The following is a 288,358-nucleotide window of genomic DNA, read 5'->3' on the forward strand; positions in this document are numbered from 1 at the left end:
CTTTCCACAGGATTTTATGTAAAAGTTGCTGGTGGTTGAGGGAATAAAATGGCCTTTTTTTTTTTTTTAAATAATAACCAAACCTGTATATGTGTCCTCCTGTCTTGCAGTTCTTATTTACATAACAGGCTTAACAAAATTCTACAGAAGGAAAAATGTGTCACTGGGGAATGCACTGCAGGATGTTTATCCTGATTGTATCACTACATCTGAGTTGATCTCAGGAGTGCTTCTGAGAACAGCCTGAAACATTTTGGTCTATCAGAATGGTAGTATAATTTTAGCTTTTTGCATGCTGTCCATGAAAATGCAAGGGGAGGGAAAAGGAACAGGTGAAATTTTGCATTTTGTTGTTCCTTCAGACAAAATCTAGGCATGCTTTACAGGTTTACAGCATGGTATTATCTGAGGAAGATGATATAGAACCACAATGACTTGGACAACCTGCCTTTGAACTACAGTGAAGTACAAAATATTCTCATTGACATAGTGTCTAATCTACAAAGTGTATGTGTTACATTGATAAAGGGAATTGTAGCTTGCTGTACTACAGTACAAGATACAAGTTCATGTCACCTCTTTTACTAATTTCAAAAACAAATTAAGGAAAGTTACCAGGCTTATCCATCCATCCATCCATCCATCCATCCATCCATTATCTGTAGCTGCTTATCCTGTCCTACAGGGTCACAGGCAAGCTTGAGCCTATCCCAGCTGACTATGAGTGAGAAGCGGGGTACATCCTGGACAAGTCGCCAAATCATCACAGTACCAGGCTTATTATTATTATTATTAGTAGTAGTAGTAGTAGTAATAGTATTTACAATGGTGCTTGAAAGTTTGTGAACCCTTTAGAATTTTCTATATTTCTGCATAAATATGACCTAAAACATCATCAGATTTTCACACAAGTCCTAAAAGTAGATAAAGAGAACCCAGTTAAACAAATGAGACAAAAATATTATACTTGGTCATTTATTTATTGAGGAAAATGATCCAATATTACATATCTGTGAGTGGCAAAAGTATGTGAACCTTTGCTTTCAGTATCTGGTGTGACCCCCTTGTGCAGCAATAACTGCAACTAAACGTTTCCAGTAACTGTTGATCAGTCCTGCACACTGGCTTGGAGAAATTTTAGCCCATTCCTCTGTACAGAACAGCTTCAACTCTGGGATGTTGGTGGGTTTCCTCACATGAACTGCTCGCTTTAGGTCCTTCTACAACATTTCGATTGGATTAAGGTCAGGACTTTTCCTTTAGAATTCGCTGGTATAATTCAGAATTCATTGTTCCATCAATGATGGCAACCCGTCCTGGCCCAGATGCAGCAAAACAGGCCCAAACCATGATACTACCACCACCATGTTTCACAGATGGGATAAGGTTCTTAGGCTGGAATGCAGTGTTTTTCTTTCTCCAAACATAACACTTCTCAATTAAACCAAAAAGTTCTATTTTGGTCTCATCCATCCACAAAACATTTTTCCAATAGCCTTCTGGCTTGTCCACGTGATCTTTAGCAAACTGCAGACGAGCAGCAGTGTTCTTTTTGTAGAGCAGTGGCTTTCTCCTTGCAACCCTGCCATGCACACCATTGTTGTTCAGTGTTCTCCTCATGGTGGACTCATGAACATTAACATTAGCCAATGTGAGAGAGACCTTCAGTTGCTTAGAAGTTACCCTGGGGTCCTTTGTGACCTCACTGACTATTACACGCCTTGCTCTTGGAGTGATCTTTGTTGGTCGACCACTCCTGGGGAGGGTAACAATGGTGTTGAGTTTCCTCCATTTGTACACAATCTGTCTGACTGTGGATTGGTGGAGTCCAAACTCTTTAGAGATGATTTTATAACCTTTTCCAGCCTTATGAGCATCAGCAATGCTTTTTCTGAGGTCCTCAGAAATCTCCTTCGTTTGTGCCATGATACACTTCCACAAACATGTGTTGTGAAGATCAGACTTTGATAGATCCCTGTTCTTTAAATAAAACAGGGTGCCCACTCACACCTAATTGTCATCCCATTGATTGAAAACACCTGACTCTAATTTCACCTTCAAATTAACTGCTAATCCTAGAGGTTCACATAATTTTGCCACTCACAGATATACGGTATAATACTGGATCATTTTCCTCAGTAAATACATGACCAAGTATAATATTTTTGTCTCATTTGTTTAACTGGGTTCTCTTTATCTACTTTTAGGACTTGTGTGAAAATCTGATGTTGTTTTAGATCATATTTATGCAGAAATACAAAAAATTCTAAAGGGTTCACAAACTTTCAAGCACCACTGTAACTACTAAACACACAATTAACAAACAGCTGGCCAACTATCCCAAAACTCTGACTCCATAAAACAGAACCAGAAATATTGAGTGCTAAAAACATCTGTATGAAAATAAAATGCTAACTAATGAATAACATAGTTTGACTCTGACCTTACAAACCATTTAATTCAAAAGGGAAATTACTTCATCACCTCAATACTATGACATGGCTTAAGCTTTAACTATGGGATGTGATCAGACAACATAGTGGACCTTACATTAGTTTAATTTGTATAATTAGCATCTAAGGATTAGCTCACAGCTTCGTGATGCTTTTAGACTAGCCTAGCTAACTAATGCATGAATGCTCACAAATTCTCCTACAGAATATGAAGTCATAAACAATGATAAAATTCCATAAGATGCTTCATGAACTGTGATCCTAAACTCATATTTTTAGTAACATATTCACTATAACTTTGTGCTATATAGTTAAAATGTGCACTTGTGTAACTAGGAACTTCATAATAATTTTGTCTATTTTGTTGAAGTTATCAACTGTTCACTGATTGAGACTTGAGTGCAAAAGTGTTTGTAGTAATTGCAGTCCTAAAGCTATCATGGCAATTGTAGTCCTAAGCCATTGTAGCAGAACTGTTCATATCAATTGCAGTCCAAAGCCATCTTAATGGTTTCTAAGTGTATCTTTAGGTTGTCCATACAGGGCCATTCTCATTAGCAGAGAGTGGGTTCCAATTGATGAGAATTCCAACCAGAAGTAGAGCATCAGGATGGATCAGGCAGATCCAGAGAACAGAAGGGGTCACTGGTATCTCAGGAGTAACATCTGTAGCTAGACAGAGAGAGGAAGTATGCTCATTGTCATGCAATGGTTAAGGACAATGTACATTGTGTGTACAGTGTGTAAGCAGCGACTGTGGCAAAATGAGAGGTACAGCATAACTACAAGGGAGAGCCAGAAGGTAACACAGCCATGAGGGTGCCCCTGGGACAGCCACTCCACTGTCAGTAAATCTGAGTGAATATGTGAGAGGGTGGGTGGGACAGCCTCCAAACATCCCAGTTTACCGAAACACTTTATAGATGACTTGCAACCAGGTGATCAAAATGTGCTATATCATAAGCGTCCGACATGATGGTGGATATAGAAAGCAACTAGGATGGCAGCCACTGAAAACATGCCTGTAAACAGTGCTGAATTTTCTCAGTATTACCATGATTTGAATGATCAAGTGAAGATTTGATACAAAGAGAAGATAGATATGTGTGGTTTTGATGCATATTATTTACAAAAGTCAGACTTTTCTGAAGATAAGATGCTTCTACCAACCATCGAGTACGAATACAGGTCATTTCGTCCAATGGCCATTTCGTCCAATGGTTAAAGATATGCAGAACCATGGGCTCACTTTTTGTTTATAAATGCCTTGAGACCTCAAGAATGACATAGGAATCGTTTTAAGCATGAACAATAAATCTAATATAGTAATTTTATGATTAAAATTATTCATATAGGTAGCAGCCTGAGTGAATGACCTTGACACCTGTGATGTTACAGCAGGAAGGCTATCGGTCTCATCGCCATTTTCGCGATATTAAAACACAGAGCTAACTGCAACTTCGATCCTCCATTTTGAGCTAATTTATCACCATGCCACGTAGATGTGTTGCTGGCGGGTGCAGCAACACGACAGAAGGTGGATTTATGTTGCATTCATGGCCCAAGAATGTTCAAACTACAAAGATTTGGATGCGTTTTGCAAGAAATTCATGGGCACATTTTACTGATGGCTCGTACGAAACCTCTGATCTGTTGAGGAGCGTTGGCTATAAGCCTGTATTGAAAGAGGGTGCAGTACCAACAATTAAAGAAAAAGAAAACTACAAGAAAAGGAAAGTAAGTTCAGTTGCACCAGTTCTCCTGGAGTGTGAACCAAGTAGTAATGGCGGAGTACTCAGTTTGGAGAAAATGGAGAATGAGTGGACCAGTCGTCAGATTTCTCTGCTGGATATGCTTCCCTACCCCCGCTGGATATGCTTGCCTCAACAGCAATATCTCACCCTTACATGGAAGAAGCGAATGAACGAAGAACTGAACGAAGAACTGAAAGTCGGATTGTTTCAAAACAATCGGCCTTCAAGAAGCGAGAACACAGACAGGTAAGATGCGACTCTCATTTGGTTACATAACAACAACAGCAACAACACTCATTGTTTACCTGCATTTAGATGAATACATGTAAATTGTATTGTGTATTTAAATTACCAGTATAAGATTATTTAATTTGCTTCAGAACGTGATTGTCTCAGTTCATCTGATTATTTAATTAGCCTTTTACGTTTTATCAGTGAAAATGCATGCATGTACATGTATATTGCATAAGTTATAATGCCTATCCTGTTTTAATGAGAGTCACGTGAGACTGTCAGTTCAATTCCATCCAATTCTCTAGACGGCTTTGTTCTCTGGCTTTATTTCGTAAGGTGGGGGCCTCCGTGGCCGACGTGTTACTATCGGATTCACTTTCCGATAGTTCAAACTGATATGGTTCTACGTATATAGCAGTAGCATGTATACACACTCCAATTTCAGGACTATCACAGTCAGATGTATTACTATCTGAGGAATCCGAAGAATCTCCAGTAAATCCAAACGAAGAGGCCATTGCAACCACTCTCGCCTGCCGAGTCTGGCTTTGGTCTATAGCTGTCAAAGGCAGGGGTGAAAGTAACTTTTATTTCTTGCCGGTACTATTATTTTGAGTCATAGTGCGCATGCGCAGCGCGTGCCGAAAAATACACCTAATTATTTATTATTGTCTACTTATCAAGCATTCACTAGGACTTCTTATCACTCAGTAGTACTAGTATAGTACTTTTTATCACACTATCACTCTTTTATCCACCTGTATCAGTTTTTGATTCTAAATAAATTGCAAACACATCATTTCAACAACACAATCGTTTTAATAATTTTTTTTTAGCTGAACAGTTGAAAACTAACTTTTCATTTTGGACATTGGACACAGAACAGTGTAACAGAACAGAAAACTGAAAGTTTTTAGGTAAAACACTTAAAATAAATTCCAAAGAGGCTTGACCGTTTGAGAAAGTGCGTGTGTTCTACAGTAAGTGCGTGTGTTCTCAGTGAGCGTGCCATGCATTGGTAGCCTAGTTACTCTGCTCGCTCCAACCAGACAGTAATCTAGAATCTTTGCCCCAACTTCCACTCGATTTACGAATTCTGATCAAAGTAATTTTTAAATAGCCTATCATGAAACATTACTGTAACATGTTTCTTTATATGCCTTTTTATTTGGGAGACTTTGCAACTAACGTCTGTCTGCTAAAACACTTTGATTACCAGCTGCACACATTATAGCACAAGATCTGGTTAAGCCGTACGCGCGCTCTAGCTCGCTTGTTGTTTGTCCAGTGAAACACTGCACACATAAGAGAATATTGAAACATCAACATATGTTTCTGTATATGTTGTTTTTATTTGGGAGACTTTGCAACAAACGTCTGTCTATTAAAACACTTTGGATACCAGCTGCGCACATTGGCGCAAGATGGTTAAGCAGTGGGCTCCGCGCACTATCTCGCACGTTGTCTGTCGAGTGAAACACGGAAGGAATTCACTTCAGACATAATTCAGAGACAGGTCAGAACGAGTTATATGCAATGTATATTGAGGAAAACGTGTTGCTTTTGGTAAATTGACGTTAGCAGGTGTGTTGTTATGCTGAAAGTGCAATTCTTTTTCAGAGACAGTATATTTTTCTTTCCGGTGCGGCCAAATCTTTTAGTGGTACGCCGGACTGGCCAGGACTGGCTTACTTTCACCCCTGGTCAAAGGCCTTGGCCTTAAAACTGGTTACTGCTGTGACGTCATGCACTCAGAGCTGGCTGGCTCAGCGGGGCAGCTCGAATGGCAATTTTGCGGTTGATTTTAACTCTTAAAAATATATATTTTTTATTCCCATTTATGGAGCATACAAGAGTCAAGGCTGGAGATACTATCCACTCGGAAATGTATTTAAAAATAATGGTTCTGCGTATCTCCTTTAAGACATTTCATCCAAAGCCTTTTTCATACGCACTATCAATTATTTTATATTTCAGGTATTTGTTTTTCGAAAAAAGGAGGAATTCTCAATGGAATTTGACTGGAGCAAAACACATTTTTGTAAAGCAAATGAGTGCCATAGTACGTGCACTTCGACATTAAAGACTGTATGAAGGAGGGGTAACAGCATTGGCCCATGCCACTTGCTGACCCTGTGATGAGTTAACTCCCTTGTCATTGCAGGCTGCTCACTTGATGTCTATGTTTCTGGCTGATCATATTAAATCTTTAGGCACAAAGCAGTGCTCTTGCAGGGGCTTCGTTCACGAATCCCGTGCCGAGGCATGGTCCTACAGCCTGAGACTGTGCTCTTTCAAAGCGGGAGACTTAGAGGGAGGTGCCTGTAAAATTTGGCTTCACTGCGAGCTCCCCTGGCTGAGTTACTAATTTTTAAATCCGGCGGGATCATATTAAATCTTTAGGCGCCGAGCAGTGCTCTTGCAGGGGATTTGTTTGCGAATCCTGGGCTGAGGAACAGTCCTACCAACCCGAGACCATGCTCTTTTGAAGGGGAAGGCTTAGAGGGAGGTGCCTGTAAAATTTGGCTTCGCTGTGAGCTCTGTTGGCTAAGTTATTAATTTTTAAAGCTGTCTGGATCATGTTAAATCTTTAGGAGCCGAGCAGCACTCTCACAGAGCTTTCGATTGTGAACACGGGAAAATGTGAAATATAAAATAATTGATAGTGCATATGAAAAAGGCTTTGGACGAAGTAGTCATTGGACGAAGTGTTCTGATCCCCTCGTCTCCTCTCTGTACTAAGCCTCAGCGTTTCCTCGCCCTCTTTCCAAATCACAGATGGAATTCTAAAAAATTGGAACATGCCACGGTCATGAGTACTGTTCTGACCACAACCATATACAGCATAAAGATATCCATCCATCCATTACCTATAGCCACTTATCCTGTCCTACAGGGTCGCAGGCAAGCTGGAGCCTATCCCAGCTGACCATGGGCGAGAGGCGGGGTACACCCTGGACAAGTCGCCAGATCACCACAGGGCTGACACATAGAGACAAACAACCATTCACATCTACGGTCAATTTAGAGCCACCAATTAGCCTAACCTGCATGTCTTTGGACTGTGGGGGAAACCGGAGCACCCGGAGGAAACCCACGCGGACATGGGGAGAACATGCAAACTCCACACAGAAAGGCGGGGCTGCTGGGCTCGAACCCAGGACCTTCTTGCTGTGAGGCGACAGTGCTAACCACTACACCACCGTGCTGCCCAGCACAAAGATATGGCATACAGTGGTGCTTGAAAGTTTGTGAACCCTTTAGAATTTTCTATATTTCTGCATAAATATGACCTAAAACATCATCAGATTTTCACACAAGTCCTAAAAGTAGATAAAGAGAACCCAGTGAAACAAATGAGACAAAAATATTATACTTGGTCATTTATTTATTGAGGAAAATGATCCAATATTACATATCTGTGAGCAGCAAAAGTATGTGAACCTTTGCTTTCAGTATCTGGTGTGACCCCAATGTGCAGCAATAACTGCAACTAAACGTTTCCAGTAACTGCTGATCAGTCCTGCATACTGGCTTGGGGGAATTTTAGCCCATTCCTCCGTACAGAACAGCTTCAACTCTGGGATGTTGGTGGGTTTCCTCACATGAACTGCTCGCTTCAGGTCCTTCCACAACATTTCGATTGGATTAAGGTCAGGACTTTGACTTGGCCATTCCAAAACATTAACTTTATTCTTCTTTCACCATTCTTTGGTAGAATGACTTGTGTGCTTAGGGTTGTTGTCTTGCTGCATGACCCACATTCTCTTGAGATTCAGTTCATGGACAGATGTCCTGACATTTTCCTTTAGAATTCACTGGTATAATTCAGAATTCATTGTTCTATAAATGATGGCAACCCGCCTTGGCCCAGATGCAGCAAAACAGGCCCAAACCATCACACTACCACCACCATGTTTCACAGATGGGATAAGGTTCTTATGCTGGAATGCAGTGTTTTCCTTTCTCCAAACATAACGCTTCTCATTTAAACCAAAAAGTTCTATTTTGGTCTCATCCGTCCACAAAACATTTTTCCAACGGCCTTCTGGCTTGTCCATGTGATCTTTAGCAAACTGCAGACGAGCAGTAGTGTTCTTTTTGTAGAGCAGTGGCTTTCTCCTTGCAACCCTGCCATGCACACCATTGTTGTTCAGTGTTCTCCTCATGGTGGACTCATGAACATTAACATTAGCCAATGTGAGAGAGACCTTCAGTTGCTTAGAAGTTACCCTGGGGTCCTTTGTGACCTCACCGACTATTACACGCCTTGCTCTTGGAGTGATCTTTGTTGGTGGACCACTCCTGGGGAGGGAAACAATGGTGTTGAATTTTCTCCATTTGTACACAATCTGTCTGACTGTGGATTGTTGGAGTCCAAACTCTTTAGAGATGGTTTTGTAACCTTTTCCAGCCTGATGAGCATCAACAACGCTTTTTCTGAGGTCCTCAGAAATCTCCTTTGTTTGTGCCATGATACACTTCCACAAACATGTGTTGTGAAGATCAGACTTTGATAGATCCCTGTTCTTTAAATATAACAGGGTGCCCACTCACACCTGATTGTCATCCCATTGAAAACACCTGACTCTAATTTCACCTTCAAATTAACTGCTAATCCTAGAGGTTCACATAATTTTGCCACTAACAGATATGTAATATTGGATCATTTTCCTCAGTAAATAAATGACCAAGTATAATATTTTTGTCTCATTTGTTTAACTGGGTTCTCTTTATCTACTTTTAGGACTTGTGTGAACATCTGATGTTGTTTTAGGTCATATTTATGTAGAAATATAGAAAATTCTAAAGGGTTCACAAACTTTCAAGCACCACCGTAGCTAAAAGAACACTTAAAGCAGTGGAAAAACAAAGAGAGCTGCGCACACGTGACTATGTTTTGTATGGAATGTAGCTTGACCCCGCATTTGTATATCCACCAACATGGCTGACATCCAGGTTTCTATTTTGCTTTGACTTCACTTGCAAGTCAAGGATACCCATAAACCTTCCAGAGCTGCTCCTTTACGCAAGTAAAAATGATTTACAAAAGGCTTGACTAAAGATTTTCAGCCTAAACAATGAGACTGTGTCTGAGTCCCCAACAATAACTGAAAAGGTGTTCCATAACTGTGGGGCTGTGTAAGGCCAAGTTTACATTAGACTGTATCTGTCTCGTTTTCTTCGCGGATGCACTGTCCGTTTACATTAAAACGCCTGGAAACCCCTGGAAACGGGAATCCGCCAGGGTCCACGTATTCAATCCAGATCGTGTCTGGTACAGTGCTGTGTAAACATTGAGAATACGCGGATACGCTGTGCTGAGCTCTAGCTGGCGTCGTCATTGGACAACGTCACTGTGACATCCACCTTCCTGATTCGCTGGCGTTGGTCATGTGACGCGACTGCTGAAAAACGGCGCGGACTTCCGCCTTGTATCACCTTTCATTAAAGAGTATAAAAGTATGAAAATACTGCAAATACTGATGCAAATACTGCCCATTGTGTAGTTATGATTGTCTTTAGGCTTGCCATCCTTCCACTTGCAAGTGGTAAGTGACGCGCATGCCCGACATGCACTGAGATCACACACACAGCGGCTCAGTCCCAAATCACTGCTCGCGCGCTCTGTGAGCTGCGCAGGGCCGGAGTGCGCACCCTCCAGAGGGCACTCGCTGTTCAGGGCGGAGTGATTTGGAGTGCAGGATGCCTGCGGAGCCGAGCGTATCCATGTATTGGCGTTGCTGTGTGCACGCGAATCGTGTATTGGCGTTGCTGTGTTCACACTAATCGTTTTAAAAACGTTAATCTGATGATCCGCTGATACGGTCTAATGTAAACCCCACCTAAGAGAAGGCTCTGCCCCCTGCTGTAGCCTTAACTATTCAAGGTACCAACAAATAGCCTTTTAATCTAAGTAGGCATGACGGCTCATAAAAGACTAGAAGTTAGTTCAAGTACTGTGGTGCAAGCTCATTCAGTGCTTTATAGGTCAAGCTTAGTATTTGAAAATCAACGCAAAATTTGATAGGGAGGCAACACAGTGGATAAGATGGGGTGATGGGTTCTAGTAAGGACTTGTTGCTGTATTCTGGACTGACTGGAGCTTGTTTATGCACCTACTGGAATATCCAGACACTAAAGTTTAACAATAATCCAACCTAGAGGTAATAAAAGTATGAACTATTTTTTCTGCCTCATATTGTGACATTATATTTCTTATCATAGCAATATTAGAGATGAAAGAAGGCTATCCTAATAATAATAATATCTACATTAACATAAGAAAAGACTGGAGTTAATAATCACACCAAAGTATTGTCGTGCTGCACATGAAGAAACAGAAAGGCCATCCAAAGTTGCAATGTAACCAGGAAGCTTACTTCTAGCTGAATGTGGTCTTAGTACAAGTAAGTATGCCTGTCTTGTCAGAATTAAGTATAAGGAACTTAATAAGCATCCAGTGTCTAATGTAGCACTGTGGCCTCACAGCAAGAAGGTTCAGGGCTTGAGCCCAGTGGCCAACGGGGGCCTTTCTGTGTAGCGTTTGCATGTTCTTCCAATGTCTGTGTGGGTTTCCTCCAGGTGCTCCGGTTTCCCCCACAGTCCAAACACATGCAGGTTAGGTTAATTGGTGGCTCTAAATTGACCATAGGTCTGAATGTGAGTGTGAATAGTTGTTTGTCTCTATGTGTCAGTCCTGCGATGATCTGGTGACTTGTCCAGGGTGTACCCCGCCTCTCACCCATAGTCAGCTGGGATAGGCTCCAGCTTTCTCGTGACCCTGCACAGGATAAGTCGTTACAGATAATGGATGGATGGTGACAGTGTCTAATGTCCTTTACACATTCCTCAGTTTTATTAAGCTGGTCTCTCTCATCTGGCTTTGCTGAAACATACAACTGTGAGTCATCACCATAACAATGGAAGCTAATACAATGTTTACAGATAATTTTACCCAGAGGTAGCATATATAAAGAAAAAAGCAGTGGGCCTAAAAAAAAAAAACCTAAAAAAAAAAACTTGCAGAACACCAAACCTCAGCTTAGTATGCATAGAGAAGTAAGCATTTACATCTACAAACTGATCAATCAAATAAGATCTGAGCCAGGAGAGGGGTCTTTTAACTCCAACAACATTTTCTAGTCTTTCAAGGCGAGTAGTCTGATCAGTGGTGTCCAAAGCTGCACTAAGGTCAGGCAACACAAGTAAGGAAACACAACCCTGATTAGAAGCCAATAGTAAGTCATTTACCACTTTAACCAGTGCTGTCTCTGTGCTTTGATGAAGCTTCTATCCTGAATGATACATTTCATTAATGTAATTCCTATCAAAATATGAGCATAACAGCTGTGGTACAACCTTTTCTAGTATTTTGGAGATAAAGGGGAGGTTTGATATTGGCCTATAGATGGACAGCTGATGGGTCGAGGTCAGGTTTTTTATAATTGTTCATTTAAAAGATTTAGGTGCATAGCCAGTGCTATGGGGAGAATTGATTAGTTTCAGAAGAGGTTTGATTGCTTCTGGAAGTATCTGTTTGAAGAAACATGTAGGTAAGGTATATAGTGCACAAGTTGATGATTTTGACGATATTAGTGACATTAGTTTGGTTTCTTGAAGGGAGATAAACCAGTCTAATCACTGATCTAATATAGTTATATTGTTCTTTACAGGATTCATTATCAAATTGTATGGCTTTAAATTCATAGGCTTTTTTGTCTAATCTTTTCAATTTTTCCATTAAAATTTCATCACTAATACATATTGATAATGTGCATGCTTCAGTGGTGGTCTTATTCGTGTTAGGGCGCAGGCACTTATGGATGTATTCACAGGGGAGAGCGGGAAGCAAACAAGAACAAAGCCAAATTGTGAAGCAAGGTCGTGGTCAGAAGGCAGGCTAGGGTCGGTCGATCGGTGAACAGGGCAACGTAGGAGAGACTAGAAGTGTAGACAAAAGGAGATAGCAAGAGTCAAAACAACAAGAGGTAGGCAGAGATATAAAGGCTCAGTGTGGACTGGAAAACACAGAACAATACTTCGTACTGAAGGAGTGTGAGGGAGAGGTTTAAGTGTGGTGTTGATTGTGAATGAGTAACAGCTGAGTTCAATATTCCGGTGACAGGGGGCGCTGTGCCTCTTGGACATTGTAGTCTTGAGTGGCCATGTTTGTAGTTTGGTTAGCGCTGCTGATCTCAATGCCTTTACTGACAATTTCTCATTAATTTTGCTGCAGTATTAAATAAGAATCTAGGATTGTTTTTGTTATCTTCTATTAGGGTGGAGAGATACTTTGATCTAGCAGCACTAAGAACTTTTCTGAAGATCAGGAGGCTCTCTTTCCATACAGTTTGAAATACTACCCATGTAATTTGACGCCATTTACGTTCTAATTTTCGAGTGGTCTGTTTTAAGGTGCAGGTGTGATTGTTTTACCAGAGTGTTAATTTTTCCTCCCTAATTATTTTTCTTTTAAGTGATGCTACATTATCATCACTTAAAAGATGATAGCAGAACTTTGATTCTAAGCACTTAGTTGCCTGATCAAGTTCTGTGGGGTCTGACAGTGGTCCAACCATAGTTGATAACTCTGGGACATTATTGATAAAACTCTGGTGTGAATGTATGTTTGAAGTGGTAGTGTGGCAAGGTGCACATATTATGACTAGGATACATTTTAAATGGAATGAGATAATGATCTGAGAGAGCTTCAGACTGTGGAATGTTTTGTCAAAAGAAATAACCAGGTTTGAGATGAAATCCACAAATTCACAAAGGAATTTAAAATAGGGCCCTGGGGGTGTGTAAATAATAATTAGCAGAATTGACTGGATAGACTTATTTTCTTTTCACTACATATGTTATGTTAGCAAAAAGAACTTCTAACTCATTCAGTTGATGTCTAGGCTTTTGTGTGATGCCTAGATTATCATGATAAATAACTGTTACACCTCCTTCTCTGACAGTTAGATGAAGCTGATGTACAGTATACAAGTGTATCCAGGAGGATTTGCTTCATTTAATGCAACATACTCATTTGATTTAATCCACACTTTTGTTATACACAGTACATTAAATTCCTGATCAATAATAGTTTCATTAATAAGAAGCACTTTCGATGTAAGAGATCTTATATTAAATATTCCTAGCTTCAGATCAAAGGTGTAGCTGTGCATTAAGTATGATCTCATTTTATGTTAATTATGTTACCAAAACAAACTTTCTGTGGATTTCTACATTTTTATTTACCTCAGCAGCGACACGGTGGTGTAGTGGTTAGCGCTGTCGCCTCACAGCAAGAAGGTCCGGGTTCGAGCCCCGTGGCCGACGAGGGCCTTTCTGTGCGGAGTTTGCATGTTCTCCCCGTGTCCGCATGGGTTTCCTCCGGGTGCTCCGGTTTCCCCCACAGTCCAAAGACATGCAGGTTAGGTTAACTGGTGACTCTAAATTGACCGTAGGTGTGAATGTGAGTGTGAATGGTTGTCTGTGTCTATGTGTCAGCCCTGTGATGACCTGGTGACTTGTCCAGGGTGTACCCCGCCTTTCGCCCGTAGTCAGCTGGGATAGGCTCCAGCTTGCCTGTGACCCTGTAGAAGGATAAAGTGGCTAGAGATAATGAGATGAGATGAGATTATTTACCTCAGGGAACAGACACAGTCTGAATATAGTGGAACCTGACTGACAACTTTAGGTTAACTACAGTAGGCCTGATCTGAGACAAATATGCTGTGCTGCTGCAAGAAATGAGAGCAGCACCTTTCCAAATGGGATGGATACCATTGCACCCTAACAGGTCAGCCATGCCCTCAAAAGTACTTCAATTACCTATTACCCCCACTTTGTTTTTATGTTAAAAACTACCTTTGAAAATGTATGCTTGCCTAAGACCCTAAGATTACCTGCTATGTCTGGCTCCCTGGCTCCTGAAATAGCTAACCAAAGCTGCTGGTGCCCCTAGCTAATTTCAGGTGCCTTAAGATAGAGTCTCCTATAACCAGAGCTCTTTCAGGTTTCTCAGTGGTTTCTTCACTGAGGACAGTAAAACCATTAGACATAGGACATATAACTTGACACATTCCTACACACGGACTCATAAACCTATGGGTACAGTCAGACAAACACACACTCCAAAACCCACCCACCCACACACACATTGCTGTGTACAGTGTACCAGCTGTATTTACCTTTAAAACAAAGGAAATTTCCTTTTTAGTTGATATTATTCTAATTATCATTACAAAAAATAATGAATGATTTATAACATTTTTATAGGAATACTTATTTTAAACTGTGTGTGGCTGTGTTTGTGTGTGTGTACGTGTGTGGAGGGGTGGTGGTTGACTCATTATTGATCACATGACTGTTGGAGGAAATCTGACCTGTTTGAGGAAAAACTTAAGTGTGTGTAGTGCCTCCACACACACACACACACACACACACCCTCTTCCTGTTCTTGCTTCCTCATTTACCCATTTTCTCTCTCCACCAAGATTTGATCAGCAACTCTTTTTAGGAAACGACACACACACACACACACACACACACACTGCTCTGCCACCTACATGCTGGTAAGTCTCTCCTTCACTTTTTTCTTATTGACTATGTTAAAGAGAAATAAACAACTGTTGAAATAGTTGTATACTAATCAGAAGTGACACTGTGACTTCTTCATTTTATGTTCTTTATATGTTTGAAAAAGTAATTCAAATACAACTAATGCTACTTTGTTAAAACACTGACACTGAAAACTGTGAAGTGTCAGAATGAGTCAGTTCCTCAGATGGCCACAAGGGAGAGACACTGTTCCACTCTGGCTCATCAGGACTAACGGGATTTAAACGCACGGTTCACATTGCAGCCTCAAATCACACACTATAGATGTTCTTACACTATACACCTTCTTCTTCTTCTTCCTTCCTCTGATCGAGGGTGGTATGTGATGAAACACCATTATTTCCGGTTTTGTGCTTTTCGTACAGCCTCTGTGTAAGTCATGCCAGTCCATTCCCTGATGTTTGTAACCCATGATATTCTGGGCCAGCCTCGACCTCGCCCACTGTACACCACTATACACAATATAACACTATACACCATTTAGTGTTATATTTATGAATCTTCGAACTGCCTCTGCTGAAACAACCTTTTGAAAGTTTTTCACTCCTCGTTTGTATCTGCAACCAAGAGGCATTCTTGCTCATAATGTCTCCAATTGAAGGGTTGGGTTCCTCTTACAGCAACGCTAGTGGTCATCATGTGACATACAGCCTCTGTGACAGTCAGTGCGTTTACATGCACATCCAAATCGAGCTACTGTCGGTAATCGAGCTAAGGGTCCCAGCAGGGGTGCCAGAGAAATCCAATCCTACATGCACACAAGGAAATCGAGCTATTGTGTGAGGTACATTGTGCACCCGAGCCACAGGTGGCGCTACACGCCCCATCGTATTGGTACACTTCCGGTTGTCGTCATGAAGAAGAGTGATTTCCACTTTACATTCACACCACATGTCATTGCCACCTGTTGGCTACAAACTGTCCTGCGCAGACCACTGTTTTGTAAGACAACTTATTTTGCACAATTGTATATTTTTCTAAAGTTCATTTTTTGCTTACAATTTAACTTATGTCTTAATAAACACACAAAAAGTTCAATTGTTTTTGTTTTTTGTCTCCTTGTTCCTCCTGACCTCTTCTGCTGCTCGCTACTACTACTGTTGTCATGCCGACCGAGGCTGTTGTGTTTCCCGCTTGTGGTCTCGTCACTCGTCACTTCCGGAAGGGAAGTAAGTAGCTCGACTACGTAGCTCGACAGGGTTACATGCACTAAGTAGCTCGACTACAATCGCATAATCTAGGTCGCGTAGCTCGATTACGAGAAATCCAGTTCGTTTCGATTTCAGCCGAGCTAAGGTGTATCCATGGCATTTAGAACTTCGATTTCAGTCGAGCTACGGCAGAAATTCGATTTTCTCTATGTGCATGTAAATGCACTGATTGAGGCTAAAGAACTGAGCACATTTTTTTACTTCTAGTGTATGTTCCTGGTATGAGTAGCGCATGACATCTTAATCAGCAAAAATGCAATTGCATCATTCACACCTGGGGCAAGTTTAGTGTATCCATTGCTGGCACATTTTTTGGGAGGTGCAAAGAAGCCAGTGAACACAAAGGAAACCCACACAGACATAGGCAGAAATCAGAGTAACTAAGGTGGTGTTTACATTAGACCGTATCCGTCTCGTTTTCGTCGCGGATGCACTGTCCGTTCACATTAAAACGCCGGGAAACGACTCCACAGGCGGAACAACTTGAATCCGCCAGGGCCCATGTATTCAATCCATTACGTATCTGATCCGGTGCTGTGTAAACATTGAGGAACGAGGATACGCTGTGCTGAGCTCTAGCTGACGTCGTCATTGGACAACGTCACTGTGACGTCCACCTTCCTGATTCGCTGGCGTTGGTCATGCCACGTTGGTCATGTGACGTGACTGCTGAAAAACGGTGCGGACTTTCACTTCCTGCTATTTGTCCCGAATCACTGCTCGTGCACTTCACTCGCGCGCTCTGTGAGCTGCGCAGGGCCGGAGTGCGCACCCTCCAGAGGGCACTCGCTGTTCAGGGCGGAGTGATTTGGAGCGCAGGATGCCTGCGGAGCCGAGCGTATCTGTGTATTGGTGTTGCTGTGTGCACGCGAATCGTGTATTGGCATTGCTGTGTGCACGCGAATCATTTTAAAAACGTTAATCTGATGATCCGCTGATACGGTCTAATGTAAACACCACCTAAGAGAAGCTACACTGAAAAGCTGAAAAACGGGTTTTCAGCCAACAACCCTGCATCAGTGTAGAGAGGCCTGCAAGATATCAACTACAGGAGACCCCCCACTGAGGAAAACAAAGATCTGGCTGATGACCTGAATGCGTTCTACTGCAGGTTTGAGGAGAACACATTAACACCCCTCACCCATCCCAGCCCATCAACAACAGCTCTTACCACACCCTTGGCAACCCCCCTACCCCTCTCCCCTGATGCAAAGGCTGCACTTGAGGTGTGTGAAGATGTGAGACAGCTCTTCCAGAAACAGAAAATCAGGAAAGCACCAGGCCCAGATGATGTCTCCCCCTCCTGTCTTAAAATCTGTGCTGACCAACTGGCTCCAATCTTTACACAGATCTTAAACAGATCCTGCAAGCTGTGTCAAGCCCCCTCCTGCTTCAAGCGCTCCACCATCATTCCAGTCCCCAAGAAACCCTCCATCATAGGACTAAATGACTACAGGCCTGTTGCTCTGACATCTGTGGTCATGAAAACCTTTGAATGACTAGTGTTGGCCCACCTGAAGAGCATTACAGGTCACCTATTAGACCCCCTGCATTCTGCTTACAGGGCAAACAGGTTAGTGGATGATGCAGTCAACATGGGACTGCAGTACATTCTGCAACATTTTGACTGCTCAGGGACCTACGCAAGAATCCTGTTTGTAGACTTCAGCTCAGCATTCAACACCATGATTCCAGAAATCCTCTCCTCCAAACTCTCCCAGCTCAGTGTCTCATCTGCCATATGTCAGTGGATCACCAGCTTCCTGACAGGTAAGGAACAGCAAGTAAGGGTGAGGACAGTCACTAATGGCATGCAGTCAATCAGCACTGGTGCTCCTCAGGGATGTGTCCTCTCCCCACTGCTCTTCTCCCTTTATACCAATGACTGCACCTCCATGGACACAACTGTAAAACTCCTGAAATTTGCAGAGGACACTACGGTCATAGGCCTCATCCAAGATGACGAGTATGCATACAGGAGGGAGGTCGAACGGTTGGTGCTCTGGTGCAGTCAGAATAACTTGGAGACAAACATGTTCAAGACAGTGGAGATGATAGTGGACTTCAGGAGATACCCCTCTGCAATGCTCCCCTCACAATATCCAGCAGCCCTGTGTCAACTGTGGAAACTTTCAAGTTCCTGGGAACTACCATCTCACAAGACTTGAAATGGGACTCCAACATCAACTCCATCCTTAAAAAAGCCCAACAGAGGATGTACATTCTGCGGCAACTCAGGAAGTATGATCTGTCACAGGAGCTGCTGACACAGTTCTACACCGCTGTCATTGAATCCGTCCTGTGCACATCCATCAAAGTCTGGTTCAGTGCAGCCACAAAACAGGACAGGAACAGACTACAATGAACAGTAAGATCAGCAGAAAGGATCATCGGTGCTCCCCTGCCCAGCCTCCAGGATTTGTACATTTCACGAATGAGGAAACAGGCAGAGAAAATCATTAAGGACTCCTCACACCCTGGTCACAACCTTTTCCAACTCCTCCCCTCCAACAGGTGCTATAGAGCACTGCAAACCAGAACCACCAGACATAAGAGCAGCTTCTTTTCTCGTGTCATCAGTGTCATATCTGACCGGAACTATCCATGCCATTATATTATTTTAACACTTGTACCTCCTGTATACTCCTGTTTGCATTACCTCACTGCACTCTGTGTACTCTATCATATATATTTTTAGTATATTGTGTCTTGTCTGTAAATATCCTGCATATTGTCTGTATATGGTGTACTGTTTATATTGTTGATAGCATACATTTTTATAATGTATACTCTATATGGGCGGCACGGTGGTGTAGTGGTTAGCGCTGTCGCCTCACAGCAAGAAGGTCCGGGTTCGAGCCCCGTGGCCGGCGAGGGCCTTTCTGTGCAGAGTTTGCATGTTCTCCCCGTGTCCGCGTGGGTTTCCTCCGGGTGCTCCGGTTTCCCCCACAGCCCAAAGACATGCAGGTTAGGTTAACTGGTGACTAAATTGACCGTAGGTGTGAGTGTGAATGGTTGTCTTTGTCTATGTGTCAGCCCTGTGATGACCTGGCGACTTGTCCAGGGTGTACCCCGCCTTTCGCCCGTAGTCAGCTGGGATAGGCTCCAGCTTGCCTGCGACCCTGTAGAACAGGATAAAGCGGCTAGAGATAATGAGATGAGATGAGTTATAATAGTTATTGTAGCTTGCATATTTATTATATTGTGTAATGTTTATATTGTCCATATTGTACATTACATATACATATATACATTTTTCTTATATTACATATACATAACTTACACATACATATAGTCACACTTTTTTTTCCATTCTGTATCGCTAGAGAGTCACCGATTGCTGGAACCAAATTCCTTGTGTGTGTCAACATGTTTGGCCAATAAACATGATTATGATTATGATATGCAAAACTCCATGCAGACAGAAAACACAAATGTGAGCTGATGACGCCGCCTCTCTAGGTAACACAGCATCTTAAAGGCACATTTCACAATTTCGACTGTTACAACGTCTGACCACAACGAGGGATTTGGTGCAAAATGCCTGCGTCCACTTATTACCCAACCGATCGCAGGTCACAGCTTGTGTCTTTCTGCAATCTGACCTGGGCATAACAGACACCCATTTCCAGCAAGGTGCATGGCTCTCTGCAGTGTTAATTTAACACTTCCTAAAGTTAAATCAACTTTTTACAGTGTCATTTCAACTCTATATTTTAACACTTTTGCTTAACACTGGGAAATTAACTCTGAGAATTTTGCTGTAGTAAGTTAATAAACTATGAGTATTGTGGACGTCCCAGAGCTCGTGTGAACATGAGTTTTTGCCTTCCTTTCTTCTTCTCCACATACTCCAAACTGCTTTGACCCGTGATTGGTCACTCAAGCATTGCACGACTGCCTGCCTCTACATGCGTCAATCTGCTATTTGCACCAATTAGAAACAAATCGCAACTGAAATGCGAACAGATCGTGATCCATTGGCGTCAACCTGCCTCTACTAAAGACCCTCTGCAACACTCTGCTATTATGTGCGTTGTCATGCGTCGATGCAAATCCAGTCTTGCATCTACCTGCGATTTTGTTATCACAGGTAGATGCAAGTAGTTGAAAACTAGTTGGAGCCTGCCGTATGACCTGGGACTAACCCAAGGTCATGATTGAACCAGAGACCATGTAGCTGTGAGGCAGCAATGCCTAGTTTAACCCATAAATTTGTTTTTCCCCATCCATGAAGGTCAGATATGTTTTTATCACAGTCACAGCATTAAAGGACAGATATGGGCAATCAAAAAATAAACATACATCAGTATCAGTGTGGCGCCATCACCACTGTAGGTGTGGATGTGTCACCTTGGCATTTGAATGTGGTTCAAGCTGATTTACATCTATATTCACTGTAGTGTGCCGAGTTTACAAGTGCTATTTTAGCTATATATATAAGAATCATGTTTATCAGTCAAGTATGTTGACACGTTGACACAAGGAATTTGGTTCTGGCAGTTGGTGTCTCTCTAGCGATAAAGAAGAGAAAAAAGTGTGAATATATGTATATGTAAGTTATGTATATGTCATATAAGTAAAATGTATATATGTATATGTAATGTACAATATGGACAATATAGACATTACACAATATAATAAATATGCAATCTACAATAACTAGTATAAATATTATATACAATATACATAATATACAATACCTATATTATACACAGTATGTCTAAAATATCTGTATTATACAATATCTATCTATAATTTCATCTGTGCTGTATGTCGAGCATGTATAGCATATTTGACAATAAAGTTGACTTGACTTGATAATCTAAATATCTATAATATATTGATCTATAATAAACACTGTAATACACATATGCATAAAAATGTCTATAATATCAATAAATTTATTTTTAAGAAAAATAATCTGTATGTGGGGCGGCACGGTGGTGTAGTGGTTAGCGCTGTCGCCTCACAGCAAGAAGGTTCTGGGTTCGAGCCCCGTGGCCGACGAGGGCCTTTCTGTGCGGAGTTTGCATGTTCTCCCCGTGTCCGCGTGGGTTTCCTCCGGGTGCTCCGGTTTCCCCCACAGTCCAAAGGCTACGTTTACATTACGTCGAATCAGCGGATCATCAGATTAACGTTCTTAAAACGATTCGCGTTTACACTAAAACCGTTAGCCGTGCACACAGCAACACCAATACACGGATACGCTCGGCTCCGCAGGCATCCTGCGCTCCAAATCACTCCGCCCTGAACAGCGAGTGCCCTCTGGAGGGTGCGCACTCCGGCCCTGCACAGCTCACACAGCGCGCGAGTGAAATGCACAAGCCACGATTCGGGACTGAGCCGCTGTGTGTGTGATCCCAGCGCATATCACTTACTACTTGCAAGTGGAAGGATGGCAAGCCTAAAGACAATCATAACTACACAATGGGCAGTATTTGCATCAGTATTTGCAGTATTTTCATACTTTTATACTCTTTAATGAAAGGTTATACAAGGCGGAAGTCCGCGCCGTTTTTCAGCAGTCGCGTCACATGACCAACGCCAGCGAATCAGGAAGGTGGATGTCACAGTGACGTTGTCCAATGAGGACGCCAGCTAGAGCTCAGCACAGCGTATTCGCGTATCTCAATGTTTACACAGCACCGGACCAGATACGATCTAGATTGAATACGTGGACTCTGGCAGATTCCCGTTTCCCGGCTTTTCCAGGTGGTTTAATGTAAACGGACAGTGCATCCGCGAAGAAAACGAAACAGATACGGTCTAATGTAAACGTAGCCAAAGACATGCAGGTTAGGTTAACTGGTGACTCTAAATTGACCGTAGGTGTGAATGCGAGTGTGAATGGTTGTCTGTGTCTATGTGTCAGCCCTGTGATGACCTGGCGACTTGTCCAGGGTGTACCCCGCCTTTCGCCCGTAGTCAGCTGGGATAGGCTCCAGCTTGCCTGCGACCCTGTAGAACAGGATAAAGTGGCTAGAGATAATGAGATGAGATGAGATGAGATAATCTGTATGTGCTATTAACAAAACATAGTTTTTATTTAAAATTGATTTTACATAGACTTGTATTTAGTACAAAATATCTTTTCTATAAATATATCAATGTCAGTGCTTACATAAATGAGGAAGTAATTCTAATGTTTGTAAACAAATGAAGTGATAATGTTTAACCTGTGTCAGAAAATCTTTTTGTTCCACTTTCTACCCACTTTCTAAGTATTTTCGTAGCTCACATTTTGTTAATCATTCGTTGTTGTTTGTATTAATTTCTAGTTTTGTAGTTTACCAATACATTTCAACAGGCAATTGACATTGTAACCACGTTACCTACCTGTTGCTGTCACTTTGAAAGACAATGGGACTGTCCTGATAACATCCCCCATGACTCCACACTCCACCACCAACTCACCACCACCACCACCTCCTCCACCTCCAACGGTGCCAGAGCCTCTCTACAACTTCACACCTCGGAGGCCCATCCACCCTCCACCACAGCCTCAACACTCTCCATTCTGGAGCTCTTTAAGAAGCTGAACCGATGCAAAGCAGCAGATCCTGACTCAGTCTCACCATTTAACCTGAAGCACTGTGCTGATCAGCTGTCTCCAGTGTTCACAGATATTTTCAATACCTCACTGGAGACATGCCATGTGCTAGCCTGCTTCAAGGCCTCCACCATTATCCCTGTCCCCAAAAAGCCAAGGATCACAGGATTGAATGACTACAGACCAATCGCCCTGACTTCTGTGATCATGAAATCCTTTGAGCATTGTGCTTTACCACCTCAAAGCCATCACTGACCCACTACCTCATGCAGTTCACCTATAGACCCAACAGATCTGCAGACGATGCTGTCAACATGGTTCTTCACTTCATCCTCCAGTATCTGGACTTTGCAGGAACCTATGCTAGGATCCTGTCTGTGGATTTCAGTTCTGCCTTCAACATCATCATCCTAGCTCTTCTGCAGGACAAGCTTTCCCAGCTGAGCATGCCTGACTCCACCTGCAGGTGGATCACTGACTTCCTGTCTGACAGGAAGCAGCATGTGAAACTGAGGAAACACATCTCGGACTCCTGGATCATCAGCACTGAATCCCCCCAAGGCTGCATCTTTTCTCCTCTACTCTTCTCCCTGTACACCAACAGCTGCACCTCCAGTCATCAGTCTATCAAGCTCCTAATGTTTGCAGATGACACCACCCTCATTGGACTCATCTCTGATGAGCATGAGTCTGCCTACAGGTGGGAGATTGACCATCTGGTGTCCTGTTGCAGGCAGAACAACTTTGAGTTCAGTGCTCTAAAGACAGTGGAGATGATTGTAGACTTCAGGAGGAGCTCTACCACACCCTCTCCATCAGCATGTTTGACTTGCCAGTAACCACTGTGGAGTAGTTCCACTTCATGGGCATTATAATTACCTAGGACCTTAAGTGGGTGACGTATGCCTGTTCTCTCACCAAGAAAGCACAACAGAGGATGTACTTCCTGCAGCAGTTGAAGAAGTTTGATCTGCCAAAGACACCACCATTGAGTCCATCCTCACCTCCTCCATCACTGTCTTGTACACTGCTGACACTGCCAGGGACAAGGGCAGACTGCAGTGCATAATTCACTCTACTGAGAGGACAATTGGCTGCAACCTTCCATCTCTTCAGGACCTGTATGAGTCCAGGACCCTGAGGAGAGCAGAAAGGATTGTGGCTGTCCCCTCTCACTCCAGACACAAACTTTTTGGGTCATTCTCCTCTGGTAGAAGGCTGTGGTCCATTAGAACCAAAACCTCCTGCCATAAGGCCAGCTTTTTCCCCCACTGCAGCTGGGCTCATCAATTAGGTCAGAGACTCCACTAACTCTAACCTCACACTTCCATTCTGTAACATTAATGCACTTTGTCTCTGAATTGCAATTTTGCACATTTTAAGGCCATGTCATACATCTCCATTCTGTGAACCTTTATTGCACATTCCAGCAAACACTGTACAGCTTGGCTATTGACTTAGCCCATTACACATATTCTCTTCCTCTCATGCATTCATATCATGTCTCTTCTCCATCTTCATTGTGTGACCTATTTTTTGCACATTCCGGACATATTGTACAGCATGGACTTCAACGAATCATGCAATCACCAAAGCAAATTCCTTGTATGTGAGAATGTATTTGGCACTAAACTTGATTCTGATTCTGATGAACACCACTTTATATCTTATATACAGTGGTGCTTGAAAGTTTGTGAACCCTTAAGAATTTTCTATATTTCTGCATAAATATGACCTAAAATATTATCAGATTTTCACACAAGTCCTAAAAGTAGATAAAGAGAACCCAGTTAAACAAATGAGACAAAAATATTATACTTGGTCATTTATTTATTTATGATCCAATATTACATATCTGTGAGTGGCAAAAGTATGTGAACCATTGCTTTCAGTATCTGGCGTGACCCCCTTGTGCAGCAATAACTGCAACTAAACGTTTCTGGTAACTGTTGATCAGTCCTGCACACCGGCTTGGAAGAATTTTAGCCCATTCCTCCATACAGAACAGCTTCAACTCTGGGATGTTGGTGGGTTTCCTCACATGAACTGCTCGCTTCAGGTCCTTCCACAACATTTCAATTGGATTAAGATCAGGACTTTGAATTGGCCATTCCAAAACATTAACTTTATTCTTCTTTAACCATTCTTTGGTAGAACGACTTGTGTACTTAGGGTCGTCTTGCTGCATGACCCACCTTCTCTTGAGATTCAGTTCATGAACAGATGTCCTGACATTTTCCTTTAGAATTCGCTGGTATAATTCAGAATTAATTGTTCCATCAATGATGGCAACCCGTCCTGGCCCAGATGCAGCAAAACAGGCCCAAACCACGATACTACCACCACCATGTTTCACAGATGGGATAAGTTTCTTATGCTGGAATGCAGTGTTTTCCTTTCTCCAAACATAACGCTTCTCATTTAAACCAAAAAGTTCTATTTTGGTCTCATCCATCCACAAAACATTTTTCCAATAGCCTTGTCCACATGATCTTTAGCAAACTGCAGATGAGCAGCAATGTTCTTTTTGGAGAGTAGTGGCTTTCACCTTGCAACCTTGCCATGCACACCATTGTTGTTCAGTGTTCTCCTGATGGTGGACTTATGAACATTAACATTAGCCAATGTGAGAGAGACCTTCAGTTGCTTAGAAGTTACCCTGAGGTCCTTGTGACCTCACTGACTATTACACGCTTTGCTCTTGGAGTGATCTTTGTTGGTTGACCACTCCTGGGGAAGGTAACAATGGCCTTGAATTTCGTCCATTTGTACACAATCTGTCTGACTGTGGATTGGTGGAATCCAAACACTTTAGAGATGGTTTTGTAACCTTTTCCAGCCTGATGAGCATCAACAACGCTTTTTCTGAGGTCCTCAGAAATCTCCTTTGTTCGTGCCATGATACACTTCCACAAACATGTGTTGTGAAGATCAGACTTTGATAGATTCCTGTTCTTTAAATAAAACCGGGTGCCCACTCACACCTGATTGTCATCCCATTGATTGAAAACACCTGACTCCTAATTTCACCTTCAAATGAACTGCTAATCCTAGAGGTTCACATACCTTTGCCACTCACAGATATGTAATATTGGATCATTTTCCTCAATGAATAAATGATCAGGTATAATATTTTTGTCTCATTTGTTTAACTGGGTTCTCTTTATCTACTTTTAGGACTTGTGTGAAAATCTGATGATATTTTAGGTCATATTTATCCAGAAATATAGAAAATTCTAAAGGGTTCACAAACTTTCAAGCACTGCTGTAAGAATAGTCTAACCAATATTGACCTGAATGCCAATGTGTGAGAGTGTGGGTGAGTGAGTGAGTACTGAATATGTTCAGTGCTCTATTGTAATTGATAATTGTGTTCTTCATTGCAGGTGATGTGTGTCTGTCTCCCATTTGTACTGCATTGACACAGAGTAACAATACAACTAATGTTTCTGGTCCAGCCACAAAATGAATAAATCACACTCATACCCTGGTTCATACTCTGTAAGTACACACACTCAGCCTGTTATTGTATTTACATGTGAATAGTTTATGGTCTATGGTTTTGTGATGACTCTCTCTCTACTACTATTACTACTACTACTACTACAACTCTCTCTCTCGGGCATAATATTTGGCTAAATTATATCTCAAATCCTGTTGGCTGTCTTGATCATATGTGAGAGAAAAGTCATGGCTCATAAAAGAATTCGAAAATGAATCTGCTTATCACATTCTTAGAGTGTTGAGATTTAATAAATCACCTCTAGATCAGTTGTTGGGTTAGCTGGAAGGAACATGTAATCAAAAAAGCATGTGGCAACATCTTCCTGATTCACAAATAAATTGTGTGTTATTACGTTGAGACATGCATTGTGAAAATCATACCAGTTTGTGGCTCAGGTTGTGTTTAGTTACTATATTGGATACATTTGACCCCTAAATTTCAGAATGAACTAAACCTGTTTTAGATTCAATGTTAATACACAGCCATGTATGCTGTGGAATAGTAAATGCACCCAGGAGCAATAAAACAGAACATTATTAGTGGTGACTTACTGTATTTCATTGATCCGTAAATTATATAACATGATCTCAGAGTGCTTGATTCCTGGGGAAAGGGAGTCAGACTGTCACAATCTTTTGTAGAAATGTATTGTATGTAATATCTCAATCCCATCCAGACTTGGTACATTGCCTGGAAACTATATATCCATCATCTATACCACTTTAGCTGTCAGACTCACAGGGGAATCTGGAGCCAATCCCAGTTGATTTCAGGCAAGAGGTTTGGATACACTCTGGGCAGGTCACCAATGGGCTGACACAGGGATGAACAACCATTCACACTTATGGGCTATTTTGAGTAGCCTGTTGAGTCAGTAGTGCAATCTTTGGATTGTGGGAGGAAACTGGAGTGCCTGGAGGAAACCCATAGAGGCACAGAGACCCTGCACAGAATGACTCAGTCAACCATGAGGTTTGAACCCAGAACCTTCATGCTATGCAGCAGCAGTGCTAACCACTGCACCATTGTGCCACCCTGCCTGGAGACTAAATTCTCGAAATTATTCTTGGCATTCATTATTCTCTGTAGAGTTTGTAGGCTATACAGTTAGAGTCAGATCAGCTGGGTCCTCAAAAAGTAAGGTCTCTTGGCAATATCCATCAGCATTATCTGTGCAAACCCAGTTGACTCTTGGATGAGCATGGAATCAGTGGTAGATTATAGTCAGATTGAGGTTAATTTAGAGTGGAGTGGATTGGTGTATGTTTTCCAGAAAGTTGGTCAGTGGCTGACCTTCACCATGGCCTGGGATTCCAGGTTCTACCTCTGGTCATGGTGTAGCTCTAACAGTGCATGAAATTGTTAGAACATTTCCTTGCCTCTCTGGTCTTGCACTCTGGTATGGTGGATAGCAGGTAAGAGATATAAAATGTGCAAACACAGGACTGCAGATACTGCATAAGCTGTTTATATGTTTCCTAAACTGGTCTCAATTTACATGCCCATTATAAAGCAATCCAAAATTATTTACATGCAGGTAGTGGGGTTTACTGACAAACTTACCATTGAATTCTGGTCAGTAATAGGAATCTGTGTCAGTGATAGGAAAGGTATCCAGCAAGGAAAACCACTCTCCTTGGAGGTTCCTGAGCAAAGAAATTAAAGTGGGCCATGGGAATATTTTTGATCCCTTCAGTGTCCAGAAGTGAACATGGAGATGGAAATGGAAAAGCTTTGGACTAAAGATCAGGGGTGGGTTTCCCAAAAGCATTGCAGCACAAAGATCATCGTTAAATGGTAGAGTGAGCAGCACAATGAACATTCTCTCTCTCCTAGTTAAGATACTCTTAACTTAGGCCCTGTCCACACGGCAATGGATTCAGGTGACTCCGGTACAATTGCTTATCGTTTAGGCCTGGCGTCCACACGGCACCGGCGTTTTGGGTGCCCAAAACGTAATCTTTTTGAGAATGGGTTCCAGAGTGGAAAGATCTGGCAACGTTGCCATTGTGAAGTCGTCTGGATGAGTAGAACGGATTTGTTTACGATGACGTCACAACCACATGACTGTGAGTGCTTCACGCCGGGTAGAAGTGTAACGAATATCACCAGGATATCACCAGGAAAAAGCCTTACAGAGCACTAGTGAGAGTGAAACACGAGCTTGGATATTATTATTATTATTATTATTATTATTATTATTATTATTATTATGTTCAGTGTTAGTTCACAGTAGTAATGCAAGAAGCAGAATAGTGACAGTAATAGTGAAGCAAAAACATGCAATTGTACAAACACTGCAGCTCTACAGCAAAATATTCATTTATGAAATGGTCTGATTCTTAACACCAGTAGTGCCAATGATCTTCTCATTGCGATACGATGCGAGTTGTTAACAAATCCTATAACTTGGTTCATGAAACGCGCTTACAAAATATTTTCACTGTGAATATTTATTGTGTAATGGTGCAAAGTGAGAGAGAGAGAGAGAGAGAGAGACTCTGCCCTTAGGGCAGAGTCAATCCCGCCAGCAAAAATAGGGAAAAAAAGGAGCGATCTCACCTCTTCAGATGTTGGTTTAAGTCCGACAATACATTCCTCAAAAAGGGCGTAGAGGAGCAAATTAATCCATCAACGTGTAGCATTCAATTTATTCCGGACCATTAAAGACGCCGCCTTCCGCGTAGAATCATACGTCATCCTCGCCGCCATATTGGATAGGTCAAAGCGGAGAATAAAGATTCATGTGCTGCCTTTAACTGTACCAACAGGTTTACCGTCCAAACGAGATCACATGGGATTACCTTTCACAGGTGAGAAACAACAAATTAATCCATCAACGTGTAGTATTCAATTTATTCTGGACCATTAAAGACGCCGCCTTCCGCGTAGAATCATACGTCATCCTCGCCGCCATATTGGATAGGTCAAAGCGGAGAATAAAGATTAGCTGCGTTTAACTGTACCAACAGGTTTGCCGTCCAAACGAGATCACATGGAATTACCTTTCACAGGTGAGACTGGAAAAATACTTTTCATTGTATTTGGTCATTATAATGTAATTTTACGAACAGATTTTCCTGACTTTGTGGCTAATATGAAGTCTCGCGCATAATAGTTTATGCGCATGCGTCCTTACTTCTTCTGTTGTTCTGGTGTCTCCGAAGGGACCGTCTTACAGCGCCCCTAGAGGTGTGGCATGTGTATTGCATCGTTTTCAGCAAGCGTTGCGTTGCCATATGGACCTGATATTTTACTGATCGTTGCCCATTTGGACGCGATATATTTTTAAATAACATCTCGTTGCCGTTGTCGTGTGGATGTAGCCTTATGGCCCTTTTCCACTACCCTTTTTCAGCTCACTTCAGCTCGCTTCAGCTCACTTCAGCCTGACACGGCTCGCGTTTCGACTACCAAAAAACAGCACGACTCAGCTCGCTTCAGTCCTGCTTAGCCCCTAAAACTCGCACCGTTTTGGAGTGGGGCTGAAGCGAGCCAAACCGTGCCGAGTGAGGCTGGGGGCGTGAGCAGACACTCCCCTGTGCACTGATTGGTGAGGAGGAGTGTCCTCACATGCCCACACACGCCCCGCGAGCACGCTGGGATCTGTAAACACCATAAACCCGGAAGAAGGAGAATTACAAATTACGAGAATTTCTGAAGCCTTATGCGCCTCGCCTCATCTATACGCTCTTGCCAGTATCTGTTGGTGCTGTTGGCGACAACAAGCCACAGCACCAAGACCAGCAACACTAACGACTCCATGTCCTCCATGTTTATTGTTTACTACCGGGTCGTGAGACTACCGCTTAAAAGATCACTGATGTCACTGTTTGCGCTGCTTAACGACATCACGTAACGTCCACCCACTTTCGCTAACTCCACCCAATGTATCCACCCACTTCCAGCCAGCACGGTTCAGCGCAGTTGTAGTCGAAATGCAACTCCAACAGCCCCGCTCAGCCCGACTCAGCACGGCACGGCTCAGCCCGACTCAGCCGCGTTTGTAGTGGAAAAGCGGCATTAGTGTTAAGAGGCTTTTGGGAAACCCACTGCAGATGGTTGTGAGTTCAGAGTTCCATTGAGTCCTTGAGCCAGACCCATAACCCTCAACTGCTCACTTGTATTCTGCCTCAAATGGAAGGTGCTTTGGATAAAAGCATAAGCCAAATGAGCAAATGTAAAAGAAAAGGTAGAGTTTCACTTTCTGACAGCACAATGAAAATGATGGTGCACAAACTAGAAGGTGACAAGGAGTCTACACAATCCAAAAGGCATGATCATGAACTGCCAGATTCCTTTTCTTACTTCTCCTCAGAAGTCACATCTCTTATCCAGGTACAGTAGACAATGGCATTCTTAATGTAGTTGATGCATAAATATAGTATGTGGGTAGGGTAGGATTCTGCCTGGGTGATGTTGGTAGTCCACACAGAAACAAGTGCTGTCCTTTTTCTTCACAAAAACACACTGTACTCCTGAACAACTGCCATCTTTTTTCATTTTTCCTTCTCCTGCTTACAGTCTTGGTAGGGGAGTCTGCAAGGCATCACCCAGGTGTTGCAACTGGTAGCTACATGAGATTGGTTGATGCACAGTTCTCATCTTGGGTATGCACCTCCAGCCCTCTTGCTTGAAGGAGAGGTTTTGGATTAACTCTGTGCAGTATATTCAGTATTGACCATTATCTCAGAGACTGGAGCACAAATTAAGGAGGGTTTTGAATGCTTTTCCTTCTAGGTCTAACTCTAATGGTTTTGCACACTCTGCATGTTGCATCATTGAGGCTAATTCCACAGTTGTGGTAGGGCTGTGCGATATATCGAATAAACTCGATATATCGCCGAAAATTCTGTGTGCGATACATAAAATTATTATATCGTAACTATCGAGTATTTTATGGTCATCTTCTGACTTGCGTTCGTTTCGTTTGTTGTGTTTGTTTAAAACCTTTTCCGGTGGTTTTCTCCCTGTCCCTCAAGCAGTAATGTGAGAGGCTGCCTAAGGGTAAAGAAAACAATAACGTCACGCACTCGCCAACCAATCCCGGGCGACATCTCGGTGCTGAAAGGAACTTCCGGGAAGATTTTCTAGTTTCGGTTGTGTTGCCAGATTGTGCGGTTTTAAGTGCGTTTTGGCGGGTTCTGAACATATTTTGGGCTGGAAAATGTCAGCAGTATCTGGCAACACTGCCGGCGGGAAGATTTCCTAGTTTCGGTTTACAGCGCTGACTCAGTTCGTGCAATCGCTGGTGTTGCATAGGCTACCGTGTAAGCTCTGGCAATTTCAGCGACAAATTAAAAATGGAAGTGGACGAATTGGTTCCTAAAAGAACTAGTAAGGGGTCAGTCATCTGGCATTTTTTTGGATATCGCGAGGAGGACGTGGAACAGCAAATGCCAGTTTGTAAAGTGTGCAAAAAAACCTGTCATCACGAAAGGCAGCAGCCGGAATTATACACATCTGAGAGGCAGAGCCAGAAAACATTCAGTTCAAAAGTGTGCAAAGAGAAAAATTATGTTTTGCAGATCTCTCTCTTCTCTCCCTCAATCTCTCTCTCTATTGTGAATGTTCCAGTAGTTCTCAGTAGTCAGGTTAATAGCTTGGAGATCTATTTTTTTTTAATAATTTAATGAATGAGCACATTTCTTATTTAGGCTAAATGTCTCTCAGTGTTGAGCTTGCACTTTATTGGTTTGAGCTCTGAGCAGCCCTGTATTATTTTGCCCCTTTGTTGCAATTTTCAAGATTGTTTTTGCAGTTTGTGCTACATCTTTGTTGAATAAAAAGTCTTATTTCAATTCAATTGTGATTAATCACTAACATGAAAATTTAAAATGTGTTGTTGAAAACCACCTGTAAAGTTAACCAAGAATGTTATTTAATCTGCAGGGATTGTAGTGAAAACAGTAAAAAGTAAAAGTTAGATTTCATGGGGCCCTTTAGAGGAGATTTAAATATATCGAGATGTATATCGTATATGGTGAAATGGAGAAAATGTATCGGGATATTCATTTTTTCCCATATCGCACAGCCCTAAGTTGTGGACATACTATTGAGTTGCCTCTTCCAGGATCTTACAACCCCGATTCCAAAAAAGTTGGGACAAAGTACAAATTGTAAATAAAAACGGAATGCAATAATTTACAAATCTCAAAAAGTGATATTGTATTCACAATAGAACATAGACACCATATCAAATGTCGAAAGTGAGACATTTTGAAATTTCATGCCAAATATTGGCTCATTTGAAATTTCATGACAGCAACACATCTCAAAAAAGTTGGGACAGGGGCAATAAGAGGCTGGAAAAGTTAAAGGTACAAAAAAGGAATAGCTGGAGGACCAAATTGCAACTCATTAGGTCAGTTGGCAATAGGTCATTAACATGACTGGGTATAAAAAGAGCATCTTGGAGTGGCAGCGGCTCTCAGAAGTAAAGATGGGAAGAGGATCACCAATCCCCCTAATTCTGCGCCGACAAATAGTGAGCCAATATCAGAAAGGAGTTCGACAGTATAAAATTGCAAAGAGTCTGAACATATCATCATCTACAGTACATAATATCATCAAAAGATTCAGAGAATCTGGAAGATCTCTGTGCGTAAGGGTCAAGGCCGGAAAACCATACTGGGTACCCGTGATCTTCGGGCCCTTAGATGGCACTGCATCACATACAGGCATGCTTCTGTATTGGAAATCACAAAATGGGCTCAGGAATATTTCCAGAGAACATTATCTGTGAACACAATTCACTGTGCCATTCGCCGTTGCCAGCTAAAACTCTATAGTTCAAAGAAGAAGCCATACCTAAACATGATCCAGAAGCACAGACGTCTTCTCTGGGCCAAGGCTCATTTAAAATGGACTGTGGCAAAGTGGAAAACTGTTCTGTGGTCAGACGAATCAAAATTTGAAGTTCTTTATGGAAATCAGGGACGCCGTGTCATTCGGACCAAAGAGGAGAAGGACAACCCAAGTTGTTATCAGCGCTCAGTTCAGAAGCCTGCATCTCTGATGGTATGGGGTTGCATTAGTGCGTGTGGCATGGGCAGCTTACACATCTGGAAAGACATCATCAATGCTGAAAGGTATATCCAGGTTCTAGAGCAGCATATGCTCCCATCCAGACAACGTCTCTTTCAGGGAAGACCTTGCATTTTCCAGCATGACAATGCCAAACCACATACTGCATCAATTACAGCATCATGGCTGCGTAGAAGAAGGGTCCGGGTACTGAACTGGCCAGCCTGCAGTCCAGATCTTTCACCCATAGAAAACATTTGGCGCATCATAAAACGGAAGATACAACAAAAAAGACCTAAGACAATTGAGCAACTGGAATCCTACATTAGACAAGAATGGGTTAACATTCCTATCCCTAAACTTGAGCAACTTGTCTCCTCAGTCCCCAGACATTTACAGACTATTGTTAAGACATTTGATATGTCATCTATGTTCTATTCTGAATAAAATATGGAATTTTGAAACTTCCACATCATTGCATTCCATTTTTATTTACAATTTGTACTTTGCCCCAACTTTTTTGGAATCGGGGTTGTATTTTCTATGTAAAAATTTGAAAAGTATTTTTTTCAAAAATCCAAACTAGCAAAAGGCACCAGTTCACATGTTGCTTGATATGTATACAAATTTTCATGAAGATATCTTCAGTAGTTTTAAAGATATGGCCCATAAATAAAAATGTGACTGGACGGACAGACGGAACCTGTTTCTATGTATTTAAATTTTTAGCTCACCTGGACCAAAGGTCTGGTGGCCTTATGCCATGGGCTGCTGAGGTCAGTGTAAAGAGGTAGGGTTGGTTTCCTGCAGCAGAACTTGAAAAATGTGACAAATAATATCTTGAAACTTGGTATATAGTTGGTATTTAGGGCAGGGGATATAGATGACTCTGTCTTCTTGTTAATTCTCAGCAGTTGCTCAGCATTTCATATTTCCTGGGATTCAGGAGCAAAAAAGTTCAATTTTATGTTGAAAATAACATAAAATCCAAACATAATCCATTTTACTTATATTTTCATGTTACCACTGTTAAATGCCATTGTAACAGAATACCTGCGCAACAAATAATTTTCAAAGAAGTGTTTTCTTCTTTTTTTTCACTGTGGAAATTCTGTATCCTTGCTTTTAATATCAAATGCTGAGCTGACTTTACTGAGCTCAGTTCATGTCTCACAACTTAAAATGTATGCTTGCTGTCAATCCAACTTCATTCATATGTGATTCACATCTGTAAAATGAACTGCATTTTCTTATTGGACCCCTTTAATGGAGTGCACATCAGATTGCATGATAATGTTGCTAGCTTTTTAGCTTGGTGATTAAGGATTAACTAGGTAGCTAACCTAGTGTAATCTGATTTCACAAACACAGATTTGATGCTACATATGTGAAAACCACGAGCTAAGTGAATGAATTGAAATTCGCCAAGCGATCACAAAATGTATTCTTTGACAATGTGTAAATATTTCAAGAATATAACTTTCATGATATCCTAGTCAATAAATCTCAGTTGATTTGAAGCCATGCCCTTTACCCCACTCCCTTGAGGTGCAGACATTGACATGAGATTTTTAATTCTTCAGCAATTCTTCTATATATAATACAACCCCAATTCCAAAAAAGTTGGGACAAAGTACAAATTGTAAATAAAAATGGAATGCGGTGATGTGGAAGTTTCAAAATTACATATTTTATTCAGGATAGAACATAGATGACATATCAAATGTTTAAACTGAGAAAATGTATCATTTAAAGATAAAAATTAGGTGATTTTAAATTTCATGACAACAACACATCTCAAAAAAGCTGGGACAAGGCCATGTTTACCACTGTGAGACATCCCCTTTTCTCTTTACAACAGTCTGTAAACGTCTGGGGACTGAGGAGACAAATTTCTCAAGTTTAGGGATAGGAATGTTAACCCATTCTTGTCTAATGTAGGATTCTAGTTGCTCAACTGTCTTAGGTCTTTTTTTGTCGTATCTTCCATTTTATGATGCGCCAAATATTTTCTATGGGTCAAAGATCTGGACTGCAGGCTGGCCAGTTCAGTACCCCGACCCTTCTTCTACACAGCCATGATGCTGTAATTGATCTAGTATGTGGTTTGGCATTGTCATGTTGGAAAATGCAAGGTCTTCCCTGAAAGAGACGTCGTTTGGATGGGAGCATATGTTGCTCTAGAACCTGGATATACCTTTCAGCATTGATGGTGTCTTTCCAGATGTGTATGCTGCCCATGCCACACGCACTAATGTAACCCCATACCATCAGAGATGCAGGCTTCTCAACTGAGTGCTGATAACAACTCAGGTCGTCCTTCTCCTCTTTAATCCAAATGACACAGCGTCCCTGATTTCCATAAAGAACTTCAAATTTTGATTCGTCTGACCACAGAACAGTTTTCCACTTTGCCACAGTCCATTTTAAATGAGCCTTGGCCCAGAGAAGACGTCTGTGCTTCTGGATCATGTTTAGATACGGCTTCTTCTTTGAACTACAGAGTTTTAGCTGGCAACGGCGGATGGCACGGTGAATTGTGTTCACAGATAATGTTCTCTGGAAATATTCCTGAGCCCATTTTATGATTTCCAATACAGAAGCATGCCTGTATGTGATGCAGTGCCGTCTAAGGGCCCGAAGATCACGGGTACCCAGTATGGTTTTCCGGCCTTGACCCTTACGCACAGAGATTCTTCCAGATTCTCTGAATCTTTTGATGATATTATGCACTGTAGATGATGATATGTTCAAACTCTTTGCAATTTTACACTGTCGAACTCCTTTCTGATATTGCTCCACTATTTGTCAGCGCAGGATTAGGGGGATTGGTGATCCTCTTCCCATCTTTACTTCTGAGAGCCGCTGCCACTCCAAGATGCTCTTTTTATACCCAGTCATGTTAATGACCTATTGCCAGTTGACCTAATGAGTTGCAATTCGGTCCTCCAGCTGTTCCTTTTTTGTACCTTTAACTTTTCCAGCCTCTTATTGCCCCTGTCCCAACTTTTTTGAGATGTGCTGCTGTCATGAAATTTCAAATGAGCCAATATTTGGCATGAAATTTCAAAATGTCTCACTTTTGACATTTGATATGGTGTCTATGTTCTATTGTGAATACAATATCAGTTTTTGAGATTTGTAAATTATTGCAAAAAAATTGTTTTTATTTACAATTTGTACTTTGTCCCAACTTTTTTGGAATCGGGGTTGTATGTTTTTTTTCTTACTTGGCATGACATCTAATTGTATCTGCAGCCTCTTCACTAATTACTGTCAGAGTTCCACAGTGGGGCGGCACGGTGGTGTAGTGGTTAGCGCTGTCGCCTCACAGCAAGAAAGTCCGGGTTCGAGCCCCGTTGCCGGCGAGGGCCTTTCTGTGCAGAGTTTGCATGGTGTCCGCGTGGGTTTCCTCCGGGTGCTCCGGTTTCCCCCACAGTCCAAAGACATGCAGGTTAGGTTAACTGGTGACTCTAAATTGACCGTAGGTGTGAATGTGAGTGTGAATGGTTGTCTGTGTCTATGTGTCAGCCCTGTGATGACCTGGCGATTTGTCCAGGGTGTACCCCGCCTTTCGCCCGTAGTCAGCTGGGATAGGCTCCAGCTTGCCTGCGACCCTGTAGAAGGATAAAGCGACTAGAGATAATGAGATGAGATGAGTTCCACAGTGATCATCTTCCAAACTCAACTTTTAGCCCCTCGGGATAATGTATTAAATACAGAGATCGTGCAATGGACAACATGTTGCAATTTGTGTGTAACTAAAAACCGAATTCATTAATGCACTTGCCAGAAGCATAAAATGGTAGTAATTCATGTGTCAATACATAAGAAGTTTAATTACTCCATGAATATAGCTTGTCCAAGGTTAAGTCTTTATTAAAGGTAAATGATTGATTATAGTATATTTCTGTTCTCTTAACAAGCCTATAATGTTATATTGCCCTCAAGCATACATTAGCATTAGCACTCTACAACCTAATATAATATGAAACATAATGGTGAATGTAAGTAACATAAGGTGGGTTGCTGTGTTGTTATTTTATGTCTTAAATGCCTTATCCCTGCTGTAAAATTCGATGTAAACTTTCTGTAAATTTATTTCCTTCAAAAGATTTTGGATATTGACATTCATGAACTTTATTGACATTGGAAATTTTAAACATGCATGTAAGTACTGGAACTACCTGCTGTAATTATTGTTATTGTTATAAGTATTATAAGTAATATAGCCAAATAATAAGTAATATAACCAGCATTTTTTGGGAGGGAAGGGCTACAGTGAATAATATATATTACTAATATAGAATTTAATAGTTTATATACAGGGTGGCATGGTAGTGTAGTGGTTAGCACTGTCACCTCACAGCAAGAAGGTTTTGGGTTCAAGCCCAGTGGCCAACAGGGGCCTTTCTGTGTGGAGTTTGCATGTTCTCCCTATATCTGTGTGGGTTTCCTCTGGGTGCTCCAGTTTCCCCCACAGTCCAAAGACATACAGGTTAGGTTAACTAATGGCTCTAAATTGACCGTAGGTGTGAATGTGAGTGTGAATGGTTGTCTGTGTCTATGTGTCAGCCCTGTGATGACCTGGCGACTTGTCCAGGGTGTACCCCGCCTCTTGCCCATAGTCAGCTGGGAAAGGCTCCAGCTTGCCTGTGACCCTGCACAAGATAAGCAGTTACAGATAATGGATGGATAGATGAAAGTTTATGTCTAACTTTTGGCATTTGAATCCAAACTGTGTTTTGTCTGAGCAAATAACAAACATGATACACAGAAAAGTTGGAACCCTTTTGTTCAAACCAAAAAACCCCACAAAACTTATGGTTTTGTTATCTGTCCTTTTGTGTAATTTGTACTTTGATTAGACAATTGTGCTCAGTCTATCAACTTTCAGTTCCTCCTTCAAACAAATTTTTGCAGAAAATTAATGATAGAGTAAATATTCCACTTCATTCACATCCATTACACCTGTGATTGAGTCCATAACATACCTACTGGTGACATTTCCCTAATAACAGGCTTGAATACATTAGGCCATTGGAGCTCATAACGTTAGCCCTCAGTTAGCCCTCAGCCTCGCTTCATATCATTCTGTGTGGGTTTTTTTTTTTTTTTTTGTATGATCACTAGTGGTGCTGTTACACTTGGTTTAAAATAAAATCACAAATGAACCTCTTTAAAACATTTGTTAACTGCAGATAAGATTATGTGGATGCCCAAAATATGAAACTTTATATTGATTTTTTAATTTTACCTTTGAAAGATGGGGAAAAAGAAAGGGGGGAAAAACACACAGTTTGCAATATTATAATGAATCCAAAAAGTGCAAAGTCCTCTGTGGTGAAAACTTACTGATTACTGGATGTTAAATAAATGCCTCCTTCAAGAAATTTTCATTTATACATACAGTATATGCAGTACATATGTTATTTGTTAAATAATAGCTTTTTTTAAAACCAACTTATTATTTGCTTTAGATTACATGAAGCATAATGGCATAATGGAAACATCCATTTATACAACTAGAAGAAATATTCCAAAGAACTGAAAAAGCAAACAGTCCCACACCCCTGTCTATATCTCACAAAACAAGTCCTATGAACAATAAACAGAACAAATAGGCTACAGGCAAATGACTCTCTAACATAAACCATTTTAAAAAGTAATAAAAATACAGACTGCAAATTATTCTTGATGTTAAAATCGAAGACGTGAAGTGTGGTGTGTTGTGTTTATAGACTGTATCAAGTGTAGCTTGTTCTATTGCTCTTGGTTTCCATCTACGGCCAGAGTGATGGTTAATGTTTAACGGCACCAACGGCTAGTGTGTGCTTTGTGTGTGTGTGTTTTTGGAAATGTTCAGATCAGTATCTGTTTTAGAATTTTATTAAAACTGTGTTTAAATTATCCTCCAGCTCAAATCATGTAGTAAAAGTGAACAAATGTTTAGTACTTGTGTGTTGAAGGGAAACGTGTGTGTGTGTGGTTGGTCACGTTGCTGTGTTTGAAGACAAGACATGGATTTTCTTTACACACAGGTCAGTAATCTATAAAAGGCTGATGTCGGATGTTGGAAACGTGTTAATTTAAGTTGCTAAGTAAATAGTTAAGTGGCAGTGTTTGAAAGCAGAATTACTATTTTGTTTAAATTCTAGACTCAACATGAATAGCAAGTGTTTATAGCGTAAAACACAGTAATACTTGATAATTAGTTACAAGTGGACTGAAAATGTTTTTAAAATATTTAATACAATGAAATGTCCAAATCCTAAACTGAAATGTAAAAACACATACATGTGAATTTTACGTATTGCTTAATAACAACCAAAACTTTATCCACTGTACAAATAGATAATCAGTGTGTGTGTGTGTGTGTGTGTGTGTGTGTGTGTGTGTGTGTGTGTTTGCTCTCAGTATTCATAAAGCATGAATTGAGCTATGATTGGTCAGGGCAGACCAGCGCCGAAATCTGCAATGAGTGTTCAGCTAAATACACTGCAACCCTGTTATAACGAACTCTTTTACTATGAACTTAGCATATAGTAAACTAAGTTTGTGTCCCCCGCCTTTAATGACAATGAGTCAGAGTCTTCAAAAAAACATCACTGAGGGGTTAAGGGGAGATAAAGAAGAGAGGGGTGAAGGGATGATGAAGAAGAGATGGGTTAATGGAAGGTGAAGAAGAGAGGGGTTAAGGGATGAAGAAGAGAGGGGTTAAGGGATGGTGAAGAAGAGGGGTTAAGGGATGGTAAAGAAGGGGGTTAAGGGATGGTGAAGAAGAGAGGGGTTAAGGGATGGTGAAGAAGAGAGGGGTGAAGGGATGATGAAGAAGAGATGGGTTAATGGAAGGTGAAGAAGAGAGGGGTTAAGGGATGAAGAAGAGAGGGGTTAAGGGATGGTGAAGAAGAGGGGTTAAGGGATGGTAAAGAAGGGGGTTAAGGGATGGTGAAGAAGAGAGGGGTTAAGGGATGGTGAAGAAGAGAGGGGTTAAGGGATGGTGAAGAAGAGAGACGTTAAGGGATGGTGAAGAAGAGAGACGTTAAGGGATGGTGAAGAAGAGAGGGGTTAAGGGATGATGAAGAAGAGAGGGGTTAAGGGATGAAGAAGAGAGGGGTTAAGGGATGAAGAAGAGAGGGGTTAAGGGATGATGAAGAAGAGGGGTTAAGGGATGGTGAAGAAGAGGGGTTAAGGGATGGGGAAGAAGAGAGGAGTTAAGGGATGGTGAAGAAGAGAGGGGTTAAGGGATGGTGAAGAAGAGAGGGGTTAAGGGATGATGAAGAAGAGAGGGGTTAAGGGATGGTGAAGAAGAGAGGGGTTAAGGGATGGTGTAGAAGAGAGACGTTAATGGATGGTGAAGAAGACGGGTTAAGGGATGGTGAAGAAGAGAGGGGTTAAGGGATGGTGAAGTAGAGAGGGGTTAAGGGATGGTGAAGAAGAGAGGGGTTAAGGGATGATGAAGAAGAGGGGTTAAGGGATGGTGAAGAAGAGGGGTTAAGGGATGGTGAAAAAGAGAGGGGTTAAGGGATGGTGAAGAAGAGAGGGGTTAAGGGATGGTGAAGAAGAGAGACGTTAAGGGATGGTGAAGAAGAAAGGGGTTAAGGGATGGTGAAGAAGACAGGGGTTAAAGGATGGTGAAGGAGAGAGACGTTAAGGGATGGTGAAGAAGAGAGGGGTTAAGGCATGGTGAAAAAGAGAGGGGTTAAGGGATGGTGAAGTAGAGAGGGGTTAAGGGATGGTGAAGAAGAGAGGGGTTAAGGGATGGTGAAGAAGAGAGGGGTTAAGGGATGGTGAAGAAGAGAGACGTTAAGGGATGGTGAAGAAGAAAGGGGTTAAGGGATGGTGAAGAAGAGAGGGGTTAAGGGATGATAAAGAAGAGAGGGGTTAAGGGATGAAGAAGAGAGGGGTTAAGGGATGAAGAAGAGAGGGGTTAAGGGATGATGAAGAAGAGGGGTTAAGGGATGGTGAAGAAGAGGGGTTAAGGGATGGGGAAGAAGAGAGGAGTTAAGGGATGGTGAAGAAGAGAGGGGTTAAGGGATGGTGAAGAAGAGAGGGGTTAAGGGATGGTGAAGAAGAGAGGGGTTAAGGGATGGTGTAGAAGAGAGACGTTAATGGATGGTGAAGAAGACAGGGGTTAAGGGATGGTGAAGAAGAGAGGGGTTAAGGGATGATGAAGAAGAGAGGGGTTAAGGGATGGTGAAGAAGAGAGGGGTTAAGGGATGGTGTAGAAGAGAGACGTTAATGGATGGTGAAGAAGAAAGGGGTTAAGGGATGGTGAAGAAGAGAGGGGTTAAGGGATGATGAAGAAGAGAGGGGTTAAGGGATGAAGAAGAGAGGGGTTAAGGGATGAAGAAGAAGAGGGGTTAAGGGATGGTGAAGAAGAGGGGTTAAGGGATGGGGAAGAAGAGAGGAGTTAAGGGATGGTGAAGAAGAGAGGGGTTAAGGGATGGTGAAGAAGAGAGGGGTTAAGGGATGGTGAAGAAGAGAGGGGTTAAGGGATGGTGTAGAAGAGAGACGTTAATGGATGGTGAAGAAGACAGGGGTTAAGGGATGGTGAAGTAGAGAGGGGTTAAGGGATGGTGAAGAAGAGAGGGGTTAAGGGATGGTGAAGAAGAGAGACATTAAGGGAGGGTGAAGAAGAGGGGGGTTAAGGGATGGTGAAGAAGAGAGACATTAAGGGAGGGTGAAGAAGAGAGGGGTTAAGGGATGGTGAAGAAGGGAGGGGTTAGGGGATGGTTAAGAAGAGAGGGGTTAAGGGATGGTGAAGAAGAGAGGGGTTAAGGGATGCTGAAGAAGGGAGGGGTTAAGGGATGGTGAAGAAGAGAGGGGTTAAGGGATGGTGAAGAAGGGAGGGGTTAAGGGATGGGGAAGAAGAGAGGAGTTAAGGGATGGTGAAGAAGAGAGGGGTTAAGGGATGGTGAAGAAGAGAGGGGTTAAGGGATGGTGAAGAAGGGAGGGGTTAAGGGATGGTGAAGAAGAGAGGGGTTAAGGGATGGTGAAGAAGGGAGGGGTTAAGGGATGGGGAAGAAGAGAGGAGTTAAGGGATGGTGAAGAAGAGAGGGGTTAAGGGATGGTGAAGAAGAGAGGGGTTAAGGGATGGTGAAGAAGAGAGGTGTTAAGGGATGGTGTAGAAGAGAGACGTTAATGGATGGTGAAAAAGAGAGGGGTTAAGGGATGGTGAAGTAGAGAGGGGTTAAGGGATGGTGAAGAAGAGAGGGGTTAAGGGATGGTGAAGAAGAGAGACATTAAGGGAGGGTGAAGAAGAGAGGGGTTAAGGGATGGTGAAGAAGGGAGGGGTTAGGGGATGGTTAAGAAGAGAGGGGTTAAGGGATGGTGAAGAAGAGAGACGTTAAGGGATGGTGAAGAAGAGAGGGGTTAAGGGATGGTGAAGAAGAGAGGGGTTAAGGGATGGTGAAGAAGAGAGGGGTTAATGGATGATGAAGAAGAGAGGGGTTAAGGGATGGTGAAGAAGAGAGGGGTTAATGGATGATGAAGAAGAGAGGGGTTAAAGGATGGTGAAGAAGAGAGGGGTTAAGGGATGGTGAAGAAGAGAGATGTTAAGGGATGGTGAAGAAGGGAGGGGCTAAGGGATGGTGAAGAAGAGAGCCGTTAAGGGATGGTGAAGAAGAGAGGGGTTAAGGGATGATGAAGAAGAGAGGGGTTAAGGGATGGTGAAGAAGAGAGGGGTTAAGGGATGGTGAAGAAGAGAGATGTTAAGGGATGGTGAAGAAGAGGGGGGTTAAGGGATGGTGAAGAATAGAGGGGTTAAGGGATGATGAAGAAGAGGGGTTAATGGATGGTGAAGAAGAGGGGTTAAGGGATGATGAAGAAGAGGGGTTACGGGATGGTGAAGAAGAGGGGTTAAGGGATGATGAAGAAGAGGGGTTAAGGGATGGTGAAGAAGAGGGGTTAAGGGATGGTGAAGAAGAAAGGGGTTAAGGGACGGTGAAGAAGAGAGGTGTTAAGGGATGGTGTAGAAGAGAGACGTTAATGGATGGTGAAAAAGAGAGGGGTTAAGGGATGGTGAAGTAGAGAGGGGTTAAGGGATGGTGAAGAAGAGAGGGGTTAAGGGATGGTGAAGAAGAGAGACATTAAGGGAGGGTGAAGAAGAGAGGGGTTAAGGGATGGTGAAGAAGGGAGGGGTTAGGGGATGGTTAAGAAGAGAGGGGTTAAGGGATGGTGAAGAAGAGAGACGTTAAGGGATGGTGAAGAAGAGAGGGGTTAAGGGATGGTGAAGAAGAGATGGGTTAAGGGATGGTGAAGAAGAGAGGGGTTAATGGATGATGAAGAAGAGAGGGGTTAAGGGATGGTGAAGAAGAGAGGGGTTAATGGATGATGAAGAAGAGAGGGGTTAAAGGATGGTGAAGAAGAGAGGGGTTAAGGGATGGTGAAGAAGAGAGATGTTAAGGGATGGTGAAGAAGGGAGGGGCTAAGGGATGGTGAAGAAGAGAGCCGTTAAGGGATGGTGAAGAAGAGAGGGGTTAAGGGATGATGAAGAAGAGAGGGGTTAAGGGATGGTGAAGAAGAGAGGGGTTAAGGGATGGTGAAGAAGAGAGATGTTAAGGGATGGTGAAGAAGAGGGGGGTTAAGGGATGGTGAAGAATAGAGGGGTTAAGGGATGATGAAGAAGAGGGGTTAATGGATGGTGAAGAAGAGGGGTTAAGGGATGATGAAGAAGAGGGGTTACGGGATGGTGAAGAAGAGGGGTTAAGGGATGATGAAGAAGAGGGGTTAAGGGATGGTGAAGAAGAGGGGTTAAGGGATGGTGAAAAAGAGAGGGGTTAAGGGATGGTGAAGAAGAAAGGGGTTAAGGGATGGTGAAGAAGACAGGGGTTAAAGGATGGTGAAGGAGAGAGACGTTAAGGGATGGTGAAGAAGAAAGGGGTTAAGGGATGGTGAAGAAGAAAGGGGTTAAGGGATGGTGAAGGAGAGAGGGGTTAAGGGATGGTGAAGAAGAGAGACGTTAAGGGATGGTGAAGAAGAGGGGGGTTAAGGGATGGTGAAGAATAGAGGGGTTAAGGGATGATGAAGAAGAGGGGTTAATGGATGGTGAAGAAGAGGGGTTAAGGGATGATGAAGAAGAGGGGTTAATGGATGGTGAGGAAGAGGGGTTAAGGGATGATGAAGAAGAGGGGTTAAGGGATGGTGAAGAAGAGGGGTTAAGGGATGGTGAAAAAGAGAGGGGTTAAGGGATGGTGAAGAAGAGAGGGGTTAAGGGATGGTGAAGAAGAGAGACGTTAAGGGATGGTGAAGAAGAAAGGGGTTAAGGGATGGTGAAGAAGACAGGGGTTAAAGGATGGTGAAGGAGAGACGTTAAGGGATGGTGAAGAAGAAAGGGGTTAAGAGATGGTGAAGAAGAAAGGGGTTAAGGGATGGTGAAGGAGAGAGGGGTTAAGGGATGGTGAAGGAGAGAGGGGTTAAGGGATGGTGAAGAAGAGGGGTTAAGGGATGAAGAAGAAGAAGAAGAAGAAGAAGAGAAAGGTTAAGGGATGGTGAAGAAGAGGGGTTAAGGGATGAAGAAGAAGAAGAGAAGGATTAAGGGATGGTGAAGAAGAGAGGGGTTAAGGGATGGTGAAGGAGAGAGGGGTTAAGGGATGGTGAAGAAGAGGGGTTAAGGGATGAAGAAGAGGAAGAGAAGGGTTAAGGGATGGTGAAGAAGAAAGGGGTTAAGGGATGGTGAAGAAGAGGGGGGTTAAGGGATGGTGAAGAAGAGAGGGGTTAAGGGATGGTGAAGAAGAGAGGGGTTAAGGGATGGTGAAGAAGAGAAACATTAAGGGATGGTGAAGAAGAGAGGGGTTAAGGGATGGTGAAGAAGAGAGGGGTTAAGGGATGGTGAAGAAGAGAGGGGTTAAGGGATGGTGAAGAAGAGAGGGGTTAAGGGATGGTGAAGAAGAGGGGGGTTAAGGGATGGTGAAGAAGAGAGGGGTTAAGGGATGGTGAAGAAGAGAGGGGTTAAGGGATGGTGAAGAAGAGGGGGGTTAAGGGATGGTGAAGAAGAGAGGGGTTAAGGGATGGTGAAGAAGAGGGGGGTTAAGGGATGGTGAAGAAGAGGGGGGTTAAGGGATGGTGAAGAAGAGGGGTTAAGGGATGATGAAGAAGAGAGGGGTTAAGGGATGGTGAAGAAGAGAGGGGTTAAGGGATGGTGAAGAAGAGAGGGGTTAAGGGATGGTGAAGAAGAGAGGGGTTAAGGGATGGTGAAGAAGAGAGGGGTTAAGGGATGGTGAAGAAGAGAGGGGTTAAGGGATGGTGAAGAAGAGGGGGGTTAAGGGATGGTGAAGAAGAGAGGGGTTAAGGGATGGTGAAGAAGAGAGGGGTTAAGGGATGGTGAAGAAGAGGGGGGTTAAGGGATGGTGAAGAAGAGAGGGGTTAAGGGATGGTGAAGAAGAGGGGGGTTAAGGGATGGTGAAGAAGAGGGGTTAAGGGATGATGAAGAAGAGGGGTTAAGGGATGATGAATAAGAAGAGAGAGGTTAAGGGAAGAGGAAGAGAGAGGAGTGAGTGCTGATGGAGTAGAGAAAGGTCAAGAGCAAGTGGAGCAGTTACTGTATGTGTTGAGGGCTGATGGAGCAGTTCAGGTTTTATGGGAAAAGGAGTGCATGGGGGTTCATGGAACTGTTAGGGGTTAAGTGCTGAAGGAGAAGTTAGGTTTTAAGTGCAAAAGACATGGTTAGGGGTATAAACCATTGAGGACTACAGGCTGAAAGGGCACTTGTTGTATAGATGACTTGCAACCACGTGATCAATATGTGCTACGTCATGAGCATCTGACATGATGGTGGATATACAAAACAACTAGGATGGCAGCTGCTGAAAGTATGTCTGTAAACAATACTGAATTTTCTCAGTATTACCACAATTTGAATGGTCGAGCGAAGATTCGATACAAAGAGAAGATAGATATGTGTGGTTTTGACCCATATTATTTTAAAAAGTCAGCCTTTTCTGAAGATAAGATGCTTCTACTGACCATTGAGTACCCAGATATCGCGCTCTATCTGGTTTGGCTGCCGAAGAATCAAATCCAACCTTGGACAAAACATAGCCGTTTTTTGAGTGGGTGCCCAGTCTGGATTGTTTCTATCATATAATTTTGCTGGTGCTCCTAGAAGCGAAATGGTAATACACATGTTAAAATTATAACGACTAAGTGAACCACAACAAGAGAATGCTCATTTTATAGCAAAGTTCTAGCAACACAAAATAAAATTCTTCCATGATATTATCAAGAAAGCTTTTGAATCTCACCTGAGATAAAATGATTACTGCAAATACGAGCTGTTTTGGTTTTAGACTCTGTTAGATCGGCCCTGCCGATGTTGTTCAGCCGTGCTCGTCTCCTCTTCATATTAAGCCTCAGAGTTTCCTCGCCCTCTTTCCGAATCATAGACAGAATTCTAAAAAATTGGAACGTGCCACGGTCACGAGTACTGTTGTGACCACAACCATATACGGTACAGCACAAAGATATGGCATCGCTAAAAGAACGCTTAAAGCAGTGGAAAAACAAAGAGAGTTGCACATGCGTGACTATGTTTTGTATGGAATGTCGCTCGACCCTGCATTTGTATATCCACCAACATGGCTGACATCCGGGTTTCTATTTTGCTTTGATGTCAATTGTAAGTCAAGGATAAAGGAGCAGTTTGGGGGTAAGGGCTGATGGAGAAGAAAGGGGTAAGGGGCTGGGATTAAAGTAGTTATGGGTTAAGGAGAGCAGTTGGGCATTAAGAGCTGATGAAGATATTATGAGTTACAGGTTTAAAGGCTGAAGGGGCAATTGGGGTTAGGAGCTAATGAAAATGAAGACGAAGATTTTCTGTACTTTGTTTCTACTACAGTAGCAAGAAATTATACCTGTGCACCTGTGGTTTCTCAGGTCACGTTGAGACTAAATAACATCCTCCTTGGACCTTATGGTGCAACACAGACAAACAGCAGCACATTCAGACACATCAACAGTATGGATAAATAAGGGGTAATAAATACTTTTTTAATAAAAAGACGCTGTGCTAACAATAAACCCAATAGACAAAGACTATATAAGGTAGGGGTCAGGCACATCAGAGAGACCTTGACACACACTGGGGAGACTTTAATGCTGTCATTCATTCATTCATTCATTCATTGTTTTGTTTCAATACATTTGGTTCACTTTTCTGAATGGAGCATGCAAAATCCTTCCAGAAATGGAAATTTAGTAATTATTTATGACTTGTACATCAACTCACACTCATCATTCACTGCATCTGCAGCTTCATAGAGGTTATCATTTCTGCCAAATAACCGAGGAGTGAAAATTTTTGTGTAGTGTTTTATCAGAATGACTTTCAGCTGTTACATAAGATCAACGCACACACACACACACACACACACACACACACACACACACACACACACACACACACAGTTATGGGGTGAACAAGAGGGTCAATATTTACCTGTAAATAAATGTTAGCGTGTATGTGTGTGCGTGTGTGTGTGCTCATGTGTGTGAAAAGATTACATTGTTCTTGACGATGTAAGCAGCATGTGAGCATATTTGAGTTTGTCATCATGAACACACACACACACATTCATATTTGCTGTAATTGCACATTAGTGAAGGGCAGACATGTTTAGACCAGCAGAGGCACAGAAACACACTGTAGGAGTGAACAGGAAAAATTGACTGTCTTTTTTTTTCTTTTTTAATGAGGAACTGAATTCACTGAATTCACACATCACACATCCACACACACACAAACACACAGAATCGCTGAACAGCTGAGCATGACTGAGGTATGTTGAAATCATCAGTAGCAATTTGAGCACTTCATGACCTCGCTTGGATCTGTTTGAAAAATTACTGAACACTGTGTTTTAGTACATATTTAAAGTTTATTTATTTATTTCATCTGCCCTTAATAGTTGGGCTCCTGCTCGGTCCTGGAGCAGGTAGGGTTTTGAGCAGCTGAACCCTTTCAACCTAAATTATTGCCTTTAGTACCCTTTGAGAATTTAGTCAGGGTAACATTAATTGCAACATTTGTAATCTTTCTATTTTTTAAAGATTTTTTAAAGAACTGCTTAAAGAATCAGAATCATATTGTAACATCTGGTAGCCTGAGGCTTACATGCTTATTAACCACAGCATGCACTGGAGATGGAATGGGCTCTGCAAGGGTGTTTAAAACCTGATGATCCATTGGACTGTTGTTCAAACACATGTTTCAGTGGAAAGGATAAGACTCAGTAAAAATGTAAACTTTGGTTCAAAACAATTAACATAGTTAATAAAATCTCATATCTGCTCAAATTTAATGTGACTTAGAAATAGTGCACAATCCTGGATATGTCCAAGATAACATTATGAACATTTTTCTTTGTTAGAATTTTTTCAAAACATTCTATTTATATAATGTAATGTCATACTTTTGGATTTTTAAAAATGTTTCTACATTACAAAAAAAAAAAATACTATAAAGATCATTTTGTAAGGAAATGAGCTGTAGGTTGTAACGAGTATCTTACAAAACCAGACACAGTTCTTCTGGACATTTTGACTGTCACACTTGCTTCTTATTTTTGCAGCAAAACCCAGTAACCTTCATTATGTTCTTTGTCTAAAAAGTGTCTCTTATGTAATATACTGCTTTCTGTACTGACATACTAACTTTAAAAAAAAAAAAAAAAACTTTTTTAAAAAGACTTTTGCACAATATATACACTACCACTCAAAAGTTTGTATGCCCCTACTCATTCATATGTTTTTCTGTATTTTGACTATTTTATACGCTGTAGAATAATACTGAAGACATCAAAACTATGAAATAACATATGGAGCATATATGGAATTACATGGTAAACGCAAAAGTGTTTAAAATACTAAATATGTTATATATTTTAGATTCTTCAAAGTAGCCACCATTTACCTTGATGATGCTTTGCACACTATTGGCATTATCTTAACCAGCTTCATGAAGTAGTCATTTGGAATGCTTTTCAATTAACAGGTGTGCCTCATCAAAAGTTAATTAGTGGATAAGTTTCTTGCCTTCTTAATGCATTTGAGATCAAGCAGTAAATCAAATCAAATCAAGTTTATTTGTACAGCGCTTTTAACAATAAACATTGTCGCAAAGCAGCTTTACAGAATTTGAACGACTTAAAACATGAGCTAATTTTATCCCTAATCTATAAATAGAGTATATTATACTCTATTTATATATAAATAGAGTATATATTATATAAGTAAATAGTAAATAATAAAAATACAGTAAATAATCCTATTTGACAACTGTAGTAATTCATATTATGTGTGTGTGTGTGTGTGTGTGTGTGTGTGTGTGTGTGTGTGTGTGTACACATATTAGGCATTTCTGTTAGTTTTATCAACCCCCTTCAATGCCACAAACCCCCAGTAAAGGAAATCCGGGTTTAGGAGATAAAGGGGTGTATTGAATTTTCAAGCTAAATGTGGAGTTTAGGTTTAAAGGGTGCAGTAAGGAGGTTAAGAACTGATAGAGAGCATGCTTTATTATTACTACAATATCCTTCATCACATGCATATACATACATGCTATTTTAATTTAATTCATTAATTTTTCCATAAGAATATAAAATTCCTATTTTAATTGAATTAATTTTATATAAGAAGGTAATTGCCACTTTTTACAAGGTATTTGTACTTTTTACGAAGTACAGAGTCTGCATTGTAAAAAGTTAAGAGCAATAAAAACCTCTGTTCTCCAAAAGTACATTTCCCTCATCAAAATGTGCATTTTATATTCTTATATTCATGCTATCACATATATAGTTTAGTAGTTTACTTTAGCCCATAATTTACCCATAATCACTGGTCGCATCTTTCTTCTTCAACTATAGATTAGACCATGTTCTACCTGCAGTCGTTTTAATAAAACCTGACTCAGTTGTGTATGTTTATAGTATAGTAATGAAAATGCAAGCTCCTGTGAAAATAACATTCAAGCCATAGACGGCATCTTTTGTCCATAAAATAATTCACAGCACAATTTAAGTTGGAAGCTTCGTTGTATAGTTAAGTCTTGCAAAATGATACAGTATTTGTGTGTTCTGTTAAGGTTTTTATGAAAATTCCTGTTTATATTAATGAAAGCAACAGCTTGAATTTCAATGGTCATATTTATACATATAAATGCATTATTATTATTATTATTATTATTATTATTATTAAAAAAGAAAACTGTTTGCTGTATTGTAATTCCTTTTTTGTTAATAATAATAATAATAATAATAATAATAATAATAATAATCTCCTGTATATTCCACTTCAGATCTGTGTCACAAAAGCCAAATATCTGTCTCCTGTCATCAATTCTCATATGCATCTCAATTCTCTCTTTAAACAATTCTGAAGTGATCTCTGTAATCAGATTTCTTTATTTTTATACGTCAAACACAGTGTGAAATTGAAATGAAAAATGATCCTAAAGATATTACTGTAAGATATACTGTAAAAAATGTACCTGGTTAATTGCAAATGTCATTGCAAAACATTTGCCTCCCAGTGCTGCTGCTAAACTTAAGCTTTTTCTTGGTGTTGTACAAGCTGCAGCATGGAACATTTTATTTTATGCTTTCAAAGTGAAGAACTGTCACAATGTGAGAAAAAAAATCTCAAATGGATATGCATCAAGATGCATCAAGAATCCTTTAGGGTTCTCCAAAACTCTAATGTTTAGTCTGTTAACTTGTTTCCTCACATTGCTCAACACAGATGTGTAGTACATACAACACAGTATTGCGATGATGCACCTAACCAGTCATGTATATTGCTCAAAAATGAAATAAACAGCTTATGAGCATGAAACTCTATTCCCATTCTGTAAAGTGCTGAAGATAATCTGAAAGTGCCACGAGGTAGCGTTCAGACTCATGCATACTTCATTGGGAAAAATAGAACAGAAGGTGGTTGGCTGCAAATCCTACCAGCCCCAGCCCTACCGTTTTGTTTTCACTGATCAGAGTCAAATAGGGCATGAAACATAAAGAAGGTAATTAGAGACATAAACTCCATTTTCACAAGAATGCAAGCCTAGCAGCCATAAAGACAAATTCAACACTCGTTCTGTGATGAACACTGATGCCATCGCTGCTAACTTAGAAGAGGCATCCTGTATTTTTTTCTCACCTTGGAAGTATATAATTAGAGATTATGTAAGAATTTGATAATGTAAACTGGTAGTAGCCAATATTTACTAGGGTTAGGGGTGAGCAAAATCTCATTTATGACCAAAATATACATATCAAAAATATTAATTTTGGCTAATATAAAAAATGTGATATTTTCATTTAAGGTTTGCAAAGATCAATTATTGAAAGCAGAAAATGTAAGAAAAATGAAAACCATAATAAAATAGATCTTAAAATCAAATTTTAAATAACAGTTGAGTCAGCCAGTGCTATAGAAGTAGTAATGATATTCATGATGCTCTCAGAAAAGCATATTATATTACAAATAGAACTAGAAGGGCACTCGGTAGAGTGCATATCTCCACCAAGCCACATATTATCAATATCAAAATCAAATCACTTGAACCTAGACTAATACTAAAGCTGTACACCAAATTTCATCCAAATCTGTTCACTACTTTTTGAGCTATGTTGGGAAAAGACAAAAAAAAAATCTCCTGGATCCACATACATATCCGGATTTGCATCAAAATCTAATCAATTGTTTCTTAGCCCATGGATCACTTTTCCTCCAAATTTCATCCAAATCTGTTCACTACTTTTTTAATTACGCTGGGGGGGGGGGGGGGGGGAATGGAGGTGAAAACATCACCTCCTCCAACAAAGATGGTGGAGGTAACAAAAAAGTAAGCTGTTATAGGAAAAGCATCAACAACAGGGTAGTGAGATTACTGCTGAGTTACTGTTACCAGCCCAAAATTGATGAGTTTCCTGTAACAGCATGTTGAGTAGTGTTTCATTCTTCTTATATAGCAACAATTTGTTGATTATTAGCATATTTTTTATTTCCAAAGTTTGTATGTATATCTTGAGAAATGAGTACACTGCTGTTATCCTATGCTACATCAGTCTGGTTTACAGAATAGTCTGGGTCATGATGTAGTGTAGGATAACAGCAGTGTACTTATTTCTTAAGACCATTGGTTAAAGAGAAAAATTGCTGAGGCATGGATGATTGCGAATGATAGCAACGCACTAACCAACAGAAACTGTGGCAGGAAGATACTTGAAAGTTATCTGACTTTAATTAAAAATATATACTTTATATTTTTTAGCATGTATACTTTATGTAAGGTTTTTAGTTTATCTCGTAGCATTTATTTATTTATGTCTTTTTAAAAATATTTCAATTCAGTGTTTCTTGTAAATTATTCCTTTTTACAAGCATGCGACCCATTATTGCGCGTGCGCGATCGTTTCTTTGTTGTTGTTATTTTTGGCTAAATTAGTTTGTTGACATTTGTAAATACATATTCCGTTCTGTCCATGATGATGGACCATAGGTCCGAAAGCTCGGAATAAAACTTCATAAATTTATGTGACAGACAAGTTTTTTTATTGATTTAAAATTAGTTATTATTTTATTAAAGGACGACATATTGTACTTTTTTATCCATTTATAGTGGCATTTAATGTCAGCAAGTTAGTCCCTCTAATCACTTACTGTATGTTATAGCAGAAACACACACACACACACACACACACACACACACACACACACACACACACACACACACACACACACACACACACATATCTGCCTTCACATTAATTTGCTATGAGAAAAAGAAACCTTTCCTAGAAACCTCAAAGCATAAAGCCCTCTGTGATAAAGGAACAGCTTTACCTCTGACTGTTACAAACTGCTGACGTTGAAGACTCCTTTAAAAAATAAACATCTCTTCGTAGAAAATAATGAGTGCACATTTTAAATGGCACATCCACCATAGAAGCCCCTGTGAATTAGCTGCTAATATAGTAATGATAATGTGTTCCAAGGAATTAACTAATATAAATATATACATGTGGCTTGCCTTGTTTTTGTTAAAGCTTTGTTCTCATATTGCACAGTAATAGCTTGTGTAACAACTTAGAGACCAAGATATACCACTTTATTTAGGACTTTATCTAGCATCCCTGAGTTGTCAAGTACATAAAATCAGAATGTTTGCCATTTCTGGTGTGTCTTTCCCTGCAGCCCGTGTTGCCTACAATCTCAACATCTCCAATACCAGAAGAGGAGGATGAAGATCTGAACAAAGCTTTTGGTGTTCAGAGATTTCAGCAGATTCTTAGTCCAACTTCACGTGAGCCTAACGAACACCGGCAATACAATGAGGAGGACTTCCAGTGTGAGTACACCAACATTGCATAGTAACAGAAATACCCACTACAATCATGTGCCAGCCCACGTGCAACAATACAACATTATTGATTCAGTATACATTCAGTACACTACAGACTGTATCAGGAGTCAGACATCCAAAAAATACAGAATGTAACTATTCAAATGAGGGGATATTATTCACAAAAACATTTCTATGAAGCTACCAGCAACATAGCAGGTCTCCATTGTGTGTGTGTGTGTGTGTGTGTGTGTGTGTGTGTGTGTGTGTGTGTGTGTGTGTGTGTGTGTGATTCAGATCATCGTCACTCGTCACATCACACCCGTCACCCTCTATCCAAACATGCTGACAGCCGGAGAAAGAGGACTGGGAAAAAGAAAAGGAGTAAAGAGCAACACCTGAGTGATGACTTCAGTGTGCAGGTTGGAGAGGGAGAGGGAGAAGGAGAGGAAGAGGAAGAAAAACACACTGACAAACCTGAGAATGGGAGTCAGGATGGTGTGCAGGTACATACCACATGCAAAGTGCATGCATGTGTGGGCGTGTGTCATAGTCATGAGTCGAACTGACTGTTCTGGTGTTATAATATTGATTATTCTATCCACATTCACTGGATATGAGCAATTGTGCGCTCTGATTGGCTACTCTACTACGAGGCTATCAGCTCATATACCATGAGTAGAGCAAAACAAAATGGCGGCGCGGGTTGCTGAACCAACCGAGGATGAAAAAAATCCCAAAAACCTCTACTTAAAACCAAAACGACAAAAAATACAAAAAAAGCAACATAATATGGAATAAAAAGTATCTGATGGTAAGATTGTATGTTTTTTTTTTTCATTTTTCAAGAATTATTATTATAGCATTTTTCACAAATTTTACCGGTTTGTTTACATTCTAAGTGGAAATGATTTTGTCAGATGTTTCTTTGTATGAAGTTTTTATTTAGCAAAATTGCAAAAAATAAAAATGCTCTGTTTCTCAAAATCCAGTGAATCTCAATCTCGTTGTACATGGCTTATAGCCTTGTCGCAAAACCTATCAGCTTATGTACGATTCAATTTCATGAAATAACTGTGACATATGTGTCATGTGCTCAGTATTTAAATAATGCTTCAATTTAATTTTCTTTGCAGGAGATATTGTATAATTACAATGCGAATGATGTGCTATTTCACAATCTTATTTCACAAAAAGGCCCAGAGCATTATGGGTTTTGTGTACCTGCTTAGCTACATTGTTAAGACACTACCCTATACACTCTTAATAAAAACCTTAGAAACTTTAGTGAGTTATAGCCACAGTTCCAATCTTTTTTCATCATCCATTTTGTCTCCTGCTCAGTTCTTCCTGTATGATGATGAAGTCTTCCCTGGTGATGGAGAAATCGCAGCTGAGAACAAACGCCCTTCTACAGAAACACACAATGACAGCACCACTGCAGATGGGGAGCTCACACACTCTGAGGCTGAAACACATAATGAAAATACTCAGACTGAGTGAGTGAGATTCAAACACACACTTTTGTTGCACATAATCACAAACTCAAATGCAAATGAGTCCCGATAAGAAACTGTCATTCACTTCACGCATAGTGCATAGTGTCAAAGTACCCTTGTCTCAGCCCCCTTTTCCATTTCCATTTCTTCTTATTTTGTGTGATTTTGTGAATATGTGATCACATGTAGGTGCATTTCATCATGTGATGCCATGAAAAGTAAAAATTTTGTCATAGAATATGTGACCACATGAGAAAACCATGCCATACATGGGAATAATTAGCATCTGAAGAAAAAAACAAATCATGGAAATATAATGTGAAAATCTTCAATTTTTATCCCCCACCGAAAGGCCCGAAGGATGATTATGTCGTGGCAATGTACATCCGTCCACCAGTCTGTCCGTCTGCCCATCCATCCTGGGAAGGGTACTCACATTCTGAAATCAACTCCTCTCACAATTTTTGGAGGAATTTCACGAAACTTGACAGGATTCTTTGTTATATGTCAGTAATACGCATGTTGCAATTTCATTCAATTCAGTCGCATTTTACCAGAGTTATGGCCCTTGATTACCAAACTTGTACTTTGACAATTTCATGAGGGTGTATTAAGCACTTATAGCATAGACATAGTTGCCAGCAGGGGATATTGTGCTCGCTTGTTTTAGTTTTCTAGAAAGTTCCAGTTCTCTATTCATACCCACCTACTATTTTCTACTCCTCTCGGTATAGATCCTTACTTCTTCTTTGACTTTCTTATCTCCAGCTTCCTGACAGCATCGTTTCAGTTTTTTACCTCCATCAGCTGTGTTGGAGGAGGTTATGTTTTCACCTCTATTTGTTTGTTTGTCTCTTCCCAATGTAACTCAAAAAGTAGTGAACAAATTTTGATGAAATTTGGAGGAAAGGTGGGCCAGGGGCCAAGGAACAATTGATTAGATTTTGATGCAAATCCAGAAATGTATGTGGATCCAGGATTTTTTTGTCTGTTCCCAATGTAACTCAAAAAGCAGTGAATGGATTTGGATGAAATTTGGTGGACAGTTTTAGTATTATTCTACATTCAAGTGATTTGATTTTGATGTTGATAATATGTGGCTTGGCAGAGGTATGCACTCTACCAACTGCCCTTCTAGTTTCCTATATTGTTACTTCCAGAATGATTGATATATCTAGCTTCCTAATTCCTTGATCCAGTTGCATACTTATTTTTTCCCCAAACTTCCAGTTACACACACACACACACACACACACACACACACACACACACACACACACGTATATTAACTACTTCCCTACATTGTGTGTGTGTGTGTGTGTATCAGCAGGAATCTTGTTACTCATTACACTCTGTCTCTTTACTGAACCGTTGCCATAGCAACTGCTCATTGTTCCCCCCTCCTTTCCCTCCTTATGCACCTCTTTACTTTCTTGGATTGTATGATGTGTGTAGGATGCATTTGTGAACTCTACAATGTGTGTAGTTTTTTCCCTTGATGGTTGAATCTGTGTTTTTATAAAGTGATGGTAAGTGTTTCTCTGATTTTTGACTGGACTGTATTGTGTTGAAGAACAGTGTGTCTTTATTGCCTTTATTGTGTTCATTCTCTCTATTAGTTGCTGAGCTGATTATACTGTATATATGTATTCAGGTTAGAATTTATGATGTATTTGCAAAAGATACAGAAGTATTGTTAATAACCTGTTCATTTAATTGCAATTTGGGAACTCAGGGATCAGAAGTGTTTCCACTTGTAAATGCTCTGACTTGTAACTCAACTTGTAGGCATGCGCATGATTTATTTTGCAACTGTCTTGTTGCCAGGGCAGCTTTATATTAGTCTAGATGTAGGATCGAAAGACAAACCTGTCCTTTTATAGTTGGACACTGGATCATTTTAAAAAGCGTATTAAAATGCCTCAGCATAGATGAGATGTATAGTCGTGTGACAGACAGAGATGACCGGAGAAGCAGTGTAGTTGAGAGATTTGACCCACAAGCTCCCAACTAGGAAGGAAGAATTATAAAATGGATCGATTTGGTTCGAAATTCTAATCAAAGCCATTGTAAAATCCTCAATATACCCACACCTCTGACACAATTATTGAATTCTGTATTAATGTGCCTGGTTTTAAATCAATAAAATGTTACACTACAGCCACTGGTCTGTCCATATAGTACCTGTCTGTTATGTAGCTTGGCAACCAAAGCTTACTGTTAACAGACTACATTGCATGGTCGAAGAATTGTTTATTATTCAAATTAGAATTAGAATGCCTTTATTGTGGGCGGCACGGTGGTGTAGTGGTTAGCGTTGTTGCCTCACAGCAAGAAGGTCCAGGTTCGAGCCCCGTGGTCGACGAGGGCCTCTCTATGCGGAGTTTGCATGTTCTCCTTGTGTCCGCGTGGGTTTCCTCCGGGTGCTCCGGTTTCCCCCACAGTCCAAAGACATGCAGGTTAGGTTAACTGGTGACTCTAAATTGACCGTAGGTGTGAATGTGAGTGTGAATGGTTGTCTGTGTCTATGTGTCAGCCCTGTGATGACCTGGCGACTTGTCCAGGGTGTACCCCGCCTTTCGCCCGTAGTCAGCTGGGATAGGCTCCAGCTTGCCTGCAACCCTGTAGAACAGGATAAAGCGGCTCGAGATAATGAGATGAGATGAGATGCTTTTATTGTCATTGTACACAGTACAACGAAGTTGAAGTGTTTAATCTGATAACGATTAAAAAAAACAGTTATAAATGAGACATAGACATAAAATTCATGAGACATAAACATAAAACCAATAATAAGTTAAAAGTTATTGCAGTTTTGTTATTGCACTAAATGTATGAGGTTGTAAGTCAAGTGTTTGCAGCATTCGCAGTTCTGATGGCCCAGGGAAAGAAACTGTTTTTGAATCTGTTTGTTTTACTTTTCAAGCTTCTGTAGTGCCTCCCTGAGGGCAGCAGAGCAAACAGTTTGTGACCAGGGTGAGAATTGTCCTTGATGATGTTACTGGCTTTGCTAAGGCACCATGAGTTGGAGATGGTTTCCAGAGAAGGCAGGGGACAGCCAATAATTTTCTCTTCTGTTCTGATGACCTTCTGGAGGGCTCTTCTGTCTGCTGCTGAGCAGCCAGTGTACCACACTGTGATGCAGTATGCCAGCACAGTCTCTACAGTGGAGCAGTAGATTGTCACAAGCAGATTCTCATTTAGTTTGGCTGTCTGTAGCAGCCTTAGGAAGTGCAGCTGCTGCCTGAGTGTTTACTGACCAGGAAAGGCCCTTTGAGAATGTCGTTGTAGTAATCCCTGATGTGAGTGGAGCACAGAAGCACGGCAGGTGAGAGTTGGCATTCACACAGACACTTTATTTTACTTTTTATCATCAGCTTTTCAGCTTCTCTCACTCACACCATCAGACACGCAACGCACATGTGTTCTGCCCGGGGCGCTCTTCTCTACTGTCCCCCTCCTTTTATATTCCATCCCTGCACCAAACAAACACACACACACACACACACACACACACACACACACATACATTAATTGACACCAGGTGTAATGACTTAGCCACTTACCTTCCCTGACCCCGCCCTCCATTCACAGACTGCTGCTTGGCCACGCCCCCACTGCCACATAACCCCACCACCCGACTCAGGCCGGGGAGCCATCCGGCCTGAAGCTGACTCCCCCCCTGATGGGACAGGAAGTCCACCACCACCATCTGTGCCCCCGGCCTGTGGATCACCTCGAACTTAAATGGCTGGAGAGCGAGATACCAACGGGTGATCCACGCATTGGCATCCTTCATGTGGTGGAGCCACTGGAGAGGCGCGTGGTCCAAACAGAGAGTGAAAGGGCGCCCCAGCAGGTAGTATCGGAGGGCAAGGACCGCCCACTTGATGGCAAGACACTCCTTTTCAATTGTGCTGTACTTGCTTTCGCGCATCGATAGCTTTCGGCTGATGTACAGCACAGGGCGTTCCTCGCCCTCCACCTCCTGGGACAAAATGGCCCCCAGCCCCCTGTCCGATGCATCAGTCTGCAAAATAAAGGGGAGAGAGAAGTCAGGGGAGTGTAAAAGTGGCCCCCCACACAGTGCAGCTTTTACCTCAGAGAAGGCCTGTTGGCACTGCTCTGTCCACTGGACCGGATCTGGAGCCCCCTTTTTAGTGAGGTCGGTTAGCGGGCTGGTGACGTCCGAATAGTTAGGTAGAAACCTATAATAATAGCCAGCCAGCCCCAAGAACTGCCTCACCTCCTTTTTGGTCTTGGGCCTCGGGCAGGCCGCAATCGCTGCAGTCTTGTTAATTTGGGGAGGCACCTGCCCATGACCCAAGTGGAACCCCAGATACCGTACTTCCACCCGCCCAATTGCACACTTTTTCGGGTTAGCTGTGAGGCCCGCCCGCCTCAGCGACTTTAGAACGGCCCTCAGGTCTTCCAAGTGCCACGGCCAATCATGACTGTAGATTATTATGTCATCTAGATAGGCGGCTGCGTAGGCAGCATGAGGGCAGAGGACCCTGTCCATAAGCTGCTGGAATGTAGCGGGCGCCCCAAACAACCCAAAAGGGAGCGTGACAAATTGGTGTAAACCAAACGGTGTGGATAAGGCCATTTTCTCTCGGGATAGAGTCATCAAGGGGATCTGCCAATATCCCTTTGTTAGATCCAGTGTCGAATAAAAGCGAGCAGCACCTAACCGATCAAGCAACTCATCAATGCGAGGCGTTGGGTACGCGTCAAATTTAGACACCGCGTTGACCTTTCTATAGTCCACACAGAACCAGACCGACCCATCGGTCTTGGGAACCAGGACCACTGGGCTGCTCCAGTCGCTGTGGGACTCCTCGATTATGCCCATTTCGAGCATGGCCTTGAGTTTGTCCCGAACCACCTCTTTCTTGTGTTCGGGCAAGCGGTAAGGGCGGCTACACACTACCACCCCCGGGGGCATTTCGATGTGGTGTTCTCTGAGGTGGGTATGACCAGGAAGGGGCGAGAACATGTCGGAAAATTCCTTCTGCACCTTGGCTACCTCCGTGAGTTGGGTCAGCGAGAGGTGGTCTCCACAAGGGACCAGAGTGGTCTGAGATGTTATCTTTTTTACCTCCAGCCCCAGCTCCGCCTTCTCTGGGACTACCAATGCCAATGCCATGGGAACCCCCTCATTCCAGCATTTTAAAAGGTTGCGGTGGTAGACTTGCAGTGCCCCACCCCTATCCGTTCACTTCACCTCATAGTTGACGTCCCCGACTCGCCGTGTGACCTCGAAGGGCCCTTGCACTTGGTGACTATTTTAGAACTCGACATGGGCAATAATACGAGTACTTTTGTCTCCCGGCGTGAACTCTCTAAGGCGCGTGCCCCTCTCATACAGCCGGCTTTGATGTTCTTGTGCCTGCCGCAAATTATCCTGGGTTAGGTGCATGAGGGTGTGGAGTTTTGCGCGCAGGTCAAGAACATACTGGATTTCATTTTTACTTGGTGAAGGTCCATCCTCCCAATTTTCCCGCAGCACATCCAGAATGCCACGTGGCTTATGCCCATATAATAATTCAAAAGGAGAAAACCCTGTGGAGGCTTGCAGGACCTCTCATACTGTGAATAACAGGGGTTCAAGCCACTTATCCCAATTACGTGCATCTTCACTAACGAATTTCCGGATTATGTTTTTGAGTGTTTGGTTGAATCGCTCTACTAATCCATCCGTTTGTGGGTGATAGACACTGGTGCGGATAGACTTAATCCCCAGTAACCCATACAGCTTGCGCAGTGTGCGTGACATAAACGAGGTGCCTTGGTCTGTCAGGATTTCTTTTGGAATCCCGACCCGGGAGATAAAGCGGAAGAGCGCTTCCGCAATACTGTGTGCTGAAATATTGCGGAGAGGCACTGCTTCCGGATATCGCGTTGCATAGTCCACTAGAACTAAATTAAAGCGATATCCCCGTGCTGACCGATCTAATAGCCCGACGAGATCCATCCCAATTTGCTCAAACGGGGTCTCAATTAGAGAAAGAGGGCACAACGGTGCTTTTGGAGTGGCCGCAGGATTTACCAATTGGCATTCATGGCACGCCACACACCACTGACGGACATCCCCGTGAATCCCTGGCCAATAGAACCGGGCCATTATTCGGGCTAGTGTTTTGTCTTGCCCCAAGTGTCCAGCCATGGGATTAAAGTGAGCCGCATGGAATACGAGTTCTCTACGGCTCTTTGGGATTAACAACTGGGTTATTCGTTCCTTAGTTTGAGTGTCCTGCGTCACTCGGTACAATCTGTCTTTAATAATGGCAAAATAGGGGAAGGTCAGTGCCACGCTTGGCTGAAGAGTTTGACCATTGATTACTCTCACTTGGTCAAATGCATGCCGCAGAGTCTCATTTCGCGACTGCTCTCACGGGAAATCCCCAAGGGAATCCCCGAGAGAGGGAGGAGGAGCGGGCTGCTACTCACTCTGATGCGGTGTTGACGTAGATGGCTCTGTGGCAGCTTCTCCAGCCAATGCCACACCAGGATCTTCCCATGACCTACTAGGGCAGGACCCACTATGTGTTAAATACTCCATTAGTTCTTTAAATCCCGGCCAATCAGTACCCAAAATCAACGAGTGGGTAAGACGAGGACTAACCACCGCCTTTATTCTATGCGTTTGGCCCCGGAATAGAATATGGACAGACACTAGCAGGTAATGGTGAACATCCCCGTGCACACACAACACCTTCACCGCTTGTGCTCCCCCCAATGCCTCACCTTGCACCAGGCGTTGGTGAATTGAGGTCTGATTACAACCGGAATCCACCAAAGCGTGACATGCATCCCCTCGAATACTCACCTGTATGCGATACATTCCAGCCCGATCGGGGGCGGTTTCTGGTGCGTCAGGGATCCGGATGACAGCACCCTCTGTTGCGGAGCTCTGACTCTGGAGATGCTCCGATTCCCCGCCGCGCCAGCACACCGGCCCAGGCTTTCCCTCTGCACTGGTGTTATGGGTGTTACTCACCTGAAGGGGAGACAACACAGACACAGAAGAGGGAGATGGGAGGACACCACGTGTGCGATGGGCCAGCTGGGGAGGAGCCAGCCGCCGCCTTCGTGGCAGGGGAACGGGGTGGAGAGGGGGACAAGAGACAAGAGAGAGAGAGGGAAAAGAGAAGCAAGGGGAGACACCTTGTCTGCCTGCCGTCGGAGCCGCCTCCAGATGGTCCTCCGCCAGCTTGATGGCTTGTTCCAGCTACGCTGGGCGGTGACACTGGACCCATTCCACCATTCCTTCCGGAAGTTGAGAGATAAACTGCTCCAGTGCCACCAGATCGATGATCCCATCGGCGTCGTGGTCTTCCGCCCTCAGCCACTGCCGGCAGGCGTCCCGGAGTTGCTGGCCGAATACAAATGGCTGGCCGACCTCCTCCAGTGCCAGCGTCCGGAAGCGCTGACGATGTTGTTCCAGGGAGCGGCAGAGCCGTTGCAGAATGGCTTTCTTTAGGTCAGCAAAGACCAGCTGGCTATCAGCAGGGAGCTGCTGTGCTGCGAGCTGTTCCTTGCCAGTCAGGAGTGGGAGGAGACGCGCCACGCACTGCTCCTGCGGCCACCCCCATGCCTTGGCTGCTTGCTCAAAGAGAGCAAGGAATGCTTCCGGATCGTCCTGCGGTCCCATCTTCATGAGGGTGGCGGCAGCAGTGGCCAATGGCCCTGCTGACGTGAGCAGGTGCCGGAACGTCTGACGATCTTCCTGCTGGGCCAGCATCAAGGCTTCGAAACGCTGCTGCTGCTCCTTCCGGAGGGTGATCAGTGCTTGATGCTGGTTCTGCTGGGTGGTAGTGAGGGCAAGGATGAGCTCTTCGAACGGGGAGGACTCCATGGGGTGGTTCCCTTCTGCGCTCCCAGGTTTTGGCAGCACTGTAGTAACCCTGATGTGGGTGGAGCACAGAAGCGCGGCAGGTGAGAGTTGGCGTTCACACAGACACTTTATTTTACTTTTTATCATCAGCTTTTCAGCTTCTCTCACTCACACTGTCACACATGCAACACACACGTGTTCTGGCCGGGGCGCTCTTCTCTGCTCTCCCCCTCCTTTTATACTCCATCCCTGCACCAAACACACACACACACACACACACACACACACACACACACACACACACACATTAATTGACACCAGGTGTAATGACTTAGCCACTTACCTTCCCTGACCCCGCCCTCCACTCACAGACTGCTGTTTGGCCACGCCCCCGCTGCCACAGTTGTCCTCAGGAACTTGAAGGTTGAGACCCTTTCCACTTCTACCCTATTTATGAGGAGTGGAGCAGGTTCATCTCTATGTCTCCTGAAGTCGATAACCATCTCCTTGGTTTTGCTGGTGTTCAGTGCCAGGTTGTTGTTTGCACACCATATGGAGAGGTCCTGGACCTCATTCCTATATGCTGACTCATCACCTCCTGTAATGAGACTGACCACTGTGGTGTCATCCGCAAATTTGATGATGGTGTTTGAGGCATAGATGAGAGAGCAGTCATAGGTGTACAAAGCGTAGAGGAGTGGGCTCAGAATGCAGCCTTGTGGGGAGCCAGTGCTGAGTGTCATGGTGGAGGAGCTGTGGTAGCCGATTTTAACAGTCTGAGGGCAGTTGGTGAGAAAGTGTTTTATCCATGCACAGGTGGATGGGGAAAATCCAGATTGTACAACTTTTCCGCTAATCTGCCAGGGATGACTGTGTTGAAAGCTGAACTGTAATCAGTAAAGCGCAACCTTACATAGGTACTGGGGTGTTCCAGGTGGCTCAGTGCAGCGTAGACGGTTGTGTTGATGGCATCCTCTGTGGCACGGGCGCAGATAGAGGGGGGGACGGGGGGGATTCGTCCCACCCAGATTTAAATTCACCTTGTTTGGTCCCCCCCACTTATAGGGAAGAAAAAACGTCTATGCTGTCTTTCTTTGCATAAGGCAAACCTCACGGAAAAATCAAAAGACTAATTACCATTCGGTTTATTGAGGTGCACAGCAGTATATACATAGTTGCAACTGCGCAGACTGCACAGGTTGCGAGCTCGAGCTTGGTTGCTATGGTTACCCACAACAAGTTTGACAGGCATATCGGGGACAGCGCCTCCTAGTTCAGAACCCCAACACGGCATGATGAAGGGTGCCAAAAGGCAGAAAACGATTGCATCGTTTTGTCAAAAAAAAAAGACTGGAAGTAAACTGTGCCTTACTTTATCATATGACCTTGCAATTTTTTGATAGTCTGTTCAAAGTAATGTCGTAGTGAAAGTAAAATCGTACGGAGTAGAGAAGCCTTTCTGGTAGCCTCCTTCTTTCGGTGGTAGCCTGTAGATACAGTGCTCAGAAGGCAGTTTTAATGTTTAATCTGGCATTCCCTGCCATAATTTCAGCAAGCATATTGTTTCATAAGGAAACTTTGCGAAGAGTTGTTGACTGACTGCCACTCACGCAACACACAGGCATAGTTAGAAAGTCAGGATGCACTGGTTTACACCTTACACACACACATGTAGCCCAGCCTCTCGCTATGTTTAACAGTTGGAACTTAGCGGTTTTAAAACTAGTTTTGCAGTTTTGCAATTTCTGTGCGTGATGATAATGTGTAAACTTTGGATTTCCATAGGCTATGTTAAAATGTTATCATTGTCCTGGCCTGCAGGTAGTTCCTGGTGATGGCAGTGAGGGAGGTGAAATAACATGTATACACACTAACGTTCAAAAGTTTGGGGTCACCCAGACAATTTTGTGTTTTCCATGAAAAGTCACACTTTTATTTACCACCATAAGTTGTAAAATGAATAGAAAATATAGTCAAGACATTTTTCTGGCCATTTTGAGCATTTAATTGACCCCACAAATGTGATGCTCCAGAAACTCAATCTGCTCAAAGGAAGGTCAGTTTTATAGCTTCTCTAAAGAGCTCAACTGTTTTCAGCTGTGCTAACATGATTGTACAAGGGTTTTCTAATCATCCATTAGCCTTCTGAGGCAATGAGCAAACACATTGTACCATTAGAACACTGGAGTGATAGTTGCTGGAAATGGGCCTCTATACACCTATGGAGATATTGCACCAAAAACCAGACATTTGCAGCTAGAATAGTCATTTACCACATTAGCAATGTATAGAGTGTATTTCTGATTAGTTTAAAGTGATCTTCATTGAAAAGAACAGTGCTTTTCTTTCAAAAATAAGGACATTTCAAAGTGACCCCAAACTTTTGAATGGTAGTGTATGTGTGTATATATATATATATATACACACACACACACATATACATGTGTATATATATATATATATACACACAAAATGGAATCATTTGCTGACAGCTCAGTCCCCCCCAGTTCAAAAATCCTATCTGCGCCCCTGCTCAGTGGATCTGTTTGCTCTGTATGCAAACTGGTGAGGATCGGAAGTTGGAGGGAGGCAGTCTTTGATGTGCTGTGCCACCAGTTTTTCAAAGCATTTCATTACCACTGATGTGAGAGCTGTTGGTCTGTAGTCATTAAGACTGTTGATGGCTTGCTTCTTGGGGACAGAGATAACAGTAGTGGCACAGTGGTGTAGTGGTTAGCACTGTCACTTCACAGCAAGAAGGTTCTGGGTCTAAATCCAGCAGCCGATGGGGGCCTTTCTGTGTGGAGTTTTCATGTTCTCTCTCATGTGGGTTTCCTCCGGGTGCTTCAGTTTCCCCCACAGTCCAAAGACATGCAGGTTTGGCTAATTGGTGGCTCTAAATTGACTGTAGGTGTGAATGTGAGTGTGAATGGTCATTTGTCTCTATGTGTGTCAGTCCTCCGATGACCTGGTGACTTGTCCAGGGTGTACGCCGCCTCTCACTCATAGTCAGCTGGGATAGGCTCCAGTTTGCCTGTGACTCTGCACAGGATAAGCGGTTACAGATAATGGATGGATGGAAGGATGATGTAAGAGCTATTAGACTGTAGTCATTAAGACTGTTGATGGCTTGTTTCTTGGGGATAGGGATAACAGTAGTGGCACAGTGGTGTAGTGGTTAGTACTGTTGCCTCACAGCAAGAAGGTTCTGGGTTTGAACGCAGTGACAGACGGGGGCTTTTCTATGTAGAGTTTTCATGTTCTCCCCATGTCTCTCCGGGTGCTCCGGTTTCCCCCACAGTCCAAAGACATGCAGTTAGGTTAACATGGGGCAGCCTTGGGCTGAAGTGCCCTTGAGCAAGGCACCTAACCCCCAAGTGCTCCCCAGGCACTGAAGCATAGCTGCCCACTGCTCTGGGTATGTGTGCGCTCATTGCTCACTTGTGTGTGTGTGTGTGTGTGTGCATGCGTGTGTTCACTGCTTCAGATGGATTAAATGCAGAGGACGAATTTCACTGTGCTTGAGTGTGCACACGACAAATAAAGTCTTCTTCTACTTCTTCTTCTTTTAAGCAGGATGGGACTGTTGCTTGTGACAGGGAAAGATTGAAAATCCTTGTAAGGACCCCCGAGAACTGGTCAGCACAAGCTCTGAGTACTTTGCCAAGTACTCTGTCTGGTCCAGAAGCTTTCTTTTGTTTCACCGTCTTGAGTACACGTCTCACTTGGTGCTCCTGGAGATTGAGTGTGAAGGGCATGGTAGACGGTGGGGGCAGTGTGACTGAGTATGGCAATGTTGTCTCAAATTGGGAAAAGAAATGTGTTAAGGGTGGTGAGATGTGGTGAGTTAGGATCCAATAGCAGAACACAAAACAGAAAATCCAATGAATAAAAAATTATTTAATTAAAGTCCAAAAAGAGTCAACGAACAAAAATAGCAAAAATAATCCAGACAACAACGAGGTAGACAAGGACAAAGTGCTAATATGAAAAAAACATGAAAAATAGTTCTGAGAAAAACTGGAGACAAAAAAACATAGTGCAAAAAACATGAAAAACTGACAAAACGTGAGTGCAAAAAACTGTGGCTAAAACTAGGCAAAACAGAGAGCAAAAATCTAGGAAGCAAAAAATGGCACAGAGACGATGTGAGAACCAGACAAGACGTTCTGGCAAAGCAGACCAGAGCATTCACTTCAGAGCAGACCAGGAAGTGAATGCCAGCAAGATGGAAGTCCCAGCCCGGATCTGGATTGCACTGAACTGGGAGATAGTAAATCTCCGGAGTGGAAGTCTGGGGCAGATCATGACAGAAATGGTTGAGTTCTTCTGCCAGTGAGGGATCAGCGCTAACAGTCACACAGGAACTGCCCTTATAGTTGGTGATCTGCTGAAGTTCCTGCCACGCCTGACTTGGGTTGTTGTGTTTTAGGTGGGCCTCTCAAGTCAAGTCAAGTCAACTTTATTGTCAAATATGCTATACATGCTCGACATACAGCACAGATGAAATTTCAGTCCTCTCTGACCCACGGTGCAAACAGGCAATGCAATAAATAAAAATAAAAATAGAATAATTGAAAAAACAAACAATATAAAACAGTATAAACACTCTAGATAAGAACTAGACATAGACTAAACACTCAGACAAACAATATAAACAGTATAAATATAAACAGTATAAACACTAGATCAGGGCTTTGAACCAGAATTTTTTTCCTATTGGTTCGTTCCGAACAGAAACGGAATTTTAACGTTTCCGGTTTTGGGTTCCACCATTAAATAGACGTTCCCGAACCGGTTAGAACAAAAAAATTTCGTTCCCGGAACGGTTAATTATGTTCCCTGTCAGCGGTTTAACAAATGGCTATAAAGTTATGTCTCTGTCTCATCCAGCTTAAGCCAAATGTAGGCTAATTCTATTACAACCTTCATTAAATAAGACAAGAAATAATTCAAAACAATTATTATTTCAAATGTTGGCGATTTGGATTCTCAGTATGTCTTCCCATCTACACAAACAGAAGAAGTGCCAAAAATGAAAGATAATTCGTTTAGTGTGTTACCAAAGGCTAGTCAGGCCCTATAGAGGGCTACCGCATGACGTCACCGCGCCACGAGATATTGTTAGGCGCCATATTGGAAGACCAAGTACACATCTATGCAAGTACATACATACATACATACATAAAACAAACTACACCTGAAATGTAGCCAGGGCCGGTTCTGCCCTAATCTGGACCCGGGTGCAACATCGCGCAACCCCCCCCCCCCCCCCCCCCCAAAAAAAAAAAACATCAGTCTAAATCAGGACAACCATCACATAACTATAACTATAAACATTTTATATCAACTATTTTAACTAAATGGGCTATAATAAATAAGCCTGCAGGCAGCCACGGCGGGCCGCCTCAGAAAAGTAACCATTCAATGACACAACTGAAAGCCTGCAGCCACGGCGGGCTGCCTTAAAAAGTAACCATTTGTCCTACCTTAAAACTCGTTTTGCATTTTCTGCCTCCTTTTTTGTATTTTTCAACCCTCCGTTTATTTTCTTTCCTTTTCTGAAAACCCGATTTGTGTCCAGACATTTTGTTCTGCTACCAACGAACTAACTCGTCAGGTCTCGTCTCTCGAGCCTGCGATGATTCCCGTGGGAAGGGCAACAACTGATACATTTTTACAAACAGCCAATAGGGAGGTTGCATCGTTCAGGCTCTTCTTTGCTCAGACACTCAGTAATGGAGACGTGATAGTAGTCCACCTTCCCGCTCTCTCCATTCAGTCAGCGAACGTCACACAGGAAGTGAACCCCAGCGGGTCATAGAAACTTGCGCAGGAGGAGAATGGCTTTTTTATTTGTAGGCTACGGAAACTTTGAGGAACGAAATAAAAACCGGTATTAACCGGTTACCATTATTTTTAATAAGCGTTTCTGTTCCGGAACATAAAAAATAATAAAGTTTCTGGTTTCGTTTCTGTTCCATGTGAAATAGAAAAAGTTCCCGGTTTTCGTTTTCGTTCCTTGAACCGGTTCAAAGCCCTGCACTAGATAAGAACTAGACATAGACTAAACACTCAGACAATATAAACAGTGTAAACACTAGATAAGAACTAGACAAAGACTAAACACTCATAAACAGACAATATAAACAGTATAAACACTAGATAAGAACTAGACAGACTAAACACTCAAACAATATAAACAGTATAAACACTCTAGATAAGAACTAGACGTAGACTAAACACTCATATATACATACATACATTATATATATATATACACACACACGTAAATTGGTGCAAATAAACAAACAGTCAAGGGCACTTGAGGTATAGCAGGTAAACATGAAATAAGCAGTATAAACAAACTAGCAGCTGTTAAGGTGAGGTAGTGCGGAATCAAATGAGCGAGGTAAAGTGAGATGTGCGGTCCCTGAGTTCAGTGTGTTAATGAACGATGAGATGTATGTGTGTGTGTGTGTGTGTGTGTGTGTGTGTGTGTGTGTGTTTGGGGGGGGGGACTGTGAGGATGACATGTCAGATGCTGAAGGGGGGGCAGGGGGGTGTGCAAGCAGAATCTGTGGCAGGGGGCAGAGGGGGGAGGAGGGGCAGAACAGGGAGGGAGTTGAGCCTCCTGACCGCCTGTTGAAAGAAACTGTCCTTGAGCCTGCTGGTTTTGGCCCGGAGACTCCGCAGTCTCCTCCCCGACGGCAGCAGACTGAAGAGGCTGTGAGATGGGTGGGTGGGGTCACCTGCAATCCTGATGGCTTTGTGGGTGAGGCGGGAGTTATAAATATCCATTAGAGAAGGGAGAGAGACACCAATGATCCTCTCAGCTGCCCTCACGATGCGCTGCAGAGACTTGCAGCAGGACACGGTGCAGGCGCCGTACCACACGGTGATGCAGCTGGTCAGGATGTTCTCGATGGTGCCTCTGTAGAAAGTGTGTATGATAGGGGCCGGGGCTCTTGCTCTCCTCAGTTTGTGGAGGAAGTACAGACGCTGTTGAGCTTTTTTGGCCAGTGATGCGGTGTTGTTGCTCCAGGACAGGTCTTCAGAGATGTGTACACCCAGAAACTTGGTGCTGCTCACCCTCTCCACAGCAGCACCATCGATAGATAGTGGAGCATGCTGGGTGTGCTCTCTCCTGAAGTCCACAACAATCTCCTTCGTCTTCTCCACGTTCAGATGGAGATTGTTGTCCTTGCACCACATGGCCAAGCGGCTCACCTCACTCCTGTAGATTGTCTCATCACCATTGTTGATGAGACCTACCACAGTCGTGTCATCCGCAAACTTAATGAAGAGATTAGAGTTGGATGTTGGTGTGCAGTCGTGGGTCAGCAGAGTGAAGAGGAGGGGGCTTAGCACACATCCTTGGGGGGCCCCCGTGCCCCTCTATTTTCCTCTTGCATTCCTCCTTGGCTGCTTTAATGCCTCTCCTTAGGTCAGCCCTTGCCATGCTGTACTGAGCCCTGTCACCTGACCTGGAGACAGAGTTATGTGCTTTCAACAGAGACTGTACCTCCCTAGTCATTCAGGGTTTAAGGTTGAGATAGACTCGGATGCGTTTATCAACTGTTACATTCTCAGTGCAGGTTTTTATATAGGACAAAGCAGTCTCTGTGTATGCTTCCAAGTCCTGATGTTCAAGTATATTCCAATCTGTGTGTGCAAAGCAATCCTGTGAGAGCTTCCCCTGGCCAGGTTTTAATAATCCTAATGTAAGGCTTAGTCTGTCTCCTGAGTGGGGTGTAATCTGGCAGAAGTAGTAGTGAGAGGTGGTCTGACAGGCCCAGGTGGTCTGACAGGCCTTCTTAATGCATTTCAGATCAGACAGTAAATAGTAAATAATAAAAATACAGTAAATAGCCCTATTCCACAACTGTAGTAATCCATATTATGTCGAGAACAGCTCAACTAAGTAAAGAGCAACAACATTCATCACTACATTAAGACATGAAGTGATCTTTAATTAATAAAAATAAAGAGAAAACATTTAATTTGAAGTTGTGTCAAAAACACCTGTGTCACCATTATTCGAGTTTGCTGTCTCTCTTACGCCCAGGATCTTATTCAAGGACATTTGAGGGCAGCTCAGTTTCCTGAACTTAATGATGATATTTTCTGAGTCCACCATAATAATAATAATAATAATAATATTGCAACATATCACCTAAGTTCATTCAAGAACTAAAATACTATCACTTTTATCATTTACATTGTATCATGCAGAAGTGTGCAACCTAGTATTTGCAACATATCTTTTTTTCTGCAGTTTCTCTAAGCACCAGACCGTGACCGTCAACCCAAGCTCTGTGACATTTCACACAAGCACTTTGGCCTCATCCAGTCCAACAGGAAACATGACGGGAAACGAGAGCACAAAATACGAGAGGATTCCTGCGGACGAGGCAGAGACCCACGCACTTGGATCAGCCAATTTGGATGACATTAAGAGTGAGTTTATATAACACATCATATCAAAGCCCACTGTTTTCAGGTTGTCACATGAGTGTCTTGTTTTTCTTATAGACGTTTTCAGGAGCCTACTCTCTGATAAACCTCTGATCACTAAATCTCTGGTTCATCATCTTTATTTTTCACCTTTTATTATTCTAAATTTTCATTCACATTCTATACACTGACCTTTTTTAGGCAATTTAATTCATGAATACAATGTTTATCTGAATAACAATTCTGTACTTATGCTTTAAATTTCTCTTTAATTTGTAAACTGACCTTTAAATTTTGCTGTTTCACTCTGTGTGTGTGTGTGTGTGTGTGTGTGTGTGTGTGGTTGTGCGCACGCTCCTTGGCAGCTTTCTCTTCTTGCATGTTCCCTGCTGAGATTTAAAATTAAAACCATTAAAACGCACTGTGAGCCTCACATTATTCAGGGGATGTGTGTGTATGCGTGCGTGTCAGGGTACATGTGCACATGTGTCTCTCTGTGTTGACATTTTAATATTTCCAATTTACAGGAAGCTCAGAGACGGTTTGTGCATCTTCATCCAAGGTTTATCAGTGGTTGCCCAGAACATGAATTTCAGGGTGGTAATGTTGTGGTATTGTGGTTCCAAGCAAAGCTGTTTATGTGAATATTTGGAGGCCCAACGTGACATCCTACTTGGGTTCATGAGTGTTTCATCTAGCAATGTGTCAGCAGAATAAAACAGAGACAGCTATAACAAATGCCCTTGAAGATCACATTCATCACATTAAAACTGATCTCAGCTGTTCGGAGGTAGAGTACCAGTCAAAAGTTTGTACACACCAACTCATTCAGAGGGTTTTGTGTATTTTGACTGTTTTCTACATTGTAAAACAATACCGAAGACATCAAAACTTTGAAATAGCATATTGAACATATATGGAACTGTGGTTAACTAAAAAATTGTTTCAAACAAAATGTGTTTCATATTTTAGATTCTTCAAAGTAGCCACTGTTTACCTTGATGACTTGCACACTATTGCCATTCTCTTAACCAGCTTCATGAGGTAGTCACCTGGAATGCTTTTCAATTAACAGTTGTGCCTCATCAAAAGTTAATTAGTGGACAAGCTTCTTGTCTTCTTAACATGTTTGAGATCAAGCAGTAGCTAATAATAATAATACAGTAAATAGCCCTATTCCACAGCTGTAGTAATCCATATTATGTCAAGAACTGCTCAGCTAAGTAAAGAGAAATGACATCCATCATTATTTTGAGATATGAAGTGGCTTTTAATTAATAAAAATTAAAAAAAGAAAAAACATTGAATTCAAAGATGTGTCCAAACTTTTGCCTGGTACTGTATTTCATGCATCATTGTATGGTTTTGCAGAGTCAAGAGAGACAAAGGAAATTAAGCTTTTTAATAAGGTATAAATAAGGCATAAATGATAAAAGTTAATAAGCTGACTTGGTTAGCAGAGCAGGTTAGTGTGTTCTGATTAGCTATGATATGTGTATAAGCAGTATATGGCAAATACCATGGTCTGGTCTAGTATTCCAACTAATATTCAGTAAGTGTACCTGTAATAATCATATAATCTATCCAGGTTTTTAAAAAAGGGCAATTCCAGCATCATGGATGTGAGATATGCACTCACATTGGCTCAAAATTGTGAAAAAACAGAAATGTGAGACAAGCTTCGGATCAGTGGGTCAACTTGCATAAGTTGTCAAGTCAAGTCTATTTGTATAGCACTTTTAACAATAGACATTGTCGCAAAGCAGCTTTACAGAATTTGAATTACTTAAAACATGAGCTAATTTTATCCCTAATCTATCCCCAATGAGCAAAACTGTGGCGACGGTGGCAAGGAAAAACTCCCTCAGACAACATGAGGAAGAAACCTAGAGAGGAACCAGACTCAAAAGGGAACCCATCCTCATTTGGGCAACAACAGACAACATGACTATAACATTAACAGTTTTAACATGAAGTCAGTTTCATTGATGGAAACTTCATTGATGGAAACTTGAGTGCAAAACTGTTCATGACAACTGCAGTCCTAAAGTTAACAAGTCAACTGTAGTCCTAAGCCATAAAAGCATTACTATAAGTGTCCAGAGTGTCTTCCAAGTGCGACTTTCAACTGTCCATATGGGGCCATTCTCCACAGGAGTGATGTGATGAGACTCCAACCAGACATAGGGCATCAGGATGGATCAGGCAGGTCCGAGGAGCAGAAGAGGTCAGCATCTCGATCTCAGGATTGACATGTAACTCAGAGGGACAGATGGGGGGGGGGGGGGGGGGGGGGAAGAGAGAGAAAACACAGGTTGTTAGGTATGCCCAATGTCACCTGAATAAGTAGGAACAGTATACATTTTGCGCTGAGTACAAGCAGGGACTCCGGCAAAAGTAACTATGACAGCATAACTAAAAGGGGAGAGCCAGAAGGTAACACAGGCATGAGGGAGCCCCGGGACATAAAGCAGCAGCCACTACACCATCAACAAACTTGAGTGAGCAAGCAAGTGGGGGACTGACAGCATCCATACCAAAACATTCCAGTTTACCAAAACACTCTATATCTGAGGACCCTCCAGATCTACTCTTTTACCTCATAAACACCATTAACAAAAGGCTTGACTAAACAGATATGTTTTCAGCCGAGACTTAAATGCTGAGACTGTGTCTGATTCCCAAACACGACTTGGAAGGTTGTTCCATAACTGTGGGGCTTTGTAAGAAAAGGCTCTGCCCCCTGATGTAGCCTTCACTATACGAGGTACCAGCAGATAGCCTGAACCTTTTGATCTAAGTAGGCGTGGCGGGTCATAAAGGACCAGAAGTTCACTCAGGTACTGTGGTGCGAGACCATTCAGTGCTTTAAAGGTCAATAAAAAAGAAAGCACAACTTTATTCATCACACACTTGTGAAATTTCCTCTCTGCATTTAATCCATCTGAAGCAGTGAACACACACATGCACACACACATGTGAGCAATGAGCACACACACATACCCAGAGCAGTGGGCAGCCATGCTAACAGTGCCCGGGGAGCAGTTGGGAGTTAGGTGCCTCACTCAAGGGCACCTCAGCCCAAGGCCGTCCCATATTAACCTAACCGCATGTCTTTGGACTGTGGGGGAAACCGGAGCACCTGGAGAAAACCCACGCAGACACAGGGAGAACATGCAAACTCCACACAGAAAGGCCTTTGCCGGCCGCTGGGTTTGAACCCAGAACCTTCTAGCTGTGAGGAGACCGTGCTAACTACTACACCACCATGCTGCCCAATGGTAGTATTTTATAATCAATACGAAATTTGATTGGGAGCCAATGCAGTGTGGATAAGACAGGGGTGATGTGGTCATATTTTCTAGTTCTTGTAAGGACTCTTGCTGCTGCATTTTGAACTAACTGGAGCTTGTTTATGCATTTATTGGAACATCCAGACAGTAAGGCATTACAATAATCCAACCTGGAGGTAACAAAAGCCAGAGGTGGACAGTAATGAAGTACATTTACTTGAGTACTGTACTTAAGTACACTTTTTGAGTATCTGTACTTTACTTGAGTATTTTTTTTTGGAAACTTATGACTTTAACTTCATTACATTTGAAAGACAAATATCGTACTTTTTACTCCACTACATTCTATCAAGGACTCGTTACTCGTTACTATGAAGCAGCTTTGAAAGTGGATGTTTTTTTCTTTTCTTTTCTAAAACATGATTGGTTTTTTTTCGCAGGTGACACTGAGACAGACTATCAGTAATCACTAGGGTCACGTCACATCCATAGACTGGATAAAATCAAGTTCAGTGATTTCTCAGCAGCATTATTTGAACACGATCAGTTGATGGCAGAATGGAAGGAAGCAGTTCTTCTGGGGAATGCATGCACCCATGGCCATACCTCGAACCCATGTTTCAGTTTTCTGAAAGGAATAAAGATTCATTTCGTTTTAAATATTTGCTTTGTTTGCCGAAAATGAAACACATCACAGCCTACAAAAACTCACTATCCAATCTGCGGAAGCATATTAAGATATGTAAACTAGTGCTGTCAAGCGATTAAAATATTTAATCGCGATTAATGTCGCGACTGTCATAGTTAACTCGCGATTAATCGCAATTTAATCGCACATTTTTGTCACATGAAAAACCATTGTAGTTCTCTTATCAGCATAAAAAAGTGAATGGGCTTGCTCACCGTTCGAACTACGGGGGTACTCGGGGGATCCGAGATCCCCTGAAACAGACATGAGATCCCTTGAAAACATGATTTGGGAAATGTTGGGGGGTCTCTAAAATAATGGCAAAATGATGCTTATTGACATAGCAATCGTGTGTAACAGGAAGCATTTGCATATCCGAAGTGAGCGCGCGATGGAGATCCGCGCTCTGAGACAAGCGCAAGCACCCCCCCCCCAAGGGAAAAAAAAGGGACCCCCCGAAAATATCGGCATAGTTCGAACACTGGTTGTACCAATGTTTTTTTTTTTTTATTGCAGAGCATAACACGTCTTGTCACAGCCACTGCAAAGTGGGGCTGGAGCCGCCGATGGGAAAACGAAACTTAAGCCGAGCACTGTGGCTCTTCGGGGGAGGGCAGAGGACTCTGGCTGTGCGGGGCATGGCATCATGTCACAGAGCGTTAATCTCGTGATAAAAAAATTATCGCCGTTAAAATTGAGTCAAGTTAACGCGTTAATAACGCGACATTTTTGACAGCACTAATGTAAACGTTTTATTCCAAGAGAAAGCTTGCAATGAAGTTGTCTGTGCTTTTAGAGCTAGCGATAACGTTGCAATAGCTACTGTATGCAGTCTGGTTAGTCAAATGACTTTCTCTTGATTTGCCTACCAAGTTGCCATCGCCTTGTCCACAGCTAACATTAACACATAGCTAGTTAACTTGGACACTGTGTTAGCACGTAAAAATGGAGTTATGCTAACATGAATAATATTAACTTATCTGAAGTCCTTTCAGAAATACATTTTAGCATAATCTTGCCAAATAAACAGAATGTAGAAATCTTTCTTTTCTAGTAGCATTAGCTACCCAATATGATTTTGAGTTTGAAAAGAGTTTGCTAACATGTCAGGTGGAGCTTCACTGACTTGCTAGCTTAACCTTAAACCACCATGATGGCACAGCATGCATTCATTTTGTGAATTCATATTTCTATCTTTGGTAACGGCATTAGGTTTTGTAAGCATTGTGGCAATAATACAACAATGTGTTGACAGAAAATGTACTTTTAATACTTAAGTATTTTTAAAAGCAAGTATTTCAGTACTTTAACTTACAGTGGCGCTTGAAAGTTTGTGAACCCTTTAGAATTTTCTATATTTCTGCATAAGTATGACCTAAAACATCATCAGATTTTCACACAAGCCCTAAAAGTAGATAAAGAGAACCCAGTTAAACAAATGAAACAAAAATATTATACTTGGTCATTTATTTATTGAGGAAAATGATCCAATATTACATATCTGTGAGTGGCAAAAGTATGTGAACCTTTGCTTTCAGTATCTGGTGTGACCCCCTTGTGCAGCAATAACTGCAACTAAACGTTTCCAGTAACTGTTGATCAGTCCTGCACACCGGCTTGGAGGAATTTTAGCCCATTCCTCCATACAGAACAGCTTCAACTCTGGGATGTTGGTGGGTTTCCTCACATGAACTGCTCACTTCAGGTCCTTCCACAACATTTCCATTGGATTAAGGCCAGGACTTTGACTTGGCCATTCCAAAACATTAACTTTATTCTTCTTTAACCATTCTTTGGTAGAACGACTTGTGTGCTTAGGGTCATTGTCTTGCTGCATGACCCACCTTCTCTTGAGATTCAGTTCATGGACAGATGTCCTGACATTTTAATTTAGAATTCACTTGTATAATTCAGAATTCATTGTTCCATCAATGATGGCAAGTCGTCCTGGCCCAGATGCAGCAAAACAGGCCCAAACCATCATACTACCACCACCATGTTTCACAAATGGGATAAGGTTCTTATGCTGGAATGCAGTGTTTTCCTTTCTCCAAACATAATGCTTCTCATTTAAACCAAAAAGTTCTATTTTGGTCTCATCCGTCCACAAAACATTTTTCCAACAGCCTTCTGGCTTGTCCACGTGATCTTTAGCAAACTGCAGACGAGCAGCAATGTTCTTTTTGGAGAGCAGTGGCTTTCTCCTTGCAACCCTACCATGCACACCATTGTTGTTCAGTGTTTTCCTGATGGTGGACTCATGAACATTAACATTAGCCAATGTGAGAGAGGCCTTCAGTTGCTTAGAAGTTACCCTGGGGTCCTTTGTGACTTCGCCGACTATTACACGCCTTGCTCTTGGAGTGATCTTTGTTGGTCGACCACTCCTGGGGAGGGTAACAATGGTCTTGAATTTCCTCCATTTGTACACAATCTGTCTGACTGTGGATTGGTGGAGTCCAAACTCTTTAGAGATGGTTTTGTAACCTTTTTCCAGCCAGATGAGCACCAACAATGCTTTTTCTGAGATCCTCAGAAATCTTTGTTCGTGCCATGATACACTTCCACAAACATGTCTTGTGAAGATCAGACTTTGATAGATCCCTGTTCTTTAAATAAAACAGGGTGCCCACTCACACCTGATTGTCATCCCATTGATTGAAAACACCTGACTCTAATTTCACCTTCAAATTAACTGCTAATCCTAGAGGTTCACATACTTTTGCCACTCACAGATATGTAATATTATTGGATGATTTTCCTCAATAAAAAAATGACCAAGTATAATATTTTTGTCTCATTTGTTTAACTGGGTTCTCTTTATCTACTTTTAGGACTTGTGTGAAAATCTGATGATGTTTTAGGTCATATTTATGCAGAAATATAGAAAATTCTAAAGGGTTCACAAACTTTCAAGCACCACTGTAAGTAAAAAATTGACTGTACAACTTTCACTTGTATCGGAGTAACATTTGACCAGTGGGATCTGTACTTTGACTTAAATAATGAAGTTGGGTACTTTCTCCATCTCTGACAAAAGCATGAACTAGTTTTTCTGCGTCGTGTAGTGACATTAAATTTCTTATCTTAGCAATATTTCTGAGATGAAAGAAAATTATCCGGATAATGTTATCGATGTGAGTTTCGAATGAAAGACTGGGGTCAATAATCACCCTGAAGTCTTTTACTGCTGCACATGAAGAAACAGAAAGGCCATCCAGAGTTACTATGTATTCAGAAAACTTACTTCTAGCTGCATGTGGTCCTAGTACAAGTACTTCAGTCTTGTCAGAGTTAAGCAGAAGGAAGTTAATAAGCATCCAGTGTCTAATGTCCTTTACACATTCCTCAATTCTATTAAGCCGGTGTCTCTCATCTGGTTTTGCAGAAACATACAACTGTGTGTCATCAGCAAAACAGTGGAAACTAATACAATGTTTATGAATAATATCACACAGAGGTAACATTTACCAAGACAAAAGCAGTGGAACCAAGACAGAGCCTTGTGGAACACCAGACTTTACCTCAGTATGTCTAGAAAAATCACCATTTACATCAACAGACTGATAACAATCAGTTAAATAAGACCTGAGCCAGGAGATAGACATTCTCTTAACTCCCACGTTTTCTAGTCTATCCAGAAGAACGGAATGATCAATGGTATCAAATGCTGCACTAAGGTCAAGCAACACAAGCAGTGAGACACAGCCCTGATCAGAAGCCAACAGTAGGTCGTTAACTACTTTAACCAGTGCTGTCTCTGTGCTATGATGAGGTCTAAATCCTGACTGATACATTTCATGAATTTTATTCCTATGTAAATATGAGCATAACTGCTGTGGCACAGCGTTTTCAAGGATCTTGGAGATAAAGGGGAGGTTTGATATTGGCCGATAATTGGACAGCTGACAGGGATCAAGGTCAGGTTTTTTAATCAGGGGTTTGATAACTGCTAGTTTAAAGGTTTGGGGTACATGGCCGATCCTAAGAGAATAATTTATTATTTTTAGAAGCGGTTCAAGTACTTCAGGTATTATCTGTTTGAATACATGTGTAGGTAAGGGATCTAGTACACAAGTTGAGGCTTTTGGTGCGGAGATTAATGAAAGTAATTCAATTTCTCTAAGCGGAGTAAACATTCTAATTGCTGATCTGATACAGTTATATTGTTAACTACAGGGTCACTTACATTGTCTGACTTTAAATTAGTAGTTTGAATTTTTTGTCGGATATTTTCAATTTTCTCATAAAAAAAATTCATGAAGTCGTTGCTACTACATACTGCAGGTGTGCATGTGTCTATAGTGGACTTATTCCTGGTTAATTTTGCTACAGTATTAAATAGGAATCTAGGATTATTTTTGTTATCTTCTATTAGGGAGGAGAGATACAGTGGTGCTTAAGTTTGTGAACCCTTTAGAATTTTCTATATTTCTGCATAAATATGACCTAAAACATCATCAGATTTTCACACAAGTCCTAAAAGTAGATAAAGAGAACCCAGTTAAACAAATGAGACAAAAATATTACACTTGGTCATTTATTTATTGAGGAAAATGATCCAATATTACATATCTGTGAGTGGCAAAAGTATGTGAACCTCTAGGATTAGCAGTTAATTTGAAGGTGAAATTAGAGTCAGGTGTTTTCAGTCAATGGGATGACAATCAGGTGTGAGTGGGCACCCTGTTTTATTTAAAGAACAGGGATCTATCAAAGTCTGATCTTCATAACACATGTTTGTGGAAGTGTATCATGGCACGAACAACGGAGATTTCTGAGGACCTCAGAAAAAGCGTTGTTGATGCTCATCAGCCTGGAAAAGGTCACAAAACCATCTCTAAAGAGTTTGGACTCCACCAATCCACAGTCAGACAGATTGTGTACAAATGGAGGAAATTCAAGACCATTGTTACCCTCCCCAGGAGTGGTCGACCAACAAAGATCACTCCAAGAGCAAGGCATGTAATAGTCGGCGAGGTCACAAAGGACCCCAGGGTAACTTCTAAGCAACTGAAGGCCTCTCTCACATTGGCTAATGTTAATGTTCATGAGTCCACCATCAGGAGAACACTGAACAACAATGGTGTGCATGGCAGGGTTGCAAGGAGAAAGCCACTGCTCTCCAAAAAGAACATTGCTGCTCGTCTGCAGTTTGCTAAAGATCACGTGGACAAGCCAGAAGGCTATTGGAAAAATGTTTTGTGGATGGATAAGACCAAAATAGAACTTTATGGTTTAAATGAGAAGCGTTATGTTTGGAGAAAGGAAAACACTGCATTCCAGCAAAAGAACCTTATCCCATCTGTGAAACATGGTGGTGGTAGTATCATGGTTTGGGCTTGTTTTGCTGCATCTGGGCCAGGACTGCTTGCCATCATTGATGGAATAATGAATTCTGAATTATACCAGCGAATTCTAAAGGAAAATGTCAGGACATCTGTTCATGAACTGAATCTCAAGAGAAGGTGGGTCATGCAGCAAGACAACAACCCTGAGCACACAAGTTGTTCTACCAAAGAATGGTTAAAGAAGAATAAAGTTAATGTTTTGGAATGGCCAAGTCAATGTCCTGACCTTAATCCATTCAAAATGTTGTGGAAGGACCTGAAGCGAGCAGTTCATGTGAGGAAACCCACCAACATCCCTGAGTTGAAGCTGTTCTGTACGGAGGAATGGGCTAAAATTCCTCCCAGCTGGTGTGTAGTACTGATCAACAGTTACCGGAAACATTTATTTGCAGTTATTGCTGCACAAGGGGGTCACACCAGATACTGAAAGCAATGGTTCACATACTTTTGCCACTCACAGATATGTAATATTGGATCATTTTCCTCAATAAATAAATGACCAAGTATAATATTTTTGTTTCATTTGTTTAACTGGGTTCTCTTTATCTACTTTTAGGACTTGTGTGAAAATCTGATGATGTTTTAGGTCATATTTATGCAGAAATATAGAAAATTCTAAAGGGTTCACAAACTTTCAAGCACCACTGTATGTTGATCAAGCAGCACTAAGAGCTTTTCTATACTTCAGGAAGCTCTCCTTCCAAGCTAATTTGGACACTACCAGTTTTGTTTGACGCCATTTACATTCCAATTTTCAAGTGGTCTGTTTTAAAGTGCAAGTGTCATCATCATACCAGGGTGCTAATTTTTCTTTCTGATCATTTTCCTTTTGAGAGGAGCTATATTATCTAAAGTATAGTGGAAAATTGACTCATTCGTTTGCCTGATCAAGTTCTGCAGGGGCTGGCAGTGACCCAATCAAAGTTAATAACTCTGAGAGATCATTTATAAAGCTCTGTGCAGTAGTTGACGTGAATGTACGTTTAATACAGTAGCGTGGTGAGGTGCAGATATTATTACTCAGACATATTTTGAATGAGATGAGATAATGATCTGAAATAACTTCAGACTGTGGAAGTATGACTATATTTTCTACGTTTAACCTGAATGTTAGTATTAGATCGAGGGTATGACCACCATTATGGGTCGGTCCTATGACATTCTGATTAACCCCTACTGAATCTAAAATGGACACAAACACTGTTTTCAAAGGGTCTTCTGGGTTAACGAAGTGAATATTAAAATCTCCAACAACTAAAGCTTTGTCTAAGGAAATAATCAGGTCTGAGATAAAATCTGCAAATTCAGAAAGAAATTCAGAATATGGCCCCGGGGGCCTGTCAATAATAAGTAATGGAATTAATTGGGTAGACTTATTTTTCGAGGCTACATACATTATATTAGTATGAATAACTTCAAATGTATTAAATTTATAACCAGGTTTGTGTGTTACACCTAGATAATCATTATAAATAACTGTGATGCCTCCTCCTCTGCCAGTTAGACGAGGCTGGTGTATATAACTGTATCCAGGAGGACTAGCTTCATTTAATGCTATATATCCATTTGGCTTAATCCATGTTTCCGTTAAACAAAGTACATTAAACTTCTGATCAGCAATAAGTTCATTAACCATTAGCACTTTAGATGTAAGAGATCTAATATTTAATAGCCCCACCTTGAGATTAAAGGTGCTGGCAGCAGCTGTACAGTTAGTATGACCTAATTTTATATTGATTAGGTTACTGGAACAAACTCTCTGAGTATTTCTACTTTTTTGTTGAGCTCGGGGAACAGACACAGTCTCGATGTAGTGGACCCAGAGTGATGACTCTGTGTAGCTAGCAGACAGTCGGTTTAGCCTGTTTGTCTGCTCCCTGGCCTTGGCTCTGGATTGTCAGAAATTAACTAGACCTGTTCTGAGACTATGACCTACAGTATGCTGCAAGAAATGAGAGCAGCACCTTCCCGAGTGGGATGGATACCGTCCCGCCCTAACAGGCCAGCAGTGCCCTCAAAATTAGCCCAATTATCTATAAAGCCCACACTGTTTTCAGAGCACCACCTGGACAACCAGCAGTTCAGCGACCATGACCTGCTGTAAACTACATTGCCACGCCGCATTGGGATGGGGCCAGAGCATACTACAGCATCGGACATCGCCTTCCCTAATTTAAACACCTCTACAAAGTTACTCTTAGTAACCTCAGACTGACAAAGGTGTATATCATTAGCTCCTGCATGGATAACTATCTTTGAGAACCTGTGCTTGCCTAGGACCCTAAGATTACCAGCTATGTCCAGTGCCCTGGCCCAGTATACACCTGACTAAAGCTGCTGGTGCCCCTAAAGGCCTAGCTAATTTCACATGCCGTATGATAGAGTCCCCTATAACCAGAGCTCTTTCAGGTTTCTCAGCGGGTGCATCACTAAGAAGAGCAAACCTGTTCGACACGTGAAGTGGAGAGGAGTGGTGCTTCCGTGGGCGAGCCTCAGCAGAAGCTTTGGCTCTATGGTTATGCCGCCGAGTCATCACCCATTCACTCCGCTGTAAGGGCTCTAATGCCAAAGTTGGGGGATTACTAACTCCACCTAGGGGATCCAGACTTTCCCCTACAGAAACTACACTGTTGTCATTCTCACTGGCCTTCTCTAAAGCCTGGATACGCACTTCTAAAACTGCAGTCTTCTCCATCAGAGAGCTAACTAATCTGCACTTTTCACAAATAAAGCTATTGCTAGTGACGGAGGAAGAATGACTAAACATCCTGTACTCAGCACACTGAACAAGCTGAAGGTGTGCCATGATGAAAAGATTCATGTATCTTCATCGAAGATCTGTCGATATTAAAGCACATCCGATGTGGATGGCTTCCGCTTGTGGTCTTTACGCAGGAGGAAAAATAAAAGAAAGCTCCCGGTCATGGCGTTCTTCCGAAAAAAAGAAAGAAAAAAAACAGAAAACGGAAAGCGAAAGTGGAAAGTACAAAAGGAAAGCGAAAGTACAATAAAAAATGAAGAGGATACTGGAAAATTATTTGTAAAAAAATAAAAAAGATTAATATTATTAAGATTAAGTTGTTCATATTTGGAGGACAAAACAGATCCCTAAAAAAACCCCTCACATATTGATATACAGTACTGTGCAAAAGTCTTAGGCACATGTAAAGAAATGCTGTCAACCAAAAATGGCTTAAAAACAATTAAATAAAATGTTTCAACATTAAAAAAAATACTATAAATAGTAAGCAGTAAGCCATGATAAATGAAATAAAGTCAATATTTGGTATGAGACAACCCTTTGCTTTAAAAAAAAAAGTTGTCTAAGGTACAATGCGTGCAGTTTTATAAGGAAATGAGCTGTAGGTTTTACTGAGCATATAACAGAACCAGCCACAGTTCTTCTGGACACTTTGACTGTTACCTTTGCATCTTAATTTTGCACCAAAACCCAGTCGCCTTCATTATGTTTTCTTTTTTAATCTGAAAAGTGCTCTCTTATGTAATATGCTGCTCAGATACAAACTTTTTTTTCTGTAAAATTTAATTTTGTGCTGGAAAACGAATGTTTGGACTCTAAAATGTTTTTGTACTGACTTGATACTGTAGAAGTCATCACATTGAAATCTATAACAAAGTTTGTATGGGAAAAAATAGGGTGCTGAAGACATTTGCACAGTACTGTGTTCGTGTGTGTGTGTGTGTGTGTGTGTGTGTGTGTGTGTGTGTGTGTGTTTTAGATGTATATACATATAGCAATTTAAAATATACATAGTGTTATGGATGTGACATCAAACTTTTGTGAGATTACACATTTAATTATTTAATTTAATTTTGTTCAATTATTTCATAATCTTATTAATGAAGGCATCTTTGCTCTACAGCATTTCTTTCCATGTGTCTAAGACTTTTGCACGGTACTATAAATTATGTAGGTTTTTCTATCATTTGACCAAGGAAGTTAAATACACTGAAATATATTAGTGAAATCTGAACATAATTTTGTTTCTCTGCTCACAACTTTGCTTTTCTGTGGTAAGTAATGTATGGAACTGAATTTTCCAGCTCACCGTTTTGAGGACGTTCCTGGTGTGAGGAGACACCTGGTGAGGAAAAGCACCAAACCTGCCATAGTGCACATCAATAAAGATCACACTGAGCCGAGCACACGCAGTCGCAAAGTTGACCGCACACCACATGAGGTAAGTCCCCAAACATTTATGAGTTCACAACAGAAACCTGTCTATACCAGACATGTTCTAAAATCATCACCATATGCTGTTTTTTAATTATACATCATTAAACTGACATGTGATGTATTCAGCCAAGAGTGTTACTCAAGCATCAGTGGCCAAATGTATTAAGATCCAACTGGGAATGTCGTTAGTGTTTCAGGCTGCTCCATCCCACCAAGTTTGATCCACCAGTAGTGAAAAGATGCAGAGCTTTGACCTAATCTGGTACACAAATAAATGTGTTAGTTGAATCACATCTTGATGCCATTCAATATGCACACCAGCCACATGTAAACTTTTTGCATAAGACACTGGTATCAGACAGTGGCAAAGTTGATTGGGCACAAAGCATGGTAGTGGAATTCTAGCTAGAAACACAACACAATACAGGATTCATGCTACATTTTGTAGTGTATGCCAATAACCTCGACAGAACATGGGTGATATTTCAGTCTGTAGCTTAATGCAACAGTGCATGCAAAATCCAAACTCCTAAGTGGTGCAAGGGTTCAGTATATAGTCAAGGTTCAAATCTTATAGATGCCACAACCAACCACAATCAAGAAGTCAAAAGAGCAAAATTTGGCCTCTGGATGGGAGAGAACGCATACTCTCTGTTCCCTGTCAATCAAAGCCACTAATCAAAATCTGTGCATCTGTGAACTTATGTATGCAGAAGAGGGTATAAAGCTTGTGCTTTCCTCTGAGTGTGTTATGCTGCCCTGTGATGCAGCATGAGCAGCAGTTGAAAAATCTGGCAAGACTAAATTGGGGAGAAAATGAAAGGGAAAAAAATCCTACCATCGATTTTTTTTTTTTGTTATACAAGCATAACATGTCAAGTTTTACTCCTTACATATATTACAAGAACTGTTATCTTGCTACCTATATATAACAAAACAGTTACTGAGCACTAATGTGTGTGTTTAGCATAAACACTGGCAACTAATTTTCGTGCAATATCATGTGACTTACATCTGCCTTCACATTGTGATAATACACAAGCATCAATAATATATGCACTCACCTTCTCTCTCTCTCTCTCTCTCTCTCTCTCTCTCTCTCATACACATACACACACACACCCTGAGTTTAATCTTCAGTGTCAGTCCCAGTAAAGTCTCTATGTTGGATTATTTGTCATGCGAAAAGCGAGTGAATAGAACCTGATTAAACATACATGACTGTCGCAGACCTGAGAGATCTGGTCTCTCACACACACACACACACACACACACACACACACACACACACACACACACAGGTAATGTGTGTATGAGTGCATTAATTAAATATGCTTGTGTGTGTGTGTGTGTGTGTGTGTGTGTGTGTGTGTGTGTGTGCGCATTCACTGCTGTCTTCTCTGAGTTGTTACTCATGTTCTTCATCTCACGCACACACAGCATGGTGCTGTTAGATTTTTCTCAACAGCAGCAGGTTAGAGATGTTTCTGTACTGTGTGTGTGTGTGTGTGTGTGTGTGTGTGTGTGTGTGTGTGTGTGTGTGTGTGTGTGCTTGCTCTTAGTATTCATATAGCATGAACTGAGCTTTATTAAGGACCGGAATACGTTTTTTACTAACAGATTTAGGACATGTTTTGGAAGTGAGGACATTTTGGCTGGCCCTCCCTTCTTCAAAGGGCTGTTAGAGGGTGAAGACTTAATTTTTGGTTCAGGTTAGAATGAGGTTTAGGTTAGGGTTAGGCATTTAGTTGTAATGGTTAAGGTTAGGGTTAGGCATTTAGTTGTGATGGTTAAGGTTAGGGTAAAGGGCTTGGGAACGCATAATGTCAATGAGTCCCCACAAAGACAGAATTACAAGAGTGTGAGGGTGGGGGTGGGTGTACACATATCAGCGTGTGTTTGTGTTTGCTTTCAACCTAGCTGTTATTCTTATGTTACAGGTAGACTGCATTTCACATTTTTCAAGTGTAGGTGATAAAGAGAATTTTCCCTGACACCCAGTTATTTTTGTTTAGTGGACCGAACGCTATTGAATTCAAATCACAGACTTCCAATTTTATTAGGGTTTTTTTAAAAATAGAAGAATTAATGAATTTAGGGCCACATGGCCCTAAATTCTCTGCTGTTTTTTCCTGCTTCACCATGACCCAATTCAAGATACTACGTCATGCATCATGTGGTGGTCTTTCCCCGTTCGCGCAAGGCATTGTGGGATATAAATTTGAAACAAGAGAGAAAAATGGAGGATGTGAATGTGCAAATAAAACATGAAAGACCGACTACAGTAATGGAAAGCAAGAAGAAAAGACATTATGTTGCGAAGGAAAGGAAATGCAGGACCAAACTAATAAATATCGGCGGTCAGTGAGTACCTTGGTGTGATCAGCTGTTCATTTAGGGACAGAATGATGTAATTGTCAGTGCACAGTCAAGGAAAACCTGCTCATGCGCACATGGACTTCTTCTGTCGGCTTGATTGTGTGAAGTGAGTTATTTCATGTACATTATTTGCTAGGGAATCCCCTCAAATTAAATCACTTCCCAGCTACAGAATGACCTGATATTTTGTGAGATATTACAGAAATAAACATATATCACAATGACCAAATTTCAGAGGGAACCAAATTTAACCGATTTTATGAAATCAAAAGGCCATCTAGCTTTAAAGCCTGTCACCATGATTTGAAATGTTAAAGAATACATTTATAAAATATATTTAAAAAAATACAGCAACATGAACAATATGGTAACTGTGGTGGAAAATATAGAGGTCACACCCGCACACCGTGGTGCGTGCATCAGTCGGACTCTCGGGCGCGCTCCGGACTGCATGCACGCCGAGCAGACTCTCGCACACTTGCCGTTAATGATGCACACCTGCACAGGATTAAGGCACAATCAGTGCATCTATATAAAGAATCTGTAAACACACGCTCATGGCGAAGTATTGCACTGCATTATGTTGTGGACACTTTACCGAGCCTTAGGTCCTTGTTTGTATTCCCGGTTTCCTGATTGCTGATTTCCTGTTTCCTTGAGGGGGTTTATTCTGCCTGTGTCTGTGGTATTCTGTTTGTGCCTCGCTTGACCTTTTGCATGTTTTCTCATTTCCGGTTTTGCCTGTCGATTTGTATTGCTTGCCTGTTGTTTCTTTTATTAATAAAACACTTCTGCACTTATATCTGTCTACTGTACCAACCCATCCCTGACAATAGAAAAGATTCAATAATGTTCTTTGTGTGCACTTCATGTAAGTGGCATTGCAAAAGTCCAGAAATGGTAGAGTTGGTTTTTCTGATTTAAAATAAACATAATTTCCTCACTTGTTAAATAATAAAAATCCAAGGGATGGCACGGTGGTGCACTGTCGCATCACAGTGGGAAGGTTCCGGATTTGAACCTCATGGCCGATGGGGGCCTTTCTGTGTGAAGTTTGCATGTTCTCCCCGTGTCTGTGTGAGTTTCCTCCAGGTGCTCCAGTTTTCCCCACAGTCCAAAGACATGTGGTTTGGTTAACTTGTTACTCTAAATTGCCCATAGGTGTGAATGGTTGGGTGGGAGCTGCTCTACTTCCTCAATGTCCACCCTGGGTAGCTCTCCTGGGCTAGCTAACAAATCTGCAGTAAACAGATTATAATGAAAACTACAGCTGATATACAACCCCGATTCCAAAAAAGTTGGGACAAAGTACAAATTGTAAATAAAAACGGAATGCAATAATTTACAAATCTCAAAAACTGATATTGTATTCACAATAGAACATAGAGAACATATCAAATGTCGAAAGTGAGACATTTTGAAATTTCATGCCAAATATTGGCTCATTTGAAATTTCATGACAGCAACACATCTCAAAAAAGTTGGGACAGGGGCAATAAGAGGCTGGAAAAGTTAAAGGTACAAAAAAGGAACAGCTGGAGGACCAAATTGCAAATCATTAGGTCAGTTGGCAATAGGTCATTAAGGTGGGGTTTACATTAGACCGTATCAGCGGATCATCAGATTAACGTTTTTAAAATGATTAGTGTGCACACAGCAACACCAATACACGATTCGCGTGCACACAGCAACACCAATACACGGATACGCTCGGCTCCGCAGGCATCCTGCGCTCCAAATCACTCCGTCCTGAACAGCGAGTGCCCTCTGGAGGGTGCGCACTCCGGCCCTGCACAGCTCACAGAGCGCGCGAGTGAAGTGCACAAGCAGTGATTCGGGACTGAGCCGCTGTGTGTGTGATCCCAGCGCATATCACTTACCACTTGCAAGTGGAAGGATGGCAAGCCTAAAGACAATCATAACTACACAATGGGCAGTATTTGCATCAGTATTTGCAGTATTTTCATACTTTTATACTCTTTAATGAAAGGTGATACAAGGCGGAAGTCCGCACCGTTTTTCAGCAGTCGCGTCACATGACCAACGCCAGCGAATCAGGAAGGTGGATGTCACAGTGACGTTGTCCAATGACGACGCCAGCTAGAGCTCAGCACAGCGTATCCGCGTATCCGCGTATTCTCAATGTTTACACAGCACCGGACCAGACACGATCTGGATTGAATACGTGGACACTGGCGGATTCCCGTTTCCCGGCGTTTCCAGGCGTTTTAATGTAAACGGACAGTGCATCCGCGAAGAAAACGAGACAGATACGGTCTAATGTAAACTTGGCCTAACATGACTAGGTATAAAAAGAGCATCTTGGAATGGCAGCGGCTCTCAGAAGTAAAGATGGGAAGAGGATCACCAATTCCCCTAATTCTGCGCCGACAAATAGTGGAGCAATATCAGAAAAGAGTTTGACAGTGTAAAATTGCAAAGAGTTTGAACATATCATCATCTACAGTGCATAATATCATCAAAAGATTCAGAGAATCTGGAAGAATCTCTGTGCATAAGGGTCAAGGCCGGAAAACCATACTGGGTGCCCGTGATCTTCGGGCCCTTAGACGGCACTGCATCACATACAGGCATGCTTCTGTATTGGAAATCACAAAATGGGCTCAGGAATATTTCCAGAGAACATTATCTGTGAACACAATTCACCGTGCCATCCGCCGTTGCCAGCTAAAACTCTGTAGTTCAAAGAAGAAGCTGTATCTAAACATGATCCAGAAGTGCAGACGTCTTCTCTGGGCCAAGGCTCATTTAAAATGGACTGTGACAAAGTGGAAAACTGTTCTGTGGTCAGACAAATCAAAATTTGAAGTTCTTTATGGAAATCAGGGATGCCGTGTCATTCGGACTAAAGAGGAGAAGGACGACCCAAGTTGTTATCAGCGCTCAGTTCAGAAGCCTGCATCTCTGATGGTATGGGGTTGCATTAGTGCGTGTGGCATGGGCAGCTTACACATCTGGAAAGACACCATCAATGCTGAAAGGTATATCCAGGTTCTAGAGCAACATATGCTCCCATCCAGACGACGTCTCTTTCAGGGAAGACCTTGCATTTTCCAACATGACAATGCCAAACCACATACTGCATCAATTACAACATCATGGCTGCGTAGAAGAAGGGTCCGGGTACTGAACTGGCCAGCCTGCAGTCCAGATCTTTCACCAATAGAAAACATTTAGTGCATCATAAAACGGAAGATATGACAAAGAAGACCTAAGACAGTTGAGCAACTAGAATCCTACATTAGACAAGAATGGGTTAACATTCTGTGGTATTTTCCCTGTGGGTGGGTGGAGCACAGAGGACGGCAGGACAGAGATTAGGTGAAACAAGGCTTTTATTGCCACACTTTTCAGTCTAACAATCTCGGACGCACAGAGACACACACATATATCAGCGTCTCGTCCAGGGATGAGCTCCTCTGCTCTCGCTCTCCCTCCTGATATAGGGCGCAGTCACTGGGAAGACACACAAACACAGGTTAATTGCTCTCAGGTGACGTGATTCTGCCACTTACCTTCCCTGACTCCGCCCTCCTGTCACAGACCGGCGCTTGACCACGCCCCCGCTGCCACATACCCCCACCGCCCGACTCAGGCCGGGCGGCTGTCCGGCCTGCAGCTGACTCCCCCCCCCCCCCCCCCCCCTTGACAGGAGAGGAAGTCCGCCACGACAATCTGCGCCCCCGGCCTGTGGACCACCTTGAAATTAAAGGGTTGGAGCGCCAGATACCAACGGGTGATCCGCGCGTTGGCATCTTTCATGCGGTGGAGCCACTGGAGGGGCGCGTGGTCCGAACAGAGGGTGAAAGGGCGCCCAAGCAGGTAGTACCGGAGGGCGAGAACCGCCCACTTGATGGCCAGACACTCTTTCTCTATGGTGCTGTAGCGCCCCTCACGCACCGACAGCTTCCTGCTGATATACAGGACAGGGCGGTCCTCCCCCTCCACCTCCTGGGACAAAACCGCCCCCAGCCCTCTGTCCGACGCATCGGTCTGCAACATAAAAGGGAGAGAAAAGTCAGGGGAGTGTAGAAGTGGCCCCCCACACAGTGCAGCCTTTACCTCTGAGAAAGCCCGCTGGCACTGCTCCGTCCACTGGACCGGATCTGGTGCCCCCTTTTTAGTGAGATCAGTCAGCGGGCTGGTGACGTCCGAATAATTAGGTATAAACCTGCGATAATAGCCAGCCAGCCCCAGGAACTGTCTCACCCCCTTTTTGGTCTTGGGCCTCGGGCAGGCCGCAATTGCTGCCGTCTTATTAATTTGGGGACGCACCTGCCCGTTGCCCAAGTGGAAGCCCAGATACCATACTTCCACCCGCCCAATCGCACACTTCTTCGGGTTGGCTGTGAGCCCCGCTCGCCTCAGCGACCTAAGGATGGCCCTCAGATGTTCGAGGTGCCGCTGCCAGTCATTGCTATAGATGATTATGTCATCTAAATACGCTGCCGCATACGTGGCGTGAGGGCGGAGGACTCTGTCCATCAGCCGCTGAAACGTCGCGGGCGCCCCAAACAGCCCAAACGGAAGGGTGACGAATTGGTGTAAACCAAACGGTGTGGAAAAGGCCGTTTTTTCTCGGGATAGTGGAGTCAAGGGGATCTGCCAATATCCCTTCGTCAAATCCAGTGTCGAATAAAAGCGAGCAGTGCCGAGTCGATCGAGCAACTCATCAATACAAGGCATTGGGTACGCGTCGAATTTAGACACTGCGTTGACTTTTCTATAGTCCACACAGAACCGGACCGACCCATCGGCCTTGGGTACCAAGACCACCGGGCTGCTCCAGTCACTGTGGGACTCCTCGACGATGCCCATTTCGAGCATGGTCTGAAGTTCTTCCCGAACCACCTTTTTTTTGTGTTCGGGTAGCCTGTAAGGGTGGCTACGCACTACCACCCCCGGGGGCGTCTCTATGTGGTGCTCTATGAGGTTAGTGCGACCGGGCAGGGGCGAGAACACATCCGAAAACTCGGTCTGCAACTGGGCGACCTCCGTGAGTTGGGTCGGGGAGAGGTGGTCTCCACAGGGGACCGGAGAGGTACGTGATGCCAATGTCCCTTTTTGAACCTCCGGCCCCAGCTCCGCCTTCTCTGGAACTACCGACACCAACGCCACGGGGACCTCCTCGTTCCAGAGTTTAAGCAGGTTGAGGTGGTAAATCTGTAGCGCCCCACCCCTATCCGTTCGCCTCACCTCATAGTCGACATCCCTGACTCGCCGTGTGACCTCAAAGGGTCCTTGCCACTTGGCGATCAATTTGGAGCTCGACATGGGCAACAGTACGAGTACCTTATCTCCCGGAGTGAACTCTCTAAGGTGCGTACCCTTGTTGTACAGGCGGGCTTGCCGTTCCTGGGCCTGCCGCAAATTCTCCTGAGTTAGGTGGGTGAGCATGTGGAGTTTTGCGCGCAGGTCCATAACGTACTGAATTTCGTTCTTACTTTGTGAAGGTCCCTCCTCCCAATTTTCCCGCAGCACATCCAGGATGCTGCGCGGCTTACGCCCATATAATAATTCGAACGGGGAGAACCCCGTGGAGGCTTGGGGGACCTCTCGCACTGAGAACAGCAAGGGTTCGAGCCACTTATCCCAATTACGTGCGTCCTCACTTACGAATTTCTTAATAATATTTTTGAGGGTGCGGTTGAATCGTTCTACTAAACCGTCCGTTTGTGGGTGATACACGCTGGTGCGGATCGGCTTAATCCCCAATAACCCATACAGTTCGCGCAGTGTTCGTGACATAAACGTAGTGCCTTGATCAGTCAGAATCTCTTTCGGGATTCCAACTTGGGAGATGACGCAGAAGAGTGCCTCTGCAATACTGCATGCTGAGATATTGCGCAGAGGCACGGCTTCCGGGTATCACGTTGCATAGTCCACCAGAACTAATATAAAGTGGTACCCTCGTGCTGACCGATCTAATGGCCCGATGAGATCCATCCCAATTCTCTCAAACGGGGTCTCGATTAATGGTAGAGGGCGCAAAGGTGCTTTTGGAATGGCCGCTGGGTTTACTAACTGGCATTCGCGGCATGCCGTACACCACCTACGGACATCGCCGCGAATCCCCGGCCAATAGAATCAGGCCATTATTCAGGCTAGTGTTTTATCCTGCCCCAAGTGTCCAGCCATGGGATTAAACTGAGCCGCCTGGAATACCAATTCCCGGCGGCTTTTCGGAATTAAAAGCTGCGTGACTCGCTCTTTAGTTTGAGTGTCCTGCGTCACTCGGTATAATCTATCCTTCATAATCGCGAAGTAGGGGAAGGACGGGGTGGCGTTCGGCTGGAGCGTTTGACCATCGATTACTCTCACTTGGTCAAACGCATGCCGCAGAGTCTCGTCTCGCGACTGCTCTAATGGGAAATCCGCGAGGGATTCCCCAATAGAGAGAGGAGGAGCCGGCGGCTCCTCACTCTGACGCGGAGATGACGTAGACGGCTCTGTGACAGCTGCTCCCGCCAAAGCGACACCGGGACCTCCCCCTGTCAAATGGCAGGACCCACTCTCTACTAGGCGTGTCATTAAACCCCGAAATCCCGGCCAATCAGTCCCCAAAATTAACAAGTGGGTAAGGCAAGGATTAACCGCCGCCTTCACTATAAATTTTTCCCCTCTGAAAATAATGTGGACCGACACCAAAGGGTAGCTGTGAACATCCCCGTGCACACACACCTTCACCCCTTGTGCTCCCCCCAATGCCTCGTTTTGAACCAGGCTTTGGCGAATTGAGGTCTGATTACAACCAGAATCCACCAACGCCTGATGTGTAGCCCCTTGGATACTCACTGGTATGCGATACGCTCCGGCCCGATCGAGGGCGGCCTCTGGCGCGTCGGGGATCCGAACCACCGCGCCCACTTCCATTGCTGTGCACTGCTGTTGAAGGTGGCCCGGTTCCCCGCAGCGCCAGCAAACCGGCCCGGGCTTTCCCTCTGCCCCGGTGATCTGGGGCTCACTCACCTGAGGTGGGGGAGAGACAGACACAGAAGGGAGAAACGGGAGGGCACCGTGGGTGCGGCGGGCCGGCTGGGGTGGTGCCGGCCCCCGCCTCCGTGGTGGGGGAATGGGGCGAGGATGGGACACAGAAGGAGAGAGAGAGAGAGATGAGGAGAGAAGAGACGATGCCATCTGCTGTCCTGCCGCCGGGACAGCCGCCAGATGATCCTCCGCCAGCTCGACTGCCTGATCCAGCGACGCCGGGCGGTGGCACTGGACCCACTCCGCGGTTCCGGCTGGTAAGCGGCCGATGAACTGTTCTAGTACCACCTGGTCGATGACTCCCTCGGCGTCGCGATTGTTGGCCCTCAGCCACCGCCAGCAGGCGTCCTGGAGCTGCTGGCCGAACGCGAACGGCCGGCCAACTTCCTCCAGTCGCAGCGCGCGGAAGCGCTGGCGTTGTTGCTCCGGTGTGCGCCCCACGTGCTGGAGGACGGCCCGGCGGAGGTCCGCGTAGGCCAGCCGGCGGTTGGCGGGGAGCTGTAGCGCGGCCAGCTGTGCCTCTCCCGTGAGCAGGGGGAGGAGGCGCGCCGCGCGCTGCTCCATCGGCCACCCCGAGGCTTCGGTGACCTGTTCAAACAACGTGATGAACGCCTCGGGGTTGTCCTGCGGGCCCATCTTGGTGACAATGAGGGGAGACGGGCCCGCGGCCGGAGCACTGGTGGACCCCGCCGACGCGAGGAGATGCCGGAACGCCTCGCGATCTTCCTGCTGGGCCAGCACCAGGGCTTCGAAGCGCTGCTCCTGCTCCTTTCGGAGCGTGACGAGCGCCTGGTGCTGGCTTTGCTGAGCCGTGGCGAGGGCGTGGACCAGATCGGCGAACGGGGAGGATTCCATGGGACTGCTGGTTTGGTGCTCCACGATTCCGGGTTTCGGCACCACTGTGGTATTTTCCCTGTGGGTGGGTGGAGCACAGAGGACGGCAGGACAGAGATCAGGTGAAACAAGGCTTTTATTGCCACACTTTTCAGTCTAACAATCTCGGACGCACAGAGACACACACATATATCAGCGTCTCGTCCAGGGATGAGCTCCTCTGCTCTCGCTCTCCCTCCTGATATAGGGCGCAGTCACTGGGAAGACACACAAACACAGGTTAATTGCTCTCAGGTGACGTGATTCTGCCACTTACCTTCCCTGACTCCGCCCTCCTGTCACAGACCGGCGCTTGACCACGCCCCCGCTGCCACACATTCCTATCCCTAAACTTGAGCAACTTGTCTCCTCAGTCCCCAGACATTTACAGACTGTTGTAAAGAGAAAAGGGGATGTCTCACAGTGGTAAACATGGCCTTGTCCCAACTTTTTTGAAATGTGTTGTTGTCATGAAATTTAAAATCACCTAATTTTTCTCTTTAAATGATACATTTCCTCAGTTTAAACATTTGATATGTCATCTATGTTCTATTCTGAATAAAATATGGAATTTTGAAACTTCCACATCATTGCATTCTGTTTTTATTTACAATTTGTACTTTATCCCAACTTTTTTGGAATCGGGGTTGTACGAGAAGATAAAAATCCAACAAATATGTGCTGAAAGTTATGTGTATTCAGAATCAGGTTATGCAGCTGCCTGTCAAGATTTTCTGTACTGGAGTAGAAGTACCTGAGAAAAGGTGTTTTTTGTTTTTGTTTTTTTTTAAAGTAGTGTCTAGACCATAACCACAACTTTGAACACAACCACTTAGGTCTGGATCACAAGTGAGCAGAAAAGAAGTCACTTCAATTTCTGTCCTTGTGGGAAAGTGGTTAGCTGATGAAAGTAGATGGCTGATTATGATCCATACATGTGGTGAACTAACTTCACATATACCTGATATACTAGTAGGCTCATCCACTTCAAAACATCAGAACAAAATATGAAATCTCTCACCTATAAAGTTTAACATCATCCTTTTGTTTGTTTTGAAAGCAAAATGCACCACAGAAACTATAGCTAATAGGAGCTAATGATGAAAATAATGTGCCTTATTATAACGAAAATTATTTCGTTATAATTGGTTGCTAACACTTCGATTACAGCAATAAATGTATATCAAGTGGCTAAGGAAATTACATTGTAATGTATAGCTATTCAGGTGTCATATCTTAAATTTGTCATATTTTTCAAGGCAACCTACTGAGCGTGTATGTGTGCTATAGGTGTTTGTAGAGCTGAATGAGCTGATCGTAGATAAGAACCAGGAGCTACAGTGGCGAGAGACAGCACGCTGGATTAAGTTTGAGGAGGACGTGGAGGAGGAAACGCACCGCTGGGGGAAACCGCATATTGCCTCACTCTCGTTCCGCAGCTTACTGGAGCTCCGGAAAACCATAGCACATGGTAGTTATTATTATTATTATTATTATTATTATTATTATTATTATTATTATTGTTATTATTATTATGTGTTGTTGTTGTTGTTGTTCTTGTGTAGGTGCAGTGCTGCTGGATCTGGATCAGAAAACATTATCTGGAATTTCTCACCAAGTTGTTGAGCAGATGATCATCACTGACCAGATCAGAGCTGAAGACAGAGCGAATGTACTGAGAGCATTACTGCTGAAACACAGGTGTATACACACACTTCCACTTCAATGCACTTATATCTCAATTTACAGACACATTAATGAAATTACTATGGCATTGTGTGATTGTTGTATGCTGTGTGTGTGTGTTTCATCTGTATATGTTCTCTCATTTAGTCACCCGTGTGATGAGAAAGATCACAGCTCATTCCCCAGAAACATCTCAACAGCCAGTCTGGGTTCATTAATCTCACATCATCACCATCACCATCACCACCATCATCATCAACATCATCATCAACATCAGCATCATCAGACAGAGACGTCTGTCAACGAGCCGCTGATGGAGAACACAAATACAAAACACGACAACACACAGCACACACACCCCGACACTGTTGAGGTGAGACTCATGGGAATCAGGGGTCTAACTAGAGGACCAGAACATGAATGGAAAGTAAACAGGGATAAATGGAAATGAGAAAACTGGAAGTAGGGAACTGGACTCAGAAATAACTCGGAACCAGGAGCCTGAAACATGAAAAATAGGAACCAGAAGGCAAGAAGCATGAATGGCTAACAGATGGGGCACTGGAATCAGGGGTGTTTCATGTACAGAAAATGGCAATTGTAAACTAGACAACTAGAAACTTACAGCTGGGTAGGTCATTTAGTTTAGAAGCATTTTTGTTATATTTCTTGAAATTCTCTTTACGTCTTGACAGCAGTGAATAAATCAAATGCTCTAACAATAAAAAGAAAAAAGATCCGCCATCTGTGGCAGTCACAGGACTGTAAGAAGCCTGTCCAATCATTTAAGTTGGTCCGATTAAAAGGATTGGATGGCCTACCTACCTCTTGAAATACCTACCTGCCTACCTCTGTGTACTCATTGCATGTGACCAGAGTCTTCCACAAAGCTAGGCAGACATACTGCAAACATATTGCTCAAGCTAGCAAGCTATTCAACAACTGTGAGTTCTAACAATAGCCATTTTCATTGTTTCCATTCATTATGGTAATGTTAGGTGTTTTCATACATGTGAATGAGACATGAGGTAGTTGGACAACGTCGCACTACGTTGTCGCCCTCCCGCCACCACCGAAAGCACTATCTTGTGGACTAGTCCACTGAAAGCAGTCACACAGTGCACGTTCATGTGTTTTGGATGAGAAGCTTTAACAGGAGCACCGAAGGCAGGGAGTGGAATTTTTTTTAATTTGGATACTTCCAAATTCTGGGATACTCTTGCTAGTTTCTCCAAAATTACCTACTCTGCCTTTAAATGATAAGGAACCTGGAAGTAGGAAGATGAAAGGGAACTTTAGCTATAGAGACATGAATGAAGAAATATGGCTTTAGAGGTAGGTAGCTGGAAACATAGGTCTGGAGTTAGAAATATAGAAATATTAATGAATCTCATATAACATACTCTAACTACTATAGGTACTCTAATTAGGGGATGATAAATTAAATGACTAGGTACTAGGAAACAAGAATGATTAGAAACTATGAATCTGGAACTAGGGGACTGGACACATGAATGACTCGGACCCAGGAAGTTTTAATTAAAGAACTGGCATATAAATGACTAAGAACAAGGGATCTGATTCTTGGGGATGTGAAGTAGGGACCTAGAACAAAATAAAGGACTAGAAACATGAATGCTAGCAACTGGACGTAAGGAAGTGGAGCTACAGGACTGGAAATTGGGAACTGGACGTAGTAAAGTAGACGCATGAAAAACTAGTAATGGTTAAAAGAGCAGGTAAAAGGAATGTCTTAATAAGGGAACACTGTCTCCCCCTGCTGGAGACCAGAGGGATTGACTGGACAGAGACATCTCCGAATGATGTTGTAATGAATGAGTTCTCTGAGTTCTAATATCAAATACTTAGAACACATCTCAGTATACGTGTGTGTGTGTGTGTGTGTGTGTTCATCAGTTCAACATTAATCTGTATGGTTTGTTTTTGCATTTGTAATTTCTATGCAGTAGAACGTATGTATATTGTGTGTATAATGTGTTTGCAGAAAGAACCGACTGTAACTCCTGGCATGCACAGATCTAAATCAAAACATGAGCTCAAATTGCTGGAGAAAATTCCACAAAATGCAGAAGCCACTGTGGTACTCGTGGGTAAGCACGTACACATTTTACTGAGCCAAACACTATCGTAGCACACTACGCAAATATATTTGCTTGTTATTTATCTATATAGTACGAGGTGCAAAAGCTGGATAAATATTTGGATTTGTCAATGTCACAATGCATTTTTACTGTGTTCCTATTTACACATTAATAATAATATGGATCATATATCTGTGTCAGAGGTCAATCTGTTAGGGTACACAGGCAAGTCCACTGGAATCAGCAACCTAGACTGCAAATCACAGAAGTGGAACTACAGGACTGGACTTAAAGAGAGAGAGTTAGTTGAATAGGAAACGAAATGACTAGAATGAGAGAGCTGAAATTAGGGAATTAGAAGTAGAAAACTAAAACTAGGGAAATGATATGGTCGAGTGGATCAGTATTAGCGAACTGAATCAGTATTGTAACCAGGAAACTAGAATGAGAGAAATTTAACAACTATCAAGTAGGGAGCTGGAGTTATGTGACTGGGATTTGGGGATTAAAACTAAGAAACTTGAACAAGTAAACTAGAAACATGAATAACCATAAATAGAGTGTAACTAGAACTACTAATTAAGGCCCTGAAATCAGGTGACAGGTGCTAGTGGACTAAAACTAATGGACTTGAACTAGTGAACTAGAAGTATGAATGAATGTAAATGGGGCTCTAACTACAAGAAGTAAAACTAGTGTTGTAGTCAAGATCACCTAAACCGAGACTAAGTCATAACCAAGACCAAAGTGGATTGAGACCAAGACAAGACCAAGACTTTGAGGGGTTGAGAACAAGTCAAGACCAAGACCAAAGCAGGGTGAGACAGAGGCTACGTTTACATTAGACCGTATCTGTCTCGTTTTCTTCGCGGATGCACTGTCCGTTTACATTAAACCGCCTGGAAACGCCGGGAAACGGGAATCCGCCAGCGTCCACGTATTCAATCCAGATCATGTCAGCTCCGGTGCTGTGTAAACATTCAGAATACGCGGATACGCTGTGCTGAGCTCTAGCTGGCGTCTCATTGGACAACGTCACTGTGACATCCACCTTCCTGATTCGCTGGCGTTGGTCATGTGACGCGACTGCTGAAAAACAGCGCGGACTTCCGCCTTGTATCACCTTTCGTTAAAGAGTATAAAAGTATGAAAATACTGCAAATACTGATGCAAATACTGCCCATTGTGTAGTTATGATTGTCTTTAGGCTTGCCATCCTTCCACTTGCAAGTGGTAAGTGATATGCGCTGGGATCACACACACAGCGGCTCAGTCCCAAATCACAGCTTGTTCACTTCACTCGCGCGCTGTGTGAGCTGCGCAGGGCCGGAGTGCGCACCCTCCAGAGGGCACTCGCTGTTCAGGGCGGAGTGATTTGGAGCGCAGGATGCCTGCGGAGCCGAGCGTATCCGTGTATTGGTGTTGCTGTGTGCACGCAAATCATGTATTGGTGTTGCTGTGTGCACACTAATCGTTTTAAAAACGTTAATCTGATGATCCGCTGATACGGTCTAATGTAAACATGGGCAGAGTCAAGACCAGGACCAGACCAGTGTGTGTGAAGGGGTGGGGGAAGGGCGACAGCTGTTAACAGGAAGAACAATTTTAATTAGCAATGAATCACATTACTGGTCGTATTTGAAGAAGGAAATTTTACATCCAATCACAGTAATGATGTCAACAAGTAAATCAGACAATGTATTGACAATTTAGTGAAATCCACGCAGTTGTGGTCTTGAAATAAAATCCCGAGTCCTCTATGTCAAAGACCAAGGCTAAACCGAGTAAAAATGCGGTCAATTCTGAGACGAGACCGAGACTTTCTAAAAGTGGTCTTGAGACTGGTACTACAACACTAAGTAAAACTATAAAGAACTAGAAGCTAGAACTAGAGAAATAGAAACTTTACTACCTAGTATATAGAGAACTAGAATCAGGACAATGGGTCTAGGAAATTCTAATTAATGAACTAGTGAACAAGAAACATGAATGATTGTAATGAGGGGACTAATTAGGGGAATAGAACTAAAGCAAACTAAAACTAAACAAATAGAAACTTTCGTATCTAGCAACTAGAGAAGTGGAATCAGGGCACTGAGTAGGGAAGTGTAGCTAGAAAACTAGACCTATGGAAATAGAAAGGGTCTAGTGGATTAAAATTATGAAGGACAGGAACTAGGAAACTAGAAGCAGAAGAAAAAAGAAAAAGTTAGATTTTCTATAAGTAACTAATGACTAGCAACTATGGAACTGGAAACAGGTGATGGCCTAGTACACAAAAACCTCTAGGAATGATTAGGATTTAGGGTCCTAGCTAAGGGACTGGAACTAGGAAAGGAGACTATGAATCAAAACAGTGACAGTGTATATTAGTAATTGTAATAAACCTCATGTTGATGAATGTGAACCATGTATAGAACTCTAGTTAGTCACTAGAACTATCTCTCTCTCTCTCTTTATATATATATATATATATATATATATATATATATATATATATATATATATACACATGTATGTGTGTGTGTGTGCTTCAATAACTTGATATGTTTAAATGATATAATCTCATGTTTGTCTTCAGGCAGCGTTGATTTCCTGGACCAGCCCACCATGGCGTTTGTGCGCTTGGAAGAAGCTGTGTTACTGGACTCAGTTTTGGAGGTCCCAGTTCCTGTGCGGTTCCTCTTCATCTTACTTGGACCAAACAAGTCCAGCATGGACTACCACCAGATCGGACGCTCAATTTCCACGCTGATGTCTGATAAGGTCAGATGATCTAACAATGCTGATTAGCATTGAACAACATTATAATGTTGAATTAATTTCTCAACTCCTTGGAGGAGCTTCATCAGCATATGGTGGGAAATTCATTTGAGCAGCATATAAAATAGCACAGTATCCAGCATGTCCTGTTTTTGCATTTTGCTCTGATAGTTAGTCCTGTGCACCATAATATTGGCCATAAATGGCTTTCTTGTATGTATTTACAACATATATATTTCAGAGTCACATTGTGGTCATAATAAGTTATTAATGAATGCACTTATTAAATAATTCTTGCCTCCAGTCGTTCCATGAAGCTGCGTATCTGGCTGATGATCGTCAAGACCTTCTGAATGCGATCAATGCTTTCCTGGACTGTAGCATTGTTCTTCCTCCATCTGACCTTGGGGGTGAAGACCTGCTGCGCTCCATCACTCACTTCCAGAGAGATTTGATGAAAAAACGAGAGGAACAGGAAATCAGTATGATGAATAATGAAAAAAAGAGCTTGGAGGAGAAAGGTCAGAGAACATCTGGAATAAATACAATATAAATACAAAGACATACTGATATTTTGAGCATTTTACCATTTTATTGATTTATTGATGAAATTATAACAATAAAGAATGCAGTTCTGTAGGTATATCCAAAAACGGGTGACTTTTAAAAATAGCTATTCAATGGATTATTTCATCTCATCTCATCTCATTATCTGTAGCCGCTTTATCCTTCTACAGGGTCGCAGGCAAGCTGGAGCCTATCCCAGCTGACTACGGGCGAAAGGCGGGGTACACCCTGGACAAGTCGCCAGGTCATCACAGGGCTGACACATAGACACAGACAACCATTCACACTCACATTCACACCTACGGTCAATTTAGAGTCACCAGTTAACCTAACCTGCATGTCTTTGGACTGTGGGGGAAACCGGAGCACCCGGAGGAAACCCACACGGACACGGGGAGAACATGCAAACCCCGTACAGAAAGGCCCTCGCCGGCCCTGGGGCTCGAACCCAGGACCTTCTTGCTGTGAGGCGACAGCGCTAACCACTACACCACCGTGCCGCCCCAATGGATTATTTATGTACATTAATTCCCATTTATTCATTATTATATGAACTTCTAAAGACTGAAACTCTTTCAGATTAAACTTTTCAGAGTTCTCATCTCATTATCTCTAGCCGCTTTATCCTGTTCTACAGGGTCGCAGGCAAGCTGGAGCCTATCCCAGCTGACTACGGGCGAAAGGTGGGGTACACCCTGGACAAGTCGCCAGGTCATCACAGGGCTGACACATAGACACAGACAACCATTCACACTCACATTCACACCTACGCTCAATTTAGAGTCACCAGTTAACCTAACCTGCATGTCTTTGGACTGTGGGGGAAACCGGAGCACCCGGAGGAAACCCACGCGGACACGGGGAGAACATGCAAACTCCGCACAGAAAGGCCCTCGCCGGACCTTCTTGCTGTGAGGCGACAGCGCTAACCACTACACCACCGTGCCGCCTCCTTTTCAGAGTTATTTTCATTATAGTGCTTTCAAAGGAACAATTTTGTTATCCCTAGTCTTCTTCTTCTTCTTGACTTTGTGAAATTAATTCAGCTTGAACTGCTTAACACAGAATCTTAGTTCAAACTTTCTTTGAACTAGGTTTTAGACATGACACTTAGGCTATGTTATTTTCATTTTGATATTCCACCCACATTTCTCTTTTTTTTAATCTATCTATTTTTTCCCATAGACTTTGAATGGGAAAATTTTTCAAACTGCTTCATATAATCAATTTTCAAAATAATACCTCCAAACTTGACTTGTTTGGACTAGTCCAGCCTAGACATGTTTGTGCTCTTCTTTCTTTCTTTCTTTCTTTCTTTCTTTTTTATCCCTCCATCTCCGATTAGAACCCATAGATTTTACGACTCCTACCTCTTTTAAGGTAGAGTCATGAAACTTGAATTTTAGTGCAAGTGCTAATATTTCCTTCAGGAAATACAAATCTGGTTTGTTTCCTTTTACATATAATTTTCTTAGTTCAAGGACCTAAATATATATCCAGAATCCTGGGTGACATTAAATTTAAAATTTATTGAAAAATTAAATCCATCCATAAACCTGGCAAACTAATGATTAAAAGAAGAAAAGACTACATGTTAAAGTTAAACTAGACATAGGATTTAGAAGCACAAGTAAGAAGAACTAGGGGCCATGATACTGATACTGGGACTGAAAGTAAGCACTAGCTTTTAGCAGAATGTTTCTTAAAAGTTAACAGTTTTAGGAACTTTTGGTTTAGTCTATCCAGGTTTCTGGGTGTTCTGAGAACATTTTTACATCGCATTTTTTTTTTTACAGATCAAAGTGTTCAAACATTTAAATTACATTTTTTGTCCAACTGGGAATGTTGATAAAATGTAAGTTATTATTACTGCAGATGTTTTAGGACACTCCAGAAACATTATTTCAGTAATGTTACAGTCCAACCTTCTTAGATCAGACATGAATTTGTGTCTCGTGTGCAGATTTTCTGTTACCACGCAAAGACCATGGGGATGATGATGATGATGATGACCCCCTGAAGCGATCAGGTCGGCCATTTGGAGGTTTAGTCCAAGATGCACGACGCAGATACCCAAAATATATCAGTGACTTTACAGATGCTCTGAACCCACAGTGTGTGGCAGCCATTATATTTATTTATTTCGCTGCTCTTTCTCCTGCCATCACATTCGGAGGGCTGCTGGGTGAGTTAGAACAAACACTCTGGCTTATTTAATATTTACTACACTTCCTCTTGCACTCTGAGTGCTCTGGCAAAACTGAATGAATCTGTTATGATGTACAAAAAGTCATGTATGCACTGAGATAATAAATAATCTAATCTAGCAAGTGATAGTAGCTAGCTATTCTAATGCCACATAATACAATCACAAACTAATGCTTGTGACTCATAATATGTTGTAGATTTTCAGTTTAAAAATGGATTTGTCTGTGTGTGTGTGTGTGTGTGTGTGTGTGTGTGTGTGTGTGTGTGTGTGTGTGTGTGTGCGCGCGCAGGTGAGAAGACAGAGGGTCTGATCGGTGTGTCAGAGCTCATCATTGCTACGTGTATTCAGGGAGTGATATTTTGCCTGCTGGGAGCACAACCACTGCTGGTGGTCGGATTCTCCGGGCCGCTTTTAGTATTTGAGGAAGCCTTCTTTACCGTAAGTTTCATAAAATACAAAAAGCTTTTTCAAATTCATGACCTGACCCGTCAAATGCAGTGGTGAACTGTTACTATTAGAGCTGGGACTTGAGCTCAGACAAAACTTAGCCAGACACCAAAAAAGCAACAGGGCAAATGATTTTGCAAGGGATTAGCAGCAGGCTGCCAGGTAGCTCTGTTGTGTGTAGCTGTCTGTGTTGATTTTAAAAATAGCTAAGTAAATTACACAGGGAAATTAATATTTAAGTCTGAGTGAAAAATACCGTGGTGAGTGTGCGTGGAAGAAGAGTCTGGAGACAGAAATCGTAGTTTCTTGGTCATTAGCCTGTGCTACTTACTCTCGATAGCACTGACTTGGCCACTTTATTAGCATTCGCTAACACTACTGATGAATGCTACACCAGCTGGAAGGTGACTTCACTGCTGCGCTGATGGCGCTGACTCATGATTAAGCTCGCATTGGCCTTCGAGAAGGCCTAGGGCAATAAATATTTTGTCCCTCCCACTCTAAATCAATATCTGATTGGTTAATTCATCTGTCACTTCCTACATAAACATACACTGCCATGACCTTCTGTCCTGGCAATGAAGTCCTAACCAATGAGTGAGCCAGCTCTAAACTCTTCTCAGCCTAGAGACAACAAACACAAAAATCTCACTGGATAACTCTATTTTAATGTTTTCAGGACAGTAACCCTTTCATTTCTGAAGCATATTTGATAGAAACTGAGGCCAAATTAGAATTCATCTCATCTCATTATCTCTAGCCGCTTTATCCTGTTCTACAGGGTCGCAGGCAAGCTGGAGCCTATCCCAGCTGACTACGGGCAAAAGGCGGGGTACACCCTGGACAAGTCGCCAGGTCATCACAGGGCTGACACATAGACACAGACAACCATTCACACTCACATTCACACCTACGGTCAATTTAGAGTCACCAGTTAACCTAACCTGCATGTCTTTGGACTGTGGGGGAAACCAGATCACCCGGAGGAAACCCACGCGGACACGGGGAGAACATACAAACTCCGCACAGAAAGGCCCTCGCCGGCCACGGGGCTCGAACCCGGACCTTCTTGCTGTGAGGCGACAGCGCTAACCACTACACCACCGTGCCACCCCAAATTAGAATTAGAAGAGAATAATTGTAATGAAATTATGAAAGAATTTAAAGAATGAAAGAAATTAAATATAACATTTGAAATGCTGATATGGGGCGGCACGGTGGTGTAGTGGTTAGCGCTGTCGCCTCACAGCAAGAAGGTCCGGGTTCGAGCCCCGTGGCCGGCGAGGGCCTTTCTGTGTGGAGTTTGCATGTTCTCCCCGTGTCCACGTGGGTTTCCTCCGGGTGCTCCGGTTTCCCCCACAGTCCAAAGACATGCAGGTTAGGTTAACTGGTGACTCTAAATTGACCGTAGGTGTGAATGTGAGTGTGAATGGTTGTCTGTGTCTATGTGTCAGCCCTGTGATGACCTGGCGACTTGTCCAGGGTGTACCCCGCCTTTCACCCATAGTCAGCTGGGATAGGCTCCAGCTTGCCTGCGACCCTGTAGAAGGATAAAGCGGCTAGAGATAATGAGATGAGATGAGAAATGCTGATATGTTTGGGTCTTCTCTGAATGCCTAGAATGCCCCGACAGTTCCCCTCTGGTCAAATGTAGGAGTTAGACTGTGTGATCTTTTATCATAATATTTCCTGTAATCTTATAGTGCAGCACTGTTGAATACTCAATTCTGATTGATCAGAATATATAGAGCAGCATGGTTCAGTTCTGGCTGCAAGGCAAATCACAGGTTTATGTTAATGCACTCTAATATATTTTTTCTATAAGCTCAACTTAGACTTGAACAGACATTCCATATAAAAGTGTTAAGAAACTATTTAAGACTCCTGAGTGGTACAAACAAAAAGCATTCACCCTATCACCTGGAGATTGCTAGTTTGAATTCCAGTGATGCCACAGGTATCTGTGGCTGGGAGCTCAAGAGAACAAAATTGGCCGTGCTCTCAGGGAGGTAGGGGTGGCACACTCTCTCCCCTCTCAATTACAGTGACACAATCATGGATGTCTGTAATAGTGGATATTATGAGCAGCAGTTTGAAAATATAGGGTTGGTTCACAGCAAATTCCTCAGTGTTGAATTAACACTTTCAGAGTTAATTTATGCCCAGTTGGACCTATATAAACACAGTAGGGTGTTAAATCAACACTCTGGGTGTTAATTCAATACTGGGGATTTTGCTGTGTTGGAAGCACGTCATAGCCTTCGCCTTCCATGGTTGGTAGCTGATGTGTGACAGAGGAGACCTGTTTGGTCGGTGGGAATCGGGGAAAAATAAGAATAAAAAAGGAAACAATTTAAAAACAGCTAAGTGTTGATATGGCAAAGTTTTCTGTGAGCTGTTTATTTAGCATTTTCAGAAGGAGTCTCCAGTATCAGCAATTGCAACAATTAGAAGTAAAGCCATTCTTTTGTGCTTTTCAGCATAGGAAAGTCTTCAGGATAAAGGACTTTACAATTTGCATTTTCTTGGTAACATGACAAGCTGCATTTTTTTGTCTTAAGTTCAAGAGAGCAAAAAGGAGCATATAACTGTTTATAACTGCTATATGTGATTTTGCAGATGTTCAACAACATTAAATCTAACTATAAATGGATAAAACAGATTTCTTCTTCTACAATTAATAAAATTGTCAAATTGTTGTATGAAGAATAAAAACACTGTGTCATGCTGGTCTACGTAGGAAAATAACAAATTTCAGGCTGTAAATGTCTCCATTGATATAAGCTGTCTCTATCGTTTGTCCACTCTGTCCCCCAATAGTTCTGTAAGAGTAACGAGTTGGAGTACCTGGCAGGTCGGGTATGGATTGGGTTCTGGCTCATCATAATCGTGGTACTCATGGTGGCATTCGAGGGAAGCTTCCTGGTTCGATTCGTCTCTCGTTTCACTCAAGAGATTTTCTCATTCCTGATCTCGCTCATCTTCATCTACGAGACCTTCTCCAAACTCATCAAGGTCTGTATGTAGAATCTCTTCCAGCCAACTGGAGTGTTCCATGACACAGCTGTTTACTTGTGTAAATGCCTTAATTAAAAGGGCTTATTCTGGATCACTAACTTGCTGGTTATGAGCTAGTGTGATAAGTAAACCCTTGATGGAATAAGGTGCATGTTAACTACCTTGTTTGATAACTAGCTAGCATTCTAATTCACAACTTTGCTGCCTAGCATGATAACTATACGGTTTGAAATGTGATGTAATGCATGGTTTCCCAACCAGTGTTTCATGGTGGCATCACAGAGGGTTCATGAAACTGTGATGGAAACGTCAATTACAGTACATCCATCCATCCCTTATATCCATCAGGATTGCAGAGGGAACCTGGAGCCAATCCCAGTTGAATTTCGGCGAGAGGAGGGGTACCCCCTGGGCAGGTTGCCAATTTGTTATGGGGCTAACACAGAGACGAACAGCCATTCACACTCACACCCACAGGCAATTTAGAATAGCCAGCTGACCTAATCCACATGTCTTTGAACTGTGGGAAGAAACCGGGGCACCCGAAGGAAACCCACACAGGCACAGGGAGAACATGCAAACTCCACACAGGAAGGTCTCAGTTGGCCGCAAGGTTCAAACCCAGAACCTTCTTGCTGCAAATGAGTAAAACAAACTTATTCAACAAGCAAAAGTTTCACTTAAAAGTTTACCTCCTTAACATCTCCAGGTGTATTTGAGGAAAATAATTTATATAAAAGGGGTTCTTCTGATTAAAAGGTTGGGAACCCCTGGAGTAATGGAACAATCCATAAAACTGGAATGCACCCCAGTAATAAATATCTGTGTCAGGTTGAATATTTAAGAACTGTCCATGGTTATGGTTATGATTGTTGTCCAGTGTTACAATATATATAGTTTTTATAGTATGCGTTATTTTTCCTGCAGATCTTTAAGGAACACCCACTGACGCGCTGCTCAATCCTCAATGACTCCATGTTAAATGACTCGGAGAGCTCACTGGGAGAGAATTTCACATTAGCATCAAACATGAGTTCAGTGGAAAAGGAGAAGATACTTGGAAAGCCGAACACAGCACTGCTTTCTCTGGTTCTCATGGCAGGGACGTTCTTCATTGCGTTTTACCTGCGCAAATTCAAAAACAGCGCCTTCTTTCCGGGCAGGGTGAGACGATGTCTTTATTAAACTTATATTTTATTCATTTTACAAGTTTTTTCCAAAGTGACACTTAGCTAAGGCTAAACCTGAGCAACAAAACACTTGAGGACAGGACTGTAGTCAAAACCATCCAAGACAAGTCCAAGACCAGGACTATCCAAGATCAAGTTGTCATGATGTTTTCAAGAAGAAAGAACTACCGGTACTTATTGTCAAACTGTGTTCATGCAAAAAAAAAAAAAAGAAAAAGCAACAAAAAATATTTCTACCAAGTCTCAGTCAAGACCAAGACCATATTTAATGAGACCAAGATTGCCCAAGATTGAGACCAAGTACAAGTGCCAGGAACACAGAGACAAGTAATTACAGAAAATCTCTAAAGACCAGTTTGCAGCCTTGGTTGATGGTTAAGAATCCTAATATTACCACTTACATTAAACATCACAGGACTACAAGTACAATCTACAATACAACGCAAAGTGCAAGAGTGCAACTAGTGCAACACTGCAGACAATAAACTACACAAACAACATAAAGTGCAGAGTTGAGTGTGCATATTGAGGTAATATATGAAAAGGGAATAAATAAATGTAAATCTTGTGTAGAGCTTTTTTTTATTTTAATTTTATTTTTTTTATTTTTCTATTTTCATTTTATTTATTTCTTTTTTTCTGTGTGTTTGTGTAGTTTGATGTTTGTTTGAGTGTTTTTGTCCGCCGGTTGTGGTGTAGCTCCGGACCCAGTTTTGGGCGTCGGTTCCCTCCAGGCCTTGGTTCGCTGTGGGTGATGCCTGTGCTCCCAGCTGTGGACTGCAGTGAGCCTGTTGCTCATTTTACATCGTGGTTGTCCAGCGCTCTGTGCTTTAGTGCTTGGCGTGATGTTCTGAGCGATGTTGTTCGGTGGCATCGCAGCGGCTGTGCAGGCGGTTTGGGACACACCAGCGCTCTGCGTGGTGGAGCTTCTCTGCTCGCTTTGTGGATCCATGGCGTGGTGTTCGAGCGATGTTGCTGACGGCGTCACGGCGGTGGTGCTGGAGATGTGGGACTCGTTTTCGTGCACCTTTTGGTGGGACTGTGGCTGCTGCACCACGGGAATTACATCCTGACCCCTACTTGGTGGACTTTTTACTTTTTATTTTTTTATTTTTATTATTTATTATTATTATTATTTTTTAATTTTTTTATTTTTTTCCCCTTGTCTATAATTGTAAAGCGTCCTTGGGTTTCTTGAAAGGCGCTATATAAATTTAACTTATTATTATTATTATTATTGTGTGTGTGTGAAATACATTATAAACATTGTAAAGTAATAGTACATGATTGTCCACTGTGCAAAGATTGCAGTGTGAGTGGTGCATTCAACAATCCGTGTATATCAGTCCAGTCTCTCAGAGTTGAGGAGTCTGATGGCATGTGGAAAGAAACTGTTACAGAGTCTTACTGTGAAGGCCCAAATGCTTCAGTACCTTTTTCCAGATGGCAGGAGGGTGAAGAGATTGTGTGATGGGTGTGTGGGGTCGGCCCCAATGCCAGTAGCTTTCTAGATGCAGCGTGTAGTGTAAATGTCTGTGATGGAGGGAAGAGAGACTCCGATGATCTTCTCAGCTGTCCTCACAATCCGCTGTAGCATCTTGCGATCTGAGACGGTGCAATTCCCAAACCAGACCATGATGTAGCTGCTCAGAATGTTCTCAATAGTCCCTCTGTAGAATATAGTGAGGATGAGTGATAGGAGATGGGTTTTCCTCAGCCTCCATAGGAAGTAGAGATGCTCCTGGGCTTTCTTGGCTATGGAGCTGGTGTTGAGGGACCAGGTGAGGTTCTCTGCCAGATGAACACCAAGGAATTTGGTGCTCTTGACGTTCTCCACGAGTGAGCCATCGATGTACAGTGGAGAGTGGTCACTCCATATTCTTCTGAAGTCAACAACTATCTCTTTGGTTTTGTCCATGTTCAGAGACAGGTTGTTGACTCTGCACCAGTCCGATAGCTGTTGTACCTCCTCTCTGTATGCCGCCTTATCATTCTTACTGATGAGACCCACCACAGTTGTGTCATCAGCAAACTTGATGATGTGGTTTGAGCTGTGAATTGCTGCACAGTCATGAGTCAGCTGAGTGAACAGCAGTGGACTGAGTACACAGCCCTGGGGGACCCAGTGCTCAGTATGGTGGTGCTGGAAGTTCTGCTCCCAATCCCGACTGACTGAGGTCTCTCAGTCAGGGAGTCCAGGATCCAGTTGCAGAGGGAGGTGTTCAGGCCCAGCAAGCTCTGCTTTCCAATTAGCTGCTAAGGAATGATTGTGTTGAATGCTGAACTGAAGTCTCTGAACAGCATTTGAATGTATGTGTCCTTCTTGTCCAGGTGGCTAAGGGCCAGATGAAGGGTGGTGGCTATGGTGTCATCTGTTGACTGGTTATGGCGATACACGAACTGCAGGGGGTCCAGTGAGGGAGGCAGCAGGGTCTTTATGTGCCTCATGATGAGCCTCTTGAAGCACTTCATGATGATGGGTGTGAGTGCAACGGGATGGCAGTCATTAAGGCAGGACACTGAAGACTTCTTTGGCACAGGGACGATGGTAGTGGTTTTGAAGCACTTTCGAATGATGGCGTTGTTCAGGGAGATGTTGAAGAAGTCAGTGAGAACATCTGCCAGCTGGTCCGCACCAAGGATAAAGCTGTACACCAAATTTCATCAGAATCCGTTCACTACTTTTTGAATTACGTTAGGAAGAGACAAACAAATGGAGGTGAAAACATAATCTTCTCGAACAAAGTTAGCAGAGCTAATAAGGTGTTGTTATTCACAACCACATCAGATTACTTTTTAACAAATGTCTTAAGGCAGATTATTTACCACTTTGCTGGAATTTAACACAATCACACCACCAGATGTAAGAAGAAAACACATAATGACATGAAGGAGCAAAGATGGGGGTGAATTCTTTCTAGAGATTTGGGCTAATGTATCTGTAACACACCATCAGTAGTGGTGTGTGTGTGTGTGTGTGTGTGTAATATTTTGCCCCATGTCATTCTTATCATGCCATTGTTGAGACCTCATAATATAATTCATTGTGAAACTACTGATAAATTTCAGCCCTCCCATGGTGTGTTAATTAGAAGTTGATACAAAATGTGATAGAATGCGCTAAATATTTTGATTCTAATCTCTCCTGTCTGATTTTTGATCCCAGCTGAGGAGGGTGATTGGAGATTTTGGGGTTCCCATCGCCATCTTCATCATGGTGCTGGTGGACAACAGTATTCAGGATACATACACACAAGTAAGGCAGTCCACTTCTGATGATAAATTATCTATGTTGATCTGTTACAGTTTAGTAGTAGTGTGTAACAGTCACACTGTATTATAATAATAATAATAATAATACAAAATGCTGCTGGTGTGTTTTGTGATTGTAGAAACTGAGCATTCCTCATAATTTCTCTGTGACAAGCCCTGATAAAAGGACCTGGATTGTGAACCCTCTCGGCTCTAATAACTCATTTCCTGTATGGATGATGGCAGCCAGCGTACTTCCTGCCCTTCTAGTGTTTATTCTCATTTTTATGGAGACACAAATCACCACGTGAGTGACTTGAACTGAAATGTAGCATCAAACCTATGGTGGAAGAATTGAATTGGCCTAGATGAAAAATACAGCAGTAATTGTGAGGTCTTCTGAATAGAAGAAAGTGCAGTAATGTGGAGTTTGAGGACATTTTATATTTTCCAGAGAGTGTGAGGGGAAAATACTATGATTGCTATTATTATTAATACTATAATTTAAAAAATAAGGTGCTATGTGATGATTATTTGTAACCCTAGGTTATTTTGAATCATGTGGAATGTCATTACTCCACAATTCTGGTTTTTTACCCATAGTTCTGGAGTCTTTGTAAACCAGTTCATCACTGAAATGTCATGATTTAAATAATTCCTGAACATACTGTATATCATGTCCTGTCTGTGTCTCCGTCTCCGTTCAGGCTGATTGTGAGTAAAAAGGAGAGAATGCTGGTCAAAGGTTCAGGTTTTCATCTAGACCTTCTGTTGATTGTGTGTCTTGGTGGGATCTCCGCTTTGTTTGGATTACCGTGGATGGCAGCTGCGACTGTCAGATCCGTTACGCATGTTAATGCGCTAACTGTGATGAGCAATGCTGTTGCCCCTGGTGATAAGCCTCGAATTCAAGAGGTCAAAGAACAGCGAGTCACGGGACTTTTGGTGGCCGTGTTAGTAGGTGAGTTATTCATCCACATCACCGTCATCATCCAGAATGAAACAAATACATACATTTATTTCAGAAGTGATGTCATTATGAACACCAATGTTGACTTTAACACCTTTTTTTAAGATGCCAAACTAAAACCTAGAACTCTTACCAAAGAAAGTAGGCTTACTAAGTAAGAAAACAACGATAGAGAAACTAAGAGCACTACTGAAACTAAGATAACAGAACTTGGGAATATAGGAGGATTAAAGAAACTATGATTAAGCTAAGAGAAACAGGATCTATGGAACTTAGGTCAATAAAGTAGGACATATAGGGAAACTAACACAACTAAAATAATAACAGATACTCTGAGAACTAGAGAAGTGACGAGAACGATATAAAATCTAGGAGAACATGGGAAAGCTAGAAGAATTGGAAGAATTAAAAAAGGAGGCTAGGAGCACTACACAAAATAGTAGAGAAAATTGTCAGGAAATTTGGAGAAATAGAGCAACAATGCAAACAATAAGGAGTAGAAAACGGCAGACACTACAGGAGAAGACTAGGGGAAAAAAGCACTGTGGCAATAAAGAAATCCGGAAGAACTTAGGGAGTTAGAATGAGTAGGAAAACTATGGTAAATAGGAGAACTATGGATGAGAACAAGGGTTACTATGAGTCAAGTCAAGTTTATTTGTATAGCGCTTTTAACAATAAACATTGTCACAAAACAGCTTTACAGAATTTGAACGACTTAAAACATGAGCTAATTTCATCCTTAATCTATCCCCAATGAGCAAGCCTGTGGTGAAGGTGGCAAGGAAAAACTCCCTCAGACGACATGAAGAAAAAATCTAGAGAGGAACCAGACTCAAGAGGGAACCCATCCTAATTTGGGCAACAACAGACAACATGACTATAACATTAACAGTTTTAACATAAAGTCAATTTCGTTGATGTTATAAACTCCTCATTGATGGAAACTTGAGTGCAAAACTGTTCATGACAACTGCAGTCCTAAAGTTAGCAAGTCAGCTGTAGTCCTCAGCCATAAAAGCATTACTGTAAGTGTCCAGAGCGTCCTCCAGGTGTGACCTTCAACTGTCCGTATGGGGCCGTCCTCCACAGGAGCGATGCGATGAGACTCCAACCAGACACAGGGCACCAGGATGGATCAGGCAGGTCCGAGGAGCAGAAGAGGTCAGCACCTCAATCCCAGGACTGACATGTAACTCAGAGGGACAGATTTTTTTTTTTTTTTTGGGGGGGGGGGGGGAGAGAGAGAGAGAGAGAGAGAGAAACACGGGTTGTTAGGTATGCCCAATGTCACCTGAATAAGTAGGAGCAGTATACATATTGCACTGAGTACAAGCAGGGACTTCGGCAACTAACTATGACAGCATAACTAAAAGGGGAGAGCCAGAAGGTAACACAGGTATGAGGGAGCCCCAGGACATAAAGCAGCAGCCACTACGCCATCAACAAACTTGAGTGAGCAAGCGAGTGGGGACTGACAGCATCCATACATCCCAGTTTACCAAAACACTCTGTCTGAGGACCCTCTACTGTAGATCTACACCTTTACCTCATAAACACTATTAACAAAAGGCTTGACTAAAGAGATATGTTTTCAGCCTAGAATTAAATGCTGAGACTGTGTCTGATTCCCGAACATTACTTGGAAGGCTGTTCCATAACTGTGGGGCTTTGTAAGAAAAGGCTCTGCCCCCTGATGTAGCCTTCACTATACGAGGTACCAGCAGATAGCCTGAACCTTTTGATCTAAGTAGGCGTGGCGGGTCATAAAGGACCAGAAGTTCACTCAGGTACTATGGTGCGAGACCATTTAGTGCTTTAAAGGTCAATAGTAGTATTTTATAATCAATACGAAATTTGATTGGGAGCCAATGCAGTGTGGATAAGACAGGGGTGATGTGGTCATATTTTCTAGTTCTAGTAAGGACTCTTGCTGCTGTATTTTGAACTAACTGGAGCTTGTTTATGCACTTATTGGAACATCCAGACAGTAAGGCATTACAATAATCCAACCTGGAGGTAATGAAAGCATGAACTAGTTTTTCCGTGTCATGTAGTGACATTAAATTTCTTATCTTGGCAATATTTCTGAGATGAAAGAAAGCTATCCGGGTAATGTTATCAATGTGAGTTTCAAATGAAAGACTGGGGTCAATAATCACTCCGAGGTCTTTTACTGCTGCACGTGAAGAAACAGAAAGGCCATCCAGAGTCACTGCGTAATCAGAAAACTTGCTTCTAGCTGCATGTGGTCTAAGTACAAGCACTTCAGTCTTGTCAGAGTTAAGCAGAAGGAAGTTAATAAGCATCCAGTGTCTAATGTCCTTCACACATTCCTCAATTCTATTAAGTTGGTGTCTCTCATCAGGTTTTGGATACAGTTATATACTATGAGGACAAGAAAAACTTGGGAAACTAGGATTATTAGAGCTCCGGAAACTAGGAGAACTACAGCAGTTGGGAGATGACTTGGAGAGCCAGGAAGATTAATAGTTTTCTGTTGATGAGTTTGTTTTGTGTGTGTGTGTGTGTGTGTGTGTGTGTGTGTGTGTGTATGCGTTTAGGACTCTCTATCGTGATTGGTAAAGTGTTAAGTCTGATTCCTCTTGCCGTGCTCTTTGGAATTTTCCTCTATATGGGTGTGATGTCACTCAACGGCATTCAGCTCAGCGAAAGGATCAAACTGCTGCTAATGCCAACTAAATACCACCCAGACGAAATCTACGTCCGCAAGGTCCACACTGACACATGCACTTATAACTGTACTGATGTATAATGAAAATCAATATACACAGAACATAAATGACACTATATGATCAGCTTATTAGTGGCATCCGAATTGCATTAAATCTCTAAAAAATATTTACTACTTCACTGTAAATCTGTCACTGTGTGCCCAACCATTCACATGCTCTGTGTGTTCATTATATCAATATATTAGTAATATTAAACTGATTGACCTTTGGCCCAAGGAGCTGAGTGTGTTTATTTGTGTTTCAGGTGCGGACGCTGCGCATGCACCTCTTCACTGGGGTGCAGTTGGTGTGTTTAGCCGTTTTGTGGGCAGTCATGTCAACGGTGGCATCACTTGCTTTCCCCTTTGTCCTCATTCTGACCGTCCCACTAAGGATGTTAATTTTGCCACGGATATTCAACACACGTGAGATGCAATGTGTGAGTACACACACATATACACATGCACACAGTGGTTATACAGTATATAAACATGGTAACCTTTTTAGTAGATGAATACATTGGAGGACAAAGCATCTTAATCAGACATATTACTTATAACTTGATGAGCATACTTGCCATAAATGCATAAAGATTTTATGGATAAAATTACGAACATGCATAAAGTGAGTCCTAAGCATAGCAGGTGAGGGCAGCTTTTCCTTTAAACTGTGGGCAGGTATGTAAAGGGGGCAGGAATGTGAAATAAAAAAAATAAAAAAATATGATGTGCTGAAAAATAATGTTAAAAAATGATGAGTAAATAATAATAATAATACATTTTAATTTTACATACAATTCTAATAAAATAATATGATTAATTTAAAAATAACTAATATGATGAAAATAAGAATTATAAATAAATAATATTTTTATAAATAATAATTGAAAAAATAACATGATGTGCTAAATAATATGATGTGCTTGATCAAGTGCAATTTTACAAGCTGCTGAATAAAGAGGATGGAAGCTGTGTTGTGAAATTAAACCAAATTTGCAGTGATTAACATGATAATCATAACTAAGACTATTCATACAGCTAAATACAGTTGTATATTCACAATATACTAGATTCCTGTTATTCTTTTAACACTGGCCATCTTCTCATTCATACGCCATCATGCTGGTATTAGTTTTCTTTTTAAATGTTATGTTATATTGTATTACATTTGACAGCAAAGGAAAAGAAATGCTATTTCTTTCTACAGTCTGTATTTTCTATCCCTGATTTTTTTGGGGGGATTTAAATGTATGTGCTTGGGTTTAAAGGTGATGGTCTTGAAGGCCTCTGACCTCTGTCTCAAACTACTTAAAAAAATTTGCCATGAACAAGTGATTTGCATTTGAATCTGAACAGTTCACCCAGAAAACAGACTTCAGTAGCTGTGTAACCTGAGTAAGCATAATTTTTTCTGTGTAAATATTGACATAACTTCTGGACTTAAGTTGCTGACTCTGAATACAGCCCCGAAGTCAAATTTGATTCAGGTCATTTAATGGCCATTTATGCACTGATAAAGACTGATGATAAAGCTTCGTCTGGCCAAGGGGACTAAACCAAGGGGAAGTTGGCATGGAAGAGTGTCAAAAACAGGATTGGAAAAAGGCCCAAATCGAACTATGATCATGAGTTTTTATTATCTGTGTGTTTATTAGTTTAAACAAACAAACAGACAGACAGACAGACATAGATAGAGCTGTCTCACTTTTGCCTCTCTCTCTCTCTGCAGCTTGATGCCGATGATGCTGAGCCCACGTTTGATGAGAAAGAGGGAGTGGACGAGTACACAGAGATGCACATGCCCGTGTGATACTCACCTACACTTATTACCCTCATCTTCTCTCTGTCCATCCACTCATGGTGGGATTTAACTCACTTTAAATTCACTGCCAGGGGAAATCAGAGTGAAGCAAGCGCTGCTCTTCAACTGTAATCTCAAAGAGGTGTCACTGAGCACAAAAACCCAGAGTTGATATATTACAATCCAATTCAACACATGCTTTCTTGCCATGAAAACAATACATTTATATACTGAATTGAAAAACCCAGTTGACTGGAACAAAAAAACAAAACACAAAAGGCGAGTCAGTGCACAAAATGTATTATGATGTAATATATAAATATTAGCTATTGTGGAAATAATTAATATATTTTAATATATTGGATTTTATTTGAATCTAATCTTATAATGATGTTGATTAAGGGTGTGTGTGTGTGTGTGTGTGTGTGTGTGTGTGTGTGTGTGTGTGTGTGTGAAAAATGTCTGTAACTCTGTCGATACAGCTGAATAATGTGTGTGTTCTTTATTCTGTTAGAATTATTTATACCACTGATGCCAGATTAGCTGTTACTTCTTTGTTGCCAATGATAATGAAATTGTTAGCAGTTTGGTTTGTAAGGTAGCAGACAAATTAATGATAATGAATTAACCTCCATCCCTCACCCACCACTTTTATTTATATATATATATATATATATATATATATATATATATATATATATATATATATATATACACAGTGTATATATATACAGATGTAGTTCGTATTTTTCATATGAACTACATCCGGGACGTTGAGTAACATATTTTCCAATATCCTCACTCATGAAGAAATCGATGAATTGTTTTGATAAATTTGTGTACGTTTTGTTTGTGAATGTGTCTATGTAATAAACAGAACATCACACGTTTGCGTGAAGATATGAAGTTTATCTTCTCGTGTTGAAAAACTCGGATTTTTCATATGAAATACATCGCGGATCTGAGTGACATATTTAAATAATATTGGCTGGACTTTTTTTGTGGTCTATCAGATATATTCCATTCAACTAGCATGATACTGAACGAGTCAAACATGAGTTCAGTATCATGCTAGCTGAATGGAATATATCTGATAGACCATGAAAAAAGGCCAGCCAATATCTCTCTCATCTCATTATCTCTAGCCGCCTTATCCTGTTCTACAGGGTCGCAGGCAAGCTGGAGCCTATCCCAGCTGACTACGGGCGAAAGGCGGGGTACACCCTGGACAAGTCGCCAGGTCATCACAGGGCTGACACATAGACAACCATTCACACTCACATTCACACCTACGGTCAATTTAGAGTCACCAGTTAACCTAACCTGCATGTCTTTGGACTGTGGGGGAAACCGGAGCACCCGGAGGAAACCCACGCGGACACGGGGAGAACATGCAAACTCCGCACAGAAAGGCCCTCGCCGGCCACGGGGCTCGAACCCGGACCTTCTTGCTGTGAGGCGACAGCGCTAACCACTACACCGCCGTGCTGCCCCCCAGCCAATATTATTATTATTATACATACACATTCCTTCGGTGTTCAATGTGTCTTTCTCTTTCAAAATTCTCTCAAAATCTTCCGTGTTTAACGAAGCAAACCTAATGGCCATGTTTGTTTGCAAATTGTCACAGTCGCTCACTAGCGTGGAAGTTTTACATTTCCGACATGTGATGTCATGTTGTCTTGACAACCATGCAATAGCGTAAACCATATTCAACACTCATTCTCCATTGGGTAGAGTGACGCAATACACACAGGATAAGTGACATGCTAAAAACATTGCATGTTTTCAAACCAAATGAATGAACCCTGCTAGAAGGGAATAGAACACGTTCCTTCAAAAAAAAAAGTGTCCTGTATGTATAATAATTCCCGATATTTCTCTCCAATGACATCACTCCCAGTGTTTTGCCGCTGACTTGATGTGTGTTGTCAAAATGGCAAACTGGTTCAAGATTAAAATTCTTTTGATTAACTTGCATAGTTTTTTGTGGCTGTGTCTATACAATATAAAGAACATTGCACGGTGGCACAAAGATGTGAAGTTTTTCTTCTCGTATTGAAAAATATGCCATTTGTTTTGTTCACTCGTGATATATACAGTGGTGCTTGAAAGTTTGTGAACCCTTTAGAATTTTCTATATTTCTGACCTAAAACATCATCAGATTTTCACACAAGTGCTAAAAGTAGATAAAGAGAACCCAGTTAAACAAATGAGACAAAAATATTATACTTGGTCATTTATTTATTGAGGAAAATGATCCAATATTACATATCTGTGAGTGGCAAAAGTATGTGAACCTTTGCTTTCAGTATCTGGTGTGACCCAGATACAATAACTGCAACTAAACATTTCCGGTAACTGTTGATCAGTCCTGCACACCGGCTTGGAGGAATTTTAGCCCATTCCTCCATACAGAACAGCTTCAACTCTGGGATGTTGGTGGGTTTGCTCACATGAACTGCTCGCTTCAGGTCCTTCCACAACATTTCAATTGGATTAAGGTCAGGACTTTGACTTGGCCATTCCAAAATATTAACTTTATTCTTCTTTAACCATTCTTTGGTAGAACGACTTGTGTGCTTAGGGTCATTGTCTTGCTGCATGACCCACCTTCTCTTGAGATTCAGTTCATGGACAGATGTCCTGACATTTTCCTTTAGAATTCGCTGGTATGATTCAGAATTCATTGTTCCATCAATGATGGCAAGCCGTCCTGGCCCAGATGCAGCAAAATGGGCCCAAACCATGATACTACCACCACCATGTTTCACAGATGGGATAAGGTTCTTATGCTGGAATGCAGTGTTTTCCTTTCTCCAAACATAACGCTTCTCATTTAAAACAAAAAGTTCTATTTTGGTCTTATCCGTCCACAAAACATATTTCCAATAGCCTTCTGGCTTGTCCACATGATCTTTAGCAAACTGCAGATGAGCAGCAATGTTCTTTTTGGAGAGCAGTGGCTTTCTCCTTGCAACCCTGCCATGCACACCATTGTTGTTCAGTGTTCTCCTGATGGTGGACTCATGAACATTAACATTAGCCAATGTGAGAGAGGCCTTCAGTTGCTTAGAAGTTACCCTGGGGTCCTTTGTGACCTCACTGACTATTACACGCCCTGCTCTTGGAGTGATCTTTGTTGGTCAACCACTCCTGGGGATGGTAACAATGGTCTTGAATTTCCTCCATTTGTACACAATCTGTCTGATTGTGGATTGGTGGAGTCCAAACTCTTTAGAGATGTTTTTTTTAACCTTTTCCAGCCTGATGAGCATCAACACTTTCTGAGGTCCTCAGAAATCTCCTTTGTTCGTGCTATGATACACTTCCACAAACATGTGTTGTGAAGATCAGACTTTGATAGATCCCTGTTCTTTAAATAAAACAGGGTGCCCACTCACACCTGATTGTCATCCCATTGATTGAAAACACCTGACTCTAATTTCACCTTCAAATTAACTGCTAATCCGAGAGGTTCACATACTTTTGCCACTCACACATATGTAATATTGGATCATTTTCCTCAATAAATATATGACCAAGTATAATATTTTTGTCTCATTTGTTTAACTGGGTTCTCTTTATCTACTTTTAGCACTTGTGTGAAAATCTGATGATGTTTTAGGTCATATTTATGCAGAAATATAGAAAATTCTCAAGGGTTCACAAACTTTCAAGCACCACTGTACATTCACCACTCCAAGATAAACTTCATATCTTCATGCAACGATGCAATATCCTCTCTCTCTCTCTCTCATATATATATATATATATATATATAAACAATTTGGCTGAAATTTCTTTTTGAATTTTAAACAACTGTGCTTTAAATATATAGGTAGCTGGCCTACAGTCAATGATCTTTTTCATAGACCTGAGGTAAGATGGGATTTTGTGACTGTAGGACTTTGTCAACATTTTGTAGCTGATACAAAATGAAGTTTTCATTGCATTAACAAGGAAAATAGAGTGCAATGCTGCAGCCAGTTAATGGTAGTTTATTAGCAATTCTATAGCCTGCTCATTTAGTCTAAGCTTTTCATCGAACTTCGGCTAAAATTAGGATTAATTAATAATGTGTAATAAGAGTGCCTCTGAAATTGTGCTGTGATGCTACATTACAGACAGCACAAAGGAATTTAGAAGTGTTTAGCGTAAGAATATTTTACATAATGAATAGTATGATTAAAAAATTAAGCCCCCAACACAAGCATTATACATTTTCTATCTAACTAGCAACATACCCAACACTGTATTTTTAATCATTTATCATAATGCTAGTTAAAGATGAGGTGTTCACCACTTCTGTATTTTTTAAATTAAATATTACGTGTAATATAGTGTGAAGGTGTGATAGTCAGCTGTGCTACTGTCATTGAGGCAATTCCCACTACTGATCAGATCTCCTGGATGTCATTCAAGAACCTTTACCAATCCATCCTAGTTATAGTTTTAGCTTTCCAGGTTATATAGCTAATGTTTAGCTTTTACAGTGATCACCCCTCAGCTTATTTAATGCCTTATTTTATTTAACACTATACAGACTGATACTAAGCTAGCTAGGTAGTAACTATTGAGTTATTTATTTTTAACTCTCATGAATCCCTTCGTTGGAATGCTGTCCAGATTTTCACATCCACTAATCACACAGTGAACTACAACATAACACATTTATACTAATTATTGTTACGTTTTTTATTTTTTATTTATGCAAGCGAATCATGGTGGTGAAAGATGAGCATACAATCTTTTATTTGTTTTAATAAATCTGTTAACATAACAGCATTTCATTTTCTCTTGTCTGTCTGTTTTCTCATCTCATTATCTCTAGCCGCTTTATCCTGTTCTACAGGGTCGCAGGCAAGCTGGAGCCTATCCCAGCTGACTACGGGCGAAAGGCGGGGTACACCCTGGACAAGTCGCCAGGTCATCACAGGGCTGACACATAGACACAGACAACCATTCACACTCACATTCACACCTACGGTCAATTGAGAGTTACCAGTTAACCTAACCTGCATGTCTTTGGACTGTGGGGGAAACCGGAGCACCCAGAGGAAACCCACGCGGACACGGGGAGAACATGCAAACTCCACACAGAAAGGCCCTCGCCAGCCGCTGGGTTCGAACCCGGACCTTCTTGCTGTGAGGCGACAGCGCTAACCACTACACCACCGTGCCCCCCGTCTGTCTGTTTTGTTATAAATATCATTTGTGGTGAGATTTGGGTTTTTTTAATTAGTATATAAGGATGCAATGTACATTTCTTCCCGTTTTGTTTCTGTTATGAATAAATATATAATTCTTTTCAGTCTCCTGTATTTTTAGAAAATATATAAAATCATTAGACAAAATCAGGACAAGCACTGGCTGCCTTCATTTTTTTAATAGTCAAACTGATTTAGTTATAAATAAATTCAAATTTTTGTGCTCATTAAAAAACAAATGCAAATGGCACTTATTTTGGCTAAATACACAGAACTGATCATAAATAGACACTGACTTCATCAATGTCATCTGCTTTTCTTGGGTATCTGTCTGGAAATTGTAAAAATGTTTTATATTTGCATAGCAGTGTTATAGGTTTTTGAAATAATTTACATCACCTTAGACAGTCTTGAGGTCAGGTGTACTACTGCACAAAATACCGCAGAATCCAGAGCTAGTTTTGCCCAGATATTTCAAACTCTGACCCTCTCAGAAAATAAAGTACGTTATTGTACCTTTAGGGGAACAGCAGTTCGTCACCGGGGCCATACCATCTAAGGTACTTATTCCGGCCCTTTATATACTGCTTAGGAACATATATGTACCTTTTTGGCCTTCAAAAGGGACACATAGTTACCTTCAAGTCCAATAATGAGCTCTAGGGGGTACATTAGTGTAGATTGTACCTTGGGGGACAGAAATGGACTCCTAATGTACCCCTCTGGTCATTTCATGTTGGCTACTTTCTGGTCACAGCATTGTTAAAAAGAATCTCCAATATTGTGCAGATATGATCCAGGTTCATGCAAACATTTAAATAAAAAGATATCTCCAGATTTTTGGGGTTTTGGCACAATGTATGCTCTTTAGAAAGTACTAAACCCCGAGTTCCCATTTGTCATTAATGTGGCATGATAAGCACATGGTTTCTTGACCTGTTAGTCCCAACTTATGCTGGCCACAAGGACTCCTGGTAGTGATGGTAACACAGCAACATTCACTTTATACTAAAGTACCATTGTTATCTAACCATTAATGTTAACCCATAAAACCATAGAAACAAATGACTTGCAGTCCATTATGCCATCAAATTGTGATCTAGTACGTCAGATTCCAGACCTGTCTCTGCTCAATCACTTTTGGCTCTTTAGGTGCAGCAGAAGAACTGGGATTTACTAATAACTAGCGAATATTAAGTGATGAGTAATAATAATTGCATCTAACTTCCGAGGTTCATGCTAATACATGATACAGTGTCAGCTAAACTAGGTAAATAGGTTTCTATTTTAATATCAAGTTGTCTAGCAAGCATCACAAGCAGGCCTATTGGTTAACATGTCTGCATCTTGACTGGGCGATCGTGAGTTCTACTTGTGGTCAGGTCATACCAAAGACCATTTAAAAAAAAAAAAAAAAAGAGGTTACTACAGCCATCTGGCGAGGCACACCACAATGCAGATGTGAGTAGGGAGTCAAATTCTTGCAGTTACCAGAGGGTCAATCCCACACTGTAACCCTACGGTAGCTATGTAATAGGCAAGAGTCCAAGGGCTATAGAAATGGAGATTGGCGCCAACTTAAGGGCCTGGTTAGTACTAGGACGGGAGACTACCTGGGAAGACCAGGTCCTGGCATGGAAGGGACTTTTTTTGTCTAACAAGCCACAATAAAGTCATAGCTAAAACATTAGGCTACATCTTATGAAGTTGTCAGGCAGATGGGGGTTTGAACCGGGGTCGCCACATTGAGAAACAGTGTAAGATCCCCTGAGCCTCTACAATGGATGAACTAGCCCCAACTGCAGAGACACAATCACAAAAAAATAGCTGCAGAACTTAATTTTCAAGCTGGAAAATTCCAAAATAATTCAGGTCTTGCACCAAACAGGTCCCATACAAGATCTCAGTAACAGAGTTCACAAAAGGAAGTCCAAAAGGCAAAATCCAGGGCCAAAGGCAAAAACACAGAAGATCAAAAAAAAAAAAGACAGACGAGATTCCAAAAACTGAGAGCATAAAAAAGGAGCACTAAGAAACTAAAGCACAGTGTCAAAAAATAGCCGTCAAAAGGTCTCAAACTCAAGGCTAACATACTCAGGAGCACAGCAAACTGTAGAATTCAGCAAGGAGCACTTCTTCTTCTTCTTTTAATTGGCGGTTGGCAAACAACTTTTTGGAAGCATTACCGCCACCTACCGAAATGGAGTGTGAGTCTGGGTGTAAACTACCTCTACTATAAACAAAATAATAATTAAATAAAAAATATATATTATTATTATAATAAAGAAAATTAAAAAAAAGAGTGAAAGAAATGAAAGAGAGAAGCTATTATATTCTTCTAATCAGTCCAGTGACTTCCATAAAGTGAAATAGATGCTTAAAGCACATCTCGCTTGAGTTCCTCTGCAAAATTGCTTTTACATTAAAAGGCACACTTTCTGACTGTAATCCAAGGATGAGGTGCTGCCTCTCCTGGTCAAACTTGACACAATGTTCAATTGCATGCGCCACAGTCTCAATAGAACCACATACACCACACTTTCCATCCTCATGCTTTTTAAAGAGAAATAGAGTACTGTTCAGACCAGAATGCCCAAACCTCATTCTAGATATAATATCCTCCTCTTTGGTGGATCTTGCTGTTGGCCTTGCATGACCTACCACCCTTTGAATTGCATAATATTTCCTCCCAGTAGTTGCACCATTCCACTCACTCTGCCATAACTCTCTGGACTTTGACTTAACTAGTGACTTTACCTCAGTCTTACTATAGGCAATTTCTAAGGTGACCTCAGGGGTCACACATGCTTTTTTGGTGTTCATGTCTGCCAACTCATTCCCTCTTATCCCAATATGTGCTGGGATCCATAAGAAAGTTACATCTGTACCTGAGTTTATAATTCCACTAACCAATTGCGCAATTTCCAACACTAAGTCTTGTCTGGACTCTGACATAGTATTCTGAATACTCATCAGCGCAGAAGCGGAATCTGAAGCAATAAGCACTCCACCCTTAGGACTATATCCCTCTATCCAGGATAATGCAGTGAGGATGGCTACTAGTTCTGCTGTGTATACTGCAAGATCATTGGTTAACCTTTCTGTTTTGCAAATTTTGAGCTCTGGAACTACAAATGCAATGCCAACTTTACCGCCTGCAGACTTTGATGCATCAGTATAGACCCTAAGTTTGTCCTTGTACTGTGCACTAATATGGCACTCGACCATATCTTTGCTGAAGTCTTCGCTCTTCTTCAACTCCAGAAGTACTAAATCTATTACTGGCTTCTTTAACAACCATGGCGGCACAACTGGATGTGAAACAGCTGGGCACAGAGCAAGCGCCTGCAAGCCCAACGCCTCTACTTTTTGTGGAACCACCCACCCAAAGCTTTTACCTGGTTTATCTCTCTCCTGGCAATGGATTAACGTAGACTTACTAATATGATCATTTCTTTGCCCTCTGAGGTTAGCCCAATAGACCAGGGCCAGCTGATCCCTCCTTATATATAGTGGCATTTTCCCCATCTCTACCTGTATAGCATTAACAGGAGTAGATTTCATGGCCCCACAACATAATCTTAATGCCTTATGCTGGATGACATCTAGTTTCCTCAACAGCGTCTTAGATGCAGATCTGTATGCCACACACCCGTAGTCAAATACGGATCTTATAAGGCTGACATAATATAGTCCTCAAAGCTGACCTTTTGGCTCCCCAATCCACTCCACGCAGGCAGCGCATTACATTTAGTACCTTTTTACACTTGTCTAGCATGCTCTGTATATGCGCAGACCAGGTTAACCTCTTATCAAACCATAGGCCCAAGTATTTAAAACACTCAACTCTTTCTAACTCACATCCAAATAAGTTCAACTTCAACTTCATAGGAATATTTCTTCTGGTAAAAAACACAGTTTTAGTTTTATCTATAGAAATTCTAAATCCCCACTGAAGAGCCCAGTTTTGGACCTTATCAATTGACTGCTGCATTTCAGCAAGGAGCACAAGGCTAGGCACACAATATATACCTCCATGCAAACTAGACACAGGTGTAAGCAATAGCAAAATAGACACAAATGGCAAAATGGGTACATCTAGTGGTAGAAGAGAGGAACTGCAACGTGTGAAAAGTTCCCAAATCCTGACAGAAGTATACTAGCATTGCAAATTCAATATCATTATCCAACAGTAGATAGTTATGAAAAAGAAGAAATCCAACAGTATGCCTTCAAATAATGAATATCCTTAACGTAAAAAAAGTTTAATGTTTGCCCATCTGTTTTTTCACTGTACTCAGTGGGGCCAGGGACTATGATGGTTAGCTAAACAATCTTGTTCCTTCATGGTGTTACACTTGTTGACAAACTCAACCATCAGTGATGAAAATAACTTTCAAATTTCCTAGATATGTTGTAGTAGGGGGCGGCACGGTGGTGTAGTGGTTAGCGCTGTCGCGTCACAGCAAGAAGGTCCGGGTTCGAGCCCCGGGGCTGGCGAGGGCCTTTCTGTGTGGAGTTTGCATGTTCTCCCCGTGTCCGCGTGGGTTTCCTCCGGGTGCTCCGGTTTCCCCCACAGTCCAAAGACATGCAGGTTAGGTTAACTGGTGACTCTAAATTGACCATAGGTGTGAGTGTGAATGGTTGTCTGTGTCTATGTGTCAGCCCTCTGATGACCTGGCGACTTGTCCAGGGTGTACCCCGCCTTTCGCCCATAGTCAGCTGGGATAGGCTCCAGCTTGCCTGCGACCCTGTAGAAGGATAAAGCGGCTAGAGATAATGAGATGAGATGAGATGAGATGTTGTAGTGGGGAATTCCTTTATTCCATTATAATAAGACATTCATAAATACACTGACATTAATGATAATAATGTCTTACTAGGATGAGGAAAGGGTCCATCCCTTAGCTTCACCAGTGGCCATATTGTGTCTGTGTAAAATAATTATTTTATTGCCAATCTTCTACGATTTATCTACGACAGACTCTCTCATGCTCTACTGCTTAAATCACTGTTTTCTATCATATGTGCTTTCACTGCTTGGGTTCGTTGTTGACATGGTTAACAGTTGACCCTTAAAGTTTGATCAAATCGGACCAAAGGCCACTATGTTACCCAATCCAGCCTCAACAACAAATCGAATCCTGATTCTGGATGTTCTATGTGAGCATTATGTTAATGTGTAACCTGTTTTGATCTCAGAGCTTCACTGTACTTTGTGGCGTTCAGAGTGTGTGAAGAGTGATTGAAGATGGCCATGTTACCGCGTGTCGTGTTTATCGTTGCTGTTGTGTTATTTTATTTTTCAGAAGCCCAAAACGAATTCACAAAACTCCCAGAATCCTACAGGAAAAGTGTGAAACTTGCAGAGAAGCAGGTTAACTCACATAATGGTGTGCAACACCACTTCCTGTTCTTCAAAAGCCTGAAACAGTCCACCATTGAGGTATCAAAACTTTTTTTTTAAACTTATTTCTTTTAGATTGCCAGTGGTGTTTTATATCAGTTTTACTTGATGCCACCAACCTTCAGGGATTGTTCAAAGTCTATAATTTGTATTATGATTTACAATGAATTTTAAATGATTTTTTCAATGTGATTTCAATTAATTGTCTCATGCAAGTTGTTTACTTTTCCGAAAACCTGTTAAAACCGGCGCATAACAAATATTCCACGTATCATGGCTCTCCTTTTCAGTGCTCTTTTTTTTGTTTGTTTTTGTATTTCTTTCTTGCTTGTTTGTGCACCATCAGTTCTGCGAACATCCAGTACACCCGCCAGACACTTTTAGTTATCGGTGGCCAACACCAGATATCTGTTTTGAGCGACTTTCTCTTCACGCATAACATCCCAGATGACATAGCGAGACCGCCGGGCTCTCCGTGGATTGTTGTCGGGTCTAGGAGGCGACGCAGACGGAGGAGGGAGAGGAAGCAGAAGCGGAGCTGCAGGTCCGGTGCTATGCTAAGGCTAAGAAAACAACCACACAAGCCACCTCTACCGAGCCTGTATCTCTCCAATGCTAGATCCCTGGTACATAAAACAGATGATCTGGAATTACAACTCGCTGGAAATCGCTATGTTCAGGACTGCTGTGTTTTAATTATCACAGAAACCTGGCTTCATCCGGAAATACCCGATGCTAGCTTGCAGCTAGCAGGCCGCACTCTGCTCCGCTGGGATAGGAATGAGAACTCCGGTAAGACTAGAGGAGGGGGGGCTATGTATTTACGTGCATGACAATTGGTGTAACAACGGAACAATTATAGATAAACACTGTTCCCCAGACCTCGAGTACATGTCTGTAAGACGCCGGCCTTTTTTTCTACCGAGAGAGCCAACTGTGGTGATTGTCACAGCTGTGTACATTCCAGCTGACGCCTGTGTAAACACAGCGCTCTCTCTCCTGCTGAACACCGTTAACAAACAGCAGCGGGCCCACCCTGATGGTGTTCACATAATCGCAGGAGACTTTAATAAGGCCAACTTGAAGACTGTACTGCCGAAGTTTTACCAACATGTTAAGTGTTCTACTAGAGGGGAGAACACTCTGGATCATGTTTATTCCAACATCAAGCATGCGTACAGAGCCATACCCCTCCCCCACCTCGGCCAGTCAGATCATCTTTCCCTCCTGCTCTCCCCAGCCTACACCCCCCTCAGACGCAGAGCCAGGCCCACCACAAGGACTATCACAACCTGGCCTGACAATGCACTCTCCAAACTACAGGACTGCTTTAAACAGACAGATTGGGACTTATTTGAATACCAGGAGCTGGAGACATTCACAGAAGCAGTGCTGGACTATATCAAGTTCTGCATCGGGAATGTGATGGTGGATAAAAACATCCGGGTCTTCCCAAACCAGAAACCCTGGATGACCAGCCAGGTCCGCTCACTCCTCAGGGCTCGTGATGCTGTCTTCAGGTCAGGTGATAGAGCTCTGTACAGAGCTGCTCGAGCTGATCTGAAAAGAGGCATAAATAAAGCCAAGGTGGACCACAGGCTGCGCATAGAATCCCACCTGTCCAGCAACAACACACGGGAGTTGTGGCAGGGCATTCAGGACATCACAAACTTCAGAGACTGTGATGCGCCAACAGGAGACTGGAGTGCGCCGCTAGCAGAGGAGTTAAATCGCTTCTTTGCTCGCTTTGAAACATCTCAGCATCACTCATCTGCTCCTGCACTGCTCCCACCACCACACACTTCCTACACCACCCCTTTCACTGTACAGGAGCACGATGTCAGACGGGTGCTCCTGGCAGTGAACCCCAAGAAAGCTGCCGGCTCAGATGGTGTACCTGGTAAGGTGCTCAGAGCGTGCGCCCACCAGCTCGCCCCTACCTTCACCAGGATCTTTAACCTCTCCCTGGCTCAGGCAGTCATCCCGCCCTGCCTAAAATCTGCAACAATAATCCCAGTGCCAAAGAAGTCTCCCGTCACCAGCCTGAATGATTACCGTCCTGTGGCCCTCACTCCGGTAATCATGAAGTGCTTTGAGAGACTAGTTCTTCAGCACATCAAGAACCACCTCCCCCCAGACTTCGACCCCTACCAGTTCGCATATTGCACAAACAGATCCACAGAGGATGCCATCGCCGTAGCTCTCCACTCTGCGCTAAATCACCTGGAGCAGCAGTAGAACTACGTCCGCATACTCTTTGTGGATTACAGTTCAGCTTTTAATACAATAATCCTGGACATCCTCATTAGAAAATTGGACACTCTCGGCCTCCCCCCTCTCACATGTGCCTGGTTAAAGGACTTTTTTACTAACCAGCCCCAGACTGTGAGACTTGGCCCCCACTTCTCCTCCACCCGCACGTTGAACACCGGCTCTCCACAGGGCTGTGTGCTGAGCCCCCTCCTGTACTGCCTCTACACCCACGACTGTAGTTCGACCCACAACAACAACCTCATCATCAAGTTTGCTGACGACACCACAGTGGTCGGACTCATCTCAAAGGGAGACGAGGCAGCCTACAGAGAGGAGGTCCTGAAGTTGGCAGCCTGGTGTTCAGAAAATAACTTCGCTCTGAACACCAGGAAAACCAAAGAGCTCATTGTTGACTTCAGGAAGCACAGCACCGACCTAGCCCCCCTCTACATCAACAACGTGTATGTGGAGAGGGTCCACACCTTCCGGTTTCTCGGCGTCCTCATCTCCGCCGATATTTCCTGGTCAGTAAACATCACAGCAGTCATTAAGAAGGCTCAGCAGCGGCTACACTTCCTGAGAGTCCTCAGGAAGTACAACCTAAACTCCAACCTGCTGCTGACCTTCTACCACTCATCTATCGAGAGCCTGCTGATGTACTGTATTACAGTATGATATGGCAGCTGCACTGCTGTAGACAGGGAGAGGCTCCAGAGGGTAGTTAAGGCAGCACAGAAGATCATTGGCTGCCCTCTCCCCTCCCTGATGGACATTTACACCTCCCGCTGCCTTAGCAGAGCTAAAAACATTATCAAGGACAGCTCCCACCCTGGCTTTGATCTGTTCGACCTGTTGCCCTCAGGGAGGCGCTACAGGTGCATCAGGACAAAGACAAATCGATTCAAAAACAGTTTCTTTCCAAAAGCCATAACTGCCCTGAACTTGGATATGCTCTGACTTTATAGTCTATTTATTTTACTATGTGACTCTCCTCGTGCAATAATTTATAATGTGCAGTACTTTATAAGGGACTCTCTCTGTGCAATACTTTTATAATGTGCAATACCTCACTCCATAATATGAAACACAACACATTCACCTCACCTCAGGACTGTGCACCTTACATACAGCACATGCACCTCAGGACTGTGCACCTTACACACAACACATACACCTCAGGACTGTGCACCTTACACACAGCACACACACCTCAAGTCTGTGCACCTACCTTACCTTGCAATACTTCATAAATGTGTAATATTTTATTTTATTTTATAATGTGCAATAATTTATAATGTGACTCTCTCTGTGCAATAATTTATATGTGCAATGAGCAATACCTCACTCCATAATGTGTAACACAACACATACACCTCAGGACTGTGCACCTTACCCCCCTTACACACTCCCCCACCCCCCACCCCCCTTTCTTTTTTTCTTCTTCCCCCTTCCTCTCTCTCTCTCTCTACATGCTGTTTTGCACTGTTATTGGAGATGCTTTAATCTCATTGTAAATGTGTATAGTGACAATAAAGGCATTCTATTCTATTCTATTAACTTGGAGTCATCTGCATCATCTCACCTGCACTCCATGTGCTCCTTTCTTTGAGTTCTCTAGTAGAGAGTAACATTCAGAATAGAATTATACTAAGCAAATTACTATTACACACTATTAACTTACACACACACTTCATAGCATAGTAGTTCCATCTACAACGCAAATGACAAGTTTCTTTTTTTAATGTTTGTTTTAATATATTATTCTTCCAGTAGTATCAGCTAATTTACAGGGCCTTGTATGGCAGACATGCCACATAATCAAATAATAACCTAAAGAATAATAAATGGATAAAACCATGTGGATAGAAAATGGATAGAAAAACATAATTGTACATATAATCTGCAAAGAGACACTTATTTAACATTTAAATCTGTTCCAAGTTTCTCCATAACAAAACTTAAACATAGAGGGCTTTTCAAAAAATTAATCACTTTTTTCTTATTAACTTAAAGAGAAAGAAAAATAGTGGCTACTGTTATGATGTAAGCAATAACAGAAACAAACTTGTTTTAGGGATGTTCAGCATCAACAATGTAACTATCCACATTGTTATGATATGACAGGACATGCTGTTATAGGAAAATAATCAACTGTGGCATATTCCTATTCATGCTTATAAGTTTGACCTGTTTTAATGAATCTCTAACTGTTTCATCATGATGTTTTATCTCTCTAGGCAGGATTTAACGTCAACTACTTATACCACCACTTTTACCTGAAAGCCACTAAATGCAGCCGCGGAACTGAAAATGCCGATTCGAAGAAGTGTGCGTTCAGAAATGACCGAGTGAGTGAGAATACAGAGTCCGTTTTGTTGGATTCTGAATGGCCTGGATAAACACCACCTAAAACAATATTTATTCTTAAAAAGATTATTATCCAATTTTATACAGTATAATTAATTATAAGTTATGATATAATTCTGACCTCATTGCATATGAAGCACAAGATAAATGACAACAATCTTTTTTTTTTGTCATACCAGCCTGTGATTGATTGTGGCGTCTGCTACAAGATGTTCGATGGCGAGATTCAGATGGAACCAAAACCGTACATACACTGTGTCCATAAACCTACACTCACACAGGTTCTGATACATCCTTTATTTCTCAAAAATAAAATCAATTGGGTCATTCCTCGTATAATACTCTTCAGAGTGTTACGCAGAATGGTGCGAAAAACAACAAATTATATTTTCCCAATCTTAAGCTATCGAGTTTGGGTGTGTCTGTGCCCATTGTAGCCTCAAACTCCTGTTCTGGGCTGACAGGAGTGGAGCCTGATGTGATCTTCTTCTGGAGCTCATACTCCTCAAGGTTTGATCTGTCATGTGTTCTTAGAAGCTTTTCTGCTCACCCCATTTGTAAAGAGTGGTTATGTTAGTTACCTAAAGCCTAGGTCACAACTGGACGTACGATTTTTTGGCCGTGCAATTTTTGCCGTTTCCCAAATCACTGCGGTTTTTTTTGTTCGTGGAGAAAGACGCACGTTGGCCGTAAGTTTGTCTTGCAACCTGAAAAAAACGTAAGCGCCCGTAGAGTTTGTTTAACATGACAAAGAACCTCTGTGGCCGGTCTGCGGCCAGTCTACGGCTCGAAAATCAGCACGTCACATGCGCGCCCTCTGTGCGTTTCACGCGCGCCCTCCATGCGTTTCTTGCGGTTTTTTGCATGTAGACCTGCCGTAGGAGCATGTACGGCCTGTTGTGACCAAGGCTTTAGCCTCCTTATCAGCTCAAACCAGTCTGGCTATTCTCCCCGACCTCTCTCATCTGGCCACAAAACTGCTGCTCACTGGATGGTTTTTATTTGTTTATGTACAGTTATGTGTAAGCTCTACAGACTGTTGTGTCTGAGATTCCCAGGAGATCACCAGTTTTGAAAATACTCAAACAATTGATGGAAACATTAAGTGAAGCTCTTGACTTTAAATCTGCATGATTTTGTGTATTGTGCTGCAGTTACCTGATTAGCTGATTGGAAAATCACATGAATGAGGAGGTATACCGGTATATACAGGAATGTTTATATCCAGGAGGTACACATAGTTTTCAGAAAAACAAGGTATTTTGGTCAAAAGTCCATCATCAGCTGTACAAGCAAGGTGCTTTTGGAGCTGTAGCAGGCAAAACCAATATATAAATATAGCTGCAACCAGCAACGAAGGGGGCCAAGCAGCCCAGCAGGGCATAATTGCCATAGAAGCTTCATGTAATTTTGTCAAGGGCATGACTGTATGCACTCCCAGCAAGTTTCATGTCAACTGACCACAGATATGAGCTCACTACCTGTTTGGTGGCTTTGCCATCGAATATTATCTCAGAACAGGAAATGGTAATATTCTGGAATCAGGATCACAAAAGGGCTGACCTGAAAATACAATTAGGTTTTGAGACCAAAGACATCCAGTAATGACTAAAAACGCATATTTTTCCTTATTATAGCACCCCACAGTCATCAAATGGGGTAATTGTTGCAGGAGTCCCTCAGGTGACATGTAAATACATAAAAGCATTACTGAGAAATGGCCTCACTTCTTGTTTGGTAGCTTTACCGTCAAAGATTGCAGAACAGGAAATGGCAACATGCCCATTATGAGGCTGTAAAAAGGCATGACTTTAAAAAAGAATCATGATTTTAGACCAAAGATATAAAGAGTAATGGGGGGGATGGTTTTTATTATTATTATTATTATTATTATTATTATTATTATTATAACACCCCCAAGTAGTAAATTGGGCCAAGTTTTTCTGGACTCCCTTTGGGTCAGGTCTTGAGTCAGTACCCCAAGTTTGATCTAGATATATGAAGGTGTTGTTGACATATGGGCTCGCTTCCCATTTGGCAGCTTCGCCATTCAATTGCATTGAACAACATTGGCCATGTTGTTTGTTCTAGCAAAACTATTTGAATAATTTATGGTCAGAACCCTCTGTAGATGATCCATACCAAATTTGGTGTTGATAGGATCAACGATCTTGGGCTGGTTCACAAAGGAAGGTTTCTTGAAAATTTTAAAATGGTAGAAAATCAAATATGGGGGTCTTTAACAGGAATTGGTGCATTCGAACGAGATGACTCAAGGATTCAGGGGAAGACCTTGGACAAATGGTTCAAAAGTTATAATCAAAAATGTACCTTGAAATTTGACCTGTTGGTGATGCTACAGAAATGGATGGATTTGCCCAAAATGTGATACCTGGATACTTTGGACAGTCTTCTATCAATGGGTCAAATTTCATCAAAATCCACCAAGAGACCCACCATGAGCTGCCATCATGTCCAAAGGCAAAAAGCTAAGAATTACAATACATGGCTTGCACCTTCAGTGCATGACTACAGGTAACAATTAACCATCTCATCTCACCTCATCTCATTATCTCTAGCTGCTTTATCCTGTTCTACAGGGTCGCAGGCAAGCTGGAGCCTATCCCAGCTGACTACGGGTGAAAGGCAGGGTACACCCTGGACAAGTCGCCAGGTCATCACAGGGCCGACAAACAATTAACCAGTGTTATAATAAACTCATAACCACAAACTAGCATTACATATATAAAATGTCACATTCAAATACCTTAAAAGTATGCTAATTCTGTACTAATACTGTATACTGTAATACTATATTTGTGGCAATTTGTACTGTATTTTCCTTTAGGTACATAAATGGCACTATATACAAGGAATGACCTGATTTTTAATACTGCCTCAGAAACATTGCATCACACTCCTTAAAAACTCCTTTTCATTTTTTCTTTTTTGTCAAAAGGAGATGGAGGCATCTCGAATCTCACACTGCAACAGAATGTCTTTCAGCAGTGGCACTACGACTCTCCTGGCCTCAACCGGATCTGAGTAACAATTTGTGGCTGAAAATGTATGCTCAAGCTGATTTGCCAATAATCAGGAGTGGCATTATAAGAAACAGGTTAACGACAAACTAGCATTATAGTAAAAAACTAACATTATAGTGAAAGGGCTAAATCTTTAGAATTGAACGACTACCACAAACAGGCATGAGAGTGAACAGGCTGAACTAAAAACTTACATTATATTCAGCAAGCTAATTCACAAACTCGCATGATAATGAAAAGGCTAACACAAATTAGCATTAGAGTGAACAGGTTAAATATGAACTAACTTGTCAGTAAGTATGCTTTTCGCATGTACTTAATGTACAAAAATGTACAAAAATGTTTAATCAATAATGATTCTGCATTAAAAGGAACTGCTAATTTGTTGGATATTATAAGTTGGCACAAAAATTAGTGCTCTCTCTCTCTCTCTCTCTCTCTCTCTCTCTCTCACACACACACACACACACACACACACACACACACACACACACACACACACACTTCCTTTAAAAAAAGTTAACTTTTTTAACTTTCTTAAAAGCTGTCAGTCACTACATATAATTTCTGAACCTTTGAAAATTAAATGTCAACAGGCACACACACCTATCTCTAAAGCAGTTTCATTAGATTACAGTGAATATATTAATATATACATAAATTAATTAATAAATACTGTAATGTGACAAAAATATTAATTTAAATAAAAAATAACGTAAACAAAATTTGTATTTCTTTATTATTGATGATTCAACTTTATAAACATTTATAAATATATTACATACACTGATCAGCCATAAAATTAAAACCACTGACAGGTGAAGTGAATAACACTGATTATCTCATTACAATGGCACCTGTCAAGAGGTGGGATACATTAGGCAGCAAGAGAACAGTCAGTTCTTGAAGCCGATGTGTTGGAAGCAGGAAAATTGGGCAAGCGTAAGGATCTGAGTGACTTTGACAAGGGCCAAGTTTTGATGGTGAGATGACTGGGTCTGAGCAGCTCCAAAATGGCACATCTTGTGGGGTGTTCCCGGTATGCAGTAGTCGGTACCTACCAAAAGTGGTCCAAGGAAGGACAACTGGTGAACTGGTGACAGGGCCATGGGTGTCGAAGGCATGGGGCATGAAGACTAACCCATATGGTCCAATCCCACAGAAGAGCTCCTATAGCACAAACTGCTGAAAACATGAATGCTGGCTAAAACAGAAAGGCGGCAGCGTTAACTTTTTCAGCAGTTTGTGCTACAGTAGCTCTTCTGTGGGATGTGACCATATGGGCTAGCCTTCGTGCCCCGTGTGAATCAATGAGTCTTCAACATCCTTTTGTACAACTCAAAAATGTACAAATTAAATGGGAAACATGCTTCAGTTACATTGTGTTCAATATAATTTCCAGGGGTGCCAATAATAGTGGCACAGGTTTTTTTGTTGAAAATAATTTTTCCTTGATGACGGATTTGTTTTTCTCTGAATAAATTTATTTCAATTCAAGGTTGGATTTTTCCCATTTTTTCAGTGTGAGATGAAATGACCACCAAAAAGGTGGATTTTTTTCTAACCCTTTTTACTAATCTTTACAAGGGGTGCCAGTAATTGTGGCGGGTACTATAACTAATGATGTGTAACATACAATATGCATACCTACCTTTAAGGGCTCCGTACATACCAATAAAGCACTGCTGAATTCAGAAAAGAAACAGAAAGAGAACCAGGAGATTAACAGACAGAGACACAGGGGGAGGGGTAAACTGTGTGTTTCCTGTTGCATAAGCTCTTTCCTGTTTTTCTCCTCGACTCTGAGATTCCAGAGGAATTAATCCTCAGTGAATCAGCAACGTCTTTCTTTCTTTGTCTCTTTTCTTCTCATTGGGTGTCACCCTGCGAAGTACCTCACAAGTACCAAAGACAGCAAATTAGTCAGACTCAGTGCTTGCACAGCATTACACTATAGAGAGTGTGGACAGAGTTTTTGTGTAAGATGGCAATACTGTATTTGGTTTTGCTGTTTGGCTGTGTATGGAGTGCTGGTGGTCAGGCTGAGCTGACGAAGCTCTCTGATGGCTATAAAGCTGGAGCAGAGCTGGCGGTGGACCAGGTTAACACACACCCAGGTGTGCAACAGCACTTTCTGTTCTTCAAGAGCCTCAAAAAATCAGAAGTGGATGTGAGTCTGTATGCTTAACTTTCTTGGATATAAAACTGATTTCTAAATTATCTCTAACAGATTATGTAAAAACTTGAATATAATCATTGTGTCGTTGACCTGGAATTTTTCTTGAACCAATCTGTAACTGATTTATTACTGCAATCTATGGCTGATCCCGAAAATAGATCTAACTGATCTGTAACTGATTTGCTAGCTGATTAAAACTTGTTACATTTATGAACAGATCTCATTGGCTGTATTTACAATGCAGGCCTTAATGAGAAATTCAGGTATTTTAACAGAGATCTGTTTTTTTTCTGTCTGTTTACATATACAGTACAAAAGACCTGACCCAAGTCTTTTGTTTACACCAATCCCCTGCCAAAAAGACTTAGGCTGAAAACTTTTTTCCTGTAGTTGAAGAAAGTTTCCATTTGTTTCTGCTAGGGCTGCACAATATATCGAAAAAGTATCGATATCGCAATATCATAGTTTGCGATACACATACCGCAAAAATTACTTAAATTTCGATAAAAGGCACATTTTTCTGTGCCACCCAATCACATTTGAATGTCAACAAGCACCGCGGGATAACTCCGCCCCCTATTGCAAAACAAGTAAAAGCCTCGTGGTGATGGCGGAAGCGGTACCAAGTGTGGTGAGACAAACTTGTGTGAGGAGGAACTGGTTTCAAAAAAAAAAAAATGCACGTCTGCTATTTGGAAGTACTTTGGATTCAGGAGGGGTGATGTACTGCAAACTCAGGTACTTTGCAAGACATGTACCTGTAAAACAGTGGTGGGGCGGCTCACTGGGACAAACACTGCTGTACAGAAGCATAAAAACATAAAACCGCGCTCTCTCTCACTCTCTCTCTCACACACACTACTGCTCTCTCACCCGCATGTGTTATTAACAGATTGTGTTTGAGTTTATGGTGAATCTGTGTCACTCACCTTCATCTCCCGGGAGCCGCTGAAATTGCCATTTTGAATGCTTTATGTTAATGTAATGTAGTTTTCAGTTTTTTGTTCACGTTAACTTAAGACATTTTCTGCTGCGCTCACAAAAATTAAGAGATTTAAAGATGATTGATGGACACCATTGCAGGTGTAGCCATGTTTTTCCAATAAAAAATAATGTTGGAATGGAAGCGATGCATTGGGTGTTTTTTTTTTAAATGCTAGATACAGGGCAGAACGGCGAGTAGAGGTAAGAAAAACAGTATATATTTAATTATCGTGATACATATCGATATCGAGATATTCAGTCATGTTATCGAATATCGCATATTTTTCTGATATCGTGCAGCCCTAGTTTCTGCTGTGGGCTCTGTGTATTTTGCCTTAAAGGCAAATTTACATTGGCATTGTATCCTCGCTCTGCCGAAGCCCAAGAAATGTCCCTGTAAATGTCCCAGATTCTATAGCAACCCCTTAGTTGTGTTTTTTCCTTTTTGATGGTTGTATTTATTTAATCAGGACTCCACTGAGTATTATTCCTGTGTATCATTTGAGAGCCAGATGATACATTGTGGCCTAGCAGATCATCACAAAACAACAACAATAACATCATGATTAACAGGAAATTCTAACCTGAGCAGGCCCATTTCAGCATGAAAAAAAAAAAAAAATCCAGTCTAATTGGTCTACATGACAGATCCTCCTGGGAACCAAGAAAAAAATGTGTCTCTCAATTTCTCTTTTGTTGTGAATTCCTTACTAGGAATTTCCCAGCAACCCTCCTAGTCACATGATATATCATTGGAAAGCCCAGGATGTACTCTTTACAAGACACCAGGATTCAAGTGAATAGCTTGAAAGAGTAAGAGGGTGTGCACGTAAAACAAATGTCAACTACAGAGGACACAAGTCTATGGGTTGGTTCTCAGGAGGATATGAAAATGTTATATTTTTGTGTTGTGTTTTTTTTTCCCTTTCTCTTTGTGCTGATGTCAGGCGGGATTTGGAGCAAAATACCTGTCTCACCACTTCTATCTGAAGGCCACCCGATGCACTAAAGAAACTGCAGCCACAGATTCAAGCAAGTGTGCATTCAGAAAGGACAGAGTGAGTTAACGTTTCCTTTCTTAGGCTGGAATGCATGACTGAATTTGTTGATTGTTGATCTTACCACTTCCTTACACAGCCAGATGTGTACATTATACACATTGTCTATGCTGAAAAGTGTAAACAGTACTTGTGTTTTTCATTCCCCAGCCTCTGATAGACTGCATGGTCTGCTACAAGACATTTAATGATGTGATTGAAGAAAATCCAAAACCATACATCCACTGCATCCACAAGCCAGCACTCACAAAGGTTAACATGTGCAAAATACATTCGGTAGTTTTTGATACATTTGGCAGTAAACTATCATTTAATTTAATAAAATTTAACGATTTGCAGTGTTTTAGCACTTATACTTCCTGATCTAGTTTAATACAATTCAGTAAGTGTGACGACTCTGCTATTGCTAATTTAGCTTGGTGTTTATTGAGTTAATTCTTCAATCATGAATCCTCACAGTGAAATTAAATTCAACAGTAGGAGTTTACTTAAGCTCCAGGGTTTTATTTTACTTACAAAAAGTTGTTCATGCTTAGTTAATGCTTAGCATTCATTTGAAAGTTAGCGTATTTATTAACAATAGTTAGTAGTTAGCATCTGTACCATTATGGAAGCGTTTTGCTGCCATGCAAGAAAAAGGCAAAGGGATTGATATCACATTATAATGTGAATGTTTTATTGTTGGACGGCACAGTGGTGTAGTGGTTAGCACTGTCGCTTCACAGCAAGAAGGTTCTGGGTTTGAACCCACCATTATTATTATTATTATCGGCTGATGGGGTCCTTTCTGTGTGGAGTTTGCATGTTCTCCTCGTGTCTGTGTGGGTTTCCTCTGGGTGCTCTGGTTTCCCCCGCAGTCCAAAGACACGCAGGTTAGGCTAATTGGTGGCTCTAAATTGACCGTAGGTGTGAATGTGAGTGTGAATGGTTGTTTATCTCTATGTGTCAGCCCTGCGATGATCTAGCGACTTGTCCAGGGTGTATCCCGCCTCTCACCCATAGTCAGCTGGGATAGGCTCCAGCTTGCCTGCGACCCTGTAGAACAGGATAAGCAGCTACAGCTAATGAATGGATGGATGTTTTATTATTATAACAAGATACTTTTCAAGTATTAACAAGATATTTTCACATGATTACAACAAAACCCTTTCTTGTTTTAATAATATACTATTTACCTTGTTATATTGTGATAAATTATTGCTATAACAAATAGAGGATATTACACAGTTGTGTAAAGATATGAAGTTTATCTTCAAGTGGTGAATGAATATATTCACAAGTGTGCAAAGCAAACAAGTGAAAATATTTTCAACATGAAAAGATAAACTTTATATCTTTGCACCACCATGTAATGTTCTTTATATTATATGGACACATCCAGAAAAAAAAAGAGCTAAAAAATACAGAGCTGCAGTAATTACAGAGGGATAAAATTGATGAGCCACACCTACCATGAAGCTATGGGAAAGGGTATTGGAGGCGAGATTGAGAACAGAGGTAGCAATCTGTGAACAGCAGTACGGGTTTATGCCAAGGAAGAGCACGTCGGATGCAATTTTTGCTTCAAGAATGTTAATGGAGAAGTACAGAGAAGGCCAGAGAAAGCTACATTGTGTGTTTGTAGACCTGGAGAAGGCATACGATAGAGTGCCGAAAGACAAGTTATGGTATTGTATGAGAAAGAGTGGAGTGAATGAGAAGTATATTAGAGTGGTGTGAGACATGTATGAGAACAGTGAAACAGCAGTGAGGTGTGCAGTTGGAACGACTAAATGGTTCAAGGTGAAGGTCAAGGATCTGCTTTGAGTCCTTTCTTGTTTGCTATAGTGATGGCTAGCTTGACGGACGAAGTGAGGCAAGAGTCACCATGGAACATGATGTTTGCGGATGATATTGTGATATGTGGTGAAAGTAGAAAGGAGGTTGAGCTGGGTTTGGAGAGATGGAGGTATGCATTGGAACGAAGAGGAATGAAGGTGAGCAGTAGCAAAACAGAGTACATGTGCATCAATGAGAATGGGGATGAGTGTAGTGAAGATGCAAGGAGTAGACATAAAGAAAGTTGGTGAATTCAAGTACCCGGGGTCAACTGTGCAGGAAAATGGGGGCTGCGATAGTGTGGTGAGAGAGAGAGTGCAGGCAGGGTGGAGCAGTTGGAGAAGGATTTTGGGAGTCGTTTGTGATAGGAAAGTCCCAGCAAAAGTGAAAGGTAAGATGTATAAGACAGTAGTGAGAGCAGTTGTGATGTATGGATTGGAGACCGTACCCTTAACGAAGAGGCAGGAGGCAAAGTTGGAGGTGGCGGAGTTGAGGATGTTAAGGTTTGCGATGGGAGTGACAAGGTTGGACAGGATAAGGAACGAGCACATCAGAGGGACAGCACATGTGGAGAGCTTGGGAATTAAGCTAAGAGAGATGAGACTGAGATGGTATGGGCACATCCTGAGAAGAGATGCAGAGCATGTTGGAAGGAGAATGTTGAGGATGGAGCTGCCAGGCAAACAAAAATGAGGAAGGCCAAAGAGGAAATACATGGATGTGGTGAGAGAGGACATGAAAGTGGCAGGTGTGGTAGAGAAGGATGCAGAAGACCGGGAGCAATGGAGACGAAAGATCCGCTGTAGCGACCCCTAATTGGGAGCAGCCAAAAGAAGAAGAAGAAGAAGAAGATCCAGAAAAAAAAACAACAACCACAAGTTAATCAAAAGAATTTTAATTTTGAACCAGTTCACCATTTTGATAACGCATGTCTAGTCAATGGGAAAACACTGGGAGTGACATCATCGGAGTGAAATATTGGTGATTATTATACATACAGGACACTTTTTCGATGGAATAAAAATGTGTTCTATTCCCTTCTAGCGAGTTCCATTCATTTGGTTTGATAGCATGCAATATTGTTAGCATATCGCTTATCCGACGTGTATTATGTCACTCTACCCAATGGAGAATGAGCATTGAATATGGTTTAGGACAGTGGTTCTCAAACTTTTTATATTCTGTACCACCTGAGAAAATATTGAGCTCTCTGAGTACCACCATGATGACCAACATTATAATATAGCAGCATAGGCCTTCCCTATTAGCTTCAGCCACACAGGAGAGATGTTTATTCCTTATTATGGTTATTTATTGATAGCTGTTAACACCGAATCAGACATTTATAACTCTGTCCAACAATTCTCACATACTCCTACATACACAGCGCAATACACACTCAAATTGCAACTGAATGAAAATGGCACAGAGCCATACAGTACATATTCGACCTCTACAAAATTATGCTCCTAATCTGGCCCACAAATAACACAAACATCAAGTCTTTTTTTCTCAGCAGAAGATATGTGAAACATCAAACATCTCAGCACAAAAAAAGGAAAAAAAAAAGAATCCTGAAGACTTGCATTGCCACAAAAATGTAAAAGCCAGACATAATTTTTCACATTCTCACACGTAGCTACACATTTCTTTTGAAACGTTGTATTTATTATGCACTGTATGTTTCAGGGTTTTTTTTTTTTTTAGCTGAAAATGTTAATGCGAAAATATGACTTTCCCCCGCGTACCACCAGAGAGCGCTCGCGTACCACAGTTTGAGAACCACTGGTTTAGGATATTGCATGGTTGTCAAGACAACATGACATCACATGTCGGAGAGCAACTGTAATTTTGTAATTTTGACAATTTGTAAACAAACATGGCCACCAGGTTTGCTTCATTAAAAAACAGATATTGAGAGAATTTTGAAAGAGAAAAATGCATTGAACACCCGAAAGGAATGTGTATGTATAATAATAATAATAATAATAATAATAATAATAATCCAGCCATCCATTATCTCTAGCCGCTTTATCCTGTTCTACAGGGTCGCAGGCAAGCTGGAGCCTATCCCAGCTGACTACGGGCGAAAGGCGGGGTACACCCTGGACAAGTCGCCAGGTCATCACAGGGCCGACACACAGACACAGACAACCATTCACACTCACATTCACACCTACGGGCAATTTAGAGTCACCAGTTAACCTAACCTGCATGTCTTTGGACTGTGGGGGAAACCGGAGCACCCGGAGGAAACCCACGCGGACACGGGGAGAACATGCAAACTCCGCACAGAAATGCCCCCATCAGCTGATAATAATAATAATAATAATAATAATCACTAATAATAATAATAATAATAATAATAATAATAATAATAATAATAATAGTTGGCTCCCTTACAGAAAAACCACATGTACTTCACATGTGATTTCTCATATGTGAAATATGTGGAAAATGCGTTTTGCACATGGGAAACATGTTATTTGCACATGGGAAACGTGGTTTTGGCCCAATTTTATGCGAATCACATGTGGGAATGTTTTACACATGTGGTAACATGATTTCCACATGTGCTCTACATGGTAACACATGTTACAAAATCTGATACCATTTATTCCACGTTACCACATATGGTAAAGTGATCACATGTGGTAACACGTGATCACATGTGAAATACATGGGAAATTCATGTGTTTTTTTCTGTAAGGGCTTTTTTGTGGTATATCAGACATATTCCATTCAGCTAGCATGATATTGAACTCATATTCCCATTGTTCAGTATCATGCTAGCTGAATGGAATATATCTGATCTACCCCTCAATGCCAGCCAATATTATTTAAATATGTCACTCAGATCTGCAGTGTATTTCATATGAAAACTCAGAGTTTAACACGAGAAGATAAACTTCATATCTTCAAGCCAATGTGTGATGTTCTGTTTATTATATAGACACATTCACAAACAAAAAGGACCCAAATTTATCAAAACAATTCATTGATTTCCTCACGAGTGACATATAGAGATTTATGTCATGGTTTTGGTTCTCTGTGTCCTGGCTGTAGCTCATATGAAAAATACGAGTGGTGTATTTCCCAGTAAAACACTCATGTCCATATAATATAATGTTTCACATTATAACAAGATAATTTATGTTGTTCAGCTATAATATGAAACTTGATGGATGATATTGTAATAAGTATACATCCACTAAGAAGGACATTGCATACTGTACGAGGAGTCCACTTCTGCACGAGACCCCCCTGAGTTATCTCCTTATAATGTAAAATGTTTCATGTTATAGCAATATAATTTTAATGTTTTAAGATGAAAATTTTCACATCATAACATAAATTGTATGTCATTATAACAAGGAACTTTTCTTACTATAACATAATAAATTTGTATGTCATGTTAGCGTGAAAATATCTTGTTAAAATCTGAAAAAAATGTCTCATCTCATCATCTCTAGCTGCTTTATCCTGTTCTACAGGGTAGCAGGCAAGCTGGAGCCTATCCCAGCTGACTACGGGTGAAAGGCGGGGTACACCCTGGACAAGTCGCCAGGTCATCACAGGGCTGACACATAGACACAGACAACCATTCACACTCACACCTATGGTCAATTTAAAGCCACCAATTAACCTAACCTGCATGTCTTTGGGGGAAACCGGAGCACCCGGAGGAAACCCACGTGGAGAACATGCAAACTCCGCACAGAAAGGCCCTCGCCGGCCACGGGGCTCGAACCCGGACCTTCTTGCTGTGAGGTGACAGCGCTAACCACTACACCACTGTGCCGCCCCTGAAAAAAATATTCAAACAAAAAAAGTTTTTACATTATAATGTAATACTGATCCGTTTTTCTTTTTCTGGTGTAGCAGCAATACATAGTGCCATATGGTGCCATAGTACCATAATGCTAAGCACAAGTAACAAAACATTATTTCTGCATGAGCTTAAATAAGATAACAATTTGAAGTTTTATGATGATAACCTGACTTACATTGTGTGTGTGTGTGTTGTTATTTCAGGACATGGTGAAGGCGAGAAGGGATCATTGTGATAAAATGAGCTATAGCGCCGGATCTGTGACACTGCTCGGTGTTAAGAGGAATAAATAAGAACACACAGTACAAGGCTATTGTCATGCATCTCTCCATTAATCTGTAATATCTCATTACAAAAGAAGCTACAATCCCCTCATCTCATCATAAAAATGTACATTTTTTAAAAATACAGTCAAATTAACTACGACTGTCACTACAGATTACTAGTGCTGACATTAGGTAATTAGCTAAGCTGTGCCATGTTGTGTTATAAAACCACTATTATTTCTGGCCTGCAGATAATTTGGTATGTTTTCTTTTAAATTTCAAGTTCTCATGAATATCAATCACGCTGTATATCACAGTCCACAGTAAATGAAATTCTTAACATTAGCCTCACACTAAATTAGCTATAAGCCACTAGCACATATATTTACTGTCACTGTTACTGTATTGTCTTGAATAATACATAAAGTATGTTTCTTTGCTTAAGTTTCTGACTGCTTTAAAACATTTCAACTCTGCACTAAGCCTCACGTATTTACAAGAGGATCCTTCAAACCTCTCTTCCAAATTATAGTGTTTAGCTAGCTAGTAATGCTAGTTTCTTTGTGTCACAGAATAATGCAATATAAATATCAAGCTAGCTAACTGTTTAGCTATGTTTAGGAGCTAGTTAGTTCAATGACAACCTTTCATTGAAATGCTAGCCAGCTAGCGCTCTCTCTTTTTTGTTTTAAATAAAATCCTACCTATTAGCTAGTTAGGTTTTTATGTTTAGCTTATGTACTCCAATGACCACATTTCATTGTAAAGCCAGCTATATTGCTGAATCCACACAGGCTAGTTCTACATTATTTCTTGCATATTTTGTTTTTTAATAAATGTGCATATACATTTTCTTTATGTTTTTTGTGCATGTTTGTGTGTCTTGTATCACATTCTGTCAAAAGTTAGAAGTCATGAGTTCAGTCATAACCGTGGCCATTAGAGGGCACTCAACACACATAGTTTTAAAGGAACAGTCCACCGTATTTCCATAATGAAATATGCTCTTACCTGAATTGAGACGAGCTGCTCCGTACCTCTCCGAGCTTTGCGCGACCTCCCAGTTAGTCAGACGCAGTCCGACGCGCTGTCACTCCTGTTAGCAATGTAGCTAGGCTCAGCATGGCCAACGGTATTTTTTGGGGCTGTAGTTAGATGTGACCAAACTCTTGCGCGTTTTTCCTGTTTACATAGGTTTATATGACCAGTGATATGAAACAAGTTCAGTTAAAAAAATTGAAACGTAGCGATTTTCTATGCTATGGAAAGTCCGCACTATAATGACAGGCGTACTAACACCTTCTGCGCGCTTCGGCAGCGCATTGGTACGGAGCTCAGATATCAATGCGCTGCCGAAGCGCGCAGAAGGTGTTAGTACGCCTGTCATTATAGTGCGGACTTTCCATAGCATAGAAAATCGCTACGTTTCAATTTTTTTAACTGAACTTGTTTCATATCACTGGTCATATAAACCTATGTAAACAGGAAAAATGCGGAAGAGTTTGGTCGCATCTAACTACAGCCCCAAAAAATACCATTGGCCATGCTGAGCCTAGCTACATTGCTAACAGGAGTGACAGCGCGTCTGACTGACTGGGAGGTCATGCAAAGCTCGGATAGGTACGGAGCAGCTCGTCTCAATTCAGGTAAGAGCATATTTCATTATGGAAATACGGTGGACTGTTCCTTTAAACTGAATTGATGAAACTGATGAGCTATGAAGCTCAATCACAACTTCAGCTCCATCAGATGAACCTAGAAATATCAAGTGTAGTGGTTAGCACTGTCACCTCACAGCAAGAAAGTTCTGGGTTCGAGCCCAGCAGCTGATGGGGGCCTTTCTGTGTGGAGGTTGCATGTTCTCCCCGTGTCTGTGTGGGTTTCCTCCGGGTGCTCCGGTTTCCCCCACAGTCCAAAGACATGCGGTTAGGTAAACATGGGGCAGCCATGGCCTGAGATTGGGCTGAATTGCCCTTGAACAAGGGCACCTAACCCACAACTGCTCCCTGGGCGCTGTAGCATAGCTGCCCACTGCTCTGTGTGTGTGTGTTTTCACTGCTTCAGATGGGTTAAATGCATATGGGTTGTTTTACAATCAGGGTACAAAGTTTGTGTCACAGGGGTCCAAAATTCAAATTGATTCAAACTGGTCCTTGTACCAGTTTTGAAGTGAAGGACAAGTTAAAGAATAGATAGGCATGTGTAATAGTTTGTATTATAACAAGATTAAGTGTAGCTTTAAGCAGGGCTAGGAGAAACAAATGAAGTGATTCTCGGAGAGGACTTTTTTTTTTTGACAATTCAGAATCCACTACTTCCATAGTGCTTTTAAATATAAGGCTGTAAGCTTTGTGTTAGTTGTCTCTAATATTTATGTCCCAATATCTTGACCACATTTTAGGATGAAAATAATCATTTTAGATGTGTTATTTTATATTGAAAAATTAGCTGTCTCGGAGAGGACTTTTTTTTGACACAATTACATACTAATTTGATCAAAATAGTCTGAAAACTTACTGGCATTCAACATTAAAACTTAACTATGTTTCCAATGATATGGAACCAAATATTTGTTTTATGGTATAAAGAATGATTTAAGTGCATCCCTTTTGGAGCTACCTGTGGTCAAAAAAGCACGTTTTCTAAATGACACGAGTAATTTTGCTAAATATGACATATATTGCCATCAGGGCCGTTGACAGCTTTGGCTGGGCCCGGGACAAAATAATCTGAGTGGGCCCCCCCCCCCAAAATAATCTGAGTGCCCCCCCCACACACACACACGTGCGCACGCACATCGCCACACAGCAACCACCCACACCCAACCCCTCTTTTCACAGTCTCCATTCACTCCAACCCTTAAATAACAGGTATTCCAAGCCCATTATAACAGTCAACCATTTTATTTCAACATTTCAACATATTTACAGTTTGAACATTTCCTTAGTCTGCAACTATTCAGGTGCGAAATGCAATGCGCCGGACTTTTGCTGTGGCAAAGTCGTCAATATGAATGGCGCGTCGCGCGTGCTGGGGTTACATTACGGGGCTGGAAAAAAGTTATCTGTGTCTTACCTGGCTAAGCTGCCCCACTGCCTTCACCACCTGCTGCATCATCTGAATCTTTTCTAAAATATCTATGCAGTGAGCCAGGCCCGGCGCCATGGGCGGGCCTTAGGGGGCCGTGCCCGCCTTGAGACTCATGTGGGCCCGCCCTGCTGGAACCCAGAGCAGAGACTTTTTTTTCATAGGAGACAGGTCACTGAAGAAATCGTCCATAGAAATGAATGGGGACAGTTCGTAACGGCAGCAAACATTCTAATCAACCGTCTCTGACGGCAGTACGGGTCTGCAAATATCCCGCCTGTTCCGCTGCCAACAACCAATCATATGTCGATCTGAACCAACAGCTTTCCAATCATCTTGCAGCTTCGTGCTCCGCTGTCCCTCTCCTGCCGTTATGTCCGGGGGGGATCGAACGAACCCTCCGATCCCCCCTGGCTATGGGCTAGAATTTATATTCTGAACAATTAGTTGCTCATCCTACCAATGTTGAAAACTGGCCGGCAAAAGTGACGATGGTTCAACATCGTATATTCGACCTTCTCTGACGGTCGACAGATCAACCTTTACCCACGGTGATTCAACAGTGATAAATCGACCTTCTCCGACGGCGGAGAAATCGACGTTTCATGGCGCCGTTTCAGCGTTGATTTTCTGACTTACGACGGAAACCGACCATTCTGACCAAGAATCGGCGCCGTTTCAACGTCCCTCTGCTATCTGGGATGTAATGTTCAAACTGATCAAATTTATTGTTAGTTGTAAATATACACTCTGAATTTGAAGCCTGCAACATATTCTAAAAAGAAAGTTTGTACCGGGGCATGTTTACCACGGTGTCACCTTTTCTTTTAACAACACTCAGTAATTGTTTGGGAACTAAGAACAGTAATTGCTGACGTTTTGAAAGTGACATTTTTTCCCATTCTTGCTCAAGATGCAACTTCAGTTGCTCAAAAGCGCAGTGTTACCTTTTATTGCATTTTGCGCTTCATAATGCATCACACATTTTCAGTGGGAGGCAGGCAGACTAGTTTATCTTTTAAACCATGCTGTTATGACACATGCAGAATGGCATGGAATTGTTTTGCTGGAATAGGCGTTGTAAATTGAAACACTGACTCATGATCGAGTGATGGTGTTATGAGAATTAATCTCAGTTAGAATACATTAGTGTAGACAAATACGTCAGCTGAAATTTAAAGGAAATTATTTGCTATTTAAGTTGCTTGCCATCATGTGTAATTATAGTTATGTAACATGCAGGTGGAACTGAAGCATTTATTGACACAGCAACAAATAAATAAACCATTGCACATACTGGTAGACAGGGCAACATGGTGGTGTAGTGGTTAGCGCTGTCGCCTCACAGCAAGAAGGTCCGGGTTCGAGCCCCGTGGCTGGCGAGGGCCTTTCTGTGCGGAGTTTGCATGTTGTCCGCATGGGTTTCCTCCGGGTGCTCCGGTTTCCACCACAGTCCAAAGACATGCAGGTTTAGGTTAACTGGTGACTCTAAATTGACCGTAGGTGTGAATGGTTGTCTGTGTCTACGTGTCAGCCCTGTGATGACCTGGCGACTTGTCCAGGGTGTACCCCGCCTCTTGCCCATAGTCAGCTGGGATAGACTCCAGCTTGCCTGTGACCCTGTAGAACAGGATAAAGTGGCTACAGATAATGAGATGAGAGACATACTGGTAGACATTCCGTTGATTCATCTTCAGTAACCACTTCATCTTTTATCTATTGGGTACAAGGTGATACTCTTGAAGGCACCAGTGTACACACAATTTGCTCATTTGCATGAGGAGCAGTTGAGAGTTGTCAGTATACTGTAACTCCATGTAACTCCACACTGACAGTGGACAAGCCTACGGGGAGCTTTGGAAACTATTTTTTAGTTTTCTAAATAACCAGCTTAATTTAGTTATTTGGCATTGGTTGGCTATAAGGCAACATTTCTGACCACTGATTGCTTTATGTAACCAGTTACAACATGGGGAAATGTTGGGAAGATACTAAATTCACTACCTAACAAACATGAATGGTAAACAACAACAACAACAACAACAACAACAACAAATCATCTTTAAAATGTTATAGTTTGAGCATTATCAAATCCTGACAACTATTTGATCATTTTTATCATGGTAATGTTAGCTTGGTCAGCTGTGCCCAGATATTATTAGTTTACCTAAATACCTAAATAATTCAGCTAGGTAGTACTGTAATACATCAAACAATGTTGTATGTGTGTTAAGACTATGAGTTGGCTCATGGTCATAAAATGTCACGTCCTAACATGAATTGGTGTTTTACACATCTGTAATAGCTGCAGTCTGAAATTGGACACTGTGCTTTAAACCGATGGCATTTTTAGTATCCTGCAAAAATGCTAATGCAAAAAAGCACAATCATTATATGACCACACATTAAGTAATAAACAAAATAAATGCATAATCCAACACACACAAAAAAAACCCCACAAGAATTATTTTGAGCACAGCTTTTCAATTAACCCTTACATGAGAATTCATCTTCCAATTTCTCAATTTCCTGTCTGTGAGGTCAGACACTCGTTCACATTGTCATAATCAGGTAAATGTTTGGGCATTACTTTGGAAATAGATGGTAATCGACTACAAGCCCTGAATGGAGTGCTGTGTCAGAGACCGGAAGAAAATAAAGGTAAAACAATGATTGTAGAAACAGTTATTTTCTACAGTTTCTTTACAGATATTGAGGTAAACAGACACAGGTGTTTCTCTGTAGGGATCTCTTCTATGTTGTCAGACACTTACTGTATAATAACAGATGAGCCTGTCTGTGGTGAAAGCATGTGATGTACATGTACTTTGACACTGATGTTTGCCTGACAGGACTGCATTGTTTAGCTGTTTTGTGGTTGCTAGTTAGAGCATTCTAAACAATGTAATACTGTACCGATTTAAATCATTTTTTCCTTAGTAAATATTTGGACCCAAAGAGATGAGAAAATAAAGCCTGGGTTTAAAAAAAGTCCTAGAGCTTTCCTTTAAATAATATTTGTTCTTCTACTTAATAATATAACTTCTCAGGCATTTAGAGAGAAATTTGTTAAACTGTCTTGATGCTTACTATTTACACTAAAATAATTAACCAGATTTGTTTTTTGTACCACACACTTACTTGCTTAGTTGCAAATTCTCCACCAGTTCCACCCCACCACCTCCTGTTTAATGGCAGGAGGAACCCTAAACATTAATAAACACTTATCTACTGCTTCATTAGGAATATCTGTACACCTGCAAGGCAAGGCAAGGCAAGGCAAGTTTATTTATATAGCACATTTCATACACAATGGCAGTTCAATGTGCTTTACAGAAGTAAAAACAAAAACAGTAAACAATAGAGAAATGAAATTACATAAAATAATTTTATCTTTATTCTAAAATAATTAATTAAAATAATTAAAAGAATTAAAAGAAAATAATAAGAATTAAACAATAGTAGAAATAAAATATTAAAATGCCAAAAAGAAAAAGGAGAAAAAGAAAGAGAAAGGGAAAAAAAACTAGCAGAATAAAATAGAATAAAGTTAAAGTAAATTTAAAATATGCAGAGATAGTAAAGATTATAAAAAATGTAAAAATATTAATTATTTAACAGAAAGCATCTGAAAACAGCTTGGTCTTTAACCTAGATTTGAAGCTGCCAACAGCAGGAGCATTTTTAATGTCCTCTGGCAGTTGGTTCCATAGCTGTACTGCATAGTAGCTAAAAGCTGCTTCACCACACTTTGTTTTAACAACTGGTTTTAATAGTAAATTTTTCTGTTGCGATCTGGTAGATCTGATTGGGTTAGGCCGCTGCAACATATCAGAGAGGTAATTGGGCCCTGTACCATTTAGAGATTTGTACACCAGCAGCAATGCTTTAAAGTCAATTCTGTAGCTTACTGGAAGCCAGTGAAGGGACCTTAGAATTGGAGTAATGTGCTCTGTTCTTTTTGTTCGTGTGAGAACCCTCGCCGCTGCATTTTGAACCAGCTGAAGTCGTTTGATGGTCTTTTTTGGCAGGCCTGTGAAAAGGCCATTGCAGTAATCAACCCTACTAGAGATGAAGGCATGTATTAGTTTTTCCAGATCATGTTTTGACATAAGTCCTCTTAGTTTGGAAATGTTTTTTAGGTGATAAAATGCCGTTTTAGTGATTGCTTTCATGTGACTGTCAAAGTTTAGCTCACTGTCAATGAAAACACCAAGATTTTTAACCATTTCTTTAGTTTTAATCCCTTTTGTGTCAAGAATAGTGGTAATCCTGAGTCTTTCATCTTTTTTTCCAAATAGAATTACTTCTGTTTTATCTGTGTTCAGCTGCATTCATGCAAGTATCCAAACAGCCAATCATGTGGCGGCTGTGCGATGCAAAAAATCATGCAGATACAGGTCAAGAACTTCAGTTAATTCTCACATCAAACATCAGAATGAGGAAAAATGTTATTTCAGTGTCTCTGTTGTTGGTACCAGAAAGGCACCTGGTTTGTTCTGGTTTGATTTGTTTTTCATTTCAAATATTTTATTATACCACTTTATTATACAACTCAGCCATGGCCAGTCCCAAGCCCGAAAGGAGGAGGGTTGGACGAAGGGCTAGCAACCCTTCTCCGTAAAACACAAAGTGCTACAGAAACGGAGACAAGAGCTCAACAAACATACTTAGTCTTGGATGAAAGGGGCCCTTCAATCAGAAGGCCCATGACGTCAAGGGGCAAAAGCCACAAGGAAACCTCAAGACCGAATGCCCTTCTTTCAACTAAGACCATCAATATTGGATCTTGGAATGTGAAGATCATGTTCCAAGCAGGGAAAACAGCCCAAGTAGTGGCAGGAATGCAAAGATACCAACTGGAACTGTTAGGAATTAGCGAGGCCAGATGGACACAATCAGGACAAAAAAGGCTAGTGAGTGGAGAGATCTTACTGTATGCAGGCCATGAAGAGGATGCCCCACACACAGAAGGCCTCATGCTATCAAGATCTGCACAAAGGGCGCTGATAGGGTGGGAGGCACATGAATCAAGGATTATAACAGAAAGCTTTAGAACGAAGAGAAAAATAATTAAAATGAATGTTATTCAATACTACCCACCAACGAATGACAGTGAAAGGGAAAACAAAGAAGAGTTTTAAGATAGACTCCAAAATATTTTAGATAACTACTCTAAGAAAGATGTTGCAATAATGATGGGGGACTTTAATGCAAAGATTGGAGGAGATAACACTGGATACCAAGAAGTGATGGGTACACATGGAATTGGAGAAATTAATGAAAATGGAGAGATGTTCACGGAATTTTGTGCACTAAATGAACTTGTTATTGGAGGCAGCATATTCCCTCATAAAAGAATTCCCAAAGCAAAATGGATATCACCGGATCATGTCACAGAAAACCAAATAGACCACTTATGTATCAGCAAAAAGTTCAGAAAATCATTGCAAGATGTGAGAGTAGAAAGGGGAGCAGATGTAGCATCTGACCATAATCTACTAACCTCCAGATTAAAGCTGAAACTAAAGAAGAACTGGACAGAGAGAGTAGCAAAAAGACGAAAGTATAATGTGATTTTACTGAGACATACTGGGATTGCCAATAAAGTGCTGTAATATCTTACATACTATAACACGAATATAGTACAACATTCTACAATTATATATAACACATAATCCAGTATATTTGCTCATTTGGCTGATGCTTTTAAAAGAATGACTTCCATTTGAGGCAGAATACAACTGAGCTGAAGGTTAAGGGTCTTGCTCAAGGGCCCAATCAAGGCCGTTTGTTGGCATTGGGATTTGAACACATGACCTTCTGATGTGTACATTGATCAGCCATAATATTAAAACCACTGACAGGTGAAGTGAATAACTTCTCATTACAATGGCACCTGTCAAGGGGTGGGATATATAAGGCAGCAAGTGAAGAGTCAGTTCTTGAAGTTGATGTGTTGAAAGCAAGAAAAATGGGATCTCTGCAAATTTGACAAGGGCCAAATTGTGATAACTGGATGATGAGCGATGTTTTGCTGGGAAACTGCTGGGTCCTGGCATTTATATGGATGTATATAATTAATCTTACCATAATTCATAAAGGCAGCATTAAATGCGGGAAAAATGTGAATATTATGTAATGGTACAGCTTATTATGTTTAGTCACGTAAACTGAATGAACAAAATGGAATCTAAATTAATGATTCTGAAACACACTTGGTTTTATTCTGTCCTAGTCAGAAGACATTTTGGATAACAGAAAAAAAAATTCCCTACTTTATGAATGCAATTTTGCTGAAAGACTTACAAAAAGTACTGTAGGAAATGCACTATATGGTCAAACGTTTGGTGAGGGTTATGAGTCTTGCTCAAGGACACAAAAGTGACAGCTTGGTTGCCACAGCAAAGTCACAACCTTTTGCTCAATATTTCAGAGCTGTAACTACTGTCACAGCTATGGAATGCAGAGTGTGCTCTTTGTGAATTAATGAGTTTCATAAGATCAGAATATATTAGCCTGAAAAGAAAACACTAATTACACAAAACTATGAAAGGGAAATAAACTTGCTCATAATTAATTTTACCATTACTCAGAAAGGCAGCATTAAATGTGAATATTATGTAATGTAACAACTTATTATGTTTAGTCACGTAAACTGAAAGATTCTATTTTGTTCAAAATTAATGATTCTGAAACACACTTGGTTTTATTCTGTCCCAGTCAGAAGACACTTTGGATAACAGATAAAAAAAATTCCCTACTTTATTAATCCAATTTTGCTGAAAGATTTACAAAAAGTACTGTAGGAAATGCACTATATGGCCAAACGTTTGTGGACACCTTACTATCATGCCCACACAGCCTTCCCCAAACTTTTGCCACAAAATTGGAGGCAAACAATTGTATTGAATGTCTTTGTATGCTGTAGCAGTACAATTACTCTTCAATGGAACACAAAGCAAACACCATGAAAATATTTTTGCCAAGGTTGGACTGGAAGAATTTGAGTGTCTTGCACAAAGCCCTGACCTCAACCCCACTGAACACTTTTGGGATGAAATAAAATGCTGACTATGCCCCAGGCCTCCTTGCCTAACAGTCAGTGCCTAACCTCCGTTCACTACTTTTTGAGTTACATTAGGAACAGACAAACAAATGGAGGTGAAAGCATAACCTCCTCCAACAAAATTCTCTGGACTCTGGAACCTTGTTCTGTCTTCATAAAAATATAGGACAAGAAAAACATGCAGTAATATATTTTAGATGATTAAAATATTTTTAATTGACTCTCCTTCATCAAATCGTCTTGATTTTTTTTCAGCCACCATGTTGCCCTCCTTCACCATCACCACCTTTCTATTTTTAAAAAGCCCGTAGTGATCCATATTAGCAGTACATCAAGGACTAACACCTCTTCTTGCTAGTAGCTATTCAGTAACTGATGATACACAAACGGATCCTTCAAATTAATTGTTCATTAATTTTAGCCTCAAAAAATATTTGAAATACTGAACAAGCAAAGGAGAAATAAGAACACTTTTTGTTCTACAAACCCAAAAAACTGTTTAAACATCTTGTTTGAATGTTTTTTTTTCCATGCATGCAACATACATGGATCATTTTCAGTCATCTTCGCACCTGTGTAAATGCAATGTACGTGATTTTACAGTAGCAGAAGTTTAAAGGCAAAGTTATATGCAGAATGAATGGCATGGAGCTAATGGGAAACCAGGATAATGATAGAACTACAGATGTGTGTTTCCATGTTTTCATTTTCATTTAAGTGCTGTCCTCTTTCTGCTTCTCAGAAACCATGGGACTTTCTGTGTGTTGTGCCAATACATAAAGGGGAAAACCTGTACAGCGTGATGACAGCGTTATTTATCAGCTAGTTTGTTTCTGGTTTCCATCTTTGTTACAGAAATCTGTTGTTCTGCTTATGCTTCTCAGAAAGTCCTGTGTGTTTATTTGAAGTAATTATAAGCTAGTATTCACACCTAGTTGTTTTCTTTTATGGCGGCTGATTTATTTAAAAAAAAAACATTATTTTTTGCCTGGGTTTCCCATAAGAGAACTAGGAAGTATGCTTCCCTCCAATATAACACAATAATGCCAAAACAAAACAAACTGTTCAGTGATTCACAACATCAATGAAGAAATGATATCCATGACTATATTTAGTTGTCAGGTGTGTACACACACCCAGCTGCAGGAATGTGAAAATGTATTATCAAAGGATTGAATATTTGTTTTATATGTACCATTGATTTTTCAACTCTGACTAATTTTCTATAACAGACTGTAGTTTTAGTGAGTTTAGCTTCAAATTCCTGCTGTTGTAGCCTGTCCACCCCAGAATTTGACACATTGTGTGATCTGAGATGCTTTTCTGCTCACCACATTTGTAAAAGGCAGTCATTAGCATTACCAAAGACTTCCTTTTCAGTTGAAACAGGCTGGTCATTTTCCTCTGAACTTTCTCATCAACAAGGCATCTTCGTCTTGCAGGAATGTTCATACATAGCAGCAGTAATTTATGCATTTGAAAATATGCTTTCTTTTGCAGACTGGTTAGGTCAGTGTACATGCCGAGCTGGAGGAATGTGGACCAGAATGATGCTTCATCATCAAAGGATTAAAAAATTATTGTGAACACAAATCTGTTTTTATAAGTTTACACCACAGTGCTGTTGCATTCTTGAATCAGAAGCTATTGATTAATTTGCTATAACAGCACAGCTCTGATGCTATTTGACTGCATTATTGTTTCTATTGTAACAGTTTCCATATAAAATAAGTCCACATAATTTAAGCCTCATACTAGAATTTAAAGGCTGAGAGAAATTTTTTTTTTTTTTGCGCTAAAACAGAATAGCAGTTAAATTCAGTGAGGTTTATTGAGTCCCTGGATAGAGGCAACTGTTCTCTAAACCGCGTGGTAGCGGCTATATTCGCAGACAAAAGGCAAATAAATTTAGCCCTTTGAGAACCACTCGCTAAGCAACCGGAAGTAGCAGACGGGAGCCGCGTGACGTCACGGGTGTGTGCCGGCCACGAACAACAACGAGCAACCAAAGCGAGCAGGAATTTGGTGAGGGAGAAAATTCAAGTTTTAGTAGTTTTTCATCAGTTCAAGTTGATGACGACATACTGACAGAAGAAGAAGTGGCCAGCGATAGGGAAGAAGAGAAAGGTATTGAACCATACTGATTCGAGCCAGAATTGTCTGATGAGAACGGGGTCAGTGACAACGATGAACCTGAGGATGATCATGAAGACCGACTTGCAAATATGGAATAGTAAGCATTCCAAAACATTCTTAGAATAGGCGTAAAAAAAGACTAAGATGATATGCTAGCCTTAGGGTGACCAGATTTCCCGAGTCGAAAACCAGGACACTTTGTGTGTGACCGTGATACTCGTGCACGCACACGCGTTTTGATGTAAACATGCGCCGGCTCAAACCATGGCTCAGACAGGTGCTTTTATCTTTTTCTAGAAGCTCACTTTTATCAACATTTCAGAGAATAATCAAGTATTTTCTTGTTATCTACATGTACTTCTATCACAATTCAGTTAAAGTAAGAAAATCAGACAACAGATGTGATGATAGGCCAATAGCCTAAATTTCAACTGATTTATTTCACCTTTGTGAAAACGCCATTGCTTGCATATTAACATCAACATTTTATGCAATTAACTTTTTTTTAAACAATAAGCTATGCATTGTAACAGGAATGAGCGCATGAGCCTAATCGTTGTCACCTCCGAACCTTTAGCCCCTCATTTCACCGAGTACGATCTGGAAAAATCACGCGCGACTATGATCGCAGCTATGTTTCCCCGTAGTCGCTGGCAAAATCTGTGCAACCTAAACCCATTATTTTCTGTGTATGCTCTATGTTCGATGTTATCTCGTTCGACCTTTGATGTGTACACTCTACCTGCATCCTATACGCTCTGTAGACGCTTTACATACGCTCTACTTGCGTCTATCCACTCGATCTGATGCGATCTTAACACGACCAAGGCTCGTTCTGTTTAACCAATCTGCAACATAGCGTCGATCTCTCAGCGATCTATCCTCGCAAGTGCGCGACCTCGGCCAATCAAGGCTCAATCTTGGCCGATCTAGCTACATACGAGTTGCAATGTACCCTCAATCAATACGATTTAGCCTGCGATATAAACGTTCTAGCCTCGCTCTGTATGCTCAATTCTCGATCTTTTCTAGGCAGATTCTCGCCTGAGCTACGCGCAAATTTGTCACAGTCGCCAGGATTTGCGTGCGACCCACTGCGACCATATAAAAAGGCCCGGCGATCGGTGGCCGACCATCAGTTTTTGACCAGCCTCCGAAGGGACAACATGGACCCAATCGCTCTGCATCATGCTATGTTATTACAGCACCATCAGGGGTGAAAGTAACTTTTATTTCTTGCCGGTACTATTATTTTGAGTCATAGTGCGTGCGCACAGAGTGTGCCAGAAAATACACCTAATTATTTATTATTGTCTACTTATCAAGCATTCACTAGGACTTCTTATCACTCAGTAGTACTAGTATAGTACTTTTTTATCACACTATCACTCTTTCATCCACCTGTATCAGTTTTTGATTATAAATAAATTGCAAACACATCATTTCAACAACAATTTAATCACATTTTTTTTAGCTGAACAGTTGAAAACTAACTTTTCATTTTGGACATTGGAGACAGAACAGTGTAACAGAACAGAAAAGTGAATGTTTTTAGGTAAAACACTTAAAATAAATTCCAAGGAGACTTGAACGTTTGAGAAAGTGCGTGCATTCTACAGTAAGTGCGTGTGTTCTCAGTGCGCATGCCATGCATTGGTAGCCTAGTTACTCTGCTCGCTCCAACCAGACAGTAATCTAGAATCTTTGCCCCAACTTCCACTCGATTTACGAATTCTGATCAAAGTAATTTTTAAATAGTCTATCATGAAACATTAACATGTTTCTTTATATGCCTTTTTATTTGGGAGACTTTGCAACTAACATCTGTCTGCTAAAACACTTTGATTACCAGCTATTACCACGTTATAGCACAAGATCTGATTAAGCCGTACACGCGCTGGTTTAATTTTTTTTTTTTTAGTTTCTAATTTTTTTTTTCAGAGACAGTATATTTTTCTTTCCGGTACGGCCAAATCTTTTAGTGGTACGCCGGACCGGCCAGGACCAGCTTACTTTCACCCGTGAGCACCGTGCCCTGCAACTGCAGCAAGACTCTCTGGTTATGCTTAATGCGCCTTATTTATGTGCCCTATATGACATTCAGTACGCGTAGCTTTAATAGGATTAGGTGAAGGTAGGTCGCAACTTAAGCCATGGTTGATCTTTATTGGTTGAAGAAGGTCGCACCTTAATCCTCTTTAGAATCCAATCGTGCCCATGGGAAGAATAGGGAGCGTACGGGTCTAGGGAAGGTCTGGGACAGGTTGCGCGGAGCGAGGCTTGATCGCAAAAGGGTGAAGCTAGATCGCACGGATCGAGTGAGTGTCGAGGACAGGCCGAGCAGCACAACCATGCGCGCAATCAGTTCTCGCTCGAGAAGCCTGAGCACCGCTCATCCCCGTTCTAGCCTCGATTGTCTCTCGACCAATGCATCCTTTCCTCGACCTTGTTCGCTCTTTCGACGCTCTCTGTGCAACTTTTAGGTTGAGGCTCAGTTTTTTGACATGCCAAAAAACCGAGCTACGATCTCTTTGTCGGGGAGACTATTCCTTGACCACGTGCAACCACGGAAGACCAAGGCGTGACCAACCCTCGGTCAACCGTCAACTGCGTACGACCTGCGGCGACCAAGCCGCGCTCTGAGAACATAGCTCGGTCTTCCGGGAAGATTTCTCGGTGAAATGACCCCCTTACCCAAAATGCCTCTGTTTAATCTTAACCAGTGTAGGCTATTAACTATTTTGAAAATGTGAACCCTGAGTTGACAACAGCATCAAACAAGTCAAGACAATCTGTGATACAGATTAAAGACAGATGAAACAGATGAAAGACAACAGAAAATGTTTCAGAAACACAGCCACCCAACCCACCCACCCTAAAGAAGATGCCATTTTATTGCATATATTTACATGATGAGTGAATTTGCTCCAGTAGCGCTTTATTGCCCGAGAGCCTGCTGTGAAACTGCGAGCAAGTATCGTTGAAATTGGCCCGGGTAATGAGCAAGGCTTTGAGAGTAGGCACAGTCATGTGATTCCTCTCGTCAGTCCACTCACACTTCTAACATCATATGAAAGCCAGCTAATAATGGTGACGTTGGTACCAGGATTCCCTTGGTAGGAAATTTAAACTCGACAAATTCTGAATGTTCCAGACATTTACGACGTGGGTATCAATGATAAGTTTTCATTGTCGGGATTTGTACTATTATTATCCAAGGGGGAAAGGGGTACATGTCTCTCGGCCTTTAAAAAAAAAGAAACGAGGAAATTTACCAAAGAAAAACATATAATCACTGACGTGCTCAGTTTTCTCTTAGGAGCTACTTTGAAGGAGTCTTGCCACTTTGTAATTACATTTTCTGGTTTCTTGAAAACAAGCTGTGGTTTGTTTTTTTGTTTGTACGTTTAATTTTAGGGGGAGAAAAAAAGAGTGGCTGGTGAGAGAATGAGGGTTTATAGCTGCTATTATGTAAGTGAAAACAAGAACTAACTTGTGTGTCAAGAAAACATTCCCTACACCACCACCACCACCACCAGGCTGAACTGTTAACGCAAGGCAGGTTAGAACCATGAATTCATGCAGCCGACTTCAAATTCTGACACTACCATTTGCACATCACAGAATAAACTGAGCTTCCTCAGACCCTTGAGCACAATAGAATCGAATATCAAATACTGTTTTTATATTAATTGTAATCAAATGTCATGGAGTTCAAAAAATGAGGTGGAATGGATATGCATGAGTGTCAATACAAAATTAAGTTTTTCTTTTGTTAATGTCTTCTAAGTAGAAAAGCATGAAATGGAAATAAGTGTAAAGAAGTTCACTAATATAACTATTCATGTTTAATGAAGCAATTCCTTTTATTCCATTTTACAGTTGCATGTGGAAGCTTTTATTTTCAGGCAAAACCAAAATTGCACATAACATATTTATCATCATTCATTTTCACTCATTCATTCATTTCTTTACCGCTTATCCATTCTGTGTCACAGCTGAGTGCATCCTGGACAGATCCTCAATCTATCATATATGGCTTAAATATTTATTAATTTGTCTCGTCTCGTCTCGTCTCGTCTTCTTCCGCTTATCCAGGACCGGGTCGCGGAGGCAGCAGTCTAAGCATGGAAGCCCAAACTTCCCTTTCCCCAGACACCTCGGCCAGCTCCTCGGGAAGAACACCGAGGCGTTCCCAGGCCAGCCGAGAGACATAGTCCCTCCAGCGTGTCCTGGGTCTTCCCCGGGGCCTCCTCCCGGGGGGACATGCCTGGAACACCTCCCCAGGGAGGCGTCCAGGAGGCATCCGAAAAAGATGCCCGAGCCACCTCAGCTGGTTCCTCTCGATGTGGAGGAGCAGCGGCTCTACTCCGAGCTCCTCCCGAGTGACTGTGCTTCTCACCCTATCTCTAAGGGAGCGCCCAGCCACCCTGCGAAGGAAACTCATTTCAGCCGCTTGTATCCGCGATCTTTTTCTTTCTGTCATTACCCAAAGCTCATGACCATAGGTGAGAGTCGGAACGTAGATCGACCGGTAAATTGAGAGCTTCGCCTTTTGGCTCAGCTCCTTCTTCACCACGACGGACCGGTAAAGCGACCGCATCACTGCGGAGGCTGCACCGATCCGCCTGTCGATCTCACGCTCCATCCTTCCCTCACTCGTGAACAAGATCCCGAGATACTTAAACTCCTCCACTTGAGGCAGGACTTCTCCACCAACCTGGAGAGGGCAAGCCACCCTTTTCCGGTCGAGAACCATGGCCTCGGACTTGGAGGTGCTGATTCTCATCCCAGCCGCTTCACACTCGACTGCAAACCGCCCCAGTACATGCTGAAGGTCCTGGTTTGAAGAAGCCAACAGGACAACATCATCCGCAAAAAGCAGAGATGAAATCCTGTGGTTCCCAAACAGGATTCCTTCCGGCCCCTGGCTGCGCCTAGAAATTCTGTCCATAAAAATTATGAACAGAACCGGTGACAAAGGGCAGCCCTGACGGAGTCCAACATGCACTGGGAACAGGTCTGACTTACTGCCGGCAATGCGAACCAGACTCCTGCTCCGTTCGTACAGGGACCGGACAGCCCTTAGCAAAGAGCCCCGAACCCCATACTCCCGAAGCACCCCCCACAGAATACCACGGGGGACACGGTCGAATGCCTTCTCCAGATCCACAAAGCACATGTGGACTGGTTGGGCAAACTCCCATGAACCCTCGAGCACCCTATGAAGGGTATAGAGCTGGTCCAGTGTTCCGCGACCAGGACGAAAACCGCATTGTTCCTCCTGGATCCGAGGTTCGACTATCGGTCGAATTCTCCTCTCCAGTACCCTGGAGTAAACTTTCCCTGGGAGGCTGAGAAGTGTGATTCCCCTATAATTGGAGCACACTCTCCGGTCCCCTTTCTTAAAAAGAGGGACCACCACCCCAGTCTGCCACTCCAGAGGCACTGTCCCCGACCGCCACGCGATGTTGCAGAGGCGTGTCAACCAAGACAGCCCCACAACATCCAGAGACTTGAGATACTCAGGGCGGATCTCATCCACCCCCGGTGCCTTGCCACCGAGGAGCTTGCAAACCACCTCAGTGACTTCGGCTTGGGTAATGGACGAGTCCACCTCTGAGTCATCAGCCTCAGTCTCCTCAGTGGAAGACATGACGGTGGGATTGAGGAGATCCTCAAAGTATTCCTTCCACCGCCCGACAATGTCCCCAGTCGAGGTCAACAGCTCCCCACCCGCACTGTAAACAGTGTTGGCAGAGTACTGCTTCCCCCTCCTGAGGCGCCGGACGGTTTGCCAGAATTTCTTCGAGGCCGACCGATAGTCCTTCTCCATGGCCTCCCCGAACTCCTCCCAGTTCCGAGTTTTTGCCTCCGCAACTGCCCGAGCTGCAGCACGCCTGGCCTGCCGATACCCGTCGGCTGCCTCAGGAGTCCCGGAGGTCAACATGGCCCGATAGGACTCCTTCTTCAGCTTGACGGCATCCCTTACTTCCGGTGTCCACCACCGGGTTCGGGGATTGCCGCCACGACAGGCACCGGAGACCTTGCGGCCACAGCTCCGAACAGCTGCGTCCACAATGGAGGTAGAGAACATGGTCCACTCAGACTCAATGTCCCCCGCCTCCCTCGGAAGCTGGGAAAAGCTCTCCCGGAGGTGGGAGTTAAAGACCTCCCCAACAGAGTGCTCGGCCAGACGTTCCCAGCAGACCCTCACCATACGTTTGGGCCTGCCAGGTCTGTCCAGCTTCCTCCTCCGCCAGCGGATCCAACTCACCACCAGGTGGTGATCAGTTGACAACTCAGCCCCTCTCTTCACCCGAGTGTCCAAGACATAGGGTCGGAGATCAGATGACACGACTACAAAGTCGATCATCGACCTCCGACCTAAGGTGTCCTGGTGCCACGTGCACTTATGGACACCCCTATGCTCGAACATGGTGTTCGTTATGGACAAACTGTGACTAGCACAGAAGTCCAATAACAAAACACCACTCGGGTTCAGATCGGGGAGGCCGTTCCTCCCAACCACGCCCCTCCAGGTGTCACTGTCATCGCCCACGTGAGCATTGAAGTCCCCCAGTAGCACAATGGAGTCCCCAGTCTGAGCACCCCTCAGTACCTCTCCCAGGGACTCCAAGAAGGCCGGATACTCTATACTGCTATTTGGCCCGTAGGCACAAACAACAGCAAGAGCCCTCTCCCCAATCCGAAGGCGCAGAGAGGCGACCCTCTCGTTCACTGGGGTAAACTCCAACACATGGCGGCTGAGCTGGGGAGCTATAAGGAAGCCCACACCAGCCCGCCGCCGCTCACCATGGGCGACTCCAGAGAAGTGGAAAGTCCAGCCCCTCTCGAGGAGCTGGGTTCCAGAGCCCAAGCTGTGCGTGGAGGTGAGCCCGACTATCTCTAGCCGGTACCTCTCAACCTCCCGCACAAGCTCAGGCTCCTTCCCCCCCAGCGAAGTGACATTCCATGTCCCAACAGCCAGCCGCTGTGTCCGGGGGTCAGGTCGTCGAGGCCCCTGCCTTCGACTGCCACCCAATCCACACTGCACCAAACCCCTACTGCTACCTCTGTGGGTGGTGAACCCACAGGAGGTCGGGCCCACGTCGCCTCTTCGGGCTGAGCCCGGCCGGGCCCCATGGGCAAAGGCCCGACCACCAAGCGCTCGCATACGAGCCCCAACCCCGGGCCTGGCTCCAGGGTGGGGCCCCGGCTGCGTCCTACCGGGCGACGTCACGGTCCTGGATTTTTTCTCCATAGGGGTTTTTTGGTGAACTGCTCTTGGTCTGGCCTGTCACCTAGGACCTGTCTGCCTTGGGAAACCCTAACAGGGGCATAATGCCCCCGACAACATAGCTCCTAGGATCATTCAAGCACACAAACCCCTCCACCACAATAAGGTGGCAGTTCTAGGAGGGGAATTATTAATTTGTCTCATCTATATTCTTTTATGACTTGTTCGTCATGGGTCTTTCATTTTTAAGCAAACTGAATCTTAATTTTGAAAACTTGACCTCTTGCTGCCTGCAATCATATCAGATTTGTTGGTTAATAATATTTATGATGATTCTGGTGCTGAATTGTGGTTCAACATGACACAGGATGACATGACACAGGAGGATTTAATGTGAATTGATGTGAAGACACGTAAAGCAGCCAACACACCCAAAAATGCAGGTGATCTCATCTGACCAACCCAATTGTTCAATGTGTAACAAAATATAAAATAGTTTTCAATACCCAGGGTGGATTTTGAGGGAAAAAGCATGCTCATGGTTATTTTTGTTTAAGATGAATAAAGTGTGATGGCTGCTGACATTACAGAGCAAAGGAAATGACATGCTCTTGCTATTAAATATTTAGCTTGATTTACTATAATGCTAATTTTAGTTATTACTTATTTTTGGTCCACATTTAAATTTATTAAGCTATTTATTGCCAACATCTCTGTGACCATTATGTAAGCAACAGTCTCGTCAGGTCAGCTAGTGGCTATAACTGGGTAATTCATCCCATTCAGCGACCTGAGAGGATCATTGGTGTCTCTCTCCGTTCTCTAATGGATATTTATAAATCCTGTCTCACCCGCAAAGCCATCAGGATTGCAGGTGACCCCACCCACCCATCTCACAGCCTCTTCAGTCTGCTGCCATTGGGGAGGAGACTGCGGAGTCTCCGGGCCAAAACCAGCAGGCTCAAGAACAGTTTCTTTCACCAGGCGGTCAGGAGGCTCAACTCCCTCCCTGTTCTGTCCCTCCTCCCCCCTCTGCCCCCTGCCACAGATTCTGCTCGCACACACCCCTGCCCCCCCTTCAGCATCTGACATGTCATCCTCACAGTTCCTCCCCCCCCCCCCCACACACACACATACATGTCATCGTTCATAAACACACTGAACTCAGGGACCGCACATCTCACTTTACCTCGCTCATTTGCACTATTCCGCACTACCTCACCTTAACAGCTGCTAGTTTGTTTATACTGCTTATTTCATGTTTACCTGCTATACCTCAAGTGCCCTTGACTGTTTGTTTATTTGCACCAATTTAAGTGTGTGTGTGTATATATATATATATATATATATATATATATATATATATAATATGTATGTATATATGAGTGTTTAGTCTACGTCTAGTTCTTATCTAGAGTGTTTATACTATTTATATTGATTGAGTGTTTAGTCTGTCTAGTTCTTATCTAGTGTTTATACTGTTTATATTTATACTGTTTATATTGTTTGTCTGAGTGTTTAGTCTACGTCTAGTTCTTATCTAGAGTGTTTATACTGTTTATATTGTTTGTTTTTTTCAATTATTCTATTTTTCATCTCATCTCATTATCTCTAGCCACTTTATCCTGTTCTACAGGGTCGCAGGCAAGCTAGAGCCTATCCCAGCTGACTATGGGCGAAAGGCGGGGTACACCCTGGACAAGTCTCCAGGTCATCACAGGGCTGACACATAGACACAGACAACCATTCACATTCACACCTACGGTCAATTTAGAGTCACCAGTTAACCTAACCTGCATGTCTTTGGACTGTGGGGGAAACCGGAGCACCCGGAGGAAACCCACGCGGACACGGGGAGAACATGCAAACTCCGCACAGAAAGGCCCTCGCTGGCCACGAACCCAGATCTTCTTGCTGTGAGGCGACAGCGCTAACCACTACACCACCGTGCCGCCCTTATTCTATTTTTATTTTTATTTATTGCATTGCCTGTTTGCACCGTGGGTCAGAGAGGACTGAAATTTCATCTGTGCTGTATGTCAAGCATGTATAGCATATTTGACAATAAAGTTGACTTGACTTGACTTGAAGGAAAAAGGCCTGGGGTGTGTGATTTTCCTCTGCATGTTACATCACCAAGCATTGGCCAATAAAAAACTTTTGGAAGACCTCAGTAACACCCTGTCAACTGTTGTTAAAGCTGAAAACTTTATAAAGCTTGCCCTTCTAACAAGAGACTTTTTGCCCAGCTGTGCGAGGATGAAGCGCATCAAACACTACTGCTACACATGGAGGTACAGTGGTTGTCGCGTGGACAAGGGCTTGTGTGTTTGATGGAACTGCAAGAAAAAAATAAAGGAATTATTGTAAGATCACAATCGACCACTGTGTGAACAGCTGAGTGATGTGTTTTGGATCAAAGCGGTATACCTGGTGGACACATTCACGCTCTACAATGAGATGAACAAGCAGATGCAGGGACCTGAATCAAACGCTCTGGATGCTTTTGTGTGCAAACTGGAGTACAGAGTTGCAAAAATGTCAAAAGGAGAGTTACAGCATTTTCCACTGCTGCTGAAGGAGTATGACGGCACTGCACATGTGTTTTTACACACAGAGTTTACCCGGCACATGAACCTGTTCTGTGAAGAGATTAAGAAATTTAGCTCTCGCAAAAAGAGACATAGTTAAATGTCCTTGCAGTTGTTATTTCTGTTTCTATTTTATACACCTGGTGACAAACAGAAGGAAAGAAAACTGCACATATCAAATATACTGATAACACCACTATCCTGAGGCTCATCAAGGGGGGAGACGAGTCAGGGTACAGGACCCTGGTAAACAACATTCTTGTCTACGGAGAGGAGAACGACCTCATCCTTAACACAGACAAGACCAAAGAAATAATACTGGACTTTAGGAAGAATCCTCCCCCTCTACAGCCTCTCATCATCAAAGGGACTGAGGTGGAGAGGGCCGACAGATACAGATTCCTGGGACTGCAGGTTACATCTGACCTGAGGTGGACTCTTAACACCACAGCCACAGTGAAAAAAGCCCAGCAAAGGCTTTATTTCATCAGGCTGCTCAGGAAAGCTGGTCTGAACCATCGCCCTCTCACCCTGGCCTACAGAGGACTGATAGAGAGCATCCTCACTGCATGCATCACCATCTGGTACGGTAACACTACACAGGCAGAGAGGAAGGCTCTGCAAAGAGTCATAAAGACTGCGGAGAGGATCATAGGGACAAAACTTCCTTCCATGGACTCTATGTATGTGCAGCGCTGTCGGAAAAGAGCAGAGGGAATCATCAGAGACTCACTCCACCCAGCTCACTCTCTGCTCAGACACAAACACTGCACGTGCAACCTGAGACACAGCAGATCGGACAGCATCATCACTCATAGAGCACGGTTCTTCAACAGCTTCTTCCCTGCTATAGTCAGACTGATGGCAAAACAAAATTATTGAATAAGAGTAACAATAACCATTACTACCTCACTTCACTTGTCATATGCAATATGTGATATACTATTATCTGTGAAACAGGATTATGTGTCATATACCCTTTGATAAATGTGCAATATTTTAACTGTGCAATATCCCCACATAACTTTCATTCCCCTCCCAAAATGTGCAATATTTCCATATAACCTTCCCCTCTTTTAATAATCCAGGAACACCACTCAGGACTAGCCTTTTATTTTATTAATGTTATTTAACATTTACCCTCTCCTTCTGTTTAATACTTGTATTTAAAATTTTGAGGATATAACGTTTTTTTCTCCCCCCCCAACGTATTGTATAGTGTTTCTATATTTTATATTTTTATGATAGTGTTTTTATTTTCTAATCTGTTGACTGAGAGAGCCCTGCACAAAAATTCCAATGTGTCTGAACTGTTGGTTTATGCACAAATGGCAAATAAAAAAACCTTGACCTTGAGATGCTGATATATCTGACAATGAATCACGATCTTTCTTTTGTAATAAGGGAGGCATAATCTGTTTGGCTGTTAAAGGAAAAGAGTTAAGCTCATGTTTGAAGTTTAAATGAAAAGAGACAAATATTTTCATGTCCTTGCAGGGTTTTTTTCTTTGTTTGTTTGTTTGTTTGTTTTGTTTTGTTTGTGTGTGTGTGTGTGGGGGGGGGAGGTGATATACCTGATGACATAAAAAGGAGAAAAGAAAAACATTTATAAATATACACTATAAAACAAAGATAATATGAACAAGAAACCTACAACTGCTGTTTATTTTTGCAAATAAAAGTTTGTAATTAATCACTTTATTCTTTTGTGTGTGTGTGTGTGTGTGTGTGTGTGTGTGTGTGTGTGTGTGTGCGGGCAGGGATAGGGGTTGGGGGGCCTGGCTTGTCTTGGACACAAGCAAGAAAGAAAAAAGGTTGAGAACCACTGATTTACTATAATGCTAATTTGTAGTTATAGGTACCTTGCATCTATAAATAGAGATGCCTTTTCATTCCTGTGCTTTTTCAGCAGAGGTGTCCAAACTTATCCAGAAAGGGCTGCTGTGGGTAGAGGTTTTTATTCCAACCAGGTGGAATTTCTTGGAACTTTTTCTGGGAAAGTTATGGCCTGAAGGTTACAGAAGCAGCTTTGGGATCAAAAAGTCACTGGTTTGATTCCCTGAACCAGCAGGAAAAATGTGTGTGTTGGTGGGAGGAGTGTACATGTGACGCAGATTCCAAAAAAAGAAAATTATTCTGCTTGAATGAACACACCCACATCTTTACAGACCGGATTACTTTTCACTACTGTTTTTACAGTAACTGGAAAAACATAATACCAGAGAATTACATTGGTAAGGCATCAAAGGATCAGTGAGTCATTGTTCATTCTCTCTTTGGTCTGACCGTCTTGTGGATGGTCCTCAAAAGGGAGGAAATGTCCCATCTCTCTATCAGGTTAACCTTCACAGTGGGACCTCATCGGACAGAAACTCATATCTCTCTTTGGTCTGACTTTAGAGACAAAAATGAGGTTATGAATAGAAAGTCAACCAATTCTAATCATTCTGTTTTTTGTGCAAGTCTGCCTTTACTTTTTGGTTGCTGGACCCACGCTAGTTATAAAGCAAACTGAAGTCTCTCCTGGCAAGTCTACCACTGTGTGCCATGAAACCCCTATAACTGATCCAAAATGCAACTCTATGACCTGTTTTCAACCTCCACAATTTCCCCCACCCCACTCCATTATAACATTCCCTCTAGTAACTTCCTGTATTTGCCCGCATCAGATTTAAAACATTGATGCTTGCCGGCAAAGCAAAAAAATGGACCAGCTGCCACTTACCTTAAGGCAGTCGACACACCCTGCTCTGCACTATGCTCTCTCTGATCCTCTAGCATGGCTCAAATAGACCCACCAACTCTCAAATTAAAAGCAGGACATGCATCGAGACTCTTTTCTGGAATGAACTACTCCTGGCTCCCTGAACAATTGAGTCAAGGGCTTTCTTCAAACAAAGACTAAAGGTGTATCTCCGTACCAAGCAAGTGTATAAGCAATTTGTTAATTGGCCTGTTATTAGTAGGTGCATTTACATTTCTGCCAACAGCACAACTTCCAGTGTAATATTGCTTTTATACAACACTTCTATCAACAATAAATTTATATTGACTAAGTGACATTTTGTCCATAACTGCTGTCACTGTTATGGAATGCATGTTGTGCTCTTTGTTGACAAATGAGGTTAACTAGGTCAGAATTGACAGATTAAATGACTGCTTCAAGGAAACATCCCTCCTCTTACTTATCCTTACTGTTACCCATAATGAAGGCTGCTTCAATGCAAAAGGAAATGTCTGTCATGTAACACAGCAAGCAGCTCTCTCTCTCTCTGGCATATCACTGCAGTGACGTGGCCGCTCCGACGGCATCAGCCATCAAAGTTTCTAAGGAAGAATTACAAGCGTGACTTCCTGTTGCCTTCTACTAGATTATTATAGAGGTTTCTCCTCTCAACCATTCACACACAATCATACCTCTGGGCAATTTAGAGTAGGTAGGTAACATGGTTAACGGGAGATACCGTCCAAAATTTTGATATAGCGGGTTACAATAGTATTCACCATGTTAGGCTAGATAGGATGGGAGGGGGAGTTACATTGTATATGAAGACTGGGTTGAAATATGTGGAGAGAAATGATCTTGACTTCCAAAATGATGAAACGGGCACTCAGACTATCTTTATTGAACTGATGAGTACATCCAAAAAAGATAAAAATGTAGTTATAGGATGTATCTATAGACCGCCTAACACAAGCATTCATGACTTTGATGAACAACTGACACAAAGCACGAGTAAGGTCAATGGAAAAAACAAGCCTTGCTACATATTCGGAGACTTCAATATAGATCTCATAAAAAGTTCTAATTCCCTCACTGCAGATCATATAAATAACCTATTTTCTTCTTCGTTTGTTCCACTAGTATGTAGACCAAAGAGGGTAACCAACAAATCTGCAACACTAATAGATAACATCTATACAAATTCCTTAAATAGTGACTATAAAGTAGGTGTTCTGGTTACAGATATTTCTGACCATTTTCCTATATTTATAATAACTGGGATTGAAGAACCTAAGATAACAGCGGATAGATACACATACCGACAAGTTAATAACAGAAACAGAGAAATTTAAAGAACTGCTGTCTGATGTATCATGGACCGGAGTATTAGAGGAACCTGACACTGAGACAGCATTTAATTTATTCCATAATATTGTAGGAACCATATAAAAGCTTACGTCTGAAGACGGCTAAAAGCTCCAACCAAAGTTCAGTGTTGTGCATGAACGCGTTCAAAAGAACACGTTCACTGAACACGCTCGTTTTTCCATGAACTTTGAACTGAACGCAACAACTTTGTAATGAAAGAACTTGAACGTGAATTCGTTCAAATTATGCGACATGAACGACAAACATGAAGATGAACGAAACACGAAACCTGATGATTCGAGTGGTACGTCTACCTGCAAGATATTTTACGTTCTACGACTTCACTGTCAGTCTGATGTTGTTGTCACTCACTGCCCTGAGGTGCCGCGTGTGTGCAATGCATCATGGATAACGTAGTGTGAAGCCGGAGATAGTGGATGGCTCTATGATTTGGCTCCATACTACGTTACCCATGATGCAGCAGAGGAGGGTAGGTGTAACCCAGCGTTCCCTAGCTACAGGCAGCAGACAGCGCGCACACCACAGCCGGCGCACACTCACAGCAACATGGCCAGTGAAAGTTCAAGTAGTGGCATGGAGAACACAGATGAGTACAATGCCAAATAATTTTAGAAATTTGATTGTTGTGTGCATACACAGATGTGTACTGAAGAATGAGGCTATCTGAAGTTTCCCTGTTTTGTATTTTGAGAAATAAAAAGCCCTTGAGCATGCATCCCTCTGTCTGATCAATATGGTTGATATGGTCAATGCTGTTGATATAGATCTTAAAATAGCACTCCTTCAGTGTATATACATATTGGCAGTCATGTTTTTAGAAACACACACATTTCTGAGGAAGTCTAGTTGTCGTTTATTAGAAGTTACTGTTAGTTGAAACTGAAAGCATTTGTTTGAAGTCACGTGTAACATTTTGGTAGCAGTGGTTGAGTCAGTGAAGAAATCAAAATATTTTGTCCTTTTTTCCATATATAGTATGTACAATAACTTCCATTTTGGCGGCACGGTGGTGTAGTGGTTAGCGCTGTCGCCTCACAGCAAGAAGGTCCTGGGTTCGAGCCCCGTGGCCGGCGAGGGCCTTTCTGTGCGGAGTTTGCATGTTCTCCCCGTGTCTGTGTGGGTTTCCTCCGGGTGCTCCGGTTTCCCCCACAGTCCAAAGACATGCAGGTTAGGTTAACTGGTGACTCTAAATTGACCATAGGTGTGAATGTGAGTGTGAATGGTTGTCTGTGTCTATGTGTCAGCCCTGTGATGACCTGGCGACTTGTCCAGGGTGTACCCCGCCTTTCGCCCGTAGTCAGCTGGGATAGGCTCCAGCTTGCCTGCGACCCTGTAGAAGGATAAAAGCGGCTAGAGATAATGAGATGAGAAAACTTACATTTTGTGTGATAGAATATAATATCTATAATATGTGAGTAGTTTTGAGCTAGAATGTAGCATATGATTTTAGTCTTTTGTAACCCAGGTCACAAAACCAATATTAGATCTAGAGGTTTAAAACCATTAAAACGATTTCAGTAAATGTGTTTAAATATGTGTTGACATTTAAAATGTCAAAATTCATAATTTAGTTGCATAAATAGGATTACAATATATTTTAATTTCATTATTTAGTGTTACAGGAAGTTGTCTTAAAAGACGTCACGTCCTTGCTTTGCACTTCCTGTTTTTTTTTTGGAACGCTAGTGGGAAGAAGCAAGAAGACATTGAAATAGTTAGTTACACATTGAAGGAAAGAAATACCAGTGAGCAGACAGTGTTAATGCAAGTTTATCTTTATTTCTTTGATCTGAAAGTGTTTTGAGTTGTATTCCGTCTACGTGGTAGACTGTGGTTTTGTCAGTCGTTTGTTTTTTGAAGATTACCCCGTGTCAGTTTGTCGTCGGATCCACGCATGCTGCTGGCGAGCCTTCCCGAACTGTATGAAGACATCGGATCACAATCTTCATCCATCCGATGGGATTCCTTGATCATCCGTGAAGGAAAGTATCATACTTCATCTGTAGAGAGCCAGGACCGTGAATTGCGTTGATATTAGTGCTTCAAGAAGATATACCGACTTGGATTTGTGGTAAGCGTGGATTCATTGCATACAGAACTACACGTGGATCTCGCGGGATTTTTGTTTTGGTTGCTAACACTGTGTGGACGTGAACGTGAACTACCTTTGGATTACTATTTCGAACTGAACTGTGAATAATTCAACTCGGAGAGGTTGACGAGTTGAACATTTAAGTTGAACTTTGCCATTTCGAACTGAACTGTGAATAATTCAACTCAAAGAGGTTGAAGAGTTGAACTGTTGAGTTGAACATTTCTATTTTGAACTGAACTGTGAATAATTCAACTCGGAAAGGTTGATACGCTGAACATTTAAGTGGAACATTTAAGTTGAACATGTAATGTGATGTTACTGTGCTATTTGAGCACTTAGCAATGTACTATTCTGCATAGGGATAACGTCATGTTTCCTTTTCTTTTGTGATTGATGACAAGTATTTTGATTTATTATTTTTGAAGGTTGTGTTAATGCCAACACAAACTGGGTTGCTATTCTAAATCTAGTCACTCACTGGTTTAGCTGGTCAGATAAGATAACTTAGACTCCTTAAATAGGCCTATTGATAAAAAAAGCACTTGTTGCTATTATTAGATATCCAGATTTAGGTTAATTACATTTAACAGAAAACTAAATGTCAGTTTTATGTTAACTGAATTAATCACTTGATACATAGAAACACTCTTATTAGAAATTATAAGAACTTACATAACCTAAAGGTTTAAAAGAAACGAGTTAACTCTGAACTAGAAAAAAAAAGAAAAAGGGTGAAACTAAATGAGTTATCACTAAGAAGTTTAATATCACTATTGAATTGAATTTAAGGTTTTGTGTATGTGTGATTGTGTATGTTTGGGTACCATTTCTTAACTTTTCCTACTCTTTCTATCTCTCCAGTCTTTCTACTACTTTTATAATACAAGCCGGCATTTGAACTTTATTTCATGGTCTGTGGTGTCTTCATTCTCTCACTATAATTACTGTTTTAACCATCACTACTCCCTACGAGCCTAGACACAGGTCCACACTACAGCATAGGCTTACTCCCTGTAAGATAGTTGCTGCGGTACACATGGCGAGCCAGCCAGGAGCAGTTTATTGTTAAAATAACGTGAAATATTAGTAAGAGAACTGTATCTGATCACGCAGACCTAAAATAGACACCTAAATAGAAGTCCGGCCAAAATGGAAGAATTAGTAGATAAAGAAAATGTTAAAGTACCAAACGCAGTCATTATTAGTGGACTAACTAACACAGAATCAGACCAAGATGTGACTGACTTTCTGACTAAATATGGAAGAATCACAAGAACACTCAGAATCGATGACCCTGAATCACCACACCACAAGAGCGCCATTGTAGAGTATGACAGTGGGCGCGCAATAGAAACCCTTGAACCGATGCTTCCATATGAGTTCAGAAGCCCCAGCAATGTAATCTATCACATCAAGGCTCTGTCCAGTGAATATGTTCCCACCGTCGCTGATAGCGCTACCCAGAGCTTCATAGCTGAACTTCAAAGAATTGCCAAGCTGAGTGGTAGGTCCTTCGAAGATGTGCTGCAGCTCCAACTAGCAAGGTCACCTGCGCTAAAACAGACACCCCCTACTGAACCACAAGAGACATCTCCTGTTAAGACCACTGTGCCTGCGCAGACCACAATGCCTGCTGTAACACCCGAACGAGCCTCTGAAGTCAAAGAGCATACTCAGATTAAAGAGAATGAAACGCCTGTCACAACTGTGAGTTTTGCAAGCCCTGCAGAGGTGCAGAGAGTGATTGTTGAACACGTTGTCAAAACCACTGCCCCAGCTTCATCCGCTCATGCGTCATTCAGACTCCGACAGTTCTCAGGCAAAATCCCTTGTCCCAGTCATGAAGTTGATTTCGACACATGGCGCAACAGCGTCGACCTCATGCTTCAAGATCCAGCTCTGTCAGACTTTCAGCGCTCCAGAAAGATTTTGGATAGTTTAGTGCCACCAGCGGTCCACGTCGTCAAACCGTTAGGGCCACAGGCTTTGCCTTCTACCTACCTTGAACTACTAGACTCAGCATTTGAAACCGTACAAGATGGCGACGAACTGTTTGCTGCGTTCCTCAACACGTTCCAGAACACTGGAGAGACACCCTCCCAGTTCTTACACAGGCTACAGGCAGCCCTCACCAAAGTATTGAAGAGAGGCGGCTTACTTACCAGCGACGCTGACCGACATCTTCTGCGTCAGTTTTGCAGAGGGTGTTGGGACAATGCGTTGATTACCGACCTGCAGCTCGAAAGGAAGAAAGAAGATCCACCGTCATTCACTGAGTTACTACTGCAGCTACGCACTGACGAAGACAAGCAAACTGCCAAAGAGACCCGAATGAAGAAGCACCTTGGTACATCAAAGCAAAGAGTAAATGTTCACCTCTTAGCAGCAAGCTCTCTTGAAAATGACATTTCAGAAGATGTCACCGATTTAAGAAATCAAATTGCCCAGCTGCAGAGCCAACTCACAAGACAAAAGGATAAGAAAGCTGAATCAGAAGTCTCATCTCGAGATGATGAAGTCGCCAAGTTAAAGAAACAAGTCGCACAGCTGAGAAGCCAGCTCACAAGCAGCAAACCAAAGAAAGCGGCAATTGTGCGGCCAAATGGCGCAAAGAGTCAAATGAAAACTAAAACACCTGATCGTCAGCCAACCACAGACCCCAAGTCTAGTAACAGACCCAGACCGTGGTATTGCTTCCGATGTGGCGAAGATAGCCATATTGCTGCCACCTGTGAGAATGAGCCCGATCCCTCATTAGTTGCAGAGAAGAAGAATCAGCTGAGAGATAAACAAGCCTTGTGGGACAGTCAGAATGGCTCAGCCACTCCCCTTCATTTAAACTGAAGTCAGCCCTCATCGCGGGACAAATGAGGGCTGAAGACAGTGAACATGTCCCCAAGTTTAAGCAGAAAAGAGAACCCAGACATCAAGTCAATCAAGCAAGCCATGCTAGTCTACCCAAGGGACTCATTGGGGCCAAGTATACAGCATCTGTGCTCATTGACGGACAAGCTTATAATTGCCTCCTCGACACTGGGTCCCAAGTGACGACCGTTTCACAGTCCTTCTATGAAAACCATCTCGCTGGTCTGGAGATCCACCCGTTGGGCGAGCTGTTGGAGATCGAAGCTGCAAATGGCCAGACTGTGCCATATTCAGGATTCATAGAGCTAGACATCACCTTCCCCGAGAAATGTTTTGGCGCCAAGCTCACGGTGCCAACCCTTGCTCTGGTAGTACCTGACATACGCTCTAATGCTCAGTCCACACTCCTGATTGGCACGAATACACTAGATTTAGTCTATGACAGTTGTACCAATGCAGACCTCCGAGCTCTCCCTTATGGTAGCAGAGTTGTTTACAAAGTGATGCAGCAGCGACATAAGCAAAAGGAAGACAGTAGCTTAGGGTTACTAAGGCTTTCAGGGAGAAACCCCACAGTTATAGCTGCAGGAGAAAGCCGTTTGATCGAAGCAACAGCTCATGTCAAGAGTCAAAGTACAGACAGATGGGTTGTTGTAGAGGCCCCCACATCATCCTCGTTGCCAGGTGGTGTGCTTGTCACTAGCTGTTTACTTACTCTGCCAGACGATCCATCAAAGAAGCTACCTGTGGTGGTGCGCAACGAGAGCAAACGCGACATAACCCTTCCAGCAAAGAGTATTGTGGCGGAGATGTATGCCCTGCAGGAAGTCGTCAAGAGTAACCACGGAACAGCCCATGCTGCACACCAAGGTAGTCCCTCAAAGCTTCCCAAAGGTGTAAAACTGAACTTCGACAATTCTCCAATTCCAGCTGAGTGGCGAGAGAGAATTGAAAGAAAGCTAGGCTCCATGCCAGAGGTGCTTGCATTACATGATGCAGATTTTGGCAAAACTGACAAAGTCAAGCACCAGATCAAATTGAGTGACGAGACCCCCTTCAAACACAGACCACGTCCAATTCGACCGCAAGACCTTGATGCTGTACGGAGACACCTTCTAGAGCTGAGTGAGGCAGGCATAATCAGAGAGTCAGAGTCGCCATTCTCTTCACCTATCGTAGTGGTCAGGAAGAAAAATGGAGATGTGAGGCTCTGTATTGATTATCGCAAGTTGAACCTGCAGACAATAAAAGATGCTTATGCCCTGCCCAACTTAGAAGAGACCTTTTCAGCACTTACCGGTTCGAAATGGTTCTCTGTGTTAGATCTTAAGTCGGGCTATTATCAAATCGAAGTTGACGAAATTGACAAGCCCAAAACAGCCTTTGTGTGCCCGCTAGGATTTTGGGAGTTTAACCGAATGCCCCAGGGCATAACGAACGCTCCCAGCACATTTCAAAGACTAATGGAGAAGTGTATGGGAGACATCAATCTCAAAGAGGTCCTTGTCTTTCTTGATGACCTAATAGTCTTTTCAGAGACCCTGGAACAGCACGAGACTCGTCTCCTCAATGTCTTGAACCGTCTTAAAGAGTACGGCCTGAAGTTGTCCATTGAGAAATGCAAGTTCTTTCAGACGTCCGTGAGATATTTAGGACACATAGTATCTGAGAAAGGTGTTGAAACAGACCCCCAAAAGATTGAAGCCCTGAAGACATGGCCTAGCCCTACTAACCTCAAAGAGCTACGCTCATTTTTAGGGTTCGCTGGCTATTATCGCCGATTCATCCACCACTATTCAAAAATAGTAAAGCCATTAACTGACCTCACAGCTGGATATCCACCCCTCCGAAAGACCAAGGTGTCAAAAGAAAACTCAGGCCAGTACTTCAAACTAAAAGAGCCCTTCGGGAGGCGGTGGACAGACGGCTGTCAGCATGCATTTGAATCCATCATTGACAAACTGACCTCTGCTCCAGTGCTAGGATTTGCCAATCCGAAACTGCCGTATGTGTTGCATACTGACGCGAGCACAACTGGATTAGGAGCGGCCCTATATCAAGAGCAAGAGGGAGCCATGCGAGTCATAGCCTATGCAAGCCGAGGCCTGTCCAAAAGTGAATCTCGTTACCCGGCTCATAAACTCGAGTTTCTTGCCCTCAAATGGGCCATCTCTGAAAAGTTTGCTGATTATTTGTATGGAGTTTCATTCACAGTAATCACCGACAGCAACCCTTTAACATACCTGCTCACCACAGCCAAGCTGGATGCGACAAGCTATCGGTGGTTGTCTGCTCTCTCCACTTTCCAGTTCCAACTGCAGTACAGAGCAGGAAAGCGCAACCTTGACGCCGATGGTCTCTCGCGACGTCCGCATGCTGAGCCTGTAAATGACCTTGTCTCTCAGAAAGAAGAAGAACGTATCCGTCAGTTTATGCACCACCACTTGCCTGATGCTGATAAAGTCACTTGTATCTCGTCTGCCACTGTTGACGCAGTCTGTGAGAAACACCTCTTTTGCCCACTTGGTAACACTCATGACAATGAAAATTTCAGTCCTCTTGTAACATCTCTTGCCATGATGGCTCGAGCAGTTCCAGACAGCTTTGAACAGTGTGACGGATTTCCTGTCATTGCCAGTATATCAGAGGAAGAATTAGAAAAAGAACAGCAAGCTGATCCAGCCATTTATGAACTTCTCGTCTGATAGAAACCGGGGAAACTCCACCTCCAGCTGTTAAAGAAGAGTTGCCAGAACTCCCCATCTACTTGCGGGAGACGAACAAGCTTGAGTTGAAGGACGGCATTCTCTACAGGCGAAGGCAGGTTGGAGAAGAAACCCAATGGCAGATCGTTTTGCCTGTGAAGTTTAGAGGCATGGTACTAAGAAGCCTTCATGATGACATGGGTCATATGGGGTTTGACCGTACCCTTGACCTTGTACGATCCAGGTTCTTTTGGCCCCGAATGGCTGGCGACATTGAAAAGAAAATCAAGAGTTGTAATCGCTGTGTGCGCCGCAAAACGCCACCAGAGAGAGCAGCACCCCTAGTCAACATCGAAGTAACCAGACCACTAGAGTTAGTCTGTATAGATTTCCTATCGATTGAACCAGACAGAAGCAACACGAAAGATGTGCTTGTTATCACAGACTTCTTCACAAAATATGCATTAGCGATTCCAACACCAAATCAGAAAGCACGAACAGTGGCCAAATGCCTGTGGGAAAACTTTATAATTCACTATGGATTCCCAGAAAAGCTACACAGCGACCAAGGGCCAGACTTTGAGTCAAATACAATCAAAGAGCTCTGCAATCTAGCAGGCATCACCAAAGTTCGTACAACCCCTTATCATCCCAGGGGAAACCCTGTCGAACGATTTAATAGAACTTTACTGAACATGCTCGGAACTCTCAAAGCTCAGGACAAAACTCATTGGAAAGACTTCGTCAAGCCACTTGTGCATGCGTACAACTGCACTAAACACGAGACAACCGGGTTCACGCCATATGAACTCATGTTTGGCCGGCAGCCTCGGTTGCCTATCGACCTTGCTTTCAATGTCCCGTTGAACAGTCAGAAGCAAAGATCCCACTCTGAGTACGTACGAGCTTTAAAAACCCATCTGCAAGAGAGTTACCAGCTCGCTAGTAAGAATGCTGCCAAGACAGCAGCACGGAACAAAGTCAGATTTGACAAACGTGTCACCGAGTCGACGTTGGACGTTGGAGATCGTGTCTTGGTCAGAAGTGTACGACTGAGAGGGAAACACAAGCTGGCCGACAAGTGGGAGGAGACAGTGAATGTTGTGGTCAGCCAGAAAGACAACCTTCCAGTTTACACTGTACGGCCTGAGAATAAGAGTGGTCCACTCAGAACACTCCACAGAGACCTCTTGTTGCCGTGTGGCTTCCTACCGGTGTCTGAAGAACCAGTTGAACCAGCTAAGCAAGACAAACCTCAAAGGCCAAGTACACGTCGGCATCCCCAACCTGATCCAGTTGAGCAAGACACAGAGTTTTACTCTGACGAAGATGACATGTGGTATTCCTCGTACAGTCCAGTCCCCGAACATGTAAGATACACTCAGGAGTATACAAGAACTGTGCCTTCCAGAGAGCAACCCAGTTGTTCCGCTGAACCTACCTGTACGAGCGTCGCCGTAGCCCCCAACGAACCTGAACACTTACCTGAAATGGATGAGCACTTACCTGAAAGTGAATCTGAGCACTTACCTGAAGTGGGGTCTGAGCACTCACTTGGAAAAGAACCTGAACACTTACCTGAAGGTGATCAACCTGCAGAAAGACACTTACCTGTACACTCCGAAGAAACAACTGTGGAAAGAACGGACCCTGCAAAAGAAACACTAAGTGCTGAATGCTTACCTGATGCTACTCAAGAATCTGGCACAGAGAGATGTACAGACTTGGAATATACAGAGAACACACATCAGTGTGAAGCAGCACTTGATGAAGAAATAGATGAAGAAGATGGAACTGAGATTCAGAATACAGTAAGAAGATCCTCAAGACAAGGCAGACCGTCAACACGACTGACTTACAATGAATTAGGGAATCCCTTAGTGACCATTGTACAAACATTATTTCAGAGTTTAAGTGCAGCTGTCACTAAATCTCTAGTAGAGCCTAATTCTAAAGTTCCACCCAAACCCCAAAGAAAGTTTAGGCTGAAAAACCCATTAAACAAAGCAAAGAGACTTGCTTAGATTCAAGAGGGGAGGGTGTAACCCAGGTCACAAAACCAATATTAGATCTAGAGGTTTAAAACCATTAAAACGATTTCAGTAAATGTGTTTAAATATGTGTTGACATTTAAAATGTCAAAATTCATAATTTAGTTGCATAAATAGGATTACAATATATTTTAATTTCATTATTTAGTGTTACAGGAAGTTGTCTTAAAAGACGTCACGTCCTTGCTTTGCACTTCCTGTTTTTTTTTTGGAACGCTAGTGGGAAGAAGCAAGAAGACATTGAAATAGTTAGTTACACATTGAAGGAAAGAAATACCAGTGAGCAGACAGTGTTAATGCAAGTTTATCTTTATTTCTTTGATCTGAAAGTGTTTTGAGTTGTATTCCGTCTACGTGGTAGACTGTGGTTTTGTCAGTCGTTTGTTTTTTGAAGATTACCCCGTGTCAGTTTGTCGTCGGATCCACGCATGCTGCTGGCGAGCCTTCCCGAACTGTATGAAGACATCAGATCACAATCTTCATCCATCCGATGGGATTCCTTGATCATCCGTGAAGGAAAGTATCATACTTCATCTGTAGAGAGCCAGGACCGTGAATTGCGTTGATATTAGTGCTTCAAGAAGATATACCGACTTGGATTTGTGGTAAGCGTGGATTCATTGCATACAGAACTACACGTGGATCTCGCGGGATTTTTGTTTTGGTTGCTAACACTGTGTGGACGTGAACGTGAACTACCTTTGGATTACTATTTCGAACTGAACTGTGAATAATTCAACTCGGAGAGGTTGACGAGTTGAACATTTAAGTTGAACTTTGCCATTTCGAACTGAACTGTGAATAATTCAACTCAAAGAGGTTGAAGAGTTGAACTGTTGAGTTGAACATTTCTATTTTGAACTGAACTGTGAATAATTCAACTCGGAAAGGTTGATACGCTGAACATTTAAGTGGAACATTTAAGTTGAACATGTAATGTGATGTTACTGTGCTATTTGAGCACTTAGCAATGTACTATTCTGCATAGGGATAACGTCATGTTTCCTTTTCTTTTGTGATTGATGACAAGTATTTTGATTTATTATTTTTGAAGGTTGTGTTAATGCCAACACAAACTGGGTTGCTATTCTAAATCTAGTCACTCACTGGTTTAGCTGGTCAGATAAGATAACTTAGACTCCTTAAATAGGCCTATTGATAAAAAAAGCACTTGTTGCTATTATTAGATATCCAGATTTAGGTTAATTACATTTAACAGAAAACTAAATGTCAGTTTTATGTTAACTGAATTAATCACTTGATACATAGAAACACTCTTATTAGAAATTATAAGAACTTACATAACCTAAAGGTTTAAAAGAAACGAGTTAACTCTGAACTAGAAAAAAAAAGAAAAAGGGTGAAACTAAATGAGTTATCACTGTCAAGTGTATGTGAGCATCAGGGTTTCCCACACTTGAAAGGGAAGGACTCGGACACGGGATTCCACTCGTCTTGTATTTTATTGGTTTTCAGTGGAACTGACGTTAGAATCAGAAGTAGAATCAGAGGTAGAATCAGAAGTAGAAGCTAGAAGCTTGGAGCTTGAAGCCGAAGTTAGAAGGTGAAAAACCTTTAAAAACATACAAACATAAAATAAATGTATGAATAAATGCTTGTTTTTCTACAACAAAGCATGTATGAATAAATGCTTGTTTTTCTATAACAAAACCCAAGTTAATTAGGCAACAATATATAAATATTTATGTATAAGGTAAATTAAGTATATTTTACCATTTTTAATCATTCAGGTAATATGTTGCTGAACGAAATAAATGAACAGAAAACCAGTTTTAAACTAAGAACTGTTTTAACCATTAGCCCTTTCACAGGCAGTTTAACTGAAGATATTTTACTACACGCCACTGATAAAGAAAGTTTAAATCATTTAACCAATCACAGGTAAGGAACAAACATTTCTCATGCCCATGGATTACTGCGTTTGCATATAAAAAAGTTCAGTGGGTTTACCGGTAGCCTTTTTTGTCCTTTTTCCCTGATGTGCTGTAAAGTTTGTGTTAGTAGCGAATTCTCTTTGCAGCTGCTGCGCTGCTGCTTCGTTACAAACTGAATGTTAATTCTGCCTAGCGTTCTAGAACGACCGCTGTCCTGCTATTGGCTGCCCTGCTAACTAGCGTTGTGATTGGCTGCCTGTTCAGCGCAGCGTGCGTGTGCTGGTAGCGCAGCGATTCAGCGTAGCAGGAAGCGGCGGAGGCAGCTGTCAATCATGTGAGCCTGCGTTCAGGCAGTCCTTGTGGCAGGTCGCCGCAACACCTCCCACTCGATCTTGGTGTGGCGCGACACGGGAAGATCGCACCCATCAGGCGAGCTGGTCTCTGCTGACTTGTTCCTCCACTGGGAGGAGGACAATGAGGCGTCGCACATCCCGATGCAGTGTGGTACCCTGTGGGTCCCAGGACTTTTCGGTTGGCTTTGGAGTCTTCACCTGAGCACGTCCACCTAGGGGGACTTTCACATGGACATCCCGGACAATGCCTTTGGAGTCTGCATTCACGCTGACCACTCTTGCAAGCTTGAATTGCCCCCTCAGTGCGTTTTGGTCGCAGAGCCACACTATGTCTCCGACGGCAACATTTCTTTTTGCAGTGTGCCACTTGCTGCGGATGAACAGGTTCGGACCTGCAAGTTGGCTCCAGGACCTCCAGAAGTGGCTAACTTGTGTTTGCATTTCTTGCAGTCTCTTGAAGGGGTAGGTGGTGTAGTCTACTGTTTTGAAGTCTCCAGTTTGTGTGGCTCGGCCAAGCAACAGTGTGTTTGGGGTTACGTAGTTGATGCGGTCCTCACGGCTCTGAACTCTGGCATCGATTGGCCTTTCGTTGGCAAGGTTAGCAGCTAGCTTAAGCACTGTCAGGAACTCACTGAAGGTAAGGCCTCCTCCGCCACCGAGGCTTTGCAGAGCTCTTTTGGTGACCTTGACAGCAGCTTCGGCCGCACCGTTCCGGTGGGGTGAGTCAGCTGGAAGGATTTTCCACGTCCAGCAGGTACCGTTTTTGGCAGCATACTCTTCAAGTGATTCTTTGTTCAGTTGTCTCAGGTAAGTATACATTTCTTCCAGGACAGGTTTCGCTCCAATGAAGTTTGTTCCAGGATCGGACCAGATCTTCTGCGGATGACCACGGATTGAAGTGAACCTCTGGTAAGCAAGGAGGAAGCTCTCTGTTGTTAGAGTGTTTGCCAGTTCGACATGGATGGCTTGGCTTGACATACAGCAGAATAGTACGCCCCATACTTTCATGCTTGCTCTCCTTCTGACGTCATCCTTCACTTGATATGGTCCGAACAGGTCGACGGATGTGAACTGGAATGGCGCAGCTGGATTGACACGCTCTTCAGGTAAGTCACCCATGATTTGCTGACAGGTTCTTGCTCTTTCCTTCTTGCAGATGATGCAGTTGTCAACAACTTTTTGGGCCAGAATTCTTCCTCTGATCACCCAGGCTCTCTTTCGCATCCGCAGCAGAGTTCCTGCCACTCCGTCATGTCCCTCACTGTGTGCTTCACGGGCCAGGAGAGTGGAGACCCAGGCTTGGTATGGTAGCAGGGGAACAGCATTATGGTCCTCTTTGAAGGCCTGTATCCGCCCTCCACACATCAGGATCCCAGTTACTTGGTCTTTGTATACAACAAGCCTGTCAGTAGTTGTATTTGGGAAGTTCACACCTTCTTGCGCTGCCAGACATAGTTTCAGGAACATGTTTTTCCTTTCGCTGACAGTGATGACGCCAGATGAAGGTATTGCCTCCCACTTTGCTTCATCTCCCCTCTTGGTGTGCAAGAACTTCTTAGCCACCCTCCAAATCCATGCAACCGTCCCGACCAGCCGTCTTAGACTGCTGAAGCGCCTTTCGTCCAATAGATTTTGGACTGCTGCTACTGTTGGTGGCGGGTTTCTGGACTTGGATTGTGCTTCGTCCTGGACTGCAATTGGGCTTTGTGTCTTCAGCTGACTTCGGGTGAGTACAGCAGTGAATGTTTTCTTCTGCATTTTTGTGACGTTGTCTCTTGCCTGTGCAGCAACATCTTTCGCTGACTTTTTTGGCCACTCACTCTCAGGAAGCTGAAGGAACTGCGGACCTGACTGCCACTTGGATTTCTCGATTAGGTCATCAGGACTGGCCCCTTGGGTGATAATATCTGCAATGTTCTCGGCACCTGGAATCCACCACCAATCTCGGATGTCAGTGCTGCTCTGGATCTCACCAACTCTGTTTGCGTAGAAGGTTTGGTATCCATAACTTTCACGCTGTATGGCACCCAAGATGGTCTGGCTGTCGACTAGATGATACCACCTCTTGACCTCGATTCGGCAGTGCTTTTGGAAGTAATTCTTCAGCCGTGCTGCAAAGACTGCTCCGCACATTTCTGCTTTCACAGGGTCACCTTTATGGTCAAGGGGGGTTTGTTCTCTCACTTGTTCTTTCAACAAGTCCTGGCCGAGGCGCATTTTCTTCCTCCTCTTGGAGAAGTTCACTGCAACCATGACATGTAACTTGTCATCGTCGATGGTGTAGCCGAGGCCCAGGGCTTTGTTATCCTCTTCGGTGAGTTGGTTTGGCAGGATCATGGTGTTTGACTCGATCTTCTTACCTCTCGACTCGCTTCTCCCACTTTGATCCGAGTAGATCCAGGGCTTCATGAAGAACCCTCCTGCTTGAAGGATCTGCTCAATGTTGGATGTGAGGCATTTCAGGTGGTCGAGGTTGTTGTGGGAAGTCAATATGTCATCGACATAGGCATCCTCTTCGAGGACACGTCTCTCCTCTTTGAAGTGGTTGAATGAAGGCAGGCTGGCTGTCTCTCGCATGGCAACTTGGGCTATGCAACCAGCAGGCTTGTCTCCAATGACAGCTGCAGTGCGCATGGATCTTGCAAAATGAGTCTTGGAGTTGTGGGCCATTAAGGTGACTTCTTCAAAGAGGTCCGGGTGTGTGCCTCCAATGGTTTTGCCAAGCGGGCCATCCCAGAGCACCAAGTCACCGATGGAACGAACCTTCTGGGGTACCAGCTGCCCTTCTTTGTGGCTGATGAGGAGTTGGATCTCCTTTGGTCTTGCGAGATCTTCCAGGGAGATGTCTGAGAAGATTTTCTGCAGTTTTTTCGCCGGGACATGTCTGTGGACTTCTGCTATTTTGTCAAGTCCATAGCAGATGAGTTGGTGTGCTTTGAGTGTCCCTCTTGGGGTGCTGACTCGTATCTTCAGCAAATAGCGCTTGGTTGCAACAGACACCTTCATCCCTCCAACGCCATGAACCACCAGTGTAACGTCTTCACTTCTCAGGTTCAACTTGCTTGCAGCTTTGTGCGTTATGTAGTTTGTGTCTGATGCCAGGTCGATGAGGGTCCCGACACTCTGTCCATCATTAGCAGTGACATTGAGGAGCATTAGGATGACTGGGTACTCAGTGAGGCAGTGTTCATCTAGAAGACCTCTCTCAGCAGCACTGGAGTTGAATGCCCTGGACGCTATGTTGCAGAAGGCATCTCGACACTGTTGTGCCAGCTCTGGTGTGAGTTTGGAGAGGAACTGCTCCTGGGTTTCAGTGAGTCTTCTGCCCTCAGCCCTCACTGGACTGAACTTGGGTGTTCTTTGGGACTGGGGTCTGGTAACTGGACAGAGGAGGAAGTGGTGTTGGTCTTTGCATTCTGGATTCCCGCACAGGTAAGTGGTTTTCTTGCAGCTTTCACCAGTGTGGACTTCGAGGCATCTTTTGCAGGCACCGAGTTGTTGTGCTGCATCCCTCTTCTCCAATGGCTTTAGGTTGGTTCTAAACTTTCTGCAGAAGTACAGTTTTCTTCTGTGCTTTGGGTCACCACAGACGATGCAGCCTGCTGCGTCACCGTTGGATGACACTGCCGGACTGTTGGTTGCTTTTGTTCTGGCTTGCTTCAGGAACTTGGTCTTGTCCTTGGCAGGTTCAACGCCATCTTTCAGTTGGTCAAGTTGCTCATATATGGCTTCCTGTGACTTTAGGTAAGCCAGCAGCTTGTCAAAGCGGTTGTGATGGTCCACAGCGTTACTCACATCAGCAGCATAGGTGAGCCAGTCTTTCTTTAAAGTTTCTGGAAGCTTGCCCTCAATGGATTTGGTCACAATGGGGTTCTTTATGGCCTCGGCATTGTCCAGTTCATTTAAGTCGTAGAGAGCTTTTTCCACTGTTTGGATGAGCTCGATGACTCTTCTTGGCTGGCCGGCTTTGACTGCAGGAGTTGCTTGTAGATCTTCAATGATCTCGAGAGCAATTTTGGCTTGGTTCCCAAACCGGTTATCCAGGACTCTGAAGATTTCGTTTGAGGAGCTGTAGGTCGACAGGTGTAGGTTTCCGGCCACCTTTTCATCGATGCTGTCGAGCAGCTGGAATTTCTTGACCTCTCTAGACCCTGTCGGTTCACCCTGCTTCTGTAGAGCTTCCCACTCCTTCTTCCACCTGTAGTAACTTCGCTGGTTGCCAGCAAACTTTGGAAGGGCTGTGGCTTTCAGCTTTATTGCTGGCACTGGAGTTGTACGGTGGACAGTGGGCTCTTCAGATTCTGTCTTGATCTTTGCAGCTTTGATGAAGGTGGCCTTGCGCGACACCAGCTGGGGAAGTTGCACTTCGAGCTCTGTCATGCGGTGATCAAAGTCTCTTTGCTCTGCAGCGGGAGCCCAGCGGTTCCAGTCACGGTGCGCTTCTTTTGCCTTCAGCACCAACGTCTCAAAGTGCTTCAGCATGAACTCATATGCCTCCAGAGTCACGTCGAGCTGGGCAGAGGAGACATTCTTGCAGTCAGCTTCAGCGATGTATAGGGCAAGGGGCAGCTCTTTCTCCCCATACGATTCCCAGAGTGTTTGTTGAATTAGGAGCTTTGCTTCTTTAGTCCTCTGCTTACAGTATGCCTCTATCTTCTCCAGGTCGGCTTTCTTCTCGGCGCCCAGGTCCTCTACAGCGGCTGCTTCTGCCATGTAGGCGGCCTCAATCTCTTCGTTCGCCTCCATGAGTCTCGAGCTTTCTGCTGTAAGCTTGTTGAAGTTTTGCTTTAGCTCCTCCACGGTCATCTCTGAGTGTGTTCTTGCAATGCAGTTAGCAAGACGGGAGAAACGTCTTTTGGCTGTGGTTCGCTCTGTTTTCAGTTCTTCTAATGACTTCGCCATTTTGTTTCTTTTTTCCAGATGACTTCAAGCTTTATCCTCCAGGCCCCCAGGTGAAGTGTCTTCCCTCTCTGTTGGGTTGTGGCACGAGTGGAGTCTTGCTTCTTGGTCACTGGTTTCGGTTTGATGCACTGGTGCAGCGGTGATTCACTGGCAGTTGTCTGGCAGTCGTCAGTTTCCACTGGTGCATCGGTTTTTCACTGTCAAGTGTATGTGAGCATCAGGGTTTCCCACACTTGAAAGGGAAGGACTCGGACACGGGATTCCACTCGTCTTGTATTTTATTGGTTTTCAGTGGAACTGACGTTAGAATCAGAAGTAGAATCAGAGGTAGAATCAGAAGTAGAAGCTAGAAGCTTGGAGCTTGAAGCCGAAGTTTGAAGGTGAAAAACCTTTAAAAACATACAAACATAAAATAAATGTATGAATAAATGCTTGTTTTTCTACAACAAAGCATGTATGAATAAATGCTTGTTTTTCTATAACAAAACCCAAGTTAATTAGGCAACAATATATAAATATTTATGTATAAGGTAAATTAAGTATATTTTACCATTTTTAATCATTCAGGTAATATGTTGCTGAACGAAATAAATGAACAGAAAACCAGTTTTAAACTAAGAACTGTTTTAACCATTAGCCCTTTCACAGGCAGTTTAACTGAAGATATTTTACTACACGCCACTGATAAAGAAAGTTTAAATCATTTAACCAATCACAGGTGAGGAACAAACATTTCTCATGCCCATGGATTACTGCGTTTGCATATAAAAAAGTTCAGTGGGTTTACCGGTAGCCTTTTTTGTCCTTTTTCCCTGATGTGCTGTAAAGTTTGTGTTAGTAGCGAATTCTCTTTGCAGCTGCTGCGCTGCTGCTTCGTTACAAACTGAATGTTAATTCTGCCTAGCGTTCTAGAACGACCGCTGTCCTGCTATTGGCTGCCCTGCTAACTAGCGTTGTGATTGGCTGCCTGTTCAGCGCAGCGTGCGTGTGCTGGTAGCGCAGCGATTCAGCGTAGCAGGAAGCGGCGGAGGCAGCTGTCAATCATGTGAGCCTGCGTTCAGGCAGTCCTTGTGGCAGGTCGCCGCAACAATCACTAAGAAGTTTAATATCACTATTGAATTGAATTTAAGGTTTTGTGTATGTGTGATTGTGTATGTTTGGGTACCATTTCTTAACTTTTCCTACTCTTTCTATCTCTCCAGTCTTTCTACTACTTTTATAATACAAGCCGGCATTTGAACTTTATTTCATGGTCTGTGGTGTCTTCATTCTCTCACTATAATTACTGTTTTAACCATCACTACTCCCTACGAGCCTAGACACAGGTCCACACTACAGCATAGGCTTACTCCCTGTAAGATAGTTGCTGCGGTACACTTTATTTTCATATCCCACCTAAAAGTAAAATGAACTGAACTTTGAACTAGTTCAGAATTAAAACTGTGAACTATGAACGTGAACAGTTCACTTTTAACATGTTTGAACTGAACTTGAACTAGTTCAAAAAAAGTGTGAACTTGCACAACACTGCCAAAGTTAGAAAAAAAACATGGCTAAGCAAAGGATTACTCAAATCAATAAACAGGAAACAACAACTATATAAAAGATACCTAAAAATTCCAACGCCTTTGAACCAACACCAGTATAAAAAATATCGAAACAAACTCAATCACATGTTGAGAACTGCAAAGAAGGAATATTTTCACAAGAGGTTTACGGAAGCAAGTCTTGATATAAATCAAACATGGGAAGTTATTAATGAAGTACTAAATCATAAAAAAATGACAAACGCAGGCCCACAAGAAATAAAAATCGGAGATAAAATCATCAATGACAATGTTGAAATGTGTAATGAGTTTAACAAATTCTTTGGTGATATTGGTACAAATCTAGCAAATAAAATTTCAAGAATGCAAAAAGATCCCATAAGCTACGTTAAGGCCCCTAGAAATTGTTCCCTGTCACTTTTTGAACCACCTTCGAACACAGAAGTTGAGGACATAGTTTTAAATTTAAAAGACTCTGCCGCTGGATATGATGAAATTAAATCTAAAGCCCTAAAGATGGCCCTTCCCCACATCCTCATTCCTCTCACCCATATTCTTACATTGTCTTTACAAAGTGGAGAGGTTCCCACTGGGACAAAAACTGCTAAAGTAATCCCTATCTTCAAAGGTGGAGACCCAACATCATTTAACAACCACCGAGCAATCTCGGTCTTGCCCAGTATGTCAAAACTGTATGGAAAGCTTGTCTATAATCGACTGATTAAATATTTCAACACTAATAATATCCTATACAAACACCAATACGGTTTCTGCAAGGCTGTATCCACTTCTCTTGCCCTAATACAACTAGTAGACAGAATATCTTCAGCCTTTGACAAAAACGAATATACAATAGGAATATTTTTAGATTTATCAAAAGCTTTTGATATAGTAAACCATACCATACTCCTCCGGAAATTAGCTGCTTACAGTATTACTGGCATTGCATTAAATTGGTTTCGAAATTACCTGAATAATAGAAAACAATATGTGACTCTGAACAGAATCAACTCTACCTACAAAGAAATTCAATGTGGAGTACCACAGGGGTCAATTTTGGGTCCTCTACTATTCTTGATCTACATCAATGATGTAGCAGAAGCCTCCTCAATACTGTATTTTATACTGTTTGCTGATGATACCAACGTATTCCTTTCTCACAAAAACTTTGATTCTCTGATACAACTGGCTAATCAAGAATTGAGTAAAATCGCTAATAAATTATCAATAAATACTAAAAAGACAAATTTCCTTATTTTCTATAGTAGAAATAAAAGTTATGATATTAATAAGGCCAAAATATTCTTAAAGAATGTTTCTATTACGCAAGAGAGACAGACTAAATTTTTTGGGGTAGTAATAGATGACAAATTAAATTGGAAAGCCCATGTCTCTGTCATGGGTGGTGTAGTGGTTAGCGCTGTCGCCTCACAGCAAGAAGGTCCGGGTTCGAGCCCAGTGGCTGGCGAGGGCCTTTCTGTGTGGAGTTTGCATGTTCTCCCTGTGTCTACATGGGTTTCCTCCGGGTGCTCCGGTTTCCCCCACAGTCCAAAGACATGCAGGTTAGGTTAACTGGTGACTCTAAATTGACCGTAGGTGTGAATGTGAGTGTGAATGGTTGTCTGTGTCTATGTATCAGCCCTGTGATGACCTGGCAACTTGTCCAGGGTGTACCCCACCTTTCGCCCGTAGTCAGCTGGGATAGGCTCCAGCTTGCCTGCGACCCTGTAGAACAGGATAAAGCGGCTACAGATAATGAGATGAGATGAGATGTCTCTGTCATAAGTAAAAGAGTTGCTAAAACAATTCATGTTATTGGGAAAATCAAATACGTTATCCCTCAAAAGACTCTTATAACTATATACAACAGCCTCATTTACCCATACTTGACTTACTGTAACATTTTTTGGGGATGCGCCTACCGTACAACTCTACACCCTCTTATAAGCCTCCAAAAGAAATTCGTAAGAATAGCAACTGCTTCTGACTTTCGATCACACTCGGCTCCCTTGTTTCAAAAATTAAAAATGCTAAATATCCATGATATTAATAAATTACAAATTAGTATCTTCACATTTAACTTCCTGGCAAACAATCTTCCCAATATATTTGACAATTTCTTAAATCCAAATTCACTTGTACATAATTATTATACCCGACAAAGAAATCAGCTCCATATTCCTCTCTTCCGCACATCATCAGCACGGTCCTCCGTAAAATATAAATGTGTCACAATATGGAACAGTCTTCAGACAAATATACGAACAATTTCCTCTTTTCTGATGTTTAAAAGTGCCCTGAAAAGCCATCTCATAAGCCATCATAGTCCCTTGTAATAGCCTCATATGATCAGTTCTTATTTTGATTTATATCATTAAGTATTTAATTATCCTTATTGTATTGTTATCACTCTCTATGTATTATATTACTTGTATTATTTCATTTATAGTCACGTTTATTGGTAATTAAGACTATAATCAATTTTAAATAAGTATAGAGGAGGAGGGCCTAGTATAAGCGATAAACGCTTTTTCCCTCCTCCTGCACTTGTTTTTTTATTGTTTATTGTATTACGTTCTTTTTTGTTGTGCAAATAAATAAATAAATAAATAAATAAATAAAATAGGTAACCTAACCACATGTGTTTGGACTGTGGGGGAAACCAGAGCACCTGGAGGAAACCCATGCAGGCATGGGGAGAACATGCAAACTCCATCCAGCTCCATAAACTAAATGTAAATTAACATGAAACTATGAAACACACTAGGATCTTGCAAAACCTCTTCTATACTTCATTCATCTTCAGTAACTACTTTGTCCTAGTTATGATTATTGTAGGGAAGTGGTGCCTCAGTGGTTAAGGCTTTGGGCCACCTCATATAAGGTCATGAGTTCAAATCTCAGCACTACCAAGTCTGCTCTGTCTCAATTGTGAGTCACTTTACGTAAAAACATGAGCTAAAGGAGCACATATAAATATATCTGGAGCCTAGCCCAGATGGGATGAAGGCCAAGGTGCATACACACATTCATATCTACCATAGGGGCATTTTAGCATTCAGCAATCCATCAACCTGCATGTTTTTGGGAGGTGGGAGGAAACCAGAGGACACCTGTGAGAACATGGAAAGATCAACTCCATCCAGACAGTAACCCAAGCTCATGATCGAAACAAAATGTTTCAACATTAAAAAATACTATAAACACAAGTAAGCCATAATAAATTAAATAAAGTCAATATTTGGTGTGAGACGACCCTTTGCTTTAAAAAAAAAAATAGTAGTCTCAGGTACAGTGCGTGCAGTTTTATAAGGAAATGAGCTGTAGGTTTTACTGAGCATCTTACAGAACCAGCCACAGTTCTTCTGGGCACTTTGACTGTCACACTCGCTTCTTCATTTTGCACCAAAACCCAGTAGCCTTCATTATATTTTCTTTTTTAATCTGAAACGTGATCTCTTATGTAATATGCTGCTCAGATACAAACATTTTTTTCTGTAACATTCCATTTTGTGCTGGAAAACTAACGTTTGGACTCTAAAATGTTTTTGTACTGACTCGATAATGTAGAAGTCATAAAATAGAAATCTATAACAAAGTTTGTAATCCCCCTTGGTGTTTGTCCTGTTTTGTCGCATTACAAGCTGGAATTAAAATGGATTTTTGGAGGGTTAGCACCATTTGATTTACACAATATGCCTGCAAATTTAAAGGCGATTTTTTTTTTTGTGTGTGTGTGTGTGTGACAGAAACTATAATTAAGATGAAAAAAAAACAGAATACTGGAGTGTGCATAGGTATCCCCCCCCCCCCCATCAATACTTTGTAGAGCCACTTTTTGCAGCAATTACAGCTGCAAGTATGTCTCTATTAGCTTAGCACATCTAGCCACTGGGATTTTTGCCCATTCCTCAAGGCAAAACTGCTCCAGCTCCTTCAAGCTAGATGGGTCTCTGTTCTCACAGCCCTAACTGAATTGGAAGAAGAGCAACAGTCAACTTCATTGACCAAGATACCATGATGAATCTTAATCTCCCCGTGCAATCTATACAGCACCCATTAAAGATCCAGATCATTGATGTACGTCCCATTGGGACCAGTGCCATAGCCATATGCACCAAGCCTCTCACACTGAAAGTCAGTGCACTGGATCACAAAACTATTTCCTTCCTGGTCACTTTCAGTACTAAGAAACTGATTATCCTGGGACTCCCATGGATTAGCATTCATGACCCTCAAATTTCTTGGCAGGACAAAGAGATCACCAAGTCGTCAGAACAGTGCCTCCATTGATGTTTGCACCTAGATCATCTCGTCCTTGCCTCCATCTCAGTGGAGAGCCCCAACACCCCTGTCACTGTGCCAATTCTTGAAGCTTATCATGACCTCCGTAAGCCTGGAGGATGTGGTGTTCATGATTTCTAAAAAGAATTTCTACTTTTGATTTGTCAGGCCTTGGGACAATTTTCCACTTCTCCTCAGTCCATTGTAAAAAAGCTTGGGCCCAGAGAAGGTGGTGGTGTTTCCCAATATTGTTTATATCTGGCAAATATTTGATCATTTTTATCATGGTAATGTTAGCTTGGTCAGCTGTGCCCAGATATTATTAGTTTACCTAAATAATTCAGCTAGGTAGTACTGTAATACATCAAACAATGTTGTGTGTATTAAGACTATGAGTTGGCTCATGGTCATAAAATGTCACGTCCTAACATGAATTGGTGTTTTACACATCTGTAATAGCTGCAGTCTGAAATTGGTCACTGTGCTTTAAACCGATGGCATTTTTAGTACCCTGTAAAAATGCTTATGCAAAAAAGCACAGTCAGTATGTGACCACACATTAAGTAATAAACAAAATAATGCATAATCCAACACACACACACACAAAAAAACCCCACAAGAATTATTTTGAGCACAGCTTTTCAATTAACTCTTACATGAGAATTCATCTTCCAATTTCTCAATTTCCTGTCTGTGAGGTCAGACACTCGTTCACATTGTCATAATCAGGTAAATGTTTGGGCATTACTTTGGAAATAGATGGTAATCGACTACAAGCCCTGAATGGAGTGCTGTGTCAGAGACCGGAAGAAAAGAAAGGTAAAACAATGATTGTAGAAACAGTTATTTTCTACAGTTTCTTTACAGATATTGAGGTAAACAGACACAGGTGTTTCTCTGTAGAGATCTCTTCTATGTTGTCAGACACTTACTGTATAATAACAGATGAGCCTGTCTGTGGTGAAAGCATGTGATGTACATGTACTTTGACACTGATGTTTGCCTGACAGGACTGCATTGTTTAGCTGTTTTGTGGTTGCTAGTTAGAGCATTCTAAACAATGTAATACTGTACCGATTTAAATCATTTTGTCCTTAGTAAATATTTGGACCCAAAGAGATGAGAAAATAAGGCCTGGGTTTAAAAAAAGTCCTAGAGCTTTCCTTTAAATAATATTTGTTCTTCTACTTAATAATATAACTTCTCAGGCATTTAGAGAGAAATTTGTTAAACTGTCTTGATGCTTACTATTTACACTAAAATAATTAACCAGATTTGTTTTTTGTACCACACACTTACTTGCTTAGTTGCAAATTCTCCACCAGTTCCACCCCACCACCTCCTGTTTAATGGCAGGAAGAACCCTAAACATTAATAAACACTTATCTACTGCTTCATTAGGAATATCTGTACACCTGCATTCATGCAAGTATCCAAACAGCCAATCATGTGGCGGCTGTGCAATGCAAAAAAATATGCAGATACAGGTCAAGAACTTCAGTTAATTCTCACATCAAACATCAGAATGAGGAAAAATGCTATTTCAGTGTCTCTGTTGTTGGTACCAGAAAGGCACCTGGTTTAATTTGTTTTTCATTTCAAATATTTTATTGTACCACTTTATTACACAACTCTGCCATGGTCAGTCCCAAGCCCGAATGAGAAAGGAGGAGGGTTGGACGAAGGGCTAGCAACCCTTCTCCGTAAAACACAAAGTGCTACAGAAATGGAGACAAGAGCTCAACAAACATACTTAGTCTTGGATGAAAGGGGCCCTTCAATCAGAAGGCCCATGACGTCAAGGGGCAAAAGCCACAAGGAAACCTCAAGAACGAATGCCCTTCTTTCAACTAAGACCATCAATATTGGATCTTGGAATGTGAAGACCATGTTCCAAGCAGGGAAAACAGCCCAAGTAGCGGCAGAAATGCAAAGATACCAACTGATCTTAGGAATCTTAGGAATTAGCGAGGCCAGATGGACACAATCAGGACAAAAAAGGCTAGTGAGTGGAGAGATCTTACTGTATGCAGGCCATGAAGAGGATGCCCCCCCATACAGAAGGCCTCATGCTATCAAGATCTGCACAAAGGGCACTGATAGGGTGGGAGGCACATGAATCAAGGATTATAACAGCAAGCTTTAGAATGAAGAGAAAGATAATTAAAATGAATGTTATTCAATACTACCCACCAACGAATGACAGTGAAAGGGAAAACAAAGAAGAGTTTTAAGATAGACTTCAAAATATTTTAGATAACTACTCTAAGAAAGATGTTGCGATAATGATGGGGGACTTTAATGCAAAGATTGGAGGAGATAACACTGGATACCAAGAAGTGATGGGTACACATGTGTAGCAACTCGGATGGATGGGTGGAGCACAGAAGGACGGCAGGCCAGAACTGAGTTCACAAACACGTTTATTATAGCTTTTCAGCCTTAACTATACTTTGACACACACACACACACACACACACACACACACACACCAGTCGTCTGGTTGGGGAGCGAACCCTTTCTGCTCTCACTCTCTTCCTTAAATAGGGCGCCGTCCCTGGGGAAGACACACAAACACATTAATCAACCTCAGGTGTAGTGATTCTGCCACTTACCTTCCCCGACTCCACCCTCCGGTCACAGACCGATGCTTGGCCACGCCCCCACTGCCACATACCCCCACCGCCCGACTCAGGCCGGGCAGCCATCCGGCCCGCAGCCGACTCCCCCCCCCCCTTAATGGGAGAGGAAGTCCGCCATGACCATCTGCGCCCCTGGCCTGAGGACCACCTTGAAGTTAAAGGGTTGGAGTGCCAGATACCAACGGGTGATCCACGCGTTGGCATCCTTCATGCGGTGGAGCCACTGGAGGGGCACGTGGTCCGAACAGAGGGTGAAAGGGTGCCCCATCAGGTAGTAACGGAGGGCGAGGACCGCCCACTTGATGGCCAGGCACTCCTTCTCTATGGTGCTGTAGCGCCCCTCACGCACCGACAGCTTTTGACTAATATACAGCACTGGGCAATCCTCCCCCTCCACCTCCTGGGACAAAACAGCCCCCAGCCCTCTGTCCGACATGTCCGTCTGCAATATAAAAGGGATAGAAAAGTCAGGGGAGTGTAACAGTGGCCCCCCACACAGTGCAGCCTTTACCTCCGAAAAAGCCCGCTGGCATTGCTCCGTCCACTAGACCGGATCTGGTGCCCCCTTTTTAGTGAGATCAGTCAGCCGGCTGGTGACGTCCGAATAATTAGGTATAAACCTACGATAATAGCCAGCCAGCCCCAGGAACTGTCTCACCCCCTTTTTGGTCTTGGGCCTCGGGCAGGCCGCAATCACTGCAGTCTTGTTAATTTGGGGACACACCTGCCCATTGCCCAAGTGGAAGCCCAGATACCGTACTTCCACCCGCCCAATCACACACTTCTTCGGGTTGGCTGTGAGACCCGCCCGCCTCAGCGACCTAAGGACGGCCCTCAGGTGTTGTAGGTGCCGCGGCCAGTCATTACTATAAATAATGATGTCGTCCAGGTATGCGGCAGCATAGGTGGTGTGGGGGCAGAGGACCCTATCCATCAGCCGCTGAAATGTCATGGGCGCCCCAAACAGCCCAAAAGGAAGTGTGACGAACTGGTGTGAGCCGAACGGTGTGGAAAAGGCTGTTTTTTCTCAGGATAATGGAGTCAAGGGGATCTGCCAATAACCCTTTGTTAAATCCAGTGTCGAGTAAAAGCAAGCTGTGCCTAGCCGATCGAGCAACTCATCAATACGAGGCATTGGGTACGCGTTGAATTTAGACACTGCGTTGACTTTCCTATAGTCTACACAGAACCGGACCGACCCATCGGCCTTGGGTACCAAGACCACCGGGCTGCTCCAGTCACTGTGGGACTCCTCGACGATGCCCATTTCGAGCATGGCCTCGAGTTCTTCCTGAACCACTTTTTTCTTGTGTTCGGGTAGCCTGTAAGGGCGGCTACGCACTACCATCCCCGGGGGCGTCTCAATGTGGTGTTTTATGAGGTTGGTGCAGCCGGGCAGGGGCGAGAATATGTCCGAAAACTCGGTCTGCAACTGGGCAACCTCCGCGAGTTGGGTCAGGGAGAGGTGGTCTCCACAGGGGACCGGAGAGGTATGCGATGCCAATGTTCCGTTTTGAACCTCCGGCCCCAGCTCCGCCTTCTCCGGAACCACTGACACCAACGCCACGGGGACCTCCTCGTTCCAGAGTTTGAGCAGATTGAGGTGGTAAACTTGTAATGCCCCACCCCTGTCCGTTCGCCTCACCTCATAGTCAACGTCCCCGACTCGCCGCATGACCTCAAAGGGTCCTTGCCACTTGGCGACTAATTTGGAGCTTGATGTGGGCAACAGTACGAGCACTTTATCTCCTGGTGTGAACTCCCTGAGGCACCTACCCTTGTCGTACAGGCGGGTTTGTCGTTCTTGGGCCTGCCGCAAATTCTCCTGGGTTAGGTGGGTGAGTGTGTGGAGTTTTGCACGCAGGTCAATAACATATTGGATTTCATTTTTACTTGGTGAAGGTCCCTCCTCCCAATTTTCCTGCAGCACATCTAGAATGCCTTACGCCCATATAACAATTCAAACGGGGAGAACCCCGTGGAGGCTTGTGGGACCTCTCACACTGAAAACAACAAGGGTTCGAGCCACTTATCCCAATTACGTGCGTCCTCACTTACGAATTTTTTAATTATATTTTTGAGGGTGCGATTGAACCGTTCAACTAAACCGTCCGTTTGTGGGTGATACACGCTGGTGCGGATCGGCTTAATACCCAACAACCTATACAGTTCCTTTAGTGTACGTGACATAAACGCGGTGCCGTGGTCAGTCAGAATCTCTTTCGGGATTCCAACTTGGGTGATGACGCGGAAGAGTGCTTCCGCAATACTGCGTGCTGACATATTGCGAAGAGACACTGCTTCCGGGTATTGCGTTGCATAGTCCACCAGAAGTAATATAAAGCAGTACCCTCGTGTTGACCGATCTAATGGCCCGACGAGATCCATCCCAATTCTTTCAAATGGGGTCTCGATTAATGGGAGAGGGCTCAAAGGCGCTTTTGGAATGGCCGCTGGATTTACTAACTGGCATTCGCGGCACGCCGTACACCACCTACGAACATCGCCGCAAATCCCTGGCCAATAAAACCGGGCCATTATTTGGACTAGTGTTTTATCCTGCCCTAAGTGTCCAGCCATGGGATTAAAGTGAGCCGCCTGGAATGCCAATTCCTGGCGGCTCTTCGGAATCAAAAGCTGTGTGACTTGCTCTTTAGTTTGAGTGTCCTGCGTCACTCGGTATAATCTATCCTTCATAATCGTGAAGTAGGGGAAGGACGGGGTGGAGTTCGGCTGGAGCATTTGACCATCGATTACTCTCACTTGGTCAAATGCATGCCGCGGAATCTCATCTCGCGACTGCTCTAATGGGAAATCCGCGAGGGATTCCCCAAGAGAGAGAAGAGTGGCCGGCGGCTCCTCACTCTGACGCTGAGCTGACGTAGACGGGTCTGTGACAGCTGCTCCCGCCAATGCGACACCGAGACCTCCCCTTATTAAACTATGGCAGGACCCACTCTTCAGTAGGTGATTCATTAATTTCCCAAATCCCAGCCAATCCGTCCCCAAAATTATTGAGTGGGTAAGGCGAGGATTAACCGCTGCCTTCACTATAAATTTTACCCCTCGAAAAAAATGTGGACCGACACTAAAGGGTAGCTGTGAACATCCCCGTGCACACACAACACCTTCACCAATTGTGCTCCCCGCAATGCCTTGTCTTGCACCAGGTTTTGGTGTATTGAGGTCTGATTACAACCCGAATCCACCAACGCCTGATATGTATCCCCTTGGATACTCACCGGTATGCGATACGCTCCAGCCCGATCGAGGGCGGCTCCTGGCGCGTCGGGGATCCGATCCACCGCGCCCACCTCCATTACCGAGCACTGCTGTTGGAGGTGGCCCGGCTCCCCGCAGTGCCAGCAAACCGGCCCAGGCTTCCTCTCTGCACTGGTGCTCTGGGGCTCACTCACCTGAGGGGGGGGGAGAGACAGACACAGACGGGAGAAACGGGAGGGCACCGCGGGTGCGGCAGGCCGGCTGGGGTGGGGCCGGCCCCCGCCTCCGTGGTGGGGGAACGGGGCGAGGACGAGACACAGGAGGAGAGGGGGAGAGAGAGAGAGAGAGAGAGAGGAGAGGGGAGAAGAGGTTGTCTGCTGTCCTGCCATCAGGACAGCCGCCAAATGGTCCTCCACCAGCTCGATTGCCTGATCCAGCGACGCCAGGCGGTGGCACTGGACCCACTCTGCAGCTCTGGCTGGTAGACGCGCGATGAACTGCTCCAGCGCCACCTGGTCGATGATCCCCTTGGCGTCGCGGCCGTCGGCCCTCAACCACCGCCCGCAGGCGTCCTGGAGTTACTGGCCAAACGTGAACGGCCGGCCGACTTCCTCCAAGCGCAAAGCGCGGAAGCGCTGCTGTTGTTGCTTGGGGGTGCATCCCACACGCTGGAGGATGGCCCAGCGAAGGTCCGCATAGGCCAGCCAGTGGTCGGAGGGGAGCTGTAGCGCGGCCGTTAGCAGGGGGAGGAGGCGCGCTGCGCGCTGTTCCATCAGCCACCCCGAGGTCTCTGCAACCTGTTCAAAGAGCGTGAGGAAGGCCTCGGGGTCGTCCTGCGGGCCCATCTTCGTCAGGGTGAAGGGGGACGGTCCCGCGGAGGTGGACCCCACCGACTCGAGGAGGTGCCGGAACGCCTGTCGCTTTTCCTGCTGAGCCAGCACCAGGGCCTCGAACCACTGTTCCTGTTCCCTCCGGAGGGTGACTAGTGCCTGGTGCTGGCTTTGTTGGGCCGTGGCGAGGGTGTGGACCAGCTCGGCGAAAGGGGAGGACTCCATGGGGCTGTTTTCTCCTGCGCTCCATCCCGGGTTTCGGCACCACTGTAGCAACTCGGATGGTTGGGTGGAGCACAGAAGGACGGCAGGCCAGAACTGAGTTCACAAACACATTTATTATAGCTTTTCAGCCTTAACTATACTTTGATATACACACACACACACACACACACACACACACACACACACACACCAGTCGTCTGGTTGGGGAGCGAACCCTTTCTGCTCTCGCTCTCTTCCTTAAATAGGGCGCCGTCACTGGGGAAGACACACAAACACATTAATCAACCTCAGGTGTAGTGATTCTGCCACTTACCTTCCCCGACTCCACCCTCCGGTCACAGACCGATGCTTGGCCATGCCCCCTCTGCCACAACATGGAATTGGAGAAATTCATGAAAATGGAGAGATGTTCGCAGAATTTTGTGCACTAAATGAACTTGTTATTGGAGGCAGCATATTCCCTCATAAAAGAATTCACAAAGAAACATGGATATCACCAGATCATGTCACAGAAAACCAAATAGACCACTTATGTATCAGCAAAAAGTTCAGAAAATCATTGCAAGATGTGAGAGTAGAAAGGGGAGCAGATGTAGCATCTGACCATAATCTACTAACCTCCAGATTAAAGCTGAAACTAAAGAACAACTGGACAGAGGGAGTAGCAAAAAGATGAAAGTATAATGTGAGTTTACTGAGAGATATGGGGATGCAAGAAGAATTCAGGCTGAAACTTTCAAACAAATTTGAAGCTCTACAAGAGCTGGTTGAAGATGAAGCTAGCATTGATGAGCAGTGACAGGCTATCAGAGATACAATAACATTAACATGTCAGGAGGTTCTTGGCTACAAAGAATTTAACTAGAAAGAATGGATATCCACCAAATCTATCTGGAAGATCAAAGTACGGAGAGAGAATAAAGCTACAGTGATGAATAGTCATATAAGAATGTCAAAAACAAGAGCACAAGAGGAGTATATAACTGCAAACAACAAAGTAGAGTATAAAGGCGGACAAGAGGAAATATATAGAAAGTCTAGCAGCCGAAGCACAGGATGCAGCAGATAAGGGATATATGAAACAACTATATGTCATCACAAGACAGATGTCAGGCAAGTATGGTAAGCCTCAAAGACAGGATGAAAGATGCAGTGGACATCCAGCTAAGAGATCAGCAAGCAGGTTTTAGGAAGAATAGATCATGTGTCGACCAGATCACAACTCTACGCATTATAATAGAGCAATCTCTGGAATGGAACTCTGCACTATATATTAACTTTGTTGATTATGAGAAAGCGTTTGACAGTGTGAATAGAGAAACTATCTAGAAACTTATGAGGCATTACGGAATACCCGCGAAGCTGGTAAATCTAGTTTGGAACAGTTACAAGGAAATAAACTGCAGAGTGGTACATGAAGAACAACTTACCAAACAATTTGAAATCAAGACTGGGGTCAGACAGGGATGCCTCCTCTCTTCTTTCTTTTTTTAACTTGCCTTCGACTGGATAATGAGGATAACTACCAAAGGGAGGAAAAATGGAATACAATGGACATTGTGGTCACAACTCGATGACCTTGCTTTACTATTTCACATCCATTACCAGATGCAGAATTAGACTGATATATTGGCAACAACCTCTCTACAAGTAGGATTAAGCATACACAAAGGAAAAACAACACTCATGAGGATAAATACAGCTAACAATGAACCGGTTAAAATAGATGGTAACAGACTCAAAGAAGTAGAAGCCTTCACCTATCTAGGGAGCAACATCGATAAGCAAGGGGGTACAGATGCAGATGTCAAAGCAAGAATAGGCAAGGCAAGAATAGCCTTTTTGCAGCTCAAAAACATCTGGAGCTCAAAAGTGTATCAACAGCAGACCAAACTAAGGATCTTTAACTCAAATGTGAAATCAATACTCCTCTACAGTTTGGAGACATGGAGATTGACCAAAAATATGATCAGTAAAGTGCAGACATTTGTTAACAACTGCTTAAGAAAGATCCTGAAAATACATTGGCCCAATAAAATCAGTAACAGCTTGATGTTCATAGACAGCTTGGCTCATGCCTGTCAGGAATTCAGCCTGAAGACAATGAAAGTGATGGGCCAGAGCATTAGAGACTCTCCAACAATCACCATCAACAACTACATATTGGAGGTGGTACATGAATTCATCTATCTTGGCTCCACAGTATCTGACAACCTTTCTATGGATGCCGAGCTCAACAGATGGATCGGTTGTACTGCAGGAATATGCATCAAACTGTCCAAGTGTGTCTAGGAGAACAGCAAACTGACTGTCCACACCAAGGTAGCAGTCTACAGAGCCTGCATACTCTCCACCTTGCTGTACAGTGGTGAATCCATTGAACACTTTCCATCTGCAGAGTTTGCAGCACATTCTTGGCATCATTTGGATGGACCAAATCACAAACAATGAGGTGTTTGCTCACACCGACATCCCAAGTATCTTCATGATGCTCCAGCAGCATTGCCTTCGCTGGCTCGGCCACGTCCACTGCATGCAGGATGTGAGGATCCCCAAGGACCTGCTGTCAGGGGCGTAGCACCAAATTCTGGGCCCTATGCACAAGCAGTGGCCATGGGCCCCCCAAAAAAAGCTCAGCAGTTAACAATGCTGAAAGTATCTAACAACAAGGGCGTACTACCAGTCCAGTCAGTTATGTAGCCACACATTAATCTAACAACTCTTAAATTAATAAAAAACCCTAATCACACAATACTTCACTGAATCTTTGTTTTATTTGCAGAATGATTAAAAGTTGTAACAGTAAATGCCACCAAAGGTCACCAAACACCTATGACATTGAGACTAAATTAGGCTATTAGCCTAATTATGTTATGGCCCAATAATAAATATTAATTTAATTTTCGATTAGTATACTATTGAAATGTCAACAAAAAAGGCATCATGTTATTTCTAATTTTGTGTTGTGCAGTTTTTAGCACTGACAATTGCGGTGGTATTGAAGCATTTATAACCATGGGTGTTTATTTAATGTAGGCTATTTGCTTTCACCTTTCTTGGGAAAGAAGTTTGTGAGCAGTTGCTTTCCCTCATTTCTTTTCTTGTCTCTTTCCTGCCTCTCTTTTTGTTTCTGAAAACCAGATTTTGTTTTCTTGTGCATCATCTTCCATAGCACAGATAGCCTACAATGCGCATGCGCTGCTTCAGCAGAATGAACGCTACGTTAAATGCGCCAAGTTAAAAAGCCCGGTGAAAGCGGACTAAACCATTTCGTGCAGGGGGAGGGGGCTGTCCCCGGACACTATATGTAGGCTAGGACACACAATTCAATCCATTAATCAAACGATTTATTTACCCAAAACATTACATTTACATTAGTTAGAAACATATTGTGATCTTTAAATGCTATTGATATTTAAAGAAAAATAAAATTACAGACTCCTCAAGGGCCCTCCCCCCACTTGGGGCCCTGGTAACTCAGTCCCCCTTTTCCCCCCACTACGACGCCCCTGCCTGCTGTACAGTGAGTTGGCCACCAGAAAACATGCACAAGGACACCCCCACCTCCACTTTAAAGACGTCTGCAAGCACAACATGAAAACACTCAACATGAATGTTGAGAGGTGGGAGGAACTCACCAGCGACCACTGTCAGTGGAGGCAAGAGCTGTGCAGAGGCGTCCAGAGAGGGGAGGCCAAACTGACACAGGCAGCAGAGGAGAAGTGTACCCTGAGGAAGGCCAGCCATTTGGCGACAGCTGGCACTGACGCTGCCTTCAAGTGCACCTGCTGCAGCAGAGACTGTCACTCACATGTGGGCTTATACAGTCACTCGAGGTGCTGTTCCAATGCCAACTGAACAGACATTCTGGACACAAACCATGGTCTCCCAAGACTGATGACAGCCATCCACTCAGCAGCTATGTAGATGTACACAAAAAATTAAATGCTAAAAAGTAGGTACAGTATACAATGGAAAAGTAAACATGTAAGTAAACTTAACCAAAATAATTGAATGATAGAATAACTCCCTTAGCTTTCTATCCAATTTCAATGAGTTTGTGTCCACTCTAGCCTCAGATTTGTGCTCTTGGCTGACAGGACTAGTCCTTGACATGATCTTCTGCTGTTGTAGTCTGTCTGTCTCAATGTTGTGCATTCTGAGATTCCTTTCTGATCACCATGGTTGTAAAGCATGGTTATTTGAGTTACTATTCTTAGACTTTCTGTCAGATCAAAACAATCTGGCCATTCTTCTCTGACCTATCTCTTCAACAAGACAGTAAGGACCAAATGGTTTTTGTGTCAAAATTAAGAACAGCAGAGGTTTACTAGTAGAGAAACAATATAATATTAGAAGTAGGATTGTTGTAAGTGTGTTATATACATGGTATCTGCCACATGATTGCCAGGTGAACTTTGGCAATTCTCAGCTGTGAGACACATGTGGTATGCGAAGATGAAAAATAATTTAAAAAAACTGTTGTGATATCATTCAAACATTTAATAAAACATCAACATTTTTACAGTGGTCCATACAAAAACAGGATTTACGTATGCAGTTATTTATTGCGTAGTTATAGCTAAGCTGTGTGTATGAAACACATTTTCATGAATCTTCATTAATCTTCTGCAGTCAAAGTAGCACATTTTAAATAGACAGTCCTTAAAATAAATATTTATAATTTGTCATTGTATTCTCATTATCATTGTATTATTTATGACTGTAGAACAGGATTTACATATGCATTTCACATGACAAATTATTTATTGCACAGTTACAGCCCAGCTGTGTGTATGTAACACATCTTCATTAATCATCATTAAACACTGCAGTAAAAGTAATGCACTTTTAATAGATAGTCCTTAAAATAAATATTTATAATTTATAATTATTTATTGTAATTTATTATTTACACACATTTTTGAAATCATGTCCTAATTTGAGATGTGAGAAGCTGACTCCATGTTCTCCTCAGATGACATCTCTGAGGGCATGGAGATGTTGTTGTTGTCATAATGCTCATCGATGTGAATCAGGTTGCAGATCTTCAGGTGTGCCATTTTGTCTGTCTCTGCACGGATTTTGAAAACGGGACACATGGAGCCCTTGAATTGAACAAAAAATGAGTGCAGAACGAAGCCTGTATTGACATTGTAGAACTTCAGTCGCCCTTTATCGCAGTCCAAAAATACACCGAGGGTTTGAATGTTGCTCTCCTTGACCCTGCTGAAGTCGTTGTTGTGCAGCACTGAGAGCTCACCACCATCACACTCCAGAATCCATGAATTCATTTTCTCGTCCTTAGCTTGAATTTGGATGCGTTTAGCCCGGCTTTGTTCCACCACTCCCACTGCCCAGCTCTCACAGTCTCCTACAGCCACCTCCCAGTAATGCAGGCCTTTATCGAATGTCTGAGATGCCTGCATGCTGTTCCATGGGGATTGCCTACTAAGGCCGATATTGCTTGAAGGGTTCACTGATATCTCTGTCTTGTCCTCCGAGATCTGGACATTCTCTGGCTTTTTACTCTCATCCAAAGTGATGGTCTCTGAGACTGTGGGAGAAATAAATAATAAAAAAAATTATTAGATCATAATTATCAACTTTAGCCAATATGAACAAGTGGCTCAGTGGTTAAAGGTGCCACTGTTGGGACCGTAAGTAAGGCCCTTTGCTCTATCTACTCCAGGGGCACCATTTCACCATCACCGTGGCTGACCTCACACTCTGACCCCAACTTCTTAACAAGCTGGAAGATGCAATGAAAAGAATTTCACTGTGAATTACTGTATATGTGATAAATAAAGGCTTCTTCTTCAACCTCTTGATCTCAGTTCCCTCACTAGTGCCATAAATAAATTCCTACACCCTTGTATTACTATCATACCACAGGCATTTCTCGTGTAGTTGCTTAACTCGCTTTTTTAATTATCTTTTATTTTATTACAGTACCTACATTATGATTAAAAATATGTGAAGTGACTTACATTCCCATGGCCTTGGCAGAAGCTCTTTGTTTCTTTCCACAATTTTCTTGATGGAGTTTTCCAGAGCTTTCAGTTTTGTGTCATCAACTTCCAGCTTCTTGTCCACAGAGGAGTAAAACTCTTTCATCGTATACAGGCTGCGAGATAACCATAATTTCTTTCAATCAAAGAACTCCAAGGTTCTAGGCTAGCTCAGTTTTATGAACTGAACATCTGATAAATTAATAAAAGGATGTTAGTGAGAGTGTGTGTGACTCACCTGGTCTCAAGTGCACTGATCTCCCCCTGTGCGGAAAGCAGGTAAAATCAGAGATTAGCATTGTGCATATGTGTGTTGCTCTTGCTTTAGATCCAAATTTATTGAGCTAACTGAGTGTTTACCAGCAGGCTGGCTGGGTTCTCGCTCTCTTCTTTGCTGCTGAGCTGTTTTACGTTCTCGATTATGGCTGTGGACTTGGTCTTGTTGTTATGTGTGTCCTCCAGCAGCTGATGTAATTGCCGCTTTATGGTTTCCTTCTGTGCATTCAGGATGAACAAAGCCTGCTGCTGATTATGCTCGATCAAAGCCATCAGGGCACTGTACTCCTTCTGAAGAAGCTCCTCTGTTTGTTTGCACATCTCCTGAACATCACAGGACATTTACATGAGGAATCATAATAGCAAATATAATAGATATATTTTATGTATTTCTTTCAAATCAAGCACCAGTGAGCTTTCCCTTTATGAAACTTTTCAAACAAATTTTACTAGACTATAGTAAAACAAGCTGAACAAAAAGTGTATACAGTTTTTAATTAGAAAGTATACTTTCTAATTAAAAACTGTATACACTTTTTGTTCAGCTTCCTTGGTATTTTTAAAATGTGCATTGTGAAGTAAAATTGTAAACATTAAATGCGATACATTAGGGAGACTCGGTGAGCACACTAAACAAGGCAAGGTCTTGAAACAACATAAATGAATAGACAATGACGTACAAACAAGAGAAATAATAAACACTGAAAAATTTCTTTCTTAATGAACAGAATACATAATAATAATAATAATAATAATAATAATAATAATAATAATATGCCTCGGATGCCATTCAACTTTTGAGCCACATGACTGGTTTTGGAGTTGTAAATAATCTATGTAAACAGAAGCTGTTTTTTTTTTTTATTATTTCTTTTAAAGTTTTTTCATTCTGTTAAATCTCACCTCGAGCTTGCGCTCTGCTGCGTCAATCTTTGGTATGAAGTTGCCAAACTTCTTTTCCTTCTCTGTCAGGTCCTTGGAAAGCTTTTCTACTTTTTCCTATGACACAGTGAATAAATATGATCACCATGATGCATTATCATTCATAAAGCTCAAGATCAATTATCGTTCATCATCATTGCGACCTGTGGTGTGTTATTCATCAGGTAAATATTTATTTATGCAGAGACATTGTGAGTAGTGTTTTATTCATCCTATTTTCAGTTAAAGTAGGAACAAACAACAGCTCTTACCACTTGATCATGCACGGCATCCTTTAGATCCTTCAGGCGGTGATCTCGGTGTGTGCCATTAATGACGCAGCGGCTGCTGAGTGGCTGATCGCATGTTTCGCAGTAAAGTACAGCAGAACCCGCAACCACTGGACAGCAGGAGACATTAGAGTTCCCTCGAGACCTTGGCACGGAGGAGCGTTTGCGGAAAGGAAAGTGCATTCTGGTTGGATGAGTCAGACAGCAGCACCTGTGTGCGTGTGTGTGTGCGTGAACTGATTCAAGCAAAACCTGGTGCAGCTTTTTATAGTGGCTAAAGGGTGGAGCATATGAGTACATGATTCCTGACTTGCATGAACGTTATCACGCACTCACTGTGCATATACTGTACCGGTCAAAAGTTTGGACACACCTTCTAAGTCATTGTGTTTTCTTTATTTCTATTCATTAAAAGACACTTCATGTGTTCAAGTAATGACTGTCATTTTTCTTTTCTTTGTTGAGCGCTTCTTGACATAATATAGATTACTCCAGTTGTGGAATAGGGCTATTTACTGGATTTTTATTAATTACTATTTACTGTTTGATCTCAAACGCATTACGAAAGCAAGAAACTCCACTAATTCACTTTCGACAAGACACACCTGTTAATTGAAAAGCATTCCAGGTGACTCCCTCATGAAGCTGGTTAAGATGATGCCAGTAGTGTACAAAGCGTCATCAAGGTAAACGCTGGCTCCTCTGAAGAATCTAAAATATAAAACATGTTCTGATTTTTTAAACACTTTTTTATTTACCCCATAATTCCATTCCCATAACCCTAGAAAATAGTAAAAATACAGAAAAACCTATGAATAAGGAATAAGTAGGTGTGCCTGAACTTATATATATATATATATATATATATATATAAGTTCAGGCACACCTACTTATTCCTTATTCATAGGTTTTTCTGTATTTTTACTATTTTCTAGGGTATATATTTTTACTATATATATATATATATATATATATATATATATATATATATATATATATATATATATGTGTGTGTGTGTGTGTGTGTGTGTGTGTGTGTGTATGTAAGTATAATACAGAACTAATCAATTATTAGCTCTGTGTCCAAAATGCTATCCTAAACCCTGTTTTCTGTCCACTGAGGTCCGGTGTCTTAAGAATTTCTGCTGAAAATTCCGTAGATATATTTCTGAAGAAGGAACTGTCACACACAGTGAATAATTCATTTGTTGTGAGGCTGTAGTTATGTAACATTAAAACTTGGACGACTTAATATTAAAATTGTGTCACTGAATGATTGCAATTTAATGTGGCATGTTTACAGGGTGTTTAAATCCTCAGTCTTATACTACTGGGTCTGGATCTGAGCATGAAAATGTAATATGTTAAGGTGTACATAATCAGAACAAGCTGCAAAAGGAAACGTAAAAAAAAGGGGGGGCTAGTAAAATAAGAGTAAAGTGTTCTCTCACAAGGAAATAAACATACACACAAAATCTACCTCATTTTTTTTTTTCTGATATGTAAGTGAACCTGCAGGAACTCAGTGATCTGAATTCTTGAAGTCAAAATGTAAATCACATCATGTAACTCAACCAATATGCTCTCATTGGGTACTCACTGCTTTAATGCGGGCTGGGAATTTGCATCTTTTATCATTCCATCTAGTCACAGGGAGGGAGTGATTCTCTTCCTCTTTCTTGGTTTGTTGTTCTTTTCTTTGTTTTTTTGTATTATAGTGTTTGCTGTTAATGCTGTAAGTGATCATATTAGTTCAAGATAAGGATGGATTACCAAACAGGCATACTGGGCACAGGCACAGTGGCCCATGGAGTTAGGGGACCCCCAAAACCAGAGCTTCCATGTAAAGGTGCTCTTAGGTTCAGAAGTCTCCCTGGAAAACTGAAGAAATAGCATAAATAAGAATAAATAATAAGTTACATTTATATAGTGCCTTTCTCAAACTCAAGGTCACTTTACGTAGGTCAAAGAAAATAGAACACAAAAAAAAATTGGGAAAGTGTGGTAAGTTCATGCAGTGGTGGAGGAGGGGAAGTGTTCATGAAACAGAAAGGTTTTGAGATGAGATTTGAACAAAGGAAGGGAAGAGCAGTCACAGAGGGGTTGCGGAAGGAAATTCCAGAGCTTGGGGGCCATGATGCTGAAGGACCTGCCACCCAGGGTAGAGATTCTGGTGCAGGGGGCAGTAAGGCGATTATGGCTAGAGCAGAGGTCATCAAACTACGGCCCGCGGGCTGACTCCAGCCCGCCACCCCCCTTTGACCGGCCCCCCAGCCCCTCTGCCCTCCACCACTTGAACCGACCCTATGAGGCAATCGCCAAAAGTGGTCATGACCTATTTTTTTTTAAATTGCTTTTTGGCAAACAATAACATGTCTGCATCTTGTATTTTGTTGATTTTATCAATTAAAATTGATATTTAGTTATAAAATGAACTATTCATATTTTCTGAATTTTCGTCATATGCTCGCGATCAAGCAGTGACAGACAGCGAACGCGCAGAGAACTGTCAGTGTTCAGGACAGCAAAATGGCTAGCGGTAAGCGAAAAGCTGACAGAAAGTGCAGAGTTTTTAAAGCACAGTGGACCACCGATTATTTTTTTCTTCGGTGTAAGGACCGTGCAGTTTGTCTTGTATGTAAAAAAAGTGTGTTGGTTTTCAAAGAATATAATCTGCGTCATCACTATGAAACCTGCCACAAAGAGTATGCTAGTTTGCGAGGGCAAACAAGAGAAGACAGGATTCGGAGGATGAAATGCGGACTGGCTGCACAACAGAATGTATTCCTTCGCCAAACCCAGATCAACCAGGCTGCTGTCCGAACTAGCTATAAGGTAGCTCACCTACTAGCTACCCATGGAAAGCCGTTTACTGATGGGGACTTTGTTAAAGTATGCATGCTTGCTGTGGCCGAGGAGGTGTGTCCCGACAAGAAGGATGCGCTCAACTCGGTGAGTCTCTACTGTGACCAGGCGAACCGAAGATTTGGGGGACAACGTGTATGACCAGCTGAATGAGAGAGCGTCAGAATTCGAGTTTTTTGCTTTGGCCATGGATGAGAGCAATGACGTGCAGGACACAGCACAACTGCTGCGATGTATTGATCTATTGCTCATATTATTATAATTTCACTGTTTTTTTTAATGTATTTATTTTATAGGCCTATTTATTTGACCTTTATTAAGTGCTGCACACAATTATTAATAATATTAACAGGCCTACCTACAATTCATAATTTTTCACTCACCTTTGCCAGTGTCAATCACCTCAACTAGGCAGATGTTTCTTACCTTGACAGCTTTGATGCTATTTTTATTAGAAAATAAATAAATGGAATATCTGTGGTATTTTAAATTAAAACAAAGTGTGAAGACTCGATTACTATCACATCAAACATCAGAATGAGGAAAAATGTTATTTCAGTGTCTCTGTTGTTGGTACCAGAAAGGCACCTGGTTTGTTCTGGTTTGATTTGTTTTTCATTTCAAATATTTTATTGTACCACTTTATTATACAACTCTGCCATGGTCAGTCCCAAGCCCGAATGAGAAAGGAGGAGGGTTGGACGAAGGGCTAGCAACCCTTCTCTGTAAAACACAAAGTGCTACAGAAACAGAGACAAGAGCTCAACAAACATACTTAGTCTTGGACGAAAGGGGCCCTTCAATCAGAAGGCCCATGACGTCAAGGGGCAAAAGCCACAAGGAAACCTCAAGACCGAATGCCCTTCTTTCAATTAAGACCATCAATATTGGATCTTGGAATGTGAAGACCATGTTCCAAGCAGGGAAAACAGCCCAAGTAGCAGCAGAAATGCAAAGATACCAACAGGAACTGTTAGGAATTAGCGAGGCCAGACGGACACAATCAGGACAAAAAAGGCTAGTGAGTGGAGAGATCTTACTGTATGCAGGCCATGAAGAGGATGCCCCACACACAGAAGGCGTAGCATTGATGCTATCAAGATCTGCACAAAGGGCACTGATAGGGTGGGAGGCAGATGAATCAAGGATTATAACAGCAAGCTTTAGAACGAAGAGAAAGATAATTAAAATGAATGTTATTCAATACTACCCACCAACGAATGACAGTGAAAGGGAAAACAAAGAAGAGTTTTAAGATAGACTCCAAAATATTTTAGATAACTACTATAAGAAAGATGTTGCGTTAATCATGGGGGACTTTAATGCAAAGATTGGAGGAGATAACACTGGATACCAAGAAGTAATGGGTACACATGGAATTTGAGAAATGAATGAAAATGGAGAGATGTTCGCAGAATTTTGTGCACTAAATGAACTTGTTATTGGAGGCAGCATATTCCCTCATAAAAGAATTCACAAAGCAACATGGATATCACCAGATCATGTCACAGAAAACCAAATAGACCACTTATGTATCAGCAAAAAGTTCAGAAAATCATTGCAAGATGTGAGAGTAGAAAGGGGAGCAGATGTAGCATCTGACCATAATCTACTAACCTCCAGATTAAAGCTGAAACTAAAGAAGAACTGGACAGAGGGAGTAGCAAAAAGATGAAAATAAAATGTGAGTTTACTGAGAGATACGGGGATGCAAGAAGAATTCAGGCTGAAACTTTCAAAAAAATTTGAAGCTCTACAAGAGCTGGTTGACAATGAAGCTAGCATTGATGAGCAGTGACAGGCTATCAGAGATACAATAACATTAACATGTCAGGAGGTTCTTGGCTACAAAGAATTTAACTAGAGAGAATGGATATCCACCAAATCTATCTGGAAGATCAAAGTACGGAGAAAGAATAAAGCTACAGTGATGAATAGTCATATAAGAATGTCAAAAACAAGAGCACAAGAGGAGTATATAACTGCAAACAACAAAGTAGAGTATAAAGGCGGACAAGAGGAAATATATAGAAAGTCTAGCAGCCGAAGCACAGGATGCAGCAGATAAGGGATATATCAAACAACTATATGTCATCACAAGACAGATGTCAGGCAAGTATGGTAAGCCTCAAAGACAGGATGAAAGATGCAGTGGATTAGCAAGCAGGTTTTAGGAAGAATAGATCATGTGTGGACCAGATCACAACTCTATGCATTATAATAGAGCAATCTCTGGAATGGAACTCTGCACTATATATTAACTTTGTTGATTATGAGAAAGCGTTTGACAGTGTGAATAGAGAAACTATCTAGAAACTTATGAGGCATTACGGAATACCCGCGAAGCTGGTAAATCTAGTTTGGAACAGTTACAAGGAAATAAACTGCAGAGTGGTACATGAAGGACAACTTACCAAACAATTTGAAATCAAGACTGGGGTCAGACAGGGATGCCTCCTCTCTTCTTTCTTCTTTTAACTTGCCTTCGACTGGATAATGAGGATAACTACCAAAGGGAGGAAAAATGGAATACAATGGACATTGTGGTCACAACTCGATGACCTTGATTTTGCCGATGACCTTGCTTTACTATTTCACAACCATTACCAGATGCAGAATTAGACTGATATATTGGCAACAACCTCTCTACAAGTAGGATTAAGCATACACAAAGGAAAAACAACGCTCATGAGGATAAATACAGCTAACAATGAACCGGTTAAAATAGATGGTAACACATTCAAAGAAGTAGAAGCCTTCACCTATCTAGGGAGCAACATCGATAAGCAAGGGGGTACAGATGCAGATGTCAAAGCAAGAATAGGCAAGGCAAGAATAGCCTTTCTGCAGCTCAAAAACATCTAGAGCTCAAAAGTGTATCAACAGCAGACCAAACTAAGGATCTTTAACTCAAATGTGAAATCAATACTCCTCTACAGTTTGGAGACATGGAGAATGACCAAAAATATGATCAGTAAAGTGCAGACATTTGTTAACAACTGCTTAAGAAAGATCCTGAAAATACATTGGCCCAATAAGATCAGTAACAGCTTGATGTTCATGGACAGCTTGGCTCATGCCTGTCAGGAATTCAGCCTGAAGAAAATGAAAGTGATGAGCCAGAGCATTAGAGACTCTCCAACAATCACCTACATATAATACAACTACATATTGGAGGTGGTACATGAATTCATCTATCTTGGCTCCACAGTATCTGACAACCTTTCTATGGATGCCGAGCTCAACAGATGGATCGATTGTACTGCAGGAATATGCATCAAACTGTCCAAGTGTGTCTAGGAGAACAGCAAACTGACTGTCCACACCAAGGTAGCAGTCTACAGAGCCTGCATACTCTCCACCTTGCTGTACAGTGGTGAATCCATTGAACACTTTCCATCTGCAGAGTTTAAGCACATTCTTGGCATCATTTGGATGGACCAAATCACAAACAACGAGGTGCTTGCTCACACCGACATCCCAAGTATCTTCATGATGCTCCAGCAGCATTGCCTTCGCTGGCTCGGCCACGTCCACTGCATGCAGGATGTGAGGATCCCCAAGGACCTGCTGTACAGTGAGTTGGCCACCAGAAAACATGCACAAGGACACCCCCACCTCCGCTTTAAAGACATCTGCAAGCACAACATGAAAGCGCTCAACATGAATGTTGAGAGGTGGGAGGAACTCACCAGTGACTGCTGTCAATGGAGACAAGAGCTGTGCAGAGGTGTCCAGAGAGGGGAGGCCAAACTGACACAGGCAGCGGAGGAGAAGTGTGCCCTGAGGAAGGCCAGCCATTTGGTGACAGCTGGCACTGACGCTGCCTTCAAGTGCACCTGCTGCAGCAGAGACTGCCACTCACATGTGGGCTTATACAGTCACTCGAGGTGCTGTTCTAATGCCAACTGAACAGACATTTTGGACACAAACCGTGGTCTCCCAATACTGATGACAGCCATCCACTCAGCATCTATGTAGATGTACACAAAAAATTAAATGCTAAAAAGTAGGTACAGTATACAATGGAAAAGTAAACATGTAAGTAAACTTAACCAAAATAATTGAATGATAGAATAACTCCCTTGGCTTTCTATCCAATTTCAATGAGTTTGTGTCCACTCTAGCCTCAGATTTGTGCTCTTGGCTGACAGGACTAGTCCTTGACATGATCTTCTGCTGTTGTAGTCTGTCTGTCTCAATGTTGTGCATTCTGAGATTCCTTTCTGATCACCATGGTTGTAAAGCATGGTTATTTGAGTTACTCAAAATAATTAGTTTTCTTTTGTTTCAGACATGTAAAAGCTTTTTACTTTTACCTGACATGTTTCGACGGTGTAACTTCCGTCTTCATCAGAGGGTCACCCGGATGTTGGTGTGTGACGTGCCTTTATAATCAGCTGATGTTATGGAGGTGTGACCTCCCTGTCAATATTGACAGGTCGGTCACACCTCCCGCTGTCAGTGTTGCCCCCTCAGGACGGCAACATCCGGGTGACCCTCTGATGAAGACGGAAGTTACACCGTCGAAACATGTCAGGTAAAGGTAAAAAGCTTTTACATGTCTGAAACAAAAGAAAACTAATTATTTTGATTTAAGAAGAAGACATACAGTAATGAACATAATATATTTATTTATTTGAGTTACTATTCTTAGACTTTCTGTCAGATCAAAACAATCTGGCCATTCTTCTCTGACCTAACTCATCAACAAGACAGTAAGGACCAAATGGTTTTTGTGTTAAAATTAAGAACAGCAGAGGTTTACTAGTAGAGAAACAATATAATATTAGAAGTAGGATTGTTGTAAGTGTGTTATATCCATGGTATCTGCCACATGATTGGCAGGTGAACTTTGGCAATTCTCAGCTGTGAGACACATGTGGTATGCAAAGATGAAAAAAAAAAACTGTTGTGATATAATTCAAACATTTAATAAAACATCAACATTTTTACAGTGGTCCATACAAAAACAGGATTTACGTATGCAGTTATTTATTGCACAGTTACAGCTAAGCTGTGTGTATGAAACACATCTTCATGAATCTTCATTAATCTTCTGCAGTCAAAGTAGCACATTTTAAATAGACAGTCCTTAAAATAAATATTTATAATTTGTCATTGTATTCTCATTATCATTGTATTATTTATGACTGTAGAACAGGATTTACATATGCATTTCACATGACAAATTATTTATTGCACAGTTACAGCCCAGCTGTGTGTATGTAACACATCTTCATTAATCATCATTAAACACTGCAGTAAATGTAATGCACTTTTAATAGATAGTCCTTAAAATAAATATTTATAATTTATAATTATTTATTGTAATTTATTATTTACACACATTTTTGAAATCATGTCCTAATTTGAGATGTCAGAAGCTGACTCCATGTTCTCCTCAGATGACATCTCTGAGGGCATGGAGATGTCGCTGTTGTCATAATGCTCATCGATGTGAATCAGGTTGCAGATCTTCAGGTGTGCCATTTTGTCTGTCTCTGCACGGATTTTGAAAACGGGACACATGGAGCCCTTGAATTGAACAAAAAATGAGTGCAGAACGAAGCCTGTATTGACATTGTAGAACTTCAGTCGCCCTTTATCGCAGTCCAAAAATACACCGAGTGTTTGAATGTTGCTCTCCTTTACCCTGCTGAAGTCGTTGTTGTGCAGCACTGAGAGCTCACCACCATCACACTCCAGAATCCATGAATTCATTTTCTCATCCTTAGCTTGAATTTGGATGCGTTTAGCCCGGCTTTGTTCCACCACTCCCACTGCCCAGCTCTCACAGTCTCCTACAGCCACCTCCCAGTAATGCAGGCCTTTATCGAATGTCTGAGATGCCTGCATGCTGTTCCATGGGGATTGACTACTAAGGCCAATATTGCTTGAAGGGTTCACCGACATCTCTGTCTTGTCCTCCGAGATCTGGACATTCTCTGGCTTTTTACTCTCATCCAAAGTGATGGTCTCTGAGACTGTGGGAGAAATAAATAATAAAAAAAATTATTAGATCATAATTATCAACTTTAGCCCATATGAACAAGTGGCTCAGTGGTTAAAGGTGCCACTGTTGGGACCGTAAGTAAGGCCCTTTGCTCTATCTACTCCAGGGGCACCATTTCACCATCACCGTGGCTGACCTCACACTCTGACCCCAACTTCTTAACAAGCAGGAAGATGCAATGAAAAGAATTTCACTGTGCATTACTGTATATGTGATAAATAAAGGCTTCTTCTTCAACCTCTTGATCTCAGTTCCCTCACTAGTGCCATAAATAAATTCCTACACCCTTGTATTACTATCATACCACAGGCATTTCTCGTGTAGTTGCTTAACTCGCTTTTTTAATTATCTTTTATTTTATTACAGTACCTACATTATGATTAAAAATATGTGAAGTGACTTACATTCCCATGGCCTTGGCAGAAGCTCTTTGTTTCTTTCCACAATTTTCTTGATGGAGTTTTCCAGAGCTTTCAGTTTTGTGTCATCAACTTCCAGCTTCTTGTCCACAGAGGAGTAAAACTCTTTCATCGTATACAGGCTGCGAGATAACCATAATTTCTTTCAATCAAAGAACTCCAAGGTTCTAGGCTAGCTCAGTTTTATGAACTGAACATCTGATAAATTAATAAAAGGATGTTAGTGAGAGTGTGTGTGACTCACCTGGTCTCAAGTGCACTGATCTCCCCCTGTGCGGAAAGCAGGTAAAATCAGAGATTAGCATTGTGCATATGTGTGTTGCTCTTGCTTTAGATCCAAATTTATTGAGCTAACTGAGTGTTTACCAGCAGGCTGGCTGGGTTCTCGCTCTCTTCTTTGCTGCTGAGCTGTTTTACATCCTCGATTATGGCTGTGGACTTGGTCTTGTAGTTATGTGTGTCCTCCAGCAGCTGATGTAGTTGCCGCTTTATGGTTTCCTTCTGTGCATTCAGGATGAAAAAAGCCTGCTGCTGATTATGCTCGATCAAAGCCATCAGGGCACTGTACTCCTTCTGAAGAAGCTCCTCTGTTTGTTTGCACATCTCCTGAACATCACAGGACATTTACATGAGGAATCATAATAGCAAATATAATAGATATATTTTATGTATTTCTTTCAAATCAAGCACCAGTGAGCTTTCCCTGTATGAGACTTTTCAAACAAATTTTACTAGACTACTTTCTAATTAAAAACTGTATACACTTTTTGTTCAGCTTCCTTGGTATTTTTAAATGTGCATTGTGAAGTAAAATTGTAAACATTAAATGCGATACATTAGGGAGACTCGGTGAGCACACTAAACAAGGCAAGGTCTTGAAACAACATAAATGAATAGACAATGACGTACAAACGAGAAATAATAAACACTGAAAATTTTCTTTCTTAATGAACAGAATACATAATAATAATAATAATAATAATAATAATAATAATAATATGTCTCGGATGCCATTCAACTTTTGAGTCACATGACTGGTTTTGGAGTTGTAAATAATCTATGTAAACAGAAGCTTTTTTTATTATTTCTTTTAAAGTTGATTCATTCTGTTAAATCTCACCTCGAGCTTGCGCTCTGCTGCGTCAATCTTTGGTATGAAGTTGCCAAACTTCTTTTCCTTCTCTGTCAGGTCCTTGGAAAGCTTTTCTACTTTTTCCTATGACACAGTGAATAAATATGATCACCATGATGCATTATCATTCATAAAGCTCAAGATTAATTATCGTTCATCATCATTGCGACCTGTGGTGTGTTATTCATCAGGTAAATATTTATTTATGCAGAGACATTGTGAGTAGTGTTTTATTCATCCTATTTTCAGTTAAAGTAGGAACAAACAGCTCTTACCACTTGATCATGCACGGCATCCTTTAGATCCTTCAGGCGGTGATCTCGGTGTGTGCCATTAATGACGCAGCGGCTGCTGAGTGGCTGATCGCATGTTTCGCAGTAAAGTACAGCAGAACCCGCAACCACTGGACAGCAGGAGACATTAGAGTTCCCTCGAGACCTTGGCACGGAGGAGCGTTTGCGGAAAGGAAAGTGCATTCTGGTTGGATGAGTCAGACAGCAGCACCTGTGTGCGTGTGTGTGTGCGTGAACTGATTCAAGCAAAACCTGGTGCAGCTTTTTATAGTGGCTAAAGGGTGGAGCATATGAGCACATGATTCCTGACTTGCATGAACGTTATCACGTACTCACTGTGCATATACTGTACCGGTCAAAAGTTTGGACACACCTTCTAAGTCATTGTGTTTTCTTTATTTCTATTCATTAAAAGACACTTCATGTGTTCAAGTAATGACTGTCATTTTTCTTTTCTTTGTTGAGCGCTTCTTGACATAATATAGATTACTCCAGTTGTGGAATAGGGCTATTTACTGGATTTTTATTAATTACTATTTACTGTTTGATCTCAAACGCATTACGAAAGCAAGAAACTCCACTAATTCACTTTCGACAAGACACACCTGTTAATTGAAAAGCATTCCAGGTGACTCCCTCATGAAGCTGGTTAAGATGATGCCAGTAGTGTACAAAGCGTCATCAAGGTAAACGCTGGCTCCTCTGAAGAATCTAAAATATAAAACATGTTCTGATTTTTTTCAACAGTTTTTTTATTTACCCCATAATTCCATTCCCATAACCCTAGAAAATAGTAAAAATACAGAAAAACCTATGAATAAAATAGATGTGCCTGAACTTATGTATGTATGTATGTATGCAGGGGCGCAGATAGGATTTTTGAACTGGGGGGGACTAAGCTGTCAGCAAATGATTCCATTTTGTGTGTATATATATATATATATATATATATATATATATATATATATATATATATATATATATACACCACCGTTCAAAAGTTTGGGGTCACTTTGAAATGTCCTTATTTTTGAAAGAAAAGCACTGTTCTTTTCAATGAAGATCACTTTAAACTAATCAGAAATCCACTCTATACATTGCTAATGTGGTAAATGACTATTCTAGCTGCAAATGTCTGGTTTTTGGTGCAATATCTCCATAGGTGTATAGAGGCCCATTTCCAGCAACTCTCACTCCAGTGTTCTAATGGTACAATGTGTTTGCTCATTGCCTCAGAAGGCTAATGGATGATTAGAAAACCCTTGTACAATCATGTTAGCACAGCTGAAAACAGTTGAGCTCTTTAGAGAAGCTATAAAACTGACCTTCCTTTGAGCAGATTGAGTTTCTGGAGCATCACATTTGTGGGGTCGATTAAATGCTCAAAATGGCCAGAAAAATGTCTCGACTATATTTTCTATTCATTTTACAACTTATGGTGGCAAATAAAAGTGTGACTTTTCATGGAAAACACAACATTGTCTGGGTGACCCCAAACTTTTGAACGGTAGTGTGTATACATGTTATTTCACCTCCCTCACTGCCATCACCAGGAACTACCTGCAGGCCAGGACAATGATAACATTTTAACATAGCCTATGGAAATCCGAAGTTTACACATTATCATCACGCACAGAAATTGCAAAACTGCAAAACTAGTTTTAAAACCGCTAAGTTCCAACTGTTAAACATAGCGAGAGGCTGGGCTACGTGTGTGTGTGTAAAGTGTAAACCAGTGCATCCTGACTTTCTAACTATGCCTGTGTGTTGCGTGAGTGGCAGTCAGTCAACAACTCTTCGCAAAGTTTCCTTATGAAACAATATGCTCGCTGAAATTATGGCAGGGAACACCAGATTAAACATTAAAACTGCCTTCTGAGCACTGTATCTACAGGCTACCGAAAGAAGGAGGCTACCAGAAAGGCTTCTCTACTCCGTACGATTTTACTTTCACTACGACATTACTTTGAACAGACTATCAAAAAATTGCAAGGTGATATGATAAAGTAAGGCACAGTTTACTTACAGTCGGTTTTTTTTTTTGAAAAAACGATGCAATCATTTTCTGCCTTTTGGCATCCTTCATCATGCCGTGTTGGGGTCCTGAACTAGGAGGCGCTGTCCCCGATATGCCTGTCAAACTTGTAACCATAGCAACCAAGCTCGAGCTCGCAACCTGTGCAGTCTGCGCAGTTGCAACTGTATATACTGCTGTGCACCTCAATAAACCGAATGGTAATTAGTCTTTTGATTTTTCCGTGAGGTTTGCCTTATGCAAAGAAAGACAGCATAGACGTTTTTTCCTCCCTATAAGTGGGGGGGACCGAACGAGGTGAATTTAAATCTGGGTGGGACGAATCCCCCCCGTCCCCCCCTCTATCTGCGCCCGTGTATGTATGTAAGTATAATACAGAACTAATCAATTATTAGCTCTGTGTCCAAAATGCTATCCTAAACCCTGTTTTCTGTCCACTGAGGTCCATCGGTGTCTTAAGAATTTCTGCTGAAAATTCCGTAGATATATTTCTGAAGAAGGAACTGTCACACACAGTGAATAATTCATTTGTTGTGAGGCTGTAGTTATGTAACATTAAAACTTGGACGACTTAATATTAAAATTGTGTCATTGAATGATTGCAATTTAATGTGGCATGTTTACAGGGTGTTTAAATCCTCAGTCTTATACTACTGGGTATGGGTCTGGATCTGAGCATGAAAATGTAATATGTTAAGGTGTACATAATCAGAACAAGCTGCAAAAAGAAACATATAAAAAAGGGGGGGCTAGTAAAATAAGAGTAAAGAGTTCTCTGAAGTAGTTGAGTTCACAAGGAAATAAACACACACACAAAACCTACCTGATTTGTTTTTCTGATATGTAAGTAAGTGAACCTGCAGGAACTCAGTGATCTGAATTCTTGAAGTCAAAATGAGAGATAAATCACATCATGTAACTCAACCAATATGCTGTCATTGGGTACTCACTGCTTTAATGCGGGCTGGGAATTTGCATCTTTTATCATTCCATCTAGTCACGGGAGGGAGTGATTCTCTTCCTCTTTCTTGGTTTGTTGTTCTTTTCTTTGTTTTTTTGTATTATAGTGTTTGCTGTTAATGCTGTAAGTGATCATATTAGTTCAAGATAAGGATGGATTACCAAACAGCCATACTGGGCACAGGCACAGTGGCCCATGGAGTTAGGGGACCCCCAAAACCAGAGCTTCCATGTAAAGGTGCTCTTAGGTTCAGAAGTCTCCCTGGAAAACTGAAGAAATAGCATAAATAAGAATAAATCATAAGTTACATTTATATAGTGCCTTTCTCAAACTCAAGGTCACTTTACATAGGTCAAAGAAAATAGAACACAAAAAAATGGTGGAAAGAGTGGTAAGTTTATGCAGTGGTGGAGGAGGGGAAGTGTTCATGAAACAGAAAGGCTTTGAGATGAGATTTGAACAAAGGAAGGGAAGAGCAGTCACAGAGGGGTTGAGGAAGGAAATTCCAGAGCTTGGGGGCCATGGTGCTGAAGGACCTGCCACCCAGGGTATAGATTCTGGTGTAGGGGGCAGCAAGGCGATTATGGCTAGAGCAGGGGTTATCAAACTATGGCCCGCAGGCCGACTCCAGCCCGCCACCCCCCTTTGACTGGCCCCCCAGCCCCTCTGCCCCCCATCACTTGAACCGGCCCTATGAGGCAATCCCCAAAAGTGGTCATGGTCTATTTTTTTAAATTGCTTTTTGGCAAATAATAGCATCTTGTATTTTGTTGATTTTATCAATTAAAATTGATATTTAGTTATAAAATGAACTACTTATATTATATTTATATATATTTTCAGCAAAATGGCTAGCAGTAAGCGAAAAGCTGACAGAAAGTGCAGAGTTTTTAAAGAACAGTGGACCACCGATTATTTTTTCGTTCAGCGTAAGGACCGTGCAGTTTGTCTTGTATGTAAAGAAAGTGTATTGGTTTTCAAAGAATATAATCATGTCGTCACTACAAAACCCACCACAAACACTGAAAAAATGGCCTGTTAAATTAACACAAAAAAATCTTGTACATCGGTTGCACTTATTAAAATCATATCCACTAAGACCAATTAAGTCATGTTCTGTTTGACTGAACATGACTTAATTGGTCTTAGTGGATATGATTTTAATAAGTGCAACCGATGTACAAGATTTTTTTGTGTTAATTTAACAGGTCATTTTTTTCAGTGAAGAGTATGCTAGTTTGCGAGGGCAGGATTCGGAGGATGAAATGCGGACTGGCTGCACAACAGAATGTATTCCTTTGCCAAACCCAGATCAACCAGGCTGCTGTCCGAGCTAGCTATAAGGTGGGGTACACCCTGGACAAGTTGCCAGGTTATCACAGGGCTGACACAAAGACAAACAACCATTCACACTCACTTTCACACCTACGGTCAATTTAGAGCCACCAATTAACCTAACTTTCATGTCTTTGGATTGTGGGGGAAACTGGAGCACCCGGATGAAACCCATGCAAACACAGGAAGAACATGCAAACTCCACACAGAAAGGCCCTCGCCAGTTACTGAGCTCAAACCCAGGACCTTCTTGCTGTGAGGTGACAGCACTAACCACTACACCACGGTGCCGCCCCACAGCGGATCTGTTTCGCATATTTGATTTGGCATAGGTTTTACACTGGATGCCCTTCCTGACACAACCCTCCCCAGTCTATCCGGGCTTGGGACTGGCACTAAATATGCACTGGCTTGTGCAACCGCAGTGGCTGTATATTTTACCTAATCTGCATGTCTTTGAATTGTGGGGTGTAGGGGGGGCTGCCATGCCATAGCCATAGTAACCAATTCCCTGCTTCACTTTATGAACCATCTTCTCCCTTCCACTGTACAGTATTGAACACAAAAATCCGTGTACTCGATGCCATATTTTATCTCCGCCCATTCTTCTGACTCCCTGTAATGGCATTGGATACAGAGATGATACCGGATGCCAAATACAGTGACGTCACGACTGTGCTTAAAACCCGCGGCGAAATCGAAATTCTCTCTCTCTGGCGGTGGATCCCACGTGTGAAAGAGATGTCATTGCATCTGTGCTACAGAAGAACAAAGGACAAAGAACAAACTATTGATACCAGACCTTTAGCCAAAGTTCAATGCATTTGATCTTTGCATAGTTGCAATAATAACTGAACCGGTTAGTTACTGCAGTCTACGCAGTATTTTAAAGAGAAAAGGCGACTGGATCACTTTTCCTTTTCGCAACATCAACGAACTACAAACAAGATTCCTTCCAGATCATCGGACGACCAACAGGACACCGAAGATCTTCAGCTGACGAGCTGTAAAAGCAAAAGGAACAGAACTGTTTTCTCCCTGGACCTGCGCGCCGCGCTGTCTTCGGATAACAGACGGCGCACTTTCAGTCGCCAAGCAAGCGCGATCTCAAGTAAGGCTGGCACCTGGGCAATTGTTAGTCTTAGTTGTGGCTAGTTAATGTGAAGAGTGTTGTTTATTTGAATTCATTCATGGTTTAAATGTACGCATTTTGATTCACATGAAAGTCAGTCTTAGACCACGTGTTGTTTGATTTGCTTTGTTTACTATCTGTATTTAGTTAGATCGTGCATGTGTTCTCTCTCTCTCTCTCTCTCTCTCTCTCTCTCTCTCTCTCTCTCTCTTTAACTCCCTCCATCACAATACACCCCTCAATATTGGGATTTCAGAAGTAGCTAAGGTTGAATAGAAGTTTGGGTTTAAATCCTAGCACAAAGGCTCGCGCATTACATTCACATACCACACCCATCTCGCTCGTGCGTGCACACAGCCTCATTCCTCACTCCCCTCCTCCTTGTCGTGCGCTTGCGCACGCCCCCTCTCCCTAGCTCCTCCTCATTTTGTTAGTGCGCACACGCACACACACGCCTACACCCACACACATACTCACACACACACACACACTCTCACACACACATACTCACACACACACACTCTCTCTCTCTCTCTCTCTCTCTCTCTCTCTCTCTCTCTCACACACACACACACACACACACACATGATTTCTCTCTCGCATTTTAACATTCACTCACCCATTACTTCTTATCACCATTAGTGCCTTAGTTATCATCATATTCACTACTCTGTTTACTGCTGGTTATTATTCTAATTACTACTGACTATTGCTTTATACACTGTATCATGATTTACCATATACTGAATTATTCCTTTGCTGCTATTGTTACTATATCTGATCAGTATTAGTTTGCTAATTCATGTCACCTATTTCAATAAATGGTACCTTTGGAGTAAACTGTGTCCTGTCTATTGCTACAACATTCACTGAGTGCCAACCTCTGCCAAACAAGTATTCTAATTGCCTTCTCCTATTTGGTTGTTATATGAATGTTATAGATCTAGAGTAAACATATTATCGAATTACCGAAATCACAGTAACCAACTTGCGCCCAGACCTGGTTCTATGGTCAAGATCCTGCCAGCGCGTCTTCATTGTGGAGCTCACCGTCCCATGGGAGGATGCGATCAGTGAAATGTATGAAAGGAAGAGACTGCGCTATGCTGACCTGGCAGCTGAGGCGGAGGCGCGGGGGGTGGAATGTGAAGGTGTGGCCAGTGGAGGTGGGCTGCAGAGGCTTTGTGGCCAGAACGACCACAAGGCTTCTGAAGGAAGTGGGTATCAGAGGGCAGGCCCAACGGAGGGCATTGAAAGCACTGGCCTCTGCAGCAGAGCAAAGTAGTCATTGGCTGTGGCTGAAACGGAGGGATACAACTTGGGCTGCAAGGTGACCGTGTGGTGCTACAGCACAACTTACACCCAGGTTTGATCATCCTGTGGTGGGCCAACCTTGGAAGAGGGTGTCTTGTGATAAAATGGCCGAAACACCCAATGAAGCCAGGACACACAACTGACGATGAGTTGGGCTGGTTGCACCACATGATCATCAGGCCTAAATCCCACTCCAACCAGGTTTCCTTTTCACTTGCCTTGATTTATGTAGGGACTATAACACCTAGTCCTATATTGAAGACTGATGACTGGTGTCAAAACCAGTGACCGCTGCGAAAGAGCAGATGACAACCTGGGAAAGACCTGGTGACGGCCTGGAAAGACTGCTGGCAGGAGGGAATAGACCCCATCGGGGCTGCATGGGCTAGCTACCCATGGTGGCAGGAGCCGATCACTAGATAGTGAGTCGGTTCCACCCAAAAATTGCTACAGAAAGTTCAGAAGGAAAAATACCCCTGGAGTCTGCGAGAGCGGGGGCGGAAGATGACTCATTGGTGGATCACACGGTAATGAACCATGCAATGGAAAGGACAATGAGTCAAAAAATCAGTATGGCAAGTGAGGGAGCAATGGCTTTGACAGGACACAAGCTACGAAGCTGCATCTGTGGCTGGAAAAAAATGACATCAGAGAAGGGTCTCAAGATCCATCAGGGACTGAAAAAATGCCTGAGAGAGCCTAGCGAGGGGCCTCGCATTGACCACTACTTCCTCAGGGGTAGGGCAAATCAGTCGAGTGAAGCCCAGTGGCAGGAAACTCACCACAGTCCAAAGGGTATTAGAACCCCAGACAAAGCTCAAACAGGCATGGATTCACCTGTGGATGTGAGCCCGGAGCTCATCCAGCTACAGATGGCAATAGAGAGGAAGATGGAGGGACGAAGGCCTCGAATTTTGTGGCCCAAATCCTGTCAGAAAAAGGAGTGGGAAACCATCAACACAGACATTGTTCACCTCCTGGAAGGTCTGAAAGGAGGTGTGGAGAGGAAGTTGGACAAGATTGGGGAAATTATTTACAGTTATGGGACAGAGAGGTTTGGAGTGAAAAGTGGGAACCATAAAGTACGGAAGGAACCAGCTCATCCCCAGTCCAGGAGGCAACGCGAGATCGATAGGCTTGTGAAGGACAGAAGGTGCCTGAGAAAGCAGTGGAAGAAGTTTGCGGAAGGAGAGCAGAAGGGTCTGGAGGCACTACAGGCAGACATCAAGCAGCGTCTGGCAGCACTGCGACGAGCTGAGTGCCTGAGAAAACAACATAAGAAGAAGGAGCGAGTGAGGACAGCCTTCTATAGAGATCCCTACAGCTTCGTCAAAGCCCTCTTTGTCAAGGAGAAATCTGGTACCCTCAAAGCACCCATAAGGGAACTAGAGGAGCACCTGAGAAATATCTACTCCAACAGTCAGAGGCATATACCAGCCAGTATTCCGAGTGACATGCCACCAATCCAGCCAGCTGAGCACCAGATGGAAACAAGGCCCCCTACATGGAGCGAAATTGAGAGTACAGTAAGGCGAGCAAGAGCTGCATCAGCCCCTGGGCCCAATGGCGTTCCATATAGGCTCTACAAGAACACGCCAGGGGTCTTGGGGTACCTCTGGAAGTTGATGAGGGTGGCATGGGAAAAAGGAATTATTCCAAAGGCATGGCGAAGGGCGGGAGGGATCCTGATTCCCAAAGAGAAGGATGCCTCAACCATTGACCAATTCCGCCAAATTGGTCTTCTGAATGTGGAAGGAAAGTTATTCTTCAGCATTGTGGCTCAGAGGCTCTCGGCTTTTCTGCAGAAGAACAGCTTTGTTGACACCACAGTGCAGAAAGCAGGGATAAGTGGGTTCTCAGGCTGTCTGGAGCACACAAACATCATCTGGAATCAGATACAGACAGCGAGGAAGGAGAAGAAAGACTTGCGTGTGGTCTTTTTAGATCTTGCCAATGCCTTTGGGTCGGTGCCGCATGAGATATTGTGGACAGCGTTCAATTTCTTCCAAGTCCCCGAGGTCATCACAAGGCTGGTCAGAGCATACTTCCAGGATCTCCAGTTCTGCGTGACAGCACAGGCTAGTACAACTGCCTGGCAGCACCTTGAAGTAGGCATAATGGCGGGCTGCACCATCTCCCCACTGGCGTTCACCATGGCAATGGAGCTCATCATCCGGGCGTCACGATGGGTGGTTGGAGGGGAATGGCTGAAGAATGGGTTGCGTCTCCCTCCAATCAGGGCGTACATGGATGACATGACAACAATAACAACAACAAGTGCATGCACCAAACGCCTGTTGGGGAAGCTCCAGGAAAACATTCAATGGGCACGGATGGAGATTAAATCAAGTAAATCCTGCAGCATCTCCATTGTTAAAGGCCAGCTTGCTAGTGAGAGGTTCCACGTTAATAACGAGCCAATACCAACAGTTCTGGAGAAACCGGTGAAAAGTCTTGGCCGCTGGTACAGCGCGGAGCTCAAGGACTTGAAGAAGGTGGAACAACTCAAGCAAGATACCATCAGTGGCCTCAGAAAGATCAACAATACTTCTCTACCAGGAAAGTTGAAACTGTGGTGCTTTCAGTTTGGACTGCTGCCCCGTCTTATGTGGCCAATTTCCATCTACGAGGTCACGCTATCCCATGCCAACCGCCTGGAAAGGTTGGTGAATGCGCAGGTGAGGAAGTGGCTTGGACTGCCACGTTGTTTCAGCAGCATAGGCCTGTATGGCAATGGTGCTCTCTCCCTCCCAGTCTCAAGCCTAGTGGAGGAATACAAATGTGCCAAAGTAAGGATGGAAATGACCTTCACCGAATCCCGGGATCCATTTGTCAGAGGAGCTGCCCCTACACTGGCAACAGGAAGGAAGTGGAAGCCAGCAGCAGCTGTGGTAGTGGCAAAGACCGCCCTCAAGCACCGGGATATAGTAGGCCATATCCAGCATGGCAGGGGCGGCCTGGGCATGGAAAAAACACCTACTTGGCAAAAGGCCACTCCAGCTGAACGACGGCACATGGTAGTGGAGGAGGTGCGCCGTCAGGAGGAAGCAGCCAGGTGTGCTAAAGCAGTCTCCCAAGCGCAGGAAGGCCTGTGGATGAGATGGGAGGGTGTTGAGAAGAGGAACATCACTTGGAACGATCTGTGGAGCATGGAGGCGAATAGGCTTAGTTTCATCTTGAGGGCCAAGTATGATGTCCTGCCCTCTCCAACCAACTTACACCGCTGGTATGGAGAGGAACCAGCCTGTCCCCTGTGTGCAGCCCCAGCAAGTTTAAAACACATCTTGGTGGGTTGCAAGACTAGCCTTATGCAAGGTAGATACACCTGGCGCCATAATCAGGTGCTGAAGAGCCTGGCGGCCGAACTTGAGAGCAAGAGGGTAATCGCTAATGCCATGCCTCCAAATCCACAGCCGGATGTCTTACGGAGAATGGCCTTCGTTCGGGAAGGGGCGAAAAGGGTGACTAAGCCAACCTCGTTGGAGACGGAACCACTGTCTGCAGCCCGGGACTGGGAGATGCGGGTGGACCTCAGTCAGAGGCTTATCTTTCCACCCGAAATCGCAGTAACCAACTTGCGCCCAGACCTGGTTCTATGGTCAAGATCCTGCCAGCGCGTCTTCATTGTGGAGCTCACCGTCCCATGGGAGGATGCGATCAGTGAAACGTATGAAAGGAAGAGACTGCGCTATGCTGACCTGGCAGCTGAGGCGGAGGCGTGGGGGTGGAATGTGAAGGTGTGGCCAGTGGAGGTGGGCTGCAGAGGCTTTGTGGCCAGAACGACCACAAGGCTTCTGAAGGAAGTGGGTATCAGAGGGCAGGCCCAACGGAGGGCATTGAAAGCACTGGCCTCTGCAGCAGAGCAAAGTAGTCATTGGCTGTGGCTGAAACGGAGGGATACAACTTGGGCTGCAAGGTGACCGTGTGGTGCTACAGCACAACTTACACCCAGGTTTGATCATCCTGTGGTGGGCCAACCTTGGAAGAGGGTGTCTTGTGATAAAATGGCCGAAACACCCAATGAAGCAAGGGCACACAACTGACGATGAGTTGGGCTGGTTGCACCACATGATCATCAGGCCTAAATCCCACTCCAACCAGGTTTCCTTTTCACTTGCCTTGATTTATGTAGGGACTATAACACCTAGTCCTATATTGAAGATTACATTAGAGCTACAATACTCACTAAAGCTATAGCAGCATCACCACTAAGTTATTCCATTGATTTTAATACTTTAGCTATAAGCTATTAGACACTTGAATTAATGCTTTATGAATTTATGAGACTGATCCTTTTTTACATGAGACTGATTTGATAAGCCTATTGCATCTACAGGGGGAAACCCATGCAGACACAAGGAAAACATGCAAACTCCACACAGAAAGGCCCCCATCGTTCATTAGGTTTGAAAGAAAGAAAGAAAGAAAGAAAGAAAGAAAGAAAGAAAGAAAGAAAGAAAGAAAGAACAACTTTATTCATCACACACTTGTGAAATTCCTCTCTGCATTTACCCCATCTGAAGCAGTGAACACACACATGCACACACACATAAGCAATGAGCACACACACATACCCAGAGCAGTGGGCAGCCATGCTAACAACGCCCGGGGAGCAGTTGGGAGTTAGGTGCCTCGCTCATGGGCACCTCAGCCCAAGGCCATCCCATATTAACCTAACCGCGTGTCTTTGAACTGTGGGGGAAACCGAAGCACCCGGAGGAAACCCATGCAGACATGGGGAGAACCCGGAACCTTCTTGCTGTGAGGCGAAAATGCTAACCACTGCACCACCATGCCACCCATCCATTAACTTAAACTGGGTGAAAAATAAGGACAAGGGGGCCTTGTGTGTTCAGGTGTTTAATGGTTCTGAGATATTCCAGTTTCTTATGGTCAAACAAATGCAGCGCAAAAAATGCAGTACTCACCCTCACATTTGTTGCACCCACCTCAATCGTGAATGGCTTTGCAGGATGAGGGTGCTGTAATATGGATGCAGTGGTAAATGTAGTTTTTAATTAATCTGTTAAATGCTTCTGCAGTGGGATTCCAGTAGTTTTTGGGGCCTTTTTTTCAGAAGAGCTGTGAGTGTTATAGCAATTGAGCTGAATCTCCAGACAAATTGCTGATAAAAGTTTGTGAACCCAGTGGAGACAGTAGAGACATCAAATTCACATTTCACCCCCTTGACATACAGCTGATTTTCTAGGAAACAGGACTTCTTTGACATGTTTGATGTGATTTTCATGGAAGGGGGAGTAGATCAAAATGTCATCAATATAGGCAATTACGAACCTTCCCAGCATATCTCTCAATACAGCATTGATTAAAGACTGGAACACTGAGGGGGCATAAGACAGCCCATATGGCATGACCAAGTATTCAAAGTGACCAGAGCTGGTGCTAAAGACCATCCTCTATTCATCCCCAGGTTGAATTCTCATGGGATTATAAACACTGTGCAGGTCAGGTTTCGTGAATATTTGGGCAGATCGGAGCTGTTTGAGCACAGATGGGACTAACAGTAGGGGATACGTATATTTTGAGGCTTTATGATTTTGGCCCTGATAATCAATGCATGGACGAAGGCTACCTCCTTTTTTCTCTATGAAGAAGAACATGGCCAAGGCTTGGGAAGTGGAAGGCTGAATGTAGCCCTGTTGCAGCACTTCTTGCACATATTTTACTATGGCCTGCTGCTCAAGGGTTATATGGACATGGCTCCATGGAGGATTGGTGTCAGGAAGTCATAGGTGCAGTTATAGGAATGGTGAGGAGGTAAGCCACTCACTTTGTTCTTGCTAAAAAAAGAACAAGGCACAGGGGCCCAAGGAGACCTCAAAGCCAGAGATTCTGTATAAAGTTTCTCTTATTAACTACCCAGAGTCATAGGTTCAGAAGTCTCCCTGGAAAACTGAGGAAACCCACACAGACATGGGGAGAACATGCAAACTCCACACAGAAAGGCCCCCGTCGGCCACTGGGCTCAAACCCAGAACCTTCTTGCTGTGAGGTGACAGTGCTAACAACTACTCCACTGTGCCTACAGTGCCTACATCACCATCACAGTGGTCAGTGACCACTAAATCGTCTTTCAACTGAGGGATTTATTTATGGCCTTACAGCTATGCACAGACAGACCAGCCTGGCATTTGTCAAAATTAAATGATCAGTTTTATTTGTCTTAAATTATGGGTTTGTGTTTACTTGCTTTTTTCCACATTATTTAATTAATGCTAATAATAACAGCACATTAATAAATTAATCTGTTTGTACCCAGCTTGATAAATGAGGCTCATTATGCCTACTAAGCCAATAGTGTTAATATAACAAATGAAACATGCAAAAAAAAAAAATAATAAAAGTGTGCACAAGATTTAACTTAAAGCAACATGACTTGAACAAACAAACAAACAAACAAACAAACAAACAAACAAACAAACAAACAAACAAACAAACAGCCAGCAACAAGACAAACCTGAACACAGTGCAAAAAGCATATTATATATACAGTGTCTTGCAAAAGTATTCAGCCCCTTTGGTGTTTGTCTTGTTTTGTTACATTACAAGCTGGAATTAAAATGGATTTTGGGGGGTGAGCACCATTTGATTTACACAACATGCCTACAACTTAAAAGGTGAAAATTGTTGTTTTATTGTGACACAAACAATAATTAAGATGAAAAAACAGAAATCTGTATTGTGTATAGGTATTCACCCCCTTTTGTATGAAACCCCTAAATAAGAGCTGGTCCAACCAATTCACTTCATAAGTCACATAATTAGTTGATTAAGATCCACCTGTGTGCAATCAAAGTGTCACATGATCTGTCACATGATGTCTGTATAAAACCAACCTGTTCTGGAAGGACCCTGATTCTGCAACACTACTAAACAAGCAACATGAAAACCAAGGAGCCTCCAAACAGGTCAGAGACAAAGTTGTGGAGAAGTATAGATCAGGGCTGGGTGATAAAAAATATCCCAAACTTTGAATATCCCAGGGAGCACCATTAAATTCATTATAGCAAAATGGAAAGAATATGTCACCACTACAAACCTGACAAGAGAAGGCCCCACCCACCAAAAGTCACAAACCGGGCAAGGAGGGCATTAATCAGAGATGCAACAAAGACACTAAAGATAACACTGAAGGAGCTGCAAAGATCCACAGCGGAAGTGGGAGTACTTTAAACTGTACACTCCACAGAGTGGGGCTTTATGGAAGAGTGGCCAGAAAAAAAAAGTCTTTGCTTCAGAAAACATGTTTGGAGTTTGCCCAACAGCATATGGCAGGAAAGATTCTCTGGTCAAATGAGACTAAATTTAATCTTTTTGGGTATCATGGGAAATGCCATGTGTGGCACAAACCCAAAACGCTGAAAACACCATTCCTACGTACAGTGAAGCATGGTGGTGGCAGCATCATGCTGTGGGGATGTTTTTCATCTGCAGGAACAGGAAAGCTGATCAGGGCTGAAGGAAAGATGGATGGCACTAAATACAGGGCAATTCTGAAGGAAAACCTGTTTGAGTCAGCCAGCTGTTTGAGACTGGGATGAAGGTTCACATTCTAGCAGGACAATGATCCTAAATGTACTTGTAGCCCAGGCTTATAGTCATATATGCACTGATCTGAATAAATACATTGATCTGAATAAATAAATAAATAATTTCATAACTAGTTAATTTATTTCTTTAAATAAATAGAATTCATCTTATAATAAATAGAATTCATCTTATGTGATCGAATTCGCTTATTAAAAAGTATCTAAGAGTTGTTAACCAGTCAGGGAATTCGTAGGTTATTAGTTGTGACCTACTGCTCCCGTTTTTTTTTCTTTCCCCTGTCTCTCCTGATGTTGTTTACAGCACATATCCCACTCTCATACAGAAGTCACAAGTACTATTGCCATACGATTGATGAGTGTTAAAATACATTCTAAATTAGCTGGTGAACACTCTGAAATATTACTAAGCAAGTATCTGTTGATATTTTGTGACTTACGAGTTATGTTGGCCGAGAGAGAGACATTGATGAACACCCAGACCAGCAGATGCTAGTTGCGGCTAGCGATGCCCACTCGGCGGTGAGTGATGTCAATGAAGCCAGTCAGGCTTGTCATTATGATCAGCACTCGTGTTTGATGGCACAGATAAGCTGGAAGGAAATGCTGGTATTCTAGACTTAAAGTATGATTAGTTGAAGCTTATATTAGTGGCTAGAATGCTAACGTTATGCTAAGCGGGAGCTAGCTACACGAAAGCTACCTGTAGCAGGGCTGGCGCGATTTCTGTGGGCATTAACGTTATGTTAGTAGAGCCTAGCTCTTGCATAGCCACTGCTATCTTCTATTTATGTTCTATTTTTATCTTCTATGTCTAGTATTTCATTCACGGTTAGTAATTTAGTAGGTAAACAATGCTGGGCCTATTTGATTTTGTCATTTATGTCCATGGTAATTTTAGAGGTCTAATTTTTAGTGCATTCTCATGCTGTTACAAGTGCAGAGAGAAAATTAAGCATGTGAAGCCTGAATACCTCTGAGTTACTCTGAATACAGTGTTAATTGCATTATGTGCAAATTGTTTACTATTTACCATTAACAAGTTACTGATGTCGGTTAAAACCACAGTTCTGTATATTCAATTGTGTAAAGAGTTAATTCTTTATTTTATTGTAACGAGATACTTGATATATTTGATACTTGATCTATGTTGTACAACTAAACATAATTTGAACTAATTAATACAGACTGAGGTATTATTAATTAGTGATAATTCATAAGAACATGATTAGAGATTTGATTAGATTAATAAATATGGTTTATACAGATAGTGTAAACATGATTTAATTAATAAATAGATAAGCATAATTCATGCAGACTGTGTATGAATATAATGAATATTGGGTTTTGTCTGGCCCGTCTACTGTATAGGTCAGGTTTTTTGGTAAGGTTTGAGTTGACTGCAACCATCCAAGAGATCCTCAGAGTTACAAGATTTCCCAGTTATCAGGCTGGGTGGCGAGCCAGACTTCAGACACTGTTGCACTGCTACGTCCATGAGAAGGTTCCTTCCATCACCGTGGTAGGATAAAAACTCAAACAAACAGTGGATACTGACACAGATACGGGCCCCAACGAACCAGAACAGACTTTGGGATTTAAAGGGTTTATTTTTTTATTTGTGCACACTTTATTATTTTCCATGTATTGATATCATATTTCTCATTGTTGTACTACAGCATTCTTTCTTCTACTGGTACTACTACAACACAACTACGTATATATACAAATTATTCTCCGTCTCTTTATTGATGCTAAATCACTGGCTCTTAACAACCAAGTATCTTCTGGTATTGGTCCTTATAGTTTTATTAATATTATTGATTATTTAACTGTATCCCATTTCCACGAGTGAGAGGTTGGTTACATACTGCTAAAGCTACACTGGAGCAGTTTGAAGGGAAATATTTAAATGTCTTGGAATGGCCTAATGAGAGGCCAGACCTCAATCCAATTAAGAATCTATGGCATAACTTGAAGGTTGCTGTAACTCAATGCAATCCATCTGTGAAGATACTCAGTCATCCAGGTACATAGTAATCTGTGGTTGGTAGAAGAGAGCAACTGGACTTGCTTGAAAAGTCTTGAAGACATTTCGCCTCTCGTCCGAAAGGCATCCTCAGTTCTGTCTGTCTAATAGGGAGTATCAAGTATTTATCCTCTCATGGATCATCATAGAATCCGAATCAGAATGCTGATGGCTGCATTGTAGGTGGCTGATAGATGTCATAGACACCCACCTCTGTTCAGTGATGGTCATTCCAGGTTGACAAAAATGAACGATCCTCTCTGGCTAAGATGTCTGCCAGTTTTCTGGAAGTTATCCTGTCATGGATCATCATAGAATCTGAATCAGACTCGGATTCTATGATGATCCATGAGAGGATAAATACTTGATACTCCCTATTAGACAGACAGAACTGAGGATGCCTTTCGGACGAGAGGCGAAATGTCTTCAAGACTTTTCAAGCAAGTCCAGTTGCTCTCTTCTACCAACCACAGATTACTATGTACCTGGATGACTGAGTATCTTCACAGATATGTTTCTACGCACTTTGGGATGAGTTCCCTTCGACTGGTGCGGGAGTATGAGAGGACTTCCAGAAAACTGGCAGACATCTTAGCCAGAGAGGATCGTTCATTTTTGTCAACCTGGAACGACCATCACTGAACAGAGGTGGGTGTCTATGACATCTATCAGCCACCTACAATGCAGCCATCAGCATTCTGATTCGGATTCTATGATGATCCATGAGAGGATAAATACTTGATACTCCCTATTAGACAGACAGAACTGAGGATGCCTTTCGGACGAGAGGCGAAACGTCTTCAAGACTTTTCAAGCAAGTCCAGTTGCTCTCTTCTACCAACCACAGAATGCAATCCATCTAACTTGAAGGAGTTGGAGCAGTTTTGCCTTGAGGAATGGGCAAAAATCTCAGTGGCTAAATGTGCTAAGCTAATAAAGACATACCCCAAGAAACTTGCAGCTGTAACTGCAGCAAAAGGTGGGCATGTTGTGTAAATCACAAAGCATTTCCACTCACAGCACCTCTAATGGACAAAATGCACCACAAAAATCAACTCTATGGTAAAAAAAAAAAAAAACTTTTTTTTGGGGGGTCAATATCTATGCACACTCCAGATTTCTGTTTTTTTTTATCTTAATTATAGTTTGTATCACAATAAAACAACAATTTTCACCTTTAAAGTTGTAGGCATGTTTAGTAGATTAAATGGTGCTAACCCCCAAAAATCCATTTTATTTCCAGGTTGTAATGTGACAATATATAAATACAGTATATTTGCTATTGTTTTTTCATACTATACTAGAATGTACGAGTGAAGATAAAGCTCAAGGATTTAACTAACCAACACAAGTAGCAATCAGAACAGCCTGTAGCAGTCTCAAGCATGCCAAATTGATCAGTAAATGAGCCAGATGTTCACATTAGGAACTTGTCTATAACTGAGCCAGATGTTGATACACTTGTGTCTTGGTCATGACTTGTTCTTGGTTTATGTGGTCTTGACTACAAAACTAGTAGCTACTAGCTAGTACTGTATAATGTAATAAAATGGCTCATTAGCTAGTTAAGTGCATTTAATCTGACACATTTAAATCTTCTGACTTGGTAGATATCATGATAGTTGGGATCTCTGGAAGATTCCTGAAACTATCATCAGTTGCCCGGGGCCTATCAGGTACCCGGGCTACTATAGTGTCCAGTCCAGTAGGAACTGGATGTTATATTTTCCCTCTAATTAATTTTTGTCTCCTGAATAAGGCATGACTAATATTTTTGTAGTTTGTTCAAAGAGTAACATTTTACCTATGTTAGGGTTTTGCTGGGATTTGAACCTGGTTCGCTGGTGTAATAATCCAGCAAACCCCCACTAGGCCACCAGGGGGATGACTCAAGTGCAAAGGTGTGAGGCAGAAGTAGAAAAGTATAAAAAGTTTATTTACAAAATGTACAATCCAAGGAAAAAAACAAAAGTAATCCAAAAGCTCAGAAGATAAAGGGAAAATAAAAAATAACCAAAAGTTCAAAGTCCAAAGATAAAAAAAGAAAAGGCAAAAATGCAAACACTCAGAAGATGTCAAAAATGGTAAATACAAAATTCAGAAAGGTCCAAAAAGAAAGCAAAGTACAAAAACCACAAAGACACAGGCAAGGAACATGGAACAGAGGGAACTAGCACTAACAGGCATAGCATAGGAAAAAGACTCCGTGACAAGGGAACAAACAGAGGGGTATTTATACACACACTAATTAAGGAACAGGGCGGGGCAGGAAACAGGCAATGAGGACAAACACAAAAACACAGTGGCGGCCTCTAGAGGCCAAAAACAAACATGACAAGATGGAAATAACAGCGGCCTCTAGAGGCCAAAACAGTCCCAGTCCTAACAGGCCCCCCCCCCGGAGCGTCTCCTGATGTTCCCAGGGCGATCCGGATGGGCCGAATGGAAGTCCCGACATAGTCCTTTATCTAGAATGTCCCGGGCGGGGACCCAACAGCATTCCTCAGGGCCATAGCCCTCCCAATCTACTAGATATTGAAGCCCACCGCAGATCTGGCGGGAGTCAAGCAGGCGATGCACGGTGAACACAGTCTGACCCTGGAAGATGCGGGGGGGTGGGGGGTTCCTAGGGGCAGGGGCATACGTGGACGTCAGTACGGGCCACAACAGGGAAACATGGAATGTGGGGTTGATCCTCAGAGTCCGGGGCAACTGGAGCCGGTAGGCAACAGGGTTCACCCTGCGCACCACCTTGAAGGGGCCAGTGTAGCGAGGAGCAAGCTTGCGGTTCTCCACCCGCAGCGGAAGGTCCTTAGTGGACAGCCAAACCCACTGCCCAGGGCGGAAAGCATGGGCAGGTCTTCTATGGCGGTTGGCCTGAGTCTGGTTGGTTCTGGAGGTCTGGATGAGGGTCTTCCTGACCTTGCTCCAGGTCTTGAGACACCGTCTCACATATTGGTTGACCGAGGGCGCCCCCGCGTCCTCCTCCTGGTCCGGGAACAGAGGTGGCTGGAACCCGAATTGGCACTGGAATGGCGACAGCTTGGTGGCCGATGACTGCAGGGTGTTGTGGGCGTATTCTGCCCATGGCAGCCAGGTGCTCCACGATGTCGGGTTATCCATAGCCAGGCCTTGCAGGGTGGTTTCCAGGTCCTGGTTGAGCCTCTCCGTCTGGCCATTGGACTGTGGGTGAAACCCAGAGGAGAGGCTGGCAGTGGCTCCAATGACCTTGCAGAACCCGTGCCACACTCAGGAGGAGAACTGGGGCCCTCGGTCTGAGACGATGTCCTGCGGGAGACCAAAGACTCGGAAGACATGAGTGAATAATAGTTTAGCAGTTTCAAGAGCAGAAGGGAGCTTGCACAGTGGTAAAAAGTGGCAGGCCTTGGAGAATCTGTCAACTAGAACCAATATGACAGTGTTACCTTGTGACTCAGGGAGACCCGTGATGAAGTCGACTGCCATGTGGGACCAGGGACGCCGGGGAATGGTCAGAGGATGCAGGAGACCCTGGGGGTGCTGTCGTGGGTTCTTGCTTCTGGTGCACACTTCGCAGGAAAGGACGAATGACCTCACTTCCTTCTCCATGCTAGGCCACCAGAAGCGCCTTCTCAAAAAGTCCAGGGTCCTTTGAGCTCCCAGGTGGGCGGTGAGAGGGGATGAGTGACCCCACTGGAGAACCTTGGCCCAGGCTTGATGTGGGACGTACAAGAGGCCCGGTGGCCCCGTCCCAGGACCAGGGTCCTGGCGTTGGGCTCGTCAGACGGCCTCCTCAATACCCCAGCGGACAGGGGCCACAATCTGGGACACAGGGATAATAGGCCCGACTTCACTCTCCCTGTTAGTGGCAGAGAACAGCCTGGACAGTGCGTCAGGTTTGGTGTTCTTGGAGCCGGGGCGGTAAGATAGGGTGAAGTCAAACTGACTGAAAAACAAGGCCCACCTAGCCTGCCGTTGGTTCAGTCTCTTGGCTTGCTGGAGGTACTCCAGGTTCTTGTGGTCCGTCCAAACCAGGAATGGATGTTGCGCTCCCTCCAGCCAGTGCCTCCACTCCTCAAGGGCCAGTTTGACCGTTAGCAGTTCTCGATCCCCCACATCGTACCGGGACTCCGCAGGACTCAGGCGGTGGGAGAAGTATGCACAGGGGTGCAGCTTTCCTTCCGAATGTTGAGAGAGCACCGCGCCGACACCACTGTCCGAGGCGTCCACCTCCACGATGAATGGTTGGAGGGTGTCCGGGAGGACCAGAATGGGTGCCGTGCAGAAGCGGTGCTTGAGGTCTTTGAACGCCTTTTCTGCCTGAGGAGACCAGACATAAGATCCACCTGTCCCTTTGGTGAGGTCCGACATGGGTGCTGCTACAGAACTAAAGTTCCTGATAAACTTGCGGTAGAAGTTAGCAAATCCTAAGAACCGCTGAACCTTTTTGACAGACTTGGGAGTGGGCCAGTCTCGGACGGCCAGGGTCTTGGCTGGGTCCATTTGGAGTTGGCCTGTCCGTACAATAAAACCCAGAAAGGAGACCTCGGGAACATAAAATTCGCATTTCTGGGCCTTGGCGAACAGATTGTTCTGTAGCAGCCTCTGGAGAACCTGGCGGACATGGTGGCAGTGCTCCTGCACGGTCTTGGAAAAGATAAGGATGTCGTCGAGGTAGACAAAAACGTACAGGTTAATCATGTCCCTTAAGACGTCATTGATTAGGGCCTGAAAAACAGCTGGTGCGTTGGTGAGTCCGAAGGGCATCACCTGGTATTCATAGTGCCCAGACGGGGTGTTAAAGGCAGTCTTCCACTCGTCTCCCTGTCAGATACGGATGAGGTGGTATGCGTTCCGTAGGTCCAACTTGGTGAAGACGATGGTGCCTTGGAGCAGGTCGAATGCTGTGGACATCAGCGGAAGGGGATATCGGTTGCGCACAGTGATCTTGTCCAGGCCCCTGTAGTCAATCCATGGTCGGAGCCCCCCATCCTTCTTGCCGACAAAGAAGAAGCCGGCACCAGCAGGTGAGGTGGAGGGTCGAATGAACCCAGAGACCAGGGCCTCTTTGAGGTATTCCTCCATGGCCTTGAGTTCTGGCTGAGAGAGGGAGAACAGTCTGCCACGAGGAGGGGTAGTCCCAGGGAGCAAGTCGATAGCACAGTCGTAGGCACGGTGCGGAGGAAGAACGGCGGCCCTGCTCTTGCTGAAAACTTCCTTAAGACGCCAGTACTCTGTGGGAACTTGAGATACAGTGGGGCAAAAAAGTATTTAGTCAGCCACCAATTGTGCAAGTTCTCCCACTTAAAAAGATGAGAGAGGCCTGTAATTTTCATCATAGGTACACTTCAACTATGAGAGACAGAATGGGGGGAAAGAATCCAGGAAATCACATTGTAGGATTTTTAATGAATTAATTGGTAAATTCCTCGGTAAAATAAGTATTTGGTCACCTACAAACAAGCAAGATTTCTGGCTCTCACAGACCTGTAACTTCTTTAAGAGGCTCCTCTGTCCTCCACTCGTTACCTGTATTAATGGCACCTGTTTGAACTCGTTATCAGTATAAAAGACACCTGTCCACAACCTCAAACAGTCACACTCCAAACTCCACTATGGCCAAGGCCAAAGAGCTGTCAAAGGACACCAAAAACAAAATTGTAGACCTGCACCAGGCTGGGAAGACTGAATCTGCAATAGGTAAGCAGCTTGGTGTGAAGAAATCAACTGTGGGAGCAATTATTAGAAAATGGAAGACATACAAGACCACTGATAATCTCCCTCGATCTGGGGCTCCACGCAAGATCTCACCCCGTGGGGTCAAAATGATCACAAGAATGGTGAGCAAAAATCCCAGAACCACACGGGGGGACCAAGTGAATGACCTGCAGAGAGCTGGGACCAAAGTAACAAAGGCTACCATCAGTAACACACTACGCCGCCAGGGACTCAAATCCTGCAGTGCCAGACGTGTCCCCCTGCTTAAGCTAGTACATGTCCAGGTCTGTCTGAAGTTTGCTAGAGAGCCTTTGGATGATCCAGAAGAGGATTGGGAGAATGTCATATGGTCAGGTGAAGCCAAAATAGAACTTTTTGGTAAAAACTCAACTTGTCGTGTTTGGAGGAGAAAGAATGCTGAGTTGCATCCAAAGAACACCATACCTACTGTGAAGCATGGGGGTGGAAACATCATGCTTTGGGGCTGTTTTTCTGCAAAGGGACCAGGACGACTGATCCGTGTAAAGGAAAGAATGAATGGGGCCATGTATCATGAGATTTTGAGTGAAAACCTCCTTCCATCAGCAAGGGCATTGAAGATGAAATGTGGCTAGGTCTTTCAGCATGACAATGATCCCAAACACACCACCCGGGCAACGAAGGAGTGGCTTCGTAAGAAGCATTTCAAGGTCCTGGAGTGGCCTAGCCAGTCTCCAGATCTCAACCCCATAGAAAATCTTTGGAGGGAGTTGAAAGTCCGTGTTGCCCAGAGACAGCCCCAAAACATCACTGCTCTAGAGGACATCTGCATGGAGGAATGGGCCAAAATACCAGCAACAGTGTGTGAAAACCTTGTGAAGACTTACAGAAAACGTTTGACCTCTGTCATTGCCAACAAAGGGTATATAACAAAGTATTGAGATGAACTTTTGTTATTGACCAAATACTTATTTTCCACCATAATTTGCAAAAAAATTCTTTAAAAATCAGACAATGTGATTTTCTGGATTTTTTTTCTCATTTTGTCTCTCATAGTTGAGGTGTACCTATGATGAAAATTACAGGCCTCTCTCATCTTTTTAAGTGGGAGAACTTGTACAATTGCTGACTGACTAAATACTTTTTTGCCCCACTGTAACTCAGTGAGATCAGGAGGCTCGGCAGGAGACACAGGAGAGCTAGAGAGCAGACAAGAGGCATAGCAAGCAGGACCCCACTCCACAACCTGGCTAGTGACCCAGTCTATATGAGGGTTGTGGCGGGTAAGCCAAGGGAGACCTAGAATAACTGGGAACTCAGGTGAAGGAATCAGGTGCAGGGATATTTCTTCCTTGTGACCTTGAGACTGGAGGAAGACTGGAGAAGTTACTTGGGTGACTCTTCCGTCACCTAAGGCTTGGCCATCCAGGGCAGACACAGACAGTGGGACTTCAAGAGGTGCAGTCGGGACATTGATACTTTGGGCGAAGTGAATATCCATAAAGTTTCCAGCCGCCCCGGAGTCTAACAAGGCCTGACAAGAGTGGACAGACTCACCCCAGGAGATGGAGACTGGGATGTAGACTCCTTGGCCAGGGAGTTCAGGAGAGAGGGTAGGCCCCGTCACAACCCTCCCTCGGCTGGACAGGGCGGTCCTTTTCCCGAGAGCTCGGGACATGATGCTCAGAAGTGGTCAGGCTTGCCACAGTAGATGCAGCACTTGTCCCTCCTTCTGCGCTCCCTCTCGGCTACGGAGAGACGAGTACGGCCAACTTGCATGGGCTCTGGACAGTCACTGGAGGAGGTAGACGGGCTCCAGGTAGAGGCAGGGGAGGCTCAGGACTTGGTGGCGTTCTCTCATCCTGTTGTCAAGACGAGTAGAATGTGACTCAAGTGCAAAGGTGTGAGGCAGAAGTAGAAAAGTATAAAAAGTTTATTTACAAAATGTACAATCCAAGGAAAAAAACAAAAGTAATCCAAAAGCTCAGAAGATAAAGGGAAAATAAAAAATAACCAAAAGTTCAAAGTCCAAAGATAAGAAAAGAAAAGGCAAAAATGCAAATGCTCAGAAGATGTCAAAAATGGTAAATACAAAATTCAAAAAGGTCCAAATAGAAAGCAAAGTACAAAAACCACAAAGACACAGGCAAGGAACATGGAACAGAGGGAACTAGCACTAACAGGCATAGCATAGGAAAAAGACTCCATGACAAGGGAACAAACAGAGGGGTATTTATACACACACTAATTAAGGAACAGGGCGGGGCAGGAAACAGGCAATGAGGACAAACACAAAAACACAGTGGCGGCCTCTAGAGGCCAAAAACAAACATGACAAGATGGAAATAACAGCGGCCTCTAGAGGCCAAAACAGTCCCAGTCCTAACAACCTAGCCCATGTGAAGCCAAAACAAACAAGCTTTAGATCTCAATTTAAGTATAGCTTGAAAGCAGTTTTGTGGATAGTCAGTGTCCATCAGCATGGTCCAACTGCATGGAACAAAAAAGCGATGACCAAGCTGAAGTCTCTAATTTTCTCACTTTGTGCTATAAAAAAATGCATGAGGCATGACGGGTGTTTTGTTCTCAAGCCGATTTAAGTCCCAAACTCTTGCACTGGCTGCATTCTGTAATCGTAATTTGGGCTAGGCATGTCAGAATTGAGATTATTTACAGCTGGCCAAGCTTTCCCATTATTCTTATCACTTTAAGTGACACTTTAGTCAAGTCATGTCAACTTTATTGTCATGAACCTTTTGGATCAAAAATATCTTGGATGATGCTCTAAAGTTGATATTAAAAAGTCTCTCAAATCTCTTGTGTTCTCTCTCTCTCTCTCTCTCTCTCTCTGAAGTTTTCTTCCAGATTATATAAATGATGATTTTGATTCAATTATGCCCGAGGTCAAGACTTTCTACTCGAAAAAGACATTTTTCTTTTTGCACCCTCTTTATCTTTCTGTCTCTTTTTCTCTCTCTTTCTCTCACTCATACCCACACACATTTTCACACACATTTATCATTCTTCACTGAAGTGACATTAATTCTATAATTGTACTGAATGCACTGTGGGTTGTAAAATTATAATAAATGCACTGTTTTCTTTGATGTCATTTCTATACATTCTATAATTTTCCAGAATGCACCGTTTTCTTTGTTGTCATTTCTATTAAATTCGTAATTGCACTGGTTTCACGGTTTCCTTCTATTTAATTTCTTGATGTAATTTTGATTGATTCTATAATTGTACTGAATGCACTGTTTTCTTTATAATTTTTCTGTCGAATGCAATAATTATATAAATGTACAGGATGCACTGTTTATTTTCATCCTGTTCTGGTCCCATTGCTTTGATTAGAAATTTAGCTTCACAGTGCAGGCTGACATTTTATTCACTGCCAAACCCTACACTCTCATACAATTTTATCACATAATGCATCAGTTCCAAAGAAACACGGCACCTTTGCCACTGGCATAATGCTTAAAGCATTTGTAAGAATAATAGCCATGTGAAGGCTCTCCTCTCCTGAATGTCAGAAGCACGGTTTTGTAATCCCTGTTGTGACTGAGCAGTCACCTGGATCGGCGCACGTACACACATCTATTCAGGCAGAACAGAGAACGGCGAGACTCCATGTTCCCCACAATCCTTCCGGACACATAGAAGAGCCTGAAATGAGAGAAGTCGTTTATACACCAAGCATAAAACCACACTGATCATTTGAACTTGGTGAAGTTTAATAAACTTTGTGAAATCTTCTGGTTGGAGTTCTCATCACTGGGAAACCACTTGCTGCTACTGAGGACGGCCCCATATGGAGAGCCTAAGGGTACACTTAGAAACCGTGAAGATGGCTTTGGACTATAATTGCCATTGAACAGTTTTGCACTCAAGTCTCCATCAGTGAACAGTTGATAACTTCGACAAAGCAGACTTCATGTTAAAACTGTAATGAATTTCCTGGTTATACAATTGCACTTTTTGACGATATAGCACACAATTATAGAAGGGAATTTATAATCGCACTAATCACATGGCCTCACCCAGATGAGGATGGGTTCCCTTTTCAATCTGGTTCCTCTCAAGATTTCTTCCTCATATTGCCTCTGGCATGCTCATTTGGGGATATTTATATTTTTAAAATTTAATTAAATTTATATTGACTTGAACTGAAATGTTCAATAACCCAGTTGTTCTGATATAATCACCAACCAGAAAGAAACTTTCAGATTAAACTGATGGTAATTAATTTCATTTAATTAATGACTTGTTACACATTCATTAAAGAAAATGTCTCGCAAATAAACACATTGAGCTAAAAGTCGGTCTTTGTCTGTCCTTTATAAAAAAAACTGCATGTTGAATTTTTTTTTCTTAACAATATAACCACTAAAGTGATGAAAATAGACAGGACTATTTTTCGTCATGGAGGCCGCCATAACACCATTGTATGTGATGTCATTTTCCACAAGCACAGCGGAGGTGTATAAGTGCATGCTATACTAGTGTCAGCAGAGCACAGTATCCTGTCAGGGATGGTTGGAGACGGCTGTAAGTGCAGAAGATTTTTATTATAAAGGAAAGTGCAGCAGGCAAACAGTCCAAATTGGCAGGTGTACAGTGTCTTGCAAAAGTATTCATCCCCCTTGGTGTTGGCCCTGTTTTGTTGCATTACAAGATGAAATTAAAATGGATTTTTGGGGAGTTAGCACCATTTGATTGACACATGTCTACCTCATTAAAGGTGAAAATTGTTTTATTGTGAACCAAACAATAATTAAGATGAAAAAACAGAAGTCTGGAGTGTGCATAGGTATTCACCCCCTTTTGTATGAAACCCCTAAATAAGAGCTGGTCCAACCAATTCACTTCATAAGTCACATAATTAGTTAACTAAGATCCACCTGTGTGCAATCAGTGTCACATGATCTGTTACATGATGTCTGTATAAATCAACCTGTTTGACCCTGACTCTGCAACACTACTAAGCAAGCAACATGAAAACCAAGGAGCATTCCAAACAGGTCAGAGACAAAGTTGTGGAGAAGTACAGATCAGGGTTGGGTTATAAAAAATATCCCAAACTTTGAATATCCCAGGGAGCACCATTAAATCCATTGTAGCAAAATGGAAAGAACATGGCAACACTACAAACCTGATGAGAAGATTGCCCACCAAAAGTCACAAACCAGGCAAGGAGGGCATTAATCAGAGATGCAACAAAGACACCAAAGATAACACTGAAGGAGCTGCAAAGATCCACAGTGATGGGAGTATCTGTCCATAGGACCACTTTAAGCCATACACTCCACAGAGTGGGGCTTTATGGAAGAGCGGCCAGAAAGAAGCCATTGCTTAAGAAAACACATTTGGAGTTTGCCCAACAGCATGTGGCAGACTCCCCAAACACATGGAAGAAGATTCTCTGGTCAAATGAAACTAAAATTGATCTTTTTGGCCATCATGGGAAACACCATGGGTGGCACAAACCCATCACCCTGAGAACACCATTCCTACAGTGAAGCATGATGGTGGCAGCATCATGGTGTGGGGATGTTTCTCATCTGCAGGGACAGGAAAGCTGGTCAAGACTGAAGAAAAGATGGATGGCACTAAATACAGGACAATTCTGAAGGAGAACCTGTTTGAATCAGCTAGCTGTTTGAGACTGGGTTGAAGGTTTACATTCTAGCAGGACAATGATCCTAAACGTACTGCTAAAGCTACACTGGAGCAGTTTAAAGGGAAATATTTAAATGTCTTGGAATGGCCTAATTAGAGCCCAGACCTTAATCCAATTGAGAATCTGTGGCATAACTTGAAGGTTGCTTGAAACCAATGCAAGCCATCTAACTTGAAGGAGTTGGAACAGTTTTGCCTTGAGGAATGGGCAACAATCTCAGTGGCTAGATGTGCTAAGCTAATAAAGACATACCCCAAGAGACTTGCAGCTGTAACTGCAGCAAAAGGTAGGCATGTTGTGTAAATCACAAAGCATTTCCACTCACAGCACCTCTAATGGGCAAAATGCACCACAAAAAGTTTGTTAGTTCAAATTCTAGGACTGCAGGGATGCACTGTTGGGCCCCAGTTTAAGATCCATTTATGCTGTTTTTAGAATAGCCACTGTTGGGCCCCAGGGTAAGATCCATTTATGCTGTTTTTAGAATAGCCATTCCTGTAATATGGTAGCAAATGAAAATGATCAGATTTAACAGAAAAATCTCAGTGTGGGTGTGGGAGCAGTTGATAAGAGATAAACTTTGTAAAAGCTAAGAGGGATGGAGTTAGTTGGAAAAAAGGTTGCGTTCAGCTGTGACAAAGACGTGTCAGAGAGGAAATGAAACACAGCAGAGAACCAGAGTGAATCAGTGATATTCAAATTATATATATATATATATATATATATATATATATATATATATATATATATATACCATATGTATACACACACACACACACACAGTGTATTATATATATGTATATATATATATATATATATATATATATATATATATATATATAAAATTTGAATATCACTGATTCACTCTGGTTCTCTGCTGTGTTTCATTTCCTCTCTGACACATCTTCATTTCCTCTCTGACATCTCGGACACGTCTTATATATATATAAACACCTATTTCAAAAAAGTTGAGACACTGCAAAACATCAATAAAAACAGAATGTGACAATTTACAAATCATATAAACCCTATATTTCATTGAAATAGTATAAAGACAACATATCAAATGTTGAAACTGACAAATTTTATTGTTTTATGAAAAATATATGCTCATTTTGAATTTGATGTCAGCAACACGTTTCAGAAAAGTTGGGACAGGGACAACAAAAATTTTCAAAAAGTTGCGTAATGCTAAAAAAAACCCCTAATTTGGTTAATTGGCAACAAGTCAGTAATGTGATTGGGTATAAAAAGAGCATCACAGAGAGGTGGAGTCTCTCAGAAGTAAAGATGGCGGGTGTTCAGTGCTCTGTGAAAGACTCTGTGAAACATTTAATTTCGGGCAAAAACAAAATTGCACATAAAATATTTATCATCATTCATTCATTTCTTCCCGCTTATCTATTCCGTGTCACAGGTGAGCTGGAGCCAATCCCCGCTGACGTCAGGCGAGAGGTGGGGTACATCCTGAACAGATCAATATTTATTAATTTGTGTAATCTATATTCTTTTGTGATTTGTGTCTGTCACGTGAATCATGGGTCTTTCATTTTAAAGCAAACAAACAATCTTAATTTCAAAAACTTGACCTCCTGCTGCTTGCAATCACATCAGATTTGTTGGTTCATAATATGTATAATGATTCTGGTGCTGAATTGTGGTTCAACATGACACAGGAGGATTTAATGTGAATTGATGTGGAAACATGTAAAGCAATCAACAGACCCCAAAATGCAGGTGATCTCATCTGACCAACCCAATTGTTCACTGTGTAACAAAATATAAAATGATTTTCAATATCCAGGGTGCATTTTGAGGGAAAAGGCATGCTCATGATTATTTTTTAAAAGATGAATAAAGTGGGGCGGCATGGTGGTGTAGTGGTTAGCGCTGTCGCCTCACAGCAAGAAGGTCTGGGTTCAAACCCGTGGCCGGCGAGGGCCTTTCTGTACGGAGTTTGCATGTTCTCCCCGTGTCCACGTGGGTTTCCTCCGGGTGCTCCGGTTTCCCCCACAGTCCAAAGACATGCAGGTTAGGTTAACTGGTGACTCTAAATTGACCGTAGGTGTGAATGGTTGTCTATGTCTATGTGTCAGCCCTGTGATGACCTGGCGACTTGTCCAGGGTGTACCCCGCCTTTCACCCGTAGTCAGCTGGGATAGGCTCCAGCTTGCCTGCGACCCTGTAGAACAGGATAAAGCGGCTAGAGATAATGAGATGAGATGAATAAAGTGTGATGGCTGTTGACCTTACAGAGCAAAGGAGATGACATACTGTTTCTATTATATATTTAGCTTGATTTACTATAATGCTAATTTGTAGTTATAGGTACCTTGCATCTATAAATAGAGATGTCTTTTCATTCCTGTGCTTTTTCAGCAGAGGTGTCCAAACTTATCCAGAAAGGGCTGCTGTGGGTAGAAGATTTTATTCCCAACCAGGTGGAATTTCTTGGAACTTTTTCTGGGAAAGTTATGACCTAAAGGTTACAGAAGCAGCTTTGGTATCAAAAAGTCACTGGTTTGATTCCCTGAACCAGCAGGAAAAATGTGTGTGTTGGTGGGAGGAGTGTACATGTGATGCAGATTCCAAAAAAAGAAAATCATTCTGCTTGAATGAACACACCCACATCTTTACAGACCGGATTGCTTTTCGCTACTGCTTTTACAGTAAGTGGAAAAACATAATACCAGAGAATTACATTGGTAAGGCATCAAAGGATCAGTGAGTCACTGTTCATTCTCTCTTTGGTCTGACCATCTTGTGGATGGTCCTCAAAAGGGAGGAAATGTCCCATCTCTCTATCAGGTTAACCTTCACAGTGGGACCTCATCGGACAGAAACTTATATCTCTCTTTGGTCTGACTTTAGAGACAAAAAGGAGGTTATGAATAGAAAGTTAACCAATTCTAATTATTCTGTTTTTTTGTGCAAGTCTACCTAGTTATAAAACAAACTAAACTGTCTCTCTCCTGGCAGGTCTACCACTGTGTGCCATGAAACCCGTATAACTGATCCAGAATGCAGCTCCATGACCTGTTTTCAGCCTCCACAATTTCCCCCACCCCACTCCATTATAACATTCCCTCTAGTAACTTCCTGTATTTGCCCGCATCAGATTTAAAACATTGATGCTTGCCGGCAAAGCAAAAAAATGGACCAGCTGCCACTTACCTTAAGGCAATCGACACACCCTGCTCTGCACTATGCTCTCTCTGATCCTCTAGCATGGCTCAAATAGACCCACCAACTCTCAAATTAAAAGCAGGACATGCATTGAGACTCTTTTCTGGAATTAACTGGCTCCCTGAACAAGGGCTTTCTTCAAACAAAGACTACAGGTGTATCTCTGTACCAAGCAATTGTATAAGCAATTCATTAATTGGTTTAAAAACAAAATCCTTGTGTGGCAGCGGGGGCATGGTCAAGCGTTGGTCTGTGACCGGAGGGCGGAGTCAGGGAAGGTAAGTGGCAGAATCACTGCACCTGATGTCTGTTAATCTGTGTTTGTGTGTATTCCCCAGTGACCACGCCCTATATAAGGAGAGAGAGAGCTGAGGAAGGGGGCTCTCTCCCCAGCCAGACAGATGATATGTCTGTGCGTGTTTGTGTGAACTGGGAGAGTGTGAATACTGAAAAGCTGCTAATAAAGAGTTTTTGAAAACTCAGTTCTGGCCTGCCGCACTTCTGTGCTCCACCCACCCGCTCAAAGTGTTACACCTTGAGTAACTGCTGTCACGGTTATGGGATGCATATTCTGCTCTTTGTGAACAAATGAGGTTAACTAGGTCAGAATTGACAGACTAACAGCAAGCAGTGTCTCTCTCTCTCTCTCTCTCTCTCTCTCTCTCTCTCTCTCTCTCTCTGGCATATCACTGCAGTGACATGGCCGCTCTGACGGCTCCAGCCATTAAAGTTTCAAAGGAAGAATTACAGGAATTACAGTGGTTTCCTGTTGCCTTCTATTAGATTATTATAGAGGTTTCTCCTCTCAACCATTCACATACAACCATACCTCTGGGCAATTTAGAGTAGGTAGGTAACCTAACCACATGTGTTTGGACTGTGGGAGAAACCAGAGCACCCGGAGGAAACCCATGCAGGCATGGGGAGAACATGCAAACTCCAGCCAGCTCCATAAACTAAATGTAAATTAACATGAAACAATGAAACACACTAGGACCTTGCAAAACCTCTTCTATATTTCATTCATCTTCAGTAACTACAACCCCAATTCCAAAAAAGTGCGAAGATTTGCAAACCATGGAAACCCTACATTTCACTGAAAATGGTACCAAGACAACATATCAAATGTTTAACTGAGAAATTGTATTGTTTTTTTAAATATATACTCATTCTGAATTTGATTAATTCTCCATTAAATTCAAATTCAATGTTAAATATTCACGTCATGCCCATTCATACACTTTTTTTGAGCTTTACTTAAAATATTACAATTAATATAAAAACCTAGTGTGCACTGTTTAATTTTAGGGCAATAAAAATAAATGGAAGCAGTTTGATATTCTCATAAATGCCTGATTATTCCTGATTATGCCTGATAAATGCAGGTATTCAAGTATTCCAGTAACTTAATCTTCTTCTACTTTTTTATAAAAAAAACTTTTATTGAGTTCAATTTTATTTATGTAGCACTAGAAATGATCACAAAGCAGCTTTAAAGTATCCTGACGAGCAAGTCAGAGGCAACAGTGGTGAGGAAAAACTCTGAGTTTATGTAAGGGTAAAATCTTGGACTCAAAATGGAACCTATTTCCTTCTAGCGTGTGTGGCTTTTTTTTTTAAGTTAGTTGGGAAAAAGGTTGGGTTCAGCTGTAACAATGACTGTAGCTGTCAAAGAGGAAATAAAACACAGACAGTCAGTTAGTGGTATTCAAATAATGTAGAGCATTAAATTAATTAATTTATTTATTTAATACGTTGAGCTTCTGATTTAGTGCTGAAAGAGTATCACCCTGATTGTAATTCTATTATAGACCAGTCAGAGAGCTTTAAAACAGACAGTCAGGGACAGATTCAAAACTATTATTATGATCACTTAATTCTTAATCTGTCATGTTATCTTCCCATTTTGTTCAACTCTGACTCCAGTTACAGTGGTGCTTGAAAGTTTGTGAACCCTTTAGAATTTTCTATATTTCTGCATAAATATGACCTAAAACATCATCAGATTTTCACACAAGTCCTAAAAGTAGATAAAGAGAACCCAGTTAAACAAATGAGACAAACATATTATACTTGGTCATTTATTTATTGAGGAAAATGATCCAATATTACATATCTGTGGGTGGCAAAAGTATGTGAACCTTTGCTTTCAGTATCTGGTGTGACCCCCTTGTGCAGCAATAACTGCAACTAAACATTTGCGGTAACTGTTGATCAGTCCTGCACACCGGCTTGGAGGAATTTTAGCCCATTCCTCCGTACAGAACAGCTTCAACTCTGGGATGTTGGTGGGTTTCCTCACATGAACTGCTTGCTTCAGGTCCTTCCACAAGATTTCCATTGGATTAAGGTCAGGACTTTGACTTGGTCATTCTAAAACATTCACTTTATTCTTCTTTAACCATTCTTTGGTAGAACGACTTGTGTGATTAGGGTCGTTGTCTTGCTGCATGACCCACCTTCTCTTGAGATTCAGTTCATGGACAGATGTCCTGACATTTTCGTTTAGAATTTGCTGGTATAATTCAGAATTCATTGTTCCAGCAATGATGGCAAGCCGTCCTGGCCCAGATGCAGCAAAACAGGCCCAAACCATGATACTACCACCACCATGTTTCACAGATGGGATAAGGTTCTTATGCTGGAATGCAGTGTTTTCCTTTCTCCAAACATAACGCTTCTCATTTAAACCAAAAAGTTCTATTTCGGTCTCATCCGTCCACAAAACATTTTTCCAATAGCCTTCTGGCTTGTCCACATGAGCTTTACCAAACTGCAGACGAGCAGCAATGTTATTTTTGGAGAGCAGTGGCTTTCTTCTTGCAACCCTGCCATGCACACCATTGTTGTTCAGTGTTCTCCTGATGGTGGACTCATGAACATTAACATTAGCCAATGTGAGAGAGGCCTTCAGTTGCTTAGAAGTTACTCTGGGGTCCTTTGTGACCTCGCCAACTATTACACGCCTTGCTCTTGGAGTGATCTTTGTTGGTCGACCACTCCTGGCGAGGGTAACAATGGTCTTGAATTTCCTCCATTTGTACACAATCTGTCTGACTGGGGATTGGTGGAGTCCAAACTCTTTAGAGATGGTTTTGTAACCTTTTCCAGCCTGATGAGCATCAGCAACGCTTTTTCTGAGGTCCTCCGAAATCTCCTTTGTTCGTGCCATGATACACTTCCACAAACGTGTGTTGTGAAGATCAGACTTTGATGGATCCCCGTTCTTTAAATAAAACAGGGTGCCCACTCACACCTGATTGTCATCCCATTGATTGAAAACACCTGACTCTAATTTCACCTTCAAATTAACTACTAATCCTAGAGGTTCACATACTTTTGCCACTCACAGATATGTAATATCAGATCATTTTCATCAATAAATAAATGACCAAGTATAATGTTTTTGTCTCATTTGTTTAACTGGGTTCTCTTTATCTACTTTTAGGACTTCTGTGAAAATCTTATGATGTTTTAGGTCATATTTATGCAGAAATATAGAAAATTCTAAAGGGTTCACAAACTTTCAAGCACCACTGTAGTTGGTTTACAGGACAAACTAATTTATCTATTGATGTCATCCTCCAAACTGAGGAAATTTCATAATAATATAGAGCTTTCTCTGGACTTTGCTTGAGGAGTTGTTAATAATGACACCTTAAAGGATATCTTTTGCAAGAATATGCCTTTTATTTCGTCTGCTTACTGACACTGAGATTCTTCTCAAAATTGTAGATGTTATTATTTATTACAGAATATTTTTTTGCTCTTTGTATATTTTTCAAAATTGTAAAACAGTAAAATTTAATAGAATAATTGAACAATGGAGCAGAAATCTGAGCTTAAATAAATAGCCTATTTGATTGAGTTACTGTAAATTACAGAACAGAGATGTTTGTTATTTTGTATATTATAAACTATAAAAATAAAAATCCATTGTTTTCTTGAACAAAATGCACTTTCTGTTCTATGGAAAAGACGTTATAGTAATTCTAACAAAGTGTGCATGGAAACCTTTTGAGTATTTACATCTCGAATGTACAGGAATCTTTTCTTTATTCCTTCTACAAATAACCTGGATGAGATGTAAATGATGATGAAAGGGCTGTTTCACAATCATGGTTGTCTTTTTGAATAACACCAACTAACTCCAGCAATAGGTCCAGTTAATATGCTGGAGTTTCTTATACCTTATTTTACAGCGATGCACCTACAGCCCTCCCTACAGCAGTAATGTCTCTTGTGAGTTCTTATCAATATGTCTGTAAGAATCAAATGTGAGCTCAGTTTTGACCTTGTGGTCATTTCATTTAATTCTAATTTAATTATTACACTTAGATTTTACTGATTAAATTCAGAATTGTATAATTTTTTTTTTGCACTAATTAGGTTTTACTTTGGGATATATACAGTACTTTCAGTCACAACAGAAAGATATTTAACGGAAGTTAAATTTTTTTTTGTGAACTAAGTGCCTCCAACAAGATCCTTCATCCATCAAAAATGTCCTCTCCAGAAAACACTCACCATATGATGAGGTTGTAAATGATTTAAGAAAATATTTGTCTTTTTTGAAGCAGAATACTCTGCTGTTGCACAGTAAAAAAACAAACAAACAAAGGATTTGAAACAGATGCGAGGAACATTTGCAGCGGAGCTTCACATGTGGTTGAAATGTGAATCCATCAAAAAATGTCCTCTCTGAAAAACCACAAGGATCATCACCATTTCACTTGTTATTACAGTTACCTCCGTGTACAAACATCACTGCACAGCACTTGAAATTTGTACTTAAAATCACATCCATTTCAACAGTTTTTCATTTTTTATTTCTTATTCTTGTGGACTATAAGAAGGTGGGTTGTCTGTGAAGGTTCTCAGTCATCCAGGTCATAGTAAACTGTAGGTGCTAAGAAGGTGGGTCAATTGTAGAAATACACTATATGCTGTCTTCTCACCACAAGTAACATGCCCATTATATGACCTGTAGCTCTGAAATTCTGTGCTAAATTCTTCCATCTCAAAAGATCACTTTTGGAAGCAAAGAAACACAAAAATCTGAGATTTGGTTTTTGGACTATTGTGCACCCGAAAAGTATACTGTGATTCTGAAACAGCCCCCCCCCCAAAAAAAAAAAAAAAAAAAAATCAGTTAAGGAGTGGCCTTAGTAAACACTTTTACAAACCGTTTACAGATAAATCCATTTGTATTCAGCTTGATAAATGAAGCCCAATATAATTAGTAAGCTTATATTTTCAAGATAGAAATAAAACATGCAATCGAAATAGTATAGGAAAGAGGAAGAACATGATATATTGGGTAACTTTTATAGACTATCCATATTGGGTTTCAGTAGAACCATTTAGTAGGAGTACAAGTAGAACTGTTTATACCCACTGCTCAGAACTGGAAAAAAAAAGTTTAAGAAATGTTTCAAGAATGTAAAAGTTTAGATGCTTTGTGTACTCTTTTAATATCTCCATTTATTTCCATCATAGAACTTTCACATCCAGCTTGTGACTTCATCCAGTTTATGACCAGCTTTTCTTTGTAAGAATGATTCATACTGGTCTTTTGTGAACACTTACTTGAGAGAAAAATGTGTGTATGTGTCTGTGTGTGTGTGTGTGTGTGTGTGTGTTGTTTTTATACCCAAACCAATTCTCAATAATCTGTCAGTCTTACTTCATCATTTTTAGTCATTCTTGCATTCTTCATTAATGGAGAATTAATGTTAAATATTCACGTCATGCCCGTTCATACACATTTTATATGAGCTTTGCTTAAAATATTACAATGAATATAAAAACCTAGTGTGTACTGTTTAATTTTAGGGCAATAAAAATAAACATAAGCAGTTTGATATTCTGGCCTGATTATTGTGCAGGTATTCAAGTATTCCAGTAATATAAATCTTCTTCTACTTTGTTATAGAAAACTTTTATTGAGTTAAATTTTATTTATGTAGCACTAGAAATGATCACAAAGCAGCTTTAAATAATCCTAATGAGCAAGTCAGAGGCAACAGTGGTGAGGAAAAACTCTCTGAGCTTATGTAAGGGTGAAATCTTGGATTCAAAATGGAACCTGTTTCCTTCTGGTGTGTGTGGTTTGTGTGGTTTTTTGTTTTTCATTGTTATTCCTGTTATATACTAACAAATAGAAAACTACATTGAAGATTTTCATCTGTACAGCAATCAATTCCCTAGAAAGGTTATAAAACTTTTTACTGCACAAAATTCTTGGACATACCCAAGCTTTCAACTCCTTCAGGAGCCTTCATCAGGGATGGGGAATGACCTTTCTAAGAAATAGAAAACTATTATCATATTAAAGAGAAAAATCTTAGTGTGGGTGTGGGAGCAGCTGATGAGATAACTAAGAGGGATGGTGTTAGTTGGAAAAAGGGTTGGGTTCAGCTGTAACCAAGATTGTAGGTGTTACAAAAGAGAACCAAAATCAGTGAGTCAGTGATATTCACATGATTTAGAGCATGAAATGATGGCTTTTTGTAAACAGATCTTTTCAACTTTGTGCTAAAAGAGTATCCGAGACACACCTTGTCTGTGATTCTACTGTAGGCCAGTCAGGCAGTAATAATTTGTAGAAGCTCTTTTCCTTATTTCAGATATGGTATGTCATGGCAGTTTGTCCTGAATGGAGTTTGTCTTTTCAGTTTGTACGTTATGCTTTGTTATATGGTGTATAATCACAATTAAGCACTGAAGTGTAAATATGCACGAGGTCTGAGGTAATTGTCTTTTTCAAGAAAGCTGTTTTGTATTGTTGCATAATGAATCACCTATTGTCATATCGTGTCATGTAGGTGAACCACAATTATATATTAAAAAGGCTAACACATGAACTGGCATCATAGTAAGTAAACTAAAATCTTACCATCAAAAAAAAATTGACATTTTTAACTACAGGGCTGATATAATTGCAGGCAGCAAGTTTTTGGCGGTATGTGAAATTTTGTATTTGCCTGGAAATACATGTTTCCAAATGTAACTGTAAAAAAGAATAAGAATTATTGTTTTATTTCACTTCCCTTAGGCAATGTTTGCCAAAGGTTGCCAAAACTAAACTTTTACCAGCTTAAAAACAGCAGTAGCAACAACAACAGCAACTCATTTTTCACATTATTAACCAGGACAATAACTGATAATAGCTAGGTCTCGTCACCACTTCTCCTTCATTCTCCCCATCTCTTACACCTCGTCATACAATTCCATCTAACTAAAGTACAATATATACAGTACATTTCTATTGCTATTGTACCTCTTTGTGAAACTTCATTCATTACAGTGCATATGTTTAATGTTGTTCTGTGAAAAAGGCACCCTATATTTTTTTTCATACAAACTTTGTTATAGATTTCTATTTTATGACTTCTACATTATTGAGTCAGTACAAAAACATTTTAGAGTCCAAATGTTGGTTTTCCAGCACAAAATTACATTTTACAGAAAAAAAAGTTTGTATCTGAGCAGCATTACATAAGAGAGCACTTTTCAGATTAAAAAAAGAAACCATAATGAAGGCTGCTGGGTTTTGGTGCAAAATGAAGAAGTGAGTGCGCCAGGCAAAGTGTCCAGAAGAACTGTGGCTGGTTCTGTAAGATGCTCAGTAAAACCTACAGCTCATTTCCTTATCAAACTGCATTCATTGTACCTGAGACTACTATTTTTTTTTAAAGCAAAGGGTTGTCTCACACCAAATATTGACTTTGTTTCATTTATTGTGGCTTACTGCTGTTTATAGTATTTTTTTTAAATGTTAAAACATTTCATTTCTTTTTAAGCCATTTTTGGTTGACAGCATTTCTTTACATGTGCCTAAGACTTTTGTACAGCACTGTATATTGATACATATTTTGTATATTCTGCAGTGTATATTGTTGATATTATGCAGAGCATTCTATCATCACATTTTTATGTTTTATTCTATTAATTACATTCTATTTTACTCGCTTTCTTTTTAGTACTCCCATCCATTATCCACAACCGCTTATCCTGAGCAGGGTCACAGGCAAGCTGGAGCCTATCCCAACTGATTATGGGCGGGAGATGGGGTACACCCTGGACAAGTCACAAGATCATTGCAGTTTTACCCCCCCAAACAAACAAACAAACAAACAAACAAACAAACAAACAAACAAACAAACAAACAAACAAAAACCTATTTTCACTACTTACAGAGCATTGCAATAATCATTTCACTGCATGTTGTACTATGTAACTATGTATGAATGTGTATGTGACAAATAAAATTTGAATTAAAATGTTGAATGGATGATCTCCCAATGATCGAGCAAAACCTGTGAGCCAATGTATAAATTTTTTTGTAGAAATTATTTGTAGTCTGATATTTTGAGAGTTTCATATGCCTATTTTGCTGTGTGATTCCTCCAGTCTTTTGTAATCACTTTCTCAGATTTAGGACTGATGATACAGAGTGAAGACTTGAGTATGTTATGACTACAAAACAGGTTCTTTTAATAGAATGCATTTTTTTTTTACCACAATCATCAGGAAGTTTTTGTTTTGACATTATTTAGGCATACTTGTCCTTTTTTTTTGCATTCATGGTAAACCGATGATCCATCAACATGCATATTATAGCCTATGAAAATAAAAATCTATTGTTTTCTTGAAAGGGGCGGCACGGTGGTGTAGTGGTTAGCGCTGTTGCCTCACAGCAAGAAGGTCCGGGTTTGAGCCCCGTGGCCGGCGAGGGCCTTTCTGTGCGGAGTTTGCATGTTCTCCCCGTGTCCGCGTGGGTTTCCTCCGGGTGCTCCGGTTTCCCCCACAGTCCAAAGACATGCAGGTTAGATTAACTGCTGACTCTAAATTGACCGTAGGTGTGAATGTGAGTGTGAATGGTTGTCTGTGTCTATGTGTCAGCCCTGTGATGACCTGGCGACTTGTCCAGGGTGTACCCCGCCTTTCGCCCGTAGTCAGCTGGGATAGGCTCCAGCTTGCCTGCGACCCTGTAGACAGGATAAAGCGGCTAGAGATAATGAGATGAGATGTTTTCTTGAACAAAATGCACTTTCTCTTATAAAGAAAAGATGTTATAGTAATTCTAACAAAGTGTGCATGGAAACATTTCTTATATCTATTTCTTGAAAGTGCAGCAGTCATCATTTCTTTTATTCTTTACTTGTACAAATAACCTGCATGAGATATAGATGATAAAGCAACAACAATAACAACAACAATCAGTTAAGTAGTGGCCTTAGTAAATGCTTTGACGAACTATTTACAGATAAATCCATTCGTATTCAGCTTGATAAATGAGGCCCAATATATTTCCTAATATGCTTATAGTGTCAAGATAGAAATAAGACATCATAAAATACAAACAGACACAAGGTTAAATCGAGAAAGCAAACTGAAAAACCCCAGCAAGGCAAAACTAAACACAAAGCAGAACACATACTGTAGGCCTATATATAACAAGTATAACTACTCATGCTAATATAACTAATATATAACTAGACACACTGAATTGAATAATCACATGACTTTTTTCCCCCTCACATTAATTTTTCACATGTAGGGCGAAATTCTTATGTAATCACAAGTTATTTATTTTCACGTCACTCCCCTTAAGTATTGTGAAACCTCTTCCGGCAGGATCACACAACTAATGCTAAAATAACAAAAATTATAGCCCTGGATATGGTTCAGGTATTCAAGCATAACAGTGAATTAACCTTCTTCTACTTTGTTATGAAAGATGTCAATTACATTAGACAGATAAATTAGATAGAAATAGAATAGGAAAGAGGAAGAACATCATAGACTCCTTTTATTGGTTAAACATATGAGGTTACAGTAGAACTATTTAGTCGGAGTAGACATAAAACCGTTTGTACACACTGCTCAGAATTGAAAAAAAGTTTATGGAATATTTCAAGAAAGTAAACATCCAGACACTTTGTGTACTCTTTTAATATCTACATGTTTCCATCGCTCACTTTTGTTTCTGTGCCGAGTTTCCCAAAAGCATCATAGCACAAAGATCATCGTTAAATGGTAGAGCGAGCAGTACAGTGAATGCTCTCTCTCCTAGTTAAGACATTCTTATCATTAACAAGCTTTTGGGAAACCAACCTCTGTTCTCTTGTACTCAGTTTATCAGCCATTCAGAGAACTTTCATATCCAGCTTCCGACTTTACCCAGTTTATGAGCAAGTTTTTTTTTCTTTTTGTGAGAATGATTCATGCTGGTCTTTTGTTCACCCTTAATTGAAATGTGGGTTTTATTTTCACACTTCAGTCTATTTTGAAACAGTAAGCATCTTGACTGTGTGTGTGTGTGTGTGTGTGTGTTTCCATTTTTATTCCTGTCATCGACTAACAAATAAAAAACTTTTATCAGATTAAAGAGAAAAATCTCACTGTGCATTTGGTACCGTAACAGCTGATGAGATAAACTTTATAAAAGATAAGAGGGATGGTGTTAGTTGGAAAAAAGGTTGGGTTCAGCTGTAACAAAGATTGTAGGTGTTAGAAAAAAGAACCAAAATCAGTGAGTCAGTGATATTCACATGATTTAGAGCATGAAATGATGGCTTTTTGTAGACAGAGCTTTTCAACTTTGTGCTAAAAGAGTATCCAAGACACACTTTGTCTGTGATTCTACTGTATGTCCTGAATGGAGTTTGCCTTTTCAGTTTGCAAGTTATGCTTTGTTATATGGTGTATAATCACAATTAAGCACTGAAGTGTAAATATGCACGATGTCTGAGGTAATTGTCTTTTCCAAGAAAGCTGTTTTGTGTTGTTGCATAATGAATCACCTATTGTCATATCATGTCATGTAGGTGAACCACAATTATATATTAAAAAGGCTAACACATGAACTGGCATCATAGTAAGTAAACTAAAATCTTACCATCAAAAAAAAAAATTGACATTTTTAACTACAGGGCTGATATAATTGCAGACAGCAAGTTTTTGGCGGTATGTGAAATTTTGTATTTGCCTGGAAATACATGTTTCCAAATGTAACTGTAAAAAGGAATAAGAATTATTGTTTTATTTCACTTCCCTTAGGCAATGTTTGCCAAAGGTTGCCAAAACTAAACTTTTACCAGCTTAAAAACAGCAGTAGCAACAACAACAGCAACTCATTTTTCACATTATTAACCAGGACAATAATTGATAATAGCTAGGTCTCGTCACCACTTCTCCTTCATTCTCCCCATCTCTTACACCTCGTCATACAATTCCATCTAACTAAAGTACAATATATACAGTACATTTCTATTGCTACTGTACCTCTTCGTTCAACGTCATTCATTACAGTGCATATGTTTAATGTTTTTCTGTGCAAAAGTCTCAGGCACCCTATATTTTTTTTCATACAAACTTTGTTATAGATTTCTATTTTATGACTTCTACATTATTGAGTCAGTACAAAAACATTTTAGAGTCCAAATGTTGGTTTTCCAGCACAAATTACATTTTACAGAAAAAAAAGTTTGTATCTGAGCAGCATTACATAAGAGAGCACTTTTCAGATTAAAAAAAGAAACCATAATGAAGGCTGCTGGGTTTTGGTGCAAAATGAAGACGTGAGTATGACAGTCAAAGTGTCCAGAAGAACTGTGGCTGGTTCTGTAAGATGCTCAGTAAAACCTACAGCTAATTTCCTTATCAATCTGCATTCATTGTACCTGAGACTACTATTTTTTTTTAAAGCAAAGGGTTGTCTCACACCAAATATTGACTTTGTTTCATTTATTGTGGCTTACTGCTGTTTATAGCATTTTTTTTTATGTTAAAACATTTAATTTCTTTTTAAGCCATTTTTGGTTGACAGCATTTCTTTACATGTGCCTAAAGGGCCTCTACATGCTCTTGCGACAAGGCTTTCGCAGATAGCTTTTCGCAGACAGTTGTAATTTATCGTTGAGCGGGGAGTAATAGGCGTGCGCGATGTTATTCACCGCCACAATGCAAGGGGGCGCGAAGTCGCTAAATCGCTAGGAGTAGTTGGTGGGTGTGGTTAGTGGAGTGTTTATCCTCCGGTTACTTATAATGACTAGAACTGGAGTCATATAGATGTACATACTTCCTCACTTCCTCGATCAACCGCTCTTCGTGCTGCTCCAACTTCGCTCGTGTTTTTAAAAATGGCGGTCGTGAAAACAAACCAAACCGGGAAAGTAGGGAAGCGGAAGTGCGTGTACAGCGGATGTAGAGTGGACCAATCAGAGCCCTCTTGTCTGCGACGCTGTCTGTGAGGCTGTCTGCGGTGGTCACAATTTTTGGGAGGTGCACGCAGAGTGTCTGCGAGGGGGGGCTTCGCAGATGCCATCTGCGAGGACTTGGGTTGTCAGCATAAATTGGCCTTAAGACTTTTGTACAGCACTGTATATTGATACATATTCTGTATATTCTGCAGTGTATATTGTTTATATTATGCAGAGCATTCTATCATCTCACTTTTTATTTTTTATTCTATTAATTACATTCTATTTTACTCGCTTTCTTTTTACTACTCCCATCCATTATCCACAACCGCTTATCCTGAGCAGGGTCACAGGCAAGCTGGAGCCTATCCCAACTGATTATGGGCGGGAGATGGGGTACACCCTGGACAAGTCACAAGATCATTGCAGTTTTACCCCCCCCTAAAAAAAAAACCTATTTTCACTACTTACAGAGCATTGCAATAATCATTTCACTGCATGTTGTACTATGTAACTATGTATGAATGTGTATGTGACAAATAAAATTTTAATTAAAATGTTGAATGGATGATCTCCCAATGATCGAGCAAAACCTGTGAGCCAGTGTATAAATTTTTTTGTAGAAATTATTTGTAGTCTGATATTTTGAGAGTTTCATACACTGTAAAAAATGTCCGTAGAATTAACAGTGAATTTATGTAAAATCATGACATATAAAAACTGTAAATACAAAAACAATGAAGCAGTGTGTAATTTACATCAATATACTGTAAAACTCCTAACCAAATACCACTGTTAATTTAACAGTAAGAATATGTTGAATTGATCATATTTTTTTGTAGAATTTACAAATTGTTGTAGTTTAAACACAGACAAACTGTAATACTAAAACAGAATGTGATAGTTAAAATTACATCATTGCCCTGTTAAAAAAATTAAAAAAACGCCCACCGTCGTGGCTCAGTCGACTAAGGTGTCATACCATGAATCTGGGAACCCGAGTTCGATTCCGACCTGAGGTCATTTCCCGATCCCTCCCCGTCTCTCTCTCCAGCTCATTTCCTGTCTCTGCACTCTCCTATCCAATAAAGGTGAAAAAAGCCCAAAAAAAAATTCTGAAAGAAAAAATATCTGTCTAGTAGATCATTGCTTGTAACCATCATTTTGAATCATTGTTTATTGTACAATGAATATCCGTAAAATTAACAGTTATGTATTGATTATTGTACATTGAATACCTGTAAAATTGAACATTTTCAAACTGTTGTTTTTACAAGTGTTGATATACCTTACCGTAAAGCCATATACACTGTCACTGTATTTTTTACGGTGAAAAAATGGCAACCACAGCTGCCAGTTTTTCACTGTAAATTTGACAAGATTTTTTTTTACAGTGTATGCCTATTTTGCTGTGTGATTCTTCCAGTCTTTTGTAATCACTTTCTCAGATTTAGGACTGATGATACAGAGTGAAGACTTGAGTATGTTATGATTACATACTTCAGAAAACAGGTTCTTTTAATAGAATGCTTTTTTTTAAACCACAATCATCAGGAAGTTTTTGTTTTGACATTATTTAGGCATACTTGTCCTTTTTTTTTTGCATTCATGGTAAACCGATGATCCATCAACATGCATATTATAGCCTATGAAAATAAAAATCTATTGTTTTCTTGAACAAAATGCACTTTCTCTTATACAGAAAAGATGTTATAGTAATTCTAACAAAGTGTGCATGGAAACTTTTATTATATCTATTTCTTGAAAGTGCAGCAGTCATCATTTCTTTTATTCTTTACTTGTACAAATAACCCGCATGAGATATAGATGATGATTAAACAACAACAACAACAACAACAACAACAACAACAATCAGTTAAGTAGTGGCCTTAGTAAATGCTTTGACGAACTATTTACAGATAAATCCATTCGTATTCAGCTTGATAAATGAGGCCCAATATATTTCCTAATATGCTTATAGTGTCAAGATAGATATAAGACATCATAAAATACAAACAGACACAAGGTTAAATCAAGAAAGCAAACTGAAAATCCCCAGCAAGGCAAAACTAAACACAAAGCAAAACACATACTGTAGGCCTATATATAACAAGTATAACTACTCATGCTAATATAACTAATATATAACTAGAAACACTGAATTGAATAATCACATGACTTTTTTCCCCCTCACATTAATTTTTCACATGTAGGGCGAAATTCTTATGTAATCACAAGGTATTTATTTTCACGTCACTCCTCTTAAGTATTGTGAAACCTCTTCCAGGCAGGATCACACAACTAATGCTAAAATAACAAAAATTATAGCCCTGGATATGGTTCAGGTATTCAAGCATGACAGTGAATTAACCTTCTTCTACTTTGTTATGAAAGATGTCAATTACATTAGACAGATAAATTAGATAGAAATAGAATAGGAAAGAGGAAGAACATCATAGACTCCTTTTATTGGTTAAACATATGAGGTTACAGTAAAACTATTTAGTCGGAGTAGACATAAAACCATTTTTACACACTGCTTAGAATTGAAAAAAAGTTTAAGGAATATTTCAAGAAAGTAAACATCCAGACACTTTGTGTACTCTTTTAATATCTACATTTGTTTCCATCGCTCACTTCTGTTTCTGTGCCGAGTTTCCCAAAAGCATCATAGCACAAAGATCATCGTTAAATGGTAGAGCGAGCAGTACAGTGAATGCTCTCTCTCCTAATTAAGACATTCTTATCATTAACAAGCTTTTGGGAAACCAACCTCTGTTCTCTTGTACTCAGTTTATCAGCCATTCAGAGAACTTTCATATCCAGCTTCCAACTTTACCCAGTTTATGAGCAAGTTTTTTTTTTCTTTTTGTGAGAATGATTCATGCTGGTCTTTTGTTCACCCTTAATTGAAATGTAGGTTTTATTTTCACACTTCAGTCTATTTTGAAACAGTAAGCATCTTGACTCTGTGTGTGTGTGTGTGTGTGTGTGTGTGTGTGTGTGTGTGTGAGAGAGTGTGTGTTTCCATTTTTATTCCTGTCATCTACTAACAAATAAAAAACTTTTATCAGATTAAAGAGAAAAATCTCACTGTGCATTTGGTACCGTAACAGCTGATGAGATAAACTTTATAAAAGCTAAGAGGGATGGTGTTAGTTGGAAAAAAGGGTTGGGTTCAGCTGTAACAAAGATTGTAGGTGTTAGAAAAAAGAACCAAAATCAGTGAGTCAGTGATATTCACATGATTTAGAGCATGAAATGATGGCTTTTTGTAGACAGAGCTTTTCAGCTTTGTGCTAAAAGAGTATCCGAGACACATCTTGTCTTTGATTCTACTGTATGTCCTGAATGGAGTTTGTCTTTTCAGTTTGCATGTTATGCTTTGTTATATGGTGTATAATCACAATTAAGCACTGAAGTGTAAATATGCACGAGGTCTGAGGTAATTGTCTTTTCCAAGAAAGCTGTTTTGTGTTGTTGCATAATGAATCACCTATTGTCATATCATGTCATGTAGGTGAACCACAATTATATATTAAAAAGGCTAACACATGAACTGGCATCATAGTAAGTAAACTAAAATCTTACCATCAAACAAACAAACAAACAAAAACTAATTTTTCACATTTTTAACTACAGGGCTGATGTGATTGCGGGCAGCAAGTTTTTGGCTGTATGTGAAATTTTGTATTTGCCTGGAAATACATGTTTTCTAATGTAATTGTAAAAAGCTTTAAGAATTATTGTTTTATTTTACTTCCTTTTGTTGCCAAATGCTGAATGTATGATCTCCCAATAACAGAGCAAAACCTGTGAGCCAGTGTATAAAGATTTTTGTAGAAATTATTTGTAGTCTGATATTTTGAGAGTTTCATATGCCTATTTTGCTGTATGAATCCTCCAGTCTTTTATAATCACTTTCTCAGATTTAGGACTGATGATACAGAGTGAAGACTTGAGTAAGTTATGATTACATACTTAACAGATTCTTTTAATAGAATGCATTTTTTTTCCGGCACGTGTTATTGTAGATATGATCTTTAACACAATCACCAGGAAGTTTTTGTTTTGACATCCTTAAGATACTTGGCATTTTTTGCATTCATGGTAAACTGATAATCCATCATAATGTGTGTGTATTTAAATTCATTTTTTCAACTTTGTTATTTTTGATTAAGAGTACTGTAAAGATATAAGTACTTTATCTTTATTTATACAGTTGTATGCAAAGGTTTTGACACCCCCAGCCAAATTTCACATTATGTTGGTAAATTTTGAAGTGAAAATAAGGAAACACAACTTCTAGAGCAAATTGTTTTCTGCAAATATTAATACACAATGAACTTGAAAAATATTTAAGGCATGCACAAAAATTTGGACTTCCTTCCTGTTGTAAAGTCTCAGAAACTTAGTTAAGTGGTTGTAGGCCTTAATTGACTCATTAGCAATTGTTACTCAAGGCAAGAATTGCCATTAGAATTTGTCAGCAGATGTAATACATTCTCTTCAACCTTTTATTCTAACACTGAACAACCATGGGCTCCTCTAAGCACCTGACTGAAGATCTCAAACTTACAAAGAAGGGTAATGCTGTAAAAATACCTAAACATTTCTTTATAAAATGGCAGTATCTGGTACCTGAAAGAAGCCTTCAGATAAAATTACTTGTTGACTTACCAGAAAAGGAAAACTCCCATATAATGGCAAGGGAAATTTTACCTGTGACCTCATAACAAAGGTTAACATTTGAAGTATGAAAAGCAGCACCGAGACAAGCCAGAGGTATTTTGAAAACAACTACTTTGGACTAGTGAACTACAAATGGAACTCTTTGGTCACTATTACCAAAGGATATTTACATAGAGAGGAACGGAATAACATTTGATGATGAGTTCCAAATCTTAAGCATGAGTATGGATTTGTTATACTTTGCCTTTGTGTGGTAGCGACTTTACAGTGTGTCCAAATGGTAAAAGAAACTATATTAACATTTGCAGAAAAAAATGTTATTTTATTAAAACAGTTTGTTATCAAGGTTGTCTTTAATTCTTTTTAATTGACAAATTATTTAATTTAATTTAATGAGGGCTGCTCAAACTTTTGCATTAGGATATGAGGATCAAGTTAAATACTAAACTGGGCTAGTTTAAAAATACTTTGCAGCCACTTAGAGCTTGTTATATTATATGGACATGAGTGTCCATCCATCCATCCATCCATCCATCCATCCATCTATCCATCCATTATCTGTAGCCGCTTATCCTGTACAGGGTCACAGGCAAGCTGGAGCCTATCCCAGCTGACCATGGGCGAGAGACGGGGTACACCCTGGACAAGTTGCCAGATCATTGCAGGCCTGACACAAACAACCATTCACACACACATTCACACCTACGGTCAATTTAGAGCCACCAATTAACCTAACCTGCATGTCTTTAGACTGTGGGGGAAACCGGAGCACCCGGAGGAAACCCACACAGACATGAGGAGAACATGCAAATTCCACACAGAAAGGCCCTTGTCAGCCACTGAGCTCGAACCCAGAACCTTCTTGCTGTGAGGCGACAGTGCTAACCACTACACCACCATGCCGCCCGGACATGAGTGTTTTACTGGGAAATACGCTTGTAGCAAGTGTTCTAGGTGGGTGGAGCACAGAAGCATGGCAGGCCAGTACTGAGTTCTCAGTAACTCTTTTATTGTCAGCTTTTCAGCTTTTACACGTTTTACTCATACACACGCCACACACACGTGTGTTCTGGTCGGGAGAGCCCTCTTTCTCTGCTCTCTCTCTCCTTATATAGGGCGTGGTTGCTGGGAAGACACACAAACAGGTTAATTCACCTCAGGTGCAGTGATTCTGTCATTTACCTTCCCTGACTCCGCCCTCCGGTCACAGACCAATGCCTGACCACGCCCCCACTGCCACATACCCCCACCACCCGACTCAGGCCGGGCAGCCGTCTGGCCTGCAGCCGACTCCCCCCCCTTGATGGGAGAGGAAGTCCGCCATGACCATCTGCGCCCCTGGCCTGTGGACCACCTTGAAGTTAAAGGGTTGGAGTGCCAGATACCAACGGGTGATCTGCGTGTTGGCATCCTTCATGTGGTGGAGCCACTGGAGGGGTGCGTGGTCCAAACAGAGGGTGAAAGGGTGTCCCAGCAGGTAGTAATGGAGGGCGAGGACCTCCCACTTGATGGCCAGGCACTCCTTCTCTATGGTGCTGTAGCACCCCTCATGCACTGACAGCTTACGACTTATGTACAGCACAGGGTGATCCTCCCCCTCCACCTCCTGGGACAAAACAGCCCCCATCCCTCTGTCTGACGTGTCCGTCTGCAATATAAAAGGGAGAGAAAAGTCAGGGGAGTGTAACAGTGGCCCCCCACACAGTGCAACCTTTACCTCAGAAAAAGCCCGCTGGCATTGCTCCGTCCACTGGACCGGATCTGGTGCCCCCTTTTTAGTGAGATCAGTCAGCGGGCTGGTGACATCCGAATAATTAGGTATAAACCTATGATAATAGCCAGCCAGCCCCAGGAACTGTCTCACCCCCTTTTTGGTCTTGGGCCTCGGGCAGGCTGCAATCGCTGCCGTCTTGTTAATTTGGGGACGCACCTGCCCATTGCCCAAGTGGAAGCCCAGATACCGTGCTTCCACCCGCCCAATCGCACACTTCTTCGGGTTGGCTGTGAGACCCGCCTGCCTCAGCGACCTAAGGATGGCCCTCAGGTGTTGTAGTTGCTGCGGCCAATCATTACTATAAATAATGATGTCTTCAAGGTATGCGGCCGCATAGGTGGCTTGGGGGCGGAGGACCCTATCCATCAGCTGCTGAAACATAGTGGGCGCCCCAAACAGCCCAAAAGGAAGTGTGACAAACTGGTGTAAGCCGAACAGTGTGGAAAAGGCCATTTTTTCTCGGGATAATGGAGTCAAGGGGATGTGCCAATAACCCTTTGTCAAATCCAGTGTCAAGTAAAAGCAAGCCATGCCTAGTCGATTGAGCAACTCATCAATACGAGGTATTGGGTACGCGTCGAATTTAGACACTGCGTTGACTTTTCTATAGTCCACACAGAACCGGACCGACCCGTCGGCCTTGGGTACCAAGACCACCGGGCTGCTCCAGTCACTGTGGGACTCCTCAACAATGCCCATTTCGAGCATGGCCTCGAGTTCTTCCCGAACCACTTTTTTCTTGTGTTCGGGTAGCCTGTAAGGGCGGCTACGCACTACCACCCCCAGGGGCATCTCAATGTGGTGCTCTATGAGGTCGGTGCGGCCGGGCAGGCGCGAGAACACATCCAAAAACTCGGTCTGCAACTGGGCAACCTCCGCGAGTTGGGTTGTGGAGAGGTGGTCTCCACAGGGGACCGGAGTGGTACGCGATGCCAATGCTCCCTTTTGAACCTCTGGCCCCAGCTCCGCCTTCTCCGGAACCACCAACACCAATGCCACGGGGACCTCCTCGTTCCAGAGTTTGAGCAGATTGAGGTGGTAAATCTGTAGTGCCCCACCCCTGTCCGTTCACCTAACCTCATAGTCGACGTCCCCGACTCGCCGTGTGACCTCAAAGGGTCCTTGCCACTTGGCGACCAATTTGGAGCTCGATGTGGGCAATAGTACGAGTACTTTCTCTCCCGGTGTGAACTCCCTAAGGCGCGTACCCTTGTCGTACAGGCGAGTTTGCCGTTCTTGGGCCTGCCGCAAGTTCTCCTGGGTTAGGTGTGTGAGTGTGTGGAGTTTTGTGTGCAGGTCCATAACGTATTGAATTTCATTTTTACTTGGTGAAGGTCCCTCCTCCCAATTTTCTTGCAGCATGTCTAAAATGCCGCGCAGCTTACTCCCATATAACAATTCGAATGGGGAGAACCCTGTGAAGGCTTGGGGGACCTCTCGCACTGAAAACAACAAGGGTTCGAGCCATTTATCCCAACTACGTGCGTCCTCACTTACGAATTTCCTAATTATATTTTTGAGGGTGCGATTGAATCGTTTGACTAAACCGTCCGTTTGTGGGTGATAAACACTGGTGCGGATTGGCTTAATACCTAATAACCCATAAAGTTCATTCAGTGTTCGTGACATAAACGCAGTGCCTTGATCAGTCAGAATTTCTTTCGGGATTCCAACTCAGGAGATAACGCGGAAGAGCGCTTCCGCAATACTGCGTGCTGAGATATTGCGAAGAAGCACTGCTTCCGAGTATCGCATTGCATAGTCCACTAGAACTAATATAAAGAGGTACCCTCGTGTTGACCGATCTAATGGCCCGACGAGATCCATCCCAATTCTTTCGAACAGGGTCTCGATTAATGGGAGAGGGTGCAAAGGCGCTTTTGGAATGGCCGCTGGATTTACTAACTGGCATTCGCGGCACGCCGTACACCACCTACGGACATCGCCGCGAATCCCTGGCCAATAGAACCGGGCCATTATTCGGGCTAGTGTTTTATCCTGCCCTAAGTGTCCAGCCATGGGATTAAAGTGAGCCGCCTGGAATACCAATTCCCAGCGGCTTTTTGGAATCAAGAGCTGCGTGATTTGTTCTTTAGTCTGAGTGTCCTGCATCACTCGGTATAATCTATCCTTCATAATAGAAAAATAGGGGAAGGACGGGGTGGCGTTTGGCTGGAGCATTTGACCATCGATTACTCTCACTTGGTCAAATGCATGTCGCAGATTCTCGTCTCGCGACTGCTCTAACAGGAAATCCGTGAGGGATTCCCCGAGAGAGGGAGGAGGAGCTGGTGGCTCCTCACTCTGACGCGGAGATTACGTAGATGGCTCTGTGACAGCTGCTCCCGCAAAAGTGACACCGGGACCTCCCCTTGCTAAACTACGGCAGGACCCACTCTTTATTAAATGACTCATTAACTCCCCAAAACCCGGCCAATCAGTCCCCAAAATTATAGAGTGGGTGAGGCGAGGATTAACCACCGCCTTTACTCTAAATTTTTCCCCTCTGAAAAAAATGTGGACCGACACTAAAGGGTAGCTGTGAACACCCCCATGCACACACAACACCTTCACCAATTGTGCTCTCCCCAATGCCTCGTCTTGCACCAGACTTTGGTGAATTGAGGTCTGATTACAGCCAGAGTCCACCAAAGCCTGATATGTATCCCCTTGGATACTCACCGGTATGCGATATGCTCCGGCCCGATTGAGGGTGGCTCCTGGCGCATCGGGGATCCAGACCACCGCGCCCACCTCCATCGCCGAGCACTGATGCTGGAGGTGCCCCGGCTCCCCGCTGCGCCAGCACACCGGCCCGGGCTCTCTCTCTGCACTGGTGTTCCAGATATCACTCACCTGAGGGGGGGAAGACACAGACATGGAAGTAGGAAACAGTAGGACACTGTGGGTGTGGTGGGCCGGCTGGGGCAGAGCCGGCCTCCGCGTCCGCGGTGGGGGAATGGGGCGAGGGAGAGGAACAGAAGGAGAGAGAGAGGGAGAGGGGAGGGGAGAAGGGGAGATATGCTGTCCTGCTATTGGAATGGCCACCATATGGTCCTCCGCCAGCTCAATGGCCTGATCCAGCGACGCCGGGCGATGGCACTGGACCCACTCCGCAGTTCCCTCTGGAAGTCGAGCAACGAACTGCTCCAGCGCCACCAGATTGATGATCTTCTTGGCGTCGCAGTTGTCAGCCCTCAGCCACCGGTGGCAGGCGTCCCGGAGTTGCTGGCCAAATGCGAATGGCCGGCTGACCTCCTCCAGGCATAGCGCGCAGAAGCGCTGCCGCTGCTGCTCCGGAGTGCGACCCACGCGCTGGAGGATGGCCCTGCGGAGGTCCACGTAGACCAGCCAGCTGTCGGTGGGGAGCTGTAGCGTGGCCAGCTGCGCCTCACCCGTGAGCAGGGGAAGGAGGCAAGGCACGCGCTGTTCCACCAGCCGACCCCACGCTTCTGCTGCCTGCTCAAAGAGAGCGAGGAAGGCCTCGGGGTCATCGTGCGGGCCCATCTTCGTCAGGGTGAGGTGGGAAGGCCCCGCGGCAGTGGAGGTGGTGGACCCCGCCGACGCGAGTAGGTGCCGGAACGCCCTGCGATTTTCCTGCTGCGCCAGCACCAGGGCCTTGAACCTTCACTCCTGTTCTTCCCGGAGGGCGACCAGTGCCTGGTGCTGGCTCTGTTGGGCCATGGTGAGGGCATGGACCAGGTCCTTGAAGGGGGAGGACTCCATGGGGCTGTTCTCTCCTGCGCTCCGGTCCCGGGTTTCAGCACCACTGTAGCAAGTGTTCTAGGTGGGTGGAGCACAGAAGCACGGCAGGCCAGTACTGAGTTCTCAGTAACTCTTTTATTGTCAGCTTTTCAGCTTCTACATGTTTTACTCATACACACACCACACACACACATGTTTTGGTTGGGAGAGCCCTCTTCCTCTGCTCTCTCTCTCCTTATATAGGGCATAGTTGCTGGGAAGACACACAAACAGGTTAATTCACCTCAGGTGTAGTGATTCTGCCATTTACCTTCCCTGACTCCACCCTCCGGTCATAGACTGACACCTGACCACACCCCCACTGCCACAATGCTACTCATATTTTTCGTACGAACTACATCCGGGACATGGAGAACCAAAACCATGACATAAATCTCTATATGTCACTAATGAAGAAATCAATTAATTGTTTTTGATAAATTTGGGTACATTTTGATTGTGAATGTGACTATCAAATGCCTATTATGAGGTTACTCTAATAATTCACTTGACAGCAGCATAAGTCAAATATGTTAGCATCTAGACTACTTCATTGTGTTTGAGGCACCAAAATCTATTGTCACAAGCTGCTGCTGACATCAGTGATATAATAAACAGGCTAACCACAAATATGTATGTGGCAGCAAGGGTGTGGTCGAGCATCAGCTGTGAAGTGTGAGGAGTCAGGTTGAACCAGTAGGCAACATGATGAGGTGCACCTGTGTCTAATTACTGGCTATCTATTAATCTCTGTGTGTTTTTCAAACAGCCAGGAGCAAGAAAGCGAGAGAGAGAGAGAGAGAGAGCACCATGACACCCGTGCACATGTGTGTGTAGTGTGTCTATGTATAGTTTAATAGTTACTGTAAAGTGTGGTTAAAAATAAAAAGAGCATATCTTGAATTGTAGCATCTGGCTCCAGTTCCTCATTGCCCATCCTCAAAGTTGTTACACTGGTGCCATGGAGTCCACACCACTCTCCAGACCCTCATAGTTAACCTCCAACGCCAGCACCAAGAGCTGCTTGCTCTATCAATTGAGCAGGTGCAGCACATCCAGGCTGTGCTCAAAGCCCAAGTGAAGGACCAGCAGGAGATGTGCAGTTTGGTCCAGTCAGCGGGTACTCCAGCAGTCGCTCCTGTGGCCAGCATTCCTGTGCAGCTGGTTAAGATGGGGCTGCAGGACGACTTGGAAGCTTTCCTCAAGCTGTTTGAGTGCGTTGCAGAGGTAAGCTTGTGGCTAATCTCGCAGTGGGTGGCTCGCCTATTGCCGCTCCTGTTGGGGGAAGCATAGCTTGGCAGCTCCCTGCCACCAGCATGCTGGAGTATCCAGACCTGAAGTGGGCTATACTGCAATGAGCCAGCCACGGCCCGGAAAAGCATCGCCAACAGTTCCATGCGCTGGCCTACAGCGAAGTCAGCTGGTCGTTTGCATTCACGCAGCAGCTCCAAGGCGCCTGCCAACAGTAGTTACAGGCAAGCGAGTGCGGCATGGAGGACATCATCAACTGCATGATGCTGGAACAGCTCATCGCCCAACTGCTGAGCGGCATTGCTGGAGGATGCTACCAAAAGCATCTTGTCAAAGTGAAGCTTTCTAAGGGACATTTAACCCAATATTAAATGTGCTATATGTAATAATTATTATATTATATATGTATTAATTATTATAATTTTTGACCCAAGATAAACCCAAAATAAATAAAAACTTGTGATGACATTCATGTCCCTGTATGTAAACTTCTGACCACAATGGTATATTATAGGGCTATGTTGAACCACAAATTATCATTAGGATTGTCATAAATATTATTAACCAGCAGCGCTGATATGATTGCTGGCAGTAGGTGAAAAATTTTAAAATTCAGTGTTAAAATGAAAGGTTGAAAATTCAAAAGATTAAAATGGGGTGAGGGGTGTTAAAATTGTCACAAAAATAAATTTGTTAGCAAAAAGTGATGTGGGTTTATGTCTGTATGTGCAATGAATCATTGCTTTATCACCCGCCCAAACGAAATTTGGCAGGGGATATAAAAACGGGTTCCGTCTGTCAGTCCGTCCGGTCACATTTTTGTTTCCGGGCCATATCTTTAAAACATAAAGACATCTTCATGAAACTTTGTATACATATCAAGCAACATGTGAACTGGTGCTTTTTGCTATTCTGGATTTTTGAGAAAAAGTATTTTTCAAATTTTACATAAAAAATTGATTTTGACTTAGTTTCTAAGAGCATTGTTTGTTTCCGGAGCATATATTCAAAACTATTCATGATATGTATTTGAAACTTGGTATGCATATTAACAAGGTGATATAGATGTGCCTTTTCATACTAAGAAATTTGAGAAATTTTAATTTTTCATGTTTCCATGGAAACAATTTCAGACTTAGTCTCTCAGGTTAGTCTGAGGGTTAGGTTTTGTTTCCAGAACAGAACTTGAAAACTATGAGTGATATGGTCTTGAAAGTTGGTATATGTGTTGATTAAGTAATGTATATGTGCCTTTTGATACTAAGAAATGTGAGAAATTAAAATTTTTAGCTCACCTGGACCAAAGGTCTGGTGGGTTTATACCATGGACTGCTGAGGTCAGTGTAAAGAGGTAGGGATGGTTTCCTGCAGCAGAACTTGAAAAATATGACAAATAATATATTGAAACTTGATATATAGTTGGTATATAGGGCGGGGGATATAGATGACTGTCTTCTTGTTATACTTCTCTTTGGCATGACTAAATGTACAATCTCCCAATGACAGAACAAAACTTTAGTCCCCTGAACCATGTGGGAGCCAAAGTATAAAATGTTTTGTACAAAGTAAAGCTTTGGTGACTCTAGATAACCTCGAGCCGATCGGGTGCCCCCCGCAGCGGTGACGTCTCTTTCGAATGTCTGCCTTATCAACTTTTGATCGTAGTTTACATTTCTGTGGCCTGTTTCTTCCTTCACACATAGAAGGAAGTTTTAAGGGGTGGTTGTTTGTTTTGGCACCACAATTCTGAGTTTTTCTTTTTTCTTTGCTCTAACCTGACATTCTAACCTAACTTGACCTTTGTTGTAAAATAATTCTCATGTAAGTCGTTTCAAGCTCATTTGGGCTCTGTGATATTACAATTCATATAAAAACAGTATGTGACATTTAATTCTACTGTACGAAAGTAAATGATCAGTAATTGGATATTATTAAAAATTATATATTAAGGAGGTTAACAATAAAGCAGTGTGAAATATAGTGAACTAAAATCTGGCATTACAGTGAAAAGGCTGGCTATGAATTAATATTATAACATACATGCTAGTGAAATTGGTTTGGCTTTTTGACTGTATGTGCAATTTTGTGTTTGCCTGAAAATAAGTGTTTCCAAATGTCACTATAAAAAGTAATAAAAGTCACTGGTTTATTATACTTCTCTTTCTCATGCCCAAATGAACAATCTCCTAATGATAGGAGAAAGCCTTACTCCCATGAACTTTGTGGGAGCCAAAGTATAAAACATTTTGTAGAAAGCATTATGTGTTTTGCAGTTTTGGCAGCCATCACCTCATACATGTTTCATCAAGTTCATGGACACTTTCTCAGCTTTAAAATGGATTATTTATCGTGAAATCTGGTTCAGATATGATCAGCAGTTTCAGGTTCACTTCTTTCCATGCACTGTCACACAAGGAAGTTTTAAGGCATGTGTTTTCATTCAAGTTTTGTTTTCATTTGGCTCCAATTCTTCAGCTCTAATCAGACCTAACCTTTCTTGGGTTCTGTTCAAACTCATTTGACCTTTGCGATGTTACAATTCATGTATAAACAGTATGTAACATTTAATTCTACAGTACTAAAGTAAAAGATCAGTAGTAGAATATCATTTAAAAATATAGCAGCATTATACTATTGTTAGCAATATATTACTGCCAGCAGCTCATGATCCCCAATGTCAGTTTTGTTATGCCAATGTAAGTTACTTCGAGAAGAATGCCACTGTGTGGAACTTGGGCTTGTCTCCAAAGCACTGTGATAACACAGCTCCCACTCCTGAATCTGAGTTGTCAACTTTGACCATGAAGGGCTTGGAGTGCTCATGGTGCTTCCGAATGGAAGTTGTGATAAAAGAAGTCTTGGGCTTAGCAAAGGCCTTTTCAGCTGCAGAGTTCCATACAAGATGCTTGAGGCCTTTTTTGAGGAAGGTTGTGAGGGGGTTAATGATGGCATTGAAGCCCCAAATGAACCTCCTGTAGAAATTTGTGAAGCAAAGGAAATGTTGGAGGTCTTTGACAGTCTTGGGAGTGGGCCAGGTTTTCACAGCAGCCACTTTGGCATCATCCATAGCTACACCCTTGGGGCTTATGTTATATCCTAGAGCCAAGATCACTGAGATATGAAATTCACATTTTCCCCCCTTAACATAGAGTTGATTTTTGAGGAGAGAGGACAAAACTTGCCTGACATGGGTGATGTGAGTATCATGAGATCAGGAGTAAATCAAAATGCCATCAATAGAAGTCATGACAAGCTTTCAAAACATATCCATCAGAATGTCATTAATTGGACACTGAAACACCAAGGGGATGCAAGAGAGCCCATAAGGCATAATGCAATACAGTTTTTTTCTCCAGGACTGAGGGGACCAGTAGGGCAGGAAAAGGGTATTTGACAGTGATTTGATATGATTTAAGTCTGAATAGTCTATATAAAGGCATAAGCCACCTTCGTTCTTCTCCACAAAGAAAAAGCCAGCTAAAGCAGGCGAGGCGGAGGGACAAATATAACCCTGTTAAGAGGGCCTCCTGGACATAGTCCTCTATGGCTTGTTGTTCTGTGAGAAATAGAGGATAGATACAGTTGCATGGTGGCATGATGCCTGGAAAGAGATCTATGGTGCAGTCATAAAGTCTGTGGAGAGGTAGACCGCTAGCCTTGAATTTATTAAATACCTTACGGAGGTCATGATAAGCTTCAAGAATTGGCACAGTGACAGGGGTGTTGGGGCTCTCCACTGAGATGGAGGCAAGGACGAGATGATCTACTGTAGGTGCAAACATCAATGGAGGCACTGTTCTGACGACTTGGTGAACTCTTTGTCCTGCCAAGAAATCTGAGGGTCGAATGCTAATCCATGGGAGTCCCAGGATAATTGGTTTCTTAGTACTGAAAGTGACCAGGAAGGAAATAGTCTTGTGATCCAGTGCACTGACTTTCAGTGTGAGAGGCTTGGTGCATATGGCTATGGCACTGGTCCCAATGGGACATACATCAATGATCTGGATCTTTAATGGGTGCTGTATAGATTGCACGGGGAGATTAAGATTCATCATGGTATCTTGGTCAATGAAGTTGACTGTTGTTCTTCTTCCAATTCAATTAGGGCCAAGAGAACAGAGACCCATCTAACTTGAAGGAATTGGAGCAGTTTTGCCTTGAGGAATGGGCAAAAATCCCAGTGGCTAGATGTGCTAAGCTAATAGAGACATACTTGCAGCTGTAATTGCACTGTAAAAAGTTTCTGTAGATTTACACCAAGATTCCAACATTAACCACGGGTTATTTTGAATAAACTGGGATTTCGTGTTATCGGTGAGATGAATGGGTTAAATGACGGTCCAGCGCTGTTAATTACCACGCCCATAATGTTTTTTCGAAATACACGTTCTTCCTGTTAATCCACGCTTGGGCGAGTCGGGGAGAGGTGGAGTGGAACAGAGTTTACCGCCAAAGAGAGTAACCCTACCAAGATCTTTGTTCCCGCCTCCTGGAAACCTGCCTGCAGTTGGAGTGTGTCAATTGGAGTGAGAAGGTGAATTTTCTGTCTGTTTTTCAGTCTCTCAAAGTTTGAAGCTATCATTTCGTACTCACAATTAATTCACAGTTAAGCCTGGTTCCGGCGAAAGGTCGCATTGCCCAGAACCTGTAGCTGCTAGCTAACTTTTACTTGTTAGTGAAGTAGGCTACTTGCTAGCAAGCACGGGCTGCCCCGTACTGGCTAGCTAGTGAAGGTTTTGATTTATCTCATCTCATCTCATTATCTCTAGCCGCTCATTTCTAATATTTGTTATACAGTAATCTTTTAAAATCAGTTCTGTGAATGTTGATGTGTATGTATGAAATCGATTCAATTTGTGTTATTTGGTGGTGTTATTCAGAGCAGTGGTGTTATTTAGAGCAGTTCACTTCGTAGGTCAGGACACTTGACTTCGATGCTTCCTTGAGCTCATACGAGCTTGCTGCATGGTACAGCATGTTTTCTTGTAAAATATGTGGGCATCAGTCCACCACAGCCATTCGTTATGTCAACCATACAAAAATCCATGCCAACATACCCAACATACAGCTTCCATGCTGTGCTCCAGACTGTCAACTCAATTTCAAAAGACACTCTGGTCTCAAGACACATGTCTACAGACACCATAAAGAGTGTGGCTTTGATAACAGATTGGGTTTAGTGGATCTGTCATGCTATATTGATTTGTGCACTGATAAATGCGACTCCCTCAGTGCATTTTATGCTCATCTTAAGGGTCACATCAAAGAGGGACGCAGTATTGTATGCCCTTTTATGGGTTGTGATAGTACTTTTACTGTAGTATCCACATTCACATCGCATCTATCCCGAAAGGGTGACGAAGGCCAGTGGGAAGAGGAGGAGAAACTCCCCCTCCAAGGTTTCATCCTTGCTGAGGAAGGTGATGGATTACCGCTACGCCCTGGTGTGAAAATGGTAAGTGAAACGTCTTCAGAAGTACAGTTACTACAGTTACAAGTAATCAGTTTTGACTAACATAGCATTATCAGCGAATGTGCTTTTTAGCCTGTATTACTTAGGTGCATAGGTGCATGAACTTTCCATCCACGTTAAATGGAAAGAAGATTACTTCTGTGTGCTTTGTAAAATTTGTACCCTCTGGTGTGAATGTACAGTAAATCATTGGTAATTGATAATGTGTGGCACACAACACATGGATAATTTTGGCACCATTTTCCTGTTAATCAGGTTGTAATTCTCTCCCGATCCCTGCTTGTTTCTCTTTTCTACAGGCTGAATTGACCCATCAACTATCCAACAGGCTGAATTGTCCTGACCAATAGAAGAAAAAATTGTTAATTTCAGAGTGTAATTGTTAATTTCAGAGTGTAAGTGTAAAATTTTAAGTTGAAAATACACTGCAAAAGTTGATTTTACTGTAGGAGTGTAAACAAATAACAAATATGTAAGGGAAGAGTGTTGGTCTGATGTAATATTTATTTTGGTTTCCACTGCTTTATAGTTTCTGTAATCACAATTAGGCTTTCAATAATTCGTTTTGTATGTAAGGAATCAATATCTCATCTCATCTCATTATCTCTAGCCGCTTTATCCTTCTACAGGGTCGCAGGCAAGCTGGAGCCTATCCCAGCTGACTATGGGCGAAAGGCGGGGTACACCCTGGACAAGTCGCCAGGTCATCACAGGGCTGACACATAGACACAGACAACCATTCACACTCACATTCACACCTACGGTCAATTTAGAGTCACCAGTTAACCTAACCTGCATGTCTTTGGACTGTGGGGGAAACCGGAGCACCCGGAGGAAACCCACACGGACACGGGGAGAACATGCAAACTCCGCACAGAAAGGCCCTCGCCGGCCCCGGGGCTCGAACCCAGGACCTTCTTGCTGTGAGGCGACAGCGCTAACCACTACACCACCGTGCCGCCCAGGAATCAATATAACATGAGTTTTTTTTATTATTATTGAATCGATGAAATATGAAAATTATAATTTTCTAATTATAATTTTATTTGAAATGTAAAGGATGATCCTCCCTTTCCTCAATGGAAGAGCCTCCATGAATTGGTAGTTGTTGAAAATGACTTGAGTAATTGTGATTTTAATGACATATGTATGAATTTATATCTTAATATATGAAATAAAATTATTTTGTGTTTACATAATACTGTTTTGTACTATTATTGTCATGCTTCGTATTTAAACAAAGCACTGTTAAAAAAACAGGAATCTCCTTGAAACTCTGCTGCAGGTCATTCCTGTTGTTTAACAGTATTATTGTTTTTACACTGTTTAATAACAGGAAGATACTGAAAATCATAACGGGTGATTCCTGTTAGTTTACAGTGAGTTCATGTTGTTATTTTACATGAACTTAGTGTTAAACTAGAGCACCGTTAAATAACAGGAATCTCCTGGAAACTCTGCTGCCAGGTCATTCCTGTTTTTTAACAGGGTATTTTTTTACAGTGTGCTGCAAAAGGTGGCTCTACAAAGTATTGACTGGGGGGGATACCTATGCACACTCCAGTATTCTGTTTTTTTTTTTCATCTTAATTATAGTTTCTGTCACACACACACAAAAAATCACCTTTAAATTTGCAGGCATATTGTGTAAATCAAATGGTGCTAACCCTCCAAAAATCCATTTTAATTCCAGCTTGTAATGCAACAAAACAGGACAAACACCAAGGGGGATTACAAACTTTGTTATAGATTTCTATTTTATGAGTTCTACATTATCGAGTCAGTACAAAAACATTTTAGTGTCCAAACGTTCGTTTTCCAGCACAAAATTAAATGTTACAGAAAAAAAAAGTTTGTATCTGAGCAGCATAGAGATCACGTTTCAGATTAAAAAAGAAAATATAATGAAGGCTGCTGGGTTTTGGTGCAAAATTAAGAAGCAAGTGTGACAGTCAAAGTGTCCAGAAGAACTGTGGCTGGTTCTGTAAGATGCTCAGTAAAACCTACAGCTCATTTCCTTATAAAACTGCACACACTGTACCTGAGACTATTTTTTTTTAAAGCAAAGGGTTGTCTCACACCAAATATTGACTTTATTTAATTTATTATGGCTTACTTGTGTTTATAGTATTTTTTAATGTTGAAATGAAGAATGAAGAAAAAAAGGAAGAAACCTTTATTTGTCACATGCACACTTCAAGCACAGTGAAATTCATTCTCTGCATTTAACCCATCTGAAGCAGTGAACACACGCACACACACCCAGAGCAGTGGGCAGCCACATGCAGCGCCCGGTCAGGGGTCAGGTACCTTGCTCAAGGGCACCTCAGCCCAAGGCCGCCCCATGTCAACCTAACTGCATATCTTTGGACTGTGGGGGAAACCGGAGCACCTGGAGGAAACCCATGCTGACACAGGGAGAACATGCAAACTCCACACAGAAAGGCCCTTGCCGGCCCCTGGGTTCGAACCCGGACCCTTCTTGCTGTGAGGCAACCTTGCTAACCACTACACTACATCACCGTGCCACCTGAAATTTTGTTTCATTATTTTTTAAGCCAATTATCATCTACAGCATTTCTTTATATGCGCCTAAGACTTTTGCACACTACTGTATGGAGAACATTGCCAACTTGGCATTGTGAATAACAGTTGAAATAATCATGGCTGCACATCAGCAAATCCACTCTAAAGCTCCACTTGTCTGGCAAGTAGATCTAGTTTTGCCTGTTTAAGGGCCAGCCACTCTTGATGGTGCTGCTCCCTTTGGTTATGCAGGTCTCATACAATAGTAACTGGAGTGGCTTCTTCTTAATGTTGATCAGCTCCTGGCTGCACTGACACTCTCAGCCAGCTGGACTCTGGCTGCCTGCAGCCTGGGAAACGGTCAACCGTGAGGGTCCAGGGGATGCGGAGGCAGTGGGGCCATGAGGCTGAGAGAAGGCACTGCGGTCTAGGGTGGTGATGGGATAGATACTGTACTTCCTTCATACGCCAAATACCACTCAGCTGCATGCTGATTTATAAGGGACATTAAGCTGTTGATTGGGTAACAATGAAATGAGCAGGCACAGAGAAAACATTTTACTTAATTATTTAGCTTATTTTTTGGTCATTCTTTTGTGTGAATGGTTGTTCATTTAATTTAAAAAACACACTTGGAATATGTGGAAAATTGGAAAATTTTATTGTCCAAAAATGTAAAATAGCTACAATTATTAATTACCACATTATATATGTAATGCTTAACAATGAGACAATATATTAACATATTTTAAGCACTTTATATTTCATTGGTTTTTATTGAAAAATAAATGCCATGTGACCTCATCGACTGGATTTAACAACTACTAATGCCTTTTGCAAGGATGTGTGCTGCAAAGAAGCTCTTAAGAAAGTTGCTCTTAAGAGTCCTTCTTACATGTGTGTTCAGGAAAACCACATACAGAGAGACAATGTTCATTGCTTAAGAGCGTCTTTAAACTTGATCTTTAGCCCTAAAGTGCAATGTTATCAGGAAACCCTGGGGTGTTCATGACAACTGCAGTCCTAAAGTTGTCATGGCAATTGTAGTCCTAACCCATTGTATTAGTCACCAAGAATGATGAGCTTGTCTGCAGCAGGAACAGCAGAGATGACGGCACTAAGGCCAACTTTACACGGGGACGGTCTGAAACAAAAACGCAAAAGTCCGTTTTTGTTCTCACTTTTTTCCGCGTCTACACGACCGTTTTCAAGGAGGAAATCTGCGTCTATACGGTGACGCATAAATGTGTGGAATTCAATTGGATGTTGTAATAGAGTGTGCCGAGTGGATGGAGTAGTCAGTCAGAATGATGAGCAAAACAAGGAAAATTCCATCTCATCTCATCTCATTATCTCTAGCCGCTTTATCCTTCTACAGGGTCGCAGGCAAGCTGGAGCCTATCCCAGCTGACTACGGGCGAAAGGCGGGGTACACCCTGGACAAGTCGCCAGGTCATCACAGGGCTGACACATAGACACAGACAACCATTCACACTCACATTCACACCTACGCTCAATTTAGAGTCACCAGTTAACCTAACCTGCATGTCTTTGGACTGTGGGGGAAACCGGAGCACCCGGAGGAAACCCACGCGGACACGGGGAGAACATGCAAACTCCACACAGAAGGGCCCTCGCCGGCCACGGGGCTCGAACCCAGGACCTTCTTGCTGTGAGGCGACAGCGCTAACCACTACACCACCGTGCCGCCCCACAAGGAAAATTCTTGTACAAAAATAGTTTTCTTTTTATTCTTAAGCCGGCAGTTAACACAAACAGGACAAACAAACAAACAAACAAACAAACAAACAAAAAACACTGATGACAAAACCAACCAAAAAAAAAAAATTCTGGGACAAAATGCCCACGCAAGCTAGGCTACTCTGGCATTACTCACACAGAGCTCAAGTCATGCGTCCTCTCCCTGCCGAGGCCGTCTCCCGAATGAACAGTGCAGCGCATATTTAAAAGACTACGGCACAGTCTTAACACAATTAAAATCAATCAACACATCTAGACAGATTTTAACAGTTCTAAACATTTTCACTGCATGCATTACACTCCTACAACAATGTGCAGACCTTAAATATTACAACAAACACTTACTTAAGATTTTTAGACCATTTCTCTCCGCTCTAATGAGCTGCTTTCCCGCGCATCGCGGAAGAAACCTGGAAAAGCGCTTTCAGACCTGCGTTCTGGTTTGGTCCCGCACCCGGAAGACTACAGCAGGTAAATGGCTACAAACATTTCTGGCTGATGTTAGATAAACTCTAGCAGAAAAGGATTCAGATGTTAAACGTGCGCACTTAATGAATCTTTACACTCTATTGTTTATAGTGAAAACTAATAAATGCTTGCGCTGTTTAAACCTGTCGTGTCTTTTACTATGAACACATGTACCAAACATTTCAGCTTTACATATCTAAAAGTTGTAACAAATGTACCCGTAACAAAACATACTTGTAAAGCCCCCATTACCAAACCCACAACAAACATACAACACAGATTGTATTTGGAATGTCTTTGCAACTGTGGTTTAGTCCATTGCACTTGACCATTGAAACATGACCAGCGGGAAGAACCGCTGTTTAGTGACGGACGCATTGCGCTCTGTCACAGATGTGCATGCCAGGCGGTGCTGTGAAAGACCTCCGCTATGTCTGCACGCATGCGCAACATCTTCCGTCTTGTCTGATCTGCACATCTGCGCCGCGAAAACTTTGACTAACTACTCTGGCTATGGTAAGTAAGAAAGTAAGTAAAAAAGTAAGAGCATACTATACCCGCCTCTGTTCATTAACGGTATATGTGCAGATTCGGTATAGATGTTCGAAGGACTCCTGGACGTTTATTAAAGCTGCCAGAGCAGCTTGAAGGTCCGTTGGATCGATGTAATCAGACATGCTCTTACTTTTTTACTTACTTTCTTACTTCCCGGGCTGGCATGTACAGTATATGACATATGTATGACGTAAACGCGTACCCGACGTGAGCAGATCCGAGCAGAGTTTCGCGTATTGGGTAGTTCCCAGCAAACACAAAAACGTTTATATAACCTTGTATAAACGTTTGGCTAACGTTTCAGAAACGTTACAAAATAACGTTTATAAAACCAAAATTTGTGGACAATTTTTTTGTTTTATAAACGTTTGAAAAAACGTTATATAAACGTTTGAAAAACATTCTGGAAACCATCATACAACATTCTGGAAACGTTTCAGAAACGTTTTTTAAACCATTGTATAAACGTTTCTTAAAACCATTTAAAAACAATAGTAAAACGTTTCTTTAATGTTTTAGAAACGTTATTAGAAACATGTTAAATCAATCAAAATCAAAGTCCTTCCCACGCCGCTTACAGTACCTGGTATTCCTAGGCAGTCTCCCACTCAAGTACTAACCAGGCCCAACCTGTATGGTGGCGCATCGGGCGGCGCCAATCTCCGTTTCCATAGCCCTCGGCCTCTCACCTATTACATAGCTAGGGTTACAGTGGGGGGCTAGTCCTCTGGTAACCACCAGAGTTTGACTCCCCATGCACATCTGTATTGCAGCGTGCCTTGCCAGATGATAGTAGGTACCATTTTTATGATGGTCTTTGGTATGACCCGACCGTGAATAGAACTCACGATCTCCCGATCGAGAGGCGGACACGCTACCACTAGGCCACTAGTCGGTATTAGAAACATGTTAATACCTGTTAAACTTATAATATAACAACACATTTTTGTTATTGCACTTAAGTTTATTTCATTCCTCTTTGCAAGTTCAACAAAACCAATTTGAGAGCAGAGGTTTTTTACATAGACAATATTCACATTTACATATAAAGCCCTCATGAACAGCAAAAATGATAAAGATTTTAAAAATTTATCTAAATTTATTAAAGAAGCCTTGCTACTAAGAACCAAAACATTAAAGTTAACGTAATCATAGCAAATGCGCAAAATCAGTTAAAAGTTGAAATAAAAAAGCAAATTAAATCAAATAAGTTGTTTGGCCTTCGAGCAAAGCCTTCGATGAAGGAGATTTTCTAAGATAACTTCTAAGTGGACCCAGCCTTCTCGATCTTGTCCCAACAGCAACACGCTCAAAATGGCGCTACTTCCGGTCCCTGCTTCTGCGCAAAGACGTAGGTCGCGCAGGCGCAGGGAACCAGCGAACAAAATGCCAGGGCCAAAAGGGCGTGTATTTTAGCAAATATAAAACGACGAATGGTCATCTATCCAAATTATTCAAACCATACTTGATAATTACGAGACTAGAGCCACACATTTAATGATTTATCTATCTATCTAGATCTACATCTAAAAAATATTTAACTAGATCGAAGGTTTTTTTTCAACGTTTATTAAACGTTTATACAACCACTTATTTTCCATAAAATTATTTCCATGTTTTTTGATACTTTTTAAAAACATGTCATCATGTAGTGTTTATAATCACACAATTAATTGTAGAAATTTTAATATTATCTGTTTTAGCCAGAAGTCTCTGAATATGTATAACGTTTTATAAACGTTTCATAAACATTGTGAATGAAACGTTTTAAAGAGAATGTTTATAAAACGTCAATAAAACGTTACTCATTTACTGATTATTTTGATAATTGTAATACAATCATTATGACATCTTAATATCTAAAAATACCAAGAGATGATAAAAAATGTGCCACGGGTCAGCAAATATGACTTTATTAAATTTTCACCAACGTTTCATAAACGTTTCATAAACGTTTAATAAAACCTAACCTTAATGCAACCCAAATGAAACGTTTTATAAACGTTTTGTGTTTGCTGGGTTTAGACGGATATGCAATGGGGGCCATTTTTAACTTATCCACTTTGGAAGGCGTTTTCAATTTTTTCCGTTTTTCAGCCTCGGAAACGCCGTCCCCGTGTAGACGAAAGGCACTTCCGATAAAATATTTAGTCGTTTTTACCCGACAGCGTCCTCGTGTAAACGGGCCCTAAGGTTCACATAGAACTTGTATTTGATCTCGTCCGGGTTGGTCATGGTGGGGGGATAGCAGCTCACTATGGTGGCGAACTTCTTGCCATAGGATAGGGAAAGTCGCACGGTCATTAGACGGTCGTTCACCCCTTTTGGGGGATGAGCCAGTTTGCCAACAATTGATGTCTTTATGGCAAATCCCACTCCAGCTTCGTGTCTCTCTTCTGGCGCCCGTCCGCTCCAGGAAAAGGAGTAACCTGAACTCCTTTCTGTCAGTTCTCCCTCGCCTGCCAGCCTGGTCTC

At 42.2% G+C, this 288,358-nt stretch overlaps 4 protein-coding genes and 1 long non-coding RNA gene across 9 annotated transcripts; 3 read left to right on the forward strand and 2 right to left on the reverse strand.

The window, feature by feature from the left end:
• The first annotated feature begins 14,875 nt into the window (after nt 1-14,875).
• LOC132867168 (anion exchange protein 2-like) lies at nt 14,876-118,460 on the forward strand. Of its 5 annotated transcripts, none has more exons than XM_060899937.1 (23): nt 14,876-15,012; nt 26,209-26,323; nt 53,544-53,697; nt 53,989-54,197; nt 55,036-55,190; nt 71,309-71,490; nt 84,885-85,021; nt 96,568-96,748; nt 96,843-96,978; nt 97,111-97,336; nt 98,969-99,074; nt 101,647-101,831; nt 102,133-102,349; nt 104,359-104,580; nt 104,894-105,042; nt 107,872-108,066; nt 108,997-109,233; nt 112,426-112,515; nt 112,652-112,818; nt 113,219-113,472; nt 116,046-116,215; nt 116,482-116,655; nt 117,945-118,460. In XM_060899937.1, the coding sequence occupies exons 2-23, from the start codon at nt 26,288-26,290 to the stop codon at nt 118,023-118,025; spliced, it is 3,663 nt and encodes a 1,220-aa protein (XP_060755920.1). In that variant the 5' UTR covers nt 14,876-15,012; nt 26,209-26,287; the 3' UTR covers nt 118,026-118,460. The 5 variants fall into 5 exon arrangements, with proteins under 5 accessions (XP_060755920.1, XP_060755924.1, XP_060755921.1 ...); XM_060899938.1 differs by lacking the exon at nt 14,876-15,012 and adding an exon at nt 16,162-16,227; XM_060899939.1 differs by lacking the exons at nt 14,876-15,012; nt 26,209-26,323 and adding an exon at nt 39,344-39,394.
• Nucleotides 118,461-128,478: 10,018 nt separating this feature from the next.
• si:ch1073-406l10.2 (uncharacterized protein LOC100536977 homolog) lies at nt 128,479-136,463 on the forward strand. Its single transcript, XM_060899943.1, has 4 exons — nt 128,479-128,673; nt 133,125-133,235; nt 133,434-133,535; nt 136,214-136,463. The coding sequence occupies exons 1-4, from the start codon at nt 128,479-128,481 to the stop codon at nt 136,301-136,303; spliced, it is 498 nt and encodes a 165-aa protein (XP_060755926.1). The 3' UTR covers nt 136,304-136,463.
• Nucleotides 136,464-206,770: 70,307 nt separating this feature from the next.
• LOC132867902 (E3 ubiquitin-protein ligase TRIM39-like) lies at nt 206,771-210,046 on the reverse strand. The gene is made up of 6 exons (XM_060900872.1): nt 209,769-210,046; nt 209,479-209,574; nt 208,660-208,899; nt 208,538-208,563; nt 208,279-208,415; nt 206,771-207,845 (listed from the first exon to the last, which is right to left on the reverse strand). Exons 1-6 carry the CDS (start codon nt 209,967-209,969, stop codon nt 207,226-207,228), a joined length of 1,320 nt encoding a protein of 439 aa, XP_060756855.1. The 5' UTR covers nt 209,970-210,046; the 3' UTR covers nt 206,771-207,225.
• Nucleotides 210,047-217,563: 7,517 nt separating this feature from the next.
• LOC132867904 (tripartite motif-containing protein 75-like) lies at nt 217,564-220,737 on the reverse strand. The gene is made up of 6 exons (XM_060900873.1): nt 220,494-220,737; nt 220,207-220,302; nt 219,453-219,692; nt 219,331-219,356; nt 219,072-219,208; nt 217,564-218,638 (listed from the first exon to the last, which is right to left on the reverse strand). The coding sequence occupies exons 1-6, from the start codon at nt 220,692-220,694 to the stop codon at nt 218,019-218,021; spliced, it is 1,320 nt and encodes a 439-aa protein (XP_060756856.1). The 5' UTR covers nt 220,695-220,737; the 3' UTR covers nt 217,564-218,018.
• A 58,778-nt stretch (nt 220,738-279,515) lies between these two features.
• On the forward strand, nt 279,516-281,323 carry LOC132867905 (uncharacterized). Its single transcript, XR_009650786.1, has 3 exons — nt 279,516-279,634; nt 280,454-280,555; nt 280,873-281,323. It is a non-coding gene; the product is annotated as an uncharacterized LOC132867905 (long non-coding RNA).
• The last annotated feature ends 7,035 nt before the right edge of the window (nt 281,324-288,358 follow it).

Source organism: Neoarius graeffei, chromosome 19 (assembly GCF_027579695.1).
Source record: "Neoarius graeffei isolate fNeoGra1 chromosome 19, fNeoGra1.pri, whole genome shotgun sequence".
Classification (NCBI taxonomy): Eukaryota; Metazoa; Chordata; class Actinopteri; order Siluriformes; family Ariidae; genus Neoarius; species Neoarius graeffei.

Bases quoted from the DNA above. Each gene is read 5' to 3' on its own strand.
- LOC132867168 (XM_060899937.1), top strand. From the start codon at position 26,288: ATGAATAAATCACACTCATACCCTGGTTCATACTCT. The intron at 96,749-96,842 runs GTAGTTATTATT...GTTCTTGTGTAG, and splicing joins CCGGAAAACCATAGCACATG to GTGCAGTGCTGCTGGATCTG. The intron at 112,516-112,651 runs GTAAGGCAGTCC...TTGTGATTGTAG, and splicing joins TTCAGGATACATACACACAA to AAACTGAGCATTCCTCATAA.
- si:ch1073-406l10.2 (XM_060899943.1), top strand. From the start codon at position 128,479: ATGGCCATGTTACCGCGTGTCGTGTTTATCGTTGCTGTTGTGTTATTT. The intron at 133,236-133,433 runs GTGAGTGAGAAT...TTGTCATACCAG, and splicing joins GTGCGTTCAGAAATGACCGA to CCTGTGATTGATTGTGGCGT. The intron at 133,536-136,213 runs GTTCTGATACAT...TTTTGTCAAAAG, and splicing joins ATAAACCTACACTCACACAG to GAGATGGAGGCATCTCGAAT.
- LOC132867904 (XM_060900873.1), bottom strand. From the start codon at position 220,694: ATGCACTTTCCTTTCCGCAAACGCTCCTCCGTGCCAAGGTCTCGAGGG. The intron at 220,303-220,493 runs GTAAGAGCTGTT...ACTGTGTCATAG, and splicing joins ATGCCGTGCATGATCAAGTG to GAAAAAGTAGAAAAGCTTTC. The intron at 218,639-219,071 runs GTAAGTCACTTC...TTTCTCCCACAG, and splicing joins TCTGCCAAGGCCATGGGAAT to TCTCAGAGACCATCACTTTG.
- LOC132867902 (XM_060900872.1), bottom strand. From the start codon at position 209,969: ATGCACTTTCCTTTCCGCAAACGCTCCTCCGTGCCAAGGTCTCGAGGG. The intron at 209,575-209,768 runs GTAAGAGCTGTT...ACTGTGTCATAG, and splicing joins ATGCCGTGCATGATCAAGTG to GAAAAAGTAGAAAAGCTTTC. The intron at 208,416-208,537 runs GTGAGTCACACA...GTTATCTCGCAG, and splicing joins ATCAGTGCACTTGAGACCAG to CCTGTATACGATGAAAGAGT.